This window comes from Lissotriton helveticus, chromosome 8, assembly GCF_964261635.1.
Source record: "Lissotriton helveticus chromosome 8, aLisHel1.1, whole genome shotgun sequence".
NCBI lineage: Eukaryota > Metazoa > Chordata > Amphibia > Caudata > Salamandridae > Lissotriton > Lissotriton helveticus.
Window position 1 is genome coordinate 1,654,255,441 of NC_136069.1, and position 288,358 is coordinate 1,654,543,798.

Here is a 288,358-nt window from a genome sequence, read left to right on the forward strand (position 1 = left end):
CTCAGTATCCGTTGGAGTGCCCTCCTGGTAAACACTCATAGCTCATTCGAAAGTCTCAATGTCTCAAGGCAGTGCACCAGTATCTCTCCTCTGCGGCAGACACTACAGATAGCATGATCTTCATTGATCATGAGCACAAATCATCTCGTGCAGACCCGGGACCATTCTCAGACTCCAACACTCATCATTCAGTATCAGAGGACGCTCAGGCTGCTCTTTCATGGGCACCAGAATGGAGTGCCTTTTGCCAATCTTGGATCCTCCGGTGCACTGCACTTCCGTTGGAGCAAAGGAAAAGGGGGGGGGGGTGGCCAAAACTCAGGCCAAGGGACTCAAGGGACTGCACACTGTCAGAGGTTATCAGTACATGACAGGCGCTCTTTTGCACTGAAATTCTGGTTCTGTGATGTCCAATGCCGACTGATGGAGCAAGTGCGATGCTTTAAACAGTTCATTGTATAACAAGGGGACTGAAAACAGGTGGCCTGCAATCTTCAAAGGAGCGGCCATACGCCATGGGACAATTCTGCGTTGAAATACACTGTCATTCTCAAAGGCAATACAAAAACAAAGGCAGTAGGCAAAACAGTGCCTCTAGGCTCTTCAATTGGGTTTCCGTGTGAGAGCATATCCTTCACCATCTAAGGGTAGATAGCGACATGGGAATTCTATCTGAATGAATGTCCTCACACATAGTGGCATCGTCTAATGGGGTAAACACATTTTATCTCAATGATTACATATAGGTGTTCCTAAATTCCTTATTTAGAACATCTCAAAAGAAAAATCGCATAATACAGATTATCAGGGAAAACAGTCTGGTTATACAAAAGGGAATTATACATAAGATGGGGGTCCATGGTGCATTAGTGCAATCTGAAAGTGTGAACCTGAATAATTCACCAACAATAAAGAAATGGGGTAACTGGTGAAAAGAATATGGAAAAGGGAAATGGAACTAGGACACAGCTAAAATCCCAATAACTAGGCACGATGCACTTGGGTGATAGTCAGGCATGTGACAGAATACCAAGAGTATGGGTGATACACAAAAGGTCAAAATAATACACAAATTTAAACTCTACCGCTGGCCACTACACCATATACGGTAATCTCAGCTAATGTTCCAGTTCCTTCTTCAGGGAAAAATGAAACCTTGTTTCCTTTATGGTACAAAGCCATACACTACTTAGGAAGCAGAACAAAACTGACTAATGTAATATAAAAATTAGGTCACCATGTACAAGAGTCACAAATCTATAATTTTATCCTTACGTCCAATTCAGGATACATAATTTTAGGGCTGCCTGTTCCTTAAGGGGAGGGGCAGTACGTGACTAACAGCATGTGACACACTTTGGTTCTGTATATCTCTTTTTTATTTTCCTTCAAATACCATTAAGGCAAAATTTGACATACACTGATGAGGTGTTGTCTGTTTTTCTGTGAAATTTAGTGTCAAAGCAAATCTACCCAACTGTTTGCAGGATACACGTCGTCATGTATATCCCTTCACAACACAGGTAAACTTGTAATAGTATTAAAAGCAGCAACATAAAACAAAAAACATGCAAAAAAAATTAAAAATGCACAAAACGCACATGTCAAGCCATCAGATATACTTGCTGTATATCAAGCACAAAAAAGCATAGACAAAACAACAGCATATATAAATGAGCGGTGACGCACAACACCAGGTCATTTACTAACAATATTCGGGCCTCCTTAATTTGTCAGGTTTAAAATCCTCACCCTCCTTTTGACAGCAAATCACCAGGTAGTGGAGATTTGGCTGTCAAATGCAACTTACTGTGTGTCACTTCTGACACACAGGACCAGCAGGAACAATTCATAAAAGGATAAAATGCAAGAATATGTAAAATGTACAAACATTTATTTTCAACCAACCAAACTCACGTGTCTTGTCAGCCTTAAAATCACCCAGAACAATCCATGAATGATCTGTGAGCAGAAGCAAAAAGAAAAAATACACAACACACAAAAGAGAGACATTTCTCATAACAAACAGACATCAATTATAACTTTTAATCAGAAGACAAAACATGATACACATTAACAGACACAAAAAAAATTCCATTACTTAACTGTTACCATCTTGTCAGTCAGCTTGCAACATGAAGCCCTTTTAACTTTCTAAAAGTAAAATTCTTTCACTGACACTCTGCGTGTCCCGTGCGGCAACACCCTTTGAGGCCCTGCTTTTCCAAGCAATCATTTCTCCATCTGTTTACACTTACTCCTAACTCCCACCTTACTGACCGTTAAGGTCAAAATCTGCCTTGCGGGCTCCTCAGCCCTCTATCTCTTCCTCACTCTTAAGGCTGAAAAAAGACAAAAAACATTCCCAACTCTTTCTAACCTGCATTAACCAACCCTATTTAAAACACATGATATATATATTACTCCTGTTAGGGGCTACAATTTATTTCTATACTTAGATTATTAAAACAGTTACTGTGACTAATTTGCAAAACATATAACATAACATACCATCTTTAGAACAGATGTTTGCTATTACCCTATGCAATGGTACTCATTTCAGCAACATTAAATGAATCTCACTGGGCCATTTAAAAGCAACCCCCAAATGGGGACAGTCTGCAAATTTGTATTACACCTAAATGTATGCATTTACTGAAGCCTAAAGCACTTTAAAGCTATCATAAATGGCAAGAATGCTGTTTTAAATGGTCTATTTTACCCAAATTCGACTTTGATGTTTGGGGCACTTAAAAATAAATATCCTATACTTGTGATACATATTAATCATCCTCAGAATGTTCTTTAAAAATTACAGAGATTTTTAATCAGACATATCCCATGTAAATCTTTAGAAAAATGAGTTTTGTAAGCCTGCGCTAAGTGAAATTCCATATGCTAATGTTCTCATTATGCGGTATAGCACAACTTAAATTAAATTTTAATGCTAGGATGTCATAGTATGAGCATTAAGCTTCATGAATAGTAAAAAACGAATTGTGTAGCACTTATTTTTAATAATTATTTTTCATAATTAATACATGTTTTTAATAAACCCAATTATTTTTGATAATTCCACATATAAGAGCAAGTTGCATCCCTTGCCTATCATTTTTAGACGCATTCATTTATAAGTCCAAGCACAGACGCCTAACTTGAAACATGACAAAATGTTTGCGCCATTTGTTTCTTTCTAAAAAGGACAATTTTATTTAGCAACAGACCCAAGAATATGCTTACAAAATGTTGCTTAATAGACTGAAAACATCAAGAAAAACCACAAACAGACATTGAGCTCATTTCAGACATAAACAGAAAGGGGTCAAAACACTCAGGACACTCAATACAGCGCGCTTTAGCCATGCATCTCGTGAATAGCGCCATCGCTATATACTTACAGAAGTTGTACTAATGGGAAACCCACATAGACATTTAAACACACATTTAACCCACAAATCAATACTCAGGACAGAAACCAAGGGCAGACCACAGACTGTACTTAAACCAAACCATTTGTAAATACTAGTTGTAAGTCATATTTACAAGAAACGCTTCTCAATTGTGTTTCATAAAGACTGCAAAAACAGCCCAACAGACTGATGTATGTCCAAGAAGCGAAAATACACTCAATTCACTAGCTTTGGCTAGCAGAACACCAAACAAAATCGCTCTGCATATCTTCCTTCATAACATTGCGCAGAACAAAGGATCCTTATATGTATTATGTCATATTTTAATTCCCTGGGGATACAAAATCACCAAGGAAGAAATATGTTTGTAAATCTAAACCTATTTAGATATTCCCTTTAGGGGGGCCGGCTAATTTACTTCACATCACACTATGGTACCTTCCAAAAAAGCAACACATTTTTCCATGTGAGCTTGAGAACAGGCATGCCAAAAAAATTACTGCGGAATACGCAAGTATTATAATCAAAGTGGTGCTTAAGGTACTTTTCGTACGTGCACCGTTCAACTAAACCAAATGGAGAAATATCTCCTCATTACCTGCCTACACAAATTGCAATTCGCATATCCAAACCTATACAAAGCCAAAGTTGGCCAACACAAATTCCAAAGTTCCAAAGCTACAGTCCCAAATTTGCTAAGATTAGGCATCTTATAGCTCACTAATCTAGCTTCAAACTTCAAGGGGTTATCTCTACCAATACACTCGCAAATATACGAGCCCCTCGGCTTTGGTAATTTGCAATAACCAAATCAAAAACCAAGAAACCAAACCCCTCAGCTTTGGTAATTGCAATAACCAAATCAAAACCAAGAAACCAAACAAAGTCGTGGGAGCGACCCACTTGTATTTCTTATTTTTACTAATCAAAAGGGTATCCAAATTCTAACTGTCAAGTTCTACATGACCTAACGATCTTTTTAGAATACTCACGCCAAAAAGGTTCTCAGTCAGGAGTGACATCATGTGGAGGATCAAAATCAGGAAGATCAGAAATATACTGGGCTGCAGAATCAAAGAATCTCCAGAATCCCTGTGTACCTCCTTAGTAGAATCCTGTTCTGTCCTCCTCAGTAGATTTCAGTCCTCTGACCAGATCACTCCCACAGAAAGTCACTTCTCTGATGAAGCCCACGTTGGCCGCGCCATTTGAAGAACTGTAATCTTCATTCTCAGGGAATACATACTAATAAAAAAAGAACTTGGCACAGAAGCTGAAAATATGAAAAGACATCTTTATTAAATTTAATAAGTGAGGCCACGTCACACAGAAGCCGTAGCAACTGAATGAGGTAGTCTGAAGAATACAGAAAACAGAGGCCTTTTATATGCAAACTTCAGCATACAAGTAAGGGGCAGTCCTAGCTTTTGCAAGCATGCAAAATGCCTAACATTCCTTCTTAAACAAGCCGGACAAACCCATAATAAAAGGACCACAACCCATATCATAAACAGACCATAAAAGAAGGAACAGAAAACAGATAAGAAACAGTATAAGGGGTGTGTGTGTACATACCAAACTCTACAATGTCCTGTGCTTTGATCCTCAATCTTGATCAGCTAAAGGGCAGGAACTGGTTTAACAAGGTCAGCTTCAGGCAACAGGGTCAGTTCACTCAGGTCAAACAGGAGTCAGCACAAACTCAAGCTAAGGTCTACATGTCCTTAAAAGACATGTTTCAGCCACAATCATGGCCTATGTGAGGGCAACCACAAAATGGCTACCATGCACAAAATGGAACCCAAGGATTCAGAATTCACAGAACCTCAGCTTACATGTGGACATGGCATCCCTCACCACATACATCTTCAGTGAAGTTCTGAAAAAACACCACGTACACCAAAATGCGGGTGAGGGTGAAAACCCACCCACCATAGCAAGACCTCAAGGGACACTGCAGGGGTCCACAGAGGTGGCAGTGGGGATATGTTGTTATAAATGGGAGGGTGGGGGCTACCCCAGAATCCTGTAAAGTGTCAGCTCGGGCGTAAACCGTGCCCCCCTCTGGCTCCCTGGTGGGGCCTGTACTGAGGGTTTACATGTATCGTGTTTTTTCCCTGTCTTGATGTCTTGTTTTCATGCCGCACGCCTGCCCCCGGAAGGGTGTGCTGGCACTGGAAGGGGGGTGCTAGCACCGGACGGGGGGGTCTAAATCTGTCCCCGAGGGCTCCACCCAGAGGCTGGCAGACACCGGGGGCCTCACAGCTCGCACCCGCACTGCCCGAACACACATTCCAACATGTAGCAAGCAGCAGCTACAACAAGCATTTACAATGCAATAGGTCTCGGGTTAAACTCAGCTAATTTTACAGACTGTGCTGTAATATCCCGCGTCTTAAAGACCCTTGCATACATTCAGAAATAGTGTGTTTATTATACAGTGCCATCAACATACTCTGCGCCATGGAGCGCTTCAACAAAGTACACAGCAGAAGAAAAGCAGTGCTGATCTGAAGGGGACCAGGGGGCATATTATCAAGGGATTCATCTCCGTTTTTTTGGCTTTAAAAGCCAAGAAAGCGGAGATAAAATTATCTTCCTATTACCTAGCTGTCGCTAACACCTGTTAGCGACAGCTAGTAGGAGATAGCGACCATCTTGGGCCCCGCTTTGCATGTCAGAGTAATTTATCACTAATGACATGCAAAATGGGCGTGCCAAGATGTTAGCGACTGGAAACAGTCGCTAACATCGCTATCTCCTATTACCAACTTTTGGAGATATTCGCGCTAAGCGCGAATATCTCCAAAAGCTAACACCTGCCCTGAGCAGTTCTTAGCCATGTTATCCAATGGGAGGTGGATAACATGGCTAAGAGCATTTGCTCGGTAATGCATGAATATCGCTGACTTTTCAGCGATATTCATGCATTTCGGACGATTTTTATCGCTTAGGAGATAATCCTTGATAATATCAAGGCTCCTAAGCGATAAAAATCGTCACTACACAGCGATAAAATTATTACTGCTAAGCCAACATAGCGATAATTATCGCTAGTTGTTGGTAATATGCCCTTTATTTTTAACCATTTTAAAGAACTTCACCTCAAAACGATACCATCAATACTACTTTAGCAAGTTCAGAGGTTCTAATCGCCTTTAAACATTCCTACTAAATATTCTGTGCTGTAGAACCTTTTTTTACATTGGAAAAGTGAATTATATTCGCATGAATTAATTTTTCAAACATCCAGTGCTCGGGGAACTGCAGATATTTGGAATACATTTTGATATTGTTGATTACAATTATTTTTTAATGACTTCGGATATTTAGAAACATACTGGTGAGGATGTTTAGTCGTCAGCATGCCTTAGCAGTATAGTATACAAGAGCAATGCATTGGCTGTCTCGTATTACCTACAAATGATGTTTATCCTATAAGTACGTATGTCACCCAGCCGTATTTGTGTGTGTGCGTTTGCGTGTGCGTGTGGGTGTGTGTGTGTGTGTGTGTAATATATTTTATATATATATATATATATATATATATATATACATATATATATATATATATATATATATATATATATATGTATAGATATCTTTACTATTCTCGAAACGACTTTCAAAGCTCTCACTCAAATTTATAAAATGTTTTTATTTTCTATGTGCTCCAGCTTATTTCTTATACTTGTTAGTTACTTTTTCAATTACTTGTTTTCTAATGCTTGTTATAGAGCTATCGGAAACATTGTAAATATGCCATGCTATGTACACCAGTTTGTTTCTCTTTGGGCAAACATGAATCACACAGGCTTCCGCATACCGTTGTCCAATAACCAGGCATACGTTTCACTCTTGCGGTCATTTCTTGGGAGTGCTACAATTGTCGATTATAGAGTCAAGTTTGGTCTCTGTGAAACCGCCTACGTGTATGAATGTAAGTGTGTGGATGTATATATATATCTATAGATAGATAGATGGGTATTACCTACTGGCGGTCGCCAGTAGGTATATATAGTTAGGATTTTTTCTCTATGGGATTTTTGAAAATTCTATGTCTAATAACTTTGGCGTTTGTGGACGGAATTGGCTGAAATTTTCAGGAAAATGGCACATTTTGTTTCTGAGCAGCCCTTGAAAATTTGGGGGGGGTTTGTCAAGGGGGGGCTGAGAAAAAAGGGGGGTCCCAAAACGTGTTTTTAACATTGAGTTTTCCATAGGGCGGTTGGCCTCACTTTTAGCCCGAACGGCTGAATGGATTTGCACGAAACTTGGCAAAATTGTAGGGACTGGTAGCCCGATGTGCCTTTTGTAGGTCTCAATATATGTGCTACAGTGGATTTTGAGAAATTAACGTTTAAAAAAAGATATATATCTGTAACAGCGGACCGGGCAGCGCTCCAGGACGCGTACTTTTCGCGCAACGGTGCTTTGTGAAGCGAAGCTGATTGGTTCTCCGGCGTCTGTCAACATTCCAAACAGTCCGTAGCGGCCGCCATCTTGTCTCTCGGTAGGATCGAGAGACAAGAGGAGGCCAAAGCGAAGGGGCAAATGACCATAAGGGGGAATAGTAGATCCTCGCTGACCCCCTAGGTTTGATGTGGAGGTTTTAAAAGGGCCCCGCGGGGCAAAAAAAAATAATAATAATAATAATCGAACGGCTGAATGGATTTGCACGAAACTTGGCAAAATATTAGGGACTGGTAGCCCGATGTGCCTTTGCTAGGTCTCAATATATGTGCTCCAGTGGATTTTGAGAAATTAACGTTCAAAAAAAGATATATATCTGTAACAGCGCTCCGCTTCGCGTACTTTTCGCGTTACGGAGCTTTGCGAAGCTGATTGGTTCTCCGGCGTCTGTCAACATTCCAAACAGTCCGTAGCGGCCGCCATCTTGTCTCTCGGTAGGATTGAGAGACAAGAGGAGGCCAAAGCGAAGGGGGAAATGACCATAAGGGGGCGTAGTAGATCCTTCCTGACCTCTTAGGTTTGATGTACCATTTTGCCAAGTTTGGTGTAATTCCGTTCAGCCATTCAGGCTGTAGACGTATGTAAATGTCCTATGGAAAATTGCATGGGGAAAACACATTTGAAAGTGTTGAAATTTAGAACCAATTAAAATGTTAGTTTGGTTTTGTATTTGTGTGTGATGAAAGTTAATTGGTTATGTATATATTTCAAATGAGAGGAAACCACAGCCATTTTGTGATACTACTGTCTGAGGTTCATTTGTGAGGAATTTTTGGTGGTGAATTTCTGGTGTTTGATTTACACAGTACTAACACTTCTCCTACTTTTAAAAAGGTGAGTTGTTAATTTGTAAGGGGAACTATGTTGTACACTTGAAGATAATTTGAAAAATGTTTTCTGTTATTTATTTGCAGTCCTTCTGTTATACTAAATACTTGATAAAGTTAGTTTTATATTATGTATTACTAAAAACGATAAATAAAAGTGATTATTTTTTTCTGCAATTTACAGCAAGCAATTTCAAAATAAAATGGCTCACAATGAAGAGACCGTGGCAATTTCTTTTGAATTGTCCACTACATTGATTGAAATTGAGAGCACCAATAATGAAATATTGTCACAAGGAGGAGATGACTTGTATGATTCCATTAGATTGATTGAAATGGACAGCACCAATAATGAAATATTGGCACAAGGAGATGACTTGAATGATTCCACTACATTGATTGAAATTGAGAGCACCAATAATGAAATATTGTCACAAGGAGGAGATGACTTGTATGATTCCATTAGATTGATTGAAATGGACAGCACCAATAATGAAATATTGTCACAAGGAGGAGATGACTTGAATGATTCCACTACATTGATTGAAATTGAGAGCACCAATAATGAAATATTGTCACGAGGAGATGACTTGAATGATTCCACTACATTGATTGAAATTGACAGCACCAATAATGAAATATTGTCACAAGGAGGAGATGACTTGAATGATTTTTTTGATCAATCTCTTGATGGCGAATTTATCGAATGTTTGGAGACCATAGAGTTACAAGAATCATCATTGCAGACTTTTCATGAGGACATTGCTGATGAGGACATGTTACTAGTTCTTTCAAATGTAGAAAATTCTGAAGAATAAATTTATATTTAGAAATCAAAAATTGTTTGAGACATTATTCATTTTTATTTTTAATTTATGAGGTTGTAGCGAAGTGATTGTAGTATAAAATGAGACTTATAGTATAGAGTGCAACATTTTTATGTTACATGGTAAGTTTACTCATATTTACTTCCCTTCTGCCACTATATTATCTCCAATGTGTATTTGACATCTCTTCTTCATCTCCGGCCTCCTTTCTCTCACTGTGGGGCATATTATCAAGGGGGTTTATCTCCGCTTTTTTGGCTTTAAAAGCCAAGAAAGCGGAGATAAAATGATCTCCCTATTACCAAGCTGTCGCTAACACCAGTTAGTGACAGCTAATAGGAGATAGCGACCATCTTGGGCCCCGCTTTGCATGTCAGTGATATTTATCACTAATGACATGCAAAGTGGGCGTGCCAAGATGTTAGCGACTGGAAACAGTCGCTAACATCGCTATCTCCTATTACCAACTTTTGGAGATATTCGCGCTAAGCGCGAATATCTCCAAAAGCTAACACCTGCCCTGAGCAGTTCTTCACCATGTTATCCAATGGGAGGTGGATAACATGACTAAGAGCATTTGCTCGATAATGCATGAATATCGCTGACTTTTCAGCGATATTCATGCATTGCGGCCGTTTTTTATCGCATTTGCGATAAACCTTGCTAATAGCAAGGTTTATCTGCGATAAAAATCGCCGATGTGCGGCGATAATTTTTGTCTCTAAACAAGTTAGAGACAAAAATTTTCGCTAGTTGTTGGTAATATGCCCCTGTGTGTCTCCGATGCATCTTATCGCTGCTATTTTGTGTAATTACAGAAGAGAGTAAAATAAAATAGTTCGGAACGTGAAAAGGGGGCAAAGTAGAGTACTCCTCACCCCCTAGGCCTTTTTAGGCGGTCCCAAAAGGATCAGTTTCTGCTTTCCTGAGAGATTATGGTATGAGTTCCATATACCACAATAACTTGCATTACAACATGCAAGATATCTATCTCCTTTTGGAGATATTCGCGCTAAGCGCGAATATCTCCAAAAAGTAACACCTGCCCTGAGCAGTTCTTAGCCATGTTATCCAATGGGAGGTGGATAACATGGCTAAGAGCATTAGCTCGGTAATGCATGAATATCGCTGAGTTTTTAGCGATATTGATGCATTGCGGCCGTTTATTATCGCATTTGCGATAAACCTTGATAATAGCAAGGTTTATCTTCGATAATTTCTGACGATGCTTAGCGGTAAAAAATTCGTTGGTAAGCATCGTTAGCGATAAATATCGCTTAACTTTGGTAACATGCCCCAACGTCTGTTAACGTTCGATTCGAAGGAAATGAGGAAGTGTTGAAAAACATTGTTTGCGCCATCTTGCCTTTTTTGAAATGCCACACTTTTGTGGTGCACGGCAGCCATTTTAGATGTCTTGACCAGACCCACTCTCTGCACGCTGTCGATTCGTAGCATGGCTCCTCACCCTCGCAAGCATCTTCCCCAGGCACTGGTCACCCCCGCTCTCTGTCTTATGCATGGGCAATAAACCTCCCCCCATCTGCGCTGCTCTTCCCTGAGAATCACACTCTGTGCCCGCCCGACACCTCCCTTTCGCCCTATTCACTACCGCACCCTCTGACACTCCTCTTCCTCTGTGTCCGATTGTCCAGGCTATCAGCTAGCCCTGCAGATGTAGTTTATGGCCCCAGCTGTAAAGAATCACCCCTCTTCAAAGGAGTTATAGTAGATCAAGGCCCACACCCGATGAGATCCGTCACACCACACGTGTTCCTACTATCTGAAAACCATCCTGTATTGTGATTGGGGAGGGGACCGAGCCTGAAGCGGAAGATTCCAGGAATGACTCTTGGTACATCAAAGTTTTTACAATTATGTGTCACATTAAAAATATGTAGCACTCCAACAAAGTAGTAGGAATATAAAACTTTAATAACATATAAATATATACAACAAAACAAAAACAGTAAAAACATTTAAACAACGAAGAGACCGTGGCAATTTCTTTTGAATTATCCAATAGATTTATTGAAATTGACAGCACCAATAATGAAATATTCTTGTCAGTAGCGGTCTGTTGTGCGAATAGTTCCAAGGCAGCAGAACGCGCTGAAATCTAGATGGCACGAAAGTGATGTCTAGTAAGTTGCCGCCCAGCAAATAACGGCGTGGGGCGCCGCGGGGGTGAGTGAGTCCAGTAGGCACCACAGCTATTCTTACCGGCATCGCAGAATTACTGCTGGGGACAATGCCTGTGCTGTAGCAGGGTCACAGCAGAAACAAAAAGGATTTTGTTGAAGATGTTGTTGGTTTTAAATTTGAAAACAGTTCTGGTGTCAACTGCTATGCTAATGTAGTGGTTAATGTTTTGTTTTCTCTAGAAAATGTAAAAGAGGGGGAGGCAGTCCAAAGTTCCGTTAAAAGGGCAAAGGAAAGGATCGGTGGTTTGAACTATCAGTGAAAAAGGGGAGGGGGTGCAACAATTTTTCCTACCGGGTCACACTGTGCTTTCACCGGAACTGAGGTCTGCAGGATTCTAGTAATTCAAAGTGAGGCTGGCGCCAGCATGGGAGCGCCGACGTCCCGCGGATACAGTTTCGTCACTCCACGGGCGATCATGGCAGTCATTCCCCATCGGGGGTCGGAGACTCCCGCGGCTCCTCTAGAATCTTCAAGGTCGTGGAGGACTACGGTGGTGGAGTCAAGCAGTGACCGGGCCATTTCTTTATGCTGGGCCCGCTCTTGCCAGGTCGACCGCCATTTTGAGAGTTCGGTAGCTACTGGCGATCGCGGGGTCAAATGAGCGGACGGGCTCCACCCTGCCGGGCGAGACGTTGCAGCATGGCCACAGTGGAAGAACCCTTTTCCGGGCGCCTGGAGCGCTGAGGGTGCAGCTGGGAAGCCTCCACCTGGGGAGGCGGGAGAGGCCTGTTCGCACCGTCTCTCCCTCCCAGTGCACCCCACGGCGTCTCGCTTGAGATTTGTTATGGCCGGACCAGGCGATGAGGACGAGGGGGGGGGGGGGTCGGAGGCATGTGCAAGACATCCCCCCCCCCAGTGTTGTCGCAGCCATTATTCAAGAAAGAAGAAGTGTCCCGTCCGTCTTCGGGCCGGGCTTCCGGTAGATGTCGGCCGGACGCCCCTGGCTCTGGCCCCATGAACGGGTTTCTTGGTTTATCGGCTGCAGCCGGATCCCGTCGTCCTCGGCCCCCCGACCGTTGGTTGCCGGACCGGAAGAGCATGTGGCGGGAGTACCTGCAACTCTCAAGGGCCACCGCGGCCGGACTGGGAGAGAGAGGGGAGGGTCGAGGAGACATTCCCCCCCCTGCAACTGTTCAGCGTTGTAAAGGCAATCCCCTGGCCGGGTCCCGCTGGCCTCGGCCTCTCCTCCGGCTACACCCTACGTTAGGATCTCCTAGCCGAGGCGTGGCAGCAGGACCTGCCTTATATGGGCTGCTCCCGGCTGGGCGTAGCCGCAACCCTGCCCCACCTTGGAAGTTTCCAGAGTGGGGGCGGATGTTCTACTGACTTGCATTTTCCCTAGTCTATCGATTTTTTTGGCGTGGCAGGCGGTGGGACAGCGAGGGGTGATTTGGTTTCTCTTACTGTTTTTCTGGTCTCTCACCACTGGCATATTTTAACGTTTTCTTGTTTCTAGGACATTAATAGGTTTTATCATTACGTTATGTTATCGTTTCTTTGTTCGTTGTTTAATAAAAGTTCATGTTCATCAGTGGCCTACTGATTTTCGTTTTCCTATTCTTTTCTTTCCAGGTTGTTTCATGCTAAAGTTTCTGTTAACAGGATACAGTGATCACTTCGTTATTATTGCATATGTCCTTTTCACTAGGGGTGCTCTCTGGTCGGGCCAGATGACGTATCTCTAGTAAATGGTCCGGGTGAAACAGGTGCATCAATCAGTGGGGAGTAGATAGGCATGACAGATTACAACGGGGGAGAAAGGTCCGCATTACGTACCCTTTCACTACTTGCAAAGATTTTCCTACGTTTATTTGCAAACAGGGAATACCTCCAAAAAGAACTAATTCCCAAACAGTCAATGTTCGGACAATCAATCAATCAATGAGGAATGAAATAGGTACGACGTGTTAAAGGCTTGCGTTACCTACCCTTCACTATCTGCAAAGGGAGAGAGAATATTCCTATTCTTCCTCGTTTGCAGGCAGAGAAGATCCTTAAGAGAACCAACTTCGAACAATTCAATGCTCGATTGAAACAATCAACAAGGGGTACTGTGAACACAAATGAACGCCGCTTATGTACATACGCATTGCTATTTTCAACAGGTTGTTCCTAATGTTTCTATTTTAGCGAGGTCAAAAAGAGATCCCATTAGTGGCCTACTGATTTTGTTCGATTCCTTTTGGTTTTTTACACGATTTTTCGCTATCTGCAAAGACTAAACAGAGTATTGCGACTCTGTGCTTGTTTGTAAATAGAGAATGAACCAAAGAGAACAATCAATCAAATGGAGAGAGAAGCAGGCACGACGGATTACAAAGGGGGCAAAGGGCTGCGTTAACTACCCTTCACTATCTGCAAAGAGAGAGTACTCCCAATAGAAATGAGGGGTGGGGGGCAGCATTCAAAGCAGATCAGTGTGCATAAACACGAAAATGTTTTTACTTACCACGTACTTGACATTCGACAGCTTATGATATTTGCTATTAAAAAACCATTGAAATTCACCGAAAAAACCATAGGTTATAGACCATATATAGTTAGGAATTAGCATTTACAAAACCTTGAAAATTCACTGAAAAAACCATAGGTTATAGACCATATATAGTTAGGAATTAGCATTTACAAAACCTTGAAAATTCACTGCAAAAACCATAGGTTAGAGACCATATATAGTTAGCTGGACATTTTATTGACATAAAACCAATGAAATTCCATATATAGTTAGTTGCACTAACTATATATCGCGCACCCGCAATCCACTGCTGATGATGTCACATATTACATCATTCATGACATGGTCAGTGACATCACTGATGACATCACTGATGACATCTCAAATGACATCACTGATGACATCACTGATGACATCTCATTTGACATCAATGACCACATCACTGATGATATCATTCATGTGACAATACAATGCATCTCCTCACATTTTAATATAACCTCTGTTTCACCCAGTGTTAAAAAGAGTATAATTTTTGAAACCATTGACACACCAATACTAGTTACTACATACGCACTCACTGATTGCTACGTCTACACACACCTTCACTCATTCACCCATACAATCATTCATACATACAATCACTCATCTTTACAACACTATCATATGCACTCATACACCTATACAGACACTCACAGTCTGCCACTCATCCATGGAGTTACTCACACACCTAGTCAGTCCTGTAAAGAATCAATGAGACTTCCATTTTCTTGTCTATACAGTTAAACATAGAGCACCTTACATTTTCAAACATATACTAACACATACTTACCTTCTTATACAATCATTGATACAAGTACAGATTGATCTGCACAGAGTCACACACCTCCCAGCTAGCCACACACACACTCAGTCTCCCATACAAATACTTGGGCAATCAATCAATAACCCATATAGTTACTCATATAGCTACTGATCAACACATGCAGCAGTTTACAGAACAACAGACATAATGATGCACAAATTAAGACAGTTTAGTCACTAACCCATGCACTCAGTGAGACACATTTAATCACTCACTCATACAGTCAGTCATGCACCTACTAAATCCTTCGTCCAGACACTGACACATCCACTCATTCTTCAATATGTAAGACATATTTAAACTTTATAGAAACAAAAAATCACTGGATGTTGTTATCAGTGATGTCATCAGTGATGTCATTTGAGATGTCATCAGTGATGTCATCAGTGATGTCACTGACCATGTCATGAATGATGTAATATGTGACATCATCAGCAGTGGATTGCGGGTGCGCGATATATAGTTAGTGCAACTAACTATATATGGAATTTCATTGGTTTTATGTCAATAAAATGTCCAGCTAACTATATATGGTCTCTAACCTATGGTTTTTGCAGTGAATTTTCAAGGTTTTGTAAATGCTAATTCCTAACTATATATGGTCTATAACCTATGGTTTTTTCAGTGAATTTTCAAGGTTTTGTAAATGCTAATTCCTAACTATATATGGTCTATAACCTATGGTTTTTTCAGTGAATATATATATATATATATATATGTAGATGTGTGTGTGTGTGTGTATATTACCTACTGGCGGTCGCCAGTAGGTATATATAGTTAGGATTTTTTCTCTATGGGTTTTTTGAAAATTCTATGTCTAATAACTTTGGCGTTTGTGGACGGAATTCGCTGAAATTTTCAGGAAAATGGCACATTTTGTTTCTGAGCAGCCCCTGAAAATTGGGGGGGGGGGGTTCGTCCAGGGGGGGTCGAGAAAAAAGGGGGGTCCCAAAACGTGTTTTTAACATTGAGTTTTCCATAGGGCGGTTGGCCTCACTTTTAGCCCGAACGGCTGAATGGATTTGCACGAAACTTGGCAAAATTGTAGGGACTGGTAGCCCGATGTGCCTTTTGTAGGTCTCAATATATGTGCTACAGTGGATTTTGAGAAATTAACGTTTAAAAAAAGATATATATCTGTAACAGCGGACCGGGCAGCGCTCCAGGACGCGTACTTTTCGCGCAACGGAGCTTTGTGAAGCGAAGCTGATTGGTTCTCCGGCGTCTGTCAACATTCCAAACAGTCCGTATCGGTCGCCATCTTGTCTCTCGGTAGGATCGAGAGACAAGAGGAGGCCAAAGCGAAGGGGCAAATGACCATAAGGGGGAATAGTAGATCCTCGCTGACCCCCTAGGTTTGATGTGGAGGTTTTAAAAGGGCCCCGCGGGGCAAAAAAAAAAATAATAATAATAATCGAACGGCTGAATGGATTTGCACGAAACTTGGCAAAATTGTAGGGACTGGTAGCCCGATGTGCCTTTGCTAGGTCTCAATATATGTGCTTCAGTGGATTTTGAGAAATTAACGTTCAAAAAAAGATATATATCTGTAACAGCGCACCGCTTCGCGTACTTTTCGCGTTACGGAGCTTTGCGAAGCGAAGCTGATTGGCTCTCCGGTGTCTGTAAACATTCCAAACAGTACGTAGCGGCCGCCATCTTGTCTCTCGGTAGGATCGAGAGACAAGAGGAGGCCAAAGCGAAGGGGCAAATGACCATAAGGGGGCATAGTAGATCCTCGCTGACCCCCTAGGTTTGATGTGGAGGTTTTAAAAGGGCCCCGCGGGGCAAAAAAAATAAATAATAATAATAATCGAACGGCTGAATGGATTTGCACGAAACTTGGTAAAATATTAGGGACTGGTAGCCCGATGTGCCTTTGCTAGGTCTCAATATATGTGCTTCAGTGCATTTTAAGAAATTAACGTTCAAAAACAAGATATATATCTGTAACAGCGCTCCGCTTTGCGGAGATAAAATTATATCTGTATTACCTAGCTGTTGCTAACACCAGTTAGCGACGGCTAGTAGGAGATAGCGACCATCTTGGGCCCCACTTTGCATGTGAGTGATATTTATCACTAATGACATGCAAAGTGGGCATGCCAAGATGTTAGCGACTGGAAACAGTCGCTAACATCGCTATCTCCTATTATCAACTTTTGGAAATATTCGAGATAAGCGCGAATATCTCCAAAAAGTAACAGCTGCCCTGAGCAGTTCTTAGCCATGTTATCCAATGGGAGGTGGATAACATGGCTAAGAGCATTAGCTCGGTAATGCATGAATATCGCTGAGTTTTCAGCGATATTAATGCATTGCGGTCGTTTTTTATCGTATTTGCGATAAACCTTGATAATAGCAAGGTTTATCTGCGATAATTTCTGACGGTAAAAAAATCTTTGCAATGCATCGTTAGGGATAAATATCGCTTAACTTTGGTAATATGCCCCAACGTCTGTTAACGTTCGATTCGAAGGAAATCAGGAAGTGTTGAAAAACATTGTCTGCGCCATCTTGTCTTTTTTCAAATGCCACACTTTTGTCGTGCACGGCAGCCATTTTAGATGCCTTGACCAGACCCACTCTGTGCACGCTGTCGATCCTTAGCATGGCTCCCCACCCTCGCAAGCATCTCACCCAGGCAGTGGTCACCCCCGCTCTCTGTCTTATGCATGGGTAATAAACCTCCCCCCATCTGCGCTGCTCTTCCCTGAGAATCACACCCTGTGCCCGCCCGACACCTCCCTTTCGCCCTATTCACTACCGCACCCTCTGACACTCCTTTTCCTCTGTGTCTGATTGTCCAGGCCGGTCCTAGGCTATCAGCTAGCCCTGCAGATGTAGTTTATGGCCACAGCTGTAAAGAATCACCCCTCTTCAAAGGAGTTATAGTAGATCAAGGCCCACACTCGATGAGATCCGTCACAGCAGAAGCGTTGCTATTATCTGAAAACCATCCTGTATTGTGATTGGGGAGGGGACCGAGCGTGAAGCGGAAGATTCTAGGGATGACTCTTTGTACATCAAAGTTTTTACAATTATGTGTCACATTAAAAATATATAGCACTCCGACAAAGTAGTAAGATTATAAAACTTTAATAATTTATAAATATATACAAGAAAACAAAAATAGTAATAACATATAAACATTTTTAGGGAAAAACAACGAAGTAGCGGTCGGCTGTGCGAATAGTCCCAACGCAGCACAACGTCCAGATTTCCGGCGTGGGGCGTCGCGGGGGGTGGGTCATCAGTAGCAAACTGTTGTGCGAATAGTTCCAAGGCAGCAGAACGCGCCGAAATCTAGATGACACGAAAGTGATGTCTAGTAAGTTGCCACCCAGCAAATAACGGCGTGGGGCGTCGCGGGGGGTGGGTCATCAGTAGCAAACTGTTGTGCGAATAGTTCCAAGGCAGCAGAACGATGGCACCAAGGTGATGTCCAGTAAGTTGCCGCACTGGTTTTGGTATCCTACAATGCTGCTCCGAATAACGGCGTGGGGCGCCCCGGGGGAGGCGGCGTGAACGGGCCTCTCCAGGTGGAGTGTCATCTGTTGTAGTGGGGCGCCCCTTTACCGTTTCAGTTGCCATTCCGTCCGTTTTTGGTCCACTGTGTCAAAAGCCGCAATTCAGCTGAGTTGCGCCCACTCTTGCGGTGCAGCGATAGGCGGCTGTCACAGGACTCTCAAAATGGCGGCAGGCTCTTTCCTTTTTGGGCCTGGTCCACTGAAATGGCCCTGGGACACCTTGGAAATCGGACGCTTGTCTGCTAGGTCTTGGACCCCATTCTCGAAAGCGTCCCCTCCGCCTTGAGAATTCATCAAAAGTTTTGGGGGCCCCGACTCCTGCAGGCTTCTGGTGGGGAGCGGCTGCCATGATTGCTCGCGGAATGACCACGATGGAGCTACGAGATGGTGGTGCTCTCATGCTGACGCCAGTTTAGTCTGAAACATCCAGAAACAAGGTGGGGCTTTCATCGTTTGGGAAAAAAAAAAAGTTTTCATCCAATGAAAAGTGTTGTTTTTAGGTCATATGATCAAGCCTTCCATCATTAGGAAACCAAAAGTAAAATGAACCAATGAAAAGTTTTATAAACAAGTCACATGACCTGTTATGAGGCATAGGGTATAAAATGCGGAGAAAATACGTTGGCACGTGAGGCGGCGTCAGTAGCAGACCGATGTGCGAATAGGCCGAAGGCAATACAACGCGCCAAGATCCGGATGGCACCGAGGTGGTGTCCAGCAAGTTGCAGCACTGGTGTGGCCATCCTACAATGCTGAAAGTCGGCGTGGGGCGCCCCGTTGGCCTGTGAGTTTGCGTCAGTAGCGGACCGATGTGCGAATAGGCCGAAGGCAGCACAACGCGCCAAGATCCGGATGGCACCGAGGTGGTGTCTAGTAAGTTGCCGCACTGGTGTGGCCATCCAACAATGCTGAAAGTCGGCGTGGGGCGCCCCGTTGGCCTGTGAGATGGCGTCAGTAGCGGACCGATGTGCGAATAGGCCGAAGGCAGCACAACGCGCCAAGATCCAGATGGCACCGAGGTGGTGTCTAGTAAGTTGTCGCACTTCTGTGGCCATCCTACAATGTTGAAAGTCGGCGTGGGGCGCCCCGTTGGCCTGTGAGATGGCGTCAGTAGCAGACCGATGTGCGAATGGGGCCAAAGGCAGCGCAACAATATTTTCTGACTGACACCACAAGGCGCTGAGATGCCAAGATCCGGATGGCACCGAGGTGATGTCTAAGTTGCGGACTGATGTGCGAATGGGGCCAAAGGCAGCGTAACAATATTTTTTGTATGGAAGATACCACTAGGCGTTGAGATGCCAAGATTCGGATGGCACCGAGGTGATGTCTAGCAAGTTGCTGTACTGGTGTGGTCATCCTACAATGCTGAAACTCGGCGTGGGTCGCCCCATTAGCCTGTGAGATGGCGTCAGTAGCGGACCGATGTACGAATAGGCCGAAGGCAGCACAACGCGCCAAGATCCGGATGTCACCGTGGTGGTTTCATAGTTGAGAGGCACTTCATCTGCAGTGGGGCGCCGAGATCCGGATGGCACCGAGGTGATGTCTAGCAAGTTGCTGTACTGGTGTGGTCATTCTACAATGCTGAAAGTCGGCGTGGGGCGCCCCATTAGCCTGTGAGATGGCATCAGTAGCGGACTGATGTGCGAATGGGGCCAAAGGCAGCGCAACAATATTTTCTGAAGAGAAGACACCAAAAGGTGCTGACATTCCAAGATCCGGATGGCACCGAGGTGGTGTCTAGCAAGCTATGCAGTTGAGTTGTGTGCGCACTTGCGGCGAATAGGTCGAAGGCAGCATAACAATGTTTTTTGAATAGAAGACACCACAAGGCGTTGAGATTCGGTTACCACCGAGGTGATGTCTAGCAAGTTGCCGCACTAGTGTGGCCATCCTACAATACTGCTCCGAATAACGGCGTGGGGTGCCCGAAGGGGGGGGGAGCCGGCGTGAATGGGCCTTCCTAGGTGGAGGCTCGTCTGCTGTAGTGGGGCGCCCCTTTACCGTTTCACTTGCCATTCAGCTGAGTTTCGGCTGCTCTTGATGCTACAGCGACAGGCGGCTGCAAGAGGACTCTCAAAATGGCGGCCTGTTCTTTGGATTTGGGCCTGGTCCACTAAAATGGCCTTGGGACACCTTAGAACTCGGACGCTCGATTTTTTTTTCCTTTCCTGTACATGCAAAAAAAGGTAAATGCCCGGTACGTTACACGCTCCATCTGCCACGATGAACTCTCCAGAGGAACCGAAAAAAAATATAGTTGTGGTAACTATACCATGCATCGTCATATGGAGAGGTGGCACCAATTAATTATAGTGCTGCATAAAAGAGAGATTTGGAGGAGAACCCCTGACCTGCTAGTACATTCATCAAAGAAGTGGCACTGAGAGCTTCAGAGGCAATGGAAACGGTCCCAAATATTTAGAAGAACTTTGGAAAGATTAAAATGACATGTTTAGATTGTGGCAAATTAATTTCATGTGGACAGATGAGTGTTACTCTAATAAATACAGCATATGAACATCATCATAGTCGATGGTTGGTAGAGACATTTTGACTATATCCTGGACCTGCCCGTCCTCGCCCAAAATGGCGCCGGAATAAATGGGACTCGTAACTCCTTGTTGTGTACTGGTTGCAGAACCTTGAAATCACGAGATACGTATGCAGTTTTGAAGCACATGGCGGGCGGGGACGAGAATTGATTGACTATTTCGACATCCCTATTGATATTAAGTTCTGATGTGTTATTGATTACTGTACTGTTGAAAGTTCGAATTAACGTCACCCATGGTACTTGCCCGCAAATGTATATCTAGATAATTTTATTGTAACTGGCCCTGTCGTATTTTAATTATAAAATGTACGTCCACCGATTCCGTAACTGTTAGACACCTTAGTTCTTGCAACCTAATGGCCCGCCCGTTACGTTCCTCTACAGTGTAAATGTCTATTCATCATATACGATTACAGTTTGCTCTGTGGCAGGCCCACGTGGTTATAGGCTCGTATTTGTATAATGAAATTTTCACAATAAAGGTTTTTAAAAGAAAACATGGTAGTAGTATATACATTGGTAAAGTTTTTAATAATAGTGACTGTTTTAGAATCATTAAAAGGCAAGTGAAATAAAGCAGACCAATTACATGAAGGGTAAAAGGTATAATACGAAGGAACGCAGTAAAGATAAATGGTCAAGGGCTGTTGTGTTTTCTATTCCTGCAACATAAAGTGATCGATAAGAATCTCATATTCAGGCGTATCGGCGACTAAGACAGCAGGTCGACCCTCTTTTGCTCAACGGCTCCGTCATGGGACGAAGAAACGCTCTTTTTCTCGAAAAAAGAATATATTTTACTTGCAGGACAGTTGTAAAATTTCCGGGAAAGTACATTAGCCTGGAACATTATAACATATATTTAAGAAAAAATAATGTTCGGAAGTAATGAAAAGCGTAATTTTTAGGTCATATGACCAAGCCTTTCATCATTACAATAAGAAAAGTAAAATGAACCAATGAAAAGTTTTATTAACAAGTCACATGACTTGTTATGCTTACGTTACGCGCTGCGCGCCCCGGATGACTTCCGGATGCGCTAACGCGGCGCGTCATATGACGCATTACGCGACAACGCAGGTACAGAATATAGTCAAAATGTCTCCACCAACCAGCGGTCGGAACACAACCCCTTTCAGCAGGCTAAATAGTTCTGTTAAATGACAACAGAAGGGACAGGCAACAAGAACCATCAGTCAAAGAGGGGAGGGCTAGTTCTTCTCTACCGGGTTACATTGGGGCGCTACCGGAACTGATCGAATTGGTAGTCTACAGTGTTTCTGGATGTTTCAGACTGAAGCTGGGGTTAGCATGAGAGCAGCACCATTTCGTAGCTCCGTCGTGGTCATTCCGCAACCAATCATGGCAGCCGTTCTTTATCGTTATTTTGGGCGGGGTGGGTGGCGGAGCCGAGCTGTTTTGCAGCCATCATTGTGTGGAGTTCAGTTCATCTCACTAGTTTTGTATTTGTCATGAGGGGTTGTTCCTAATGTTTCTATTTTAGCGAGGTCAAAAAGAGATCCCATTAGTGGCCTACTGATTTTGCTCGATTCCTTTTCTTTTTTTTTACACGATTTTTCGTTATCTGCAAAGACTAAACAGAGTATTGCGACTCTGTGTTTGTTTGTAAATAGAGAATGAACCAAAGAGAACTAATTCTAAAACAGTAAATACTTGGATAACAATCAATGAAATGGAGAGAGAAGCAGGCACGACGGATTACAACGGGGGCAAAGGCCTGCGTTAACTACCTTTCACTATCTGCAAAGAGAGAGTACTCCTAATAGAAATGAGGGGGGGGGGCACCATTCAAAGCAGATCAGTGTGCATAAACACGAAAATGTTTTCACTTACCACGTACTTGACATTCGACAGCTTATGATATTTGCTATTAAAAAACCATTGAAATTCACTGAAAAAACCATAGGTTATAGACCATATATAGTTAGGAATTAGCATTTACAAAACCTTGAAAATTCACTGAAAAAACCATAGGTTATAGACCATATATAGTTAGGAATTAGCATTTAAAAAACCTTATTTTACTCACACAAAACCATTGAAATTCCATATATAGTTAGTTGCACTAACTATATATCGCGCACCCGCAATCCACTGCTGATCATGTCACATATTACATCATTCATGACATGGTCAGTGACATCACTGATGACATCACTGATGACATCTCAAATGACATCACTGATGACATCACTGATGACATCTCATTTGACATCATTCTTGTGCTAATACGATAAACCTCTTCAGACTCTAATATAACCTTAGATACACTCAGTGTATACAGACACTCACACACTGCCACTCATCCATGGAGTTACTCACACACCCAGTCAGTCATGCAAAGAAACAATCTCACCTCCATTTCTTCAACTATACAGTTAAACACACCTTACTTATTGAAACATATACTAACACATATTTACTCTCTTATACAATCCCTGATACAAGTTCACAATGATCGATACAACCACTCACTCATTCAGTGGCTCTCATGCACAGTTATTTATATATGCCAACTCTCACATGTACTGTGTTTTACATATGTACTTACTATGACATGTAGCATTGAGATATCCATTCACTCATCAATACACTCATGCACACAGTCAACTGCCCATGTAGCTGTTTCCACATGCACTCTTGAACTCATACACCTAGTGAATAAACTGCTCACACATCTATGCATAGAGTCACACACCTTCCAGCCACCCCCACACAAACTCAATCTCCCATAGAAATACTTGGGCAACCAATTAATAACATATATAGCCTCTCGTATAGCTAATGATCAACACATGCAGCAGTTTACAGAACAACAGACATAATGATGCACAAATTAAGACAGTTTAGTCACTAACCCATGCATTCAGTGAGACACATTTAATCACTCACTCATACAGTCAGTCACGCACCTACTAAATCCTTCATCCAGACACTTATACATCCACTCATTCTTCAATATGTAAGACATATTTTAACTTTACAGAAACATACAGTCACTGGATGTTGTCATCAGTTATGTCATCAGTGATGTCATTTGAGATGTCATCAGTGATGTCATCAGTGATGTCACTGACCATGTCATGAATGATGTAATATGTGACATGATCAGCAGTGGATTGCGGGTGCGCGATATATAGTTAGTGCAACTAACTATATATGGAATTTCAATGGTTTTGTGTGAGTAAAATAAGGTTTTTTAAATGCTAATTCCTAAGTATATATGGTCTATAACCTATGGTTTTTTCAGTGAATTTTCAAGGTTTTGTAAATGCTAATTCCTAACTATATATGGTCTATAACCTATGGTTTTTTCAGTGAATATATATATATATGTGTGTGTATATATGTATATGTGTGTATATATGTATATATATGTGTATATATGTGTGTATGGTGATGTAGGCGTTGGGGGTTGAGCGGTGCTGTAGGCGTTGGAAGTTGAGCGGTGCTGTACGCGGTGGGGATTGAGTGGTGATGTAGGCGTTTGGGGTTGAGTGGTGCTGTAGGCGGTGCACATTTTCAGCAGGCACACTCCTCCAGCTGTCGGTGCACACTTTCACCAGGCACACACCACTATCCGTCATTGCACGCTTCACCAGACATACACACCACCAGTTGTCATTGCACGCTTTCACCGGGCACAAACCCCACCAGCTGTCAGTGCACGCTTTCACCGGGCACAAACACCACCAGACGTCAGTGCACGCCTTCACCAGGCACACACACACCACCAGCCGTCGGTGCATGCTTTCACCAGGCACACACACCATCAGCCGTCAGTGCACGCTTCCACCAGGCACACACACCACCAGCCGGCAGTGCACATTTCACCAGGAACACACACAACCAGCCATCAGTGCACAATTTCTACAGGCACACACACCACAAGCCATCAGTGCACACATCATTTGTTAACGCATCCACAATTAACTATTGTAGCAATCGCAGTATGGCGCACTTTACTTTTAAACATATTCATCTAAAGGGCAGCATGCCACCATTGCTACAAAAATGAATACACATTTTTTTGGCCTACAATTTATAGACTTTTGTTGCAGTTGGTGTTGCAATATTTAGCAATGCCAATAGCTCAAACTTAATTAACCCGAGACCTATTGCATTGTAAATGCTTGTCATGTCATGCCATGTTATGTGATGCTATGCCATGCTATGCCATGTTATGTCATATCATGTTATGTCATGCCATGTCATGTTATGTCATGTTATGCCACGTCATGTCACGTTATGTTGTGTGATGTTATGCAGATTTATAGAGCAAACTATCATCCCTTATCATTACTGGATTCTATTCCCTGCTTTCTATTTTCTTATCTTTTGCTCTTCTATCTCTCTTTCGCTTCCCTATTTCTTTGTCTGTGTTTACCGATAAACAGGATTCATTTGCAATCTTAACAGTTTTCTGTACTTTTTTGCTGCTTTCGGTGAAAAACCGAAATCTAAACCCACCGTAGGTAGGCCCTTATCATAATTGAGCACTTAATACCATTCTGAGCAGGGACATGGGTTTTCACTGAAGCCCACACGGATTTTTGGGGAAAATGTCTCCAAATCAACCTTTGCAGACCTAGGGCCCAATTACGATCTCACTAGGAAAGCCCTCTGTATGACTCTGATCCGGAGGGTTTTCCGAGTGAAATGTGCTCTGGGAGTCCGAACGAGCGAGTACGATGCTACCGTATGCTTACGCACTAGGTTAGCTCGGACTCCCATTGAACTCTATGGGAGCCCTTGTACAGATGCCTACACAGACTGCCATAGCAAAAATGGGGCGGGTGAGGAAAAGCGTACACACTGTGCATGCCTGTATCAGGAAGACCCATGGGCACACCCCCGTGACAGATTTGAAGGGCCCTGGGTGAAGGGGAGCCTGCCCCGGTCCCCCGAAGTATGCTTCCGACAGCTGTTTCATCTCACTGAGACCAAGGCAAAGGGGTTGTCCGAATTGTGCATCGTACTTGCTCCGTCGGAATTCGGTTCCATTGAACGGCACGATTTGGCTACCAATGAGTCGTACAGAGCGGATCGGGTCCACAAACGATTCGGTCGATGCATACGTGAAATTTGGTAAGACACCCAATGCGTTTATTAGAGCTCCAGGCAAAACAGAACTGCATAGCGTCTCTAAGGGACTGATTACGAGTTTGACGGTACAGCGGCGGGACCCCCATGCTGCCGTACTGCCTAACCCGCTTGAGAACCACCCGTCAAATAATTACTTTTTTGTCATTGGCGGGCGATTCCTTTGCTGTTCCCCTGATGGTGCCTCTAAAATAAGCACTGCAATGGGAACATCAAAGGAAGTTCCAGCACGGCATGGACTCAAAAGTCGATGCCGTGCTGGAACTTCTGTGTTTGCTCACAGGGGGGCACAAGTTGTGCCCCTCTGTGTGCATTCACATGGTGTGTGAAGCACAAGGGGCCCTGCAAGGCCCCCTTTCGTTCATCTATGCCACTGTTTTCATGGAGGAAAGACTTCCATGAAATCAATGGCGGAGATTAAAGTCGTAATATGATTGGCGGGTGCTCGGTGCCTCGTGACCGCCGTGCAGCCGCCAGGGAACGGTGGTTACCTGGTGGAGTTGGCGGTCCCAGGCCACCGTGACCACTAGGGTCGTAATGTGGCAGTTGCAAGACCACCACTGCTCCATCACCATGAGTCTGGCAGTTCTCAGACCGCCAGACTCATAATTGGACCCTAAGTGTCCTAGTGCCTGCTTGTTGAAAAATGAGTTTTAGAATTGTATTTCTCAAATCCTAGGTTAGAGGACATAAGCAAAGGATGTGTTCTGCCCTTCAGGAAATAAATTATACAAGAGGCATTGTCTGTTTTTATCCCCAGTCTTATTCCAAGACCCCTAAACCTTCAACAAAGGCATATATAAAAGTCTAAAACGTAAAAAAGCCTTTTTAACACATGTATTTGAATTAGAATCTAAAAGGGATTGGCTCTCATTTATAAAAGTTGCATATGTATAATGAAATGTTTACATTTTGCTTAAGCAAGTAAAGCACTTTCATAGGATACCAGCTTCATCTTCTTTCTGATTAGCAGTTTATGGGTCATCTTTGGGATTGCTGCTAAGGTTTTTCTCATAGGATGCGGACAATTTCTTGGTAAACGTTTTCGCTCCTATCCATTGCCATCACTTGATTTCCTGGGTACATTTCCAGATCCTGTCTAATTAGCCCCTTTAGATTTTGCAAAGATGCACTCTGACAGTAACATAAATAATGAACCACATTTATGTTATTTAAAATGGTACTGTGTGTATGACCACATTCTAGTCTGAAAACAGGATGTGGAGTCGAAGCCAAAAATATTGTGATGCAGAAATATCATATCAAAAATATTGATCACAAAAGTATCTTTCTCATATACATATAATGATAAGTACATACATACAGAGAAAAAAAATTGTTTTACACTAATATTGAAAACGTATATACAATAATATCATTTTTTATATATATTGTTAACAGTAAATATTGAATATTTTATTATATAACATTAATATAATCTATATTTAAATGTTCTAATGTTTTTTAAATATACCAATATAACAACTATATATAGCTCCAGCAGGTGCAACAGTAAGGAAAATATTAGACTCAGGAGAAGTTAACATTACTATTCCCACACCAGTTGATGCAGCAGTACGGAACGATTTGGGCTCAGGAGGGGTACATTTTACTGTTCCCACTCCTCCAGACAGTAGGGAAAACGTTAAACTGAGAAGGGGTAACATTTACTATTACCACTCCATTCACTAGTACTGTACAGAGCGAGTACTTAACTTCAAACAAATAACATATCTTAACAACTCTATAAAATACACAAAAATCTAAAAATCTAAATATAGAATGTAAATGTCTTAATTATGACAAATGTTTCAGAAATAATATGAATATTGCATTTGTTATAATTATTAACAATTAACACAAATAATATTAATATGAATAAAATACCACACTATATTCCCAAAAGAATACAGACAACAATTAAAATGTAATAAAAATAAACAAAGCATAACACAATTAACATATGGAATAATAACAAATAAAAAATAAATGTATACTTTTTTTCTTATTACCTGAATGATTCCCCTCATTCCTCTAAAACTAAACAATACACACCTAAAATAGATCTTAGCAAATATGATAAGTTCACAAGTAACATAATTATCAATTAAATAATTAATAATGAAGTAATGATCAATTATAAATAAATTAGTTCTTAATTACCTTCCCAACCTGTAACCCTAAAAAAACAACAATCCACATCTAACATATAATTTAACAAACAACTTAATTACAAAAATTACATAATTATTTATAAATTAATCAGTTAATAATTCACATTAATTATTAAATAATTATAATTAATGTACTTCCCATGCTGTACCCCTACAATCCAAACAACCCAGACCAACATATAATTTAGAAAGATCTTAATTACACAATTTACATAATTTTTTATCAATTAAAAAATTAACAATAATTGTAAATTATCAATTAATTTACTTCCCACCATGTACCCCTATAAACCCCACAACCCACACCTGTAAAATAACTTACAAGATTAATTATTTATGCAATTGACATATTTAATGAGCAATACAAATATTAATAACTAAATTCTTAATTATTACTTAATTATAATTAAATTACTTCCCACCCTATGCCCCTACAAACTCCATAACCCACACCTAAAACTTAACTGCAACAATACATTAATTACACAATTTACATAATTAATGATCAATAATTAGTAATGATTAAAAATTAATTCTTCATTAAATATAATTAAGTTACTTCTCGCCCTATACTCCCACAACCCACTACAATGCTAAAAATTACAATAAACATTTCAATTAAATTTTAAAAAAATCAAAAAATGTACAAACTATATTAAAAACAATTTAAAATATATACATTTAAAACATATACTAAAATACATAAAAATAATCAAAAAATGATCCTATTAACAACAATATTTTTGTAAATGATATTCACAATATAGATCTTTTTAACATTGATATTAACAACATAGATATTTTTATAAATGATATTAACAACATAGATATTTTTTACATTGATACTACTTACCTTTAAAAAACGATACGCTTGTCAACAATATTCCTGCATCACTATATTTGTGTATCATGATATTAAAAACTTGGTATTTTTGCATATCAATATTTTTATTTTTATATTTTGTGCAAAACATGCAATGGCTTTGGCAGTGGATTTTTTTATTTGTTCAAGATGTAGTGACCATATGAATTTTGGATCGTAAGTCACTCCTAAATACATATACTCAATGACCTGTTTGAGTTCCTTATCCAGTTTCCAGATGGATCTCTTGACTTTACCAAATTACATTATTTTTGTTTCAGTGTGACTAATAAGTGAACCGTTAACAGTACTATATTTTCCCTGTCGGTTTAACTGCTTTTGGAGACTCATCTGGGTCGTCGAGATTAGAACAAGATCATCAGCGTAAAAGACGTTTGAAAATTTCTTATTGGCAAATTTTGGAGGATCCCTGCCATCCTGACTGATTGTTGGGATTAGTTCGGCAATATAAGGGGTGCCATTATTCAACCTTGTTTAAGGTAGTTATAGGTTTTCATCTTCGGTGTTAACACTTGGGCTCTGGTTAACGTCACTTGGATCCAGGTATCTGTGGAGAATTAATATCTGTAAAAGAGCCCCATCAATTCCCCATTGAGACAACTTTAAACATAGCCTGTGCCTTAAAACCTTATCGAAAGCAAATAAAAAATCCACAAAAAAGAAAAATCTATTCTTTTTCATTTCAGTGTCCGTTAAATTAGAGTGGTTAAACGCATAGTGGAGCAGTTAGGTCTAAAGCCAGTGTGATTAACCAGAGGATGATTGCCTCCCTCGGCCCAAGCTAATTTAAAATGAATGCAGATGCTTGGCAAATAACTTGCCATCTGCATCAAACAGTACAATAAGCCGATAACTACTGGGCTCTGATTTGGTGCCTTTTTTTATAAATCGGTTGAATGTATGAGCCTTCCCATGTCGCTTGAACTTGCCCGTGAAGGATAGATTGATTAAAAAGCTATTCCAGGACAGGGATCCACATTTTGGGATCTGATTTAATATGTTATCGGTATGCCATTGCAGCTAGCAGACCAGGATGGTCAACTTTTCATAGTAAGTGATTCTACGCGTTTAGCTGTAAGAATAAAAGGCTCAAAATCCTTAACTCCAAATTATATCAAAGTTATATACGTAGAGCTGCCGTAAACAGATGTGATTAGTCCAACGTCTACCCAAACTCCCTCGTAGGACTTCTTATCACTAAATGGTTGAGGGAACTTCATTGACTGCCAGTGGAAAAGTGGATTTTGTTTAAATCACTAACAGTAGTCTTTAGAGCATGCTACCAGACTAGGCCAAAAATGTTCTCAGAACTGTTCACATGATATGCCTCCCAGAGCTTTGAGGTTGGGTAATGCCACATTTTTATCAAAACCCAGGTTCGGGCTGAAGACTAGAGGAGGCAGATCTTCCTCAGGGTTTAGATAAAAAAAAGCCTGGAATCAGCTTCCTTCTTCTTTTTTTGAGACAAGCTAAAGATGGCACCACCATTAGAAAGCTCCTTAAGACCTGGCTTTTCTCTCAGCCAAAATGTGATCCTTTCCATGGTGCGAATCTGAAGGGAAGTTGTAATTGTGGATTCAGCGCTGCAATGCGATTGTTGAGCTTTATAAATAATCCTTATTCAATAACTGACCAACAACAAATTGTCCAACAGTGGTTCACAGTGAGCAGTAAACTACTGTAGACTCTCAAACGCGGACTAAAAGTGCGCGCGAAACCACTGGCGGGCAGCTTACACTTGCCGAGGCCAAAGCACTCATCATGGAAAAAATCAGGCACTCAGTCGGTGGCCAACTGCAGATAGTCAACCTCTGACCAATGGAAGGCATTCAACCACTGACTAAACGCATGCACAATAAATGCCAAACAACGGATAAGTAAACACTGGATAACAGACTCACAACTTTTGACCGACAACATGCATGTAACCAATGGCCAGCAGCAGGTATTCAAGAAAGCCAATACAGACACTCAAGAAGAGCCCAGTAACAGACACTTAATCATGGGTAAGTTTCATTCAGGAGCCAATAAGAGGCATTAACTGGCCAGAGGCAAACATCAGCCACCAATACATTTTCAGTCTCTGGCTAACACCAACCACTCAAGCACTGGCAAGCCACTGACAATCACTGGTTAGCAGCAGGTACTCACTTACTTAGAAACAAACAGAGGCATTTAACTACTGGTTAGCAGCAGGTACTCATTTACTGACAAAGAACCACAGACACTCAGCTACTGGCTACCAGCAGGTACTCACTTACTGACAAACAACCACAAGCACTCAACTACTGGCTAGCAGCAGGTACTCACTTACTGACAAACAACCACAAGCACTCAACTACTGGTTAGCAGCAGGTACTCACTTACTAACAAGCAACCACAAGCACTCAACTTCTGTTTTGCAGCAGGTACCTACTTACTGACGAGCAACCACAAGCACTCAACTACTGTCTAGCAGCAGATACTCACTTACTGACAAGCAACCACAAGCACTCAACTACTGGCTAGCAGCAGGTACTCACTTACTGACAAGCAACCACAAGCACTCAACTACTGGCCAGCAGCAGGTACTCACTTACTGACAAGCAACCACAAGCACTCAACTACTGGTTAGCAGCAGGTACTCACTTACGACAAACAACCACAGGCCCTCAAATACTGGTTATCAGCAGGTACTCACTTATTGAAAAGCACCCACACTCAACTACTGGTTAGCAGCAGGTAATCACTTTGTGACAAACAACCACAGGCACTAAACTACTGTACTCACTTACTGACAACCTAGTTGGTATTTACACACAGCAACAGTGGTTTACAACTAATCACCTAAAACAATGGGTGCCAGCTAAGAACACAGACTCGGCAATGACATTGAGTCGACCATTGCTCAACAGTCAACATACATGTGTGTAAAACCTTCGCCCCCTGTAAACAACTCAGTTCATTCCATATGATGGTCTTGCAACTCCTCAACATCATTAAACACATCAATGTATATTTTGAGAAGGGATCTGTTGAGAAAGGATGCTGTGTAAGTAATCCCACAGAAGTTAAGACATAGAAGGTTTCACCTCTGTGGTGGGAGGCGTCTCAACGGTGGAGCGCAGGCCCCTCCGCCATACGTCGATATTGTCTCACCTTGCCCCCTCCCAGTGCTTAATTTGAGCTGGTGCTTTCCAGTGCTGAGCACCGGCACTTAATTGTCAACACCACACTAAGGACAGTCTGCCACATGGTGGCGCTACTCATGTAATTTAGAGATGAGCAGTATAACAGTTGTTTAGGGAAACAATATACAGTAAAAAATTGCTACTACCTGCCATTCCTTTCGCTTTCGGGACATGAAATAATCTGAACGGTCGCATTTACACGTGAGAGAGATGGTTAGTAGTTGTTTTTGCAGCAATTATTACGGCGATGGGTGGTACAAGCTGCAGTCGCCTCCTGGTCAGAGCCCAGGCACTTTATATTTTACAAATTAAGCACTTCCCCCTCCCCATCCCGCCACCCACTTCTGTCTGCACCCACTGTTGTTTTCCCAACTAGAACAGCCGGATTTCACGCTCTTTGCAAACGTACCCCGAAAATTGAGTGTAATTAGCCGCAGTCTGTTTCTACGAAAAAGCGGCCTCGCTTCACCATGTTTAAAGGTTAATTTTAAAATCTTTTCCTTCCTGGATAAATATTTTCCGTCGTGAAATAATCATTTTTCTTAATTTAGACAAGCACCGATGCACAGCAGGGAAGAATTTTTTTATAGCAAAGGAAATTTCGAAATGATGTTTTTCCATCCTTTTTTCGACAAAAACCTAAACCAGATCTGGCATTTTAGGAAAGGATGTCTTGTGTCAGAAGCCCACACACGCACACATGTAGCCAGCCCCTCTGCCCAACCGCAGCCCTCCCTGAGCACGTGCGCCAGGAACATAGTGGCGGGAAGCCGAGTTCAAGGGTTATCAATTTATAGAGCAAGACCGGAAACAGTTCAAGGAGAAGGGGCTGGCAGGCAGGGGAGAGCCGAGACAGACCAGGGACCCACAGCACAGAAAACAGACAGTGCACGTGCTGCAGCACTTGGAAGTAAATTCATGTGAGATCAACTAGACTTTTTTCACTGTTTCAGACCAGGGTAAGTATGGCTTCTATCAACCCATTTTTTCGGCTTTTGGTGAATTAGCGGCCAGTGAAGGTGAAGCTGCTGAATGCAGACACAAGGGGTAACAAGCGCTATATAAATGCAAACCTTTTCCATCTTCTATCCCTCCGCTATCCTTCTCAATCCAAATAACTGATTAATATCCACAACTGAAATTACTTTCATATTTCACTATATTAATTCACCACTAATCCTTATGGGTTCCGGAGTAGCGTGCTAGTCGCCGAAAAAAGCGCTTTAACACCCCATCAGGGGTAACAAGCGCTGTATAAATACAAACCTTTTTCCTGACTAACCTATCCACCACTCAATTTACTTTCATATTTCACTGTACTAACTGAACACTAATTCTTTATGGGTTCCAGAGGAGCGTCCTACTCGCTGAAAAAGAAATTTGATGCCTCGTCAGGGGTAGTAAGCGCTATATAAATGCAATTATAATACAATACAACCCCAGACACTGACTTCCCTTGACCTATGTTATCTCCCTCCATCTTTCCAATGTTTAAAGCTCCCGAGTCGCATGCATCTCCAGCTCCCACTGTGCAGCCTTTCACATTTACAGTAGGTCCTATTTCCCGTGTCTCCTGCTGCTGGATTTAAAGGATGGGTACCTCAAACGTAAACATTTTGCATAATTTGCTTTGGTGTAATTCCGCAAATTGTCATAAAAATTCCCTGAAATTGTGCATAACGGCACAAAATGCACACCCAGGGCCGCATTTATGAGTTTTTGCTGTAGGGCAGCACCGCTGGCCTCCTGCAGCGCTGCCCTACAGCGAAAGAAAAGGGCAGGAATGCGACGTAACTATCACATACGGCGCATTCCTGTCCTTTTCCCCAGCGCTGGCGCACAATGCACTGCTGTGTGCCAATGGTGCCTGCATTGCGGGGATGGTAATTTTTGTGCAGGACGGGAATACTTCCTGCACAAAAACAATCACAAGAGGTGTTTTCCTCTTTCTATGTGTGCAGCAGAATGCAGCACACATAGAAAAAGGAAAAACGAGGAGAAATGAAGATATTTCTCCTCGGTGTGCCTCCCTTATGCCTACGTTTTTGGCGCTGCCTCAGAGTTACAATTTCTCGTAGATTTGAGGCAGTGTTAAAAAGCCATGGATGTTGCTTGGGAACGCTCTCAGCAATACCCATTGCACGCCCCTTTATCTCAGAAAACTGTGTTAAAGGGAACGATATTTACAAGGCAGCATTTTGCCCAAAAAAGTAGCTTAGGTGTTGCCTCGTAAATATGGAGCAGGCTCCTACCCCACCAAAGCGTCGCAAAAAGTGATGCACCAGAGGCGCAAGGGGCTTATAAATTAGCCTTCCAGCATTTAGCGCTATATTTTAGCACAAAAGGCATCATTTTAAAATCACGCCTATTTTATACTATATAATGCATCAGAAGGATTTATGAAATTCAAAATGAAAAAGAGGCAGGACCTGTATGCAGAGGTAAGGTTCCACAGCAGAACCTGTCAATAGGCATTGTTTTGCAGATGCACTCTGAAGATACTCAAAATCATCACCAGCTGAAAACACACTTAACTAGACTAGCATCACTCCCTGTCTGGAACACATCTTCCACCTCTGTAACCTTTGATTGGCCCTCCAGCCAGGGGGCATCTCCATGCAACACAAAGCACAAAACCTGGGAGCAGGGGTGGCTGGCACGTATATTCACTGGTGGGGCAGTCGGGCGGGCAAGCAACTAAGTGGTGGGTGGATGGGCGCATGCCTGAAGGTAAGGCAAGTGGCAAATAATTTTAAATACAGTCACTTACCTTACCTGCTGCACGTCTGATGTCCTCCTCGATACCTCTGTCGGGTCCAGCCTCCAGGAAATCCCACTAACCAATCTTGACACTACTCTCACCAGCATGAGAGCAATGTCATGATTGGATCGAGCATCCTGGCTGGGCTCTCCTTCAGGCCCTGTAGACCTGTGCTTGGTCTCCACAAAGCTGTCTAAGGCAGCTGAGTGGAGAGCTGCAAAGTGGGCATGTCACTCTGGCCAGCTCAAGAAAGCCGGCCAAACTGACATGCGTACTATGGAGGGTCCATCTTGCTCCAATTGGCAGCAGAGGAAGACACGCCCCCATTTATCCCAGGTGGAGGCTGCTGCGTGCTAAACATGAAAAATAAATTGCCAATGAAATCATTTCATTGCTATTTCATTTTTCAAGTTTAGCACCGCTGCAGGGGGCGGGGCGACACACCCTCACAAAGAAACCACTGATGCTTGGGAGTTACATTTGATGCAGAGATGTCTTTTGTGGCAAAAATAAACACGGTGTCAACAGCACCAACCTGCACCTCATCCGGACAATCCTCAATCTCAATACCGCCCGTAGAGTGGAGATAACCAGAGCTACGGCCTATCACAGCACCGGCTACACCTGGCTCCCAAGGAAGATTACTGACGACCGGAGAGGCTCTGAGATCCAGTGGCCAGACTGTGCCTGAAGTCGTGAACAAATCATATAAGCCTTCAAAGTGCTGAGATCCATGGAGGTGAGAGAATCAAGTCCAGAATCCTTTGCCTCACCTGCAATGTGTATTGGGTTGAGGAACCAGGACTTTTCAAGCCCTTGCACCAGATTATGCCCTAATAGGAACCTGCCCTCACCTACAGAACACTTTATCACTTAAAAATCAATTAAAAGAATGAAACATCTGGTCAACCCACATATCTGTATTTCTGTAAGGATGGTATAGAGACAGCTGCTCCAGCTCTACAGGATGACTCATCATTCATTGTATTAACCTCACAGTAAGATCATCCTTCCCTTACACAAAACAATTATGTCTGCAACACATGCAGCTTTGCACCATGATGCAAGGGTGCCTGCGTTGGGTAGCAGATAATGCGCTAGCGCAGGCACAGAGCAGGAATAAGCTGTTTATTGGTAAATATGCAGCAAGTTGTCTTGCTGCGTTGCATTGCATGAACTTTTGATTCACCTGGCCCCAAATTATTTCTGTCTGTCAAAGCACACTCCACTGTCCCCAAACACTGAAAGGCCAACTCAGTCCTCCAGCTCCAGGCCCATTTTAGACATTAGAAGGGTTTTAACAGTTCTCAGTCCATCCAGCAGGTGACATGTTATTCCAACTTTGGCCCAGAGAAACTGGAAATCCACCCTGATGACATGCTTACCAAGCCAAAGGCCTCCAAGCCAAACAATGTCTTACCCTCTGGCCCAAGGAAAGAAATGAAGTTCAATAAACCTTCACTGACCTTAGTGGTCATCCTTCCTCAGAAGTATCTGCCCCCGGTCATTCAGCTGTTTCTAGCTCAGTAAACACCTTCAAGTAAGCAAACTGTTTGTATCGAAAACTCATTAAAAAGGAAAAGGTAACCAATGACGCTTGCGGCACACTTTTTTTTAACACTTTTATGTATGACAAGGGGTCAACAGGATACTGGGACGGGTAATACTTATGACGTTGAAGGCATTCAGTTTGTAACTGGGGATGTTCCCCTGATAAAGGGTCTACAACAGTCACTTGGTCAAGTAAGGAAGTGACCATCTTAGTAAAGAAGCTTTTTGTGCAAGAGGGATTGGGACATCCAACCACTAGTAGTTACACAAGGGATCAGGGCATCCAACCACTGGTAGTTACTCAAGGGATCAGGGCATTCAACCACTAGTAGTTACTCAAGGGATCAGGGCATTTAACCACTAGTAGTTACTCAAGGGATCAGGGCATTCAACCACTAGTAGTTACTCAAGGGATCAGGGCATTTAACCACTAGTATTTACACAAGGGATCAGGGCATCCAACCACTAGTAGTTACTCAAGGGATCAGGGCATTTAACCACTAGTAGTTACTCAAGGGATCAGGGCATTCAACCACTAGTGGTTACTCAAGGGATCAGGGCATTTAACCACTAGTATTTACACAAGGGATCAGGGCATCCAACCACTAGTAGTTACTCAAGGGATCAGGGCATTTAACCACTAGTAGTTACTCAAGGGATCAGGGAATTCAACCACTAGTCGTTACTCAAGGGATCAGGGCATCCAACCACTAGTCGTTACTCAAGGGATCAGGGCATTTAACCACTAGTAGTTACTCAAGGGATCAGGGAATTCAACCACTAGTAGTTACTCAAGGGATCAGAGCATCCAACCACTAGTCGTTACTCAAGGGATCAGGGCATTCAACCACTAGTAGTTACTCAAGGGATCAGGGCATTTAACCACTAGTATTTACACAAGGGATCAGGGCATCCAACCACTAGTAGTTACTCAAGGGATCAAGGCATTCAACCACTAGTAGTTACTCAAGGGATAAGGGCATTCAACCACTAGTAGTTACTCAAGGGATAAGGGCATTCAACCACTAGTAGTTACTCAAGGGATCAGGGCATTTAACCACTAGTATTTATACAAGGGATCAGGGCATCCAACCACTAATAGTTACTCAAGGGATCAGGGCATCCAACCACTAATAGTTACTAGGTTGGAAGCCCTGATCCCTATAACAATACTAGCCCTGATCCCACAGCAGCTGTTACCCCTTAAGTCAACCGTAAAAGGCCATCAAGGAGCTCCATCACCAGATCATTAGTAAATGACCTAACAATTAAATTCTCTTCAGGAACCGGGATCCTGGTGCACATAAAGCAGAACGTAAAACTGAGTCTGCTGAAGCGAGAGGACTGCCGCTGGCTCACTACATCGCTTACTCAATGAGCTGAGTAAGAAAGCAGAGAAACACGTCACACCCCTCAAGCCACATCTGGGTCCCAGTATTATAATACTCAACCCACCCTGGGATAAGACGCATCTCACTGGAGTCATAGAGCATCGCAGGTCTGTCCACTCCATAAGAGATGCGATGCTTGGTCCTTTCTAGCACAGAAACGTATCATTTGCACTCCATGAATGTGGTCCGGTGACGCCAATGCTCTCCCAGGTGAGTGTGGACACAAAATGGAAAAGAGGCGGTGCAATAAAAGACAGACTGCATTCTTATCTCAAACACTTCTAACTCTAACACTGGCTCCAGGGGTACAGGGTGCGACAATATTCAGACAATACAGCTTCAGTGGAGTCAACGAAGGGTGCCAACTCTTGACTCTTGCTGTTCAATTTTCATCTGCATCCAACAAGTAGGTTCTGTAGGAAGGTGGATAACTGACTATGGTTACCCACAACTTTTTGCCTAGTGTTTTGCTGGTTTTTGACTTAGTTGGCCTGGGATCCAGCTATTCAGGACCCCAGGCTTCCTGCTCTCTGTGTTAAAATGGACTCCATGTACCTTAGGTACATATCTAATTGGATACTGGGTCACCTTATCAGTCCCTGTACAGTGTACCTTAGGTACCCAGGACATAGGTGTACCCAGGGCCTACCAGGGGCTGCAGCATGTATTATGCCACCCCTGGCTGGCCATCCAAACTGACACAACTGGCTGCTAAGACAGATGGGGCAAGGTGGTGTAATCACCCTTTGCTGTAGATATAGTATACCTATATCTAACCCCAAAATGGACACATATACTCCTATCAGTCACTCCTATGGCAGGCCTTATCAATCCTGAAGGCAGAGTGCTTGGAATTATGTGAGATGGTGCTCTAGCATGTCCTGAACCTGTCTGCAGCTTGCGGAACCAAGTCCTTATAGCTGTTCCATGATAATGCTATACCATATACTCTTAAGTGCATTATAATCCTCGCGGTTATTGCTAACTTTGGTATAGCATTATCAAAACATGTCGAGTAAGGTGTCATACGAATTGGAATACTACCCCCTCGCCAGTTATGGTGACGGGGGTAGCATTCCACCCTTTTAGAGGGACACGACATGTATGTAACTGTGAACCCCGGTTAAAGTTAACTCGAGCCTCAGCATCACAAAATGGATGCTGCCACCACAGACACAAGTCTGACCTCCTGCTGCTGGGAGCCCTTCCAGCAAGGGAGGCCTGGACAAAGGGTTTCCTGCCTTGGGAGGTGCTAGCACCGCCCCAGACAGGATTTTGTGTATTAGGTAGGACAGGCCTGAAAGGAATGAGACATGCCTGGGGCACACAAGGTGCCCTGTGCATACACCGGTTCAAACCAGTTGCTTTGCACTCCAGCCCCAGCTCTGGTGCGAAACCGGACAAAGGATAGGGGGTGTAACTACCCCCCTTCCTGGTCCCACCCATGGGAGGGACCTAGTCACTAGTGCAGCCCCCTTTAGGAGAATAAAGGTAGGAGCTGGTCCCATTCCAAATTAGATTATCCTGAACAACTTTACAAGAAGAAACTCTGGACTTCGACGTTCTGCTCCACAGAAGACTGAAGAATCTCCCTTGTGGGCAAGGAGTGTCCACCCTGCAACTGCAGGCACCATCAAGCGTCCTAGTGGTCCACTTTGTCGTCCTTCCTGCCGGATCCAGACTTCAGTGCCCAACGAGACCCGGACTCCCAGACCTCTCCGACCTCTACCCACATCTGCAGCACAGCTGAGACCCGTGGGTGCGACGAGACACGTGGGACCGGCCTTCTTATAGAGACTGCACTTCGCTTCCAGCACGACTTCTGAGGTATCCTCGAGAAAGTGCTTTGGGGTTTGAGAAGCCCCAGCCCCGAGCAGCTCCTGCACCGAAGACCAGCCCTCCAGCTTCTACGAGATCTGCGTGGGGCCCTTTTGCTTGGTTGCTGCTGGACGCGTTGTCTGGTCACTTGCCGGCTGGCTAGTGGCCTCCTAGACGATGATCCAAGAAATCTACACCGCTGGTCTGGTTGCTCCAGACTGGCCCTTGCTCCCTTCCAAAAGAGGAGTACCCCGGACCCTCCTGGTCCACTCCAGACGCCGTTTCCACTCACCGCGTGGGTTGCCTTTGCCAAGGCCTGTTGACTCCAAATCCGGGTCCGACACCGCCGACAGCGAAAGCCTGCGTGGGACAGCTCGTGCCTCCATCCTGGTTGTCGAAGACACCTCCTGGTCCACGTGGCTGCAGAGACAAGCGTCCACTCTTCACCTGATCGCGACGACGACATCTGGTTCCCTCCTGGTTCCACACCGGTCACTGGCTAGTGACTTTGAACATTGTCCCCTCTGCTTTCAGGTCTTCATCTTCCTCGATCCACCCGTGGATCGCACCGGACATCTTCCTCCTGGTCGCCTGCAGCATCTTTCTTCAAGGCTCCATAGACTTCGATGCGGAAACCCGACACACTTTGACACCTATGCACCCGCAGCCGTGGGTGAGGTAACAAGAGCATTTCGGTGCTCAAGGGTAGATTGACTCTCCTGGTGTCAAGGTATCCTGTCGTTTTAGTCGTAACTAGTAGGAACTGTCTTTTACCTACCTTTTCGTAATTTGTTCTGTCCATTGACTTTGTTCCGCATCCCGCGTGTGAGTTCACACTCTGCACACGCGTCCCGTGGGCCTCCCTTTACTTACCTAAGGTTAGGATAGGGTAGTCCCAGCGAACCAACAGCCACTGGGCATCTTCATTTCCTAAATCGTTCTATTTATACCATTTACTTAGTATATGGTTTGTCGTGCCCCTAGGGCACCATTGTAATATTGTGCAACTTATCGTATTTTTCCTAAGAGATTGTCATGTGCTTAGCCCTCTGACCTCATAAAGAGTTCAGAGGTGTTTGTTATAAATAAATATACTGTTTATTTTCATAACAACCTGTGTGGTGTCCTTTCATCTGGTATTCAAGGGGTTATATGTGGTAAAACAGCTAGCTTCACATGCCAAAAGAGTTTAGCCTAAGACTGCTTTGTCCATGCTACCATTAGGATAGCTGGTTTATAAGGTTGACTTACAACCAATCACCATAAGGGTTGTTTGGACTGATACAAGGTGATCACTAGAACTAGTGAGCATCATATATCAGGCCAACTTCTCACATTGGTGTGCAGCGGTTGGGATTTGAGCTTGCTGTTGTTTTTACCAAATATAATCTTGAGATATCATTTGAAAGATCACATAAGGTACCTTAGGTACATACAACAAGCTTAGAAATACTCTGAGTTCTACTGAACCAGCTGTTGTAGTAGAAAGGGCCTAGCACACCCTGACTACAACTCTTAGCAAGGGATCAGTAGGAAAACCCATAGTGTATGTAAGTGCGCCACTTACACCTCACTAGAACGCATGTCTATCACAGGAGAGGCCTCAGTGACTCCCCTTGTGGTCAGTGACCCTCCACAGGTCCTTTCCAGAGATGCAGCCCTCAGCTTCCAGGAGATGAGACAATTGTGTACCTCCAGGGGACTGAAACAGGGTTCTAACCCTACCACTCCTTTTCTGTTAGGTCTCTTAGAGACATATGATGCTAGAAGGGCTTCTAAAACAGGCCCTACTGATCCTACAGATGAGGACATGCTTGCCTTAGAAAGTGGTCCAGACTCTAACCCCCCTGAAACAGAGAATGTAGATGGTAGGGAAGAGGAAGACGTATCTGAGGATGAGGTAGACAATGGCCAACCTTTAGTCAGCAGACTTACAAGGGCCAACTTAGACCTACATAGGGAAGGAACTGGGGGAGCCCCAGTGCCATCCACAAGCAGGCCTAACTTTGGGGTCAGAAGAGATAGATCTCATTCTAGGGACTCCAACAGATCTGTTCACTCCCATGCCTCTCATGCATATGCTCAGAGGAGGATGACTTCCCCTCAGAGGAGAGAGCATGAGGCAAAGATGAAGGAAGTTAATCTGAGGATTCAAAGGGAAGAACTTGCCCTTGCCAAGGAGAAACTTGCCTTTGCTAGAGAGCAACAGTTGAGTGGGTTAGCACCTACTGGTGGCAGCAATATCCCTAGGGATAAAGACAGGAGTTTTGATAATAGACACCTGAGTAAAATAGTGCCCTCCTATAAGACAGGAAATGATATCCACAAATGGATAACTGCTCTGGAGAGGGCCTGCAAAGTACAACAGGTATCCCAGAGTCAGTGGGCAGCTATATTGTGGCTCTCCTTTGAAGGTAAAGGCAGAGATAAGCTCCTCACTGTTAGAGATGAGGATGCTAATGACTACCAAATCCTGAAAAATGCACTGATTGATGGGTTTGGCTTAACAACTGAACAGTACAGGTTGATGTTCAGAGACACCCAGAAAACTCAGACTCAGGACTGGACTGATTTTGTAGATTGTGCTACTAAGGCTCTGGAGGGCTGGTTACTAGGTAGTAAAGTTACTGATTACACAGGATTGTGCAATCTCATAATGAGAGAGCAAATCTTAAATAACTGTCAAAACCAGCTTTTGCACCAGCACTTGGTGGACTCTGATCTGACCTCTCCACAAGAATTGGGTAAGAGGGCAGACAAATGGGTCAGAACCAGGATTAGGCCTAAGAATCAGGGTGGTGACCAAAAGAAAGAGACTACCAAGCCTCAAGAGAAAGGTGGGGATAAATCTACAGAGAAGACTTCCCTAGGGCCCAAAACTCCAAGAATGGGGGTGGGTCCCAAGACACTTCCTCTACCCAGAAGAAACCTTATTGCCATGCCTGCAAACAGGTAGGCCATTGGAAAACTGACAGCAGTTGCCCAAAGGCCAACAATAAGGAGAACATATCCCCAAGTAATACTCCCAAGCCTCCTGTTACTACTAGTAGTAATCCCCCAGGTGGTGGGAGTGCCCCCAAGAATTTGGATGGGTTTACTTTGGGAGTTACTGGGGACTCTGGCCTAACCAGGTCCCCTAACTTAGATACTCTTGTCTGTGAAAATGGCATGGGGTTTGCCAACTTCACTGATTGTCCCAACACCTTGGACAAATACAGACAGGAGCCCCTCATCAATGGTCTGAAAGTTGAGGCCTATAGAGACAAAGGGGCTAGCATCACCATGGTGACTGAGAATCTAGTCCCCTCAAGGCAAATTATACCTGGTGCCACATACCAGGTGACAAACATTGATGGAGTGCAGAAAAATCATCCCCTGGCAGTGGTAAATCTCAGCTGGGGAGGTGTCACTGGCCCAAAGAGAGTGGCAGTGTCAGCAAACGTGCCTGTAGATTGTCTACTGGGGAATGATTTGGAAATCTCAGCCTGGGCTGAGGTGGAACAAGAAACCCATTCTAAAATGGTAAATCTCCCTGAACAGGTTAGGAGGGCTGTGCCAGTCTCAGCCCAATCTCAAACAGATTCCTTCCCTGAAAAGGTTAGCAGGGCTGTGATGGTAACAGCCCATACCCAAACGGAGTCCCTTCCTGAAAAGGTTGGTGGGGCTGTGATGGCCACAGTCCAAACTCAAACTGATTCCTGTGTTATGAAGCCTGAAACTATGGATCACTCCACACAAACAGAGAGCATTGAGGAGGAAGAGGAATCTCCCTCCCACCAGACATTAGGAATGGATCAGCCTCCTCAGGGAACTGCTCTTACCCCTTGTGAAGAAACTGCCCCAGAGGTAGTCAGGCCTAGCCTGGCAGAGCCCCTGATGTGAGTGGACCCTTCCAAGGTGGGACCCAGTCTGGAGCAGGTAACCTGCCCCTCTCTACCCTGCCTCAGTCAGCCCAGGGCTACAGAGGTCAAGGAGACCAGTGAGCCCCAAAGGGCCCCGTGTCCAATAAAACAACCCCATCAGCAGATTAGGGACACCAAAGCTAGCAGCCCTAGCAAGGTGAAAAAGTTAGAAACTCCTGAGGGATCCCCCTTAAATTTAGTTAGGGACCTCCCCCAGATGGACTCTGTTGGGCACAGCCAAACTTGGGACCTAAGGGCCCCAGACCTGACCTGTCGCTCCAGTAAGCCAAACAGAGGGACCCAGCCTCCAGCTTTAGGTAGCCAGAGGTTGACCCTGAGAGCCCAAAACAACTCAGTCGTGGAAAGAAAGGCATATATGGTGGATGGTGATTGGAGGAAGTTGAGCCCAACAGTAGTGGAGCCTCACTTCAGTACTCCATCTCAGCACCAGCCTTTTACTTTGCCAAAACACACCACAGGTAGAGATTCCCTATGGTGGAGACCCTCAGATACCCTTAGGGTGAGGGATTGCTTAGTGGACCATGAGATAGGGGGTAACCATGCCAGTGCATGCACCTCCTCATATGGCCACTCAGGCAATACAGGCTTACCAGGTCAAGGATAGCCTTATCTCCTTTCGTTGGGGGGGGAGGGGGTTATGTAGGAAGGTGGATATCTGACTATGGTTACCCCCAACTTTTTGCCTAGTGGTTTGCTGGTTTTTCACTTAGTTGGCCTGGGATCCTGCTATTCAGGACCCCAGGCTTCCTGCTCTCTCTGTTAAAATGGACTCCATGTACCTTAGGTACATATCTAATTGGATACTGGGTCACCTTATCAGTCCCTGTACATTGTACCTTAGGTACCCAGGGCATAGGTGTACCCAGGGCCTACCAGGGGCTGCAGCAAGTATTATGCCACCCCTGGCTGGCCATCCAAACTGACAAAACTGGCTGCTAAGACAGCTGGGGCAAGGTGGTGTAATTTGCTATAGATACAGTATACCTATATCTAACCCCAAAATGGACACATATACTCCTATCAGTCACTCCTATGGCAGGCCTTATCAATCCTGAAGGCAGAGTGCTTGGAATTATGTGAGATGGTGCTCTAGCATGAGCTGAGCCTGTCTGCAGCTTGCGGAACCAAGTCCTTTTAGCTGTTCCATGATAACGCTATACCATATACTCTTAAGTGCATTATAATCCTCGCGGTTATTGCTTACTTTGGTATAGCATTATCAAAACATGTCGAGTAAGGTGTCATACGAATTGGAATACTACCCCCTCGCCAATTCTGGTGACGGGGGTAGCATTCCACCCTTTTAGAGGGACACAACATGTATGTAACTGTGAACCCCGGTTAAAGTTAACTCGAGCCTCAGCATCACAAAATGGATGCTGCCACCACAGACACAAGTCTGACCTCCTGCTGCTGGGAGTCCTTCCAGCAAGGGAGGCCTGGACAAAGGGTTTCCTGCCTTGGGAGGTGCTAGCACCGCCCCAGACAGGATTTTGTGTATTAGGTAGGACAGGCCTGAAAGGAATGAGACATGCCTGGGGCACACAAGGTGCCCTGTGCATACACCGGTTCAAACCAGTTGCTGGGCACTCCAGCCCCAGCTCTGGCGCCAAACCGGACAAAGGATAGGGGGTGTAACCACCCCCCTTCTTGGTCCCACCCATGGGAGGGACCTAGTCACTAGTGCAGCCCCCTTTAGGAGAATAAAGGTAGGAGCTGGTCCCATTCCAAATTAGATTATCCTGAACAACTTTACAAGAAGAAACTCTGGACTTCGACGTTCTGCTCCACAGAAGACTGAAGAATCTCCCTTGTGGGCAAGGAGTGTCCACCCTGCAACTGCAGGCACCATCAAGCGTCCTAGTGGTCCACTTTGTCGTGCTTCCTGCCAGATCAAGACTTCAGAGCCCGACGAGACCCGGACTCCCAGACCTCTCCGACCTCTACCCACATCTGCAGCACAGCTGAGACCCGTGGGTGTGACGAGACACGTGGGACCGGCCATCTTGAAGAGACTGCACTTCGCTTCCAGCACGACTTCTGAGGTATCCTCGAGAAAGTGCTTTGGGGATTGAGAAGCCTCAGCCCCGAGCAGCTCCTGCACCGAAGACCAGCCCTCCAGCATCCACGAGATCTGCGTGGGGCCCTTTTGCTTGGTTGCTGCTCGACACGTTGTCTGGTCACTTGCCGGCTGGCTAGTGGCCTCCTAGACGACGATCCAAGAAATCTACACCACTGGTCTGGTTGCTCCAGTCGGGCCCTTGCTCCCTTCCAAAAGTGGAGTACCCCGGACCCTCCTGGTCCACTCCAGACGCCGTTTCCACTCACCGCGTGGGTTGCCTTTGCCAAGGCCTGTTGACTCCAAATCCGGGTCCGACACCGCCGACAGCGAGAGCCTGCGTGGGAGAGCTCGTGCCTCCATCCTGGTCGTCGAAGACACCTCCTGGTCCACGTGGCTGCAGAGACAAGCGTCCACTCTTCACCTGATCGTGACGATGACATCTGGTTCCCTCCTGGTTCCACACCGGTCACTGGCTAGTGACTTTGAACATTGTTCCCTCTGCTTTCAGGTCTTCATCTCCCTCGATCCACCCATGGATCGCACCGGACATCTTCCTCCTGTTCGCCTGCAGCATCTTTCTTCAAGGCTCCATAGACTTCAACGCGGAAACCCGACACACTTTGACACCTATGCACCCGCAGCCCGTGGGTGAGGTAACAAGAGCATTTCGGTGCTCAAGGGTAGATTGGCTCTCCTAGTGTCCAGTTATCCTGTTGTTTTAGTCGTAACTAGTAGGAACTGTCTTTTACTTACCTTTTCGTAATTTGTTCTGTCCATTGACTTTGTTCCGCATACCGCGTGTGAGTTCACACTCTGCACACGCGTCCCGTGGGCCTCCCTTTACTTACCTAAGGTTAGGATAGGGTAGTCCCAGCGAACCTACAGCCACTGGGCATCTTCATTTCTTAATCATTCTATTTATACCATTTACTTAGTATATGGTTTGTCGTGCCCCTAGGGCACCATTGTAATATTGTGCAACTTATCGTATTTTTCCTAAGAGATTGTCATGTGCTTAGCCCTCTGACCTCATAAAGTTCAGAGGTGTTTGTTACAAATAAGTATACTGTTTATTTTCATAACAACCTGTGTGGTGTCCTTTCATCTGGTATTCAAGGGGTTATATGTGGCAAAACAGCTGGCTTCACATGCCAAAAGAGTTTAGCCTAAGACTGCTTCGTCCATGCTACCATTAGGATAGCTGGTCTATAAGGTTGACTTACAACCAATCACCATAAGGGTTGTTTGGACTGATACAAAGTGATCACTAGAACTAGTGAGCATCATATATCAGGCCAACTTCTCACAGGTTCAAGTCAATAATCATAGAGAAAATGCATTCTCACATATGTCACTCGTTTGCACTGTTTTAACAGGTGATTTTAATTTAAGTCTGTTGGACTTGGCCCTTTTCCCCAAAACTTTTTCGCTTTTTGCTCCCCTAATTTGAAATGTCTCCCCCATGGCAATAAACCTGTATAGGCCATGTGTGGTGTGAGACGCCTTGTTAATATGTAATGTCATGCAATGGTGGGAGCACTTGTCAATTTCCCTCATTGTAAAATGTAACCTGGTGAAATGCTGTGTTTTTAAAATGGCTGCCAAGGCTATGTGTGTGCCACCTGACTGCAGGAGGTTAGCAGTCTAGTCGTTAGGTACCCAGCCACCCCTAGCTTTTGGAGGGAAGCCTGGCACCCAGGGTGCTCTACTCCTCCCTCTGAGCCAGTTTAGACCAGTTTGTCACCACATTCTAGAAGGGTCTGGCACTGCCTGGGAGGAGGGTATAAGTAAGGGGGATGTGCCACCATGCAGGAAGACAGAGCTGGGACAGGAATGCGAGGGGACCTGCTGCAAGGGGATACCGCCACTTGGGCCTGTGTGCTTGACCCTGCACCCATCCAGAACGCCCCTGCTGTCCCCAGGGCTGGTAAATCCCCACTTCAGGAGTTCAAGGCTGCTGTGTGGGTGGAGGGCCACGCTGCAGTGGGGATGGTGAGAGCCTACCACCCTGCCTTGATGATGCCCCCACTACCTGTTGACCTGGCCCAGTACTGCTGCAGCTCTGTCCCCAGGGCCCCTGGAGAAGGAGCCCCCCCCCCCCCCTAGGTCCCTGGAGCTGTTGGGACCCAGCACCACGCCAGTGCTGCGCGAGGAAGCACCCAAAAAGAGAAGGAGTGCTGTGGACTGGAAACCCCCCTCATGAGGTGAGGAGTATGCCCCTGGGGCTGGCTGTGGGTCTGTCTGCCCCTCTTGCGATGTGTGCCTGCCAAGCACTTTACTAAGGGGACTGTTGCCTGCCAAGGTGCTGGACTGCCTGCCCTGAAGCTAGGAAGCGCCGTGAGCCGGGAAGACCTGTTTGCCCACTTGCAGTGCGGAGCCCCGAAATGCTGTGAGGCCCTGAGCGCTACAAATCGACAAGCACCCCCCCGCCACCAGAAGCGCTGAGCCAGTGTGGCCTGAGGGAAAGGTATTTACTTCAAAGCGCCGTGGGAGCCTACCGCGCGTTTTGGCGTGCTTTTGGCGGTATAAATAATAAATAATTAATAAAAGGGACCCTACCCCTCACTGCTGCCGTCATCACCGCCGCAGCACGGGGAGTGGTGGTGCTGCCACGCGCCGGTTGTATGCTGCTGCAATCACCGCCGCGGCCGGCGCTACCTTGGAGAGGCCCCCGCTGCTGTGCGTGTCGTCACGGCGGCCCCCGGTACCAGGAGAGGGCCGCCGGAGTGAGGAGAGGGCCGCGTTAGGCCCTGAAGCCGACAGGGCCCGCATCACGTTGCTGGGGCGCCGTGGACGTCACCAGCCGCGCCCCCCAGCCCGACGCCCACGGGTTGGCCCGTGCGGCCACGCCCCCTGAAGGCCGCGCACGGATTGGCTGTCAGCCGGGCAGCCAGAGGAAGAGAAGCCGACCCTAAGCCCTGGGTCCCCGTGAGGGAGGGGGAACCCAGGTGAAGCCGGGGTGAGAGGCACCGTTGCGGGGCCCCCGTGGTCGAGAGGGAGCCCCGTGGAGAGCAACCGGAGCGGGAGCCCACCCGCCGGTCTGTGCCCCCGCGAGAGGAGTGGCCTGCCACCTGGAGGGCTCCGTGTACAGAGGGAGCCCTGTCGTCGGGAGGAAGGCTGCTGAAACGCGAGCGGGGCCCCCGGGTGTGGGGAGAGCCCCGCGAGTCAAGCGCGGTGCGGCAGGGGCCTCGAGGCACATTGTCGGTGCCTGCCCCTACCGCAAGGAAGACCCCAGAGGAACCGGAGCCCCCTCTTCCCCCGCAGGACTGCCGGTGAGTGGGGACTCGGCCGCATAGTGGGTTGGGGGCGTGTCGGGGCATTTGGTCGATGCCCGCCCCTTGGAGACTGGAGGGGGGTCCGTGGGCCCAGATTAGCCTGGGGAGAGCCGGCAACTGGGTCCAGAGTGACTGGAAGTCCCCCGAATCGGTCCAGGGCCTACATTAGGCCCTCAGTGTCTGCGGGTGGGGCTGGAGAAGGGGCACAGGACCGGTGCTCGCCCCCCCTCTTCTTTTGGAAACCGGGACTGGGCCCTGTTGACCCCGGATGTACACAGGAGACCCCTAGACTGGGCAACACCCCACAGGGAGAATTGGAGGCCTGTTAGAGATAGTCCCGTGGTAAGCGGGTCGCCCCTCTTCGCCTTACCTCACGCAGGAGCTAAGAGTCCCTGCTGTATGGATTGCCCTGAGGTCCCAAGCTATTACAGAAGCCTGGTGAAGGACCTGGTCAATGGATCCTAGAAGAATAGAGTGGCATATGTTTGCCTACTGAGAGATACCTGCTTATGCTAAGGATTCATGCCCCAGGTCAAATGTGAATTCGGGCCTGGTCTATCTTATGGGTACCTCCTGTTGCTAATGTTATTGATGCCCCTGGTATTGCTCAGGAACTAGGCACCATGTGTTATTGTTTCCCCTAAGGTGACCATGGAAGAGGTCATGCCTCACAAGCTACGCCTGATGTTTTATCCCCACAGGGTTATTGTGGAGGAAGCCTTGCTGTTTTATTCTAGGTGTTCCTGGCCCATGAGTTAGGGCCAAGCCTTATGATAAAGCTGGGTGCTTAGGTTACTGCGTCCCCTGCCCATGATTGGTTGTGTCCTGTTGCCAATGTATACTAATGTTTCATCCCATGCTGATGTCATGCCTACTGGTTTCCCTGACTAAGGTTTATGCCCCAGGTTCAATGTGAATTAGGCCTGGTTTATTTTAGGTGTTCCATTCGTGGCGAAAGCTGTTGATGCCAGTTATATGTGCCCAAGGGTACCGGCCTACTGAGTTCAGGCATGTTGTGCTTGCCTGCCTAATGGTTATCTTATCCGGATCTGCCCCAGGCCGAGTTTCGTCTGGCCAATGCTGATGGTGGAAAGTTAATTTTTGCTCTATGAGATGGGTACGCCTATTTAAGGAAATGTTTATGCCTATGCCAGATGTTAGGACCAGGTGCCGCCTGTTTTTTTCCACAGGAGATGCGGATGCAGGCCCTGCTGGGTATTTATGCTTAATGATGTATTTTACCCTTACAGCTTATTTCTAGGCGACGCCAAGGATGAAGGCCTGAGTTTGCCCTGTGAGATCGCCCTTGGGCTTCATTAGTATTTCTTTCTTTCCCTCACGTAGTCTGCTAAGGATTCATGCTTATGACCACACATTCTTTTTATTTCAGCCGTGGACTCAAGGACTTAACCATTTTTCCCATTGTTCCCTTGTAAATAATCCCCCTGATTTACTTTGCTCTGGCGCTAGTTGGCGCCCTGCTGTGATTACCACTGTTATTGCACGTTGCCATCGCCGGTTGGAGATAATACAGATCTTACTCTTTTTCCAACTCGAACTGGTGTCCTGTCTCTTTTGTGGTGTGCCTGGTGTGTCGTATGTGGGTACTGCATGGATGCTTCACATGTCCTCTGAAGTTTAGCCTGCCCGCTCTGTTCCATGCTACCCCCCGTAGAATTGGCAACCCCATTTCTAACAAAGTCTAGCATGTAATTTAATGGATGATCAATCCTCTCTTTACTCCGATTACATTTGGGACATTCCACCTGTGCTACCGCTCTGCAATGTTGGGAACAGCAAGGCAACTAGTTACTAAAGACCCTACAGCCTTTTCACCTTTGTTCCCTTAGAGGAAGGCTTCCTAATGAAACTCATAAGATTGAAGCACAAATTCCAAGGAAACAGAACACTGGCCTTGATTATACTTTGGTTTCATCTGAATATTCCTGTCATTTTACCTCATTTGACATAAATACAAAACTTGAGAGTGGCCATTCTGCCCAACCACTTCTTTACATTTACTGCCCATCTAGACATCAACCTTATTCAGCAATAGGAGTTGCCACTGTGTAGCATCAATCAAAGCACCATTCTTGGTCCCCATAAATAAGTGATAAATGTAACCATTGGATCACGACAGAGAACAGCGATAGCTTAGTTCATTCCCTATGCATTTCAGGACCCCGTCACCAAGATCATCGCTCTGCATGGGCTTAAATTACATAATCATGACTTAACCACCAAATTCTAAGATCCAAGGTCGGTATGCGCCTCCTAACAGGACAGAATCTCATATCCCTGGTATAATCATGAGCCAAGAACTAAAAAGAGAAACCTAATCAGACTTCGGAGACAAAATGGAAATCTTCCATTCAACCCGGCTTGTCTGACAGCGATGAAAAACCTATGAAAACAATATATCCAGGAAATATGGGAAGAAAAGGAAACCTACACTAATTTTGATATTGATAAAAACTATGCCGATGCTTATAATGGTACACTCACATACACGAACAAAAGCGCATCACTATTATCAAATCCGCCTGTCATGAACTCTCTATCAACCGGACTCATAAATACGTGAACTCGCGGGCTCTGAAAACTAGGCCCTCGGTAACTGATTGACAGGTTGCATGTGGGGTGGCACTTAGCCGGCAGATAAATGCGCAAACAGGAAACTCAGGTCCATCCCACAGATAAGCGCAGCAACACCACAATGGTCCAGGGAAATTTGCCCCAATAGAGCACATACGGCCAGAATGGAGCGCGCAGTGCCAAAACACAATAAAATCAGATGCCACATAGGGTAAGGAACACACACCCAATCAGGACACAGTACACACAGTGATCACGCACCCCTCATGCCGGACACACATTACTCACTGGCCCACATTGTGTCCATGCAAATTCTTAGCCCACCTGCATTTGTTATCAGGGACTTTTTATTTACGACTCCACAGACAAGGCCCGCATTCTTTTACCATACAAGGATCAGCGGATTCACTATTATGACATTGTATAAAACCCGTCCCGATTAATTGTACTTTGAGACAGACCTCAGACTAATTTCTGTAAGCTGCAATCGTGGCCGAAGTATTTAATTAAACCAACAGTTACTGTTTTGTCAAATGCCTCTTGTCTTTTGTTTTTTTCAAGGCAAATCCATATTCTAGTATCACTGAAAGACAATGGGGCATATTTACAAGCCCCTATTGCCACCATAACATCACATTCAGTGACGCTGTAGTGGCGATAGGGGCCTCGCCATATTCACAAGGCAGCGTTAAGCCACTTAACGTGGCTTAACGCTGCCGTGTGAATAGGTCCCCTTTCACGCTGTGTTTAGCGTGAATGGGGCGTGCAGTGGGTGTTATGGTGGCCGTTCCACCGTAACACCCATTGATATTTACGCAGCCCTCTTTTTATAAGGGCAGAGTAAATAGGAGCTAACGCCAAACTTAAGACCAGGAAAACCCTGGTCTTAAGTTGGCGATACGGGGAGAAATGCTTTATTTCTCCTCGTTTTTGCATTTCCATCTGTGCTGCCGTGTGCAGCACACATGGAAAATGCAAATTGCCATGGTTTGTTTATGTACTGGAAAGTGCCCCTTCCTGTACATAAACAAACCTTTTTTCTAAAAGCCATTTTGTAACTTACATGTGTGCTGCATGAAGCAGCACACATGTAAGTTACAAAGGAAAACATTTTTTTGGGTTATTTGCAGGAAGGGACACCGTCCTGTACATAAACAAACCTCCCTGCTTGCAGACACCCATGCACTCTGGTGCAAGGGTGCCTGCGTTGGCTCTAAGTTGTGAAACGTACTTCCATCGCAGGGGGAAAAGCAAGCTTGCACCATGTCCTTGTGAATATGGTGCAGCCTTGTGTTTCCGAAGTGGTGGAGAGAGGTGTTAAGCCAAGAAGGTTAACGCCTCTCTCCGACACTTCCTTGTGAATATCCCCCAATGTGTGTTGGCTGTTCCAATATACGTCTCTAAAATTCACGTACATATCTAGATACCCCAAAATTATCACATACTAGCCATAACAGAATGTTCTACAGGAGATGAAGGCAGGGAAACAATATGAGAAACTGGGAAGTGTGACCACTGTCAGGTACCAGGATGAGTGGTAACAATCAAGATGTAAGAAGAAGAGTAACAGAGAACAGTGAGAGAGACCAGGCAATAAGGATGGTCAGAGCCAGGAGCGACAACAGCAGTGAGACGGTAAGAGTGCACCTCAAGCGAGACAATAAATAAGCCCGGGAGAAAGAAGCAAAAAACTTCAGCAAGTAGGACTAGGAGAAGATAAAACCACAAAGAGTACAGGGAAGTGTCAAAAGAGAACATGGGGCAAACTGCACCAGATGGTAAAGAATAATAAAAGTTAAATCAGAGTAGACTGTGGATTGTTTCCCCCAATGCCTTGGACGCAGCTGGCTCTGGAATGACCTAATTAAAATGTAGCCAGAGTAAATTAAGAATTTGAGAAGCTATTGTGCAGAAAAAAATAAGAGAAAATATGAATAAGCATTGGCAAAGCCAATAGGTACAGCTTTAATGTGCCAACAAATGTAAACACAGCCATTCACAAATGCTGTTTACATTGGTAGCATGCACAAATGCTGTTTATCACATCAAAACTTGGCGTACAGGCTTTGACAGTGCCATGACAAAACCCAGCAAAAAACAAGTGTTTACTTTATTAAACAGATGTATTAACGAAATAACTGAATGTGTCAAACAGAGTGATGATTGAGTTTACTTTTCAGGTGTAAAATAGTCTCCTGAGCTTTGCAAGGGAAGCACTTCCTGGAAGGCGGATGATACACCAAATAGCCAACAGCATGAAGCGAGAGACCGCACTCCGCTGGGTTTAATCAAAGCCCACTCTGGTTTTTAAGAATTGATAAAACGCCACGTAGATAGCCATCCTCTTAAGCGGAACCTAAAAATGAAACATATTTAGGACCAACAGCAATCAGGACAAAGTTAAAAGCCCTGTTGTGCCACATACTTAGGGGCTGATCATGAGTTTGGCGTTCCATAGACTGCTAAACTCGCGGAGGCACGGCAGTGGCAGTCCTCCCACCGCCGACCGCCACATTACAACTTTGGCGGTCGGGCCGCCATTGGATCACTGCAACTGCCAGGGAACGCCATTCCCTGGTGGTGGCTCGGCGGTCCGGGACAGCAGTACAGGGCCCCCTATGGCTCATGTTCACTGTGATACATGCAGGAGGGCACATGGTGTGCCCCCCTGTGTGCATGCACGCCCAGTTCCTGCCCGGCATGGACTTACAGTCCATGCCATGTAGAAATTGATTTGATGTTTTCATTGTGGTGCCTTTTTAAAAGGAACCGCTGTGGGAACCCCCAAGGACTGCCCGTCAGACCAGGAAAAAACTCCTAATTTGGTGGGCGGACGGTGGTCGGTTTTGGTGGTGCGGGATCGGGGCACTGGTGTGGCGGTCTGCTCCCGCATCACCTAAGTCATAATCAGCCCCCTAGTATGTACCTTAGGTCTCAGCCTCAGGAGCCTTTATTAACACTACAGGGATGTGAGTGGCTCAGATCGGTCCAATTACACAGTGAAGGAAGCTTTACTTGAACATGTAAAGCCAAAGCCATACCATTAGGGCAACAAGACGGCAATGGACTAATCATATTCATAAGCAGCGGCGAATATAAAATGGATTTCATTTATATAGCCTCAAATCGTTCCACAGAGAGCCTAGTTTCATTAATAAATGGAGCCGAATGGCACAGTAAAAAGAGTTAAAAGAAATTAAAGCACCTGAAGAAGAGATCAAGAACAGCCCTGAACTACAGGATACCAAGACTCTTGTAGAAAAAGCTGAAAAACAGATGGAAGAATCTCCCATCAATGCACAATCATCCAAAATAAAAAGCTCCAGAGGGATTCCAGAGCATTTTCAGCAGATGAAAACTGCCTATATTTGAATAAAACATGGCACACAAACCTGAAAACACCCATGATCTCCACCAATATTAAGACTGGAACACTGGAACCATTTATTACATTTTCAGAGACCTCAGATGTGTGTTTTGAATGAAAAACAAGCCATCACATCAGAGGGATCGACAGCAACCTAGAATCAGGGAAGCCAACATGTTTTTCAGAACCAGGTCAAAAGTGAAGGAGAGGATGCCTGCAAGCCACCGGTGTCAGGAGAAGTTAGAGCGTGGAGACAAATGTACAGCTCATGAAAGACTATTCCAGATTTCATACACAAATTAAAAAAGCTATCTTCAGAGAACAAGAAACTATTCACAACAAGCATTGGCATAGCCAATAGGTCTCGCCTTTGGGACCTTATAAGTGTTTAGCCATGCAACAGTTGATGTTGTTGCTCCAAGGATATTGTGCTGCATAACTAAACACTTATAAGGTCCCAAAGGCGAGACCTATTGGCTATGCCAATGCTTGTTTTCTTTGTTACCGCTCAGAGATGGATCAGTAACTAAAAAGGAAAAAAGCATAGAAGGGGTGCAAAAGGAAAGCAGGGACACATAGGGGCCACATGATCAACACTGGACAGAAACATGTGTGGGGCAGAGAAGCACAGCGAGAGAGCAACATGGACACAGCAGCCACACAAGCAGACAGGGCACCACGGAGATGACCAGGAAGCAACACTAATAACCAGTAACACAGCAAGGCAGAGAAGCAGATGGGAGGCTGTGCAGACCGTGGGGTGGGTGGGGGGTGCAAGAGCTGAGAAGTAGACAGGAAAACACCAAACTCAGGGTGGGGGGACAGGTGGAGTGCATTTTTATCTGAAGGTAGCACAAGTTATATTGGGGGAAATAAACATTGGAGGTGGTCAACCTTAAGGAACAAAATAATGTTAGCCATCCATTAACTGAATGAACCCCCCGCTTCCCAACGCCTCCCCCGATTAAAGCAACACCTACATTTTGTGATTAGTTCTGCTTTAAGTGGCAAGCGATGGATTTGACCGAGTTTATTCAATTGGTCTAGTATTGACGAGCCCGGACTGTGTTTTGGTGCACTCTTGTTACGGAGTAGGAATCTGTGTGGGCCATTCCAGGACAAGACTTTGTAGGGTTATGGAAACACAACATAGCGGTCTACTGCAAGATTAATTAACAACATCATGGAACGCTCTCAGAATCAGGCTAGCAGTATTAATAAGAAATCACACCTTAAAGTGCTCCAAGTACTGTTCCTCAGTTGGGGGAAACCTTTACATCCTGACTTATCATTCCATTCACAATCGGGGGCGAGGCACAACTGCATTAAGGAGGAAGTGAAGTAGCACTACAGGGAGTGCTCTTGCATGTCTCTGAATTAGTCCCAAAATGACTAACTCACTATTAGCAATGCTGCAATGTATGTACCTTGAAATGAAAAAACAAGCTCTACACTCACTACATAACAGTAGTGCTATCCTTCTCTTGTCAGAAAAAACTGTGTGGTATATTAGCAAGAACCTCGTTAAAATTATCGCCATTTTAGCGGCAGGAAACTGCAAATCTAACCTGGGCTTCTATTGGAATTCTATAATGCTTATTAGCAAGCCCATTATCGCCGTTTTAGTGGCAGTTTCCTGCTTATCTGTGCCCTGCCAAGAGAAACCACCGGGCACATTCAGATCAATGATAATGTATGAGATCATAAAGTTTGACGGAAAAGAAGAAGTGAAAAAATAGTGCTACACTGACAGAGGGGAGAGTCATTCCTCTGAGGAGGCAGAAATGATATATAGAAATGGATGAAACATGAAGGAAATATTGCAGTCCATCAGAAGAGAACGCACAAATAACGTATTCTTTCGCGAAGGACGCAAAATGACAAAATGAAAAAACAAGTTATACAAAATTGTTGGTTCCTCCTTGGTGAATAAGTGATTGCTTTTAGTTTGCTTTTAATTTGGGAACCAAAGAAGGTAATGCACCAGAAACTCCTGATTACACGCCTACATACCAAACATCCCATACCAGAACGGGGATCTGCTTTTGGGCCAGCACCTACCCCACTCTCGTCAATCGGCAACCCGGTCCTGATGAAGATCCTAAATCAATAGGATCGAAATGCAGTCGACCTGCATTACAGTGCAATTCATGGCGCATTACCTTCTTTGGTTCCCAAACTAATAGCAATCACTTATTCACCAAGGAGGAACCAACAATTTTGTATATATTGTTTTTTCATTTTGTCATTTTGCGTGCTTCGCTGTTCTCACCCATATGTCACTCGCGCCGTCACTGTTTGTCTCACTAACACGTAGTGCACAAAGCCCCCTTGGGTTGCCACCGCATTATATGCCTCCAGTGCTTTTCTTCTAACTGTTTTTTGACTGTTTTGCAAAAATGTGTCCTTAAATATATGATGCTATATGCACTTCCAAAAACTAAAATTCTGAGTCTCTCTTTCCTTTATGTCCAGATCCTTTGTAATGTCCTGTACATGCAAATATATCTGTTGCACAATTGAATCCAATTGAGATATTGTTGTTTTATACGATTGTGTATTTGGACATGTGGGGAATGTAATCTTCACCTGTGCCTAATTCATGCTACTGCCAAGGATTTCTGAGGGACTATACAACCAGAGTCACCTGTGTGGGAGCGATTATGGAGATGAGGGAGGGGAAAGGGTAGCACCCACAGAGTAATCATGATCGGGGATATTCCCATGTATTGGGAATAACCCTGATCCCAATATCCCAATAGGACTCTGTAGTATTTATTTTTGCTGATGAGAAGTGCTTTCTTTTTCAAAAGACAAACACTAGGAAGGACATTAAGGACCTGATTACGATCTTGGCGAATGGGATATTCCATCACAAATGTGACGGATATCCTGTAGGCCGTATTACCAGTTCGATTGGATATATTGTAATTGTAATTTGGTGTATAGGATATCCGTCACATTTGTATGAAGTAGCCCTGTCCACTAAACTTGTAATCAGGTCCTAAGTCAAGTAAGCAAATGTTTGTATTTGGATCAATGTGTTGAATACTACTAGATGTAAATGTATTGCGACTTATATAGCACACATATCACCCGAAGGCATCAAGGCGCTTGCCTTGGGAACCCGTCCTGGCTTTTCCCTGTGAGATAACCCCTACTGGGTATCCCCAGGGTGAAAGCCAAGCATCCCACAGCGGGTGGGCCGCTGTAGTGGAGATTAAGCAACTATTGCCCAGAGTTGCAGCGTGGGACCCCATGATTAGAATAGGCACCGAGGCGAGAATTATCGAGTCCGTGGACATTTTTGGGCTCAGGACCCTGCCGCGTCGGGAATTGAACCCAGGTCCCGGGCCAGACCTCTGCATCAGGGTCTGCCGCTCTAATCAGTGAGCCACACTCCTCCATGGGCCCAGGACACCATTGGTAAACATTCTCCACCATCAGAGGCGTCTCTTTTTAGATGCAGAATACCTCACCCACCAATGGTGGCATGGTTCATCATTAGGCTCCTATCCTCATTCGGCTGGCGCTGCAATGCCCAATTGGCCCCACAAACAGTCCCTTTGACGGAGATCTTTTTTTGCCCTTAGTTCCGGAGTGTCCAGATCTGTAGCCTCTAGATATGGGAGTCTGAGTGAGAGGTAGATTGGTCTCTACGTGATGGTTTAAATTAACTAGAAGTCCCCTCAAAGAGTAATTTATTGCTGAGGCCTCTATTTAGAGTTTAAAACGTAAGACATTTTGGACCTAAAGGCACAGCCCAATGATGAAAAATGCCACCATCAGTGGGTGAGGGCTTGTGCTTCTAAAAAGAGACGCATCTGATGACCTAAAAGGATCCAGACTCAAGTAGGGGTATACTGGAACCCTCACAGCGGTACAGCGCACTTGTTGTTCGATACACGTTGTATTTCGGGAGGATGTGTGCTGGACCGAAACTCCTCTCTGGCCCTCCCCCCTTATTTTATTTGAACACCCTCACCATCTTGGTTGGAGCTCAGTAGCCGCTGTCTAACGTTGGACCCCTGAATGGGGTCCGACATGGCACATTCCTTCTTCTTCCCAAACCCCCTCCCCTCTGGCACCTCTTGTTCTTCCCTTGCTGACGTGGCATGCATCCTCTCCGCTGGTGTGAGACACTGGAGAAACAGTTGAAGAGTTTTTGGTGATGAGGCTCTAATGAATAAATCTCACTTGCTTAAATGGACTTACTCAGCATGTAATCTTCACTTTATCAGGCTTTGAGGGGGAAATTAGGAAAGGCAAGGAGTAGAAATGGAAAAGGGGACTAGGAGGAGAAATAGCCCAAAGGAAAATTGGGGGAATGACAAAAAAGTAAAGGAAGAAAGGAGAAACAGCATTGGTAATACTTCGTTTTCACCTATGTAATGAATAAATAGCTGATTTCATCAATCATTGTCCGCAAGAAGGATAGAGCTCCCTGACAGATAACACGGGAGTGGAGAGGATGTGGCGCAGAGACCAGAGCTGCTGACACTAGAGCTGGGAATCCCAGTTCAGTTTTCGGCAGCGCTGCGCAACATCCTCTGATTCTATGCAAATTGCTTTTTCTCTCCGGGTGATACATTGTTATATAAATATGCTGCAAAAGTAAAAGTCAAAACTTTATGAAACTATAGTTCCTCCAAAGCGGATGTTAACAGTATTTCGGCCGCGGGAAACTGATAAGAGAAGCAGATGAGGAACAAGCATTGGTAAATGCAGGAAAATATGCTACAGCCTATAGAAATGGAGGAAAGGTAAGTGGCATGTATAGGAACCAATGAGAAGCCAGGAAAGAGAGGAGGCAGGATGTAAGTCCTTTTTAAGTTTATATTAAAAACAATGCATTTCTCAAGCACAGCTCAAGCGCTGTGCAGGCGAAACCTAAACAGGACATGGAAATCAAAATAAGACAAGCACATAAGGTTGAACAAGTAGGACAAGAAGGCAGCATGCCAACAAGCACTGTCATAGTCAGTAGGTCTTGTCACAGCTAACATACAAAAATAAAAGCAGAAAAAACAAAACAAGCCGCCTCCTAAATGTGTGGGCCATATTTCTGTAATAAAAATGTTAAATTGAAAAATACAACAATTACATATAATTTTAAAGGAGACCCTTGCGTGCTTCCTAGTAAGCAGGCATGCTTACAAGCCTTTTTAGTTTTAATGCTCATCATGAGAAAATTACAGTCCAAAGGAAGCTTCCGTTGGCTTTAAATAACTGTAAGCTAAGGACACACACAACAGTGACTAAAAACATTAAAAATGGATAATGAATGGAAACAAACATGCAATGGCAAAGAAAAGTATTAGTCTAATCGCTCTGGCACTGGAATGCACTTCTTTTTAAGTGGAGATGCGCACGCGGTCAGGTGAAATCCCCTCAGTCACAATGCGCGGGGGCCAATGGCTGAAGCGGGCTGACTCGCTGCCCCATGCCGTACTCTGTGGTGCGGAAAAACAAAATGGCACTGGCAGCTGAACAGAGAGCTCGAGGAGGCGGGCGGTCTCAAAGCCCCTCTAAGTATGCACATATGTATCGATTTGTAGGTCTGGCTTAGAGACAGCCTGTGCCGTCTCACCAGCCTCATGACATTGAAAAACAATCTTTAAAAATAGGTACATACGGAGTTGATTTTGAGTGAGTGCTATGGTCGTAGCATTGATGTATTTCAATTACATGACGCTGCGGAGACTTCTAAAGTTGACTCTAGGCTAGACCTAAACAGGACAAGGACAACACATGCATTAAGGAGATTATTTGGACAGGGGACGAGAAAATGATAATAAGGGATGTAATAAGACATATAGGGGTAAGTCAAATACGTGACAAAAAGAACAGTGTGAAAAAAAGCACAAAAACAGAAAGGGGCCATACATTTGTAAGCAACAGAAAGCCCAAAAAAGTACAAGAAAGGAGGTCAATGTGCCTGGCTTGACAGACATCAATTTTCCTATTGCTTGGAATCACAAAGATAGTGGGGCTCTGTGCTTAATTTGAACCTGTGGTTTCCAGAGCTAGGCACAGGCACTTAATTGTCGACACCGGCACTTATGACAGCTGCTTCATGGTGGCGCTCTTTGTATAATTTAGAGATGAGCAGAACAGCAATTGTTTTTAATTCAGTAAGCATTAGAAACAATGAATCCCTGTCGCCCAATCTATTTTTATAGCTTTGGGAGCCGGGAATAGGTTGAAGTGTCTCACAATTGTAGCAGTGCGCTGGTTAGTCTGGTGTAGGTTCTGTCATTGGCAACGGTGGAAGTGGCAATGCATGGTGCAATCTGCAGAGGCCTCCTGACTAGAAACTTGGCACTTATTTTGTTTACAAATTAAACACTGGGGGGGGCTACAATATGTGACCTTGCACTGGTCCAATCAAAATCTTCACCCACACAAGAACCGACCCACCAATACACCCTCAACAACGCCGAACACCTGCACTTCCAGATCCACACCGACCCCAACACCACCCTTAGAGGAACACTCGTTTACAGACCCCCCCGGACCCTGGGCGCAGTTCAGCGACTCCATCGCCGACCTCGCCAGCACCCACGCTCTCGCCTCCACAGACTACATCCTCCTCGGGGACCTGAACTTCCACCTCGAGAACAACAACGACGCCAACTCCACTTGCCTGATCGACAACCTCGCCCACCGCTCCCACCCACGCCGCCGGCCACACGCCTGACCCCATCTTCTCCACCAACACCCACGTCTCCTTCGACCACCGCTGCATCCATTTCACCTTCAACAAGGTCACCACGCTCCACCGCACCTAACAGCTACCCCGCCGCTGCTGGAGCAAAGTCACAGAGGACCTGCTGACCACCACCCTCGCCCCGAACCCACCCACCGACCACACCGACCCAGACATCGCCAGCCGCAATCTCAGACAGTGGATAGCAACTGCGCCGACACCCTCGCCCTGCTCAAGAAACCCTCCAACAGCCTCATCAGCAAGAAAGCCACCTGGTTCACCGATGAGCTCGAGACCTCCAAACGAGCATGCCGAAAACTGGAGAAGAAATGGCTCCACGAACAAACACCAGTCAGCCACACAGCCCACAGGGACGCCACCCGCAGACATCACCTCCTCATCAGACTCGCCAAGAGATCTTCCTTCAAAACCCGCCTAGACAACAACGCACACAATCAATCAATCAATCATACCATTTGTATAGCGCACTACTCACCCAGGAGGGTCTCAAGGCGCTTGGGGGAAGGGGTATGCTACTGCTCGAACAGCCAGGTCTTGAGTTGTTTCCTGAAGGCGAGATGGTCCCGGGTCAGCCGAAGGTGGATGGGGAGGGAGTTCCATGTCTTGGCAGCCAGGTAAGAGAAGGATCTTCCTCAGGTGGTGGCTCTTCGGATGCGTGGTACGGCTGCGAGGGAGAGGCTGGTGGACCGTAGCTGGCGGGTGGGCGTGTAGAAGGTCAGGTGGTCGTTGAGGTACTTGGGGCCCAGGTCGTGAAGAGACTTGTGTGCGTGGGTGAGGAGCCGGAATGTGATCCTCTTGTCGACGGGGAGCCAGTGCAGGTTCCTCAGGTGGCTGGAGATGTGGCTGCGTCGGGGGACATCCAGGATGAGTCGGGCGGAGGCGTTCTGGATGCGCTGGAGTCTTTTCTGTAGCTTGGCTGTGGTTCCGGCGTAGAGGGCGTTTCCGTAGTCCAGTCGGCTGGTGACGAGTGCTTGGGTGACAGTCTTCCTGGTCTCGGTCAGGATCCAGCGGAAGATCTTGCGAAGCATACGCAGGGTGTTGAAGCACGATGAGGAGACGGCGTTGACTTGTCTGGTCATCGAGAGGGAGGAGTCCAGGATGAAGCCCAGGTTGCGTGCGTGGTCGGTTGGCTTGGGTGCGGTGCCCAGGGCTGGGGGGCACCAGGAGTTGTCCCAGGTGGAGGGCGAAGATCCCAGGATGAGGACTTCCGTCTTGTCCGAGTTCAGTTTCAGGCGGCTGTCCTTCATCCACTCGGCGACGTCTTTCATCCCTTCGTGTAGGCAGGTTCTGGCGGTGCCGGGATCTCTGGTGAGGGAGAGGATCAGCTGGGTGTCGTCGGCGTAAGAGATGATGTTGAGGTTGTGCTGGTGTGCGATGGCTGCAAGAGGTCTCATGTAGACGTTGAAGAGGGTGGGGCTGAGTGAAGATCCTTGCGGGACGCCGCAGATGACTTCGGTGGCCTCTGAGCGAAACGGGGGGAGGCGGACTCTTTGTGTTCTTCCGGCGAGGAACGAGATGATCCACTCCAGTGCCTTCTCTTGGATACCGATGTTGCTGAGGCGCTGGACTAGGGTGCGGTGGCAGACAGTGTCGAACGCAGCGGAGAGGTCCAGGAGGATGAGGGCCACTGTTTCCCCTTGTCGAGCAGGGTCCGGATGTCGTCGGTGGCTGCGAGGAGGGCGGTCTCGGTGCTGTGGTTGGCTCTGAAGCCGGACTGTGAGGGGTCGAGAGATCCGTTCGTCTCGAGGAAGGCGGTCAGCTGTCTGTTGACGATCTTCTCGATGACTTTAGCAGGAAAAGGGAGGAGCGAGATGGGGCCGAAGTTTTTGAGGTCGGTGGGGTCCGCTGTAGGTTTCTTCAGGAGGGCACTGAGCTCGGCGTGTTTCCAGCTCTCCGGGAAGGTGGCGGTGTTGAAGGAGGTGTTGATGATGTTCCGGAGTTGGGGTGCGATGGTGGAGTCGGCCTTGTTGAAGACGTGGTGTGGGCAGGGGTCGGTCGGTGATCCGGAGTGGATGGTGTTCATCGTGCGGGCTGTGTCTTCGGTGGTCACCGTGGTCCAGGTGCAAAGGGTGGCGGTGGGGGGCGTTGGTTCGACGGTTGGGTGCGTGGGTGGTGCGCCGAAGCTGTTGTGGATGTCGGCGATCTTGCGGTGGAAGAACGAGGCGAGGGAGTCGCAGAGGTCTTGTGACGGAGTGATGTCGTTGGTGCCAGTGCTGGGGTTGGAGAACTCCTTGACGATGCTGAAGAGTTCCTTGCTGTCGTGGGCATTGTTGTCCAATCGTTCCTTCAGGGATTTCTTCTTGGTGGGGCGGATGAGCTGGTGGTGCTTGTGAGTAGCGTGTTTGAGGGCGGTCATGTTGTCGGTGGTCCGGTCGAGGAGCCAGGCTTTCTCGAGGGTGCGGCAGGTCTTCTTGGAGTCCTTGAGTGCGTCGGTGAACCAGGATGCCTTCTTGCTTCTGGGTCTGCTGGGAGGGTTCTTCAGTGGTGCGAGGTCGTCGGCGCAGGCGGTCAGCCACTGCGTGAAGTTCCGGGCTGCTTCGTTGGGGTCCGTTGCGCTGGCGGGTGGGTTCTGGCTGAGAGAGGTGGTGAGCTGCTCTGTGGTGATCTTACTCCAGCTTCTGTGGGGAATCTGAAGCGGGTGGTGGTGAGTCGTGGTTCTTCTGAAGCTGAAATGGACGCAGCTGTGGTCGGTCCACTGGAGTCCGGTGGAGTGGCTGAAGGTGATGTGCTTGCTGGATGAGAAGACGGGATCAAGCGTGTGGCCGGCGTAGTGGGTGGGGGTGTTGACCAGTTGCTTGAGTCCGAGGTTGGCGAGGTTGTCCAGCAGGGCGGTGGTGTTGCGGTACTTGTTGTTCTCCAGGTGGAAGTTGAGGTCCCCTAGGAGGATGTAGTCAGCGGAGAGGAGGGCGTGTGGCCTGATGAAGTCTGTGATGTCTTCGCTGAATTGTTTGCGTGGTCCCGGGGGTCTGTAGACGAGGGTGCCTCTGAGGGTCGTCTTTGGGTCGGTGTGAATCTGGAAGTGGAGATGTTCGGCTGCGGCGAAGGAGTCGTTGGCGTCGGTCGTGATGCGGATGGTGTTCTTGTGGATGATGGCGATGCCTCCTCCGGTCTGGTTGACGCGGTCCCTCCTGATGATCTTGTACCCGTCCGGGATGGCGATGTCGGGGGCTGAGGAGGCGTTCATCCAGGTTTCCGTGAGGAAGGCGACGTCCGGTGATGTAGCGTTGAGGAGGTTCCAGAGTTCCACGGCGTGTCTGTGGACGGAGCGGGTGTTGAGTAGGATGCACTTGAGGTGGTTGCTGCTGGTGCTTGGCTTGGCGGGTGCGGGGCAGGTTCGGAGGCAGGTGAACTTGCAGGTACCGCAGGTGAAGGGTCCGTGGGTGCGTCTCGGGGTGGCTCGGCAGCAGGCGTGGGTCCGGCCGGCATTGAGTGTGTTGAGAGTGGCGTCGTCGTAGGTCAGTCGGGTCGTCTTGCAGCGGCGGGGAGGGCCAGGGGTCCTGGCGCTGGGCGTGGTCCAGGCGCGAACGGGCGCAGACGGGCTTGCCTTTGGCGCGCCTTCGGCGCACAATCGGCGCGCCCGCTGCACGCCAACGCTGCGCGTGGGAGTGGGCGTCATAAGTAGGGAGCCGGGAGGGAGGAGCAGCTGGGTGGTGGGAGCGGGGCGGCGAATGGGCAGGAGGGGGGCAGGGCCGCAGGGAGGCAGCGGCGGGAAAAACGGTCAGAGGGCGGCTCAGCGGCGGCTGGGTCGTCCGGGAAAAAAGCAGACAAAAAATGAAGGAAACACGAGGCAAAGGCAGCGGCAGGCAAGCAGGGCAGTGGTGTGTGGGGGCGACCTCGCCTGGTTACAACAGCAAAGAGCTCTTCAACATCATGAAGGAACTCTCCAACCCCAGCGCCAACGACATCCCGCCCTCACAAGAACTGTGCAACACACTGGCCACCTTCTTCCACCGCAAGATCGTGGACATCCACGACAGCTTCAACACCCCAACTGTCCCAATGACGACAGGCCGCACACACCCGACCAACGTCCTCACCTCCTGGACCAACGTTACCGACGACGAGACACGCAAAGTCATGAACTCCATCCACTGAGGATCACCATCGGACCCCTGCCCACACCACGTATTCAACAAAGCAGACGCAGCCATTGCACCCCAACTACGGAAAGTCATCAAGATCTCCTTCGAGACATCTACATTCCCGGAAAGCTGGAAGCACACCGAGATCAACGCCCTTCTCAAGAAGACCAAGGCGGACCCCAAGCACCTCAAGAACTTCCGGCCCATCTCCCTGCTCCCATTCCCGGCAAAGGTCATCGAGAAAATCATCAACATACAACTGACCCGCCACCTCAAGGACAACAACATATTAGACCTGTCCCAGTCGGGATTCAGAACAAAACCACAGCACCGAGACAGCCTCATCGCCGCCACAGACGGCATCAGGCGCCAACTAGACAACGGCGAAATATCACCCCTCATCCTCCTGGACCTGTCAGCTGCCTTCGACACGGTCTGCCACCACACACTAAAGACACGCTTCCAAGAATCCGGAATCCAAGAGAAGGCCCTCAACTGGACCACGTCCTTCCTCACCGGCAGAACCCAGATCGTCCGCCTTCCACCTTTCCGTTCCCAAGCCACCGACTTCATCTGCGGAGTACCACAGGGCTCTTTCCTCAGCCTGACACTGTTCAACGTCTACATGGCCCCCCTCGCACAAGTGGCCCGCCAGCACGACCTCAACATTATCTCCTATGCCGACGACACCCAGCTCATCCTCTCCCTCACCAAGGACTAGCACAACACCAAAACCAACGTCCACAAGGGTATGAAGGCCATCGCCGAATGGATGAGGAGCGGCCAACTGAAGCTGAACTCAGACAAGAAGGAGATCCTCATCCTCAGACCAACCCCATCAGCCTGGGACGAATCCTGGTAGCCAACCACGCTGGGAGCAGCACCTCCCTTTCCATGTTGGAGCAGGTCAGCGCCGTCTTCTCCTCCTGCTACAACACCCTCCGCATTCTCCGCAGGATCTACAAGTGGATCCCGACCGAAACAAGAAGAACAGCGACACAGGCCCTCGTCAGCAGCAGACTAGACTACGGCAACGCACCCTACGCAGGAATCTCAGCCAAACACCTACGACGACTACAACACATCCAAAATGCCTCCGCTCGTCTGATCCTCAACATCCCTCACCGCAGCCACATCACCCCCCACCTGAGAGACCTACACTGGCTCCTCGTCGACAAAAGGATCACCTTCAGACTCCTCATCTATGCACACAAAGCACAACACAACACTGGACCAGCCAACCTTAACAGCAGACTCAGCTTCTACAACCCGCCCACCAACTCCGCTCTGCCAGCCTCGCCCTTGCCGCTGTTCCTTGCATCCAACGAGCGCCCTCCGGTGGCAGATCCTTCTCCTTCATCGCCGCCAAGACCTGGAACACCCTGCCCACCCTCCTGCGGCAGACCAAATACCTGCTCACCTTCAGAAGACTCCTCAAGACCTGGCTCTTCGAGAAGTTGCAGCACCTCGCGGGTGAGTAGCGTGCTTTACAAGTAGATTGATTGATTGATTGATTGATTTATACAATATTAGTAGTGCACCTTTTGCCACTGATGCCCCGGTTACACCGGTGCCATTTTTTTGCACGTGTACACCAGAGAACCGGAACATCCGAATAGCACTAGCATCTATGCACCAAAATCCGGCGATTATGAGCTTCTCCATGGAATGGGGAATATCCCCACATACCCGGAGTTACCTGGTCCGGGTCTGTGCGGATTTTCCCAAAGCATGGAGGGATAAAATGCTACCGTTTCCCCCCTCCTCTGAACAGACATAAAGTGAACACTGAGATTTTGATCCAATATTAAGGCCCCTATTTACTAGGATTTTGTGCCGGGTTGTTTAACATTTGTGGCACATTCCAGTTCAAAATCCTTTTTGGCATTTACTAAGCCATGCAGGGCCACTTTGCATGGTGTAGTAAATACAAAGTTACGTATGGCCGCGCAAAGAGCTGCCGCGCGTTACTATGTGCCATGAAGGCGTTGCATAGGAGGAGCATGGGTGTTCCCCTACATCCAACCATGTATTCTGAAGCAAACCCAGATTTACAGAGACCTGGGTTTGCCCCAAGATGGTGTGCCTTCTCGACAGAGGCGTAACAAGGAGAAATATCTTCATTTCTCCCCATTGTTGCCTCTTTCCATGCGTTCTGCAGCACACACAGAAAGGCTATGCCTCGAAGGATTGTTTTTGTGCAGGAAGGTGTTCCTTCTTGCACAAAAGCAATCCTGCCCGTAAGGCAGGTACACTTGCACTATGGTGCCAGCAGGGGCGGCCTTAGGCATGTGCAAGCTGTGCACCTGCACAGGGCCGCCAAACCCCAAGGGCCACCACGCCAATATGTATACTTAATATAATAATCCTCTGAGGATGGATACATATTTGCGTGGCGGCCCCTGGCAGGGATTTGGCGACCCCTGGATATGTTCCACTTCCAAACACCCTGACCCCCCTCTTCACTGACCTCCGCGCCTGCGTTCCTTCGGGGGGCCCCTACCTACGCTGCCTGCCCAGGGCCACCATGAGCCTAGAGCCGCCCCTGGTGCCAGGGTGCATCCGTTGGCCCAAAGTGCCCCAGAGTGCCATACTGTAGTAGATATGGCGCTTTTCAGCTCCTGCCTTTTCCTATAGTTATTTCTGCAACTTCGCTCCATAAACGTTTGATAAATATAACATGCCCCTAAATTTGCATTGGAATCCCTATGAATGATCGTTTCCGGTAATCAGGAAGGGGGTGCACCATGTATCACTGGCGGGGTGTACCCCTGTCTCCTGCCCTCCTCCTCCTGGGCCATGCAGCCGGTCGCCAGGCTCCCAGGCTCCAGCAGTAACTAGCCCCAAAGGCGCCCGTGGCTTCGTTACACAGGGCCTCGTCGCCCACGTGGCGAGGGAAGCCCTTGGAGGGCCACGGGCTCACTTCCAAAGACAGAGCGAGCTTTGAGGAGGTGTCGGGGGCCTCCCAGAGGCCCGTCGCGCCGAGAGCGGCGGAGGCGAGGGGAGGCCCGCTCGGCTGCCCGCCTCGGTGCCGCCATCCCCGGCAGGGCAGCAGGGCACGAGTGGGAGAGGAAGTCACACACAGCTCGGGTGTCAAGAGCCACGCCGAGGGGAAGTCACAGCGGGCCAAGGGGAGCGCTCCGGCCGGGCCTGGGCTCGGCTCGTCAGGCTCTGAGGGCACGGAGCCTCAAAGAACACAGGGCCCCTCTCGTGGCCCCTCTTGTTCTCGTCTTGAGGTCCTCGGAGACTTCACGCCGCCCGGTGCCAGCGCCATTAGCAGGACCCTGCCATCCAGTGTTTCTTCCTGGCTTGCAGTCTTGCATTTATACTATGAAAAGCAGAACGGGGGTACCCACGCAGTCCTGCCAAGCGTCACGCAACTGGTGTGACACTCACGCATTTCAGCACGGTGATCCGCATCACCGCACTGAAATGCATTGTCACGCATACCAGCGGCGCCCGTCTCTGACTGTTAACCAGACTCACACACCTGCAGCTCTCAGCTCTGATAGCGCTACAACTAGTATCGACTCTGCCACCAGGAGCTTCCTCAGCCTGTTGCCCTGGAAACAGAATGCTTCTACCTGAATTTTTAATAGTGCGCGGGCGCGGCTCTGACACAGGGGCTGGGCTCTCAGTCCGATCGGCTTCAGCCAATCACTGACGACCGTGTCACCAGGGGGGCCGGGCGGGAATTATTAATCCGGATGTGTGCGACGGCGGTACTGCAGTCATGTCCGGCCCGGAATTTAAAGTCGGCGGCGGGGGAAATGAGACTGCAGCCTGCCACAGCCTCTCTCGTGCCATGATGGCAAGCCGCCCTCCGCGGGCCACAAATCGATTGCGGCGCGGCCACATGCGCCCCGCAAACCTGAGGCTGCAGCAGCCGACCAGCCGGCGAAAAGTCAGCAATGGGCTGTTTGACCACTGGAGGACGAGGGAGAACGAGCGCCGCGGCGGGGGCGCCGAGGCGAGGAGTGTCCGACGACGAGTAGAGGCAGCAGCAAGCAGCGCTGCCCGGATGAAGACAGCAGTGCCCTGGCAGTAGTGGCAGCCAGTGCTGCACATCAGGGCTGGGCAGCAGCAGGTGTTCTCTAGTCAACAAGTAAGTGTCAGCCCCCACGCAGCGCTGGCTGCGCATACGAGCGACGCCGGGTGATGATCTGATGTCCGCACTGTAGTTTATTTTTATTAATGTTCAGCAGTGCGCACGTCGTGCATATTTTTAATATGCAAGTGTAATTGCGTGTACTTTGTTGGTTATCGGGTTTACTTATTTCATGTAATGTCATTGGCCACACGCACTATACTAGCAAAGTTCTTCACACGACTTTTAAAATTGAAACAATGCATTGGGCTGACACCTTGAATGCTTTGTGTACAGATCGGTCAAACGTAAATTACAGTGTTTACACAGTGACTTCACAATGCTCTAGCTAAAGTCACATAATAGCAGTCATTCTCGCAAGAATTACGCTTATTAGATGCGAAAAATCATAATTTTGTCCACTGAAAACATAATCGCCCTAACACAGGCACGCATGCATAAACTGTACCTTTCTTCTACTGAGGACTTTTGTTAAAAGCGGGAAAGTGAACAGCAAAATAAAGTAACTGTTAGACAAATACGCAGAACTTCCTGCATTTTAAACAGAGCGGTCTGGTGTTTCATATTATTGTTCATAGGAGGCCCAGTCCTGTGTAGTCGGTGTAAGGCAGTAATAGTTGCCTTCTGTATGTGCACATGCATTAGTCGGTGACGAAGGAGGAGCCTCAGGCAGATTAAGAGAGCACGTCACAATCATAAACCCTAAATCCCGCCAAGATTAGGCCGGCGGGAGCATCACAGGCGGGGGCAATAGGGTTAGTCTCCCATTTCTGGTGCTCTGCAACAGTTTCAAGAAGTTCTTGGAGTTTCTTGTTGCTCAATTGGCTGTAATTTCTGATATTTAGAAGTTTCCATTGTCTTAATTGCATGATTTCTGCTCGCGAGAAAGTGTCACTCATAGTCGTTGAAATGTCACTCATAATTTCACTCAAATTTTTAAAATGTCACACATGGCAATCTGAAACCTTGGCAGCTATGCCCACGTCAGGCGTCCCCCTGGACCACAGTAATGAGGCCCCAACACTTTGGAAGCGAAGAGTCCGGAGTTTATCGGCTGCTTTACTTGCGCTCACCTTATTCATTCATAATGTGCTCCACATTTCTTTTTTCTTTTTTTTCCCTTCTTTATCTCTCTTCCTCTCTTAGACTTTTTTTGCATGGGTTTTTAAGTTTCCCTTCCCTTTCCTCTCTCCTTTTTTTTCCTCTCTTTTCTCCTTTCCCCTCTTCTCTGTCTTTTTTTTTCTCTTCTTCCTTTCTTCTCTCCTTCGTTTTAAACCTTATCATTATGTTATTTATTTATTTATTTGGTTATACTTCGTTCACTACTCTCTATATTTTTCGCGTATATCTTGTATTTGTATTGATTGGTATTATTTCATGTAAAACTTCAATAAAAATCTCTTAAACAAAAAAAAAGAATGTGCTCCACAGTCAAGGTGAGACCCCCCAACCCCTTATCCCAGTAAACAAACAGGGCGAGCTGTGTCTGTCTCCTTTACCAGGTGATCTTTCACTTCTGAAGGGTTCACCACACACACTCCTCATACATTTGGTTCATCCCACCGGCCGGCCCCTCCGCTAACAGTGGACATCAGGCACACCCAGTGTCATACACTTCAGATCTCTGTGCTTCTTTAACCCCTTCCACGCTCATGACAAGCTCAGCTCGTCATGAGGTACGCCTGTCGTACGCTCATGACGAGCTGAGCTCGTCATGTAACGCGGGTTTTAAAAAAAACTCAGCGTACGGCGGTAAAATGCGCCACACGCATGAGGTTAACTCTAAATCAAGCAGACCAGAGGGCTGGGCCCTCTGTGTATCTGTGCTTCATTAAAAATCAATCAGGCGTATCAGGGGGCCCGTAAACTCAGTGTAACCGTGCTTCGTTAACTCTAAATCAAGCATACCGGATGGCCATACACTCAATGTATCTGTGCTTCGTTAACTCTAAATCAAGCGTACCAAAGGGCTGTACACTCCATGTATCTCTGCTTTATTAACTCTCAATCAGGCATACCGAGTGGCTGTACACTCCAGGTACTGTACTTCATTAATTCGCAAACAATGAGATATACCAGGAGACCGTGCACCATGCCATGCCCCCTTTGGTATCAACCAATCAGGTGTCCTGTGTGTTTACAGAAGCTGTGCTTCGTACCCATTCAGGCATACCAGGTGCCCATACTCGTCTGGTGGTCGTGCTTCTTTCATCATGGATTAATCAGGCGTGCCAGGTGGGCATGCAACTCCGGTACCCGGGTATCATTCACTGTACCTAGTGGCCATCCACTTCCATTATACTCATTCTTTTACTTCCAGGTGGCCATCCACTTCCATTATAATCATTCTTTTACTTCCAGGTGGCCATCCAATTTCATTCTACTCATTCTTTTACTTTCAGGTGGCCATCCACTTCCATTATACTCATTCCTTTACTTCCAGGTGGCCACCCACTTCCATTATAATCATTCTTTTACTTCCAGGTGGCCATCCAATTTCATTCTACTCATTCTTTTACTTCCAGGTGGCCATCCACTTCCATTATACTCATTCTTTTACTTCCAGGTGGCCACCCACTTTCATTATACTCAATCTTTTACTTCCAGGTGGCCATCCACATCCATTATACTCATTCTTTTACTTCCAGGTGGCCATCCACTTCCATTATACTCATTCGTTTACTTTCAGGTGGCCATCCACTTACATTATACTCATTCATTTACTTCTAGGTGGCCATCCACTTCCATTATAATCATTCTTTTACTTCCAGGTGGCCATCCACTGTCATTCTACTCATTCTTTTACTTCCAGGTGGCCATCCACTTCCATTATACTCATTCTTTTACTTCCAGGTGGCCATCCACATCCATTATACTCATTCTTTTACTTCCAGGTGCCCATCCACTTCCATTATACTCATTCTTTTACTTCCAGGTGGCCACCCACTTCCATTATACTCATTCTTTTACTTCCAGGTGGCCATCCACTTCCATTATAATCATTCTTTTACTTCCAGGTGGCCATCCAATTTCACTCTACTCATTCTTTTAATTCCAGGTGGCCGTCCACTTCCATTATACTCATTCTTTTACTTCCAGGTGGCCATCCACTTTCATTATACTCATTCTTTTACTTCCAGGTGGCCATCCACTTCCATTATACTCATTCTTTTACTTCCAGGTGGCCATCCACATCCATTATACTCATTCTTTTACTTCCAGGTGGCCATCCACTTCCATTATACTCATTCTTTTACTTCCAGGTGGCCACCCACTTCCATTATACTCATTCTTTTACTTCCAGGTGGCCATCCACTTCCATTATAATCATTCTTTTACTTCCAGGTGGCCATCCAATTTCACTCTACTCATTCTTTTAATTCCAGGTGGCCATCCACTTTCATTATACTCATTTGTTTACTTCCAGGTGGCCATCCAATTTCATTCTACTCATTCTTTTACTTCCAGGTGGCCATCCACTTTCATTATACTTATTCTTTTACTTCCAGGTGGCCATCCACTTTCATTATACTCATTCTTTTACTCCCAGGTGGCCATCCACTTACATTATACTCAATCAATCAATCAATCAATAGAAATTGTATAGCGCGCTACTCACCCGTTAGGGTCTGAAGGCGCTGAGGAAGGGGGGGGGGGGGGGGGGTTCGCTACTGCTACTGCTCGAATAGCCAGGTCTTTAGTTGTTTCCTGAAGGAGAGATGGTCCAGGGTCAGCCGCAGGTGAGTGGGGAGGGAGTTCCATGTCTTGGCTGCCAGGTAGGAGAAGGATCTTCCTCCTGGATTTGCGGATTCGTGGGACGGAGGCGAGGGCGAGGCTGGCGGAACGGAGCTGGCGGGTGGGTGTGTAGAATGTGAGTCGGCTGTTGAGGAACTTCGGGCCCGTGTCGTGGAGAGCCTTGTGTGCGTGGGTGAGGAGTCTGAACGTGATCCTCTTGTTGACGGGGAGCCAGTGCGGGTCTTTCAGGTGGGCCGAGATGTGGCTGTGGCGAGGGATGTCCAGGATGAGTCGTGCTGAGGCGTTCTGAATGCGCTGTAGTCTTTTCTGGAGTTTGGTTGTGGTTCCAGCGTAGAGGGTGTTCCCGTAGTCCAGACGGCTGGTGACGAGGGCCTGGGTGACCGTCTTCCTGAGCATGCGCAGGGTGTTGAAGCAGGATGACGAGACGGCGTTGACTTGCTTGGTCATCGTGAGGGAGGAGTCCAGGATGAAGCCCAGGTTGCGTGCGTGGTCCGTTGGCTTCGGTGCGGTGCCCAGGGCAGGGGGCCACCAGGAGTCGTCCCAGGCGGAGGGAGATGGTCCGAGGATGAGGACTTCCGTCTTGTCTGAGTTCTGTTTCAGATGGCTGAGCTTCATCCATTCCGCGATGTCTTTCATTCCTTCCTGGAGGTTGGCTTTGGCGGTGGCGGGGTCATTGGTGAGGGAGAGGATCAGCTGGGTGTCGTCGGCGTAGGAGATGATGTTAAGGTTGTGTTGGCGTGCGATGGCTGCGAGAGGGCTCATGTAGACGTTGAAGAGGGTGGGGCTGAGTGAGGATCCTTGCGGAACGCCGCAGATGACTTCGCTGGCCGAGGATCGGAACGGGGGGAGGCAGACTCTCTGGGTTCTTCCGTCGAGGAACGAGATGATCCACTCCAGGGCCGCTCCTTGGATTCCGGTGTTGCTGAGGTGCTGTATCAGGGTGCGGTGGCATACAGTGTCGAAGGCTGCTGAGAGGTCCAGGAGGATGAGGGCAGCAGTTTCTCCGTTGTCGAGCAGGGACCTGATGTTGTCGGTTGCTGCGATGAGGGCGGTCTCGGTGCTGTGGTTTGCTCGGAACCCGGACTGTGAGGGGTCGAGGGATCCGTTGGTCTCGAGGAAGGCGGAGAGTATTCTGTTGACGGTCTTCTCGATGACTTTGGCTGGAAAGGGGAGGAGCGAGATGGGGCGGAAGTTCTTGAGGTCCGTGGGGTCCGCAGTGGGTTTCTTCAGGAGGGCGCTCAGTTCTGCATGTTTCCAACTCTCCGGGATGGTGGCGGATGCGAAGGAGCTGTTGATGATGTTCCGGAGTTGGGGTGCTATGATGGTGTCGGCTTTGTTGAAGATGTGGTGTGGGCAAGGGTCGGTAGGGGAGCCGGAGTGGATGGTGTTCATCAGGCGGGTGGTGTCCTCAGTGCTGACCGGGATCCAGGTGCAGAGGGTGGTGATGGGGGGCGTTGGTTCGGTGGTTGGGTCCGTGGTCTGCGCGCCGAAGCTGTTGTGTATGTCGGCGATCTTGCGGTGGAAGAACGAGGGGAGTGAGTCGCAGAGGTCTTGCGAGGGTGTGATGTCGTTGTTACAGGCGCTGGGGTTGGAGAGCTCTTTAACGATGCTGAAGAGTTCCTTGCTGTTGTGGGTGTTGTTGTCCAGGCGTTCTTTGAATGTTGTCTTCTTGGTGGTGTGGATCAGCTGGTGGTGTTTGCGAGTGGCGTTCTTGAGGGCCGACATGTGTTCTGCTGTCTGGTCGTGGCGCCAGGCTTTCTCGAGGGCGCGGCAGGTTTTCTTGGAGTTTTCGAGTTCGTTGGTAAACCACGAGGCTTTCCTGCTGTCAGGTCTGCTGGGAGGATTGTTCAGTGGTGCGAGATTGTCGGCGCAGTTGATGAGCCACTGTGTGAGATTGCGGGCTGCTTCGTTGGGGTCCGTCGTGTTGGTGGGCGAGTTCTGGCTGAGGGTGGTGGTGAGCTGGTCGGCGGTGATCTTACTCCAGCTTCTGCGGGGAACCTGTTGCGGGTGGTGGTGGGTCGTGGTTCTCCTGAAGCTGAAGTGGACGCAGCTGTGGTCTGTCCAGTGTAGTCCGGTTGAGTGGCTGAAGGAGATGTGCTTGCTGGAGGAGAAGATGGGGTCGAGCGTGTGGCCGGCATAGTGAGTTACTTCCAGGTGGCCATCCACTTCCATCATAATCATTCATTTACTTTCAGGTGGCCATCCACTTACATTATACTCATTCATTTACTTCCAGGTGGCCATCCACTTCCATTATACTCATTCTTTTACTTCCAGGTGGCCATCCACTTTTATTATACTCATTCTTTTACTTCCAGGTGGCCATCCACTTCCATTATACTCATTCTTTTACTTCCAGGTGGCCATCCACTTTCATTATACTCATTCTTTTACTTCCAGGTGGCCATCCACTTCCATTATACTCATTTATTTACTTCCAGGTGGCCATCCACTTCCATTACACTCATTATTTTACTTCCAGTTGTCCATCCACTCCCAGACGTTTATAGCCATAAAGCTTCATACATGGGTTACCTCCTCCATTGCCAAGTGTGGAGCGCCTCTGGGTTGTCCCCATGGCAGAGTTCTTGTGACTTGGCTTATGGCAGGAGCTCTTAAATGCTGTACCTTCCACCTTGGCTTGCAGCAGACCTCCAGACTACAGTGGATTGCATTGTAAGTGATGCCATGTCTGGCTGGAGGCTGCTGCCACCAGCAACTACACTGCAAAAAAAATGTCAGAACAGATAGAACTCACACTACATTGGTAACAATTACATCCTGCATATGCCATACATACCCCACTATACCTCCTCCAAATGGTCATAGCTGAACCCCAATGAACTTCCCTGTGGAGTGTCTGTTGTGTGTTTCTCCTCTTGGTCATTCTCCTTATGTCTGATGTCGGGTTCCCTCACTTCTTGGGTTACGGGCGATGTTACCTTGCTGACTTCTTTCAAATGCAAAGTCCTACTTCGTATAGAATTGTCCATGTTCACTTTTGCTTATCCTGGTTCCAGGGCGGCTCCTCGCTGAGGCACCTCTCCCCACTGCTTTTTGAGCAGGAAAAATAAAATCATAATAACATAGTTACTCTCATTTTATTTTTCGCAAGGTTCGGGGCTGAGTTAGGGCAGGGCGGGGCTGGAGGCACAGGGAGAGGACTGGTTTTCACACTCCAAGTGTGCATAACTGTTTCGCTGTCCATCTTGGTCCGGCCAAACAGTCATGCGCACTATGATTGTTTCCCACCAGGCTGCATTACACAGCCTGGTGGGGAAAACGCACAGGCCTCCAGGCCTCATCTGAGCACTGATCCATGTCGCTCAGACCAATCACAAGGCTTGTTGTGATTGGCTTAGGGGAGCCAATCACAAGGCTGCATTGCAGCGTTGTGTTTAGCTCTGGGCAGCCTGGGTGCTTCCTGGTTTCAAGACGCAGGAAAGGTAAGTGAAGTTTTTTTATAGTTTATTTGCCCCACCCTCTCCATCCCCCGCCCCTCCAACCTCATTCCCGTCAGCTGCTACTGCCTGGTTCTCATTGGCTGTGGCTGCAGTGCTGCATCAGAACCTACTATTAAAGTTTGTCCAACATTTATCCACGAAGTTTGCGCTTCGTTTGGCGACGAGGATCAGCGTTTCACCACTTCCATAGAAACAGAGTGAACCAAGAACCGTGGAGAAGCAGAGCTCTGGAAGAATAAAGGGGCCCTGGGGTAGTGACAGGTGAAGCCAGTCTCCCCGGGCTACTTTGTGAGTTGGAGCAGGCCGCTATTAGGCTTGGACAATTATATATTACAAATTTACAGAGCAGGAAATTCTTGCCATCGTTCAGCCAGGTATTCAGGTGGTGTTGCACTCAAGTGTGGTGGTCTTGGGTCTGGAGGGATCCATGTTGCTGAGGGTTGGAGTGGAGGTTTGTTGTCCACTATGCCACAGTAGGACACAGTTTGTGAGCAGTGAGTTGAGGCAGTTTATGGGAATGAAGAGTCAGATGCAGGCGTATCCACCCCTGGGGGGGCACTGGTGTGGGGGGTAGACAGTGGGTGGGACTTTGAAACAGGAGTACATTGAAGGATGTTTGTTAGGGTAAGTGAGAGAGCAACAGGGGAATGACAGGTGAAAGAATGGGGGCAGGGTATGGATAACTGCGGGTGTGAATGGTCAGTTCACATTGAGAATTTTAATGTATTGAAGAAGTTGATGTTGTCTTAAAGTTGTTTTGAAGTTAATAAGAATGCTGCAAACACTGTCTGTTGGACCTAGTTTTGCCAAGTCTCATAGGGTAGCCTGGCCTAGGGTAAGACAGTCAATATCCAGAAGCACAAGTGTGAAGTTTGCATACCACCCAGCAGTAACTCAATGCAGTTCCACTTAAAAACGACACTACACCAAATTTTTTAGGAAAAAAACGTGCTGTTTTATAAAAATAGTACTAGGTTCTCTTTTCCACTATATATCCTTAGTCAGTACAGAAGAAAAATACATTTAGTCCATGTCTCTACGAGTTACAATTGTTTTAGAAGAGTTCTCACAATTCAATTTATCAGCATTAAGGTACAATTCATAGGCTCTCAGGAATAGTTCTTGCCACCTTACAAGCTCAGGGAGTCTTTGGACCTCCAAGATAGGTTAACACCAATTACCCCCCACTCTACTATTCTGAATAAGCTCTTCTCTAGACCTGTCACAAGGAGGTTTATATCTCAGCACCACGTAATCAGCGTTCCAGATCAGCTTTAATACAATCAGGTTCCTTGTGAAAGTCTTTAAGGCTTCTGGCGGTTTTAGTTCACTCTTAGTGAGGCCAACCATTAGGTTCCGCCCCTCTGCCCTTCGATCATAAGATCTTCATCCTTCACTCTCCCCCCTTCACACACTCCTTACTTTTCAGCGTGGGCCCACTGGGCCAGAGTCTCGGATCGCTGGAGAATGGAAGTTCACACCGGGGGGGGGGGGAGGGGGGGGGGGCTCAGCGTGTAACAGTCGGCCGCTTGACCCTCCTCACCCGCTACTCCAGCCCCTCGTGGGTAGAGCTGGCGCGGGGTAAAAGGCCACACAAGCTGAAGGGAGCCGATGCTCGCCTCCCGCCCGATTCCTCCTCAGGCGCTGACTCCGCCTTCCTTGAGGGAAGCGGTCTGACCGGGCATGCGCGCGAGATTAGCGGCTCAAAGACAGAGCCTGCTCAGCTCCGGTGAACCTCCTCCTTTGGTTCCGCCCTCGCTCCAGGACCCGTGTTCACTCGGCGGGGCCTGCGCAGTTCGAGGGAGGGATTCCCAAAGCGAGCTTCCAACCACAGTCACCAGTCTAAGCAAGCATGGAGTGGCCTTCGCTACACGGCCAAACCACTCGGCGTTTCTGCCCCAGGCACTTGGCTTTAGCCTCCGTCCAGGATGAACCCACTACCCCTATTGTCGCAGTTCGTTACCACAGGTACAGAGAGGGGGGGTCCTGTTGAAATACCAGATGACACCTATTCCTCTCCTAGTTCTTGTGGCGACTGACCAGGCTCACAGGTTTCTCTCTCTTCCACTACAATTCCTGCTTTGGTCTAAACCTCCATTCCTTGAGTCTAAATCAGGACCTTTCTTACTGGGCAATAATCGGAGTTACACTCCAGTTCAGTCTCCCTCACCCAGTCTTTCTTCTGGGGGCTGGATGGGGATATGTGCCCAGGGTCTCCAGGATTTCCTCTGGCAGGGTCAGGTCGGTAACTACAAGGAGAAAGGGGTGGTGAAACAGTAAGGAAGCGTCCCTACACTGGGAGATCAACCCTCTGATTATCCTACCCCCACCTTATGCTACAGCCTTTACTCCAGCTAGCCTTCTCTGAAAAGACAAAATGGCTGCACTACAGCTGGCCTTATATAGGGTGGCCTCAGAAGGTCCAGAAGGGACCGGAAGGTTCTGGAAAGTCCCTACTCTAGTCTATGGGTCCTGTCCAGGGGTGACCGTTATGGCAGTTAATGGCGACCATTTTGTGGGTCCCACACTTTCCAGTCAGAAATGGCACCTAGGCCTCAGGTAAAAAAAACTATGAGGGCAAAAGAGCATCTAACCCCTAGGACAACACCGCAAAAATAATCCAGTGGACACAAAAAGGGATGAAGGTATGAGGGGCAAAAAGGGGACAAAATAAATAATAAATTGGAGGGACTACCCAAAGGCAGACAGGTCTAACACGCGTCCCCCCCAGCTGAAAGTGGGGAGAGCTACCCAACCCCTTGGGAGTCTTCATCACTAAGGCGGAAATACCTAGAGAGTCAGTCTGCATTGGCGTGGTCCACTCCAGGCCGATGTTCCACCCGAAAGTCCATTCCCTGTAGGGAGATGGACCATCTCAACAACTTGGGATTTTCCCCCTTGATCTGCATCAGCCAACGAAGGGGGCGGTGGTCAGTCTGAACCAGGAAGTGCGAGCCAAACAAGTATGGCCGCAACTTCTTCAGAGCCCACACCACCGCAAAGGCTTCCCTCTCAATTGCACTCCACTTCTGTTCCCGGGGAAGCAGTCTCCTGGAAAGGAAAACTACTGGCTGATCCAGGCCCTCTTCATTAAGTTGCGATAACACTGCCCCAATGCCATGTTCTGATGCATCTGTCTGGACAATGAACTCCCTGGAGAAGTCTGGGGCCCTCAGGACCGGTGCTGCACACATTGCCTGCTTCAGTTTTTCAAAAGCTTGCTGACAAGCCTCTGTCCAAACTACCCGTCGAGGTTGTTTCTTTGAGGTAAGCTCTGTGAGAGGCGCTACAATAGTGCCATACCCCTTCACAAAGCGACGGTAGTAACCTGTGAGGCCCAGGAAAGCTCGGACCTCAGTCTGGGTCTTGGGGGGTTCCCAGGCCATGATTGCCTCAATCTTTGCCTGGAGGGGCTGCACTGTTCCCCTACCCACCAAGTGTCCAAGGTACACAACCGACCCCTGCCCAATCTGACATTTGCTGGCCTTGATTGTCAAGCCAGCTTGTTTCAGGGCCTGGAGAACTGCTTGCAGATGTTGCAAATGGTCATCCCAACTGCTGCTGAAGACAGCAATGTCATCCAGGTAAGCAGCGGAGAAACCCTCCATTCCGGAGAGGACCTGATTCACCAGCCGCTGAAAAGTGGCAGGGGCATTCTTGAGCCCAAAGGGCATCACGCAGAATTGGAAGTGTCCCTCAGGCGTGGAGAAGGCTGACCTTTCCTTTGCTCCATCTGTCAGGGAGATCTGCCAGTACCCCGAAGTGAGGTCAAAGGTACTTAGATATTGGGCAGCTCCCAGCCGGTCAATTAATTCATCCGCCCTAGGGATCGGATGAGCATCAGTTTTGGTAACTGAGTTCAGTCCCCGGTAATCCACACAGAACCTCAGTTCTGGAGTGGTGCCTGGTGGAGCTTCTTTTGGCACTAGAACCACCGGACTGGACCAGGGGCTACTGGAAGGTTCTATAACTCCTAGCTCTAGCATCTTGGTAACCTCACCATGGATGCTAGCCTTCACCTTGTCTGACAGCCGGTAGGTCTTTGACTTCACTGGTGGGCTGTCTCCTGTGTCCACATCATGGGTACACAGGTGGGTCCTTCCCGGGACAAGGGAGAACAACGTAGAGTACTGCTCCAGTATCTGGCGGCAGTCCTCTCGCTGTTCAGGAGTTAGGGATGGGGAGAGAATCACTCCCTCCACTAACCCATCCTTTTCTTGAGACGAGAACAAGTCTGGGAGAGGTTCGCTTTCCGCTTCCTCTCCTCCATCAGTCACCATCATTAAGATGACCTCGGGCCTCTCATGGTGGGGTTTGAGTCGGTTAGCATGTAGCACCCGTAGGGGCTGTCGAGGGGTCTTAAGGTCCACCAGGTAGGTGGCCTTACCCTTCTTTTCTAACACCTCAAAGGGGCCTGTCCAGCGATCCTGGAGGGCACTTAGCTCTCCAGGCTCCATTACCCACACTTTCTGGCCAGGCTCCAACTCCACCGGGTGAGCGTTGTGGTCATACCACTCTTTCATGACTGCCTGGCTGGCCTCCAAGTTGTCAGAAGCTTGCTTCCACAACTTCGCCATTTGGCTCCTGAAGGCCAGCATGTAGCTCACCACATCCTGGTGGTGTTTGCGAGTGGCGTTCTTTAGGGCCGACATGTGTTCTGCTGTCTGGTCGTGGCGCCAGGCTTTCTCGAGGGCGCGGCAGGTTTTCTTGGAGTTTTCGAGTTCGTTGGTAAACCACGAGGCTTTCCTGCTGTCGGGTCTGCTGGGAGGATTGTTCAGTGGTGCGAGTTCGTCGGCGCAGTTGATGAGCCACTGTGTGAGATTGCGGGCTGCTTCGTTGGGGTCCGTCGTGTTGGTGGGCGGGTTCTGGCTGAGGGTGGTGGTGAGCTGGTCGGCGGTGATCTTACTCCAGGTTCTGCGGGGAACCTGTTGCGGGTGGTGGTGGGTCGTGGTTCTCCTGAAGCTGAAGTGGACGCAGCTGTGGTCTGTCCAGTGTAGTCCGGTTGAGTGGCTGAAGGAGATGTGCTTGCTGGAGGAGAAGATGGGGTCGAGCGTGTGGCCGGCATAGTGGGTTACTTCCAGGTGGCCATCCACTTCCATTATAATCATTCATTTACTTCCAGGTGGCCATCCACTTACATTATACTCATTCATTTACTTCCAGGTGGCCATCCACTTCCATTATACTCATTCTTTTACTTCCAGGTGGCCATCCACTTTCATTATACTCATTCTTTTACTTCCAGGTGGCCATCCACTTCCATTATACTCATTCTTTTACTTCCAGGTGGCCATCCACTTTCATTATACTCATTCTTTTACTTCCAGGTGGCCATCCACTTCCATTATACTCATTTATTTACTTCCAGGTGGCCATCCACTTCCATTACACTCATTATTTTACTTCCAGTTGTCCATCCACTCCCAGACGTTTATAGCCATAAAGCTTCATACATGGGTTACCTCCTCCATTGCCAAGTGTGGAGCGCCTCTGGGTTGTCCCCATGGCAGAGTTCTTGTGACTTGGCTTATGGCAGGAGCTCTTAAATGCTGTACCTTCCACCTTGGCTTGCAAAAGACCTCCAGACTACAGTGGATTGCATTGTAAGTGATGCCATGTCTGGCTGGAGGCTGCTGCCACCAGCAACTACACTGCAAAAAAAATGTCAGAACAGATAGAACTCACACTACATTGGTAAAAATTATATCCTGCATATGCCATACATACCCTACTATACCTCCTCCAAATGGTCATAGCTGAACCCCAATGAACTTCCCTGTGGAGTGTCTGTTGTGTGTTTCTCCTCTTGGTCATTCTCCTTATGTCTGATGTCGGGTTCCCTCACTTCTTGGGTTACGGGCGATGTTACCTTGCTGACTTCTTTCAAATGCAAAGTCCTACTTCTTATAGAATTGTCGATGTTCCCTTTTGCTTATCCTGCTTCCAGGGCGGCTCCTCGCTGAGGCGCCTCTCCCCACTGCTTTTTGAGCAGGAAAAATAAAATCATAATAACATAGTTACTCTCATTTTATTTTTCGCAAGGTTCGGGGCTGAGTTAGGGCAGGGCGGGGCTGGAGGCACAGGGAGAGGACTGGTTTTCACACTCCAAGTGTGCATAACTGTTTCGCTGTCCATCTTGGTCCGGCCAAACAGTCATGCGCACTATGATTGTTTCCCACCAGGCTGCATTACACAGCCTGGTGGGGAAAACGCACAGGCCTCCAGGCCTCATCTGAGCACTGATCCATGTCGCTCAGACCAATCACAAGGCTTGTTGTGATTGGCTTAGGGGAGCCAATCACAAGGCTGCATTGCAGCGTTGTGTTTAGCTCTGGGCAGCCTGGGTGCTTCCTGGTTTCAAGACGCAGGAAAGGTAAGTGAAGTTTTTTTATAGTTTATTTGCCCCACCCTCTCCATCCCCCGCCCCTCCAACCTCATTCCCGTCAGCTGCTACTGCCTGGTTCTCATTGGCTGTGGCTGCAGTGCTGCATCAGAACCTACTATTAAAGTTTGTCCAACATTTATCCACGAAGTTTGCGCTTCGTTTGGCGACGAGGATCAGCGTTTCACCACTTCCATAGAAACAGAGTGAACCAAGAACCGTGGAGAAGCAGAGCTCTGGAAGAATAAAGGGGCCCTGGGGTAGTGACAGGTGAAGCCAGTCTCCCCGGGCTACTTTGTGAGTTGGAGCAGACCGCTATTAGGCTTGGACAATTATATATTACAAATTTACAGAGCAGGAAATTCTTGCCATCGTTCAGCCAGGTATTCAGGTGGTGTTGCACTCAAGTGTGGTGGTCTTGGGTCTGGAGGGATCCATGTTGCTGAGGGTTGGAGTGGAGGTTTGTTGTCCACTATGCCACAGTAGGACACAGTTTGTGAGCAGTGAGTTGAGGCAGTTTATGGGAATGAAGAGTCAGATGCAGGCGTATCCACCCCTGGGGGGGCACTGGTGTGGGGGGTAGACAGTGGGTGGGACTTTGAAACAGGAGTACATTGAAGGATGTTTGTTAGGGTAAGTGAGAGAGCAACAGGGGAATGACAGGTGAAAGAATGGGGGCAGGGTATGGATAACTGCGGGTGTGAATGGTCAGTTCACATTGAGAATTTTAATGTATTGAAGAAGTTGATGTTGTCTTAAAGTTGTTTTGAAGTTAATAAGAATGCTGCAAACACTGTCTGTTGGACCTAGTTTTGCCAAGTCTCATAGGGTAGCCTGGCCTAGGGTAAGACAGTCAATATCCAGAAGCACAAGTGTGAAGTTTGCATACCACCCAGCAGTAACTCAATGCAGTTCCACTTAAAAACGACACTACACCAAATTTTTGCGGAAAAATACGTGCTGTTTTATAAAAATAGTACTAGGTTCTCTTTTCCACTATATATCCTTAGTCAGTACAGAAGAAAAATACATTTAGTCCATGTCTCTACGAGTTACAATTGTTTTAGAAGAGTTCTCACAATTCAATTTATCAGCATTAAGGTACAATTCATAGGCTCTTAGGAATAGTGTCTTGCCACCTTACAAGCTCAGGGAGTCTTTGGACCTCCGAGATAGGTTAACACCAATTACCCCCCACTCTACTATTCTGAATAAGCTCTTCTCTAGACCTGTCACAAGGAGGTTTATATCTCAGCACCACGTAATCAGCGTTCCAGATCAGCTTTAATACAATCAGGTTCCTTGTGAAACTCTTTAAGGCTTCTGGCGGTTTTAGTTCACTCTTAGTGAGGCCAACCATTAGGTTCCGCCCCTCTGCCCTTCGATCATAAGATCTTCATCCTTCACTCTCCCCCCTTCACACACTCCTTACTTTTCAGCGTTGGGCCCACTGGGCCAGAGTCTCGGATCGCTGGAGAATGGAAGTTCACACCGGGGGGGGGGGGCTCAGCGTGTAACAGTCGGCCGCTTGACCCTCCTCACCCGCTACTCCAGCCCCTCGTGGGTAGAGCTGGTGCGGGGTAAAAGGCCACACAAGCTGAAGGGAGCCGATGCTCGCCTCCCGCCCGATTCCTCCTCAGGCGCTGACTCCGCCTTCCTTGAGGGAAGCGGTCTGACCGGGCATGCGCGCGAGATTAGCGGCTCAAAGACAGAGCCTGCTCAGCTCCGGTGAACCTCCTCCTTTGGTTCCGCCCTCGCTCCAGGACCCGTGTTCACTCGGCAGGGCCTGCGCAGTTCGAGGGAGGGATTCCCAAAGCGAGCTTCCAACCACAGTCACCAGTCTAAGCAAGCATGGAGTGGCCTTCGCTACACGGCCAAACCACTCGGCGCTTCTGCCCCAGGCACTTGGCTTTAGCCTCCGTCCAGGATGAACCCACTACCCCTATTGTGGCAGTTCGTTACCACAGGTACAGAGAGGGGGGGTTCTGTTGAAATACCAGATGACACCTATTCCTCTCCTAGTTCTTGTGGCGACTGACCAGGCTCACAGGTTTCTCTCTCTTCCACTACAATTCCTGCTTTGGTCTAAACCTCCATTCCTTGAGTCTAAATCAGGACCTTTCTTACTGGGCAATAATCGGAGTTACACTCCAGTTCAGTCTCCCTCACCCAATCTTTCTTCTGGGGGCTGGATGGTGATATGTGCCCAGGGTCTCCAGGATTTCCTCTGGCAGGGTCAGGTCGGTAACTCCAAGGAGAAAGGGGTGGTGAAACAGTAAGGAAGCGTCCCTACACTGGGAGATCTCTGATTATCCTACCCCCACCTTATGCTACAGCCTTTACTCCAGCTAGCCTTCTCTGAAAAAACAAAATGGCTGCACTACAGCTGGCCTTATATAGGGTGGCATCAGAAGGTCCAGAAGGGACCGGAAGGTTCTGGAAAGTCCCTACTCTAGTCTATGGGTCCTGTCCAGGGGTGACCGTTATGGCAGTTAATGGCGACCATTTTGTGGGTCCCATACTTTCCAGTCAGAAATGGCACCTAGGCCTCAGGTAAAAAAAACTATGAGGGCAAAAGAGCATCTAACCCCTAGGACAACACCGCAAAAATAATCCAGTGGACACAAAAAGGGATGAAGGTATGAGGGGCAAAAAGGGGACAAAATAAATAATAAATTGGAGGGACTACCCAAAGGCAGACAGGTCTAACACGCGTCCCCCCCAGCTGAAAGTGGGGAGAGCTACCCAACCCCTTGGGAGTCCTCAACACTAAGGCGGAAATACCTAGAGAGTCCGTCTGCATTGGCGTGGTCCACTCCAGGCCGATGTTCCACCCGAAAGTCCATTCCCTGTAGGGAGATGGACCATCTCAACAACTTGGGATTTTCCCCCTTCATCTGCATCAGCCAACGAAGGGGGCGGTGGTCAGTCTGAACCAGGAAGTGCGAGCCAAACAAGTATGGCCGCAACTTCTTCAGAGCCCACATCACCGCAAAGGCTTCACTCTCAATTGCACTCCACTTCTGTTCCCGGGGAAGCAGTCTCCTGGAAAGGAAAACTACTGGCTGATCCAGGCCCTCTTCATTAAGTTGCGATAACACTTCCCCAATGCCATGTTCTGATGCATCTGTCTGGACAATGACCTCCCTGGAGAAGTCTGGGGCCCTCAGGACCAGTGCTGCACACATTGCCTGCTTCAGTTTTTCAAAAGCTTGCTGATAAGCCTCTGTCCAAACTACCCGTTGAGGTTGTTTCTTTGAGGTAAGCTCTGTGAGGGGCGCTACAATAGTTCCATACCCCTTCACAAAGCGACGGTAGTAACCTGTGAGGCCCAGGAAAGCTCGGACCTCAGTCTGGGTCTTGGGGGGTTCCCAGGCCATGATTGCCTCAATCTTTGCCTGGAGGGGCTGCACTGTTCCCCTACCCACCAAGTGTCCAAGGTACACAACCGACCCCTGCCCAATCTGACATTTGCTGGCCTTGATTGTCAAGCCAGCCTGTTTCATGGCCTGGAGAACTGCTTGCAGATGTTGCAAATGGTCCTCCCAACTGCTGCTGAAGACAGCAATGTCATCCAGGTAAGCAGCGGAGAAACCCTCCATTCCGGAGAGGACCTGATTCACCAGCCGCTGAAAAGTGGCAGGGGCATTCTTGATCCCAAAGGGCATCACGCAGAATTGGAAGTGTCCCTCAGGCGTGGAGAAGGCTGACCTTTCCTTTGCTCCATCTGTCAGGGAGATCTGCCAGTACCCCGAAGTGAGGTCAAAGGTACTTAGATATTGGGCATCTCCCAGCCGGTCAATTAATTCATCCGCCCTAGGGATCGGATGAGCATCAGTTTTGGTAACTGAGTTCAGTCCCCGGTAATCCACACAGAACCTCAGTTCTGGAGTGGTGCCTGGTGGAGCTGCTTTTGGCACTAGAACCACCGGACTGGACCAGGGGCTACTGGAAGGTTCTATAACTCCTAGCTCTAGCATCTTGGTAACCTCACCATGGATGCTAGCCTTCACCTTGTCTGACAGCCGGTAGGTCTTTGACTTCACTGGTGGGCTGTCTCCTGTGTCCACATCATGGGTACACAGGTGGGTCCTTCCTGGGACAAGGGAGAACAACGTAGAGTACTGCTCCAGTATCTGGCGGCAGTCCTCTCGCTGTTCAGGAGTTAGGGATGGGGAGAGAATCACTCCCTCCACTAACCCATCCTTTTCTTGAGACGAGAACAAGTCTGGGAGAGGTTCGCTTTCCGCTTCCTCTCCTCCATCAGTCACCATCATTAAGATGACCTCGGGCCTCTCATGGTGGGGTTTGAGTCGGTTAGCATGTAGCACCCGTAGGGGCTGTCGAGGGGTCTTATGGTCCACCAGGTAGGTGGCCTTACACTTCTTTTCTAACGCCTCAAAGGGGCCTGTCCAGCGATCCTGGAGGGCACTTAGCTCTCCAGGCTCCATTACCCACACTTTCTGGCCAGGCTCCAACTCCACCGGGTGAGCGTTGTGGTCATACCACTCTTTCATGACTGCCTGGCTGGCCTCCAAGTTGTCAGAAGCTTGCTTCCACAACTTCGCCATTTGGCTCCTGAAGGCCAGCATGTAGCTCACCACATCCTGGGGGGGTTTCCTGGGAGACTTTTCACATCCATCTTTCACCAGGCTGAGAGGACCGCGTACAGGGTGCCCATACAGAAGCTCAAAGGGGCTGAAGCCCACTCCCTTCTGTGGCACTTCCCTGTAGGAAAATAGCAAACAGGGTAGGAGGACGTCCCATTTCCTCCGCAGGCTTTCAGGCAGACTTCTGATCATGCCCTTCAAGGTCTTGTTGAACCTTTTTACCAGTCCATTTGACTGGGGGTGATAGGGAGTGGTGAACCGGTAGGTCACTCCACACTCCTTCCACATTGCCCGCATGTACGCTGACATAAAGTTGGTCCCCCTGTCGGACACAACTTCTTTGGGGAAACCCACTCGGGTAAAGATCCCCATCAGGGCCCTAGCCACCACAGGTGCAGTGACAGTCCTCAGAGGAATTGCCTCTGGGTACCGGGTGGCATGATCCACCAGAACCAGGATAAACCTGTGACCAGCTGTTGTCGGTGGATCCAATGGCCCCACAATGTCGATGCCCACCCTTTCAAAGGGGGTGCTAATGACAGGAAGTGGTTCCAGGGGAGCTTTCAGCTTCACCCCTGTTTTCCCACTGGCTTGGCAGGTTACACACGTCCGACAGTAGGTGTTAGACGCCACTTTCATCTGAGGCCAGTAAAAGTGGGGGACAAGCCGAGCAAAGGTCTTGTCCTGACCTAAGTGTCCTGCCAAGGGAATTTCATGAGCCAATTCCAGCAGAAAGGCTCGGTACCGTTGCGGGACTACCAAGGCCCTTGATGAACCAGGTAAGGGTACCTTGGGTTCACTGTAGAGGAGTCCGTCCTCCCAGTAAATGTGGTAGTGTCCTGCAACGTCCCCTGCTGCCTGGGCCTCGGCCTTTCGCCTCAGTCCCTCAAGGGTAGGGCACTCCTTCTGGCCCTTACTGAACTCCTCCCTGGTAGGCCCTCCCTCCACATGCCACTCAGCAGTGATGGGTAGGTCCTCCAGGGAGACTACTTTCCCCTCCACGGACTCCTGGACCACCCCTGCAGGTGGCCGATCTGTCACATGGGGTGTGGAAGCCGAAGCAGGCTTCTCCTGTCTTCGGGTCCGTCCCTTTTTGGCAGCGGGCTGGGCCATTGTTCCAGGCTCCAACCCGGGCGAACTCCCTCTCTGGGCAGTCGCAGACCTTGTGCTTGCACAGGCCCAGTCAGGTGTACCCAGCATCTCTGAATGCGTCCGGTATTCCACCTCTCTCCAAGCATTGTGCTCCATGTCATTCCCCAGCAGACAATCGACTGGCACGGCAAGGCTTACGGCAACTTGAAGTGAACCTGCAACCCCTTCCCACTCAAAGGGAACCTCGGCCACAGGGTAGTGGCCCATTCTGCCGTCAGCCATCGCGGCGGGGTGGAGTACGTTGGGAATCACCTGCTCTGGAGACACCAGTTGACTTCTCACCATAGTCATACTGGCTCCTGTATCTCTCAGAGCCTCCCCTCTCTGGCCATTGATGGTGATCCACTGCCCATACTTGGTAGTATTTGGGGGCACCTGGATCTTAGGAACCATCTCCCGTTCTCCCAGGGACACTAAGGTGACACCCGCCCACTCACCCCCCTTATCTAAGGGCAACTCCTCCCCGAGCGCTACACTAGCTACTCCCGGGGCTTTTCCTCCGGTGGGAGGGGGTGGTCTCTTTGGGCATCTGACATCTCCCTTATAATGTCCAACACCACCACACTCAAAACAGTGGACAACCCTTGGCTGCTGGCTCTGGCCAGGATGAGGGTTTCTGGGCGGGTTAGCCTTAGGGGTGAAACCTGTTCCCTTTCCCTGGAAACTGTTTTGGGGACCTTTAGAGAACTCCCGTTTTTTATCTTCCCCCCCTCCTTCTTCTGAGGGGCGCCCTGTCCGGCCTTTTGGGAATCCCCTCCTGTCCCCTTTGAGGACACCCGGGTACTTGCCCAGATGTCCGCCTTCTCTGCAAGCTTCCGGGGGTTGGTCAGCTTGCTGTCCACCAGGTGTTGGCGCAGCTCGGGAAAACATTTCTCGAGTAGATGCTCTTTAAGAAAAAGGTCATACAAACGCTCATAGTCCTTCACCCCACTGCCCTGTACCCAGCCCTCCAATGCCTTCCTCGCATAGTCCAGGAAATCCACCCAGTTCTGGGTGCTTAACTTGTGGCTCCCCCTGAACTTTTGGCGATACTTCTCCGGGGTTAGCCCAAACTTTCTGATCAATGCTAACTTCATGATGGGGTAGTTGGTCTGCTCCTCCGGTTCTAAGGCTAACAAGGTATCCCGACCAGTAGGAAGCATGTACTTGTACAACCCACCCCCCCAGTTTTTCTCCTGGATCCCATGGGCTCTTAAGGAGACCTCATAGGCAGCCAGCCACTTGGCTATGTCGTCCCCCTGACTATAGCTGGCAACTATATCTTTAGGCAGGTAGGGTCTGGGCTCCCTGGTTGGTTCTCTGGTTTCGCTGCCACCATTTGGAGAGTTGGCGAGTCCTAACTGTAGAGCCTTGAGTTCTAGCTCTTTTAGTCTAAGCTCATGAGTCATCCTCTGTTCCTCCCTCCCTTGTTCTAACCTGGCTAACTCCCACTTCAGCTTCCTTTTTTCCCTCCTGTCTGTTAGTTCAGCTTCGGTCAAGCTTCCTCCAGAGACACTACTGCCCCCCCTTGAGTAGGTCATTGGTCCTGGGAGTAGGTTTCCCATCTCAGGATGGAACAATCCCTCTACCTCTATGACTGTGTCCCGGTCCGTCCCCTCTTCCTCCTCCTTCCCTTCTCCATGTGCTGCCACCCAAGCCCTCAAGCTGGTCTGGAGCTCCCCCTTCTTGGCACCCCGCTTAAAGAACACTCCCATCTGTTGACAAAAGTCCCTAAGCTGGGCCACAGAATAAGTGTCCAGTTCTTCCAACGCAAATTCCATTTTGCTAAAGGCAAATCAGGGACAGGCACACAAAAAGAATGGAGTTACAAGGGGCAATCTGAAGCTACCACCACCCCACCACCAGGAATGAATTTGAAAAAAACAAAAGTAAAAATTAGGAAGGCCGCCAGGAGAAAACTCCTGGTGTAGGTCAGTGGATTACACTTAGTTACTGCAGAGTAGTCGCAACCACAGTTCTCATCCCACCGCTAGACACCAATATGTTGGACCTAGTTTTGCCAAGTCTCATAGGGTAGCCTGGCCTAGGGTAAGACAGTCAATATCCAGAAGCACAAGTGTGAAGTTTGCATACCACCCAGCAGTAACTCAATGCAGTTCCACTTAAAAACGACACTGCACCAAATTTTTGTGGAAAAATACGTGCTGTTTTATAAAAATAGTACTAGGTTCTCTTTTCCACTATATATCCTTAGTCAGTACAGAAGAAAAATACATTTAGTCCATGTCTCTACCAGTTACAATTGTTTTAGAAGAGTTCTCACAATTCAATTTATCAGCATTAAGGTACAATTCATAGGCTCTCGGGAATAGTGTCTTGCCACCTTACAAGCTCAGGGAGTCTTTGGACCTCCAAGATAGGTTAACACCAATTACCCCCACTCTACTATTCTGAATAAGCTCTTCTCTAGACCTGTCACAAGGAGGTTTATATCTCAGCACCACGTAATCAGCGTTCCAGATCAGCTTTAATACAATCAGGTTCCTTGTGAAAGTCTTTAAGGCTTCTGGCGGTTTTAGTTCACTCTTAGTGAGGCCAACCATTAGGTTCCGCCCCTCTGCCCTTCGATCATAAGATCTTCATCCTTCACTCTCCCCCCTTCACACACTCCTTACTTTTCAGCGTTGGGCCCACTGGGCCAGAGTCTCGGATCGCTGGAGAATGGAAGTTCACACCGGGGGGGGGGCTCAGCGTGTAACAGTCGGCCGCTTGACCCTCCTCACCCGCTACTCCAGCCCCTCGTGGGTAGAGCTGGCGCGGGGTAAAAGGCCACACAAGCTGAAGGGAGCCGATGCTCGCCTCCCGCCCGATTCCTCCTCAGACGCTGACTCCGCCTTCCTTGAGGGAAGCGGTCTGACCGGGCATGCGCGCGAGATTAGCGGCTCAAAGACAGAGCCTGCTCAGCTCCGGTGAACCTCCTCCTTTGGTTCCGCCCTCGCTCCAGGACCCGTGTTCACTCGGCGGGGCCTGCGCAGTTCGAGGGAGGGATTCCCAAAGCGAACTTCCAACCACAGTCACCAGCGCCTGGACGCCTCAGGGCAATTGTTGCGCTTTATAAATATTATTTTCATTTCAGTCTAACCAAGCATGGAGTGGCCTTCGCTACACGGCCAAACCACTCGGCGTTTCTGCCCCAGGCACTTGGCTTTAGCCTCCGTCCAGGATGAACCCACTACCCCTATTGTGGCAGTTCGTTACCACAGGTACAGAGAGGGGGGGTTCTGTTGAAATACCAGATGACGCCTATTTCTCTCCTAGTTCTTGTGGCGACTGACCAGACTCACAGGTTTCTCTCTCTTCCACTACAATTCCTGCTTTGGTCTAAACCTCCTTTCCTTGAGTCTAAATCAGGACCTTTCTTACTGGGCAATAATCGGAGTTACACTCCAGTTCAGTCTCCCTCACCCAATCTTTCTTCTGGGGGCTGGATGGGGATATGCGCCCAGGGTCTCCAGGATTTCCTCTGGCAGGGTCAGGTCGGTAACTACAAGGAGAAAGGGGTGGTGAAACAGTAAGGAAGCGTCCCTACACTGGGAGATCAACCCTCTGATTATCCTACCCCCACCTTATGCTACAGCCTTTACTCCAGCTAGCCTTCTCTGAAAAGACAAAATGGCTGCACTACAGCTGGCCTTATATTGGGTGGCCTCAGAAGGTCCAGAAGGGACCGGAAGGTTCTGGAAAGTCCCTACTCTAGTCTATGGGTCCTGTCCAGGGGTCACCGTTATGGCAGTTAATGGCGACCATTTTGTGGGTCCCATACTTTCCAGTCAGAAATGGCACCTAGGCCTCAGGTAAAAAAAACTATGAGGGCAAAAGAGCATCTAACCCCTAGGACAACACCGCAAAAATAATCCAGTGGACACAAAAAGGGATGAAGGTATGAGGGGCAAAAAGGGGACAAAATAAATGATAAATTGGAGGGACTACCCAAAGGCAGACAGGTCTAACACTGTCCTAATATAGTGGTCTTTTACGCTTCACCGTGGTATGGTTTTGTGAATATTTCACGGTACAGCTCTGTGATCAGCTGCTATTCGCCTGTTGGAAGACATATTGGAAGGAATGAATGAATGTTGGATTTGTAAAGCACGTGGTTACCCTGGAGCGTCCCAGCGCTGTACCACTGGGGAACCCGTCCTGGCTTTCCCTGTGAGATGGTCCCTTTACTGGGCATCCCCAGGGTGAAGCCAGGCATCCCCGGCGGTGATGGGGCCAGAGTGGAGATTAAGCAAGCTATTGCCCAGAGTTGCAGCGTGGGACCCCATGGTTAGAGTGGCACCGAGACGAGATTTATCGGGCCCGCTGACATTGGTCCTGTACCCGGCCGCGTCGGGAATTGAACCCTGGTCCCGGGCCGACCTCAGCCTCCGGGTCTGCCGCCTCTAACCGTTGAGCCACACTTCTCCACTTGTGACAGGAGGGGGTGACAGGCATAAGATGTTTCTCACACACATCCTAAATTCTTTTGTGGCTTCTAATTCTGCTCCAACGAGCCTGCAATTAAGAACACTGAAGTGATGTGGAAGCACTTGCTGAAAGTTTCACTTGCCTTTTAACGAGTTTCAAGGGACTCGCATGTGGGTCAACCACCATTTCCCGGGTAGCGCTGCCGCGAGAGAGGAAGGACCTACAAGCTTTCAGTCGCAAAAGGCTTAGCCGGACAAGTGTGCAGCTCGCGCATCCTGGCACAGGCTATTCTGCTCTAGTAAAAATAGACTTTGAGGCTTTGAGAAAAAGATCTTGTCATCTGTGCCAGAGCACGGAGAACAAAAGGATGCCTGCTGAGTTCCTGGAAGGCACCCACAGAACAATGTTGTTGTTTTTTCACTGTTTAAGCTGTGTATACATGATTCTGGAGTGGTGAATAGATCTATTTCTGGGCAGTAGGGCTAGGGTCCAGCCAGAAGGAGAGGGGGCATTTCGGGTACGCATGCTTTGAGAAACAGTACGGCCCCCAGAGGAAGTAAGGTCGGCAGACCAGTCTTCCCCTGGGGTGTTAGCGCGAGGCCAGGGCAAGGTGTAGTTTAGGTGGTTAAGGGGTGGGTTTAGGGGCGGGGTTAGAGTTAGGTTATAAGGGGCAGGAGAGGAAGGTCCATCCTCTTCCTGCCCCCAGCGCCGTTAGGAAAGGGTGTAGTTAATTTGGAGGAGTTAGCTGTAGAGCAGCATAGGGATTTCCTTAGGCCCAATCGACTGATTGGGTGCGGGCATTGTTTGCGGGGCAGCCGGGTTTGGTAGCCTTATATACCCAGTCGGCAGTGCCCATTTTCGCAAGGGCACCCTTAGCAGCGGATTCGGATGGACGTGGACGTCTCTTCCATTCTCTAAATAACTTTGGTGATCGCTACAGCGGCCCTACTTCAATTTATTCCACCGGCTGGTGAAGATAGATTTGTGTGTTTAAAAAGACCACAATTCATTGATGTGAGGTTGAGGTGTCAGCTGACATCTTCTGGAATATGAACTCAATCCATGCGCTGCATACTTCAAGTTAATAGGCTGTCATCCTCCCTTTTCCTGTCCTGATGAAGACCCGCCTCAGATGCCCATAAATCTGCACTACTGTTAGGGTTGAAACGTCGACGTTACTGTCATAATCAGTCCAAGCAATTCCTCAACCAGATCAAAAAAATAATATATCCTGTTGGGGTTTATGCAATTTACTGTGGACCTACATACTAAAAATTGTTCCTTTTGTATATATGTGTTATTCATTTCACTCTTGTACATCACCTTGTCACTGATCACGACCAGTCACCAATTGTGTCACCAATCACTTGTTTAATCGTCCTTTATGCCTTATGTATTGGACAGCCGTCTATTAATTTATATGTATAAAAGCATAAGTCAAGTAATCTATTTTCAGAAATAAAGCTTTGTTTTTCTGGATGTGTTGCTTTACCATATGATTAATAGCACAATTGCTTGTAATGTATTAAATACGGTACGCAAATCAGCATATATATTTTTCCAGACAGAACCATTTTTTTTCTTTATCTTTCGCAGTGGCAGCGTTTCAGACATCTGGCGCCGGGAGCGGAGGCTTGCAAAACTAAGGTGCCGGACGGTATCTGGGCCTGGGGGGAGTGAGAGTAGTGGTCAAAAAATCCATAGCTGACTCGACGAGGCGCTCTTACAGGTTGGCGTGATCTGAATTCGGCACATTTCTGGGATGGACCAGTGAGACATGGCGCATGTCCAGTCAAGAATGTGCATAGGGAGTCATTCGCTTTGTTTTGGATTGCATTGATAAGGGGTTGTCTCAGAATACGATTGCAGGAAAATTGGCGGGGATTTTCTTTTACAGCACGTTGTACATTGGTTTTGATCGGGCAAAAAGTGATTTGTTGAGTAGAATGTTGAAAGGTTGGGGCGTGAAAGGGGTGAAGGAGGCTCCTAGGGAGGTGATTTCTTTTGACCTGTTGCGAGGCCTGTTGGCTGAGTTGTCACATTGTTGTTATGATGAGTATGAGGTGGCAGTGTTTCGTTGGTGTATGATTTGGATGTTCTTCGGGGCTTTCCGGGTTTCAGAATTGGTGGGGGCAAGGAGCAAAGCTAGTAGGGTGTATGAGGATGTGTGTTTGGGTGGGGACGCATCTGGGGAATGGTTGGGTCATTCTAAAACGGACCAGGTTGGGAGGGGTAAGTGGGTCTGGCTTGGCGATAGCAGATGTGTGGAGGCATGGCTGGTGCTGGAGTGGCATGATTTTTGTCGCCGGACGCAGCAGGTAGCAGGGGGAGATTTTTGTCATGCCTCCCGGAAGCGGGTGGCGGCTTTACAATTGCTGGCCTTGTTACAAATGGCTTTGAGGCGATAGGGCAGGGATCCTTCTAGGTATGGGATGCATCCATTCGTATTGGCACGGTGACGGTGCCAGCGCTCCAGGTTGGTCCTAGGACAAGAATCAGCGCATTGGGTGATGGAGGTCACGCTGCTGCAAACCCTATGTGCGCAAATGAGTCAGGCATTCATCGTGGGAGTAGGCTGTAACGGTTGAGGGGCGTAGTTTGGTTCTGTGGTATTAATATTTGTTCTCATCGTAGGTTGCATCAGGGGTCCAGGAGCCAAGACGGTGACCTGGATTGTCGGACACTCGTTTGTACACTGGGCATCGAAATATGCAGACAGGCAGGTGTACGGTCGTAGCCTAGGCCTGCGAAGCAGCCACCATGAGGTGCACTGGTGGGGTAAGAGCGGGATGCGCTTGGGAGATTTGTTGCCCTAGCTGACGAAAAAGGTGGCTCAAAGAGGCTGCCCGGACATGTTGGTTATCCACCTGGGGGAGAATGACTTAATCAAGCAATCCGGCTTGTCCTTGCTACATTTGATGCAACGGGATCTTGAAGCCATGAGGAGCAATCTGGCAGGCGCCTGTATTGTATGGACTGAGTTTGTACCGAGAAGGACTTGGCGGGGGGCACTGAAGCCCACTGCAGTTGAAAAAGCGAGGTGAAGATTGAATCGTGCAATGTGAATTGTTTGAGGGAACAACGGTATTAAAGTAATCTGCTTTCATGGTCCCCTCCACATTTTGCTGGTGTCATTATGTTTTACTGACTAGTCTGACTGGGATCATGCTAATCAGGACGGCCAGTCTCTGTGCCTTTCCCCTAAATTGGACATGGTGAGTACTCAGGTGCACTCCAGATTGGCTACTGGCGTACCCTTGTAAGTCTCTAGTGTGTATATATACTAAGGTATGCAGGGCATTAGTACACCAGGGGTCCCGCATGGGCGTAAGCATACATTATGCTACTCATGAGAGACCACTCGAGTTGTGACTACAGGGAAGAGGTGTGGTGCTGCGGCGCCAGGGCACTGACACTGGACACTGGGGCTCATGGTTCGATCCGTGGCACCGGCGGCTGTTCAGCCCAGCACAGTGTGACTCTGGGCAATAGCTCGCTTAATCTTCCCGATGGCCTCCAGCGCCGGGATGCCTCTGGGTAGCTGTGCGCTTTACAAATACTAGATTTACATTTAACTACAGGCCTGCCAACGCAACCAGTGTAAGCTGATGCTAGCACCAGTTACGACAGATTTAAGACTCCTTATATCTGAGGTCACTACACTTAAAACCTATACATCACCCCTAAGGCAGACCTTTCAATCCTGAAGGCATGATGCTCAGTTATAAGTGGAAAGGTACCCCTGCATGAACAGGGGCACCCAATAGGATATCCAATAGGATATAATGGGATTTATATTTCAGCAGACAGGATATCCGTCCCCGTTGTCACAGAGTAATCCATCCACAAGATCTAAATCAGGCCCTTTATCAGTACAATTGTATCACATTCCCGACCAAAAAACAGAAACCCAGAAAAGGCTGACTGAGGAGTAGCAGGGAGACCGACAATTTTAAACAAGATCGCATTTAAACCTGAGGTCAACCCGAGTTTAATAGTGCCAAGAATGCCAGCATCACAGGCCCGGCTACAGCGATTCCAGAATTATCAGAAAATAGGTGATACCCAACACCGGAATTAAGATCAGTGGCTCCTACCAGACAGGGTACACGATTCAAGCAACTGAATACAGAAATTGAATGAACAGTACCAGACAGAAATATTGATGCTGGTATTAGAGCAGTGCGTTAACGCCACATGAGGACGCGACACTGTGTAATGACTCTGAGTGAACCCAGATCCGTAAAACTTAAGAGAAACAGTCCTGAAGAAGGTGTTTATTATCATCACCGAAACGCTGCGTCGCCACTTGTTCTCTCGAACAATTTTAAAACATGGATGTCTAAATCTTTTTAAATACTTTGTATAACTATAGTGATGTACTGAAATTGATGTATATATGTATTTTTTTTACTGTGTACGAATATACCTGCATGAAGCAGAATAAACATAGATATTTTTTATATATTTTTTTTTATTCATTTTTAAATTCATTTTTGTGAAGACTTTCTGTTTACTTGCATACCTTGTGTTCTGTTAAAGGTGTTGATAATTTGCCAACACTAGTAAGTTAGGTATTGTATTGCCATTTCCCCTGCATATGAGTAAGTACACGATATTAGTGGTTGGTTGGTTACCCCAGAGAATAAGGGTTATTCACAACTTCAATCTTGGAAGCATAGATTCTTCTGGACTAGAGTAGCTGTCCATTAGATATATGCGGTAGGGACAATCTAGATTTTACAACACCTTTATCAGTACATACAATAAGAGACCCTTCTACAAAGCAGCAATCTGTTTTTTTTGCAAAGGTTGTAACACATAAATACTCGTCAAAATAATTAACATCAATTACATATTTTACAGTGTGCAAACTGCCTGTTGATTCTGACCACAATGATGTTTTCCTGACTGCTTGCAATAACACATCTTTGAAATTAAGCATCCTGGTGGCTATGGTTCTTGGAGGTGCTTCAGGGATGGGTTTTCTAGTAGGAACCCTGTGAGCCTGTTCAACCACAAACAAGTCTGATAGGCCGTGTGGACCACCACCGTCCACAACCATTCCTCCACATATTGAGTGACACGAGGGCCTTCTGTCCATTCAGGGAGGCCAATTATCCTCACATTGTTCTGGTGGGCTCTCTCTTCTCCATCCTCAGCCCGCTCCTGGATGAGATCCACTTGTTGTCGAAGCTGAGTAATTAGCGCAGTGGGTTCTTTGTGACCTGGGGACAGTGCTGAGAGCCCAGCTCATTCACTTTGACCCTGTATGACAGCTTATGATGGTCTTCTTTCAACAGGCTAATGTTGTGGTGATGATCCAAAACCTTGTTCAATGACAGCTCTAGAGTCATGAATCTCCTGCCGGATGAGGCCCAATTTGTCCATCAGGGGTGTTGCTATGGAAGAGGGGATTCCTTCACTTTGCGTCTTGGCCAGAAAACATTCTGATGGTATGGAGCGGGGATGCGCGTGTGGCATCTGTCTATAACTTTTTGCCCAGGTGCGCACCATGGATATCGACAATTGAGAACAGCGCTTACAGGGGCAGGGAGAGCCTGGCTGCAATCGCAGGTGCCACCGTTCCTTTAGCACAACTTCAGCTGTGGGTGATTTCCCTGTTCCAAAGGAATGCCCGCAGTATCACACTTTCCTGATATGGTGACTTTCAGCAGTGGGGAGAAATAATCGCTGGGATTGAGATGAAGGTGAGAGGGCTTCCAGCAACCCACAAGGATCCTGGAGGACCCCCGAGTCGAGCAGGGAGTGAATCAGTAGGCACTGCAACACTCGTCTGGGTGGCCTCGCCAACAAGCACTAGGCAGTAGTGGAGTGGTACTCCCTTTGTTTAGGTTGCAGTCATGATTTCCGTGGCCTCAAGGACGTGTCCCAGCGCTCTCTAATGGGGCATACACGATGAGCTTCAGGGAGCAGGCCACAAGGCCTGGACATTGTTTCCTACACAAGGGTCACAGGAGGTATGCCCCAATGCCACCAACAGCTCTACCAGCTGACTCAGGGCTCACGGGGCACTACGAGAAAGTAATACAGCTCGCTGTGGCCCGTCTAAGTCACTCTTCCTTCAGGCAAGCCCCGCACCGTAAAGCGTTTTTTGCCACAGCACACCAGGCCTTACCAGTCTCGGGGAGCCCACCGTATTAGGTTGATGCATCCCCTCCTCCAGCAGCTGCAGTAATGAAAAAGGGGAGGAGGGAGTTCACCAAGGCTGTTGGGCCTCTTACACAGGACCCCTCTCACATCCAGGGTCATCTGCAATGTTCACCATTCGGCCTCCTCTCCCGGCGAAACACAGTTGAGCAGGCACACCTTCTGCACTGCAGCCTTACAATGCGGCCACTGCGGAGCAACTGCTACCAGTGGTTGACTACAAGGCTCCCCAGCCCTTCGCCCTCAAAGGAGGGCCCGGTCACAAAGTCGTTTCTGGGCTCACCACCAACTGTCAGCTGCCACCATCCTGGCACCGCGGTGCGGCCCCTAGCAGTTTGGTTCAAGGAGCCGGCAGCTCCAGCCCAGTGGCTCCGCGGGGGCACTGCCACAGCCAGGACTGTTAGGGTAAAGGAGAACGGTCCAGAGATCCCGAATCTGGATATGATTCCCTAGAGTTCTGGAAGAACTTTGCTCAAGGCTCTGGACCTTTTCAGCCTCGAAAGAACAAGTAGGGAAGGGGTTATGAGCATATGTTCCTCCTTTTCAGAGGTGTGTATTCCGGTTGAATCCACTGCGCAGCGGATTCAACCGGGGACTAGACGTGAGACTTCACTGGATCTACTTTGAAATTTGGATGCTATAACAACAATGTTCCTTTACAATCTTGGAAATGTACAAATTGAACGTTGAGACAGTGTTTGGTGGAACGATATGACTAGCCTTGAGAAAGCCTTGGCTCTACCCGCCACACAGGGCGAAACACGTGTCGGCTGTTCTCTTTCCTTAACAACGTTTTCTATGAAAAATATATAATGAGTGAAATGGATTTAATCAAGTGGTGAATAAAAAGAACTATTTTCACTCAAAACTACTTGTATTGTATTGCATTCAAATAAGGAATTACCATATTGACCAAAATACACACCTTTGAAAAGGAGGAACATATGCTCACAACCCCTTCCCCGCGAACAGTTGCCCCTGCCGGATGCTTTGGGATGAACGTTCGATGCCGTAGGCAGAACGGGTAAAAGTAGCCAATTACGGGGCTTGGCAGCTATGCGCCCACCATGTTAGGGTATTGGCCAAACACCCCTTACTCAGCAGAGACTGAACTCCTGAAATTAACATGAGCTGGTCAACTGAACTCAAATGTGAAGGTTTCAGGCCAAATTTAAAGCAAGAAGTGACATCCCTGGATTCTGGATTGACTCTAATATATCCATGAGTTCACACCAGCAATCAAACCAAACAAAAGCCTAGCCTCAAAAAATGATTGTCTCCTCAAAAATAGACAATGATCATGAGCAACAGGAGCCCTAAAATATCTCACTGGTCCCACAAAATGACCTCCTTCATTTGGCAGCTCAACTAAGAATAAACACCAACATACATGTATTTGTAAAGCACATGTTCACCACAAAGGGTTTCTTGGCGCTGAATAAAAGATGTTTATTGTTGCCCACCTCAATGGTATTCATTTTATCGACCTTAAAAGGATGAAAGACTGACCGGCCAGGATTCTGACCTGTGGTCATGAGGTCATACCCAGGTCCCTACAGTGAATGCGTTAGTCCACTAAGCCACCAGATCCAGCCTCCAAAGCATTCTAACTAGGCCAACCCTTTCATCTGCAATCCCTGGTCCTTCTATTGGGAAAAACATGGAGGAGCAAAGAACTCCTCTGTTTGGAATGCAAAAAAGTCTGAGGTCCAAACTCTAAATTTAAACCAAAATCTTTTGGCTCCCTTCTGGGAACAAGGCACAAAAAAGCAGCGGGTTTCTGGCGAGTGAAGATTTTCATTAAGTAGACCACAAACCTTCTGAAGCTTGGCTTCTATGCGCTGCCTTCGCCTCAAAGGATGGTAAGTTATAGGTTTTTTCCAGTTTAACTCATGTTCCCACCTTGGGGAGCCCCAAGCTGTCTCCACAAGAGATGCTTCGCTCTTTGACGGAAAAGAGTTCAGTTCTGTCCATCTGTCCTGACTCTGAACGAACGTGACAGCAGCATGGGGACATTTCCAAATACATAAGTGGAACAATATTTGTTTGAACGAGAGAATCAGACTTTAATTCCGAGACGTACGAAATGTGCTTTAGCATAATGGCAAATGCAGGAAACAAAAAAACACAAACAAACACACCCTGGAGGACAATAAACCGCATCTGACTTGCATACTTGGGTTGAACTTGCTACAAGCCGCTGCAGTCATTCAGTGACCTCGTGCTGAGTTGTTTATGAACTGCACAGTGATTTCTAAATTTGCTTCCAATGCCCCTTTCCAAGGCAGGCCCATCTGCCACAGCCCTTCAGTTGGCTGAGGCTCCCGTGGGTCTGTTATTATTAAAAGTTAGAAGACTGGAATGTGGACAGCTCCACTGGAGACAATAAAGTGGCCCTGGGCCCATAATGGCTGGTACACACCTTCTGTGCCGGCATTCCAATGCTTGCCTTTATATCCTTAAAGACCGCCGTAGAGAGCTCTACCAGCCATTAAATGCCCGCTTCAGCGTTAAAGGCCTGAGCCGAAGGTGAGGGCATCTAACAAGGAAGTGGGCCTTTACTGGTTGAGGCCGCTATGGAGGTCTCAAAGTCTATTTGAACATTCCGCCCCAAGAGGACAGAATGTTCTAATTAGTAAAACAAAGGCCTCCCGGGGCCAGAGGGGGTTGAAATCCCCTCAGGCTCCTTGAGGCCTTTGTTGACAGCTGTTGCTGTGAACAAACATTCAAATGTTGAGGCTCTGGGCTTCTATCGGCCATTAGAAGCCTGGAGCACTCCATTGTTTTTCAAAGGAGCGTTCAACATTCCAATGTTCTAATTCTCCATGTTTACTTTGGGATATTCTAGTCCTAGAGGGTGGAATAATCTAATTGCCCAATTTCTTTGTCCTCGGGCTATAATGGTTGCTAAAAGCCCTCACCCTCAGTATAGGCCCTCACCTGTGGCTCTGGCCTTTAACTTCAGTTCTTGGCCTTTAAAAACCGTATTGCCCTCAGCAATGGGCTGTAACATTTAAATGTTAGTGTCAGTTGAATTCGATCAGAAGTGTCAAGCTTTGCTGGCTGTGTCACCATTATTTGATGCTAAATGTAGAATTGTTTACATTGTTTCTTTTTCTTAAAACACACTGGACTAAGAGAACAGCCCACAATGGCTTGACTCTTCAGCATCTCCGTACTTTTGTCAACAGTTTGCTTGTCATGTGATCAGAGGCTTAACCCTTTGCATGCTGATGACGGCCCCCAGACGTCATGCACTACGGCGCTCGTGTGCTGATGACGGCTGGGGGCCGTCATAAACCTGCCCACTTGCGATTTTGCTGCACAGGCGCAGAATCGCAGCAGCATGCAAGGGGTTAAACAGTATAATCGTATTGTTTTGTTGATTTTAACAGTTCGGTGATTTGTTTATTAGCTCTTCCATTTCATCACTAAGGCCCTGATTTAGATCTTGGTGGACAAGTTACTACAAGATAGAAATACCATAGGATATAATGGAATATATATTTCAGCCGACGGGCTGTACCATCACAGTTGTGATGGTGTAATGAGTCCGTCAAGACCTAAATCAAGTCCTAAGACATATGGTACCTAAAGGCATAAGCTCTGTAGAAATGACAGCCTCATGAAGATGGCCGCTGGTGTACGATAAACTAGCAGCCACCGTGCTAGTGAGCAGCCACGGAGGAGCTCTTATTGCCAGATCTCAGGGCTGTGACGTGTGCCCGGGAATGGGCTCCATGCATCCACCAACAGAGCAGAGAGGGACACATGTTGCTGCTGACAGCAGTGTCTCTGAAGGGTGGAGTGCACTGTAGGCCCTCAGACATTGACACAGAAAGGAACACATAAACAGAATAAAGGCAGCAGCTGCTGTTTCTTATTTGAGCTTCTTTGCAACAGCTCAGGGTAGAACTTCTGCAGGAAAGGCTTTGCATTTTGCAAAGGATGTCTAAATGGACATAGACTCATTTGTTTTCCTTTTCCCCTGCCTGCTTCAGAGCCATGGGGGCTGATTCACAGAACTAATCTGAGACAAAATCCTAAACTTACTACTTTTGGTATTAACAGAAGGCATTTAGTAGTAGTAAAGTTAGGGTTTTGTCTTAAGTTTGGATTTTGTCTTAAGTTGAACTTAAGTTAAACTATATATATAAATAAATACAATTAAACACTGAGTCCTTCGCACCGGAGCTCTTTGTTGGACCCGGCCTCGTGGCGTGGTCCTACCCCTCCCGCATGGCGGGCCCCGGACGACATCGGCCCTCCATCCAGCCCGGGTCGGTCTCGGGCACACCTCTGCACGCCCTCCAAACCACCAGATCCGCCACCCGGCGGCCCACAACCACTGACGCGGCACACTCGGGCCGCCCCAGCATTACCGGTCCGGTACCCACCCCGGACCCACATTCCAGGCCCGACGCCATCTTGGGCCCATCACGTCACAGCCACGTGGTCCCGGACCAGCCGCGGCCACGGCCCCAGCGAGCCCGCCATCGAGGCACCAAGAACCCTCCGGGTGGTAAAGTGGCCACTCAACCAGAGACAAGGAAAGGGGAGTTTCGATGGCTCTCCAACCGTCCCCGGATGCCTGGTTTCGATCGACCTCCGGCCTCCCTTGGCGCTGGCCCCAACCCCTGCTGGGTGTCTGGACACCATCATCCCGGCCCCTCTGACCCCCAGGCGAGAGGGTCCGGACATCAAAGGACTCCAGACCTATATCTGGGCCAGCCCCGGAGTAGGACGGCAGTTGTATCCCGGAGTCGAGGAGCCCTGCTGACGCTGTCGCGGCTGACCCTGAGACAAACTCCTTTTGCTGCTCTACCTAGAACCTGCTGGCGCTGCCGCGGTCCACCTTCGCTGTAACCACCTTGGAGCCTGCTTGCGCTGCCGCAGTCCATCTTTGCTGTAACCATCTTGGAGCCTGCTGGCGCTGCCACGGTCCACACTCGCTGAACCACCTTGGAACCTGCTGGCGCTGCCGCGGTCCACACTCGCTGAATCATCTGGGAGCCTGCTGGCGCTGCCGCGGTCCATCTTTGCTGTAACCATCTTGGAGCCTGCTGGCGCTGCCGCGGTCCACACTCGCTGAACCACCTTGGAACCTGCTGGCGCTGCCGCGGTCCACACTCGCTGAATCATCTTGGAGCCTGCTGGCGCTGCCTCGGTCCATCTTTGCTGTAACCATCTTGGAGCCTGCTGGCGCTGCCGCGGTCCACACTCGCTGAACCATCTTGGAGCCTGCTGGCGCTGCCGCGGCCCCACCTTCCGGAACCCCCCAGCTCGAGGATTGAGAGCTGTGCGTAGGGTCTCCTTGCATCCGACCATCTATAAGACTGTCCCGCTACCTCGCCCCTTGCCACAAGACTTTCCAGATCTCGGGATCTGCTGTACATTGTCGCAGGGTTTCTGTTCTCACACAGAACTGTGCACAGAGGAGTGGAACCTCGGCGAATTAGGGTGTCCCAAAACTCACCTTAGTACCCAACTCACCCCTTACCGAGCTAGCTACAGTGTCTCATTGGACATATCAAACTCCCAATGTTTAGACAAACCAGAACATGAACTTACTGGACCTCAGGGTACGTGGAACTCATGAACACTCTTTCGTTATATTATCATTACAAACCAGAACATGGAGTAAAGAAGACACATGTGCATTTGAAATGTTTATTTACTAATGCCGTCTTCTCAGGCGCAGTATCTTAGATAATACGAGTATACTTATTATCAGTAGCAAAATTACCAGCATAGTTACTAAGACATAAAAAGCGAATGGTGACAGCATGTTAACATACTGTAATGAATAAGAGTTAACCACACTTATATCTCATCCACCCTAACACATATATTATATTATTATCTAAGAAGGTCTCTTTGGGTTGTTTTAGGGCGGGCCCATACCTTAGTGTCCTAGCATGAAGGAATCACATCAGCATACACCAGCTCTCTCTGCATGTGCACCGCATCAAGTGTGTTCTATGTGCCTCGTGCAAAGCAATATCAATCCCGCCTGAAACCAGAGTAGGCAAAGGCTGCACTTGTGTTATGACTATGAAGGCGTAGAGATCAGACCTCATAACAATTCCATATCGTGTTGTTCCTGAAACTTCAGCACTCTTCGTGCAGACATAGTTTATTAAGCAAAGCTGATATCAGAGCAATAACATATTATTTTCACATAAACCACTGCAAACTACTAGGTTGAAAGCTAAGTCAACAATTAAGTGTCGTGTGCAGAAGTTGCAAGAAAGAAAAATGGCGTTTAAACCTCAAATGTACCTATGCTAACTTAACACGATATAAGGATATACAGGAGCTATATGACACCCCCCCATGATCCGAGAACGGACTAAATATGATAACAGAAGTGCCATCACATGAGAGCAGAACTCAACAGTAAGCGAGAATGAATCAAAACTAAACTTTAAAAAGTAATGCTAAAAAATAGCCCAAAAATATAACGTGGCTCAAGTCAATAGGCAAAGAAAATAAAAAGTTCTTGACAAATAAGTCAATAAAATCAATGAAATGCTCTTGATCAGCACGTCAATCCGAGGCAGTGTCTATGATAAAACTGTATATGAAAAGTAAGCAGCAACAGCCTCTAATAGGTAATCACTGTCCTCATCCGAAAATAGTTCAGCCATCCAATTTAAAAGATGAAAGGAACATACATGTTCTCCAAGCACCGGATCCTCTATAACCATCAGAGGACAGCTCGGTGGGTTTTCAAGAAAACTTTGTTCCAAGAAAGTCTGTGCTGCAGACAATATATCCCAGGGACCCATTAGTCCATGCGCCACTGCTAAGGCCATAATCCTCTCGTCAGAACAAACCAACTCGTGAGCAATGATAGGACTCATCAGCTGATTAAAATCGACGTCAGGAGAAACCGGTCCGCAGAGACACAAATCAATGGCCCAATGGAAATCACAGGTCAGGCAGTTAAATACAGGCTGGACACAGGTGAAGTAGGAGAATCGAAAAGATAATCCATATGCCGTGCTCAAAGTCGCCAGCGGCAGTGTGCCATAATATTCAAGCATGCGGTTGCGAAACCGCGTCAGTAGCCGTTGCGCGGGGTCTTGCACAGGAAGGACATCCATATTTAAAAAGACAAAAAACCACTAGTGCGCCAGCCGCTAATGCAAGTAAAAACGGGAACCCTCCAAACAAGGATGAAAAAATAGAATGGAAGAAAGCAGGGACGACTCCAAAAATCTTTTCAAATGAAGTCACGAGACCACTGCTAACAACTTTAAAAAAATGTGCAAGGCCTCTTGTGGAGGATGCGTTAAAGATAGTTCGAACCATAGCTCCGAAATGCAGAGGCAAATCAGTATTCAAAAGAGCCTGAACCTCTGTACGGGTGTTTGCAATGTGAAGCACGAATGTTTCACGGGCCGAGCTCAAGGCCACCTCTTTCTGGGACAAAAGAGCCCTTATTCTTGCCATGCCGCTGAATTCTGCTCCCAAGGTTGGTATCTGTGGCCAGATGGAAGACTCCCTATGTTCACGTGTGGGAGGATAAAGCACATTTCTGCAGCAAATAACCCGCTCACTTACTGTAACTATGAAAGCTATACCTTTAATCAACCCACAACAGTTTTCATTATTGAGCATCAAATAACTACCATTCTCTAATAATTTAAACGTGGGGATGATAGCAGGAACTGGCGTGCCTTGTAAAACGCAAGCCATATTGGGTCGGTCCTTGTTGCATGAACCGTGTAACTGTATGTGTCTACACATTAAAGAATGATCTGGCGTCTCAGTGCACTCCTCCCCTGTTAGATAAACTTCCTGGTCATCCTTAAAACATCTGTATGTGTATGGGAGTGACCAGACTTCATGAAGGAAACCGCTACCTAAAGGTTCATAACGACCTATTGGTACATATTTCATGCAATTTGAAAACTTATATAAAGCAAAAGGCAGCGTTATTAAACCGTGGATAAGCCACGTTGCAGCAGTGGCTTCAGCCACGGAAAAAGGTAAAGATTCTAACCTTTCAATATGTAACATAGAAAAGGAAGCATCACGCATTGAAAGTAAGCGTTGTTTGTCAGTCAAATTAAACGGTGCAAATAAAGAAGAAACGTTCATGTACCCCCAGGGAACTTTAACCATTTTTAGTGTTTGAAGGGTCCATGCAAACTGCATGATTGATCGTAATTGATTTTGACCATGGTATAATACTGACACTTCATCATGTACAATATCGAAGACTGACGACACAATATTATCCAAAGTATAAATTCTAGAGGAAAGCACATTAATGCTATTGTCAACAACTGCAAGCACTTTCTCAAGATTTGCTTGATCAATAGCCCTAAGGCGTGTAGCAGCCTCAATCTGTGATAGCTTCCAAATTTCATTGTAAACCCCATATAACCACCTTTTCGACCTGCCACTAGCCGGGCCTTTAATGAAATCATTCAAGTCCACTTCTGCATTTAGTTTAGAAAGGTGATTCTTAACCGCAGGTAAAGTTGAATGTTTCAGCCAGTTTTGACACAATTTGCCTACAGAATACGAGGTGACAGTATGACCTAAGTCAAAACGGGGATCAGATCTAACATTTTTAAAACCGTCAGTTAAATTCAAAAATCTATGTTGGCAAGAATCAGCACTACGGTGCCAAAGCAGCCAACCCTTAGGATTCACACTGGAAATGTTAAAGGAGGAATTAAGGAGTAGAGTCTGTAAGTCTCTAATGGACAACTGAGTAAAATTACTCCAACCATCATATTCCTCCAACTCCGGGAAAGAAGGAGCGTTTAATTTTTTAGAAGTAGCCAATCCAAAGCATGTGGTCTGGGAAATTGTTTCATTCAGAAACAGCATATGATTCGGGATGAGACATGCACGGTGCAAAGCCTCAGTGCCTTGTACCTGCCAGGCCTTCGAACCCCAAACTGATTTAAGGTCTATTGTATCCTTCCATAACTCATAGCCTCCAGTAACTAATTGATCAAGGAAGGACTTGGAATACAACAATTTAGTATCGGTAAGTCTAACCTTGGACATTGGCATTTTTCGAAACCTAAAATAAAAGGACTCGGGATTGGACTGATTAAAGTCAGTGAAGTAAGAATACTTTCTCAGAAATGTTTCAGAACTCCCCTGATGAGGCGCTGGGCAATGTTCCCACTGAGTAAAGTTAACAGTATCCCTCCTGGATGATGTTTTGTGTAAGAAGTGATTGCCATAATGTTGGTAACAGAATAATTCACCATAATTAGCAGATTCTAAATATAAATCCTCAGCATCAAATGCAGCATAGTATTGCAAATCAGAAAATAAACTTTCAACCGCATTGACATCCCAGTCATCAGAACGAATGTTTTGTTTCACCACATCCCCCATATTCACTCTAAGTACATTAGGGACATTAACGACTTCCGTTGGGCCATGAATCTGAAACCGAACTGCATCCCACACGATTCCATCAAGGACAGGCCATGCTGTGATGTTAACCAAAGTCAAGTCTCTTTTTAATCTGTGTGTAGAATGTGAAGAGGAAAGTGGGGCCAAAGTTCCATTTAAATGAGTAATGCAAGTTCTCTCCTCGACATAGTGTCCATTCATAATTCGAAAAAAATAAAACACAAAACCAATTGACATAAAAAGGTAAATTGTAAAAAGGACCAGCCAAATGTATGTCCAAGGGGGTATCAAAAAATGTTTTTTAAACAGGCTAGCATAAACTGCAATTCGAGAGGGTTTCTTCGAGGCAAGGGAAGCAGAGTCAAATGAAAATCTGGATTCCGTGGCTAAACGAGCTTGCAGGTCAGGCATGGACAAATCAGTGGGGTAGGTATAGTCCAACTCATCAATGTTAGTTCCGGGTAAATTATTTAATAACGGACTGGAAACAGCAGGTAATTCGATGGCCACTTCAGGTTCAATATTAGAAGCAGTGGGCATAACTGAATTTCTCACAATGGAAGGACAGGAAACAGCCGGTGTCATGCTAAGAAGAATCGGCCACTCTGTGTATCTTGACATTGTCAATTGAAATAAACCTGTTTTCCTTACGACCAGGAAGCGGTGGTAAAATGACTGTTCTTGTGCCCTTCACTCCAACGACGGGAACCGGAGCTCGATAGGAAGGACCAAATTCTTTCTTGTTATCGATCTTCTCTCGAACCAGTTCGCCAACTTGGGGTAGCCAGCCAGCTACCGGGATCTGCAACGCATCATCCGACGTGGAGGGCAAATGTTCCTTTGCAAGACTGTCTCTGGTCTTTTGTAGATTCTGTAAAACATTGCAATGTTCATCTGCGTCAAAGGAAGTGGCGCGAACCACATAGTCTAGACCGTCAAGGTCAGGGACGTACATCTTGATGCCAAAGAACATTTCGTATGGGGTCCGCCCACCCAGAGACCTTCTAGGGAGATTATTAAGAGCACGCTGCACGCCATAGAGGTGAGCCAGCCAGTTTCTGCCAGTGCCTATAATTCGGGCTGTCAAAGATTGCTTTAAATCACGGTTCATTCGCTCAACTACACTATTACCCTCAGGTCTGTAGGGAGACGAAAACTTGACTTGGACCCCCATCGAAGTCATGGCATCCTTATACGCCTTAGAGGCGAAAGCCGGACCCTGATCCGAATGGAAGGTACCACAGGCAAAAATCCCTATAAAGACACGCAAATCTCTAATGACAGTCCGTGAATCAGCGCTGCGATGTGGCCAAACCCACACAAAGCGTGTGCATGAGTCAACTGCTACTAAGATGTATTTATACGCAGTATCAGATGAAAAAGGACCGCAGTGATCTAAATAAACACAACCTAACGGTTTATTAGAAATGTACAACTGAGTCTGTGGCGGACGCGTAGCAGTCGAAGGTTTAATCTGCTGGCATATGTCACAAAGAAGGACATAATCACGCGTCTGTTTGTACAGTCCCCGCCACCAGAAACGTTGTTGTAATTGAGTTACAGTGGCCGAGACGCCCGCATGCGCAGACGCCACACCTTCATGTGCCGCTGTAATCAAGTCTGCTCTGCGATCCGAGTTGGGAATCAGCCGTTCCCCAACGTCAGGAATTGTCACAAAAGGAACCTTTTCGGGACTTAAGTGGTATTTGTATTTCGAAGGGAATCCCACAGGATGCTTACTTCCCTTCTCAGAGGCAGCAACTGCCGCCAAGATGTCGCTATCAATCTTGGTTTTTGACCTAGTAACCGCTGCAACTAAGTATGTAGATACTGCTGATTTCGCTGCTTCATCAGCAAGCGAGTTGCCAACAGCGTGAACTCCTACGCGCTGATGACCGAGAGTATTAATTACATAAACAAGCGGCAACAAAGCCTTAAGCCCTGCCACTCGAACCCAGATCATTTTATGTTTTATTGCGCTACCCTTGGAATCATGGAAATCATTTTGAATCCAAAAGAACAAGTTTTCATTGTAAGACTGGACACAGTAGTACGAATCACTTACAATCAGAGTAGTCACACTAGGATCTGCGTACTCCAACGCTAGTAAAAGAGCACGAAGCTCGGCCAATTGTGCAGTGCAATCGCCAAGGGGCAAGGTGTGTACTTCCCTGGAAATGAACTCATCGTTCAACATAGCACCCACCACAATAGCGCATGCGGAAACGTAGGCATGTTTAGAGCCATGCGCAACCTGCGCTGACCCATCAGTGTAAATGATGCAATGGAAGTCCTCCAAAGGTCGCATAGCCAGAGGAGCAGGATGAACGAACTCATACTGCAAGTACTCTTGCGACTGTAAGGAAGCGTAAAAAATGAACGTGACATCCGTGGATGTCAATGACGCAGCCCACTGAATCCACCGAGGGTGCAAAGCTTTTGAATTCGGTACACTGGCTTTCGTGACTGCCTCCAAATGAGGACAGGGTGTTACCACTAACATGCGCTTCCCCTGCGACAGAGCTCGTTCTTTAAGAATCGCCATCTGTACAGCAGTTAAAACTTTCTCCACAGTGGGAAACCGCAATTCAGCCGAAGTGTACAAGTGTGACTTGTAAGCAATAGGCACTGTGTCTCCTTCATTAAAAGTCAGGTACGTGAAACCCACCGCCCCTGGGATTATTCTTATCACCAGGTTGGTGTGGTTATCACGAGTCAGTAAGTATTTAGAAGCGAGCAGATCAGCCTGCAAGGATTGCAAAATGGCTGAATGCTCAGGCAGCCAGCATGATTTTGAGAAAGTAGGTTGTATTAACGCATACAACGGCTTGACACGCTGGGCATATTCCGGAATGTATGTCCTTCCGAAATTCAAAAAGCCCAGTAAAGATTGTAATTTTTTCAGTGTTGTAGGAGCGCGCAATTGTGCGCACTTCTCTAAGAAGTGAGGAGCCAAACCTCTACCCTCATTGTTGAGCTCATAGCCCAAAAACAACACTGTGTGTTCAGCAATGTGCGATTTTGCAAAGTTAAATTTGTAACCCATGTCAGCGAAGTTGCAAATAACAGAATTTACACGACACAGATGCTCCCAAATATCGTCGTCTGTGAGATATATGTCATCCACATACGAAAAAGCATCAGGGTCGAGTGCCTCCAGAATAGAGACAATGCGAGCGGTAAATATACCAGGACTATTCTTATAGCCCATTGGAAGATGCCGGAATTGTTTTTGGACTCCAGCGCTCGTAAAACTGGTCCATTGGGAGCTAATGCTGTCCAATCTGTGGGCATAAAAACCATTGGATATGTCAAGCGTTGTCTTGAAACGCTTACGCACGAGACTATCCACAAGGGCAGAGCCGTGGGTATTCTGTACTGCACAGTTATGGCAATGCGAGTTTAAATGCCGGTAATCCAAAACCAAACGATATGATCCGTCAGGTTTGTTCACAGTAAAAAGGGGATTATTCATCGGTGACACACACGTTTCAATAACTCCCTGATATTCCAATTGTTCAAGGATTTCCGCGACGGAAGATTCTGCTTCACGCCGAATGGGATATTGAGGTTGAGGCTGCGGCTGAGACCGCAACGGTATTTCGTGGCAAGGCGACAATCTATCCCAACCACATTGGTTACGGTACAGAGCCGGCGCGAGAGCCCGAGTCCACTCCTCTGCAAAATGTTGCGCATGCTCTTTCGAGACAGTGTTCGCGAAACTGGGGAGGATCACCTCCTCCCCTCGCGGCGCCGCGAGCACAAAAGGTGGGGGCCAGTCAGCCTCCGAAAGCAAAATATCATATGTAGAAGACAGATTTTCCCAAAATACACCTTTAACGGTACGCTGTATGTCACCTTCAATTAACAGGACAATTTCATAAAGTCTTTCAGGGGGAGCAAGTCTCGTATCCGCTGTTTCTATCACAACGTAGACATCAGTCGCTGTCACCCTCAGTAGTGGACGCAGCGCCTCTCTGACTATGGTTATCTCCGCCGCGCTGTCCAGCAAGGTCAGAGCCCACGTCAGATTCCGAAGCCGCGTTCTCACTATCTGTGGCATATCGATGCGCTGTTAAGGCTGCGACTTTCTTTTTCGCAAACTGCGGTCTCTTAGGCGTAGAATCCTCCTGCTTCCATGCGCCTTCTGTCTGGCGGGGCTGGCCACGTCCCTGTTGGCCACCACGTCCCCGTCCGCCTCCTCCTCCATCGGTCTTCTGGGCCGATGAGTCCTGTAAGGAACGAGGAGAGCGTTGATCAGAAACCTGAAATCGATCAGGTGATTTAATCATCGCGCGATCGCGCAAATCATAAACTTTCTCAGCTGGCGCAGGGACTTGTGTTGCAGGATAAGATTCCTGCGATTGCTGCTGTTGCTTCCCCTGTTTCTGTTTCTGAGGCCAATTTTGTTTTTTGGACTTTGGTTGCACATCTGCCGCAGCAGATTGCACTTGTGGTTGTTTCTTATCCTTAACAGCGAAGTACTTCAAACCCTTACTTGTGCGACCGATAGTTTTGTAAGCGGCCACCACAATCTTCGCTAACTGGCGGGGCTTTTCGGCATCGGGTAACGCTGCCAGTGCATTAAAAACCTGGAAGTTCACTGCATCACCCTTGATGTTGGAGAGTATGAGATCACTCACAATCTCAAAAGAACCACACAGGCGCATACCCAATTCAACCGCTGCCTCAGGACCGTGATCATCCTGAACACGTTTTATGATCGTAGGCAGTACGGCCATAGATGGGGTGCCGAAGCACCTCGCATAAACAGCCGCAAAAGTCTTACCCCAGCTTTCACAGTCAACGAGTTCGGGAGTGATATCCTTAGGCAAAGTAATCGTCAACATTCTATGTTTGTCAGCAGGAGAAGAATTGGGAAACACGGCTTCCAGTTGGTCAAATTTCTCGGCCAGCCAAAAAGGAAAATCATCTTTATTATCAGGGCGTTGACCAAAAACTGAATTTACCATAACTGGATTAAGCCGTAAACCACCACGTTCCGTTAGAGCGGCCGGACCCCCCGGGGGACCACCCGGGAGATGTCGACCTATGTATTGCACTAGTGCTCGAATCACGGAAATAGACACAACATGTAACCTTCGAATTTCCTGAAGGGTACAAGCGCCGTGATTCGGGTGCGGGGTAAAACCACCCAACGCAGGCCAGTTAGTACCTGGAATCGAGAGTGGACCTAACCTCGCAGCGGACAAAGAGTGGGGGAGGGCGCCATCAAACCAAACGCGATGCTGCCAATGATCAATAGGTATTTCCAGTGCCCTGTACGGTGTATATTCAGCCGGGACAGCTGAGGCGGTGTAGGAGCGGAACAAACCAGAAGTTGCGTCCACAGCCGGAAACGTAACCCAAGAGTAAAACAACTCGTAAGGGAACGCCGGATCTGCACACACCACGAAAATCACAGCCATTCCATCCACCGGTACTTGGTACATCTGAAGATGGTTGCGCACCGCCACGCGACTATGCTGCGCAATGGCCACCGCCGCCATGACAACACTGGAAACAAGAAAACACAAAGAATACTTTGTAGCACAACTGGGTAGTAATTCAAAAAAACCGTTTAAGAAAGAATCAAGCTTGAAAAAGACCTATTTCAAAAAATAGGTAGGTTTCACCGACACCCCGATTTCCGGAAACGGAGGTGAAGGGGTTAAGGTATGAACGATATACTACTCGAGTGTCATGATATAAGACCACCGAAAACATTGGGCGCCATGTCGCAGGGTTTCTGTTCTCACACAGAACTGTGCACAGAGGAGTGGAACCTCGGCGAATTAGGGTGTCCCAAAACTCACCTTAGTACCCAACTCACCCCTTACCGAGCTAGCTACAGTGTCTCATTGGACATATCAAACTCCCAATGTTTAGACAAACCAGAACATGAACTTACTGTACCTCAGGGTACGTGGAACTCATGAACACTCTTTCGTTATATTATCATTACAAACCAGAACATGGAGTAAAGAAGACACATGTGCATTTGAAATGTTTATTTACTAATGCCGTCTTCTCAGGCGCAGTATCTTAGATAATACGAGTATACTTATTATCAGTAGCAAAATTACCAGCATAGTTACTAAGACATAAAAAGCAAATGGTGACAGCATGTTAACATACTGTAATGAATAAGAGTTAACCACACTTATATCTCATCCACCCTAACACATATATTATATTATTATCTAAGAAGGTCTCTTTGGGTTGTTTTAGGGCGGGCCCATACCTTAGTGTCCTAGCATGAAGGAATCACATCAGCATACACCAGCTCTCTCTGCATGTGCACCGCATCAAGTGTGTTCTATGTGCCTCGTGCAAAGCAATATCAATCCCGCCTGAAACCAGAGTTGGCAAAGGCTGCACTTGTGTTATGACTATGAAGGCGTAGAGATCAGACCTCATAACAATTCCATATCGTGTTGTTCCTGAAACTTCAGCACTCTTCGTGCAGACATAGTTTATTAAGCAAAGCTGATATCAGAGCAATAACCTATTATTCTCACATAAACCACTGCAAACTACTAGGTTGAAAGCTAAGTCAACAATTAAGTGTCGTGTGCAGAAGTTGCAAGAAAGAAAAATGGCGTTTAAACCTCAAATGTACCTATGCTAACTTAACACGATATAAGGATATACAGGAGCTATATGACAACATATTGAAACGATACTAATTGCCTGATAAAGATTGGAAACTCTATCTACGTGTGGTGTATATTTGTAGTGGTGTGGTTACTCTGCTGTACGATTCTAGGAGAGGGCCCTCCCGTCAGAGGCCTCTCGACATCGCTCGGTCCCTTCTCTGAAGGAGGGGTAGACCTAGGGGTGGTCAGTCAGACACCTTCTGCCCCCCCCGGGTTCGCCTTTCTAACATTGGTGGCAGGCGCTGCGATCCGAGCCAACGCAAAATCGTACAGAGAGTGATCTACCCGCTACGACGGAAAAACACACAGAGACCATGACGACCCAAGGAACCAACCTACCGGCCGAATTCCAGAAAGAGAAGATAGAAGAATATAGCCACAAAGAACTAAAACAATTCTGTAAAGACATGGGTCTCGCTACCAGTTGCCTGAGCACAAAAGAGGACTTCAAATCGGCCCTACAAGCCTGGGTGGAAACCCGAGACAGACCACCCCAAGAGGAGGATGGCCCGAACGGGCCACAGGAAACCAGCGCACCCCCAACGGGGGAAAGAACCGTGACACTAAACGCGGACCTCGTCTATGAAGACGCTCGAGAACGAGAGCGCAACCGGCTACACGAAGTGGAGCTTGCACGACTCCGGCTAGACGGAGAACTCCAGCTAGCGGAGAAAAAGATAGCCCTCGAGCAACTACGGCTGGAGGGGGATCTAGAAGAGAAACGGAGACAACGTGACCTCGAAGAAAAACGACTAGCATATGAACACGAACAAGGCCTGAGAGAACTAGAAATCAAGGCCAAGATCAACGAAGATAGCGCGGCCGGGGCCAAGACCTCAGCCCCTCCCGTGGACACCAAGGTTCACCTACCGAAAGATGTAGTCAAAGAATACTACAAGAACGATGATATCCAACAATGGTTCAAAGCCTACGAGGTGGCCATGACCGCCCATCGGGTGCCCCTGAAGGATTGGGGCGCCGGCCTGTGGGGGAAGTTCGTCAACGAAGGGAGGGACGCCCTGCTGGAACTCCCTGACACCGAAATGACCTCCTATGAACACATGAAAACGGCCCTACTCACGCGCTACGAACTCACCCCCGAAATGTACCGGCAGAGGTTCCGAGACTGTAAAAAAATCCCCGGTACCACTTGGGTAGAATATGTGAACTTTTTTAGCAGAGCCTTCGAGGGGTGGGTCAAAGGCAGTCAGGTCACTACCTACCAGCAGTTGGTCGACCTGATGTTATGGGAGCACCTCTCCAACAACTGCTTCATTGAACTATGACAGCACCTCCTCGACAGCAAGTTGACCGAGCCACGAAAGCTAGCGGTCGAAGCAGATCGGTGGGCGAGCAACCGCGTCCACCGGAACACCACAGGAGAATACGGACGAGGGTCCCCGGGGAACCACCGGCCGCGAGGCGGCGGGTCTGGCATCAGCCGAGGCCGAGACCTCCCGCCGGGGTCTTCGCCCGCCTCCTCTACACCAGCCTCCAGCCCGAGGGGGGCCCATCCAGCCCGACCGGGGCCACGCCCCAACGTTACGTGCCACAGATGCCAGCGGCTGGGTCACTATGCCAATGATCCTCTCTGCCCCATGAACCAGCGGCCCGGCACCACCGGGCCCCCCGGTCGACAAATCACTGCAGCTGCTCTGAGCGAAGAAAAGGATGAAGAAGAAGAGGTCCCTATGGAACCAGAAGAATGGGAGTCCGCGGCCATGTGCCTCGCCTCCCTGGGCGACAAAGACATGATCCCCCGGGACCAGATTCCGATCAACACCCAGAAGTACCGCCAGTGGGTCACCATCAACGGACGCCGGGCCGAGGCTCTCCGTGACACGGGGGCCAGCATAACCGCCGTACGCTGCCATCTGGTGACCCCAGAACAAATCTTGCCCCACGTTCTGTGCCCTGTCCGGTCAGCGGACAATTCCGAGAGCCTGTGCCAGATGGCTCGCATCCCCTTCGAGTGGGGAGGAGTGTCCGGCATGCTGAAAGTCACCGTCCGAGACGATGCCCCGGTGGACTGCCTCCTAGGGAACGACCTGGAAAGTTCCCCCTGGGCACAGATCGAGCGAAGAGAGCATCTGGGGAAGCTAGGCCTTCCTGAATGGGTTTGCGTAACGACCCGATCCATGTCCACCCGGGACGCCGTCCCAACCGAAGACAATTTGCCCGAAGAACCTGAATGGCCGGCACCTCCGCCACCCGCCACTGCCACGGCCGAACCCGAACTGGGGCCGCAGGGCCCCAGACATGAAGAACTTCCCGAGCTCGGGCCCCTTCCCGAACTAGCCCAGTGGCGCCAAGAAGGGGGCCCCACCCGCGAGCAGTTCCGTCGGGAACAAAAGACATGTCCTTCCCTTGAGGGACTCCGACAACAAGCCGCCACGCAAGCCACCGGAGACTCCTCGGGGTCCCACTGGATCTATTGGGACCAGGACCTCCTGTACAGTGAACAAAAGATCGCCGAGCTGGGGGCCGGCCGAGTGCTAGTCGTCCCCCTCCACTTCCGAGACTTTCTCTTAAACCTGGCACATGATGTGCCCCTCGCCGGGCACCTGGGGCAGGACAAAACCTACAGCCGCCTGGTGACCCACTTTTATTGGCCGAAGATGCGCCGCGATGTGTACAACCACTGCCGAACCTGTCCGACCTGCCAAGCCAGCGGAAAGAGTGGGGGGAAAATCAAGGCCCCACTCCAACCGTTTCCCGTGGTGACCACTCCCTTCGAGCGAGTAGGGATCGACATCGTGGTGCCCCTGGATCCTCCAACCTCTCAGGGGCACCGCTTCATCCTCGTCCTGGTGGACCATGCCACCCACTATCCAGAAGCTATCCCCCTCCGGACTATCACAGCCCCCGTAGTGGGTCGGGCGCTAATGGGGATCTTCTCCAGAGTCGGCTTCCCCCGAGAGGTCGTCAGTGATCGGGGCACAAACTTTATATCGAAATATATGCGGTCCCTGTGGCAACAGTGCGGGGTCGCGTATAAGTTCACCACCCCGTATCACCCTCAAGGGAATGGACTAGTGGAGCGATTTAATAGGACCCTGAAAGGAATGATCAAGGGCCTAGAAGAGCCCCTCCGGCGCAAATGGGACGTTCTGCTGCCATGCCTCCTGTTCGCCTACCGGGAGGTACCCCAGAAGTCCCTGGGGTTCAGCCCCTTTGAACTATTATATGGGCACCCGGTGCGAGGCCCCCTCAGCCTGGTCAAGGAAGGCTGGGAGCTGGCCGCCTCCGATACTCCGCCCGATGTTTTCCGATACCTCTTGACTCTCCGCAACCAGACTCGGAAGTTCTGGGAACTGGCCGAAACCAACCTGAAGGCCAGTCAAGAGGAGATGAAGCGCTGGTATGATGAAAATGCCTCGTCCATTGAATTCGAACCGGGCCAGCAGGTCTGGGTCATGTCCCCGGTCGACCCCGGCGCCCTCCAGGACAAATGGACGGGGCCCTTCAACGTGGTGGAGCGCAAGAGCCCCGTCACCTACCTAGTGGACATGGAGTCCCCCCGGAACCCCCTCCGGGTCCTACACGCCAATCGGCTCAAGCCCCACTTTGTCCGCACCGAACTGAGCCTGTTGCTGGCTACCGATGACGGAGCAGAGGACGACTCCGAGCCTCTACCAGACCTCCTGAGCACCTCCGAGAAAGATGGCTCCGTCGAGGGAGTCTCCCTCTCTCCCGCGCTGACACCCAAACAGCGCCAGGACTGCCAGAAACTGCTGGGTCAATTTGCGAACTTATTTTCCCTCACCCCCGGAGTCACCCAGTGGTGTGTTCACGACGTCGACACCGGGGACAGTCCGCCCGTGCGGCACCGAGCCTACCGAGTCCCCGACCGAGTCCGGGCCTGCATCCAAGCCGAAGTTTCCAAGATGCTAGCCCTAGGGGTAGTCGAGCCCTCAGACAGTCCATGGGCCAGTCCCGTCGTCCTGGTCCCTAAGGCCGCCGCCCCCGGGGTGCCCCCGGAGCTGCGGTTCTGTGTCGACTACCGGGGACTGAATGCCGTCACCAGGACCGACGCCCATCCCATTCCCCGAGCGGTTGAACTGATCGATCGCCTGGGAGCCGCCAGGTACCTCAGCACCTTCGACCTCACGGCCGGATACTGGCAAATCGGCCTCACGCCAGGGGCACAAGAACGATCCGCTTTCTCGACCCCCGATGGCCACTTCCACTTCAACGTGATGCCCTTCGGCATGAAGAATGCTCCGGCCACCTTCCAGAGACTAGTGAATCGGGTGCTGGCAGGGCTGGAAGAGTTCAGTGCCACCTATCTGGACGATATTGCAGTGTACAGCCTCTGTTGGGACGAGCACCTGACCCACCTCTGGAAGGTCCTGACGGCCCTCCAACGGGCCGGACTAACAATAAAAGCCAGCAAGTGCCAGATCGGTCAAGGGTCCGTGACCTATCTGGGACACCAAGTGGGGAGCGGCCAAGTGGCTCCCCTTCAACCCAAGATCGACGCCATCCAGGCCTGGGAGCCCCCCGTCACCCAAACCGCCGTCCGAGCCTTCCTGGGGCTCACTGGATACTATCGGCTGTTCATAAAGGACTATGGGAGCATTGTGGGACCCCTCACAGAACTAACCTCCAAGAAACTACCCCCGAAGGTGCACTGGACCCCCGAGTGCCAAGTAGCCTTTGAGACACTAAAGACTGCCATGTGCACCGCCCCGGTGCTCCAGGCCCCCGACTACAGCCGAGAGTTCATCGTCCAAACTGATGCCTCGGAACATGGCATTGGGGCCGTACTGTCCCAAGTGAACTCTGACGGAGTTGACCTTCCTGTGGCCTTCATCAGCCGGCGCCTGCTGGCCCGAGAACAACGATGGAGCACCATCGAGAGGGAAGCATTCGCCGTCGTATGGGCCCTAAAGAAGCTCCGGCCCTACCTCTTCGGCACCCACTTCCGAGTACAGACCGACCACCGGCCCCTGCGGTGGTTGATGCAGATGCGGGGCGAGAACCCGAAGTTGCTACGTTGGTCCATCTCCCTCCAAGGGATGAACTTCACCGTGGAGCATCGCCCTGGCAACGACCACGCCAACGCTGACGGCCTCTCCAGATTCTTCCGCCTTGGCGAGGAGAATCCCCAAGAAGATGGGTGACTCTCCCCCGCCTTCAGCTGGAGGGGACGTGTGTTGGACCCGGCCTCGTGGCGTGGTCCTACCCCTCCCGCATGGCGGGCCCCGGACGACATCGGCCCTCCATCCAGCCCGGGTCGGTCTCGGGCACACCTCTGCACGCCCTCCAAACCACCAGATCCGCCACCCGGCGGCCCACAACCACTGACGCGGCACACTCGGGCCGCCCCAGCATTACCGGTCCGGTACCCACCCCGGACCCACATTCCAGGCCCGACGACATCTTGGGCCCATCACGTCACAGCCACGTGGTCCCGGACCAGCCGCGGCCACGGCCCCAGCGAGCCCGCCATCGAGGCACCAAGAACCCTCCGGGTGGTAGAGTGGCCACTCAACCAGAGACAAGGAAAGGGGAGTTTCGATGGCTCTCCAACCGTCCCCGGATGCCTGGTTTCGATCGACCTCCGGCCTCCCTGGGCGCTGGCCCCAACCCCTGCTGGGTGTCTGGACACCATCATCCCGGCCCCTCTGACCCCCAGGCGAGAGGGTCCGGACATCAAAGGACTCCAGACCTATATCTGGGCCAGCCCCGGAGTAGGACGGCAGTTGTATCCCGGAGTCAAGGAGCCCTGCTGACGCTGTCGCGGCTGACCCTGAGACGAACTCCTTTTGCTGCTCTACCTGGAACCTGCTGGCGCTGCCGCGGTCCACCTTCGCTGTAACCACCTTGGAGCCTGCTGGAGCTGCCGCGGTCCATCGTTGCTGTAACCATCTTGGAGCCTGCTGGCGCTGCCGTGGTCCACACTCGCTGAACCACCTTGGAACCTGCTGGCGCTGCCGCGGTCCACACTCGCTGAATCATCTTGGAGCCTGTTGGCGCTGCCGCGGTCCATCTTTGCTGTAACCAACTTGGAGCCTGCTGGCACTGCCGCGGTCCACACTCGCTGAACCACCTTGGAACCTGCTGGCGCTGCCGCGGTCCACACTCGCTGAATCATCTTGGAGCCTGCTGGCGCTGCCGCGGTCCATCTTTGCTGTAACCATCTTGGAGCCTGCTGGCGCTGCCGCGGTCCACTCTCGCTGAACCATCTTGGAGCCTGCTGGCGCTGCCACGGCCCCACCTTCCGGAACCCCCCAGCTCGAGGATTGAGAGCTGTGCGTAGGGTCTCCTTGCATCCGACCATCTATAAGACTGTCCCGCTACCTCGCCCCTTGCCACAAGACTTTCCAGATCTCTGGATCTGCTGTACATATTGAAACGATACTAATTGCCCGATAAAGATTGAAAACGCTATCTACATGTGGTGTATATTTGTAGTGGTGTGGTTACTCTGCTGTACGATTCTAGGAGAGGGCCCTCCCGTCGGAGGCCTCTCGACATCGCTCGGTTCCTTCTCTGAAGGAGGGGTAGACCTAGGGGTGGTCAGTCAGACACCTTCTCCCCCCCCCCGGGTTCGCCTTTCTAACACTCTTCTTTCTTCAACTGCAGCCCGGCCACCAGGAAGCACCCTTGACCAATGCGGGCACTGCTCTCATGCAGCATCAGAGCTGCGCCCTAATAGGAGGGAGCTGCCTCACTTCGCACTCCACAGCCAGTGGCGGCTCTTCCGCTATGGCGGAGGAGCGTCGCCCTACTGCGTTCGAGCAGTGGAAACAAAAATATAATCTGATAATAACTTTGTTATTATCATTTTATATTTCCTTTGTGGGCTGGTAGGCAGGGCTGCTCTGCTCACTGAGCACGACAAAGACTGTTTGGTCGGCCCTCAGGCCCGTCCAAAGCAGTCATGCGCACTTTCCCCTTCTCCATGGAGGCTGTATTACAGCTTGCATGGAGAACATGCCCACCCCTACATCCCCTGGCTGAGCGCCATGTCATTGCTGCATTGCAGAATTGTGATTGGCTTAGGGGAGGGAGCATGGCTGCCTGCTTCCTGTTCCTAAAGTCGGAAGCAGGAGAGCAGGAGCAGAGAAGTGGGACACGGCAGAAAGGTAAGTTATTTTTTCATACATTTTTTTGCAAGGCTCCCTCCCGCAATGTGCCATCCTGCTCGACACACCCCGTGCCCGCCCCCCACCGCAAGCCGTGCTGGCCGCCACTGTCCACAGCGCTCTGGTGGTCTGCACTTGCTCTAAACCAGCTGTCTGAAGACACCTGGGTTAGAGATGCTTAAAGTGTGCATGTGTGGCTGGTCGTCACAAGACGGCTGGCTAAAAGTACATGCGCACTATAAACAGTGCCATACCAACCCTCCATCCTCCCAGCAGCTGTCACTCAGCAGGGACCCCGCCCTGCCCGTCCTGGCGCTCTGTTCGGGACAGGGGTTACAAAATAAAATGGTAATGAATTGCTATTTTATTTTTCATCCCTGGGGGCTTTGGGGATAATTTAAGTGGGGGGGGGGGGGCTACAACAGGGGAGCTGCCCCTCGAAATGAAGTAAACAGTTAAAGCATCCATTTAGATGGTGGGGGTCACAAAACGAAAGTAGTTCAGATCCTGGTGCAGAGTAATTAAGGGGCTGATTACACAATGGCGGGCGGAGTAGGTTCGCCTGCCATCGTAGCGGTGTTTGGAACCGCCCGCCAGACATGCGGTGGTTCCACCACTACGATTAGGATGCGCCCGCCATACTGACGGGCGCATCCTGGGCGTTTCACATTGCGGGTGGTGCTGCTGGCTGCAGCACCGCACACAATGTGAAAAGTGCGTGGACAGCATTTCCCTGCACTACATGGCAGGGACCACGCGCATGGAAATGAGGGGGGTACTATGGGTACCCCCCAGAGCAGCGACACCACCCCAACACAAGGGGGGCCCGCAATGGGCCCCCAAACCCAATCCCCGCAAGCCTTCCCATTGCGGCATTGTCGCCATGGAAAGACCTTCCTAAACCCACATCGAGATCTGGTGGACGGTGCCTGCTAGGCACCGCCACCATTACAGGGGCCCAGCGCTGTCCGCCAGGCAACTGGTGCCATTGCCTTTGGCGGACAGGCGGCGGACGGACTTTGCAGCCACTGTGATACCCACCACCATCCTACTTTGGCGGTGGGTAATGAGCTTGGTGATGGCGGAAGGACCGCCACCGCTGGCTCACCGGTGGCGGTCCTTCCGCCATCATAGTGACCCCCTAAGTTTGGTCAAGGGTGATTAATCAAGGTGTAAGGTCAAATTTGTTGGGTGTGGAAGAGAAGGTCATCAGGAAAATGTTCCGTGGCGGAAAAAAATTCTAAAAGAATATTGTGAAATTACTCTAATTTCTTCTGCACAATTGTACTGTTCGTTCGCCTAACACGTGAAAAAGTCCTATGGGGTGCACTTCAAACCTGCATCTGGAAATGTTCGTGGTTTAGAGAGGTATGTAAAAGTGCTTTAAACAGAAGTGTAAATACCTTTCCATCTTTTTGTGAATCTTGTCTTTCTCTCTGCTAAGCCGTCGTGCAAGCAGTGAAGTAAAGGTGAACTTGCAGAATAATGTTCATCAAACATTTGCCGCCTCACGTAGGAAACCAATGCTAACGTTTTGCAGCTGTCCTGGGGTTGATGAAAGTGAACATTCTCTGGCTCTGCAGTGGTAATTATCTTGTAATGGGGAAAGCACTTAACTCAAGGAAAGTGAAGATAAAAGGGGGAACTTTACAAGAATAATAAGCTTCTCCCACCCTGGTGCACATTAGCGGAGAACCACACCCATTCACAGTGCTTAATTTGTGCCGGTGCAACAGTGAGCTCGGCCATCGCCTAACCGGTCACCAGAACACTCAAGGCGCTACATAATATGCTCGAAATCTCCATTGAAGCGCATTGTTGATTCAGCTTTTCCTTTGCCTATTCATTTTCTGCTCTCTACTGTGTAAACCTACGTCGAGTCTGTGGTATGAGTCTCTCTTCTGTTTCTGCTGTTTTGAAGAAACGACAATATTACACGGTGCAAAGCGTGCTGCGCGCACCTTTGTTCAGCAGTGATTTTATTGGCCTGGATTGCACAATGACGCCATATTTCGTGTTTGCCGTCATCTTGCAGGCTTCCCCCTGGAGTGCCGGCGTCCATTATCGTTCCATCCTTCGGCGCCTTTTAAGTTTATTTCCTATAACCCTGCCCTGCTGCAGTAACTTTCATTTCCAGATGTTGTCCCCCTTCAGTCATGCTTTCTGTCCAGGGCAGCCCAGCTCACCTGGTGGAAGGGCACGCGCTGCTCGCTCAAGGGTTCGTGCACAGGGCTCTTGTGTGCAGGTTTGAAGGTGCCACTCACAGACCTTGCCCCCCCCCCCCCCTTCCCACCTCAGCTTCTTGCTCATTGTAGGATGCTGCCCTCTCCCCCAAAGCTGCCTCCGGTTCACTAATGGTTACTTGTTTTTGTCTAGTGCTTTACATCAAAGTTTCGGCGGTTTCTAAGCTCTGTAATCGACATGCGGATGTATGACGTTACAACGCATACTTTTACAACGCCTACCTTTACATCGCATTTTTTACAACGCATACCATTACAACGCATAATGCTTTTGGGCGCTGGATAGTGAATAGTTTAATTTACTATTCCAACTCCAGTCCCCGTGGATAGTAGGGAAGGTGTTGGATAGTACATTAAACCTATTCCCTATCCTAGAGCGCCCCCAAGCGCTACGCGTTGTAATAGTTTGCGTTGTAAAAGTTGCGTCGTAATGGTAGTGCGTTGTAAAAGTTTCGTTGTAAAGGCTGTTCACCCGACATGCATCACAATTGGCTCGCACAGCTTGGGAGTTTTTTTCACAGAGCATGGGGGTCTTTTTTTTTGTCCCTCGCCATCGTGTTCTCTCATAGTTGAGGTTATAGGGCATACGTTCTTACAAATCAAAAACAGGCCATCCTTACCCAGGCATATAAACTACAAGCATTCACATTCACTCAATCTGCATCATTCCTAGCTTACACATTCACCCAAAAAAACAGTTGAACCCCCCACACAGACACATCAAGACAACAACCAGCAATCATAGAATCTCGACAACAGGGCAACACATGAGACTACCCATACCTCAAGTCAAACAAAGAAATGAAGCAAACACAAGCAGATGATGGGCAGAGAGCAGTCACAGATCTGGATTGAATCTGTCATTGTTATTTAGCTCACTACACCACCTCAATTCAGACCCAGCTGTATGCAAATCAGTCCTGACCCTGTGCCTCATGGGAACAGTCCGCCCGCAGTGCCTAGCCAGGTCTTCCCTGGACTGGAAACAAGTAAGCATCCTGGGACCGGTTTTGGGGTAACACCCCTCATCAGCCAGGCTAGCTTGAATGCAGTGGCAAAGTGAGCAAGGGACCTACGTCTGGGCATATCTTGCCAACTTAGGGCGAACAAAGCGAACACAAGGAGAGGATGGACCGAGGGCTGAAACTTTTCAGACACTCACCCCAGTTCAGACATGGCCATATGCAAATCAGTCTGACCCTGTAACTCATGAGAACAGTCCAGCCCGAACTGCCAAGCCAAGTCTTCCCTGGGCTGGAAACAAGCATCCTGGTACCGGTTACGGGGTAACATTCTTATCAGCTAGGCTAATTTGAATCCAGTGGCAAAGTGAGCAAGGGACCCACGTCTGGGCATACCCTGCCAACTTCCGTCGAACAAAGCAAACACAAGGAGATGATGGACAGAGTGCTGAAACTTTTCAGACACTCACCCCCAGTCACAGATCTGGGTTGGGATCCATCAACAAAAATGAGACAATAACTAAGTTGTGACTTTACTTTCACAACAGTCCAAGACATGCAAGGCTTGAGACCTCTTTGGACTTGAGACTATACCTCCACATCTGCACACTCACAGTGCAAAAGGAACAATTGATGGACGGAATGCTGGACTATGCCAACATTCACCCCCAGTCACAAGGATCTAGGTTTAATCCATCATTCTTTTGCTCACTACACCACCCCAGTTTGAACCCTGCATATGCAAATCAGTCTGACCCTGTGCCTCATGGGAACAGTCCAGTCCGATCTGCCAAGCCAGGTCCTCCCGGGACCGGAAACAAGCCTCCTGGGACCGGCTTCAGGGCATCACCCTTCATCTGCCAGGCTATCTTGAATCCAGTGGTGTAGTGAGCACCGGACCCGCGTCTGGGCATACCCTTCCCACTTAGGCCGACATTTGCAAAAGAAACAATTGATGGACAGAATGCTGGACAATGCAAACATTCACACTCACAGTGACACCACTGAATATTTATGCATGTAGGATATGTAGTCACAGATGCTCAGAGATGTAACATCCAGGACACAGATCCCGTAGGCTTCCTTCAACAAAGTGCTACATATTCAAGGCACAAAACAAAGCAAAAAAAAAGTCAGCATACATCACATAGATTAAACATTCCCTTGACTAAACTCCAACACAAGACCTATCATCACAACAAAATTAGTACACAATGTTCCCAGACATCCAGCTCAATTAACTAAATTACACAGCACAACAAACTTCCCTCATTTGCCATCTTTCATAAGCAACACATATATCCCCACAAGGCGAACACACTGCACCCCACTCTACCACTCAAAAGTTCAGCCCAGCACTCTACACACCACACACCCAGTCACACTAGCTAGCCAAATCAACCTGACTAGGTGATAGGCTGAAGAAAGCACTTAATTTGCACCCAGTTCTGTGCTGTGTGGAAACTGCACCACAAAATGTGGGGGCATATTCCTAATGCAATGATGCCAGCCTCCAATAGATGTATACTGAAAAACAATTGACACAACACAAAAATCAAACACGAGCAGTCCAGCAATTCAACCATTGCCACTAGCCCACGTCAGCAGGTAAAGACGTACTCATCTACAACACACTAGAGCTACACACAACACTACGATTCAAACTCAACACTAACCAACTCTATTACAGGAAACTCAAAAAAACGCATCACAAAGCAATCATAAACACACTTTGAGTCGTGTACCACATGCATGTCAAATCTTCCCATTTGTATACAATTATGACTGATCCCAGAGCACATTCAAGTGAAAATTGAGACTGTCACCCACAACAGCACTGGATACCACACATTTTCACTTACCCAGGTTCTTTCCCTCGGAACACCTTGTGATGTGGTATTCCACTTTGCCTAAATCGCATGCCACCGGGTACTCCCCCATGCAACCTATCACAGTCGAGGGGTTGGCCTTGTTTCAGGGCAGGCTGGATGAGGAGTTAGTAATACACAAACCACCGAAAAACTCAGGAATCCAAACCAGAGTCTCGGAGGAAATGAGAGGTAGGAAGTATAGAATGAGCCCTCCGTACTACTTAACGTTCCACAGAAGGTATCCTACATGTGTAACTGATCCACCTGCAGCTCCCCAATGTATGTAAAGTGAAGCTGTACCCGTGATCAGGACATCATATTGTGTTGTTATGTAGGACCTCACACGTCCTATTGGTGTCATGCTTCATCATCGGGTCCCATCGTGGACCCTAAAAACAAGGATGGGCTCAACCATATTCCAGGGAGCACTTGGGATAATTATTCTGCCTGGGTCTTAGATTGAAAATACCTTGGAACACCAAGGTATCCCTTTTATTCGCGGTGCTCCTGGTATGATTAAAAATAGGGGGGTGTCTATGGAGGTAATGGTCCCACAACCTGTTTGTAAGTGTCAACATGTTTCATCCTTACGGGTCCATGGCTTTCATCAGGACTAAGAAACTTTGCCCCAGAATGCTGTTGTTTGTCTTTTTTAGTTGAACCTAATGAATTTTGTCAGGACAACACACAACATGCAATATATATCTGGCATGCATCAAGGACAAGAGTGCCTTTGTTTTTGATCAGGTTCCTCTCTTTTGGATTCCTGTAAGAAAAAAGACAAAACAACATAATTCTTTTCAGATTTTCCTGTTGACTTGCTTCACATGCACTATTCTGGTGCACTCAGTATCTTCCCCTCAAACAAGTGATGGCTAACGTATTTCTGTGGAAAGAGAAACATATATATATTTATCCGACAAAAGAACTGCCGAGGCCCAGTTCTAGAAAACCACAAAGCATTTATTCACAATTAAAGTGGCTGCTGGCACATAGTCCTATAGTTAATATTCATTAACAACAAATTATTAATTAATTAAAAATAAATGACTTCCCACCCATTAACCCTATAAGCACTACAACTCACACCTATTTTTTTTAAAGAATTAACATAATTCATTATCAATTCGTTAATTAATATTAAATGGCTGTCGGGCACCTACACACCTCTGGTCGGCGGTTCGACTACCTGGGTAGGATGCGACCGAATATTGTTTGTTCGGGTACTCACATTTCTCTATGAGAGCTTATGTTACAGATGTAATCTGGCCGTAACATAGGCTCCCATAAAGAAATGGGGGGGTGTAAAACCCTGCACCCTGTGGCAAGCACCCCATGGTGCCTAACACACAATGCATGGATTTACAGGGGATAACCCTAGGTACCCCCTTTGCCAACAACCATAGACTCTGGAAGCAAGTAGGCCCTGCTAGGGGCCCCCAAAGTTGCTTTTTGACAGCTATCGGAAAGGCCGGCATGGAAAGGCTGTGGCAAACCGACAATGTAATCCCGAAAGCAGAAATGTCTTCCATAGGGGAAATGGTACGGTTCTGACTTGCCAGAAGACACTGAGAGCTGGTTGGAACCGCGTCAGATTGACTATCAAGTTCACGCTCCGACCGCCGACATCGTAATTGTTGTATTAAATATCGTTTTTAAATATATCTAATTTAAAATAATAAATATTAAAGATATTAAATAGTAACATTAACTACAAAAATAAAATAGATTTAATATCTACTTTGCCTAATATAATAAATAAATGTAATTTTAAAAAGTTAAAAACGTACATATAATAATTAATATATATTTATATACATCTACTTAAAAACAATTAGTAAACTAACAATTTTAATTTATATTATAATTTCAAAATGTTTAACTAATATAAAAATATAACAAATATATATGTCTTAAAAACACAAATCATACTAATTAAATTAAAAAGTAAACAATTTAAAATGTAGTAAAAATTATTTACACACTAAAACAATAATAATGATAAATCTTATAATTTTGAATAAACCAAAACATTATAATATCAATTATAACAATATAAAATACATTTTAAAATATAAAATGTAATGCATATACTCTTCCCACGAAAATTTATACCACACTACACAAAGCTATTATAGTAAATATATAAAAAAAATGTACCATCCTACTTCACACAACACAAAAATAATAAAAATGTGTAAAATGTACAAATCTCTCTCCAGTAAAGGCAACAGTAGTGAAAGTTTTGGATTGCAGATAGGTAACATTATTCCCACTCCAGTCAGTATACAGTACGGAAAGTGTTGGATAGCGGAGGTGTAAAATGTATTATTCCCACTCTAGCCATTACAAAAGTAGGAGAAGTATTGGATTGCGGTGGGGTAAAATTTAATATTCCCACTCCAATGAGTGCAACAGTATGAAACGGGATTGCGGAGGTGTAAAATGTACTATTCCCACTCCAGTCAGAGCAACATTAAAAATAAATAAATATATCTTCAACAAAATAAAATTATTTTAAAAGAAAGTGAATGAATAGCAATATGTAAAAAAAATATAAATTACAATGTTAAATACACATCACAAATAACAAAAGATATAATCAATAAAATACAAAAATAATTTTCATACAAAGAAATATTTGTATTAAAAAGTAATTATTAACAAAAATGTTTTATTACATAACTTTAATTTAGTTACTTCCCACCCAATACCACCACCAAACCCACAGCCTGCTCCTGAAACATGACTTTAAAAAGCAAAATATTTACACTATTAATATAATATTTATCAGAAAACTAAAAATCATTTATTTTATTTATTTATTTATTTATTTGCAAGCTTATACCGCGCTGGGAATCGACTCCCTGGGGAGTATCTCCACGCCTTTGGCAACATCAGAAAGCAAATAGCCCTGTCATGTGTTAATAATGTACCACAGTATCAATAGTTAAATAAAAAAGTTTTTAACTTTTTCCTGAAAGGAAGATGTTCCCTGCAAGCTCTGATTTCCAATGGAAGTTCATTCCAAAGTTTCGGGCCTGCCACTGACAGAGCTCTACCACCTTGTCGTGTTTTCCAGAATCTGGGGACACATAATAGTTCATGGTCTCCAGATCTCAGAGTTCTTGCGGGAATATATGGGATGAATTTCTTAGTTAAGACCTCCGGGCCACTACCAGACAGGCACTTGTGGATAGTGCAACAAGTTTTAAACAGCACTCTCTGTTTTATGGTGAGCCAGTGGAGTTTTTTAAGAAGCGGTTTTGAAGGAGTCCTGGCCGGGGCATTAAGAACAAGGCGGGCAGCCGTGTTCTGCACAACTTGAAGTCTAGCGATGACCCCTTCATTGGCGGCTAGCAGCAGACCGTTGCAGTAGTCCAGTCTACTCAGCACGAGTGACTGAACTAAAGTTTTTCTGGTGGAGTCAGGTAGCATGGGGAACACCCTACGGAGAAGACCAATGACATGAAAACAGGAGCCTACTACATAAATAGCGTGATGTTTTAAGGTAAGCTCCTGATCCAGTTTGACTCCCAGATCTTTCACTACCATTTTTGGCTCTGGGACTGGGCCAAGGTCACAGGGCCACCAGTCCGGAGTCCACAGTCGTTTTGCTTCCCCAAAGAGCATCACCTCCGTCTTGGAGACGTTGCACTGAAGGAGATTTGCTGCCATCCAGTGTGCCACTTCTTTCATCCCTTGGGCAAAGGAGTGGCGCACTTCAGGAGTCAAGATTTTAAAGGGAAAGAGGAGTTGTGTGTCGTCTGCATACGATACAGGGATAAACCCGTGGGATCTAACGATGTTAGCTAGGGGTGCCACATAGATATTAAATAACGTAGGGCTCAAGCAGGAGCCCTGTGGCACCCCCTTTGAGATCTCCACCTCCTCTGACTGGTAAGAACCCAGTATTACTCTCTGAGTGCGTTTGCTGAAAAAACTCCTCAGCCAAGCCAGCGCCTTGCCACCCAGACCGATGTTAACTAGTCTGGAGGTCATGATCTCGTGTGACACCGTGTCAAACGCCGCTGACAAATCTAATAGCACCAGGATAACGGAGTACCCCTTATCCTGAAGCATGCGAAGATTGTCAGTGACGGACAGCAAGGCGGTCTCGGTGCTGTGCCTAGGCCTGAAACCCGATTGAGAGGGATCTAGTTCCCCTACACTCTCAATGTAGTTGGATAAGTGCCGGTTAACAAACTTCTCGGCCAGCTTCCCTAAAAAAGGGAGAAGAGAGATGGGTCTCAGGTTCGTGAGGTCAGTCCATGGGATGGAGTTGTTCTTACGTAGAGGCCTCACCAAAGCACGCTTCCAATTGAGGGGAACATCACCTGATGCTAAGGATAGATTAAGCACCTGTTGAATCCCTACTCCTAGATCATCCCTTAAAAGAGACATGATCCGAGCTGGAACAATATCTAACGGGCAACCACTCTTAGTTTGATTGATTAGAGTGCCAATTTCCTCGATAGATATAGGGGGAATTCAACAAGTTTATTAGCATTGACTTCTGTTATGCAGGGGTGAAGTGGAGCCATACTATCCACAGTTCTCAAGATGTTGGAGGAGGAATTTGAGGCTAAGATCTTTGCATAAATGCCTTCTATTTTCCTTACAAAAAACTGCGAGATGTTGTTGCAAAGTACTTGGGACTCAGTGCCCTCAGTTTCACAGGCTGCAGGCTTGACAAAGGTCTGTAAGATCTGATAAAGGACTTTCACATTTTTACCTGCAGCTGTTATTTGGTCTGCTATATGATGTTTGCGAGCAGATCGAATAGCTTTATGGTAGTTTTTCTGGGCAGTCCTATAAATGACTTTATCCTCAGCCTTATGAGTGGCTCTCCATAATTTTTCCGATTTCCGTGCCGTAATTTTTAGTTGCCTAAGATCATCTGTGTACCAGACTTCTTGTCTTGGGGCAGGACGGGGCTTGTATGTTCTAAAAGGAACAGCATGATTAATGGAGATAGCTACTGCTTCATTGAGAGCAGTTAGTGCCGCATTAACATTATCGCCATATTCAGCCCAATTAGGTTCGATAAAGTTCTCCCTGAAGCTCTCAGGCGTTAGTTTATTCCAGGGTCTTCTAACATCAGCGAATATTTTCTGTGCTCCCTTAGGCACATGAGTAAGTCGAGTATAGAACTCAATAATAGAGTGGTCAGTCCAATCCACTTGGCAGGGAGGTAGACACTTTATAGAAGCGGAATTGTAAAGCACAAGGTCCAAAGTATGACCGGCTAAGTGCGTGGGTCCCTGATTAACTTGGTGCAGACCTAAGGTGGTTAGATCTGCCAAGAGTGTCTGTGCCTCTGATGAAGCAAAGCTTCGCATATTTTGCGGCTTGCCGAAGTCAAGAACCTCGTTTATGTGTAATAAGGTAACATAAGTATGTTTTACTAACGTTTATTTTTGTTTAGGCAAAGTTTATGAAGCTTGCCTACGTGTATTTCTAATACACTTACCCCGTGTACTTTAACATGGCCGCCGCTTGTATTTTAGTTACTGCGCATGCGTCAGCCACACTCACGTGTCCTGACGCGTCTGCAGAAGTGGAGGGAAATGTATGCGCATGCGTAATTCATAGCTGTGCTCATCATGTGGTACTGCTCGTGCCACTGCTCTTGTGCTCGTATCAATGTAGCTAACATTTAGAATGCATAAGTTTATTTCTTAATGATGAGTTAAAAGTACAAACCCTGTGATGTGTTTTCATGATGACATTATTATGTATTAATTTGTTTTCGCTTACTTTTCATGTACCGCGGGGAATGGGGGTCTGTCTGTACTGAGAGCCATCTTGGAGGTCCCTTCTGCGCAGATGCGACTTTCCGGGGACCTGACAACCTTGGCTGATGGAACTTAGCCAGCTGGCACTAGTGGGCAAGATGCTCCTGAGAAATGACCTGCAAGCTCGGCTGAGCGGAGTCACATGACCCTACTACGTTACATTGTTAAAAATGTCATTGTGTTTCTGCACAGTTTCTCCTGGGAACCCCAAACTTACTAGGCGGTACCCAAGTATGCTAATGAAGGCTTAAAATCTTGTATTGTGATTGGTGTGTTACCCAAATCCTACCTTAGGACCAATCGAAATTGAGGGATTCTGACACTTTGCAACATTGGGGGGTGGTACACTGTCCCCAAACTGTATATCTACCCTGGGTTCCCCTAGGGAACCGTCCGACTTGTCTGGTTTAGCTGACCTGTCACTGACCCATCGTACTCAATAGGTGACTGAAGATACAGAGCGCTGCGGAGCACTCTGTCCGAATTTGACCATAGACTAAGGTTCTACTGAACCTTAAAGTGCTGGCGAAGCACTTTGCTGGGAGTTCGCTGACCCAATCGGGGTCTTGATCGATAGCTGCAGAGCGGGTGGAGCGCAGGCGTTGCTTCCGAACTGTGGGTTCCGGTCCTGTCCTGAGAGGTCCTGTCCTGAGAGGTCCTGTCCTGAGAGGTCCTGTCCTGAGGGTTTGCTGTCCTGTCCTGAGGTCCTGTCCTGATTCCTTATCCGAGGGTATCCTGTCTTACCCGGGGTGTCCATTCTGCACCTGCTGTCCTTTGAAGGGTATCCTTCCTTGAGGGTTTCCTGTCCTTAACTGACCCGTGGCCAGGGTTTGGTTTCCACACCTTTCTAGGTAAATATTGATCTGAACCTCTTAAAATCTTGCACCTTCTGAATTTCTAACTTTTGCTTTAATAAAGTTCACCATTGCATATGTTATATTTTCCATGTCTTTCCGCAATTACTGAAAGTCAATTTACATATTTCCATAAGTTTGTTCCTATGTCTTCGCACTTGTTAGAAATTATATTTTGCATTGCAGTTTGTCATTTCCTGATATGGTCTAGAACTTCATTGCCTAGACTGTTTAAAGGCCCCTTTACCTTAAGCGAAGCGTGTTACTCTTTATAGGCCCTCCTATAGTTACACATGCATAAACTGTCCATGCTTAAACATTTCTGAGATTATATAGTATTTTTCCATTTTGCATTCCATATTACACTTGAATGATTACCTTGACTTTATTTCTTTATAGCTATATAATTTACGTTATCTTGGTTATTGATTGCCTTATTTTACTGTACCTTATGCACGAAACAAATGAACTTTAGATAAACATTTTTAAACTTCCAGTTGTCCGTGGTCATTTCAACAGTATTTTGAATGTTATTGGTTGGGTTTGTATTTTGCTGCCTTTCTTTTACAGCTAGCTCCCTGATTCATTGTGGTCATTAGGTACTCGCATCGGTGGATGGTAAGTCGGGTGCACTGAGAAATAATAGTAGGGAACACACACACAAATTGGTAGAGCTCGTGAAGTCACCTGATCGATGTATATGGTGATTTGAAAGTATATGGGCCCTGAAGCCGGAAACGGCGAAAACTATTGGTCGGGTGGCCTCGCGCGCTCTATCAGTTTTACTGGTAAGCAGAGGATGGTTAGGGACTAGCTAAAGGTTAGGCAGGATTAGTTAGACTAGTTGAGTCGGAAGCTGCTAGTACATTAATGCTGCTATAAGAGCGGCTGTTCCGAGGGGACTGATCACTCTCTTGTGAATACGCTGCTGAAATAAATGAACTGTTTTTTCATTATTATTCTTGTTCTTATATTGTTATATGTATTAATCCATGCGTTTGTCAACCGTTTAGTTTCTTGTTGTCCAAACTCCCCGGGGAATTGAAAGGGCAAGTGGTGAATAGAATCCATTGTCCTGAGGTCACAGGCTTAAAGGAAAGTTAGGTGCAGGTTAGGATAACCGGGAAGCACTAACTAGGGTTTTTCTGAATACTTGTGTGAATAAATGTCAGTAACGAGGTTCATTGGCAAAATTCCCATAGTGGCGTAACCTAGTAAGGGTCACATCGGAAAAGTAGCAGGTTCCTCGGAGCTTGGGTGAAAGCAAAGGGGTCCGCTGAGAAACCTTAGACTCGGAACATATCCCGGAAAGAAGTGGATGAGTTTAGGGGAATAACAGGTTCACCGATGCTAAAGTGAAGGGTAGGCGGAAGAGATCTACTCGCAGCAAGTGAAAAGTAAATGGAAGTAGTTTACTTGCAGTAAAATAATTCTTTCTCTGTCTAGACACTTGAGCACTGTGGCGAATGTGTATTTGTTGTAAAATAACCAAGCACTGAGCACTTTAAAAGAAAGAAAGTTTCCGTTACCTTGTGAAGGGAGGGAGTCAGTCGCGAAGCGCCTCTGACGTCACTCTGTGCCGCGCTGGGATTGGTAGAAGCAGCGGGCGGGTAGCGGAGCTGAGATTGTAAAGGAGGGGTGAGCGCCAGAGCGTGGGAACTGTCTCACGAAGGGGCCACGCACCCATTGGCGGAGATTATTTAGAGTCGCGCACCCATTGGTTGCACAGATTTCTGAAGCGCGTTCTGATTGGAGGTAGTTTGTAAACAAAGTTTAGCGTAGAAGTCGTATGTGGCACTCGCAGACTACAGGAACTCGACCTGATCCAAGGCACCTAGGGTTTGAAAGGGATCAGTGGAAAACTAATAGATACGATATTATGTACGGAACAAAGAGAAAATTGTCCCTTGTAAGTAAGGTGAAAAATTATTTTAAAACGGACAAACCAATTAAATCTAGAGAAGGTGTTCTTGTCCCACCACCCAATACTCCTGCCTCATTCATGATGTTTGACCGAGGGTACAATACCTGTGTGTGGTTGGAGAATTGGGTGAAGTACACAAAAGATGACGGAGTATTGGCTTTTCCGTTAGATGGTACTTTCAATGGTAGGATCTTATTTAATTTAAGAACTCGGATGAATGAACTGCATCCCAGACCGAGACTAACGCAGTATGAGGCATTATAGGAATGGGAAATTGAGGCTTTTGAAAGAGAAAGACCCCGAATGGACAAGGGTTTGACCAAGTGGTACCCCAGGCTGAAACAGGAGTCCAGGGATAAAAGGATGAAACAGTGGAGGCAGAGCATGATTGTTGAGGGTCTGTTTCCCATGATGCCGGCATGTCATAATCCTGCAGCGGGTGAGAAAAGTACCGAAAAGTGTAAACATTGGGGGGCCCTTGGGGAGTCAGATGATGAATTGATAGATGACATCTGTACCAGAAGTCCGCCACCTTATAACGAGGGAACCCGACCTTCCAGTGTAGGAGATGCTCCCCGACGCCACTCCCTCAAGGAAGAAGACAGATCCCTAGGACTGGGAGGGGGTGGTCAAGTATTGCCCTATTTTGAAAAACCTGAACCGGCGGAAACAAGGGATATATATCCCAAAGTGCCCGCAAGCCAGGAAGAAAAATATTCACGCACGAAAGTTTTCTTTCCCAGACCCCTGTATGAAAACGAAGAGAAACCATCGAATTCAGGACTGCCTTTTGTTCAACCTCCATATGAGGAAGAACGCAGGTCCTTTAACACTGGAACTTTATTCCCGAAACCAAATTATGGTGGAGGACCAAGTGAAACGCATCCTACTGCCCCGAGTTTTACTCCTCCCTTGACCCCACAGATATTACATGATACGACTTTAGGAAGGATACTAGTGGAAAAGGAGCAAGAGGCTCTAGCTAGACAAAGGACAGAAATAATTCAGAAAATCTCCCAGTTAAATACCAGTCCTGAGGCATTGACTATTCCAGTAACTATTGGACCAGTAGTCCCGTTATATGGAAATGGTCAGGGAAATCCGATTACTCCAATTATGACCCCAGTCATGGCACCCCGGAGACAGGAACCGATAATCATAGATGATCAGTCTAGTGAGTGCGAGTCTGAAGTTGCGTTCTTGGACTTGCCAAACAAACCGACCGGAAAGGGAATGCAGCAGAGGCATAACCCTTTTAATGCAAAAGAAATTAAATTAGAGTCAGCAACAGGCACTAGGAATGTCTCTCTGGTAACTCCGGATGAAATTGAGAGTTGGAGTCGTGAATTAGAGAAACAGACTCCGCAAACGAAACCTTTAGATCTCTACAAGCTGAGGGTAGAAATAGAAGAATTAATGGCAGGAAATGTGGGGTTGGATCGATTGAATACCTACTCTGAAGAAGAATTGTCGTTTATATGTAAAAGCTTTACAAGGAACACCAGAGTGCTCCACGAAAAATTGACCGAAACAGCAGTTAGTATGGGGGTAGATATCTCAAAATCCAAGCCCTTACAGAAACCGTACAGAGCAGACTTCTCAGACAAAGATATAGAGCACTTGAATGTGGCAGGAAAAAAGCTGCAGATTAAAGAATTATTGGGAGTACTACAGAAATGGGGAGATGTGGAAAGATGGAGAAGCAGGTGGGCGAAAAAGAGGGAAGAGGCTCGCTCCCGACAAGTGACTCCTGAATTTGCTTTAAGGGAGGTGGAGAAACCTGAACAGTTATGCCCCATGCGCGAAGTACCTGGAGGGAAATATGTGCATGTCCCCTGGTCTAGACAGGATATTGTGTCCTTTACGAACGATTTTCCAAAATTACGAGAGAAACCAGTAGACTGGTACAGGCAGGTGGAAAGGTTCGTGAAGGTGCAGAAATGTCTGTGGAAAGACCTGGATGGGTTTTTCGACATTGTGGTTCCGGTAGATTTATGGACCCAGTGTAAAATAGCCATAGACTGGCCCAGTGAGGAGTACCCAAGAAATAAGGAAACAGGGGAGCCATCAAAGGATGTCATGCGAAAATATGAGCAGGTAATTCAGCATTTGAAAGAAAAGGTGCCCGCAAAGGAAACTGATTGGACAAAAATAGATAGAACAACACAGGAAAGGGACGAGACAGTGCACTCCTTCTATGAGAGGTTATTGCAGGTATTTAAAACATACAGTGGTATTGATAACATCGATTTGAAGGACATGACGCACTTTATTTACAGGTTTGTAAATGGGTTAAGACCTGAAATTTGTCAGTGGATAAAGGATAATAAAATCTGTTGGCATACCAAGAAAATGGATGAGGTCCTGCGGTACGCTAAGTACTGCGAGGACGAGATGGCAGAAAAGAAAAAGGCCCTTAAGGAAAAGGTGATGTGGGCTCAAGTAAAGCTCGCAGAACAGCAGGAAAAACAATTAAGTAACATGGTTAAAAATGCTGAGAACAAAAGTCCTGGGGGAGGGGGTGGAGGAAAGCCCCGGCCCAAATTTAGCAGGGAAGAGGCTATGAAGAAATTTCCCTGCCATCAGTGCGGCGAAATTGGACACTGGCGAAACGAGTGTCCCCAATTAATAGATGATAATGCAAAAACACCTGATTTAACTCCACAGACGCAGAAAGAAAGACCAAGAAAGACTCAACCTCAGGTAAAAACAGTTCAGGTGCCTCGTGCGCCAAAGCAAGTATACAGGGGAAAACAGGGAGAGGGTGAGGAGATAGAGGTTTGGGAAAGCGGTGAGAACAGAAATACAGCAACTTCGCAGTATCTGCTAAATGATACCTTCCTTTGTAATGATCAGTACTGACGGGGCCTGAGAGGGGAGGACGAGGAGTGCGTACTTGGCGCTTCCTTGCCGGTAGACCAGTCTGGACCATACATTGAAGGAAAGGTCGACGGAAATGATGTCACCTTTCTATTGGACACTGGCGCTACCCGTTCTACTGTAAGAACAGTGGACGTTCCAAACCTACCCCTCTCGGGAGAAAACATCCAAGTAGTGGGTGTATCTAATCAATTGATTAGTACTCCTGTTACCGAACCAATGGAGATTTCAATTGGAAATTTTAAACAAATGCATAGGTTTGTCGTCTGTGACACCAGTCCAGTGAACCTACTGGGTCGTGATTTGCTGTGCAAAATGAACTGTACCATCTTTTGCACACCAAAAGGTGTTGAAATACAGACCCCGGATGAAGATGGCATTTATAAACTATTGTTACTTAGACCTGACTCAGAAATTAAAAGATTGACCCTGCAGGATTTGCCCCAAGAACTCCAGGAAGCGGTAAAGCCAGAGGTGTGGGATTTTACTGGAAAAGATGTGGGATTAATGAAAGATGTGGACCCCATACAGATAGCCATCAAGGACAATGCAGTATATCCTAACACTAAGCCCTACCGAATGAATGCTGAAGTGAAAGCAGGTGTCACTCTGGAAATACAAAAATTATTAGAAGGAAACATCATACAGGAAGTGATGAGCAGCCCATGCAACTCACCGATTATGGGCATCAAGAAGCCTAGTGGCAAGTATAGGGTAGTGCAAGACCTGAGAAAGGTAAACAAAATTGTAGTTCCTTGCTGCCCTATTGTCCCGAACCCAGCAGTGATATTGTACCAGATTCCTTGGGATGCTGAGTGGTTCACTGTGATTGATTTGTGTCATGCATTCTTTTCGATACCCCTGCACCCCGACAGCAAATTTCTTTTCTCATTTGCCTTCGAAGGTCACGTGTATTGCTGGAACCGGGTCCCTCAGGGGTATACAGAGAGCCCTTCTATCTTTAATCAGATCTTGAAAAAATGTCTAGAGACCTTGATCTTACCTGGGAACTCTGTCTTAGTGCAGTACATAGACGACCTTCTATTGGCGTCTAAAAGTCATAGGGACTGTGTAGTTGACACCATTGCCCTACTAAATCATCTGTGTGAGAAAGGGCATAAAGTGGCCCCTGACAAACTACAGTTCTGTGCAAAATCAGTGAAATATCTAGGACACCAGATAGAAAAGGGTGTCAGAAAAGTCACATCAGAAAGAGTGAGAATAATTCAAAAGATGCAGTTGCCCCGTACTCAAAAAGACGTCAGAATGTTCCTGGGTGTACTAGGATACTGCAGGCAGTGGATTCTGGGATTTGCAGTCATAGCCAGGCCTTTGATAAAAATGACCACGAGAGGAATGCCAGACATTGTAGAATGGGACGATGAAAGCCTAATGGCTTTCACAAGACTGAAGAACTGTCTGTGTACAGCCCCTGCGCTGGGAATGCCAGATTATTCCAAAGAGTTTGCCCTATTCTGTGACACTCGCGATAATTGCGCATTGTCAGTCCTGACTCAAGAACATGGCACGACCAGAAGGCCTGTGGCCTATTTCTCTGCCACCTTGGACCCAGTAGCTGCTGGGTTACCAGGCTGTCTGAAAGCAGTAGCTGCTACCTGTGCAAGTTTGGAACAGAGTGAGTCCATAGTCATGGGACATCCTGTGACTGTGTATGTTTCACATGGAGTGGTAATTCTATTGACCAGAACTAAAACGCAGTATCTCACCCCTAGTCGGCTGACTAAATACGAGAGGATTCTTGTGGGTGCAGCAAATGTAAGCATTGTTAGGTGCGGTATTCTGAACCCTGCCACTTTACTCCCCGACCCCATGGACATGGAAGGTGGGGATGATGATGAACATGATTGCATTGATCTGACAGAGTTCAGCACCAAACCACGCCCAGACATAAAAGAAACGCCATTGCCTGAGCATGATAAAGAGCTGTTTGTAGATGGTTCCTGTCTAAGACATGAACTAGGAGGCCTGAGTGCTGCTTATGCAGTAGTCTCTTTAACAAAAATTGAAGAAGCAGGTTACCTATATAACATCAAGTCTGCACAAGTAGCCGAATTGATTGCTATGATAAAAGCTTGCAAAATTGGGAAGAACATACGCATAACAGTGTATACTGACAGTCAGTACTGTTATGGAGTTGTGCATGACTTTGGCCAATTGTGGCTACAGAGGGAATTCCTGACTTCCTCAGGTACTCCCATTCGGAATGCAAAGGTTGTGCATGACCTTTTAGAGGCCATCCAGTTACCCAAGGAACTGGCAGTGGTAAAATGCGGTGCTCATAAGAAGAGCATGGACAAAGTATCACTGGGAAACGATTATGCTGATCGAGTGGCCCAATGGTGCGCCAGAGATCGGTATATCGTAAATCCAAAACGAGGGGGGCCAGGAACCAGCTGCCAACTTCAGGTGTTTGAGGAAGTGCCTACTTGGGATGAAGTGAGAGAATGGCAGGAGTCAGCTCCTTGGCAAGAAAGAGAGAAATGGAAGGAGGATGGGTGTAGACCGAGACGTGTGGATGGTGTCATTTTGGGCCCAACTGGTATGCCTGTGTTACCCCGACACTTGCTTGGCACAATGGCAAGATTAATACATGAAGGATCACACATTGGTAGGGATGCCATGATTCTGGTATTTCAACAGACTTGGTACAGTAAGAAGTTCAGGAAAGTAGCAGAGTCCCTCTGCCAGAGGTGCCTGTCATGTCAACAGATGAACCCAGGCAAGAGGACAATGGTTGAGCTGAGCAAAATTGGGAGATCAGGGGGTCCCTTTGTAAGGATACAGATTGATTTCATCACCATGCCCCGTTGTGAAGGGAAGCGATATGTCCTTGTCATTGTTTGCGTATTTTCAAAATGGGTAGAAGCTTACCCTACTCCCCAAAGTGACGCACTGACAGTAGCGAAGTGTTTACTAAAAGAACTGATACCTAGATTCGGGGTGCCATTCATTATTGAATCAGATAAGGGTGGACATTTCCAGAATGAAATACTGGCTGAACTCTGTAAGGCCTTTGGAATAAGGCAGAAACTACACTGTGCATATCATCCAGAGGCTTCTGGAATAGTGGAACAAGTAAATGGAACTATCAAAAACAGACTAGCAAAGCTGACTGATGCAACTGGCATGACCTGGGTGAAGGCTCTGCCCCTGGTCCTGATGGGACTGAGAAGTGTTCCTGACCGCAAGACAGGCCTAAGTCCCCATGAAATCATTATGGGAAGAGTGATGAGACAAGCATGGGTGCCAGGAAGCAAACTGTTGAGTATTACTGATGATTTGGTGCTTGAATACTGCAGAAGATTGGGTGACCAAGTGCGTTCTATCTCTCGCCAGATTGGAGACGACGGCATCCTCAATCCAACGACTCCTCTCCACAGCTTGGTTCCAGGAGACTGGGTCAAAATAAAGAAGCACACTCGATCAAGCTGTCTGGCACCAAGGTGGGGAAAGAAACGCCAAGTAATCCTGGTAACAACCACTGCAGTGAAGGTCGCAGGTGTTCCCCAGTGGATCCACGCTGGCCACACCCAGAAGGTATTGCCAGACAAGGGATTTGAAGAAGAAGGGCATCCAGCAGAGGACTCTGCAGGAGCCAGACCAGAAGCAGCTGACAACGAGCAGCCCAGCACCAGTCAGGCTGCAGGAACAGTAGACGTTGGCCCAGGAGTAGTTGACTACGAACTGCCAAGAATCCAGCCTGCTGAAGAGGTCCAGGAAGCTGAGCCAGGAGTAGCTGATGACGAGCTGCCAAGCATATGGCCAGAAGAATGGATACCGATGATTGATCTGACCGAAGATCCTATCAGAACAAGAGAGCGACTTAGTGAAGGTAGAGAGTGGACTAGTCAGGAAAAGCAAGGCACAGGCGAAGAACCTCAGCCACCTGAGATTCACATCAAAACTGAGGAAGGAGAAGGTCAGACAGGGACAGAACAGGTGTTCGATACACCTCCACTAACTCCTGATGTGGATAAGGGACAGCTTAGAAATAGAGTAATAGTTCGAGCAGAAGAAAATCAAGAGATCGAAGTGCTTGAACAGGATCAGATAGGGTTAGAAGAACGGGTTCAGGAAACAGAAACAGAAACAGAAACAAAGACAATCGAAAGCAAAAAACAAAATATTCCTGAACAAGGCCAGATTAGTAACCAGGCAGAAGAATTTGATGCTAGCCCTGGAACTAGCGAGATAAGAGAAGAAGAAGAAGAAAGTGAAGCAGAATTGCCACAAGCAAAAGAGAACAAGAGGATAAGAGAAGAAGGTGAAGTCCAAGTACCCACTAAGAGAATAAAGAAAAGAAACAACCTTGAGCCTAGGTTCGTAAAGAGACTAAGGCTAAGGATAAAGACGGTGGAAGAAAAACGTGCAGAAGCAAGGAGAAGTGCACGGATAGCAGAGCAAGAAGAAAACTCTTCCAAAAGAAGGAGTGAACGAATAAAAAGACAAAACAAGAAGTACAAGTCTCCTGAATGGACACTCGTTTTGGAAGAACTTGAAGATCTTGATATAACTGACGTAAGCGACGGCGAGCCCGTCCCTGAGTACTCTGCTGAAGAAGAAGACGAACCACCGTGAATTTGCACAAAGTAAGCTAGCTGTGTAAAGCCACAAAGAGGGGTCAAGAAACTTCTTCTGAGCCGAAATGTCTGATTCAACTGTGAATGGTAGACCTAGTTGCAGTCGTTTCAAGACGTGCTGCAAGGTGTGTATATGTAGTATAGTAGTACTGATAGTAATTTGGATAGGACTAACAATCTTTATACCCTTCACTGTAAGTAAAGATATTAACATTGTCCCTACTGAAATTGTAAATACAGACAGTGAGGAGTTGACAACCCAGAGTGTAGCAAGACATAAGAGAGCACTGAGACAAACAAATCGAGACTTAGAAGCATCAGATGAGGGAGGACTACATTATCATGGAATTAAGAACAGGACACACTTAAATGTTTTTGCAAACTTGTTAATACACTATGTAGAGACTATGGAAATTGAAGATTGCTATGTCTGCATGAAGCTACCTACTTCTGTGGCTGAAGGCGTGACATACCATCACTTGCCATTAACATATGGAATCTCCTGTAGCATTTTAGCTAGTTTATTTTACAAAAGAGGACCGTTACAGTACTATTACTCTAATAATGATGTAATCTTTTCTGAACTTCCTATACGTGGGAACTTGAATCCTGTACATACCAAAAGCGACACCATAAGATATATGGGAGACTACTTCTTGACTATAGGTAACATTGACATAGCTGATGCACACAGAGATAACTTGACTTGTTCTTTGCGTGAACAGGAAAAGATGTTCCTGAACATGGCAGAGAAAAGAAGAATTAAAATACAAAAGAAGGCTAATGACGAAAGTCAGAAAAAGCCAAAGTGGGCAGAGAACATGGAAGGCACCTCAAATGGTGGGGCGGGACCTGCTCTGTTGCTGGATTTTGAAAAGAAAGGCAAGCTATGTCTTCATCGCGAGAAGACTAGCTATTATAATAATGTTTTCATTGGTTCCAGTGAATGCGAACATAATTACAAGGTAATTGGAGGTTGGGGTTTCAAAAATGGGTCAGAGCCTGTGTTTCCTGGAATTTATTATATTTGTGGGGACAAGGCTTATTTCAAATTGCCGGATCACTGGTATGGAAGCTGCTATTTTGGCATTGTCTTCCCGAAAATATACCATGTGAATGGAAAAGCTGGAAGCAATGAAGATACTAATGGCTTAGTGCGTAGTAAAAGAGAAAGTATAGGTGAAATTATGGGTAGTATTTTCAGTGCACTGATACCTGGAGTGGGAGTGGTTCTGAACACTCACAGAATTTGCAAATTGTCTACTATAGTGGATGTGCTGTCTACTGAAACAGCTCATGGATTTCTGCTGGTCAATACCGAAATGGTTGCGATCAGATCAATGGTTTTACAGAATCGACTTGCTCTTGACACCTTATTAGCGAAAGAGGGCGGAGTCTGCCGGATGTTGAAGGCGCAACATTGTTGCACTTATATTCCGGATAAAAGTGTACAGATCAAAAGATATGTGAAAAACATTACTAATTTGACAAAGGAACTCAAACCACTCGAGGTTGATAGTGCCTGGAAGAGACTGGTAGATGGTCTCTCAAATGTAGGTCATTGGCTTGCTAGTGTAGGTAAAAGTTTGTTGTTCAAGATACTGATGCCAATTGGTATTATAGGTCTTATTATATTTCTCATTTTTATCTGTTGTAAATGCCGTAAGCGCACCAAGAAACACGAGGTAAATGCAAGAGGGTTGAAACGGAGTGTGGATGAGATTGAATTGGAGGAAGTGAATGATCAGATATACAAAAAGGTGAAGACTTCTCACCCTACTAAAACTGAGAGAGAAAAGTTAGAACGATTGCTGGAAGAGATAGAACTTTATAAGGTGTGAAAGAAAGTTGGCATCTGGTTCCATTTTTGTGATGATAGTAAATATCATCAAAGAGGGGATTGATGAAGCAAAGCTTCGCATATTTTGCGGCTTGCCGAAGTCAAGAACCTCGTTTATGTGTAATAAGGTAACATAAGTATGTTTTACTAACGTTTATTTTTGTTTAGGCAAAGTTTATGAAGCTTGCCTACGTGTATTTCTAATACACTTACCCCGTGTACTTTAACATGGCCGCCGCTTGTATTTTAGTTACTGCGCATGCGTCAGCCACACTCACGTGTCCTGACGCGTCTGCAGAAGTGGAGGGAAATTTATGCGCATGCGTAATTCATAGCTGTGCTCATCATGTGGTACTGCTCGTGCCACTGCTCTTGTGCTCGTATCAATGTAGCTAACATTTAGAATGCATAAGTTTATTTCTTAATGATGAGTTAAAAGTACAAACCCTGTGATGTGTTTTCATGATGACATTATTATGTATTAATTTGTTTTCGCTTACTTTTCATGTACCGCGGGGAATGGGGGTCTGTCTGTACTGAGAGCCATCTTGGAGGTCCCTTCTGCGCAGATGCGACTTTCCGGGGACCTGACAACCTTGGCTGATGGAACTTAGCCAGCTGGCACTAGTGGGCAAGATGCTCCTGAGAAATGACCTGCAAGCTCGGCTGAGCGGAGTCACATGACCCTACTACGTTACATTGTTAAAAATGTCATTGTGTTTCTGCACAGTTTCTCCTGGGAACCCCAAACTTACTAGGCGGTACCCAAGTATGCTAATGAAGGCTTAAAATCTTGTATTGTGATTGGTGTGTTACCCAAATCCTACCTTAGGACCAATCGAAATTGAGGGATTCTGACACTTTGCAACATTGGGGGGTGGTACACTGTCCCCAAACTGTATATCTACCCTGGGTTCCCCTAGGGAACCGTCCGACTTGTCTGGTTTAGCTGACCTGTCACTGACCCATCGTACTCAATAGGTGACTGAAGATACAGAGCGCTGCGGAGCACTCTGTCCGAATTTGACCATAGACTAAGGTTCTACTGAACCTTAAAGTGCTGGCGAAGCACTTTGCTGGGAGTTCGCTGACCCAATCGGGGTCTTGATCGATAGCTGCAGAGCGGGTGGAGCGCAGGCGTTGCTTCCGAACTGTGGGTTCCGGTCCTGTCCTGAGAGGTCCTGTCCTGAGAGGTCCTGTCCTGAGAGGTCCTGTCCTGAGGGTTTGCTGTCCTGTCCTGAGGTCCTGTCCTGATTCCTTATCCGAGGGTATCCTGTCTTACCCGGGGTGTCCATTCTGCACCTGCTGTCCTTTGAAGGGTATCCTTCCTTGAGGGTTTCCTGTCCTTAACTGACCCGTGGCCAGGGTTTGGTTTCCACACCTTTCTAGGTAAATATTGATCTGAACCTCTTAAAATCTTGCACCTTCTGAATTTCTAACTTTTGCTTTAATAAAGTTCACCATTGCATATGTTATATTTTCCATGTCTTTCCGCAATTACTGAAAGTCAATTTACATATTTCCATAAGTTTGTTCCTATGTCTTCGCACTTGTTAGAAATTATATTTTGCATTGCAGTTTGTCATTTCCTGATATGGTCTAGAACTTCATTGCCTAGACTGTTTAAAGGCCCCTTTACCTTAAGCGAAGCGTGTTACTCTTTATAGGCCCTCCTATAGTTACACATGCATAAACTGTCCATGCTTAAACATTTCTGAGATTATATAGTATTTTTCCATTTTGCATTCCATATTACACTTGAATGATTACCTTGACTTTATTTCTTTATAGCTATATAATTTACGTTATCTTGGTTATTGATTGCCTTATTTTACTGTACCTTATGCACGAAACAAATGAACTTTAGATAAACATTTTTAAACTTCCAGTTGTCCGTGGTCATTTCAACAGTATTTTGAATGTTATTGGTTGGGTTTGTATTTTGCTGCCTTTCTTTTACAGCTAGCTCCCTGATTCATTGTGGTCATTAGGTACTCGCATCGGTGGATGGTAAGTCGGGTGCACTGAGAAATAATAGTAGGGAACACACACACAAATTGGTAGAGCTCGTGAAGTCACCTGATCGATGTATATGGTGATTTGAAAGTATATGGGCCCTGAAGCCGGAAACGGCGAAAACTATTGGTCGGGTGGCCTCGTGCGCTCTATCACCTCCACACAAGAGGAAAGTTCACTGTGGACATTGAAGTCCCCTACCAGGATAAAATCAGAATCTATCTGTATGTGTGGGGCCAGTGTTTCAACAAGTTGGAGAGAAAAATTCCCGAGTGGACCTGGGGGTCGATAGGCTAATGCTCCCTTCCTTGTATTTTTAGAATTAGGGTTTACAGTAAAGATGAGGAGCTCCATTTGTGAATTACATACGGTCTCAGTGACCACGACCTCAATTTCTTGTTTAAAAACAATAGCTAATCCCCCACCAGTTTTAATAGGCCTGTCCATCCGTACTAATTTGTATCCTTGTGGTACCCCCATAGTAATAGCCGGAACAGAATGGGGCTTCAGCCACGTCTCTGTTAGAAAGCATAGATGAGGCTTTTCTGATGTTATCAAATCCCAGACCTGGGTGGAGTGGGCAGCTAAAGAGGGAACATTGCACAGTAGGTTCTTGCAAGACAGAGTTAAATCATTAGAGCTGTCAAGCGAAATTTGCTGACAGTTAGTAGATTTTAGCTGGCAAGGAGTGATTACAGCATTGCTAGTGAATTGAGTATGACAGATCATGCAAGAAAACGGTCCCTCCAAAGTACCTAATACCTTATGTGAGCACAAAGTGGCAGCGTACCTGTTTAAGGCAACTAGGGATTGACTGGTGTAGGTAGGACCATGCCGAGGACGCGGCTCGAGAGCGTGTATGAAATCCGCCATAGTCCCCTGCCCCTAGCCCCGTCCTGTCGCGGACGGGCGCAGACGGGCTGGTCTTAGGCTCGTCTTCGGCGCAGGAGGAGGCGCCACACTGTGCGTCAACACTGCGCGTTGATGCCGACGAGTTACTTTATAGCCCTTGAGCCTGGGAGAGCTAGAGCGCGAAGCGCTCGCCTCCCCGGATGTTCCTGGCTCTGCCCCGCCTTCCGCGCCCCTGATTGGCTGGAGGGTCGGACTGGGCGGGCAGGCACAGATCAGACAACACGGAAGCTGGTCCCTCAAGTGCGTGTGGGTATGCGATTGTTTTAACAGAGTGCAACTAGCAAAATCAGTCACAGCACAGTAACAATTCTGACCCCTTATTAAAATGCTATTTCTGATTAGCGAGTGAATTAAATAGCTATATTAACAGTTTCAACACAAATAAAACAATTGAGAGCAGGATGCTCTGAGAGTGGCGCCAAGCGGGGTGGGGAGAAGCTGCCACCGTCCCCCTTACCGCACAAACAGTTGCCTCCTCGCTATCTTTATAGCCCTTGAGCCTGGGAGAGCTAGAGCGCGAAGCGCTCGCCTCCCCGGATGTTCCTGGCTCTGCCCCGCCTTCCGCGCCCGTGATTGGCTGGAGGGTCGGACTGGGCGGGCAGGCACAGATCAGACAACACGGAAGCTGGTCCCTCAAGTGCGTGTGGGTATGCGATTGTTTTAACAGAGTGCAACTAGCAAAATCAGTCACAGCACAGTAACAATTCTGACCCCTTATTAAAATGCTATTTCTGATTAGCGAGTGAATTAAATAGCTATATTAACAGTTTCAACACAAATAAAACAATTGAGAGCAGGATGCTCTGAGAGTGGCGCCAAGCGGGGTGGGGAGAAGCTGCCACCGTCCCCCTTACCGCATTATTTAAATATTCATTATTAATTAATTATAATGCACCTATTCTCCACAATATACCTCCACAAAACACACTACACACTTATATAAAATATAACAGAAAATTATTTACACATTTTGCATAATTACTTATCAATTTAATAATTAATATGAATTTAAAGATTATTTATTATTTACTTTAAATGAATTTACTCCCTCCCCATACAAAATCCACAACCCACATCTAAAATATATATTATTTAATTGCACAATTAACATAATTAATTAATCAAGTAAACAAATATCATTAATTAAAATCAAAATAGGAATTCATTCAAATCAATTAACCTCCCACCCTTTACCCCTATAAGCCCCATAACCCTCACCTAAAATCAAACTTGAAAAAAATGATTTACACAATTGTGTTGTCAATTATATAATTAATAGTATTTTTTTTTTTTTTTTTGCAGAGTTTTATATAGCGCGAACTAGACCCGAACCGAATCAGGTATCAGAGCGCTTTACATATTTTTCCAGTCACGTTACATTTTACGTTTTTCCAGTTACTTTCATTTTAGGCACGGGGAGACTAAGTGATTTGCCCAGAATCACAGGAGGTTTTGGCGTCGTTACCGAGACTCGAACCCAGATCCCCAGGTCCGAGGTCGAGCGCCCTAGCCGTTAGGCCAACTTCTCTCCCCTATTTAACACTTAAGGGCCCGATTACGATGTTGGACAGACCTGAGTCCGTCCGACATTGTTTGGGACCTGAGACAGACTGACCTCCTGTCGTTGGTCTGAACCCAGCAAGTAGGACGTGACCGAACACTGTTAGGTTGCAATCTTAGGGGCAGATTTACAAGAAACTAACACAGCGTGGTGCTGCAAGTCATTCTGCTGAGCCGTGCTGCATTAGTTTCGAGGCACAGGGATGCAACATATTTCCAACAATATGTTGCATCTCTGTGCTTCCAACTGCGCTGGAGCACAAACTGCTGCCATGTGCCAGCGCAGGCGCCCTTGCAAAATGGTGCAAGGATGCCTGAGTCGTGGGAGACTGGTTTTGTGCAGGAAGGGTTACCTTCCTCAAAGTGTTGCGTGAAAACGGAGGATATTTACAAGCACAGGTAAAGTCACGCAGGGTGGCTGTAAATATCACTCAGCAGGTTGCGCCACCGGTGCATCATGCAAAGTGATGCACCGGTGGCGCAGGGGCTTGTAAATCTGTCCCTTATTCTTTACAAAGGGAGCATGCATTCTGATCAGAATGCATGCTCTCCTTGTAAAGAGCTGAGTTGCAGTTCATCCCTGCACCTCAAGGTGCCTGCCAACGTGTGCAGGGATCAACAGGGAGGCACCATAGGTGCCCCGAGGCCGCCATCTGAAGGCCATGCACCCATGAGGGCTGTGCTGGGTGGCACCAAATTCGGATTCCCACAGCCTTTCCGTGTCAGAAAGGCCGGCACCTAAGGGCTGTGGGAATCTGCCATTGTAATCCCTTGGGCGGAGAGAGCCACCCTTGGGAATACAGGCCCCATTCCGAATTGCAGACGGGCTCTCTGAGCCCATTGTAGGCCATTCAGAAATCCTGTTTGGATTCATTTCTGACCGACTCCATCAAAATGGGTCGGTCAGAAATTAATCCAAACTGGAGATTACGATGCCGTAGTAACGCCTCTGACCGTAATCGGGCCCTATTTATTAATTAATTTAGATTCATTTATCCCCCAACGTTTACCCCAATAAACCCCACAACCCGCACCTAAAAAAAGAATAATAATGCATTACACAATTATCATAATTAATTCTCAATTAATTACGAATAATTAACAACGAATTATTAATTAACTAAACATACATTTCTTCCCACCTTTTGCCCGTAAAATCCCACAACCCGAACCTAAAAAAAAAATGACACAATAAACATAATTATCAATTCATTAATAATTATGAAAGGGCTTATTACGATGTCTGTCAGAGTTCGTCCGACCAATACCATCTCGGTCTCAGAACCGCCTCACCTCTGATCAGCAGTTCCGACTGCCTGAGTATGATGCGACCGAACACTGTTCGGTCGGATACTCACATTTCTCTATGGGAGCTTGCATTACGGCTGTGAACCGGACTTAATACAGGCTCCCATAAAGAAATGTGGGGGGTGTAAAACCCTGCACCCTGTGACAAGCACCGCATGGTGCCTGCCACACAGTGCATGGATTTACATGGGACACCCTAGGTACCCCCTCGGCCACCAACCATAGGCTGCGGAAGCTAAGAGGTCCTGCTAGGGAACCCCAAAGTTGCTTTCCGACAGCCTTTCCATGTCGGAAAGGCCAGCATGGAACGGTTGTGGAAAACTGACAACGTAATCCCGACAGCGGAAATGTCGTCCATAGGGAATTACGCTGCAGTGCTGACTTGGGGGAAGACTCTGAGAGCTGGTCGGAACTGCATCAGAATGACCGGCAAGTTCACGATAAGACCACTGATATCGTAATTCAGCAGTGTGACTGCAAACCGGCTAGCGGTTAGAGGCTTTCTGAGTGGCCCCTAAGAAATAACTAATTACTAATTTGTTTAATATAAATTACTTCCTACCCTTTACCCGTATAAACCCCACAACCCACAAATAAAATGTACATTAAAAAATGTATAGCACTACTAACATAATTAAATATCAATTACATAAATAATAATAAATATAAAACAACCATTAATGTATTATAATTAAATTACTTCTCACCCTATACCGATATAAACCCACAAACCGCAACGGCACTAGAGATATATTAAAAAAACATAAACAATAATTATACAAAAAATGTACATCATATACATTTATAATCTATATCCTGGGACCACTGCCTGCTCTTTAAAAATATTTCCGCAAACACTCACAAATGGGAAGGGTACATGTAGGGACTCCTTCCCATTTGCGAGTATCTACCACCCACTTGAATTAGGTAGTAAACTGCAAGTGTTTTGCCGCCACAAATGCAGTCGCAAAACAATAGTACATTGCATTGAGACTAGCTATTGGGATGGTACGCCCCTATCTAATAGTGAGAGTCGCAAATGCTATTTTGCGAGTCAGTGACTCGCAAAATATCGTTTGTACATGCCAGGACCCTTTGTTGCGTTCGCAAACGTGCCGATCTCCCGTTTGCGGCCAGAAAAAACAGTCATACATCTGGCCCAGACTCACATATAATATATCCAGAAGAGATGTATATTGCCCAGGAACTATGACATAACGACTACAGATCAACTGTCATTGAATTGCAAATATAGGTGGTCGTGAAGAAGGTGGATTTAAACTACAAGTTCCACCGTAGCCTACATTGACTAGTTGTTGCAGGATCCCTACCCACAACGCAACAACGTCTGAAGTTCAAGTTATCTCCCTGCTGTATTTATTAGTGTTTATAATAAGTGGTTGGGAAGGGTATGAGTGGTATATGTGAGTGAATGCATGTTTTAGTGTGAAAGAGAGGGGTGTTGTATGTGTTTTGGGGTAAGACAATCATATTTGTATAAAAAAATTGTGTTTTTAACAAAGATATGATATAAACAAAGCAAACGTGAATATTGTAATAAAGCTCTGAATTGTATTGTGCATTAACAAAAATGGCTTTGTGTATACAATGGTACTTCATATTAAAAATGTGTTTAAAAATGTTCTGAAAAAATTATAAAAATAAAGAAATAAGTGAATAAAAGTGTTTTAATGAGTACATTTTTATTTCATAAGGCCATTTCATGATCAACCCACAGAGCTTTCGTAAGCCTGTAGTGAAAACATACAGTTCAAGCAGGATTCCGTGTTTAGAAATTGTGGCTTACTTACACATTGTTCACAGCACAAATGTAGCACAAGCACACATGAACAACTCGAACATGCAGACCACGAGTGGCTGCTGTTTGCAGTGTTTGTGTTTTTGCACTATTTGTTAGAGCAAAATGTGTGCCTGTGTCAAAATTTGACGCAAGGGCACATTGCAGGTTAAAATATAGTGCCAATTGGCTTTTCCAATAATTTTGAGCAATTTCACATAATTTCTTCAAATTTTTGCGTTATTACCAGAAGCAAATTATAAGAATTTCTCACACATCTTGTAAAATATAAACAGGGCCTCTGGAATTGTGAGGCAGGTAAGGACTGAATTATGTGGCAGGGTTCACTAAATTATATGATAAGAGAAGGCTAATTATGCGTGTTAGTGCAGCACATTTTGTGGCAGTGTTAATTCAGTATTTTGTCATTTTTCATATATGTTAAGACTTTTGGGGTAAAGGTTCAATCTCAGCAGTCAGTTTAACCACTTAAGTGCTGCCGTCGGCCGTTGGACATCGCAAGAACTACCTTCGTAGTGCTGCGCACGTCCAACGGCCGACGCAGCCCCGCCTGTTTTGCGGAAGTGCTGCACTGCCGCGGAATCGCGGCCGCAGCAAACGGGTTAATACCCAAAACACAACAATCAGCAATTGATATTTTAAAGGGCATGCTACTGCATGGCAACACGTGTGGCATCAGTTTTTGTAACTTTTGATCCATTTGAGCTAGAAACAACATTCTTTTTTAACAGAGGTGGACAGTAATGAAGGGGTTTGCTTTCCCTTCCTTTGCAATGATTCCGAGAGTTCTACTGAAGGTGAGGAAGGAGAGATGTCAGTTGGTTCTAGTGACCTCTTACTGGGTGTCTCAGGCGTGGTTTCCAGGAGTAATGGAATTAGCTTGCGAGGTGCATTTGATTATTCCGGCTTCAGAAGGTTTGTTGACCAACGAGGTAGGAGAGGAGCATCCTTTGTATTGGAAGGAGTATTGAACCTTCTTGTTTGGAAGGTGTCAGGTGTTCTGGAGCATTCAGAGGTCTTTCGTAGGGGGCTGCAGAGTTGCTCGAGGAGTCATGGGTGCCAGGTACTAGGAGAAGATATAAGGGGGTTTAGAAATTTTGGGCAAGTTGGTGCTTGGAGAGAAGTTTGGTTCCCGTGGAGGCTCCTGTGGTAGAAGTAGTGAATTTCCTGGTGGAGAATTTTGAGAAAGGTTTAAGTTATAGGACTATAAATTGTTATAGGTCTGCAATTTCTGCAGGTCATTCAGTAGTTGGTGGTAAGTCCGTTGGAAGTAATGCTTTAGTTTGTAGAATTTTAAAAGTTATGCAGATTAGGAGACCCCCTTAAGCTAGATATGAGGTATTATGGGATGTGAACTTAGTTTTAAAATTTTTAACGAATTGGCCTTCAAACAAGTATCTATCGATTAAGAATTTTTCAGCTAAGTTAGAGACTTTGATATGTTTAGTTTCTTGTAAGAGGTTTTCGGATGTCAAGCGTCTGGAGGTAAGTAATAGAGTGTTTGGGACAGACGGTGTATTTTTTTGGATAAGAAAGAGAACAAAGACTATGACAAGTTTGATATTTTGTATCCTAGGTTTGCAGATTGTAAGAATCTTTGTGTGGTTGAGTGTTTAAGGGAGTATGAGTTCAGGATGCAAGAGAAGAGAGGGCATGGTGTGCATTGGTTACTGATTTATTTTGTTAAACCCTTCAGAGTGGTAAGTACGGCTACAATTTCAAGATGGGTGAAGTTTGCAAAGAAGGCGGGTGGAGTGAATGTGGAGAGATTTAAAGCACATTCAGTAAGGAATGCTATGGCAAGTAAGGCTTGTTGGTCTGGTGTAAGTTTGGAAAGGATTTTGAAGGCAGTCGATTGGTCTAACGTGGTACTTTTGCAAAACACTACTTTAGACCAGTCGAGCATATGTCGGATATTGTGTTAAAGGGCTTTCAACATGCATAATGTTAGCCTCCGGCCTTGTAATGAAAGGGTGATTCTCAGATTAACATGAGAAACAGGATTTAATTAAAGACGCAGAGGCTAACATTATCCCGCCCTCCACTCACTCCTAAGGGTTTTAAGGTTGTTGATTTAAAAAAAAATTAAATAATAAAGGGCACAAAAAAGGAATTAAGTAGAGAGGTTTGAAGATTTGGGAAATTTATTTGCATAGAGTTTAAGAGTAAGTTTGCAGAGTTTTGATTGGATTAAGAGGTTGTACGATGTTAGAGTTTAATGTTGTTCTTTGTTTACAGATGCACAAGAGTAAACGTCAGGAATTGCGGATAAGTCCGATGGAGAAGAAGGAGTTTTTATCTTCACTTTTTCGCATTTAAAGAGGCAGAGAGTTCCATGTTAGAGACTTTTATTAGTTTTTTAGTATTCCAGTTCTGGATTGTTATTGATATAAGTATTCTTTAAAGGGGCTGCTGACAGGAGTGGCATAATAAAAGATGATGCATAATGTTAGCCTCCGCGTCTTGAATGAAATCCTGATTCTCTTGTCATGTTAATCTGAGAATCGCCATTCCAGAAGACTTTTAGCTACTTGTGTGGTTGGGATTCCTATTCTGAAATGTTCCTTTCCTGGAAGATTCCTGGCAAGGTTCTGGATTCCAGGATGTCCCTTGGTTTGTAGTGTGGTTGGGATTCCTATTCTGGAATGTTCCTTTCTTGGATGGTTCTGGATTCCAGGATGTTGCTTTCTTTGAAGTTTGGTAGGGATTCATATTATGGAATGTTTCTTTTTTTATATGATTCTTGACTGGGCTGTGGATTCCAGAATGTCCCTTTGCTTGAAGTGTGGTTGGGATTGCTATTCTGGTATGTTCCTTTCCTGGATAATGCCTGATTGGTTTCTGGATCCTAGAATGTCCGTTTGTTTGAAATGGTTGGGATTCCTGTTCTGGAATGTTTCTTTCTTGGATAATGCCTGGCTGGGTTGTGGATTTCAGGATGTTCCTTTGTTTCAAATGTGGTTGGGATTAGGATTCTGAAATGTTTCTTTCTTTGATGTTTCTTGGCTGACTGGGTCTGGATTCCATAATGACCCTTTGTTTGGAGTTTGGTTGGGATTCTGGAATATTCCTATTTTTTATTAGCCTAGTTGGGTTCTGGATTTCAGCTAGATTGCCCAAAACCTTTTTTTACAATCTCCCCTTAGTTTTTGAGACCTAAGAAAAGACTTCCTTCACTTGAGTGACTATTAACTCAGATGATTTGTAGAAATGTCTAAGATTTGCAATTGACATGATTATTAAACTGTGATTATCACACTTCTATATATAAATATAAGCCAGTGCCAATTTGAATATACCATGTTTAGACCACAAAGTAAAAGTGGTCTTATCTCAGTGAGCTGCAGAAAAAGGGAAGGAAGATGGCTGGTGTTTTTGACCATATATTGTGCTTGAATTGTTGATTAGGTCCTATGGGCCAGAGGCACAGAACTAACTTAAGACAACATCCTAAACTTACTACCATTTTGGTATTCATAGAAGGTACTTACTCATTAATGAGTAAGTGCCTTCCGTGAATACCAAAATGAGTAAATGGTAGTAAGTTCAGGATTTTGTCTTAAGTTAGTTCTGTGAATCGGGCCCTCTGTTCTTTAAAGTGGCTGCTGTGAGGAGTGGCAATAAAGGAGATTGCAATAATATTAGCCTCCAGCCGTGCCATAAAATCATTTGCATTTATTTGTTTGGAGGGCTTCTTGCACTGGAATGTTATAGAGTGGTTAGTTCTACAATGATTGGGTATGTAGGACATATGTAGTTTTGGCAACAACTCAGACATAGATTGAGACACCGGATCCAACTTGATGCACTGGTTTCAATATGTCATTGCATTCTTTGCGATGGCAGTGTCCACTGCCCCGGTGAGACGGGATCTCCTAGAGTTGGGCCAGGTCTTTGAAGGCCTCTTAAAGGTACATGTGGTGAGGGTTCATGAACACTCCCATACCAGCAGCTATCACCCAGAGGTCAAGCAGTAGAGCTCCTACAACTGCTGTGTGCTGTGAAACCAGTTTACAATTCTCAATGAAACAGTCTGGACTGGGCTCGCAGCCAGCGCATGGCCTTTAAGTCTGACGTGAAAGTATGTACATACGCAGTCAAGGGAAAGGAGTAATCATCACATGCATTACCAGGACAACAGAAACCATGTGTGTCCGACAGGGGCCGGCCAAGCTCATTAGAGAGCAATTTTAGTGAAACCACAGAATAGAGACCCATCCCACCAACGCGTCATCGCCACCGGAACGCAGCATCGGAGGGCCACAGATACTCAGGTGTAGATCCAGACTTTATCGGGGTTCGAGTTCTAGCAGCATGGGAGTCCATGGCACCCAATCCAACTCAGTAGGCACCTCTGGCACAGCTGGTTTATCATTAGTATTGAAATATAACGTTTTTGAGTTTTTGGGGCAAGCGTTCCAGGTGTGTATCTTTCTGAAGACCTCCTCGCTGGCGTACCTCTGTAATGCCAAGGTCCTGGTCCTATCGGACAGTGGTAGAAGGAAACAGAGCAGCCAGACACACTTCTCCCCATTCCATTCCTCGTTTTATTTATTTATTTTAATGAGAGCCAACAACTGCAAATTGCTGCTGGGCTCCCTTTTTTGTGTTGGTGTGCACTTTGTTTTCTTTTTTTTGCTAATAAGTTATTTACTATCTTAACATAGTCATCCACCATGTTAAAATAGTAAATAAAATGCATGCTGTGTATCATGGCACACAAATGCTTAGAAATTATTGTGCATGTGTGTGCACGTGTCTCAGTGCATACCTACTAGTCTGCATGAGTCACAATACACACATGAGGAAACATCCTTTACGACGCAACTTTTACCACGCAGTGCCTTTACAACGCAGGTTTTTCAAGGCAAGTCATTACAATGAATTGTGCTGGAGGGCGCTCTAGGATAGGTAATAGTTTAATTTACTATCCAACACCTTCCCTACTATCCACGGGGACTGGGGTTGGAATAGTAAATTAAACTATTCACTATCCAGCACCCCCCAACGCAAGTCGTTGTAACGACTTGCGTTGAAAAACCTGTGTTGTAAAAGCATGCGTGGTAAAAGCATGCGTTGTATCAACGTACATCCCACACATGAGCATACGTCACAGTGCAAGTATATGCAGTAGAAGCCACCTTGGAATGGATTTTCTTTAATTGAAAATCCAAAGGAAGATGAACACCATCCATGCTCAGGGGTCATGATGCATAGATTCACATGCAAGTGGTAAACATCATTGGCAAAGCTAATATCTCAGCCTTTTACAGCCGACAATGACTTGCTTTATCAATTCTTATATAGAAAAATTGAGAAAGGTTCTGAACTCTTCCAGACATGGTTTCGACCTCTTCATTCCCTTTAGCTGGCATGACTTTCAAGACACTGAAATTGGCGGGTGAAGATCGAAGTCTTCCTTGTTTGTTTTTCGAATTTGTGTAAACTTTGAGCCAAAGCCTAAAAAAAAATGTTTTGCATTAATTGGTCCTTTTGCACAATTATCTACTGCACTATCCTCCTCCTAATGCGCAGGCATCTATCTGTTCAGCTCTGTTTCCAATCCAGCATGGCGCCCCTGCTGGCGTAGTTTTCATCAAATTATTAACCTATCGGCCTCTGCACTTCACGCATCTGAACGTTGCACCCAGGGCCAGATTGGCCATAGCGGGCACCGGGCAATCCCCTGGTGTGCCGCACGGGTGAGGGCAGGTTTTGGGCCCCTGGGCCGTTTTTGTTACTGGGCCGTTTTTGCAGCATAGCTCAGCGACACCTCCAAAGAGTGGGGAGGGGGGGCTGGCCAAGCACTTTGGTTCCCAATCCGGCCCTGGTTGCACCTCCTTCTGATGTGTGTTTAGGGGTGCTCCCGCCCCCTCACATGTGGACTTTACAATCGCCAATGCATCTTCCCATATCAGACTGGCTGTAGCCCTGATCTTCATGGGTCCACTGGAAATTATGGTTTACTGTCCATATTCTATTTTTCTCTAGTCTTTGGGGCAGATTTACAAGAAGGTGCCTTGGCGTGGCCCTGCAAGCCCTTTGGCTGAGCCACACAGCGGCTTTTTTAGAGCACAGGAATGCAACATATTTACAATGATATTCCTATTACTGTGCTCTACCTGCGCTGGCGCACAAACAGCTGCTGTGCACTGGCGCAGGCACCCTTGCACCATGGTGCAAGGATGCCTGCGTCATGGGGAGATTGTTTTTGTGCAGGAAAGGGCACCTTCACTACAGGCATTTTCCTCTATTAATGCGTGCTGTAAAATCCAGCACGCATTGAAAGAGGAAAAAAACTAGGCGAAATGAAAAAATTTCTCCTCCCCGCGCCTCCCCTGGCATGTAGCATACTGACGCATTTCCAGGTTTACAAATCCTCATAAATCTAGAAATGTGTCTGGTTCCATGGGTGTTGTGTGGGAATACCCACAGCAACACCCATGGAACGCCCCTTTCATGCAAAGTGCTGTGTGTAAAGTGGCCATATTTACAAGGACAGGAAAATCTATTCAGGGTGGCTTTTCTTATCCTTGTTAATATGGGGCAGAGAAATGCTCCGCCAGTGTGTCACAAAAAGTGAGGTACCGGCAGCGCAAGGAGCTTGTAACTCTGCCCCTATGTCTCTAGACATACATGCTCTTGGAACCCTCGTCTTTTAAAAGGGAACACCTTTTGGCACAATCAGAACCTGGAATTCACCACATCCAAATCTGCGCACAACTACCTCACTGATGACTTTTGAAGTGGAACTGAAAGCTCTCTACATCTAATGGTATTTTGGGTAAAACACAAATCAACTCTTGGCCCAGACCTCTATCCTGCCTCAACCATTATTTATTTATTTAAGTCATTTGTAAAGCGCCTGAATTACCCCACATGGGGTATCGCCGTGCTGAAGACGCAAGCAGGTGTAGCAGTAGGATTTATTTTTTGTTTGTTTGTTTGTTTTTTAGAAGAGTGAGGTTTTCAATTTTTTCCGAAAGCTTAGATAATTAGTGCAAAGGCGTATGTCCAATGGAAGCTGATTCCAGCATTGGGGTGCTAGATGGGAGACTGATTTGCCTCCCAGTCTGGTTTGCTTGATGCGCGGGATGATGAGAAGACCTTTCCCCTTGGAGCGAAGGGGAAAGGTCATACAGCTGTATACTACTGCAACTTTTGTACGCACACATATCCTTTTTGTACACTCTGTATACCACCTCAACACTCTTATGGCTTTTGTTCAATCTGTTTTATGTAACGATCTACTGTGTTGTACTTTCAACATTTGTAACTTTTTACAGTTGCATTTTCTATCTTAAACCATCTGTAACTGCCATGTAACTAAATATTTGTCCTATGTGTAGATTTTCTATTATTAACTCAAATGGGGCAATATTTTTGTTAACAATATTTAGGGCATTATATTTCCGTCAATCAATATTTTGGCTAGGATATTCTGGTATCATACATACCCAGGATTGAACATCTAATTTAGTAAGGAAGTGGGGATAAGAGCCTGGGTCTCCTTATTCACAATGAAGAGTTTAGCCTTAGAAGGCCTTGTGCATCACAGCAGGTGGACGGCAAAGGCCTAGAAGATGCCAGGGAGATCTGGCCTGGGCATTTTCATCTCCCCTCAAATGGCTTCACCAGACAGAAGAGCCATGCGCAGTGTTGTCAGATGATCAGAGACCACGCGGGCACCATCCAGATCTTCTTCAGGAGGTTTGAAACAGTACTGAGACAGTACCACCTGATCTAGGTGGACAAGCAAGAAGGTCCTAGCACAACTAAGCAGAGACACCACCGGGTATCAAGGAATCAAGGAAGTCCTCCTTCGCAGTCCATCGGCTAAAACAGCGAGGCTGTGTCTTCCAGAGAGTCATCACCAATGGTACCATATCTGAAAGTGTTTGAACACGACGGTGGAACAAAGCATTGCTCTCCACCACAGATACCTGTGGTTGCCGCCTGCCAGTACTAATGAACCTTGGTGTTGTGGCATTTATACTCGGGGAGTCCCCATATCTGCCTCTACTCACCTTAAGTAGCCAAGAGAGCCTCTTTTATGCAATCCTTCAAAATAACTACTAGATGGGACCCATGTTCTTGCTACAAGTATCATGAAGAATTGATATGACCTCTGCAAATGATTACTCAGGTAAACTTAAATGTTTGTTCTTCCTTCTTGGGAGCAAGAATGTCAAAGTTATCATTGAGATATTTTTCCATCTTTTCCGGCTACCTGCACACATTCTGATAATTGGCAGAAAGTTGATCTCTGTTAAACTTTTTTTCCAGCTAGACCTTAACCTGCTGAAATTCCAAAGAACCTTGATTCAATGTGTTCCTTTCTGATTTCATTGAACAGAAATTGCCAATTTTTGCCCAACTTTTCACAGATAAGAAGTTCTATGAAACAGAAGTTTTTTTCCCAGTCAGAGCCAAGTTTAGGGTGCCTGAAAGACACTAAGGCCCCCAAGATACTCTTGGTAATTGAAAGTTAGAAATCTCTCACCAGCTTTGATGAAGGCCTCATCATTTCACATTTATCCCATGATCATCTATTGGGAGTATCCAGGAGTAGCAGCTGCTTGCTCCTGGCTCTGGCTTTGAGACTCTTGGGGCCTCATTTATGAGGCCTTGCGTCACTTTTACGCCGCCGATGCGTCACTTTTTGTGACGCACCAGTGGCGTAAAAAATGTGCCTTGTTGCGCCATATTTACAAAGTGACGCATCTAGGTAGATGCGTCACTTTGTAAACCCCTGCGCCACATTATACCTGCGCCAGGTATAATGTATGCAAGGGGGCGTATTGACGCAAGGAAGGGTCGTAGAAGTGACGCAGTGAAATCTATGTGATTTCACTGCGTCACTTTTAGGACGCCGTTGCGTCAAAATCTTACGCCTGCTGTGAGGCCCTTTCACATGGGGCTTGCCCCATGTGAAAGGACGCATTGCTGGAGTTGCGTCACTTTTGTGACACACTCCAGCAATGCGTCACTTTTGCGCTTACAGATACATCAGAAATACTGACGTATCTGTAACTCCTTGCGACATGATGCATCATACATTAAATATGACGCATCAGGAATGTCGCAAGGAGGGCGCAGTGAAAAGTGACGCATCGCTGCTTTCACGCAGCGATGCGTCATTTCTCATAAATGAGGCCCTTGATCTCTTGGGCCAAGAAAGGCATTCTCAGGAACAGAAAGTAAATAAGGTTCACACCTTACTGTTTCTCTCGTCAGGCCATTGGTATTGAGGCGTTAACATTGGGATGAGGGATTAACCCTGTGATGTCACTGTGTGTTGTAAAGGCTGCGTGGAAAGAGTGTGCGTGATAAAGGCTGCGTGGAAAGTGTGTGTGTGGCAAATGCTGCGTGGAAAGAGCGTGCGTGGCAAAGGCTGCATGGAAAGAGTGTTTGTGGTAAAGGCTGCGTGGAAAGAGTGTGCGTGGTAAAGGCTGCGTGGAAAGTGTGTGTGTGGCAAATGCTGCGTGGAAAGAGCGTGTGTGGCAAAGGCTGCATGGAAAGAGTGTTTGTGGTAGAGGCTGCGTGGAAAGAATGTGCGTGGTAAAGGCTGCGTGCAAAGAGCTTGTGTGGTAAAGGCTGCGTGGAAAGTGTGTGTGTGGCAAATGCTGCGTGGAAAGAGCGTGTGTGGTAAAGGCTGCGTGGAAATGCCATGCATGGTAAAGGCTGCGTGGAAAGAGCGCGTGTGGCAAAGGCTGCGTGGAAAGAGTGTGTGTGTTAAAGGCTGCATGGAAAGAGCTTGTGTGGCGAAGGCTGTGTGGAAAGAGTGTGTGTGGCAAAGGCTGCGTGGAAAGAGCGTGTGTGGCAGAGGCTGTGTGGAAAGAGTGTGTGTGTTAAAGACTGCATGGAAAGAGCTTGTGTGGCGAAGGCTGTGTGGAAAGAGTGTGTGTGGCAAAGGCTGCGTGGAAAAAGCGTGTGTGGCAAAGGCTGCATTGAAATGCCATGCATGGTAAAGGCTGCGTGGAAAGAATGTGCGTGGTAAAGGCTGTGTACAAAGAGCGTGTGTGCAAAGGCTTCGTGGAAAGAGCGTGTGTGGCAAAGGCTGCGTGGAAAGAGTGTGTGTGTTAAAGGCTGCGTGGAAAGAGCTTGTGTGGCGAAGGCTGTGTGGAAAGAGTGTGTGTGGCAAAGGCTGCGTGGAAAGAGCGTGTGTGGCAGAGGCTGTGTGGAAAGAGTGTGTGTGTTAAAGACTGCATGGAAAGAGCTTGTGTGGCGAAGGCTGTGTGGAAAGAGTGTGTGTGGCAAAGGCTGCGTGGAAAAAGCGTGTGTGGCAAAGGCTGCATTGAAATGCCATGCATGGTAAAGGCTGCGTGGAAAGAATGTGCGTGGTAAAGGCTGTGTACAAAGAGCGTGTGTGCAAAGGCTTCGTGGAAAGAGCGTGTGTGGTAAAGGCTGCCTGGAAAGAGCGTGTGTGGCAGAGGCTGCATGGAAAGAGCTTGTGTGGCGAAGGCTGTGTGGAAAGAGTGTGTGTGGCAAAGGCTGCGTGGAAAGAGCGTGTGTGGCAAAGGCTGCGTGGAAAGAGTGTGTGTGTTAAAGGCTGCATGGAAAGAGCTTGTGTGGCGAAGGCTGCGTGGAAAGAGTGTGTGTGGCGAAGGCTGCGTGGAAAGAGCGTGAGTGGCGAAGGCTGTGTGGAAAGAGTGTGTGTGGCAAAGGCTGCATTGAAATGTCATGCATGGTAAAGGCTGCGTGGAAAGAATGTGCGTGGTAAAGGCTGTGTACAAAGAGCGTGTGTGCAAAGGCTTCGTGGAAAGAGCGTGTGTGGCAAAGGCTGCGTGGAAAGAGTGTGTGTGTGTTAAAGGCTGCGTGGAAAGAGCTTGTGTGGCGAAGGCTTCGTGGAAAGAGCGTGTGTGGCAAAGGCTGCGTGGAAAGAGTGTGTGTGTTAAAGGCTGCATGGAAAGAGCTTGTGTGGCGAAGGCTAAGTGGAAAGAGTGTGTGTGGCAAAGGCTGCATTGAAATGCCATGCATGGTAAAGGCTGCGTGGAAAGAATGTGTGTGGTAAAGGCTGTGTACAAAGAGCGTGTGTGGCAAAGGCTGCGTGGAAAGAGCGTGTGTGGTAAAGGCTGCCTGGAAAGAGTTTGCGTGGTAAATGCTGCGTGGAAAGAGTGTGCGTGGTAAAGGCTGCGTGGAAAAAGCGTGTGTGGCAAAGGCTGCATTGAAATGCCATGCATGGTAAAGGCTGCGTGGAAAGAATGTGCGTGGTAAAGGCTGTGTGCAAAGAGCGTGTGTGCAAAGGCTTCGTGGAAAGATCATGTGTGACAAAGGCTGCGTGGAAAGAGTGTTCGTGGTAAAGGCTGCGTGGAAAGAGTTTGCGTGGTCAATGCTGCGTGGAAAGAGTGTGCGTGGTAAAGGCTGCGTGGAAAGAGCGTGTGTGGCAAAGGCTGCGTGGAAAGAGTGTTCGTGGTAAAGGCTGCCTGGAAAGAGTTTGCGTGGTCAATGCTGCGTGGAAAGAGTGTGCGTGGTAAAGGCTGCGTGGAAAGAGCGTGTGTGGCAAAGGCTGTGTGGAAAGAGTGTTCATGGTAAATGCAGTGTGGAAATAGCATGTGTGGCAAAGGCTGCGTGGAAAGAGCGTGTGTGGCAAAGGCTGCGTGGAAAGAGTGTTCATGGTAAATGCAGTGTGGAAATAGCATGTGTGGCAAAGGCTGTGTACAAAGAGCGTGTGTGCAAAGGCTTCGTGGAAAGAGCGTGTGTGGCAAAGGCTGCGTGGAAAGAGTGTTCATGGTAAATGCAATGTGGAAATAGCATGTGTGGCAAAGGCTGTGTACAAAGAGCGTGTGTGCAAAGGCTTCGTGGAAAGAGCGTGTGTGGCAAAGGCTGCGTGGAAAGAGCGTGTGTGGCAGAGGCTGCATGGAAAGAGCTTGTGTGGCAAAGGCTGCGTGGAAAGAGTGTGTGTGTTAAAGGCTGCATGGAAAGAGCTTGTGTGGCGAAGGCTGCGTGGAAAGAGTGTGTGTGGCGAAGGCTGCGTGGAAAGAGCGTGAGTGGCGAAGGCTGTGTGGAAAGAGTGTGTGTGGCAAAGGCTGCATTGAAATGCCATGCATGGTAAAGGCTGCGTGGAAAGAATGTGCGTGGTAAAGGCTGTGTACAAAGAGCGTGTGTGCAAAGGCTTCGTGGAAAGAGCGTGTGTGGCAAAGGCTGCGTGGAAAGAGTGTGTGTGTTAAAGGCTGCATGGAAAGAGCTTGTGTGGCGAAGGCTGTGTGGAAAGAGTGTGTGTGGCAAAGGCTGCATTGAAATGCCATGCATGGTAAAGGCTGCGTGGAAAGAATGTGCGTGGTAAAGGCTGTGTACAAAGAGCGTGTGTGGCAAAGGCTGCGTGGAAAGAGCGTGTGTGGTAAAGGCTGCCTGGAAAGAGTTTGCGTGGTCAATGCTGCGTGGAAAGAGTGTGCGTGGTAAAGGCTGTGTGGAAAGAGTGTTCATGGTAAATGCAGTGTGGAAATAGCATGTGTGGCAAAGGCTGCGTGGAAAGAGCGTGTGTGGCAAAGGCTGCGTGGAAAGAGTGTTCATGGTAAATGCAGTGTGGAAATAGCATGTGTGGCAAAGGCTGTGTACAAAGAGCGTGTGTGCAAAGGCTTCGTGGAAAGAGCGTGTGTGGCAAAGGCTGCGTGGAAAGAGCGTGTGTGGCAGAGGCTGCATGGAAAGAGCTTGTGTGGCGAAGGCTGTGTGGAAAGAGTGTGTGTGGCAAAGGCTGCGTGGAAAGAGCGTGTGTGGCAAAGGCTGCGTGGAAAGAGTGTGTGTGTTAAAGGCTGCATGGAAAGAGCTTGTGTGGCGAAGGCTGCGTGGAAAGAGTGTGTGTGGCGAAGGCTGCGTGGAAAGAGCGTGAGTGGCGAAGGCTGTGTGGAAAGAGTGTGTGTGGCAAAGGCTGCATTGAAATGCCATGCATGGTAAAGGCTGCGTGGAAAGAATGTGCGTGGTAAAGGCTGTGTACAAAGAGCGTGTGTGCAAAGGCTTCGTGGAAAGAGCGTGTGTGGCAAAGGCTGCGTGGAAAGAGTGTGTGTGTTAAAGGCTGCATGGAAAGAGCTTGTGTGGCGAAGGCTGTGTGGAAAGAGTGTGTGTGGCAAAGGCTGCATTGAAATGCCATGCATGGTAAAGGCTGCGTGGAAAGAATGTGCGTGGTAAAGGCTGTGTACAAAGAGCGTGTGTGGCAAAGGCTGCGTGGAAAGAGTGTGTGTGGTAAAGGCTGCCTGGAAAGAGTTTGCGTGGTAAATGCTGCGTGGAAAGAGTGTGCGTGGTAAAGGCTGCGTGGAAAGAGTGTGCGTGTTAAAGGCTGTGTGGAAAGAGCGTGTGTGGCAAAGGCTGCGTGGAAAGAGTGTTCATGGTAAAGGCTGCGTGGAAAGAGCGTGTGTGGCAAAGGCTGCGTGGAAAGAGTGTGCGTGTTAAAGGCTGTGTGGAAAGAGCGTGTGTGGCAAAGGCTGCGTGGAAAGAGTGTTCATGGTAAAGGCTGTGTGGAAAGAGCGTGTGTGGCAAAGGCTGTGTGGAAAGAGTGTTCATGGTAAATGCAGTGTGGAAATAGCATGTGTGGCAAAGGCTGTGTACAAAGAGCGTGTGTGCAAAGGCTTCGTGGAAAGAGCGTGTGTGGCAAAGGCTGCGTGGAAAGAGCGTGTGTGGCAGAGGCTGCATGGAAAGAGCTTGTGTGGCGAAGGCTGTGTGGAAAGAGTGTGTGTGGCAAAGGCTGCGTGGAAAGAGCGTGTGTGGCAAAGGCTGCGTGGAAAGAGTGTGTGTGTTAAAGGCTGCATGGAAAGAGCTTGTGTGGCGAGGCTGCGTGGAAAGAGTGTGTGTGGCGAAGGCTGCGTGGAAAGAGCATGAGTGGCGAAGGCTGTGTGGAAAGAGTGTGTGTGGCAAAGGCTGCATTGAAATGCCATGCATGGTAAAGGCTGCGTGGAAAGAATGTGCGTGGTAAAGGCTGTGTACAAAGAGCGTGTGTGGCAAAGGCTTCGTGGAAAGAGCGTGTGTGGCAAAGGCTGCGTGGAAAGAGTGTGTGTGTTAAAGGCTGCATGGAAAGAGCTTGTGTGGCGAAGGCTGTGTGGAAAGAGTGTGTGTGGCAAAGGCTGCATTGAAATGCCTTGCATGGTAAAGGCTGCGTGGAAAGAATGTGCGTGGTAAAGGCTGTGTACAAAGAGCGTGTGTGGCAAAGGCTGCGTGGAAAGAGCGTGTGTGGTAAAGGCTGCCTGGAAAGAGTTTGCGTGGTAAATGCTGCGTGGAAAGAGTGTGCGTGGTAAAGGCTGCGTGGAAAAAGCGTGTGTGGCAAAGGCTGCATTGAAATGCCATGCCTGGTAAAGGCTGCGTGGAAAGAATGTGCGTGGTAAAGGCTGTGTGCAAAGAGCGTGTGTGCAATGTGTGGCAAAGGCTGTGTGGAAAGAGCGTGTGTGACAAAGGCTGCGTGGAAAGAGTGTTCATGGTAAAGGCTGCGTGGAAAGAGTTTGCGTGGTAAATGCTGCGTGGAAAGAGTGTTCATGGTAAAGGCTGCGTGGAAAGAGTTTGCGTGGTAAATGCTGCGTGGAAAGAGTGTGCGTGGTAAAGGCAGCGTGGAAAGAGCGTGTGTGGCAAAGGCTGCGTGGAAAGAGTGTGCGTGTTAAAGGCAGCGTGGAAAGAGCGTGTGTGGCAAAGGCTGTGTGGAAAGAGTGTGTGTGGCAAAGGCTGCGTGGAAAGAGTGTGCGTGGTAAAGGCTGCGTGGAAAGAGCGTGTGTGGCAAAGGCTGTGTGGAAAGAGTGTGCGTGTTAAAGGCAGCGTGGAAAGAGCGTGTGTGGCAAAGGCTGCGTGGAAAGAGTGTGCGTGTTAAAGGCAGCGTGGAAAGAGCGTGTGTGGCAAAGGCTGCGTGGAAAGAGTGTGCGTGTTAAAGGCAGCGTGGAAAGAGCGTGTGTGCAAAGGCTTCGTGGAAAGATCATGTGTGGCAAAGGCTGCGTGGAAAGAGTGTTCGTGGTAAAGGCTGCCTGGAAAGAGTTTGCGTGGTAAAGGCTGCGTGGAAAGAGCGTGTGTGGCAAAGGCTGTGTGGAAAGAGCGTGTGTGACAAAGGCTGTGTGGAAAGAGCGTGTGTGACAAAGGCTGCGTGGAAAGAGTGTTCATGGTAAAGGCTGCGTGGAAAGAGCGTGTGTGGCAAAGGCTGCGTGGAAAGAGTGTTCATGGTAAATGCAGTGTGGAAATAGCATGTGTGGCAAAGGCTGTTTGGAAAGAGCGTGTGTGACAAAGGCTGCGTGGAAAGAGTGTTCATGGTAAAGGCTGCGTGGAAAGAGTTTGCGTGGTAAATGCTGCGTGGAAAGAGTGTTCATGGTAAAGGCTGCGTGGAAAGAGTTTGCGTGGTAAATGCTGCGTGGAAAGAGTGTGCGTGGTAAAGGCAGCGTGGAAAGAGCGTGTGTGGCAAAGGCTGCGTGGAAAGAGTGTGCGTGTTAAAGGCAGCGTGGAAAGAGCGTGTGTGGCAAAGGCTGTGTGGAAAGAGTGTGTGTGGCAAAGGCTGCGTGGAAAGAGTGTGCGTGGTAAAGGCTGCGTGGAAATAGCATGTGTGGCAAAGGCTGTGTGGAAAGAGTGTTCGTGGTAAAGGCTGCCTGGAAAGAGCGTGTGTGGTAAAGGCTGCGTGGAAAGAGCGTGTGTGGCAAAGGCTGTGTGGAAAGAGCGTGTGTGGCAAAGGCTGCGTGGAAAGAGTGTTCATGGTAAAGGCTGCGTGGAAAGAGCGTGTGTGGCAAAGGCTGCGTGGAAAGAGTGTTCATGGTAAATGCAGTGTGGAAATAGCATGTGTGGCAAAGGCTGTGTGGAAAGAGTGTTCGTGGTAAAGGCTGCCTGGAAAGAGCGTGTGTGGTAAAGGCTGCGTGGAAAGAGCGTGTGTGGCAAAGGCTGTGTGGAAAGATCATGTGTGGCAAAGGCTGCGTGGAAAGAGTGTTCGTGTTAAAGGCTGCCTGGAAAGAGCGTGTGTGGTAAAGGCTGTGTGGAAAGAGCGTGTGTGGCAAAGGCTGTGTGGAAAGAGCGTGTGTGACAAAGGCTGCGTGGAAAGAGTGTTCATGGTAAAGGCTGCGTGGAAAGAGCGTGTGTGGCAAAGGCTGCGTGGAAAGAGTGTTCATGGTAAATGCAGTGTGGAAATAGCATGTGTGGCAAAGGCTGTGTGGAAAGAGCGTGTGTGACAAAGGCTGCGTCGAAAGAGTGTTCATGGTAAAGGCTGCGTGGAAAGAGTTTGCGTGGTAAATGCTGCGTGGAAAGAGTGTTCATGGTAAAGGCTGCGTGGAAAGAGTTTGCGTGGTAAATGCTGCGTGGAAAGAGTGTGCGTGGTAAAGGCAGCGTGGAAAGAGCGTGTGTGGCAAAGGCTGCGTGGAAAGAGTGTGCGTGTTAAAGGCAGCGTGGAAAGAGCGTGTGTGGCAAAGGCTGTGTGGAAAGAGTGTGTGTGGCAAAGGCTGCGTGGAAAGAGTGTGCGTGTTAAAGGCAGCGTGGAAAGAGCGTGTGTGGCAAAGGCTGTGTGGAAAGAGTGTGTGTGGCAAAGGCTGCGTGGAAAGAGTGTGCGTGTTAAAGGCTGTGTGGAAAGAGTGTGTGTGGCAAAGGCTGCATGGAAATGCCATGCATGGTAAAGGCTGCGTGGAAAGAATGTGCATGGTAAAGGCTGCGTGGAAAGAGCATGTGTGGCAAAGGCTGTGTGGAAAGAGCATGTGTGGCAAAGGCTGTGTGGAAAGAGCGTGTGTGGCAAAGGCTGCGTGGAAAGAGTGTGTGTGGCAAAGACTGCCTGGAAAGAGCGTGTGTGGCAAAGGCTGCGTGGAAAGAGTGTGTTTGCAAAGGCTGCGTGGAAAGAGCCTGTGTGGCAAAGGCTGCGCGGAAAGAGTGTGTGTGGCAAAGACTGCCTGGAAAGAGCGTGTGTGGCAAAGGCTGTGTGGAAAGAGCGTGTGTGGCAAAGGCTGCGTGGAAAGAGTGTGTGTGGCAAAGGCTCTTGGAAAGAGTGTGTGTGGCAAAGGCTGCGTGGAAAGAGTATGTGTGGCAAAGGCTGCGTGGAAAGAGTGTGTGTGGCAGAGGCTGTGTGGAAAGAGTGTGTGTGGCAAAGGCTAAGTGGAAAGAGAGTGTGTGGCAAAGGCTGTGTGGAAAGAGTGTGTGTGGCAAAGGCTAAGTGGAAAGAGTGTGTGTGGCAGAGGCTGTGTGGAAAGAGTGTGTGTGGCAAAGGCTAAGTGGAAAGAGAGTGTGTGGCAAAGGCTGTGTGGAAAGAGCGTGTGTGGCAAAGGCTAAGTGGAAAGAGAGTGTGTGGCAAAGGCTAAGTGGAAAGAGAGTGTGTGGCAAAGGCTGTGTGGAAAGAGCGTATGTGGCAGAGACTGCGTGAAAAGAGAGTGTGTGGCAAAGGCTGTGTGGAAAGAGTGTGTGTGGCAAAGGCTAAGTGGAAAGAGTGTGTGTGGCAGAGGCTGTGTGGAAAGAGTGTGTGTGGCAAAGGCTAAGTGGAAAGAGAGTGTGTGGCAAAGGCTGTGTGGAAAGAGCGTGTGTGGCAAAGGCTAAGTGGAAAGAGAGTGTGTGGCAAAGGCTGCGTGGAAAGAGAGTGTGTGGCAAATGCTGCGTGGAAAGAGTGTGTGTGGCAAAGGCTGTGTGGAAAGAGCGTGTGTGGCAAAGGCTGCGTGGAAAGAGCGTGTGTGGCAAAGGCTAAGTGGAAAGAGAGTGTGTGGCAAAGGCTAAGTGGAAAGAGAGTGTGTGGCAAAGGCTGTGTGGAAAGAGCGTATGTGGCAGAGACTGCGTGAAAAGAGCCTGTGTGGCATAGGCTGCGTGGAAAGAGTGTGTGTGGCAAAGGCTGCGTGAGAAGAGCCTGTGTGGCAAAGGCTGCATGAAAAGAGCCTGTGTGGCATAGGCTGAATGGAAAGTGTGCGTGGTAAAGGCTGCGTGGAAAGAGTGTGTGTGGCAAAGGCTGCGTGGAAAGAGTGTGTGTGGCAAAGGCTAAGTGGAAAGAGTGTGTGTGGCAAAGGCTGCGTGGAAAGAGTGTGCGTGTTAAAGGCTGCGTGGAAAGAGTGTGTGTGGCAAAGGCTGCGTGGAAAGAGCGTGCGTGGCAAAGGCTGTGTGGAAAGAGTGTGTGTGGCATAGGCTGCGTGGAAAATGTGCGTGGTAAAGGCTGTGTGGAAAGAGTGTGTGTGGCAAAGGCTGCGTGGAAAGAGTGTGTGTGGCAAAGGCTGTGTGGAAAGAGTGTGTGTGGCACAGGCTACGTGGACAGAGTATGTGTGGCAAAGGCTACGTGGAAAGAGTGTGCGTGGCATAGGGTGCGTGCAAAGACCGTGTGTGGCAAAGGCTGCGTGGAAAGTGTGCGTGGAAAGAGCCTGAGTCGTGGGAGACTGGTTTTGTGCAGGAAGGGTTACCTTCCTCAAAGTGTTGCGTGAAAACGGAGGATATTTACAAGCACAGGTAAGTCACGCAGGGTGGCTGTAAATATCACTCAGCACTACTAACATAATTAAATATCAATTACATAAATAATAATAAATATAAAACAACCATTAATGTATTATAATTAAATTACTTCTCACCCTATACCGATATAAACCCACAAACCGCAACGGCACTAGAGATATATTAAAAAAACATAAACAATAATTATACAAAAAATGTACATCATATACATTTATAATCTATATCCTGGGACCACTGCCTGCTCTTTAAAAATATTTCCGCAAACACTCACAAATGGGAAGGGTACATGTAGGGACTCCTTCCCATTTGCGAGAATCTACCACCCACTTGAATTAGGTAGTAAACTGCAAGTGTTTTGCCGCCACAAATGCAGTCGCAAAACAATAGTACATTGCATTGAGACTAGCTATTGGGATGGTACGCCCCTATCTAATAGTGAGAGTCGCAAATGCTATTTTGCGAGTCAGTGACTCGCAAAATATCGTTTGTACATGCCAGGACCCTTTGTTGCGTTTGCAAACGTGCCGATCTCCCGTTTGCGGCCAGAAAAAACAGTCATACATCTGGCCCAGACTCACATATAATATATCCAGAAGAGATGTATATTGCCCAGGAACTATGACATAACGACTACAGATCAACTGTCATTGAATTGCAAATATAGGTGGTCGTGAAGAAGGTGGATTTAAACTACAAGTTCCACCGTAGCCTACATTGACTAGTTGTTGCAGGATCCCTACCCACAACGCAACAACGTCTGAAGTTCAAGTTATCTCCCTGCTGTATTTATTAGTGTTTATAATAAGTGGTTGGGAAGGGTATGAGTGGTATATGTGAGTGAATGCATGTTTTAGTGTGAAAGAGAGGGGTGTTGTATGTGTTTTGGGGTAAGACAATCATATTTGTATAAAAAAATTGTGTTTTTAACAAAGATATGATATAAACAAAGCAAACGTGAATATTGTAATAAAGCTCTGAATTGTATTGTGCATTAACAAAAATGGCTTTGTGTATACAATGGTACTTCATATTAAAAATGTGTTTAAAAATGTTCTGAAAAAATTATAAAAATAAAGAAATAAGTGAATAAAAGTGTTTTAATGAGTACATTTTTATTTCATAAGGCCATTTCATGATCAACCCACAGAGCTTTCGTAAGCCTGTAGTGAAAACATACAGTTCAAGCAGGATTCCGTGTTTAGAAATTGTGGCTTACTTACACATTGTTCACAGCACAAATGTAGCACAAGCACACATGAACAACTCGAACATGCAGACCACGAGTGGCTGCTGTTTGCAGTGTTTGTGTTTTTGCACTATTTGTTAGAGCAAAATGTGTGCCTGTGTCAAAATTTGACGCAAGGGCACATTGCAGGTTAAAATATAGTGCCAATTTGGCTTTTCCAATAATTTTGAGCAATTTCACATAATTTCTTCAAATTTTTGCGTTATTACCAGAAGCAAATTATAAGAATTTCTCACACACCTTGTAAAATATACCCAAAACACAACAATCAGCAATTGATATTTTAAAGGGCATGCTACTGCACGGCAACACGTGTGGCATCAGTTTTTGTAACTTTTGATCCATTTGAGCTAGAAACAACATTCTTTTTTAACAGAGGTGGACAGTAATGAAGGGGTTTGCTTTCCCTTCCTTTGCAATGATTCCGAGAGTTCTACTGAAGGTGAGGAAGGAGAGATGGCAGTTGGTTCTAGTGACCTCTTACTGGGTGTCTCAGGCGTGGTTTCCAGGAGTAATGGAATTAGCTTGCGAGGTGCATTTGATTATTCCGGCTTCAGAAGGTTTGTTGACCAACGAGGTAGGAGAGGAGCATCCTTTGTATTGGAAGGAGTATTGAACCTTCTTGTTTGGAAGGTGTCAGGTGTTCTGGAGCATTCAGAGGTCTTTCGTAGGGGGCTGCAGAGTTGCTCGAGGAGTCATGGGTGCCAGGTACTAGGAGAAGATATAAGGGGGTTTAGAAATTTTGGGCAAGTTGGTGCTTGGAGAGAAGTTTGGTTCCCGTGGAGGCTCCTGTGGTAGAAGTAGTGAATTTCCTGGTGGAGAATTTTGAGAAAGGTTTAAGTTATAGGACTATAAATTGTTATAGGTCTGCAATTTCTGCAGGTCATTCAGTAGTTGGTAGTTGGTGGTAAGTCCGTTGGAAGTAATGCTTTAGTTTGTAGAATTTTAAAAGTTATGCAGATTAGGAGACCCCCTTAAGCTAGATATGAGGTATTATGGGATGTGAACTTAGTTTTAAAATTTTTAACGAATTGGCCTTCAAACAAGTATCTATCGATTAAGAATTTTTCAGCTAAGTTAGAGACTTTGATATGTTTAGTTTCTTGTAAGAGGTTTTCGGATGTCAAGCGTCTGGAGGTAAGTAATAGAGTGTTTGGGACAGACGGTGTATTTTTTTAGATAAGAAAGAGAACAAAGACTATGACAAGTTTGATATTTTGTATCCTAGGTTTGCAGATTGTAAGAATCTTTGTGTGGTTGAGTGTTTAAGGGAGTATGAGTTCAGGATGCAAGAGAAGAGAGGGCATGGTGTGCATTGGTTACTGATTTATTTTGTTAAACCCTTCAGAGTGGTAAGTACGGCTACAATTTCAAGATGGGTGAAGTTTGCAAAGAAGGCGGGTGGAGTGAATGTGGAGAGATTTAAAGCACATTCAGTAAGGAATGCTATGGCAAGTAAGGCTTGTTGGTCTGGTGTAAGTTTGGAAAGGATTTTGAAGGCAGTCGATTGGTCTAACGTGGTACTTTTGCAAAACACTACTTTAGACCAGTCGAGCATATGTCGGATATTGTGTTAAAGGGCTTTCAACATGCATAATGTTAGCCTCCGGCCTTGTAATGAAAGGGTGATTCTCAGATTAACATGAGAAACAGGATTTAATTAAAGACGCAGAGGCTAACATTATCCCGCCCTCCACTCACTCCTAAGGGTTTTAAGGTTGTTGATTTTAAAAAAAATTAAATAATAAAGGGCACAAAAAAGGAATAAAGTAGAGAGGTTTGAAGATTTGGGAAATTTATTTGCATAGAGTTTAAGAGTAAGTTTACAGAGTTTTGATTGGATTAAGAGGTTGTACGATGTTAGAGTTTAATGTTGTTCTTTGTTTACAGATGCACAAGAGTAAACGTCAGGAATTGCGGATAAGTCGGATGGAGAAGAAGGAGTTTTTATCTTCACTTTTTCGCATTTAAAGAGGCAGAGAGTTCCATGTTAGAGACTTTTATTAGTTTTTTAGTATTCCAGTTCTGGATTGTTATTGATATAAGTATTCTTTAAAGGGGCTGCTGACAGGAGTGGCATAATAAAAGATGATGCATAATGTTAGTCTTGAATGAAATCCTGATTCTCTTGTCATGTTAATCTGAGAATCGCCATTCCAGAAGACTTTTAGCTACTTGTGTGGTTGGGATTCCTATTCTGAAATGTTCCTTTCCTGGAAGATTCCTGGCAAGGTTCTGGATTCCAGGATGTCCCTTGGTTTGTAGTGTGGTTGGGATTCCTATTCTGGAATGTTCCTTTCTTGGATGGTTCTGGATTCCAGGATGTTGCTTTCTTTGAAGTTTGGTAGGGATTCATATTATGGAATGTTTCTTTTTTTATATGATTCTTGACTGGGCTGTGGATTCCAGAATGTCCCTTTGCTTGAAGTGTGGTTGGGATTGCTATTCTGGTATGTTCCTTTCCTGGATAATGCCTGATTGGTTTCTGGATCCTAGAATGTCCGTTTGTTTGAAATGGTTGGGATTCCTGTTCTGGAATGTTTCTTTCTTGGATAATGCCTGGCTGGGTTGTGGATTTCAGGATGTTCCTTTGTTTCAAATGTGGTTGGGATTAGGATTCTGAAATGTTTCTTTCTTTGATGTTTCTTGGCTGACTGGGTCTGGATTCCATAATGACCCTTTGTTTGGAGTTTGGTTGGGATTCTGGAATATTCCTATTTTTTATTAGCCTAGTTGGGTTCTGGATTTCAGCTAGATTGCCCAAAACCTTTTTTTACAATCTCCCCTTAGTTTTTGAGACCTAAGAAAAGACTTCCTTCACTTGAGTGACTATTAACTCAGATGATTTGTAGAAATGTCTAAGATTTGCAATTGACATGATTATTAAACTGTGATTATCACACTTCTATATATAAATATAAGCCAGTGCCAATTTGAATATACCATGTTTAGACCACAAAGTAAAAGTGGTCTTATCTCAGTGAGCTGCAGAAAAAGGGAAGGAAGATGGCTGGTGTTTTTGACCATATATTGTGCTTGAATTGTTGATTAGGTCCTATGGGCCAGAGGCACAGAACTAACTTAAGACAACATCCTAAACTTACTACCATTTTGGTATTCATAGAAGGTACTTACTCATTAATGAGTAAGTGCCTTCCGTGAATACCAAAATGAGTAAATGGTAGTAAGTTCAGGATTTTGTCTTAAGTTAGTTCTGTGAATCGGGCCCTCTGTTCTTTAAAGTGGCTGCTGTGAGGAGTGGCAATAAAGGAGATTGCAATAATATTAGCCTCCAGCCGTGCCATAAAATCATTTGCATTTATTTGTTTGGAGGGCTTCTTGCACTGGAATGTTATAGAGTGGTTAGTTCTACAATGATTGGGTATGTAGGACATATGTAGTTTTGGCAACAACTCAGACATAGATTGAGACACCGGATCCAACTTGATGCACTGGTTTCAATATGTCATTGCATTCTTTGCGATGGCAGTGTCCACTGCCCCGGTGAGACGGGATCTCCTAGAGTTGGGCCAGGTCTTTGAAGGCCTCTTAAAGGTACATGTGGTGAGGGTCCATGAACACTCCCATACCAGCAGCTATCACCCAGAGGTCAAGCAGTAGAGCTCCTACAACTGCTGTGTGCTGTGAAACCAGTTTACAATTCTCAATGAAACAGTCTGGACTGGGCTCGCAGCCAGCGCATGGCCTTTAAGTCTGACGTGAAAGTATGTACATACGCAGTCAAGGGAAAGGAGTAATCATCACATGCATTACCAGGACAACAGAAACCATGTGTGTCCGACAGGGGCCGGCCAAGCTCATTAGAGAGCAATTTTAGTGAAACCACAGAATAGAGACCCATCCCACCAACGCGTCATCGCCACCGGAACGCAGCATCGGAGGGCCACAGATACTCAGGTGTAGATCCAGACTTTATCGGGGTTCGAGTTCTAGCAGCATGGGAGTCCATGGCACCCAATCCAACTCAGTAGGCACCTCTGGCACAGCTGGTTTATCATTAGTATTGAAATATAACGTTTTTGAGTTTTTGGGGCAAGCGTTCCAGGTGTGTATCTTTCTGAAGACCTCCTCGCTGGCGTACCTCTGTAATGCCAAGGTCCTGGTCCTATCGGACAGTGGTAGAAGGAAACAGAGCAGCCAGACACACTTCTCCCCATTCCATTCCTCGTTTTATTTATTTATTTTAATGAGAGCCAACAACTGCAAATTGCTGCTGGGCTCCCTTTTTTGTGTTGGTGTGCACTTTGTTTTCTTTTTTTTGCTAATAAGTTATTTACTATCTTAACATAGTCATCCACCATGTTAAAATAGTAAATAAAATGCATGCTGTGTATCATGGCACACAAATGCTTAGAAATTATTGTGCATGTGTGTGCACGTGTCTCAGTGCATACCTACTAGTCTGCATGAGTCACAATACACACATGAGGAAACATCCTTTACGACGCAACTTTTACCACGCAGTGCCTTTACAACGCAGGTTTTTCAAGGCAAGTCATTACAATGAATTGTGCTGGGGGGCGCTCTAGGATAGGTAATAGTTTAATTTACTATCCAACACCTTCCCTACTATCCACGGGGACTGGGGTTGGAATAGTAAATTAAACTATTCACTATCCAGCACCCCCCAACGCAAGTCGTTGTAACGACTTGCGTTGAAAAACCTGTGTTGTAAAAGCATGCGTGGTAAAAGCATGCGTTGTATCAACGTACATCCCACACATGAGCATACGTCACAGTGCAAGTATATGCAGTAGAAGCCACCTTGGAATGGATTTTCTTTAATTGAAAATCCAAAGGAAGATGAACACCATCCATGCTCAGGGGTCATGATGCATAGATTCACATGCAAGTGGTAAACATCATTGGCAAAGCTAATATCTCAGCCTTTTACAGCCGACAATGACTTGCTTTATCAATTCTTATATAGAAAAATTGAGAAAGGTTCTGAACTCTTCCAGACATGGTTTCGACCTCTTCATTCCCTTTAGCTGGCATGACTTTCAAGACACTGAAATTGGCGGGTGAAGATCGAAGTCTTCCTTGGTTGTTTTTCGAATTTGTGTAAACTTTGAGCCAAAGCCTAAAAAAAATGTTTTGCATTAATTGGTCCTTTTGCACAATTATCTACTGCACTATCCTCCTCCTAATGCGCAGGCATCTATCTGTTCAGCTCTGTTTCCAATCCAGCATGGCGCCCCTGCTGGCGTAGTTTTCATCAAATTATTAACCTATCGGCCTCTGCACTTCACGCATCTGAACGTTGCACCCAGGGCCAGATTGGCCATAGCGGGCACCGGGCAATCCCCTGGTGTGCCGCACGGGTGAGGGCAGGTTTTGGGCCCCTGGGCCGTTTTTGTTACTGGGCCGTTTTTGCAGCATAGCTCAGCGACACCTCCAAAGAGTGGGGGGGGGGCGGCCGAGCACTTTGCCAAGGGCCAGTTGTGGTTCCCAATCCGGCCCTGGTTGCACCTCCTTCTGATGTGTGTTTAGGGGTGCTCCCGCCCCCTCACATGTGGACTTTACAATCGCCAATGCATCTTCCCATATCAGACTGGCTGTAGCCCTGATCTTCATGGGTCCACTGGAAATGATGGTTTACTGTCCATATTCTATTTTTCTCTAGTCTTTGGGGCAGATTTACAAGAAGGTGCCTCGGCGTGGCCCTGCAAGCCCTTTGGCTGAGCCACACAGCGGCACTTTTAGAGCACAGGAATGCAACATATTTACAATGATATTCCTATTACTGTGCTCTACCTGCGCTGGCGCACAAACAGCTGCTGTGCACTGGCGCAGGCACCCTTGCACCATGGTGCAAGGATGCCTGCGTCATGGGGAGATTGTTTTTGTGCAGGAAAGGGCACCTTCACTACAGGCATTTTCCTCTATTAATGCGTGCTGTAAAATCCAGCACGCATTGAAAGAGGAAAAAAACTAGGCGAAATGAAAAAATTTCTCCTCCCCGCGCCTCCCCTGGCATGTAGCATACTGACGCATTTCCAGGTTTACAAATCCTCATAAATCTAGAAATGTGTCTGGTTCCATGGGTGTTGTGTGGGAATACCCACAGCAACACCCATGGAACGCCCCTTTCATGCAAAGTGCTGTGTGTAAAGTGGCCATATTTACAAGGACAGGAAAATCTATTCAGGGTGGCTTTTCTTATCCTTGTTAATATGGGGCAGAGAAATGCTCCGCCAGTGTGTCACAAAAAGTGAGGTACCGGCAGCGCAAGGAGCTTGTAACTCTGCCCCTATGTCTCTAGACATACATGCTCTTGGAACCCTCGTCTTTTAAAAGGGAACACCTTTTGGCACAACCAGAACCTGGAATTCACCACATCCAAATCTGCGCACAACTACCTCACTGATGACTTTTGAAGTGGAACTGAAAGCTCTCTACATCTAATGGTATTTTGGGTAAAACACAAATCAACTCTTGGCCCAGACCTCTATCCTGCCTCAACCATTATTTATTTATTTAAGTCATTTGTAAAGCGCCTGAATTACCCCACATGGGGTATCGCCGTGCTGAAGACGCAAGCAGGTGTAGCAGTAGGATTTTTTTTTTGTTTGTTTGTTTGTTTTTTAGAAGAGTGAGGTTTTCAATTTTTTCCGAAAGCTTAGATAATTAGTGCAAAGGCGTATGTCCAATGGAAGCTGATTCCAGCATTGGGGTGCTAGATGGGAGACTGATTTGCCTCCCAGTCTGGTTTGCTTGATGCGCGGGATGATGAGAAGACCTTTCCCCTTGGAGCGAAGGGGAAAGGTCATACAGCTGTATACTACTGCAACTTTTGTACGCACACATATCCTTTTTGTACACTCTGTATACCACCTCAACACTCTTATGGCTTTTGTTCAATCTGTTTTATGTAACGATCTACTGTGTTGTACTTTCAACATTTGTAACTTTTTACAGTTGCATTTTCTATCTTAAACCATCTGTAACTGCCATGTAACTAAATATTTGTCCTATGTGTAGATTTTCTATTATTAACTCAAATGGGGCAATATTTTTGTTAACAATATTTAGGGCATTATATTTCCGTCAATCAATATTTTGGCTAGGATATTCTGGTATCATACATACCCAGGATTGAACATCTAATTTAGTAAGGAAGTGGGGATAAGAGCCTGGGTCTCCTTATTCACAATGAAGAGTTTAGCCTTAGAAGGCCTTGTGCATCACAGCAGGTGGACGGCAAAGGCCTAGAAGATGCCAGGGAGATCTGGCCTGGGCATTTTCATCTCCCCTCAAATGGCTTCACCAGACAGAAGAGCCATGCGCAGTGTTGTCAGATGATCAGAGACCACGCGGGCACCATCCAGATCTTCTTCAGGAGGTTTGAAACAGTACTGAGACAGTACCACCTGATCTAGGTGGACAAGCAAGAAGGTCCTAGCACAACTAAGCAGAGACACCACCGGGTATCAAGGAATCAAGGAAGTCCTCCTTCGCAGTCCATCGGCTAAAACAGCGAGGCTGTGTCTTCCAGAGAGTCATCACCAATGGTACCATATCTGAAAGTGTTTGAACACGACGGTGGAACAAAGCATTGCTCTCCACCACAGATACCTGTGGTTGCCGCCTGCCAGTACTAATGAACCTTGGTGTTGTGGCATTTATACTCGGGGAGTCCCCATATCTGCCTCTACTCACCTTAAGTAGCCAAGAGAGCCTCTTTTATGCAATCCTTCAAAATAACTACTAGATGGGACCCATGTTCTTGCTACAAGTATCATGAAGAATTGATATGACCTCTGCAAATGATTACTCAGGTAAACTTAAATGTTTGTTCTTCCTTCTTGGGAGCAAGAATGTCAAAGTTATCATTGAGATATTTTTCCATCTTTTCCGGCTACCTGCACACATTCTGATGATTGGCAGAAAGTTGATCTCTGTTAAACTTTTTTTCCAGCTAGACCTTAACCTGCTGAAATTCCAAAGAACCTTGATTCAATGTGTTCCTTTCTGATTTCATTGAACAGAAATTGCCAATTTTTGCCCAACTTTTCACAGATAAGAAGTTCTATGAAACAGAAGTTTTTTTCCCAGTCAGAGCCAAGTTTAGGGTGCCTGAAAGACACTAAGGCCCCCAAGATACTCTTGGTAATTGAAAGTTAGAAATCTCTCACCAGCTTTGATGAAGGCCTCATCATTTCACATTTATCCCATGATCATCTATTGGGAGTATCCAGGAGTAGCAGCTGCTTGCTCCTGGCTCTGGCTTTGAGACTCTTGGGGCCTCATTTATGAGGCCTTGCGTCACTTTTACGCCGCCGATGCGTCACTTTTTGTGACGCACCAGTGGCGTAAAAAATGTGCCTTGTTGCGCCATATTTACAAAGTGACGCATCTAGGTAGATGCGTCACTTTGTAAACCCCTGCGCCACATTATACCTGCGCCAGGTATAATGTATGCAAGGGGGCGTACTGACGCAAGGAAGGGTCGTAGAAGTGACGCAGTGAAATCTATGTGATTTCACTGCGTCACTTTTAGGACGCCGTTGCGTCAAAATCTTACGCCTGCTGTGAGGCCCTTTCACATGGGGCTTGCCCCATGTGAAAGGACGCATTGCTGGAGTTGCGTCACTTTTGTGACACACTCCAGCAATGCGTCACTTTTGCGCTTACAGATACATCAGAAATACTGACGTATCTGTAACTCCTTGCGACATGATGCATCATACATTAAATATGACGCATCAGGAATGTCGCAAGGAGGGCGCAGTGAAAAGTGACGCATCGCTGCTTTCACGCAGCGATGCGTCATTTCTCATAAATGAGGCCCTTGATCTCTTGGGCCAAGAAAGGCATTCTCAGGAACAGAAAGTAAATAAGGTTCACACCTTACTGTTTCTCTCGTCAGGCCATTGGTATTGAGGCGTTAACATTGGGATGAGGGATTAACCCTGTGATGTCACTGTGTGTTGTAAAGGCTGCGTGGAAAGAGTGTGCGTGATAAAGGCTGCGTGGAAAGTGTGTGTGTGGCAAATGCTGCGTGGAAAGAGCGTGTGTGGCAAAGGCTGCATGGAAAGAGTGTTTGTGGTAAAGGCTGCGTGGAAAGAGTGTGCGTGGTAAAGGCTGCGTGGAAAGTGTGTGTGTGGCAAATGCTGCGTGGAAAGAGCGTGTGTGGCAAAGGCTGCATGGAAAGAGTGTTTGTGGTAAAGGCTGCGTGGAAAGAATGTGCGTGGTAAAGGCTGCGTGCAAAGAGCTTGTGTGGTAAAGGCTGCGTGGAAAGTGTGTGTGTGGCAAATGCTGCGTGGAAAGAGCGTGTGTGGTAAAGGCTGCGTGGAAATGCCATGCATGGTAAAGGCTGCGTGGAAAGAGCGCGTGTGGCAAAGGCTGCGTGGAAAGAGTGTGTGTGTTAAAGGCTGCATGGAAAGAGCTTGTGTGGCGAAGGCTGTGTGGAAAGAGTGTGTGTGGCAAAGGCTGCGTGGAAAGAGCGTGTGTGGCAGAGGCTGTGTGGAAAGAGTGTGTGTGTTAAAGACTGCATGGAAAGAGCTTGTGTGGCGAAGGCTGTGTGGAAAGAGTGTGTGTGGCAAAGGCTGCGTGGAAAAAGCGTGTGTGGCAAAGGCTGCATTGAAATGCCATGCATGGTAAAGGCTGCGTGGAAAGAATGTGCGTGGTAAAGGCTGTGTACAAAGAGCGTGTGTGCAAAGGCTTCGTGGAAAGAGCGTGTGTGGCAAAGGCTGCGTGGAAAGAGTGTGTGTGTTAAAGGCTGCGTGGAAAGAGCTTGTGTGGCGAAGGCTGTGTGGAAAGAGTGTGTGTGGCAAAGGCTGCGTGGAAAGAGCGTGTGTGGCAGAGGCTGTGTGGAAAGAGTGTGTGTGTTAAAGACTGCATGGAAAGAGCTTGTGTGGCGAAGGCTGTGTGGAAAGAGTGTGTGTGGCAAAGGCTGCGTGGAAAAAGCGTGTGTGGCAAAGGCTGCATTGAAATGCCATGCATGGTAAAGGCTGCGTGGAAAGAATGTGCGTGGTAAAGGCTGTGTACAAAGAGCGTGTGTGCAAAGGCTTCGTGGAAAGAGCGTGTGTGGTAAAGGCTGCCTGGAAAGAGCGTGTGTGGCAGAGGCTGCATGGAAAGAGCTTGTGTGGCGAAGGCTGTGTGGAAAGAGTGTGTGTGGCAAAGGCTGCGTGGAAAGAGCGTGTGTGGCAAAGGCTGCGTGGAAAGAGTGTGTGTGTTAAAGGCTGCATGGAAAGAGCTTGTGTGGCGAAGGCTGCGTGGAAAGAGTGTGTGTGGCGAAGGCTGCGTGGAAAGAGCGTGAGTGGCGAAGGCTGTGTGGAAAGAGTGTGTGTGGCAAAGGCTGCATTGAAATGCCATGCATGGTAAAGGCTGCGTGGAAAGAATGTGCGTGGTAAAGGCTGTGTACAAAGAGCGTGTGTGCAAAGGCTTCGTGGAAAGAGCGTGTGTGGCAAAGGCTGCGTGGAAAGAGTGTGTGTGTGTTAAAGGCTGCGTGGAAAGAGCTTGTGTGGCGAAGGCTTCGTGGAAAGAGCGTGTGTGGCAAAGGCTGCGTGGAAAGAGTGTGTGTGTTAAAGGCTGCATGGAAAGAGCTTGTGTGGCGAAGGCTAAGTGGAAAGAGTGTGTGTGGCAAAGGCTGCATTGAAATGCCATGCATGGTAAAGGCTGCGTGGAAAGAATGTGTGTGGTAAAGGCTGTGTACAAAGAGCGTGTGTGGCAAAGGCTGCGTGGAAAGAGCGTGTGTGGTAAAGGCTGCCTGGAAAGAGTTTGCGTGGTAAATGCTGCGTGGAAAGAGTGTGCGTGGTAAAGGCTGCGTGGAAAAAGCGTGTGTGGCAAAGGCTGCATTGAAATGCCATGCATGGTAAAGGCTGCGTGGAAAGAATGTGCGTGGTAAAGGCTGTGTGCAAAGAGCGTGTGTGCAAAGGCTTCGTGGAAAGATCATGTGTGGCAAAGGCTGCGTGGAAAGAGTGTTCGTGGTAAAGGCTGCGTGGAAAGAGTTTGCGTGGTCAATGCTGCGTGGAAAGAGTGTGCGTGGTAAAGGCTGCGTGGAAAGAGCGTGTGTGGCAAAGGCTGCGTGGAAAGAGTGTTCGTGGTAAAGGCTGCCTGGAAAGAGTTTGCGTGGTCAATGCTGCGTGGAAAGAGTGTGCGTGGTAAAGGCTGCGTGGAAAGAGCGTGTGTGGCAAAGGCTGTGTGGAAAGAGTGTTCATGGTAAATGCAGTGTGGAAATAGCATGTGTGGCAAAGGCTGCGTGGAAAGAGCGTGTGTGGCAAAGGCTGCGTGGAAAGAGTGTTCATGGTAAATGCAGTGTGGAAATAGCATGTGTGGCAAAGGCTGTGTACAAAGAGCGTGTGTGCAAAGGCTTCGTGGAAAGAGCGTGTGTGGCAAAGGCTGCGTGGAAAGAGTGTTCATGGTAAATGCAGTGTGGAAATAGCATGTGTGGCAAAGGCTGTGTACAAAGAGCGTGTGTGCAAAGGCTTCGTGGAAAGAGCGTGTGTGGCAAAGGCTGCGTGGAAAGAGCGTGTGTGGCAGAGGCTGCATGGAAAGAGCTTGTGTGGCAAAGGCTGCGTGGAAAGAGTGTGTGTGTTAAAGGCTGCATGGAAAGAGCTTGTGTGGCGAAGGCTGCGTGGAAAGAGTGTGTGTGGCGAAGGCTGCGTGGAAAGAGCGTGAGTGGCGAAGGCTGTGTGGAAAGAGTGTGTGTGGCAAAGGCTGCATTGAAATGCCATGCATGGTAAAGGCTGCGTGGAAAGAATGTGCGTGGTAAAGGCTGTGTACAAAGAGCGTGTGTGCAAAGGCTTCGTGGAAAGAGCGTGTGTGGCAAAGGCTGCGTGGAAAGAGTGTGTGTGTTAAAGGCTGCATGGAAAGAGCTTGTGTGGCGAAGGCTGTGTGGAAAGAGTGTGTGTGGCAAAGGCTGCATTGAAATGCCATGCATGGTAAAGGCTGCGTGGAAAGAATGTGCGTGGTAAAGGCTGTGTACAAAGAGCGTGTGTGGCAAAGGCTGCCTGGAAAGAGTTTGCGTGGTCAATGCTGCGTGGAAAGAGTGTGCGTGGTAAAGGCTGTGTGGAAAGAGTGTTCATGGTAAATGCAGTGTGGAAATAGCATGTGTGGCAAAGGCTGCGTGGAAAGAGCGTGTGTGGCAAAGGCTGCGTGGAAAGAGTGTTCATGGTAAATGCAGTGTGGAAATAGCATGTGTGGCAAAGGCTGTGTACAAAGAGCGTGTGTGCAAAGGCTTCGTGGAAAGAGCGTGTGTGGCAAAGGCTGCGTGGAAAGAGCGTGTGTGGTAAAGGCTGCCTGGAAAGAGTTTGCGTGGTCAATGCTGCGTGGAAAGAGTGTGCGTGGTAAAGGCTGTGTGGAAAGAGTGTTCATGGTAAATGCAGTGTGGAAATAGCATGTGTGGCAAAGGCTGCGTGGAAAGAGCGTGTGTGGCAAAGGCTGCGTGGAAAGAGTGTTCATGGTAAATGCAGTGTGGAAATAGCATGTGTGGCAAAGGCTGTGTACAAAGAGCGTGTGTGCAAAGGCTTCGTGGAAAGAGCGTGTGTGGCAAAGGCTGCGTGGAAAGAGCGTGTGTGGCAGAGGCTGCATGGAAAGAGCTTGTGTGGCGAAGGCTGTGTGGAAAGAGTGTGTGTGGCAAAGGCTGCGTGGAAAGAGCGTGTGTGGCAAAGGCTGCGTGGAAAGAGTGTGTGTGTTAAAGGCTGCATGGAAAGAGCTTGTGTGGCGAAGGCTGCGTGGAAAGAGTGTGTGTGGCGAAGGCTGCGTGGAAAGAGCGTGAGTGGCGAAGGCTGTGTGGAAAGAGTGTGTGTGGCAAAGGCTGCATTGAAATGCCATGCATGGTAAAGGCTGCGTGGAAAGAATGTGCGTGGTAAAGGCTGTGTACAAAGAGCGTGTGTGCAAAGGCTTCGTGGAAAGAGCGTGTGTGGCAAAGGCTGCGTGGAAAGAGTGTGTGTGTTAAAGGCTGCATGGAAAGAGCTTGTGTGGCGAAGGCTGTGTGGAAAGAGTGTGTGTGGCAAAGGCTGCATTGAAATGCCATGCATGGTAAAGGCTGCGTGGAAAGAATGTGCGTGGTAAAGGCTGTGTACAAAGAGCGTGTGTGGCAAAGGCTGCGTGGAAAGAGTGTGTGTGGTAAAGGCTGCCTGGAAAGAGTTTGCGTGGTAAATGCTGCGTGGAAAGAGTGTGCGTGGTAAAGGCTGCATGGAAAGAGTGTGCGTGTTAAAGGCTGTGTGGAAAGAGCGTGTGTGGCAAAGGCTGCGTGGAAAGAGTGTTCATGGTAAAGGCTGCGTGGAAAGAGCGTGTGTGGCAAAGGCTGCGTGGAAAGAGTGTGCGTGTTAAAGGCTGTGTGGAAAGAGCGTGTGTGGCAAAGGCTGCGTGGAAAGAGTGTTCATGGTAAAGGCTGTGTGGAAAGAGCGTGTGTGGCAAAGGCTGTGTGGAAAGAGTGTTCATGGTAAATGCAGTGTGGAAATAGCATGTGTGGCAAAGGCTGTGTACAAAGAGCGTGTGTGCAAAGGCTTCGTGGAAAGAGCGTGTGTGGCAAAGGCTGCGTGGAAAGAGCGTGTGTGGCAGAGGCTGCATGGAAAGAGCTTGTGTGGCGAAGGCTGTGTGGAAAGAGTGTGTGTGGCAAAGGCTGCGTGGAAAGAGCGTGTGTGGCAAAGGCTGCGTGGAAAGAGTGTGTGTGTTAAAGGCTGCATGGAAAGAGCTTGTGTGGCGAAGGCTGCGTGGAAAGAGTGTGTGTGGCGAAGGCTGCGTGGAAAGAGCATGAGTGGCGAAGGCTGTGTGGAAAGAGTGTGTGTGGCAAAGGCTGCATTGAAATGCCATGCATGGTAAAGGCTGCGTGGAAAGAATGTGCGTGGTAAAGGCTGTGTACAAAGAGCGTGTGTGGCAAAGGCTTCGTGGAAAGAGCGTGTGTGGCAAAGGCTGCGTGGAAAGAGTGTGTGTGTTAAAGGCTGCATGGAAAGAGCTTGTGTGGCGAAGGCTGTGTGGAAAGAGTGTGTGTGGCAAAGGCTGCATTGAAATGCCTTGCATGGTAAAGGCTGCGTGGAAAGAATGTGCGTGGTAAAGGCTGTGTACAAAGAGCGTGTGTGGCAAAGGCTGCGTGGAAAGAGCGTGTGTGGTAAAGGCTGCCTGGAAAGAGTTTGCGTGGTAAATGCTGCGTGGAAAGAGTGTGCGTGGTAAAGGCTGCGTGGAAAAAGCGTGTGTGGCAAAGGCTGCATTGAAATGCCATGCCTGGTAAAGGCTGCGTGGAAAGAATGTGCGTGGTAAAGGCTGTGTGCAAAGAGCGTGTGTGCAATGTGTGGCAAAGGCTGTGTGGAAAGAGCGTGTGTGACAAAGGCTGCGTGGAAAGAGTGTTCATGGTAAAGTCTGCATGGAAAGAGTTTGCGTGGTAAATGCTGCGTGGAAAGAGTGTTCATGGTAAAGGCTGCGTGGAAAGAGTGTGCGTGGTAAAGGCAGCGTGGAAAGAGCGTGTGTGGCAAAGGCTGCGTGGAAAGAGTGTGCGTGTTAAAGGCAGCGTGGAAAGAGCGTGTGTGGCAAAGGCTGTGTGGAAAGAGTGTGTGTGGCAAAGGCTGCGTGGAAAGAGTGTGCGTGGTAAAGGCTGCGTGGAAAGAGCGTGTGTGGCAAAGGCTGTGTGGAAAGAGTGTGCGTGTTAAAGGCAGCGTGGAAAGAGCGTGTGTGGCAACGGCTGCGTGGAAAGAGTGTGCGTGTTAAAGGCAGCGTGGAAAGAGCGTGTGTGGCAAAGGCTGCGTGGAAAGAGTGTGCGTGTTAAAGGCAGCGTGGAAAGAGCGTGTGTGGCAACGGCTGCGTGGAAAGAGTGTGCGTGTTAAAGGCAGCGTGGAAAGAGCGTGTGTGCAAAGGCTTCGTGGAAAGATCATGTGTGGCAAAGGCTGCGTGGAAAGAGTGTTCGTGGTAAAGGCTGCCTGGAAAGAGTTTGCGTGGTCAATGCTGCGTGGAAAGAGTGTGCGTGGTAAAGGCTGCGTGGAAAGAGCGTGTGTGGCAAAGGCTGTGTGGAAAGAGCGTGTGTGACAAAGGCTGCGTGGAAAGAGTGTTCATGGTAAAGGCTGCGTGGAAAGAGCGTGTGTGGCAAAGGCTGCGTGGAAAGAGTGTTCATGGTAAATGCAGTGTGGAAATAGCATGTGTGGCAAAGGCTGTTTGGAAAGAGCGTGTGTGACAAAGGCTGCGTGGAAAGAGTGTTCATGGTAAAGGCTGCGTGGAAAGAGTTTGCGTGGTAAATGCTGCGTGGAAAGAGTGTTCATGGTAAAGGCTGCGTGGAAAGAGTTTGCGTGGTAAATGCTGCGTGGAAAGAGTGTGCGTGGTAAAGGCAGCGTGGAAAGAGCGTGTGTGGCAAAGGCTGCGTGGAAAGAGTGTGCGTGTTAAAGGCAGCGTGGAAAGAGCGTGTGTGGCAAAGGCTGTGTGGAAAGAGTGTGCGTGGCAAAGGCTGCGTGGAAAGAGTGTGCGTGGTAAAGGCTGCGTGGAAATAGCATGTGTGGCAAAGGCTGTGTTGAAAGAGTGTTCGTGGTAAAGGCTGCCTGGAAAGAGCGTGTGTGGTAAAGGCTGCGTGGAAAGAGCGTGTGTGGCAAAGGCTGTGTGGAAAGAGCGTGTGTGGCAAAGGCTGCGTGGAAAGAGTGTTCATGGTAAAGGCTGCGTGGAAAGAGCGTGTGTGGCAAAGGCTGCGTGGAAAGAGTGTTCATGGTAAATGCAGTGTGGAAATAGCATGTGTGGCAAAGGCTGTGTGGAAAGAGTGTTCGTGGTAAAGGCTGCCTGGAAAGAGCGTGTGTGGTAAAGGCTGCGTGGAAAGAGCGTGTGTGGCAAAGGCTGTGTGGAAAGATCATGTGTGGCAAAGGCTGCGTGGAAAGAGTGTTCGTGGTAAAGGCTGCCTGGAAAGAGCGTGTGTGGTAAAGGCTGCGTGGAAAGAGCGTGTGTGGCAAAGGCTGTGTGGAAAGAGCGTGTGTGACAAAGGCTGCGTGGAAAGAGTGTTCATGGTAAAGGCTGCGTGGAAAGAGCGTGTGTGGCAAAGGCTGCGTGGAAAGAGTGTTCATGGTAAATGCAGTGTGGAAATAGCATGTGTGGCAAAGGCTGTGTGGAAAGAGCGTGTGTGACAAAGGCTGCGTGGAAAGAGTGTTCATGGTAAAGGCTGCGTGGAAAGAGTTTGCGTGGTAAATGCTGCGTGGAAAGAGTGTTCATGGTAAAGGCTGCGTGGAAAGAGTTTGCGTGGTAAATGCTGCGTGGAAAGAGTGTGCGTGGTAAAGGCAGCATGGAAAGAGCGTGTGTGGCAAAGGCTGCGTGGAAAGAGTGTGCGTGTTAAAGGCAGCGTGGAAAGAGCGTGTGTGGCAAAGGCTGTGTGGAAAGAGTGTGTGTGGCAAAGGCTGCGTGGAAAGAGTGTGCGTGGTAAAGGCTGCGTGGAAAGAGCGTGTGTGGCAAAGGCTGTGTGGAAAGAGTGTGCGTGTTAAAGGCAGCGTGGAAAGAGCGTGTGTGGCAAAGGCTGTGTGGAAAGAGTGTGTGTGGCAAAGGCTGCGTGGAAAGAGTGTGCGTGTTAAAGGCTGTGTGGAAAGAGTGTGTGTGGCAAAGGCTGCATGGAAATGCCATGCATGGTAAAGGCTGCGTGGAAAGAATGTGCATGGTAAAGGCTGCGTGGAAAGAGCATGTGTGGCAAAGGCTGTGTGGAAAGAGCATGTGTGGCAAAGGCTGTGTGGAAAGAGCGTGTGTGGCAAAGGCTGCGTGGAAAGAGTGGGTGTGGCAAAGACTGCCTGGAAAGAGCGTGTGTGGCAAAGGCTGCGTGGAAAGAGTGTGTTTGCAAAGGCTGCGTGGAAAGAGCCTGTGTGGCAAAGGCTGCGTGGAAAGAGTGTGTGTGGCAAAGACTGCCTGGAAAGAGCGTGTGTGGCAAAGGCTGTGTGGAAAGAGCGTGTGTGGCAAAGGCTGCGTGGAAAGAGTGTGTGTGGCAAAGGCTCTTGGAAAGAGTGTGTGTGGCAAAGGCTGCGTGGAAAGAGTATGTGTGGCAAAGGCTGCGTGGAAAGAGTGTGTGTGGCAGAGGCTGTGTGGAAAGAGTGTGTGTGGCAAAGGCTAAGTGGAAAGAGAGTGTGTGGCAAAGGCTGTGTGGAAAGAGTGTGTGTGGCAAAGGCTAAGTGGAAAGAGTGTGTGTGGCAGAGGCTGTGTGGAAAGAGTGTGTGTGGCAAAGGCTAAGTGGAAAGAGAGTGTGTGGCAAAGGCTGTGTGGAAAGAGCGTGTGTGGCAAAGGCTAAGTGGAAAGAGAGTGTGTGGCAAAGGCTAAGTGGAAAGAGAGTGTGTGGCAAAGGCTGTGTGGAAAGAGCGTATGTAGCAGAGACTGCGTGAAAAGAGAGTGTGTGGCAAAGGCTGTGTGGAAAGAGTGTGTGTGGCAAAGGCTAAGTGGAAAGAGTGTGTGTGGCAGAGGCTGTGTGGAAAGAGTGTGTGTGGCAAAGGCTAAGTGGAAAAAGAGTGTGTGGCAAAGGCTGTGTGGAAAGAGCGTGTGTGGCAAAGGCTAAGTGGAAACAGAGTGTGTGGCAAAGGCTGCGTGGAAAGAGAGTGTGTGGCAAATGCTGCGTGGAAAGAGTGTGTGTGGCAAAGGCTGTGTGGAAAGAGCGTGTGTGGCAAAGGCTGCGTGGAAAGAGCGTGTGTGGCAAAGGCTAAGTGGAAAGAGAGTGTGTGGCAAAGGCTAAGTGGAAAGAGAGTGTGTGGCAAAGGCTGTGTGGAAAGAGCGTATGTGGCAGAGACTGCGTGAAAAGAGCCTGTGTGGCATAGGCTGCGTGGAAAGAGTGTGTGTGGCAAAGGCTGCGTGAGAAGAGCCTGTGTGGCAAAGGCTGCGTGAAAAGAGCCTGTGTGGCATAGGCTGAATGGAAAGTGTGCGTGGTAAAGGCTGCGTGGAAAGAGTGTGTGTGGCAAAGGCTGCGTGGAAAGAGTGTGTGTGGCAAAGGCTAAGTGGAAAGAGTGTGTGTGGCAAAGGCTGCGTGGAAAGAGTGTGCGTGTTAAAGGCTGCGTGGAAAGAGTGTGTGTGGCAAAGGCTGCGTGGAAAGAGCGTGCGTGGCAAAGGCTGCGTGGAAAGAGTGTTCATGGTAAAGGCTGCGTGGAAAGAGCGTGTGTGGCAAAGGCTGCGTGGAAAGAGTGTTCATGGTAAATGCAGTGTGGAAATAGCATGTGTGGCAAAGGCTGTGTGGAAAGAGTGTTCGTGGTAAAGGCTGCCTGGAAAGAGCGTGTGTGGTAAAGGCTGCGTGGAAAGAGCGTGTGTGGCAAAGGCTGTGTGGAAAGAGCGTGTGTGGCAAAGGCTGCGTGGAAAGAGTGTTCATGGTAAAGGCTGCGTGGAAAGAGCGTGTGTGGCAAAGGCTGCGTGGAAAGAGTGTTCATGGTAAATGCAGTGTGGAAATAGCATGTGTGGCAAAGGCTGTGTGGAAAGAGTGTTCGTGGTAAAGGCTGCCTGGAAAGAGCGTGTGTGGTAAAGGCTGCGTGGAAAGAGCGTGTGTGGCAAAGGCTGTGTGGAAAGATCATGTGTGGCAAAGGCTGCGTGGAAAGAGTGTTCGTGGTAAAGGCTGCCTGGAAAGAGCGTGTGTGGTAAAGGCTGCGTGGAAAGAGCGTGTGTGGCAAAGGCTGTGTGGAAAGAGCGTGTGTGACAAAGGCTGCGTGGAAAGAGTGTTCATGGTAAAGGCTGCGTGGAAAGAGCGTGTGTGGCAAAGGCTGCGTGGAAAGAGTGTTCATGGTAAATGCAGTGTGGAAATAGCATGTGTGGCAAAGGCTGTGTGGAAAGAGCGTGTGTGACAAAGGCTGCGTGGAAAGAGTGTTCATGGTAAAGGCTGCGTGGAAAGAGTTTGCGTGGTAAATGCTGCGTGGAAAGAGTGTTCATGGTAAAGGCTGCGTGGAAAGAGTTTGCGTGGTAAATGCTGCGTGGAAAGAGTGTGCGTGGTAAAGGCAGCATGGAAAGAGCGTGTGTGGCAAAGGCTGCGTGGAAAGAGTGTGCGTGTTAAAGGCAGCGTGGAAAGAGCGTGTGTGGCAAAGGCTGTGTGGAAAGAGTGTGTGTGGCAAAGGCTGCGTGGAAAGAGTGTGCGTGGTAAAGGCTGCGTGGAAAGAGCGTGTGTGGCAAAGGCTGTGTGGAAAGAGTGTGCGTGTTAAAGGCAGCGTGGAAAGAGCGTGTGTGGCAAAGGCTGTGTGGAAAGAGTGTGTGTGGCAAAGGCTGCGTGGAAAGAGTGTGCGTGTTAAAGGCTGTGTGGAAAGAGTGTGTGTGGCAAAGGCTGCATGGAAATGCCATGCATGGTAAAGGCTGCGTGGAAAGAATGTGCATGGTAAAGGCTGCGTGGAAAGAGCATGTGTGGCAAAGGCTGTGTGGAAAGAGCATGTGTGGCAAAGGCTGTGTGGAAAGAGCGTGTGTGGCAAAGGCTGCGTGGAAAGAGTGGGTGTGGCAAAGACTGCCTGGAAAGAGCGTGTGTGGCAAAGGCTGCGTGGAAAGAGTGTGTTTGCAAAGGCTGCGTGGAAAGAGCCTGTGTGGCAAAGGCTGCGTGGAAAGAGTGTGTGTGGCAAAGACTGCCTGGAAAGAGCGTGTGTGGCAAAGGCTGTGTGGAAAGAGCGTGTGTGGCAAAGGCTGCGTGGAAAGAGTGTGTGTGGCAAAGGCTCTTGGAAAGAGTGTGTGTGGCAAAGGCTGCGTGGAAAGAGTATGTGTGGCAAAGGCTGCGTGGAAAGAGTGTGTGTGGCAGAGGCTGTGTGGAAAGAGTGTGTGTGGCAAAGGCTAAGTGGAAAGAGAGTGTGTGGCAAAGGCTGTGTGGAAAGAGTGTGTGTGGCAAAGGCTAAGTGGAAAGAGTGTGTGTGGCAGAGGCTGTGTGGAAAGAGTGTGTGTGGCAAAGGCTAAGTGGAAAGAGAGTGTGTGGCAAAGGCTGTGTGGAAAGAGCGTGTGTGGCAAAGGCTAAGTGGAAAGAGAGTGTGTGGCAAAGGCTAAGTGGAAAGAGAGTGTGTGGCAAAGGCTGTGTGGAAAGAGCGTATGTAGCAGAGACTGCGTGAAAAGAGAGTGTGTGGCAAAGGCTGTGTGGAAAGAGTGTGTGTGGCAAAGGCTAAGTGGAAAGAGTGTGTGTGGCAGAGGCTGTGTGGAAAGAGTGTGTGTGGCAAAGGCTAAGTGGAAAAAGAGTGTGTGGCAAAGGCTGTGTGGAAAGAGCGTGTGTGGCAAAGGCTAAGTGGAAACAGAGTGTGTGGCAAAGGCTGCGTGGAAAGAGAGTGTGTGGCAAATGCTGCGTGGAAAGAGTGTGTGTGGCAAAGGCTGTGTGGAAAGAGCGTGTGTGGCAAAGGCTGCGTGGAAAGAGCGTGTGTGGCAAAGGCTAAGTGGAAAGAGAGTGTGTGGCAAAGGCTAAGTGGAAAGAGAGTGTGTGGCAAAGGCTGTGTGGAAAGAGCGTATGTGGCAGAGACTGCGTGAAAAGAGCCTGTGTGGCATAGGCTGCGTGGAAAGAGTGTGTGTGGCAAAGGCTGCGTGAGAAGAGCCTGTGTGGCAAAGGCTGCGTGAAAAGAGCCTGTGTGGCATAGGCTGAATGGAAAGTGTGCGTGGTAAAGGCTGCGTGGAAAGAGTGTGTGTGGCAAAGGCTGCGTGGAAAGAGTGTGTGTGGCAAAGGCTAAGTGGAAAGAGTGTGTGTGGCAAAGGCTGCGTGGAAAGAGTGTGCGTGTTAAAGGCTGCGTGGAAAGAGTGTGTGTGGCAAAGGCTGCGTGGAAAGAGCGTGCGTGGCAAAGGCTGTGTGGAAAGAGTGTGTGTGGCATAGGCTGCGTGGAAAATGTGAGTGGTAAAGGCTGTGTGGAAAGAGTGTGTGTGGCAAAGGCTGCGTGGAAAGAGTGTGTGTGGCAAAGGCTGTGTGGAAAGAGTGTGTGTGGCACAGGCTACGTGGACAGAGTATGTGTGGCAAAGGCTACGTGGAAAGAGTGTGCGTGGCATAGGGTGCGTGCAAAGACCGTGTGTGGCAAAGGCTGCGTGGAAAGTGTGCGTGGAAAGAGCCTGAGTCGTGGGAGACTGGTTTTGTGCAGGAAGGGTTACCTTCCTCAAAGTGTTGCGTGAAAACGGAGGATATTTACAAGCACAGGTAAAGTCACGCAGGGTGGCTGTAAATATCACTCAGCACTACTAACATAATTAAATATCAATTACATAAATAATAATAAATATAAAACAACCATTAATGTATTATAATTAAATTACTTCTCACCCTATACCGATATAAACCCACAAACCGCAACGGCACTAGAGATATATTAAAAAAACATAAACAATAATTATACAAAAAATGTACATCATATACATTTATAATCTATATCCTGGGACCACTGCCTGCTCTTTAAAAATATTTCCGCAAACACTCACAAATGGGAAGGGTACATGTAGGGACTCCTTCCCATTTGCGAGAATCTACCACCCACTTGAATTAGGTAGTAAACTGCAAGTGTTTTGCCGCCACAAATGCAGTCGCAAAACAATAGTACATTGCATTGAGACTAGCTATTGGGATGGTACGCCCCTATCTAATAGTGAGAGTCGCAAATGCTATTTTGCGAGTCAGTGACTCGCAAAATATCGTTTGTACATGCCAGGACCCTTTGTTGCGTTCGCAAACGTGCCGATCTCCCGTTTGCGACCAGAAAAAACAGTCATACATCTGGCCCAGACTCACATATAATATATCCAGAAGAGATGTATATTGCCCAGGAACTATGACATAACGACTACAGATCAACTGTCATTGAATTGCAAATATAGGTGGTCGTGAAGAAGGTGGATTTAAACTACAAGTTCCACCGTAGCCTACATTGACTAGTTGTTGCAGGATCTCTACCCACAACGCAACAACGTCTGAAGTTCAAGTTATCTCCCTGCTGTATTTATTAGTGTTTATAATAAGTGGTTGGGAAGGGTATGAGTGGTATATGTGAGTGAATGCATGTTTTAGTGTGAAAGAGAGGGGTGTTGTATGTGTTTTGGGGTAAGACAATCATATTTGTATAAAAAAATTGTGTTTTTAACAAAGATATGATATAAACAAAGCAAACGTGAATATTGTAATAAAGCTCTGAATTGTATTGTGCATTAACAAAAATGGCTTTGTGTATACAATGGTACTTCATATTAAAAATGTGTTTAAAAATGTTCTGAAAAAATTATAAAAATAAAGAAATAAGTGAATAAAAGTGTTTTAATGAGTACATTTTTATTTCATAAGGCCATTTCATGATCAACCCACAGAGCTTTCGTAAGCCTGTAGTGAAAACATACAGTTCAAGCAGGATTCCGTGTTTAGAAATTGTGGCTTACTTACACATTGTTCACAGCACAAATGTAGCACAAGCACACATGAACAACTCGAACATGCAGACCACGAGTGGCTGCTGTTTGCAGTGTTTGTGTTTTTGCACTATTTGTTAGAGCAAAATGTGTGCCTGTGTCAAAATTGGACGCAAGGGCACATTGCAGGTTAAAATATAGTGCCAATTGGCTTTTCCAATAATTTTGAGCAATTTCACATAATTTCTTCAAATTTTTGCGTTATTACCAGAAGCAAATTATAAGAATTTCTCACACACCTTGTAAAATATAAACAGGGCCTCTGGAATTGTGAGGCAGGTAAGGACTGAATTATGTGGCAGGGTTCACTAAATTATATGATAAGAAAAGGCTAATTATGCGTGTTAGTGCAGCACATTTTGTGGCAGTGTTAATTCAGTATTTTGTCATTTTTCATATATGTTAAGACTTTTGGGGTAAAGGTTCAATCTCAGCAGTCAGTTTAACCACCTAAATGCTGCCGTCGGCCGTTGGACATCGCAAGCACTACCTTCGTAGTGCTGCGCACATCCAACGGCCGACGCAGCCCCGCCTGTTTTGCGGAAGTGCTGCACTGCCGCGGAATCGCGGCCGCAGCAAACGGGTTAATACCCAAAACACAACAATCAGCAATTGACATTTTAAAGGGAATGCTACTGCATAGCAACACGTGGGGCATCAGTTTTTGTAACTTTTGATCCATTTGAGCTAGAAACAACATTCTTTTTTAACAGAGGTGGACAGTAATGAAGGGGTTTGCTTTCCCTTCCTTTGCAATGATTCCGAGAGTTCTACTGAAGGTGAGGAAGGAGAGATGTCAGTTGGTTCTAGTGACCTCTTACTGGGTGTCTCAGGCGTGGTTTCCAGGAGTAATGGAATTAGCTTGCGAGGTGCATTTGATTATTCCGGCTTCAGAAGGTTTGTTGACCAACGAGGTAGGAGAGGAGCATCCTTTGTATTGGAAGGAGTATTGAACCTTCTTGTTTGGAAGGTGTCAGGTGTTCTGGAGCATTCAGAGGTCTTTCGTAGGGGGCTGCAGAGTTGCTCGAGGAGTCATGGGTGCCAGGTACTAGGAGAAGATATAAGGGAGTTTAGAAATTTTGGGCAAGTTGGTGCTTGGAGAGAAGTTTGGTTCCCGTGGAGGCTCCTGTGGTAGAAGTAGTGAATTTCCTGGTGGAGAATTTTGAGAAAGGTTTAAGTTATAGGACTATAAATTGTTATAGGTCTGCAATTTCTGCAGGTCATTCAGTAGTTGGTGGTAAGTCCGTTGGAAGTAATGCTTTAGTTTGTAGAATTTTAAAAGTTATGCAGATTAGGAGACCCCCTTAAGCTAGATATGAGGTATTATGGGATGTGAACTTAGTTTTAAAATTTTTAATGAATTGGCCTTCAAACAAGTATCTATCGATTAAGAATTTTTCAGCTAAGTTAGAGACTTTGATATGTTTAGTTTCTTGTAAGAGGTTTTCGGATGTCAAGCGTCTGGAGGTAAGTAATAGAGTGTTTGGGACAGACGGTGTATTTTTTTAGATAAGAAAGAGAACAAAGACTATGACAAGTTTGATATTTTGTATCCTAGGTTTGCACATTGTAAGAATCTTTGTGTGGTTGAGTGTTTAAGGGAGTATGAGTTCAGGATGCAAGAGAAGAGAGGGCATGGTGTGCATTGGTTACTGATTTATTTTGTTAAACCCTTCAGAGTGGTAAGTACGGCTACAATTTCAAGATGGGTGAAGTTTGCAAAGAAGGCGGGTGGAGTGAATGTGGAGAGATTTAAAGCACATTCAGTAAGGAATGCTATGGCAAGTAAGGCTTGTTGGTCTGGTGTAAGTTTGGAAAGGATTTTGAAGGCAGTCGATTGGTCTAACGTGGTACTTTTGCAAAACACTACTTTAGACCAGTCGAGCATATGTCGGATATTGTGTTAAAGGGCTTTCAACATGCATAATGTTAGCCTCCGGCCTTGTAATGAAAGGGTGATTCTCAGATTAACATGAGAAACAGGATTTAATTAAAGACGCAGAGGCTAACATTATCCCGCCCTCCACTCACTCCTAAGGGTTTTAAGGTTGTTGATTTAAAAAAAATAAAAATAATAAAGGGCACAAAAAAGGAATAAAGTAGAGAGGTTTGAAGATTTGGGAAATTTATTTGCATAGAGTTTAAGAGTAAGTTTGCAGAGTTTTGATTGGATTAAGAGGTTGTACAATGTTAGAGTTTAATGTTGTTCTTTGTTTACAGATGCACAAGAGTAAACGTCAGGAATTGCGGATAAGTCGGATGGAGAAGAAGGAGTTTTTATCTTCACTTTTTCGCATTTAAAGAGGCAGAGAGTTCCATGTTAGAGACTTTTATTCGTTTTTTAGTATTCCAGTTCTGGATTGTTATTGATATAAGTATTCTTTAAAGCGGCTGCTGACAGGAGTGGCATAATAAAAGATGATGCATAATGTTAGCCTCCGCGTCTTGAATGAAATCCTGATTCTCTTGTCATGTTAATCTGAGAATCGCCATTCCAGAAGACTTTTAGCTACTTGTGTGGTTGGGATTCCTATTCTGAAATGTTCCTTTCCTGGAAGATTCCTGGCAAGGTTCTGGATTCCAGGATGTCCCTTGGTTTGTAGTGTGGTTGGGATTCCTATTCTGGAATGTTCCTTTCTTGGATGGTTCTGGATTCCAGGATGTTGCTTTCTTTGAAGTTTGGTAGGGATTCATATTATGGAATGTTTCTTTTTTTATATGATTCTTGACTGGGCTGTGGATTCCAGAATGTCCCTTTGCTTGAAGTGTGGTTGGGATTGCTATTCTGGTATGTTCCTTTCCTGGATAATGCCTGATTGGTTTCTGGATCCTAGAATGTCCGTTTGTTTGAAATGGTTGGGATTCCTGTTCTGGAATGTTTCTTTCTTGGATAATGCCTGGCTGGGTTGTGGATTTCAGGATGTTCCTTTGTTTCAAATGTGGTTGGGATTAGGATTCTGAAATGTTTCTTTCTTTGATGTTTCTTGGCTGACTGGGTCTGGATTCCATAATGACCCTTTGTTTGGAGTTTGGTTGGGATTCTGGAATATTCCTATTTTTTATTAGCCTAGTTGGGTTCTGGATTTCAGCTAGATTGCCCAAAACCTTTTTTTACAATCTCCCCTTAGTTTTTGAGACCTAAGAAAAGACTTCCTTCACTTGAGTGACTATTAACTCAGATGATTTGTAGAAATGTCTAAGATTTGCAATTGACATGATTATTAAACTGTGATTATCACACTTCTATATATAAATATAAGCCAGTGCCAATTTGAATATACCATGTTTAGACCACAAAGTAAAAGTGGTCTTATCTCAGTGAGCTGCAGAAAAAGGGAAGGAAGATGGCTGGTGTTTTTGACCATATATTGTGCTTGAATTGTTGATTAGGTCCTATGGGCCAGAGGCACAGAACTAACTTAAGACAACATCCTAAACTTACTACCATTTTGGTATTCATAGAAGGTACTTACTCATTAATGAGTAAGTGCCTTCCGTGAATACCAAAATGAGTAAATGGTAGTAAGTTCAGGATTTTGTCTTAAGTTAGTTCTGTGAATCGGGCCCTCTGTTCTTTAAAGTGGCTGCTGTGAGTAGTGGCAATAAAGGAGATTGCAATAATATTAGCCTCCAGCCGTGCCATAAAATCATTTTCATTTATTTGTTTGGAGGGCTTCTTGCACTGGAATGTTGTAGAGTGGTTAGTTCTAAAATGATTGGGTATGTAGGACATATGTAGTTTTGGCAACAACTCAGACATAGATTGAGACACCGGATCCAAGGTGATGCACTGGTTTCAATATGTCATTGCATTCTTTGCGATGGCAGTGTCCACTGCCCCGGTGAGGCGGGATCTCCTAGAGTTGGGCCTGGTCCTTGAAGGCCTCTTGAAGGTACATGTGATGGGGGTCCATGGACCCTCCTGTGCTAGCAGCTATCACCCAGAGGTCAAGCAGTAGAGCTCCAACAACTGCTGTGTGCTGTGAAACCAGTTTACAATTCCCAATGAAACAGTCTGGACTGGGCTCTGAGCCAGCGCGTGGCCTTTAAGTCTGATGTGAAAGTATGTACATACACAGTCAAGGGAAAGGGGTAATCATCACATACATTAGCAGGACAAAAGAAACCATGTGTGTCCGACAGGGGCCGGCCAAGCTCATTAGAGAGAATTTTAGTGAAACCACAGAACGAAGACCCATTCCGCCAACGCATCACCACCGGAACGCAGCATCAGAAGGCCACCGATACTCCGTTGTAGATCCAGACTTTATCGGGGTTTGAGAACCGGCTGCAGAGTTCTAGCAACATGGAAGTCCAGGGCACCCAGTCCAACTCAGGTAGCACCACTGACACAGCTTGTTTGTCATTAGTTTAGAAATATGACTTTTTTGAGTTTTTGGGTGCAAGGGTTCCAGGTGTGTATCTTTCTGAAGACCTCCTCACTGGCGTACCTGTGTAATGCCAAGGTCCTGGTCCTATCGGACAGTGGTAGAAGGAAACAGAGCAGCCAGACACACTTTTCCCCATTCCATTCCCCGTTCTATTTATTTATTTTTATGAGGGCCAAACACCTGCAAATTGCTGCTGGGCTCCATTTTTGTATTGGTGTGCACTTTGTTTTCTTTTTTTTGCTAATACGTTTTTTACTATCTTAGTATAGTCATCCACCAAGTTAAACTAGTAAATAAAATGCATGCTGTGTATCATGGCACACAAATGCATATAAATTATAGTGCATGTGTGTGCAGGTGTCTCAGTGGGAGAGGTGTGGCGCCACGGCCAGGGCGACTGACGCTGGAATCTGGGGACCACGGTTCGATCCCCGGCTCCGGCGTAGGGTGACCAACCGTCCGTAAATTTCACGGACAGTCCGTAATTTCGGCCGTCTGTCCGTTGTCCGTGAAGGAGTCTTTAACGGACGCCATTTGTCTGTAATTTTAACTGGTCGCACAACCGGCTCAGCTGGCCCCCACCTCCCTTCTTGACTCCAAGGCAGTACAAAAGCTCAGATACCACGCAGCATTGGAGAGGCACAGCGGGATGGCAACCCTCACACCTCCAGCTGTTAATGAGCTGTTAAGAGGTGCTTGAAGGTGGCTGAGAGGCGAGCGGCAGCTTCAGGAGCAGGGGTATCTATTCAGACAACAGCCCTGAATGCATCCTGTTATCTGCAATTGGTGTGAGACATTCCCCCTTTCGGCCCAGGGCCCCAAACATCCTAGAACCGGCCGTGGTTCTCTTCACAGAGCTTAATTACTGTCACTAAATTGTAAACAAACCTCGATTCTTCAAACATGCAGTCTATATTGTAATGCAATAAAGAAATGGCACAATCGCACCCACCCACACTGATTAACAAAATATGGAGGACAATCAGTTAAATCAGTTCTCTTGGAGTATCTCCTTTCAGTACAGTAGATCAGTGTGGGGGGCGGGGGGGGGGGGGGCAAAACGAACATTTTGGAAACAGAGCCTGTCTTCTCGTTGTCTTGTCCAGGAGGGGGTGAGGAGGCCTCCCCCACCCTGGAAGAGACCAAGATGATACTAGAATACTGCATACCCACCCCTATGCCCACCCTGGTGGATCCTGTTCCCCCCCATGTGGTGGCTCCTGCTCCCCCCTCCCCACCGCCTGTGATGGCTCCTGTTCCCCCCTGTGGTGGATCCTGTCTCTGCCCTGGGTGTTTTCTGTCCCAGTCCTGGAATGGCTCCTGCAGGGAGAGTGAAGTTCTTGATGGGCCTCTTCTCAAAAACGCTCAGCTCAAAATTAATATGAAAAGGTGGGCGAGTGAGTAAGTGAAGGGATGGCTGGATGAATTAGTGAAAGGGTGAATGGATGAATGAAAGATTGCATAATGGGAGAGGATGGATGGATTGATGAGTGAGTGGAAGGATGGAAGAGAGAAAAGGGAAATAGCTAGCTGTATGGGTGGAAGGGTAGCTGGATGGGTAAAAGGGTGGATGGATGAGTGAAAGGATGGATGAGTGAAAAGGTGAATGGTGAGTGAGTGGGTGGATGGATGAGTGAAATGAAGGATGGATCGATGAATTGATAAGTGCAAGGGCGAATGGATGGACATATGAGTGAAAGGGTGAATGTAAGGATGGATGAGTGAGTGAAAGGGAAGGTAGATGGACAAAATGATGAAAAGATGAGTGAAGGAGTGAAAGGATAAATGGATAAGAGAAAGGATGGATGAGTGATAGGGTCAATGGATGGATTCATGAGTGGATGAGTAGATGGATGGATGGATGGATGGATGGTTGGGTGGATGGATGGATGGAAGGAAGTATTGCTAAGTGAAAGAGTCGATGGAGAGAGAAAGGGAGAATGACGGATGACTGAAAGGGTGGATGGGTGGAAGGATGAGTGACTGGGTGGATGGATGAGTAAGTGAAAGGATGGCTGAAAGGGTAAATGGCTGGATGGATGAGTGAATGGATGGATGGGTAGAAGAGTGGATGAATGAGTGTTCAGATGGATAGGGTGAAAGGGCGGATGGATGTATAATGGATGGATGAGTGAAAGGATGGATGAAGGGATGGATGAGTGAAATGATAGATGGAAGGATACATGATGGATAGGTTTGCAAATGGCTGAATATGTCTAGATATGGCTGGGCTTACTTATATACTATTGCGCGACCTCTGATGTGTCTGTAAAACGTATCCAATTGTCCTGAAGTTTTGTCCTGAATTTTGACCTCCTGTCCTGAATTTGTGTCCTGAATTTTGACCCTTTGTCCTGAATTTTTACCCTCACCGTCCTGAATTTGCACCAATGCCAGTTGGTCACCCTAGGCACTGGGCAGGGACCTTTAAAGGCCCACAAGGCTGGGGCAGAGTCACATGGAAGAGAGGCTGGCCCCCTCAGAGGTCTGTGAGGCTGGGGAGGAGCTAGTGACTTGGCGCTAGGCAGGGGCCTTTAAAGGCCCACAGGGCTGGGACAGAGTCACAGGGAAGAGAGGCTGGCCCCCTCAGAGGTCTGTGAGGCTGGAGAGGAGCTAGTGACTTGGCACTAGGCAGGGGCCTTTAAAGGCCCACAGGGCTGGGGCAGAGTCACATGGAAGAGAGGCTGGCTCCCCTCAGAGGTCTGTGAGGCTGGAGGGAGGAGCTAGTGACTTGGACTAGGCAGGGGCCTTTAAAGGCCCACAGGGCTGGGGCAGAGTCACATGGAAGAGAGGCTGGCCCCCCCAGAGGTCTGTGAGGCTGGAGAGGAGCTAGTGACTTGGCACTGGTAGGGTGACCAACCGTCCGTAAATTTCACGGACAGTCCGTAATTTCGGCCGTCTGTCCGTTGTCCGTGAAGGAGTCTTTAACGGACGCCATTTGTCCGTAATTTTAACTGGTCGCACAACCGGCTCAGCTGGCCCCCACCTCCCTTCTTGACTCCAAGGCAGTACAAAAGCTCAGATACCACGCAGCATTGGAGAGGCACAGCGGGATGGCAACCCTCACACCTCCAGCTGTTAATGAGCTGTTAAGAGGTGCTTGAAGGTGGCTGAGAGGCGGGCGGCAGCTTCAGGAGCAGGGGCATCTATTCAGACAACAGCCCTGAATGCATCCTGTTATCTGCAATTGGTGTGAGACATTCCCCCTTTCGGCCCAGGGCCCCAAACATCCTAGAACCGGCCGTGGTTCTCTTCACAGAGCTTAATTACTGTCACTAAATTGTAAACAAACCTCGATTCTTCAAACATGCAGTCTATATTGTAATGCAATAAAGAAATGGCACAATCGCACCCACCCACACTGATTAACAAAATATGGAGGACAATCAGTTAAATCAGTTCTCTTGGAGTATCTCCTTTCAGTACAGTAGATCAGTGTGGTAAAGGGGGGGGGGGGGCAAAACGAACATTTTGGAAACAGAGCCTGTCTTCTCGTTGTCTTGTCCAGGAGGGGGTGAGGAGGCCTCCCCCACCCTGGAAGAGACCAAGATGATACTAGAATACTGCATACCCACCCCTATGCCCACCCTGGTGGCTCCTGTTCCCCCCCCATGTGGTGGCTCCTGCTCCCCCCTCCCCACCGCCTGTGATGGCTCCTGTTCCCCCCTGTGGTGGATCCTGTCTCTGCCCTGGGTGTTTTCTGTCCGAGTCCTGGAATGGCTCCTGCAGGGAGAGTGAAGTTCTTGATGGGCCTCTTCTCAAAAACGCTCAGCTCAAAATTAATATGAAAAGGTGGGCGAGTGAGTAAGTGAAGGGATGGCTGGATGAATTAGTGAAAGGGTGAATGGATGAATGAAAGATTGCATAATGGGAGAGGATGGATGGATTGATGAGTGAGTGGAAGGATGGAAGAGAGAAAAGGGAAATAGCTAGCTGTATGGGTGGAAGGGTAGCTGGATGGGTAAAAGGGTGGATGGATGAGTGAAAGGATGGATGAGTGAAAAGGTGAATGGTGAGTGAGTGGGTGGATGGATGAGTGAAATGAAGGATGGATCGATGAATTGATAAGTGCAAGGGCGAATGGATGGACATATGAGTGAAAGGGTGAATGTAAGGATGGATGAGTGAGTGAAAGGGAAGGTAGATGGACAAAATGATGAAAAGATGAGTGAAGGAGTGAAAGGATAAATGGATAAGAGAAAGGATGGATGAGTGATAGGGTCAATGGATGGATTCATGAGTGGATGAGTAGATGGATGGATGGATGGATGGATGGATGGATGGTTGGGTGGATGGATGGATGGAAGGAAGTATTGCTAAGTGAAAGAGTCGATGGAGAGAGAAAGGGAGGATGACGGATGACTGAAAGGGTGGATGGGTGGAAGGATGAGTGACTGGGTGGATGGATGAGTAAGTGAAAGGATGGCTGAAAGGGTAAATGGCTGGATGGATGAGTGAATGGATGGATGGGTAGAAGAGTGGATGAATGAGTGTTCAGATGGATAGGGTGAAAGGGCGGATGGATGTATAATGGATGGATGAGTGAAAGGATGGATGAAGGGATGGATGAGTGAAATGATAGATGGAAGGATACATGATGGATAGGTTTGCAAATGGCTGAATATGTCTAGATATGGCTGGGCTTACTTATATACTATTGCGCGACCTCTGATGTGTCTGTAAAACGTATCCAATTGTCCTGAAGTTTTGTCCTGAATTTTGACCTCCTGTCCTGAATTTGTGTCCTGAATTTTGACCCTTTGTCCTGAATTTTTACCCTCACCGTCCTGAATTTGCACCAATGCCAGTTGGTCACCCTACTCCGGCGGCAGGTTAGCCCAGCACCATGTGACTCTGGGCAATAGCTCGCTTAATCTTCCCGACGGCCCCCAGCGCCTAGAGACCCTTACGGGTGATTGTGCGCTTTACAAATGTGGACTTTACTTACTCAGTGAATACCCACTACTCGGCATGTGTCACAATACACACATGAGCATACGTCACAATGCACGCATATGCAGTAGAAGCCACCTTGGAATGGATTTTCTTTAATTGAAAATCCATAGGAAGATGAAGACCACCCATGCTCAGGGGTCTTGATGCATACATTCACATGCAAGTGGCAAAAATCATTGGCAAAGCTAATATCTCAGCCTTTTATAGCCGACAATGACTTGCTTTATCAATTCTTGTATTGAGAAAGATTCTGAACTCTTCCAGACATGGTTTCGACCTCTTCATTCTCTTTAGCTGGCATGACTTTGAAGACACTGAAATTGGCGGGTGAAGATCGAAGTCTTCCTTGGTTGCTTTTCGAATTTGTGTAAACTTTAAGCCAAAGCCTAAAAAAATGTTTTGCATTAATTGGTCCTTTTGCACAATTATCTACTGCACTATCCTCCTCCTAATGCGCAGGCATCTATCTGTTACGCTCTGTTTCCAATTCAGCATGGCGCCCCTGCTGACGTAGTTTTCATCAAATTATTCACCTATCGGCCTCTGTGCTTCACGCATCTGAAAGTTGCACCCGGGCCAGACTGGCCATAGCGGGCACCGGGCAATCCCCCGGTGTGCCACACGGGTGGGGGCCGGTTTTGGGCCCCCCCAGCCGTTTTTGTTCCAGGGCCGTTTTTGCAGCATAGCTCGGCGGCACCTCCAAAGAGTGGAGTGGGGGGGCCGGCCGAGCACTTTGCCAAGGCCGGTTGTGGGTCCCAATCCGGCCCTGGTTGCACCTCCTTCTGATGTGTGTTTAGGGGTGCTCCCGCCCCTCACATGTGAACTTTACAATCGTTAATGCATCTTCCCGTATCAGACTTGCTGTAGCCCTGTTTCTTCATGGGTCCACTGGAAATTATGGTTTACCGTCTATATTCTATTTTTCTCTAGTCTATGTGGCAGATGTACAAGAAGGTGTCTCGGCGTGGCCCCGCAAGCCCTTTGGCTGAGCCACACTGCGGCACTTTCAGAGCACAGGAATGCAACATATTTACAATGATATATCCTTTTACTGTGCTCTACCTGGCTGACGCACAAACAGCTGCTGTGCACCGGCACAAGCACCCTTGCACCATGGTGCAAGGATGCCGGCGTCGTGGGGAGATTGTTTTTGTGCAGGAAGGGGCACCCTCCTCCACAAAAACAATCACTGCAGGCATTTTCCTCTTTTAATGCATGCTGTAAAATGCAGCATGCATTGAAAGAGGGAAAAAAAACGAGGAGAAATAAAAACATTTCTCCTCCCCGCGCCTCCCCAGGGAAGGTGTAGCATACTGACGCATTTCCAGGTTTACAAATCCTCATAAATCTAGAAATGTGTCTGGTTGCATGGGTGTTGTGTGGGAGCACCCACAGCAACACCCATGGAACGACCCTTTCACGCAAAGTGCTGTGTGTAAAGTGGCCATATTTACAAGGACAGGAAGATCCACGCAGGGTGGCTTTTCCTGTCCTTGTTAATATGGGGCAGAGAAATGCGCTGCCAGTGTGTCACAAAAAGTGACGCACCGGCAGCGCAAGGGGCTGGTAAATCTGCCCCCATGTCTCTAGACATACATGCACCAGGAACCCTTGTCTTTTAAAAGGGAACAACTGTTGGCACAACCAGAACCTGGAACCTACATCCAAATCTTTGCACAACTACCTCACTTTCGAAGCGGAACTCAAAGCCCTCTTCATCTAATGGTATTTTGAGTAAAACACGAATCAGACCTCTGTACTGCCTCAACCTTCTTACGGCTGTATACTACTGCAACTTTTTTACGGGCATATATCCCTTTCGTACACTCTGTATACCACCTCAACACTATTATGGCTTTTGTTCACTCTGCTTTTTGTAACGATCTACCGTGTTGTACTTTCAACCTTTGTAACTTTTTACAGCTGTATTTTCTATCTTAAACCATCTGTAACTTCCATGTAACGAAATATTTGTCCTATGTGTAGATTTTCTATTATTAACTCAAATGGGGCAATATTTTTGTTAACAATATTTAGGGCATTATATTTCTGTCAAACAATATTTTGGCTAGGATATTCTGGTACCGTACGTACCTAGGATTGAACATCTAATTTAGTGAGGAAGTGGGGATAAGAGCTTGGGTCTCCTCATGCACAATGAAGAGTTTAGCCATAGAAGGCCTTGTGCATCACAGAAGGTGGACGGCAAAGGCCTAGACGATGCCACGGAGCTCTGGCCTGGGCGTTTTCATCTCCCCTCAAACGGCTTCACCAGACAGAAGATCCATGTGCAGTGTTGTCAGATGATCAGAGACCACGCGGGCACCATCCAGATCTTCTTCAGGAGGTTTGAAACAGCACTGAGACAGTACCGCCTGATCTAGGTGGACAAGCAAGAATGTCCTAGCACAACTAAGCGGAGACATCACCGGGTATCAAGGAATCAAGGACGTCCTCCTCTGCAGTCCATCGGCTCAAACAGTGAGGCTGTATCTTCCAGAGAGTCATCACCAATGGTAGCACATCTGGAAGTGTTTGAACACGACAGTGGAACAAAGCATTGCTGTCCACCACGGATACCTGTGGTTGCCGCCTGCCAGTACTAATGAACCTTGGCGTTGTGGCATTTATACTCGGGGATTCCCTATATCTGCCTCTACTCACCTTAAGTAGCCAAGAGAGCCTCTTTTATGCAATGCTTCAAAATAACTAATAGATGGAACCCATGTACTTGCTACAAGTATCAGAAATAATTGATATGACCTCTGCAAATCATTATTCAGGCAAACTTAAATGTTCGTTCTTCCTTCTTGGGAACAAGAATGTCAAAGTTATCATTGAAATATGTTTCCATCTTGTGGATCTTTTCCAGATACCTGCACACATTCTGATAATTGGCAGAAAGTTGATCTCTGTTAAACTTTTTTTCCAGCTAGGCCTTAAGCTGCTGAAATTCCAAAGAACCTTGATTCAATGTGTTCCTTTCTGATTTCATTGAACAGAAATTGCCAATTCTTGCCCAACTTTTCACAGATAAGAAGTTCTATCAAACAGAAGTTTTTTTTTCCAGTCAGAGCCAAGTTTAGGGTGCCTGAAAGACACTAAGGCCCCCCAAGATACTCTTGGTAATTGAAAGTTAGAAATCTCTCACCAGCTTTGATGAAGGCCTCATCATTTCACATTTATCCCCTGATCATCTATTGGGAGTATCCAGGAGTAGCAGCTGCTTGCTCCTGGCTCCGGCTTTGAGACCCCTGATCTCTTGGGCCACGAAAGGCATTCACTGGACCAGAAAGTATATAAGGCTAAAAGACTCAATTTACTTTTTTATAAAGTTCACACCTTACTCTTTCTCTTGCCAGGCCATTGGTTTTGAGGCGTTAACACTGGGATGAGGGATTAACCCTGTGATGTCATTGTGTGTGGTAAGGGCTGCGTGGAAAGAGCGTGTGTGGCAAAGGCTGCACGGAAAGAGCGTGTGTGGCAAAGGCTGCGTGGAAAGAGCGTGTGTGGCAAAGGCTGCGTGGAAAGAGCGTGTGTGGCAAAGGCTGCGTGGAAAGAGCGTGTGTGGCGAAGGCTCCGTGGAAAGAGCATGTGTGGCAAAGGCTGCATGGAAAGAGTATGTGTGGCAAAGGCTGTGTGGAAAGAGCGTGTGTGGCAAAGGCTGCGTGGAAAGAGTGTTCATGGTAAAGGCTGCATGGAAAGAGTGTTCATGGTAAAGGCTGCGTGGAAAGTGCGTGCGTGTTAAAGGCTGCGTGGAAAGAGCGTGTGTGGCGAAGGCGGCGTGGAAAGAGTGTGTGTGGCAAAGGCTGCGTGGAAAGAGCGTGCATGTTAAAGGCTGCATGGGAAGAGCGTGTGTGGCGAAGGCTGCGTGGAAAGAGTGTGTGTGGCAAAGGCTGCGTGGAAAGAGCGTGTGTGGCAAAGGCTGCGTGGAAAGAGCGTGTGTGGCAAAGGCTGCATGGAAATGCCATGCATGGTTAAGGCTGCATGGAAAGAATGTGCATAGTAAAGGCTGCGTGGAAAGAGCGTGTGTGGCAAAGGCTGCGTGGAAAGAGCATGTGTGGCAAAGGCTGCGTGGAAAGAGCGTGTGTGGCAAAAGCTGCGTGGAAAGAGCGTGTGTGGCGAAGGCTCCGTGGAAAGAGTGTTCATGGTAAAGGCTGCGTGGAAAGAGTGTTCGTGGTAAAGGCTGCGTGGAAAGAGTGTTCGTGGTAAAGGCTGCGTGGAAAGAGTGTTCGTGGTAAAGACTGCGTGCAAAGAGCGTGTGTGCAAAGGCTGTGTGGAAAGAGCATGTGTGGCAAAGGCTGCGTGGAAATGCCATGCATGGTAAAGGGTGCGTGGAAAGAATGTGCGTGGTAAAGGTTGCGTGCAAAGAGCGCGTGTGCAAAGGCTGCGTGGAAAGAGCATGTGTGGCAAAGGCTGCGTGGAATGAGCGTGTGTGGCAACGGCTGCGTGGAAAGAGTGTGTGTGGCAAAGGCTGCATGGAAAGAGTGTTCGTGGTAAAGGCTGCGTCAAAAGAGTGTGCGTGGTAAAGGCTGCATGGAAAGAGCGTGTGTGGAAAAGGCTGCGTGGAAACAGCGTGTGTGGCAAAGGCTCGTGGAAACAGCGTGTGTGGCAAACACTGCGTGGAAATGCCATGCATGGTAAAGGCTGCGTGGAAAGAGTGTGTGTGGCAAAGGCTGCATGGAAAGAGCCTGTGTGTCGCAGGCTGAGTGGAAAGAGTGTGTGTGGCAAAGGCTGCATGGAAAGAGCCTGTGTGGTAAAGGCTGCGTGGAAAGAGTGTGTGTGGCAAAGGCTGCATGGAAAGAGCCTGTGTGGCAAAGGCTGCGAGGAAAGAGTGTGTGTGGCAAAGGCTTCATGGAAAGAGCGTGTGTGGCAAAGGCTGCATGGAAATGCCATGCTTGGTAAAGGGTGTGTGGAAAGAGCATGTGTGGCAAAGGCTGCGTGAAAAGAGCCTGTGTGGCAAAGGCTGCGTGGAAAGAGTGTGTGTGGCAAAGGCTGCATGGAAAGAGCGTGTGTGGCAAAGGCTGCGTGGAAAGAGTGTGTGTGGCAAAGGCTGCGTGAAAAGAGCCTGTGTGGCAAAGGCTGCGTGGAAAGAGTGTGTGTGGCAAAGGCTGCGTGGAAAGAGTGTGTGTGGCAAAGGCTGCGTGGAAAGAGTGTGTGTGGCAAAGGCTGTGTGGAAAGAGTGTGTGCGGCAGAGGCTGCGTGGAAAGAGCATGTGTGGCAAAGGCTGCTGGAAAGATCGTATGTGGCAATGCTAGAGATCGCGGGTCACCCGACAAATAATTTCGCCACTTCCGGCTTCGGGCCCATATATTTCAAATCACCAGATACTTTGATCGGATGACGTCACAATCTATTATCAATAATTGTGAATTCCTTTTCTATTTTCTAGTGTACCCGACTTACCATCCACTGTTACTGGTACCTATGACCACAATGGATCAGGGAGCTAGCTGTAAAAGGAAAGGCAGCAAATAATATATACTTCAATAAATGACTTTATTTTCATAAAATGACCACGGACAACTAGAAGTTTTATAAGGTTTTATCTAAAGTTCAATCAGTGTATAAATCCAACTTACATTGAGTAGACAGTCAGTAAGCAAGATAACAAAACATTTTGGATTCAAGAGAAATGTGACTGGGAACCTGCTAAGCTAGTAAACTAATCATGTAAGAGTCAAAAATGGGTGATGAAAAAATAACTAGGGCAAGTATCATTTATGCTAGGGAAATGGGAAAACTTTAGAAATCTAAACAATTCGGTTAACGTAAATAGGACACGCTATAACTTCAGAAAATCTCTTCATTCAGTTTAGTGAGAAAATTTATAGAACACATCAAACAAGTTATAAACTGCAAAATAAAAAATGATTTTTAAAAGGAAGGGCAACATAGGAACACGCTATGAAAATAAATGCATACGTTTCATGAGATGCAATGAGTTGCGGAAAGCATGGAAAAACGTATCATATGCAAAGATATGTCTTTATTGAAGCAAAGACAGAAATATAGAAAGGTGCAGTTTCAAGAGATTCAGAGCGATATTTACCTAGACTGGTGTGAAAAAACCAAACCCTGGCCACGGGTCAGTTAAGGACAGGAAACCCTCAAGGAAGGATACCCCTCAATGGACAGCAGGTGCAGAATGGACACCCAGGACAGGACAGGAAACCCTCAGATTAGGATCAGGACAGGACCACCAGGACACGACCAGCACCCGCAGTTTGGAAGCAACGCCTGCGCTCCACCCTCTCTGCAGCTATCAGTCAGGACCCCGATTGGGTCAGCGAACTCCCAGCAAAGTGCTCCGCCAGCACTTTTAAGGTTTAGTAAAACCTTAGTCTATGGTCAATTTCGGACAGAGTGCTCCGCAGCGCTCTGCATCAAGTCACCTATTGAGTGCGTTGGGTCAGTGACAGGTCAGCTATTCAGACAAGTCGGACAATTTCCCTAGGTGAACCTAGGCTAGATATACTGTTTTGGGACAGGGTACCACCCCCCAATGTTGCAAAGTGTCAGAATCCCCAAATTTTGATTGGTCCTAAGGTAGGATTTGGTTAACACACCAATCAGAACAGACTATTCTAAGGCCTATTTTGCATGTTAAGGTGCCGTCTTGCAAGAATGGGGTTCCCACGAGAAGTCACAGGGAATACAATGGAAAGAATACAATTTGATACAATAGGGTACAATCTAGATGCTCTTGCTGGGTGAAGGTGCATGTTCCCATGCAGGCTCTGGCATCAACCTTCTTTGGCTTGGTTTCAATGCCACCGCACCATCGATTGATTCTGCGCAGAAGTACCCTCCAAGATGGACTTCCCAGCCCCATCACCCCTCAGTGCCGAGGATACATGAAAAGTAAGCGAAAACAAATTAGTACATGGAAATAAATTAATGTATTACACGTTGTGACTTTATACTTCAGACATATCATCATAAAAATATACTATGCAATTAGACATTAGTAATATATACATTGACACGAGAGCATCTGCACGAGCATCACCACGTTATCACGAAAGCTGTGTATTACGCATGCGCACCCTTTCCCTCCAAAAACTATCTCTACGCAAAGTCACGTGAGTGTGACTAACGCATGCGCAGAAACGAAAAGGCAAGCAGCGGCCATTTTAGGGACAAGGATTAATCGTATTAGTAGAACACATAGGCAAGCGTCTCTATGATACCCACGCACATTAAAAATACATAAATTAGTAAAACAAACAATTGAAGTTACGAGATTATAATAGATTTTCGAGGTTCTTGACTCGAGCAAGTCGCAATGCGAAATCTTGCTCTATCAATCCCCTCTTTGATGATATTTACTATCATCACAAAAAATGGAACCAGATGCCAACTTTCTTTCACACTTTGTACAACTCTAACTCTTCCAACATACGATTCAATTTTTCCTTCTCATTTTTGGTAGGGTGAGAATTTTTCACCCTTTTGTAAATCTGATTATTTATTTCCTCCATTCATCCGCATTCCGTTTCACTCCTCTTGCATTCACCTGATACTTCTTATTATGCCTTCGGCATTTACAACAGACGAATATGAAAAATAGGATAAGACCTATAATTCCAATTGGCATCAGTACTTTGAACAATAAGCTTCTACCTAAGTTAGCAAACCAGTGACCTACATTTGAGAGACCATCAACTAGTCTCCTCCAGGCACTGTCAACCTCGAGTGGTTTGAGTTCCCTTTCCAAATTAGTAATGTTTTTCACATATCTTTTGAGCTGCACGCTTTTGTCCGGAATGTAAGTGCAACAATGTTGCGCCTTCAACATCCGGCAGACTCCGCCCTCTTTTGCTAATAAGGTGTCAAGAGCAAGTCTGTCCTGCAAAACTATTGATCTGATCGCAACCATTTCGGTATTGACCAGCAAAAATCCATGAGCTGTGTCAGTAGACAGCACATCCACTATGGTGGACAATTTACAAATTATGTGAGTGTTCAGAACCACTCCAACTCCAGGTATCAGTGCACTAAAAATACTACCCATTATTTCACCTACGCTTTCTCTTTTACTACGCACTAAGCCATTAGTGTTTTCATTGCTTCCAGCAATTTCATTCACATGGTATATTTTCGGGAAGACAATGCCAAAGTAGCAGCTTCCATACCAGTGATCCGGCAATTTGAAATAAGCTTTGTCTCCACATATATAATAAATTCCAGGAAACACAGGCTCTGACCCATTTTTGAATCCCCAACCTCCAATTACCTTGTAATTGTGCTCACATTGACTGGAACCAATGAAAATGTTATTATAATAATCAGTCTTCTCGCGGTGAAGACAGAGTTTCCCTTTCTTCTCGAAATCCAGCAACAGAGCAGGTCCCGCCCCACCAGTTGAGGTGCTTTCCATGTTCTCAGCCCATTTAGGTGTTTTCTGCCTTTTGTCATTAGCCTTTCTTTGGAAACTCTCCCTTCTTTTCTCTGCCATGTTTAAAAATACTTTCTCTTGTTCATGCAATTAACAGGTCAGGTTGTCTCTATGTGCTTCAGCTATGTCAATATTGCCTATAGTCAAAAAGTAGTCTCCCATATAGCGTATTACGTCACTTTTTATATGTACAGGATTCAAGTTTCCCCGTATAGGAAGTTCGGAAAAAATCACGTCATTGTTAGAGTAATAGTACTGTAACGGTCCTCTTTTGTAAAATAAGCTTGCTAAAATACTACAGGAAATTCCATATGTCAGAGGCAAGTGATGGTATGTCACGCCTTCAGCTACAGAAGTAGGTAGCTTCATGCAGACATAGCAATCCTCTATCTCCATAGTCTCTACATAATGTACTAACAAGTTTGCGAAAACATTTGAGTGTGTCTGATTCCTAACTCCGTGGTAGTGTAGTCCTTCCTCATCTGATGCATCTAAGTCTCGTTTTGTTTGTCTGAGTGCTTTCTCACGTCTTTCTACACTTCGTGTTGTCAGTTCTTCAGGGTCAGCAATCTGAGTAGGGTCAATATTAGTATTTCTTACTAACCATAAAGGGAATGAAAACTGTTAGTCCTATCCAAACTAATATGACTATAACTATACTACATATACATACATTGCAGCATGTTTTGCAACAACTACCGCTAGGCCTTCCATTCGTTCTTGACTCAGACATTTTTGGCTCAGAAGAAGTTTCTCAACCCCTCTTTGTAAGTTTACACAGGTAGCTTACTCTGTGCAACCTCAGGTGAGCTCGTCTTCCTCTTCTTCAGAATACTCAGCAACCGGTTCTCCGTCACTTTCGTCAGTGATGTCAAGTTCCTCAAAATTTTCCAAGATTAAGTAGGTCCACTCCGGGTCCTGATATTTTTCGTTTTGTCTTTTTATTCGCTCACTTCTTCTCTTGGAGCTATCTTCAGGTATTTCTGCAATTCGGGGACTTCTTCTTATATCTGCAAGTTTCTCTTGGACTGTTTTTATTCTCAATTTCAGTCTCTTAACATACCTTGGCTCAATGTGCTTCTTTTTCTTTAGTCTTTTTGTTGACACTGTGATCGAGCTTTCTCCTAATGCTCTTTTATTTTCACTTGTCAGTGGCACTTCGGTTTCTGTTTCTTCCCTTCCTGTCTGACTAGTCCCAGGTCTTGTATCTACTTCTTCTGCCTGGTTACTAAGCTGGCCTGGTTCAGGTGAATTTTTGTTTTTGCTTTTGAATGTCTCTATTTCTTTGTCCTGAACACGTTCTTCTAATTCTAACTGATCCTGTTCAAGCACTTCGATCCCTTGATTTTCTTCTGCTCGAACTATTACACTATTTCTAGTCTGTCCCTTTTCGATTTCAGGAGTCAGTGGAGGTGTGTCAATCACCTGATCTGTCCCTGTCTGACCTTCTTCTTCGTCCTCAGACTTGATGTGAATCTCAATGATCTGAGGGTCTTCGCCTGTGCCTTGCTCGACCTCTCTATTCCACTCTCTGTCTTCTCTTATTCGCTCTCTTGTTCTGAGTGGGTCTCCAGAGAGATCGACTATGGGTATCCAATCCTCTGGCCAGATTCCCGGCAGCTCGTCATCAGCTATTTCCATCTAGGTTTTAAAGTTCTTCTTTTCTTCCCTCTTTCTGAAAGTGTTTATATATTGGTGTGTTTTCTTTATTACATAAATGTTGTCTCTGGGCTTAGTCTGGACAGTACAAACTGCGAGTCGCTATGTGTATGAGTATCTATATATCTTTGCCTCATTGTACCTTGAACCCATGCAAGTATGTGTTCTAAAATATATGTTTTTAATATGTTTTCCCATACAGATCTTCTGTACATGTGTGGTTCCTTCTTCTGTACCCCACTTTGCCCTGATGAAGGTGTTGCCCCGGACGGGGCCATACACCGAAACGCGCGTTGGCGTCTGTTCCTATTCAGGAACCTTCTGAACCAACCCGGACATTTGATCATCGGTCCCCTTGTCACCTAAAAATCATCTCTGCCTAGTGTTGTAGGATGCATGATGTGTGAATGTGTTTTGTAAGAATGTGAAGGGTATGTCAGTATGAAGTAAGAACCACCAATTAATTGTTGTGAATATGTTTATTTATTCGGATGTATAACCACTTATATTTATATACTGTGATAATGAATTCATAAAAATAAAAAATATATTTTGATAAAATCTAACTTGTTATATGAGTTGCACGGGTTCAGGACAATTTTTATAATACTAAGGACCTCTCCTAGGCCATTGACAAAAAATATTGCGGGCAGGTCCCCTTCCAGTGTTTGATTGTTACTTTCCCCATCGACCTGCCTAAATTGATGTGGGGTCCCCCTCCGATTTGAAATCAGCTACTTCTGGACCAGCCTCCGTTGGATGTTCAGCAGTACTGGTGCTTGGCCACGCGTCATCAGCTACCTCCGGGCCAACGTTTATGGGACCCTCCACTGGGCTGGTGCTTGGTCGTCTGTCGTCAGCTACTTCAGGACCAACATCTGCAGACCCCTCAGCTGGACGACCTTCTGCTCCAGGCTCCTCGTCAGGTATCACCTTCTGGGTATGGCTGGCATGGATCCACTTGGGAACGCCGGCGCACTTTACAGCAGTCGTCGTTACCAGGATTACTTGCCGCTTTTTTCCCCACCTTGGTGCAAGGCAACTTGAACGAGTGTGCTTCTTTATTTTAACCCAGTCACCAGGAACCAATTTGTGAACTGGTGTTGTCGGGTTGGCGACGGCGTCTGCCCCAATCTGGCGAGAGATAGAACGCACTTGGTCACCCAGTTGCTTGCAGTATTCAAGTACCAAATCATCAGAAATGCTTAACAGTTTGTATCCTGGTACCCATGCTTGTCTCATCACTCTTCCCATCAAGATCTCATGGGGGCTCAGGCCTGTTCTCCGATCTGGAATGCTTCTGAGTCCCATCAGAACAAGAGGCAAGGCAGCTATCCAGTTCATGCTAGTGGAATCACATATTTTTGCCAATCTATTCTTTATGGTGCCATTTATTTGTTCTACCACTCCAGAAGCCTCTGGATGATATGCACAGTGCAGCTTTTGTGTGATCCCAAATGCTTTGCAGAGCTGAGCCAAGATTTCATTCTGAAAATGTCCGCCTCTATCTGAGTCAATAAAGACTGGAACCCCGAACCTCGGTACTAGCTCTCTCAGCAACATCTTAGCTACTGATATGGCATCACATTGGGAGGTTGGGTAGGCTTCCACCCATTTTAAAAACAGGCAGACAATGACAAAGACATATCTCTTTCCCTCACAACGGGGCATGGTAATGAAGTCAATTTGTATTCTCACAAAGGGACCCCCTGACCTCCCAATTTTCCCCAGCTCAACTACTGTTTTCTTGCCAGCGTTGAACTGCTGACATGTCAAGCACCTCTGGCAAAGGGACTCTGCTACCTTTCTGAACTTCTTGTTGTACCAAGTCTGTTGAAATACCAGAACCATGGCATCCCTACCAATGTGTGATCCTTCATGTATCAGTCTTGCCATTGGGGCAAGTAGTTGTCTGGGTAACACAGGCATACCATTCGGGCCCAAAATGACACCATCCTCACGTCTCGGTCTACAACCTTGTTCTTTCCACTTCTCTTTCTCTTCCCAGGGCGTCAAATGCTGCCATTCTCTCACTTCATCCCAGGTAGGCACTTCTTCAAACATCCTAAGTTGGCAGCTGTTTCCAGCCCCACCCCGCTTCGGATTTATTCGCATCTGCTCCATGGCGCATTGTTTTGCCACTCGATCAGCAAAATCGTTTCCCAAAGATACAGGGTCAAGGCCCTTCTTATGAGCAACACATTTGACCACTGCCAATTCCTTTGGTAATTGGATTGCCTCTAAAAGGTCTTGAACCACTTTTCCATTTCGTATGGGGGTACCTGATGAAGTCAGGAATTCTCTTTGTAGCCATAACTGGCCAAAGTCATGCACCACCCCATAACAGTACTGGCTGTCAGTATACACTGTTATTCTCTTGTCTTTTCCCAATTTGCAAGCTCTAATCAGAGCGATCAATTCAGCTACTTGTGCAGACTTTACTCCAAATAAATAAGCTGCTTCTTCAATTTTGTTTAAAGTGACCACAGCATAGGCAGCACTTAGGCCCCCCAGTTCATGCCTCAGGCACGAACCATCCACAAACCATTCCTCATCATGCACAGGCAAAGGAGTTTCTTTAATGTCTGGGCGAGGTTTAGTACTGAACTCTGTCAGATCAATACAGTCATGCTCATCATCTCCCTTATCTTCCATTACCATAGATTCAGGGAGTAGAGTGGCGGGGTTTAAAATATTGCACCTGGTGATTACAATGTTTGCAGCACCCATGAGAATCCTCTCATATTTAGTCACCCGACTAGGGGTGAGATACTGAGTTTTTGTGCGAGTCAATAGGATCACAACTGCATGTGGAACATACACAGTTACAGGATGTCCCATGATAATGGACTCACTCTGTTCTAAACTGGTGCATGTTGCAGCTACTGCTTTCAGACATCCAGGTAATCCAGCAGCCACTGGATCCAAAGTGGCAGAGAAATATGCCACAGGCCTTCTGGTCAACCCATGCTCTTGAGTCAGGACTGACAATGCACAATTGTCACGAGTGTCACAGAATAGGCCAAACTCCTTGGAGTAGTCCGGCATCCCTAAAGCAGGGGCTGTACACAGACAATTACGCAACTTTGTGAAAGCTGTCAAGCTCTCGTCATTCCATTCCACTGGGTCCTTTGCTCCTTTCTTTGTCATTTGAATCAAAGGCTTTGCAAGGACTGCGAATCCCACAATCCATTGCCTGCAGTAACCTACAACTCCGAGGAACATTCTGATTTCTTTCTGAGTACGGGGTAACTGCATATTTTGAATTATTCTGACTCTCTCTGAGGTAACTTTTCTGATGCCTTTTTCTATCTGGTGTCCCAGATATTTCACTGATTTCGAACAGAACTGTAATTTCTCAGGGGCCACTTTATGTCCCTTTTCACTCAGGTGATTCAACAGGGCAATGGTGTCAATCACGCAGTCCCTATGACTTTTGGACGCCACTAATAGGTCGTCAATGTACTGGACCAAAACGGACTTTCCAGGTAAGACTAAAGTTTCAAGACATTTTTTCAAGATCTGATTAAAGATAGAGGGGCTCTCTGTGTACCCCTGGGGGACCCTATTCCAGACATACACGTGACTGTTGAAAGCAAATGAGAAAATAAATTTGCTGTCTGGATGCAATGGAATCGAAAAGAATGCATGACGTAGGTCTATCACAGTGAACCATTCAGCATCCCAGGGGATCTGATATAGAATCACTGCTGGGTTCGGGACAATAGGGCAGCAGGGAACCACTATCTTGTTTACCTTTCTTAGGTCCTGAACTACTCTGTACTTGCCATTAGGCTTTTTGATGCCCATAATGGGTGAGTTGCATGGGCTACTCATTACTTCCTGTATGATGTTTGCTTCTAGCAGTTTCTGTATTTCAATGGCAACACCTGCTCTTACTTCTGCACTCATTCTGTAAGGCTTGGTATTGGGGTATACTGCATTTTCTCTCATGGCTATTTGTATGGGGTCTACGTTTTTCATTAATCCCACATCCTTTCCTGTAAAGTCCCATACTTCTGGCTTCACTGTCTGCTGGAGTTCTTCAGGTAAGTCCTGTATAGTCAGTCGTTTTATTTCTGAGTCAGGTCTAATTAACATTAGCTTGTAGATACCGTCTTCGTCTGGAGTTTGAATTTCGACGCCCTTTAGTGTGCAAAAGATGGTACAATTCATTTTGCACAGCAAATCACGTCCCAGTAAGTTTACCGGACTGGTATCACAGACAACAAATCTGTGCATTTGTTTGAAATTTCCAATAGAGATCTCCATGGGCTCGGTAACAGGTGTACTAATCAGTTGATTAGATACACCCACTACTTGGATTGCTTCTCCCGAGAGGGGTAGGTTTGGAACGTCCACTGTTCTTACAGTAGAACGGGTAGCACCAGTGTCCAACAGAAAGGTGACATCATTTCCATCAACCTTTCCTTCAATGTATGGTCCCGACTGGTCCACCGGCAAGGAGGCGCCAAGTACGCACTCCTCGTCCTCCCCCCTCAGGCCCCGTCAGTACTGGTCGTCACAGAAGAAAGTGTCATTCAGTAGATACTGCGAAGTTGCTGTATTTCTATTTTCATTGCCCCCCCAGATTTCTACGTCATCACCCTGTGGTGATTTTCCTTTAAAAATAGGTTTTGGCGCTCTGGGCACTTGGGTCGTTTTTACCTGCTGCTGGGTCTTTCTTTGTTTTTCATTCTGCGTCTGTGGAATTAAATCAGGTGTTTGGGCATTATCATCTTGTAAATAGGGACACTCGTCTCTCCAGTGTCCAATTTCCCCGCACTGATGGCAAGGAAATTTCTTCTTAGCTTCCTCTCTACTCATTTTCGCTCTGGGCTTTCCTCCACCCCCACCCCCAGTGCTTTGGTTCGGGGTAGTTTTGTTCATCTTGTTTAACTGCTTTTCCTGCTGTTCTGCGAGCTTTACTTGAGCCCACATAACCTTCTCCTTGAGAGCCTTTTTCTTTTCTGCCATCTCGTCCTCACAGTACTTTGCGTACCGTAGGACCTCATCTATCTTTTTAGTATGCCAACAGATTTTATTATCCTTTATCCATTGACAGATTTCGGGCCTTAAACCGTTTACAAACCTGTAAATGAAGTGTGTCATATCCTTCATCTCGATGTTATCTATACCACTGTATGTTTTGAACACCTGCAACAGCCTTTCATAAAAGGAATGCACTGTCTCGTCTCTTTCTTGCGTGGTTCTATCTATCTTGGCCCAATCAGTTTCCTTTGCGGGCACTTTTGATTTCAAATGCTGAATTACCTGATCATATTTTCTCATTACTTCCTTCGATGGTTCTCCTGTTTTTTCATCTCGCGCGTATTCCTCACTAGGCCAAGCTATGGCTATTTTACACTCGGTCCACAGATCTACAGGGACCACTATGTCGAAGAACCCATCCAGGTCCTTCCACAGGCATTTTTGCACCTTTACGAATCTTTCTACCTGCCTATACCAATCCACGGGCTTTTCCCGTAATTTCGGGAAATCATTAGTAAAGGATACAATATCCTGTCTGGACCATGGAACGTGTACATATTTTCCACCTGGTACTTCGCGCATAGGGCATAACTGTTCTGGTTTGTCAGCTTCCTTTAGAACAAATTCGGGAGTTGCCTGCCTAGACCTGGCCTCATCCTTTTTCTTGGCCCATCTGGCTTTCCATCTTTCCACATCTCCCCATTTTTGTAATACTGTCAGTAGTTCTTTGACCTGTGCTTTCTTCCCTGAAACATTCAAGTTTTCCAAATCCTTGTCTGAGAAATCTGCCCTATATGGTTTCTGCAGCGGTTTCGATTTTGAAATATCTATTCCCATGCTAGCAGCAGTGTCTGTTAGTTTTTCATGAAGTACTCGAGTATTTCGGGTGAGACTCTTGCAGATAAACAGCATTTCGTCTTCGGAGTAGGTATTTAATCTGTCTAATCCTACGTTTCCTGCCATCAATTCCTCTATTTCTATTCTCAGCTTGTAGAGATCTAAAGGTTTCGTTGGGGACGCTTGTTTTTCAAATTCTTGACTCCATCTTTCGATTTCTTCAGGAGTCACCAATGTGACACTCTTAGTACCCGAGGTCGATTCCATTTGAATTTCCCTCGCATTAAAAGGATTATGTCTTTTCTGTATCCTTTTTCCGGCATTTCTAACGGGCAGATCTAGCAGCGAGACCTCCGACTCGCACTCACTTGTCTGGTCATCTACAATTAAGGGTTCTGGTCTGGCCGGTGCAATGACAGGAGTAATTACTGGAGTTTTCGGAGTGCCTTGACGGTCCCCGTACAACGGAACCACTGGTCCGATAGTTACTGGGATCGTCAAGGCTTCAGGACTTGTATTTAGCTGTGACATTTTCTGTATTATCTCAGCTCTCTGCTTTGCTAGCGCTTCTCGCTCTTTCTCTTCTAATAACCTGTCCAAAGATTTATCATGTAACACCTGTGGGGTTAGAGTGGGAGCATGACTCGGGGCAGTGGGATGTGTTTCACTTGGTCCTCCGCCATAATTAGGTCTTGGGAACAAACTTCCTGTGCCTAGAATACTCAGCTCTTCCTCATCCTATGGCTGTAAATACGGCATTCCTGAACTTAAGGATCTCACCTCTCCTCCGTGGGGGGGACGAGAACAAAAATCTCCTTCACGTGAATATCCCGTCTCCCCACCAACGGGTCTCCTGGGGTAAATACTTCTGGTTTCTACGGGTCCTAGATTCTCAGTATAAGGAGGAATTAGATAACCCCCTCCTACACTTGCGGACCTGACCTCTTCCTTTTGTAGAGGTCTCCAGGGAATATCCCCTGCACTCGAAGGTCGGTGTCCTTCATTATAAGGAGGCGGACTTCTCATGCACATGTCATCTAACAATTCGTCATCCGATTCTCCGAGGGGCCCCCAGTGTTTGGATTTCTCTGTCCTTTTCCCCCCCCAGGAGGATCTTCTGCTGGCATCATGGGAAACAGTTCCTCAACAATCATACTCTGCCTCCATTGTTTCATCTTTTGGGCTCGGGCTTCTTGCTTCAGTTTTGGATGAAATTTTGTCAATCCTTTATCCAATCGGGGCTTGTCCCTTTCAAAAGCCTCAATTTCCCATTCCTCTAGTGCTTCGTACTGCGTTAATCTAGGTCTGGGATGTAAATCATTCATTCGGGTTCTCAAATTAAATAGAATCCTGCTGTTAAATGTTCCGTCTAACGGAAACGCCAATACTCCGTCATCTTTCGTGTATTCCGCCCAATTTTCCAACCATACACAGGTATTGTACCCTTTATCGAACATCATGAAAGATGCGGGAGTATTTGGTGGCAGAATGACAACACCTTCTCTAGTTTTAATCTGCTTATCTTTCTTGAAATAATTCTTTACTTTATTTACAAGGGACAACTTTCGCTTGTTTCCGTACATAATGTCGTGCTTTATGCCTTTAAACTGATCTCTCTGAAATCCCAAATCTCTCGGATCGGGTCTAGTATGCGGTCTGTACGAGTGCCACATACGATTCCTACGCTTAACTTTGTTTACAAAATTACTCCCAATCAGAATGCGTCTTGTAATTCCGTGCGACCAATGGGGTGCACGAGTTCAAAATAATTTCAACCAATGGGTGCGCGGCCCTTTCGCGAGACAGTTCTCGCGCTCCGGTGCTCACCACTCCTTTATAATTCCAGCTCCGCTACCAGCCCGCTGCGTCTACCAATCCCAGCGCGGCACGGAGTGACGTCAGAGCGGCTTCGCGACTGACTCCCTCCTTCACAAGGTAACGGAAACTTTCTTACTTTCTAAAGTGCTTAATGCTTGGTTATTTTACAACAATTACACATTCGCCACCGTGCTCAAGTGTCTAGATAGAAAGAAATTTTTCACTGCAAGTAAACTACTTCCATTTACTTTTCACTCACTACGGATAGGTCTTCTCTGCCTACCCTTCACTCTAGCATCGGAGAACCTGTTACTCCCCTAGACTCATCCACTTTACCGGGATATATTCGAGACTAAGGTTTCCCCAGCGAGCCCCTTTGCTTTCACCCAAGCTCCGATGAACCTGCTACTCTTCCGATGTGACCCTTACTAGGTTACGCCACAATAGGAATTTTGCCAATGAACCTCGTTACTAACATTTATTCAAACATGCATTCGGAAAAAAACCCTAGTTAGTGCTTCCAGTTCTGCCTAACCTGCACCAACTTTCCTTAGAACAGGTGACCTCAACACGAATGGATTTGTAAAAACCTGAGGCGGGTCGGGGACAATCGATATTTGCCCGGCGGTATTGCCTCTGTGACCCTCTAGTTATTTAATCAATGAAGAGGCAGGCGCTGGAGACTGGAAAGCAGGAAACAAGGTTTTTTATTCTCTCCGGAGGAGAACACAACGAAACGGACAGAAGGTATCGTTCTGAGGTGCTCTAGCTTACGTTTGAGACCTGGCCCCTTATATACAGTGTTTGTGGTTTTTATTACAGTTTACATACATATGACAAAGCTTTGATATACGGAAAGACATTCCCGGAATCCCCCTTTTGGGCCCGTTCCCACACATATTTACAGTTGAAGTCCCCACCCTAGTCATAACAGGTGATGAGTATCACGCAGCTGGATATTCCGCCGATTCACGGAATGTGGGGGGTTTGATCGGATCTCATGGAGTGGGGGCTTTGATCAACCCGGGGATCCTTTGATGGGGGAAGCTTTCTATTGTACGGGGAGGGGCAAGGAATGGTATCGGCAGAGCTGGGTGTCGGCCTGGGAACGGGGAAGACAAAACGGGCACACGGGGAAAAAGGGGGTTTGCATCTAAGGGCCGGAGATCATGAAAGGGAAGCAGGGAGGTGTCGCGCTGGGAACAGGATGAGGGCCTGGGGCAGAGCAGCGCCGAAGAGGGGTTTATGACTCAAGGCAGGTGCAAGCAGGGGGGTGGTCAGCGTGCAGGCTTAGTGAAGGCGAAGGGCTATGTCAGGGGCCAGCAGCATGCAAAAGGGTTCGCTCTGATCGGGGCATCTTAAAAAAATGGCGGGCGCGCACGACAAAAGTGTGGCATCAGGGGAAGAGGCAAGATGGCGCAGATAATGTTCACCAAAACGTACTAATTTTCAACAGTCCTCCCTTTAACATATTCAAGACATCTTGCTGGTTCATTTTCTACTCGGTTCTATTGAGGTGGGCATGAGAGGAACCCTAGAAAAAAAGTCGTAAACAATACATTTTAACATTTCTAGTTTTTAGGAGGTGGGCCTATTTGATAAACTTTGATCAATTTGTTTAGCAGGAAAGTCATAGGAATGCAATACAAAAACGATTCTGTAGCGAGAGCAGCAAGCATATTTCATACTGGCAGGTTATTACATATATATCATGTTTGGATTGGAGCATGATCAATACAATGGCGGCTGGGAGAGAAATGAGGTCTAGCAGAAACGGCGATTGGGGATGTCAAATGTTCGAAGTTTAACGAGTTCTCATCATTCTTTGTTGCCTTTCGTTGGCGCTGTTGAGCACCGGCGGTGGAGCTACAAGTCCAGCTCTGTTCTAAGTTCTGCGTTGCAGGGCACGACCCTTTCCTCGCGTTTCTGGTCGAAAAGGTCCTTTTCGCCCTGTGTCCTTTGAGGTGTTTGTCAGAAAGTTCAGATGGAAGAAGAGCGTACAAAACAGTCCATAGGGTAGGTCAGAGGAAAAGGGGGATGAAGCAAGGCCAAATTAGGAACAAACTAGGGGAACGAGAGACTTCAAATAGGCGGGCGTGTGACCGAATTCAGAGAGCGGGGACTTGTCGACAGACACTGGACATCGAGCAGGGGCATCAGGTCGACCCTTTCTTCTCATGTTGTCGAAAACAGTGCCTCGTCCTGCAGCTCTTTTCTGTCGTGGTCTCGCCTTGGCTAATGTCGCAGGTGTTCCTTAGTCTGTAGTCAGGCCTCGTGCTCCCACATCCGGTCCTTCTCTCCTCCAACAGCAGTACCCTTAAACAAGTTTGAAAAGACAGTCTTTAGAGAATTTGCAGATGAAGATAATCAAAAAGTCTATTTCTCTCCCAGCTCCAGGCAAAGAATGAAAAATGCCCGTTATATTAGTGTTCACAACTGGCATATGAATGACCGGTGACGGGCCTGTTGGATTTACTATGACTTTCCTTTACAATTATTTATTACAGTCACGACAGTTCATCTGATGGTGACCCACCTTCGTGAGACGAACCTGGCAAAGATATGCCGTTCTCTAGAGTTTTACATTTACAAAGGGTACTGTGAGTCGTCAACATGATACTACACAGGTATTTTGCTGAGAGACGAACATGGCTAAACATTTCCTTTCTATCGATGCATCCTGCCTTTCAACTACTACGGGGTTCATTTCGATGATTTCTTTACCTTGGACTAGTCTGTTAACCTTGTAAAACATCACTCTGGATCCTACGTAACCTTTTACAGCCCGATTACTTAATTAGGAGGGACAGGGGTTTTATGGGGAACAACCAGGGACATAGGAAACTTGTGGTAAGGGCATAAATCGACCCATCTCTCACAACCGGAAATGAGGGGTAGTTTCATAATTCCAGTTTTTGGGCGGCTGATACAGGGGGGGTAACAGGGGTGATCATTTTTCTGGTTTGGGTATTGCGACAATTCGGGGAGGGGAGGGTCGCGTATTCTGAGGTCCTTGTTTTATACCATAGGGGCCGTCGACATGTAGTTCCCTTATTTCGGGCCAGATTAGGGAACCTCTGTCGTCTTACCTGTCCTTTCCCTTACGGCCCAACCTCGGTTCATTGACTTCTAGCGGAAAAGGAGAGGTAATGACGCGGCCTCAGGGTGATTGTATTAAAGACAAGTTTTTGTGCAAATACTGACGGTATTTGAAGCCAATTAGGTGGTGTGCTAGGGGTGGCAATCTGCCAATTTCGGGGCTAATCACTCGGAAGAGTGGGAGTGCAAAAATAGAGGGAGAGAGGGAGAGAGAGAGAGAGAGAGAGAGAGAGAGAGAGAGAGAGAGAGAGAGAGAGAGAGAGAGAGTGCAACGGCAGGCTAAATAGTATACGTGCGACAGAGAGGGTGGCGGTGTATTCAAGAAAGGCTATTTAGTGCATTACACAGTAAAGGGCATTCACGGGTCTGCGTTAGAATCTTGTAATCATGCAGTTTGAGCATTAGACAGGGTAGAGGGGACGTGCCTTGAGAAAAAGGAAAGAAGAAAGGAGGTACCATTTTGTCGCACTTCTCGCATTCTCGGTCCTTCGACCAGTTGGGTCGACGCCTCAGTCACACACACACATTCCCTCACAGTTTCGCATCATACGTGACATGGGTTCATTCGTCCGGTCTGGTTTAAGGGTGATCACTTTTTATCAGGTTGCGCTAATTTTCCGGGTTTGTTCGATACGTGAGTAGTTTGCAGGCGTGCTTAGACACCACCTTGCGGCGCTAGTCCGCTTCGTGTATTAGACATGGCAAGGCTTCAGATCTTCGCCACACCTCGGCTGTAATCTCTGATGTAACCTGCAGAGGGAGGAAAAAGGGGGTGGGGGAGACAGCATTCGCGCATATTCAAACACATGGGTTCATAAGTCCTTTACTTACCTCTTACTCGTCTTTCCTCCTCGGGGCAGGGTCCCCGGGGATATGGTTTCTGGAGTCGAGGGGGGTAGTGTGTCCATATAGGTCGTGTGCGGGGAAACGTAAAAAGGTAACCGGAGGTGCTTAGTGCGAGGTATCTAGTCAAAGGATGTGTCTCACTATCGGGATCCTTAAACCTCTTTCAACGCTGTGGCGTTCTAAGGTTCTTCGGTTCTTGGGTCAGCTCCGTTCCCTGATACTTTGGAACGTTGTACTTTATCACATTTACATTATTTCATTTCACCCTCCTTTTTCATTCCCTCATTTACACCGTTCGTTTTACCCATCCTTGGAAGTCAAGGTCTTCCTCTACGCGAGAGTTCATGAGTCAGTCGCGTACTTTGAAGGCGGAGTGTCGTGTTGTCAATCCGATCCGTCCTCCAGGGCTGGGCAACCATCTTCTTTTAACCTTAAAGAGAGAGCAGAGTAGGGTGCACAGAAAAGAACTTTCCCACCGACCCCACATTTTTAAAATAAAGCATGCAATACCCGTCCATAGTTTCAAAAACTTTATTTTGCAAAATCATTTCAGCATGAGGATTATGAGGGTGCGGTCGTATTTGGCCGGTCGTGGCAATGGCTAAAGTGCGTACAGTGGGGGGTGTCGTTTGCAGCAATAAAAACATCGGAAAGTTTTACTCATTCATTTGTAAGAGACTAAAACGTCTATTAATTGGCTGGGGGTTCGGGGGCATTTATTTTCATAATTTAGAAGCATAATCATAATAGTGGTAATCAGATTTCCTATATGCATACCGTACATGAGCGTCGTAAATGAGGTTTACATCAGTTATAAAAATATCATGTTTGTTTCGTTGGCGATCAAGGCAGCCGTCCCTTACCGGAAGCCTGCAAAGGCCGAAGGTTCCGCCGGGGACCTTTGTAGGATCTTCAAGGCTGCGGAGATGCTGTCGGAGATGGGGGCTCGTGCTCCAAGGGGCAAATGTTCGAGTTATATTGCTGGTCAAAGTTACTCTAGTGGCCGGGGCCCGCCTTCCAGCGGACCCAGACGCCATTTTGAGGCCCTACAGGGGCCACTCTCGTCGAGTTTGCAAGAGTGGGAGAGATCCTTCGGAGTGAACGGAAGAGGTCCCTGTTGTGTGAAAGCGGGACGTTCAGCTGGGGTGCAGCTGTGATGCCCCCACCTGGGGGGGCGAGGGAGACTCGTTCGCATCGTCTCCTTCTCCCGGTGCACTCCATGCCGCTCCTTTTCATCGCCCCGCATGAAGGTCTCTCCACATCCGGCGTTCCCCAAGTCCTGTGCTCAGTGCTGTGGGAGCATGGCCACCTGTGGCGCGCATTCGGCGCGGCACGAGTATCAGTGCAGTCATTGCAGGTTCGGTGTTCCGAAAATATGGTCACCATTGCACGTTCGGTGCTGCGCAAGTACTGGGGTGCCACCATGGTGTGTTCGGTGCTGTGGAAGTATTGGCACCATCGCCTGACTGGGGGTGTTCGGCGTCGGGCCGGGGGGCTGGGAGACCTCCTATCGGTGGAGGTGGGAGAGGCTCGTCCGCGTCGCCTCTCCCTCCCAGCCCAACTTGGACAAATTGTTGTGGAGGTACGTGCAGGACATCCCGCCGTCCAGAGCTGCTGCGGCTGTTACGGAAGAGAAAAGGAAAAAAGGTGCCTCGTTCTCCTCTGGACATGTGGCGGGACTACTTAAGTCTATCCAGGCCCGTTGCGGCTGGCTGAGGAGACATGTGGCGGGACTACCTACAACTGCCCCGGCTGCTGGCTCCTGCCTCTCCTCCGGCTCCCCCATACGTTAAGATTTCCTGACCAAGAGTTGGCGGCCGGGCCCGCCTTATATGGGTTGCCGTTGGTTGGGCGTAGCCGTAACCCTGCCCTACTTTGGAAGGTTCCAGAATGAGGGGGGGGGGGCGAATGTTCTGTTTGACTTTCATTTTCTACAGTTTACCGTTATTATTCCTTGTTTGTTGTGTTAAATTAAAAGTTCAAGTTCATTAATGGTCTACGGATTTTGTTTTACCATTTCTTTCTTTTCAGGTTGTTTTTATGCTAAGTTTCTGCTAACAGAGGTTGAGTAACACGGAAACACGTGTAGAGGGATGACGCAGATTTGTACATTACATACACTCAAACTCAGACGGGGGGACAGTACAAGTACGACATACAAAGACCCAAGACGAATATAAAACAGTTATTGGTCATAATTATCTCTTTCCGTCTGTGAATTTGAAACGAGGCTGGGTTCCCGTCTTGACGTTGCCCGACCTAGGAGAACTTGAGCATGCCGCTGAAATTGTCCTGGCGAAATCTGTGCCATCGGGCATAATCAAACGTGGTGGTTCTGTCTGGTCTGTCTATGTAAGTCGGGTTCTTCTTTGTCTCGCGCTTTTTCTTGTACTGCCGGTCTGTCGTTCCTGTCGGCCCTTTGCCTTTACTCACGCTCAGTAGAGTCGGGCATTGGGCTTTCCAGTGTCCGACATACCTACAAAAAGCGCATTGGGCTGGCCCTAAGTCTGGTCGTCTTTTGCATAGTGTCGGGGGATAAGTTGTGGGTAGCGATGTCCTGGGGTTGTCCTGTCGGTATATTTCTCTATTTGGTTTGTCCTCGTCTTTTCTCTGTCGTTGCATAGCCTCTCTGCGCCACATACCGAGACTGTCGAGCATAATTGGCGTTGTCTTATTATTTCGAAGGGCTATTTCTAACGTTTCTATTTTATCAAGGTCAAAGGATCCTGCCAGTGGCCACTGTTTGTCTTGACTCTCTTCGGTATACCTGTGCCACAATTTATTATAGGCTATGGTGACTAATCCATAGTTTATGAACATGTCCTTATTAGGGGTGCCTTCTAGTGGAGCTATATGGTCCACCTCTAATACACGGTCCGGGCTAAACAGGCTATTAATCAGTGGGGAGAAGACAGACATGACGGCTCGTAACGAGGGACTAAAAAGTCAGCACTGCCTATCTTATCACTAGGTGCAAAGACCGGACAGAATATTTCTATTCAACGTTGTTTGCAGGCAGTGAATACCTCATGGATCAAAAATAACAAAAAGACCAATAAATAACAATGGGGAGAATGAGTAGGTCCGCAAAGATCTGCGTTACCTACCCTTTTCACTATCTGCAAAAAGGGTGGTCTCTTCCCTGTTTGCAGACAGGGAATCTCCAGGAAACAATAGTTTTGCGAACAACAGTTCAGTTTCAAGTAATTATTGAGTGGGGGAGAAAAAATAAGCACGGCTGCTGCCCTACCTATCCTCCACTGCTTGCAAAGAGAGAGCCCGTTGTTTCTCCGTTTGTAGACAGTGAATCTCCAAATAAATAAAGAGCAATACTAGTATTTTTAAACAATCAAACAAACAAGCAATTATTTCGCAACTTGTCGTGATTACACGACCTTACCCGGACCATGTGGACAGTTTCTTGTCTTCCGAATCCAGCGCCCGATCGTCCTCTTTTTCTCGTATTTCTCACGGCACTCCTGATGGTCCCCAGTCAGGACCGTAGATCACTCGAGAGAGGTCTGTTCGGAACTAGTGAAGTTCGGATGATCGGCTGCCAGACGAGGGTCTATTGGGCAAGAGCTCTCCCGATCGTTGCAGTCGTTCACTCTGTCGTCGGGACCTCTCCCACTGGATCCATGAGTCGCTGATGGGCCCCACGCTTGGGACGCCAATTGTAAAAACCTGAGGCGGGTCGGGGACAATCGATATTTGCCCGGCGGTATTGCCTCTGTGACCCTCTAGTTATTTAATCAATGAAGAGGCAGGCGCTGGAGACTGGAAAGCAGGAAACAAGGTTTTTTATTCTCTCCGGAGGAGAACACAACGAAACGGACAGAAGGTATCGTTCTGAGGTGCTCTAGCTTACGTTTGAGACCTGGGCCCTTATATACAGTGTTTGTGGTTTTTATTACAGTTTACATACATATGACAAAGCTTTGATATACGGAAAGACATTCCCGGAATCCCCCTTTTGGGCCCGTTCCCACACATATTTACAGTTGAAGTCCCCACCCTAGTCATAACAGGTGATGAGTATCACGCAGCTGGATATTCCGCCGATTCACGGAATGTGGGGGGTTTGATCGGATCTCATGGAGTGGGGGCTTTGATCAACCCGGGGATCCTTTGATGGGGGAAGCTTTCTATTGTACGGGGAGGGGCAAGGAATGGTATCGGCAGAGCTGGGTGTCGGCCTGGGAACGGGGAAGACAAAACGGGCACACGGGGAAAAAGGGGGTTTGCATCTAAGGGCCGGAGATCATGAAAGGGAAGCAGGGAGGTGTCGCGCTGGGAACAGGATGAGGGCCTGGGGCAGAGCAGCGCCGAAGAGGGGTTTATGACTCAAGGCAGGTGCAAGCAGGGGGGTGGTCAGCGTGCAGGCTTAGTGAAGGCGAAGGGCTATGTCAGGGGCCAGCAGCATGCAAAAGGGTTCGCTCTGATCGGGGCATCTTAAAAAAATGGCGGGCGCGCACGACAAAAGTGTGGCATCAGGGGAAGAGGCAAGATGGCGCAGATAATATTCACCAAAACGTACTAATTTTCAACAGATTCTATTCACCACTCGCTATTCAATTCCCCGGGGATTCCCAACAAAACATTTAACAATTACGGACGAAATAGGTTAATACATATATCAATACAACAATAAGAAAAACAGTTTAAAACATTTCATAATTTTTCAAAGCAAACATTTCAAGTGACTGATCAGATCTCCTGAAGTGCCTACTTTTGTAGCAGCCTTAATACTAGCAGCTTCCGACTTAGCTAGACTAACAACTAATCCTACCTAACCTTTAACTATTCCCTAACCATAACTCTGCTACCAGAAAATTACTGCTAGAGATCGCGGGTCACCCGACAAATAATTTCGCCACTTCCGGCTTCGGGCCCATATATTTCAAATCACCAGATACTTTGATCGGATGACGTCACAATCTACTACCAATAATTGTGAATTCCTTTTCTATTTTCTAGTGTACCCGACTTACCATCCACTGTTACGGGTACCTATGACCACAATGGATCAGGGAGCTAGCTGTAAAAGGAAAGGCAGCAAATAATATATACTTCAATAAATGACTTTATTTTCATAAAATGACCACGGACAACTAGAAGTTTTATAAGGTTTTATCTAAAGTTCAATCAGTGTATAAATCCAACTTACATTGAGTAGACAGTCAGTAAGCAAGATAACAAAACATTTTGGATTCAAGAGAAATGCGACTGGGAACCTGCTAATCTAGTAAACTAATCATGTAAGAGTCAAAAATGGGTGATGAAAAAATAACTAGGGCAAGTATCATTTATGCTAGGGAAATGGGAAAACTTTAGAAATCTAAACAATTCGGTTAACGTAAATAGGACACGCTATAACTTCAGAAAATCTCTTCATTCAGTTTAGTGAGAAAATTTATAGAACACATCAAACAAGTTATAAACTGCAAAATAAAAAATGATTTTTAAAAGGAAGGGCAACATAGGAACACGCTATGAAAATAAATGCATACGTTTCATGAGATGCAATGAGTTGCGGAAAAGCATGGAAAAACTTATCATATGCAAAGATATGTCTTTATTGAAGCAAAGACAGAAATATAGAAAGGTGCAGTTTCAAGAGATTCAGAGCGATATTTACCTAGACTGGTGTGAAAAAACCAAACCCTGGCCACGGGTCAGTTAAGGACAGGAAACACTCAAGGAAGGATACCCCTCAATGGACAGCAGGTGCAGAATGGACACCCAGGACAGGACAGGAAACCCTCAGATTAAGATCAGGACAGGACCACCAGGACACGACCAGCACCCGCAGTTTGGAAGCAACGCCTGCGCTCCACCCTCTCTGCAGCTATCAGTCAGGACCCCGATTGGGTCAGCGAACTCCCAGCAAAGTGCTCCGCCAGCACTTTTAAGGTTTAGTAAAACCTTAGTCTATGGTCAATTTCGGACAGAGTGCTCCGCAGCGCTCTGCATCAAGTCACCTATTGAGTGCGTTGGGTCAGTGACAGGTCAGCTATTCAGACAAGTCGGACAATTTCCCTAGGTGAACCTAGGCTAGATATACTGTTTTGGGACAGGGTACCACCCCCCAATGTTGCAAAGTGTCAGAATCCCCAAATTTTGATTGGTCCTAAGGTAGGATTTGGTTAACACACCAATCAGAACAGACTATTCTAAGGCCTATTTTGCATGTTAAGGTGCCGCCTAGCAAGATTGGGGTTCCCACGAGAAGTCGCAGGGAATACAATGGAAAGAATACAATTTGATACAATAGGGTACAATCTAGATGCTCTTGCTGGGTGAAGGTGCATGTTCCCATGCAGGCTCTGGCATCAACCTTCTTTGGCTTGGTTTCAATGCCACCGCACCATCGATTGATTCTGCGCAGAAGTACCCTCCAAGATGGACTTCCCAGCCCCATCACCCCTCAGTGCCGAGGATACATGAAAAGTAAGCGAAAACAAATTAGTACATGGAAATAAATGAATGTATTACACGTCGTGACTTTATACTTCAGACATATCATCATAAAAATATACTATGCAATTAGACATTAGTAATATATACACTGACACGAGAGCATCTGCACGAGCATCACCACGTTATCACGAAAGCTGTGTATTACGCATGCGCACCCTTTCCCTCCAAAAACTATCTCTACGCAAAGTCACGTGAGTGTGACTAACGCATGCGCAGAAACGAAAAGGCAAGCAGCGGCCATTTTAGGGACAAGGATTAATCGTATTAGTAGAACACATAGGCAAGCGTCTCTATGATACCCACGCACATTAAAAATACATAAATTAGTAAAACAAACAATTGAAATTACGAGATTATAATAGATTTTCGAGGTTCTTGACTCGAGCAAGTCGCGATACGAAATCTTGCTCTATCAGCAACGGCTGGGTGGAAAGAGTGTGTGTGGCAAAGGCTGTGTGGAAAGAGTGTGCATGGTAAAGGCTGCAAGGAAAGAGTGTGCTTGGTAAAGGCTGCGTGGAAAGAGTGTTCATGGTAAAGGCTGCATGGAAAGAGTGTTCATGGTAAAGGCAGTGTGGAAAGAGTGTGCATGGTAAAGGCTGCAAGGAAAGAGTGTGTGTGGCAAAGGCTGCGTGGAAATGGCATGCATGGTAAAGGCTGCGTGGAAAGAGCGTGCGTGTTAAAGGCTGAGTGGAAAGAGCGTGTGTGGCGAAGGCTGCGTGGAAAGAGTGTGTGTGGCAAAGGCTGCGTTGAAAGAGCGTGTGTGGCAAAGGCTGCATGGAAATGCCATGCATGGTAAAGGCTGCGTGGAAAGAATGTGCGTGGTAAAGGCTGCGTGGAAAGAGCGTGTGTGGCAAAGGCTGCGTTGAAAGAGCGTGTGTGGCAAAGGCTGCGTGGAAAGAGCGTGTGTGGCGAAGGCTGCGTGGAAGGAGTGTTCATGGTAAAGGCTGCGTGGAAAGACTGTTCGTGGTAAAGGCTGCGTGGAAAGAGTGTTCGTAGTAAAGGCAGCATGGAAAGAGTGTTCGTGGTAAAGACTGCGTGCAAAGAGCGTGTGTGCAAAGGCTGTGTGGAAAGAGCATGTGTGGCAAAGGCTGCGTGGAAATGCCATACATGGTAAAGGCTGCGTGGAAAGAATGTGCATGGTAAAGGCTGCGTGCAAAGAGCGTGTGTGCAAAGGCTGCGTGGAAAGAGCATTTGTGGCAAAGGCTGCGTGGAAAGATCGTGTGTGGCAACGGCTGCGTGGAAAGAGTGTGTGTGGCAAAGGCTGCGTGGAAAGAGTGTTCGTGGTAAAGGCTGCGTCAAAAGAGTGTGCGTGGTAAAGACTGCATGGAAAGAGCGTTCATGGTAAAAGCTGCGTGGAAAGAGTGTGCGTGGTAAAGGCTGCATGGCAAGAGCGTGTGTGGCAAAGGCTGCGTGGAAACAGCGTGTGTGGCAAAGGCTCGTGGAAACAGCATGTGTGGCAAAGACTGCGTGGAAATGCCATGCATGGTAAAGGCTGGGTGGAAAGAGTGTTCGTGGTAAAGGCTGCGTGGAAAGAGTGTTCGTAGTAAAGGCAGCGTGGAAAGAGTGTTCGTGGTAAAGACTGCGTGCAAAGAGCGTGTGTGCAAAGGCTGTGTGGAAAGAGCGTGTGTGGCGAAGGCTGCGTGCAAAGAGCGTGTGTGCAAAGGCTGTGTGGAAAGAGCATGTGTGGCAAAGGCTGCGTGGAAATGCCATGCATGGTAAAGGCTGCGTAGAAAGAATGTGCGTGGTAAAGGCTGCGTGCAAAGAGCGTGTGTGCAAAGGCTGCGTGGAAAGAGCATGTGTGGCAAAGGCTGCGTGGAAAGAGCGTGTGTGGCAACGGCTGCGTGGAAAGAGTGTGTGTGGCAAAGGCTGCGTGGAAAGAGTGTTTGTGGTAAAGGCTGCGTCAAAATAGTGTGCGTGGTAAAGGCTGCATGGAAAGAGTGTTCATGGTAAAAGCTGCGTGGAAAGAGTGTGCGTGGTAAAGGCTGCATGGCAAGAGCGTGTGTGGCAAAGGCTGCGTGGAAACAGCGTGTGTGGCAAAGGCTCATGGAAAGAGCCTGTGTGGCAAAGGCTGCGTGGAAAGAGTGTGTGTGGCAAAGGCTGCATGGAAGGAGTCTGTTTGGCAAAGGCTGAGTGGAAACAGTGTGTGTGGCAAAGGCTGCATGGAAAGAGCCTGTGTGGCTAAGGCTGCGTGGAGAGAGTGTGTGTGGCAAAGGCTTCATGGAAAGAGCGTGTGTGGCAAAGGCTGCATGGAAATGCCATGCTTGGTAAAGGGTGTGTGGAAAGAGTGTGTGTGGCAAAGGCTGCATGGAAAGAGCGTGTGTGGCAAAGGCTGCGTGGAAAGAGTGTGTGTGGCAAAGGCTGCGTGGAAAGAGCGTGTGTGGCAAAGGCTGCATGGAAAGAGCGTGTGTGGCAAAGGCTGCATGGAAAGAGTGTGTGTGGCAAAGGCTGCGTGGAAAGAGTGTGTGTGGCAAAGGCTGCGTGGAAAGAGCATGTGTGGCAAAGGCTGCGTGGAAAGAGCGTGTGTGGCAAAGGCTGCATGGAAAGAGCGTGTGTGGCAAAGGCTGCATGGCAAGAGCGTGTGTGGCAAAGGCTGCGTGGAAACAGCGTGTGTGGCAAAGGCTCATGGAAAGAGCCTGTGTGGCAAAGGCTGCGTGGAAAGAGTGTGTGTGGCAAAGGCTGCATGGAAGGAGTCTGCGTGGCAAAGGCTGCGTGGAAACAGTGTGTGTGGCAAAGGCTGCATGGAAAAAGCCTGTGTGGCTAAGGCTGCGTGGAGAGAGTGTGTGTGGCAAAGGCTTCATGGAAAGAGCGTGTGTGGCAAAGGCTGCATGGAAATGCCATGCTTGGTAAAGGGTGTGTGGAAAGAGCGTGTGTGGCAAAGGCTGCGTGGAAAGAGCCTGTGTGGCAAAGGCTGCGTGGAAAGAGTGTGTGTGGCAAAGGCTGCATGGAAAGAGCGTGTGTGGCAAAGGCTGCGTGGAAAGAGTGTTCATGGTAAAGGCAGTGTGGATAGAGTGTGCATGGTAAAGGCTGCAAGGAAAGAGTGTGTGTGGCAAAGGCTGCGTGGAAATGGCATGCATGGTAAAGGCTGCGTGGAAAGAGCGTGCGTGTTAAAGGCTGAGTGGAAAGAGCGTGTGTGGCGAAGGCTGCGTGGAAAGAGTGTGTGTGGCAAAGGCTGCGTTGAAAGAGCGTGTGTGGCAAAGGCTGCATGGAAATGCCATGCATGGTAAAGGCTGCGTGGAAAGAATGTGCGTGGTAAAGGCTGCGTGGAAAGAGAGTGTGTGGCAAAGGCTGCGTTGAAAGAGCGTGTGTGGCAAAGGCTGCGTGGAAAGAGCGTGTGTGGCGAAGGCTGCGTGGAAAGAGTGTTCATGGTAAAGGCTGCGTGGAAAGACTGTTCGTGGTAAAGGCTGCGTGGAAAGAGTGTTCGTAGTAAAGGCAGCATGGAAAGAGTGTTCGTGGTAAAGACTGCGTGCAAAGAGCGTGTGTGCAAAGGCTGTGTGGAAAGAGCATGTGTGGCAAAGGCTGCGTGGAAATGCCATACATGGTAAAGGCTGCGTGGAAAGAATGTGCATGGTAAAGGCTGCGTGCAAAGAGCGTGTGTGCAAAGGCTGCGTGGAAAGAGCATGTGTGGCAAAGGCTGCGTGGAAAGATCGTGTGTGGCAACGGCTGCGTGGAAAGAGTGTGTGTGGCAAAGGCTGCGTGGAAAGAGTGTTCGTGGTAAAGGCTGCGTCAAAAGAGTGTGCGTGGTAAAGACTGCATGGAAAGAGCGTTCATGGTAAAAGCTGCGTGGAAAGAGTGTGCGTGGTAAAGGCTGCATGGCAAGAGCGTGTGTGGCAAAGGCTGCGTGGAAACAGCGTGTGTGGCAAAGGCTCGTGGAAACAGCGTGTGTGGCAAAGACTGCGTGGAAATGCCATGCATGGTAAAGGCTGGGTGGAAAGAGTGTTCGTGGTAAAGGCTGCGTGGAAAGAGTGTTCGTAGTAAAGGCAGCGTGGAAAGAGTGTTCGTGGTAAAGACTGCGTGCAAAGAGCGTGTGTGCAAAGGCTGTGTGGAAAGAGCGTGTGTGGCGAAGGCTGCGTGCAAAGAGCGTGTGTGCAAAGGCTGTGTGGAAAGAGCATGTGTGGCAAAGGCTGCGTGGAAATGCCATGCATGGTAAAGGCTGCGTAGAAAGAATGTGCGTGGTAAAGGCTGCGTGCAAAGAGCGTGTGTGCAAAGGCTGCGTGGAAAGAGCATGTGTGGCAAAGGCTGCGTGGAAAGAGCGTGTGTGGCAACGGCTGCGTGGAAAGAGTGTGTGTGGCAAAGGCTGCGTGGAAAGAGTGTTTGTGGTAAAGGCTGCGTCAAAATAGTGTGCGTGGTAAAGGCTGCATGGAAAGAGTGTTCATGGTAAAAGCTGCGTGGAAAGAGTGTGCGTGGTAAAGGCTGCATGGCAAGAGCGTGTGTGGCAAAGGCTGCGTGGAAACAGCGTGTGTGGCAAAGGCTCATGGAAAGAGCCTGTGTGGCAAAGGCTGCGTGGAAAGAGTGTGTGTGGCAAAGGCTGCATGGAAGGAGTCTGTGTGGCAAAGGCTGCGTGGAAACAGTGTGTGTGGCAAAGGCTGCATGGAAAGAGCCTGTGTGGCTAAGGCTGCGTGGAGAGAGTGTGTGTGGCAAAGGCTTCATGGAAAGAGCGTGTGTGGCAAAGGCTGCATGGAAATGCCATGCTTGGTAAAGGGTGTGTGGAAAGAGCGTGTGTGGCAAAGGCTGCGTGGAAAGAGCCTGTGTGGCAAAGGCTGCGTGGAAAGAGTGTGTGTGGCAAAGGCTGCATGGAAAGAGCGTGTGTGGCAAAGGCTGCGTGGAAAGAGTGTGTGTGGCAAAGGCTGCGTGGAAAGAGCGTGTGTGGCAAAGGCTGCATGGAAAGAGCGTGTGTGGCAAAGGCTGCATGGAAAGAGCGTGTGTGGCAAAGGCTGCGTGGAAAGAGTGTGTGTGGCAAAGGCTGCGTGGAAAGAGCATGTGTGGCAAAGGCTGCGTGGAAAGAGCGTGTGTGGCAAAGGCTGCATGGAAAGAGCGTGTGTGGCAAAGGCTGCATGGCAAGAGCGTGTGTGGCAAAGGCTGCGTGGAAACAGCGTGTGTGGCAAAGGCTCATGGAAAGAGCCTGTGTGGCAAAGGCTGCGTGGAAAGAGTGTGTGTGGCAAAGGCTGCATGGAAGGAGTCTGTGTGGCAAAGGCTGCGTGGAAACAGTGTGTGTGGCAAAGGCTGCATGGAAAGAGCCTGTGTGGCTAAGGCTGCGTGGAGAGAGTGTGTGTGGCAAAGGCTTCATGGAAAGAGTGTGTGTGGCAAAGGCTGCATGGAAATGCCATGCTTGGTAAAGGGTGTGTGGAAAGAGCGTGTGTGGCAAAGGCTGCGTGGAAAGAGCCTGTGTGGCAAAGGCTGCGTGGAAAGAGTGTGTGTGGCAAAGGCTGCATGGAAAGAGCGTGTGTGGCAAAGGCTGCGTGGAAAGAGTGTGTGTGGCAAAGGCTGTGTGGAAAGAGCGTGTGTGGCAAAGGCTGCGTGGAAAGAGCGTGTGTGGCAAAGGCTGCATGGAAAGAGCGTGTGTGGGAAAGGCTGTGCAGCAAGAGCGTGTGGGGCAAAGGCTGCGTGAAAAGAGCCTGTGTGGCAAAGGCTGTGTGGAAAGAGCGTGTGTGGCAAAGACTGCGTGGAAAGAGCATGTGTGGCAAAGGCTGTGTGGAAAGAGCGTGTGTGGCAAAGGCTGCGTGGAAAGAGCGTGTGTGGCAAAGGCTGTGTGGAAAGAGCGTGTGTGGCAAAGGCTGCGCGGAAAGAGCGTGTCAATCAATCAATCAATCATGGCATTTGTATAGCGCGCTACTCACCCGGAAGGGTCTCAAGGCGCTGGGAGAAGGGGTCCGCTACTGCTCGAAAAGCCAGGTCTTGAGTAGCTTCCTGAACGAGAGATGGTCCTCGGTTCGCCGAAGGTGGATGGGGAGGGAGTTCCATGTCTTGGCTGCCAGGAATGAGAAGGATCTTCCTCCGGCAGTCGCTCTGCGGATGCGTGGAACGGCCGCGAGGGCGAGGCTGGTCGACCGTAGCTGGAGGGTGGGCGTGTAGAAGGTCAGGCGGTTGTTGAGGTACTTGGGGCCTTGGTCGTGGAGAGCCTTGTGTGCGTGGGTGAGGAGTCTGAACGTGATCCTCTTGCTGACAGGGAGCCAGTGTAGGTCTCTCAGGTGGCCGGAGATGTGGCTGTGTCGGGGGGTGTCCAGGATGAGTCGTGCGGAGGCGTTCTGGATGCGTTGGAGTCTTTTCTGGAGTTTGGCTGTCGTTCCGGCATAGAGGGAGTTGCCGTAGTCCAGTCGGCTGGTGACTAGTGCCTGGGTGACCGTCTTCTTGGTTTCGGTGGTGATCCACCGGAATATCTTTCGGAGCGTGCGCAGGGTGTTGAAGCACGATGATGAGACGGCATTGGCTTGTCTGGTCATCGTGAGGGAGGAGTCCAGGATGAAGCCCAGGTTGCGTGCATGGTCCGTTGGCTTGGGTGCGGTGCCTAGGGCCGGAGGCCACCAGGAGTCGTCCCAGGTGGAGGGCGATGATCCCAGGATGAGGACTTCCGTCTTGTCTGAGTTCAGTTTCAGGCGGCTGTTCTTCATCCATTCGGCGACGTCTCTCATCCCTTCGTGTAGGCTGGTTCTGGCGGTGGCTGGGTCGTTGGTGAGGGAGATGATCAGCTGGGTGTCGTTGGCGTAGGAGGTGATGTTGAGGCTGTGTTGGCGTGCGATGGCTGCGAGGGGGCTCATGTAGACGTTGAAGAGGGTGGGGCTGAGTGATGATCCCTGTGGATCCCAGCGTGTGTGGCAAAGGCTGCATGAAAAGAGCCTGTGTGGCAAAGGCTGCGTGGAAAGAGTATGTGCGGCAAAGGCTGCGTGGAAAGAGCATGTGTGGCAAAGGCTGTGTGGAAAGAGTGTGTGTGGCAAAGGCTGTGTGGAAAGAGTGTGTGGCAGAGGCTGCGTGAAAAGAGCCTGTGTGGCATAGGCTGCGTGGAAAGAGCGTGTGTGGCAAAGGCTGCATGGAAAGAGTGTGTGTGGCAAAGGCTGCATGGAAAGAGTGTGTGTGGCAAAGGCTGCATGGAAAGAGTGTGTGTGGCAAAGGCTGCAAATGAAAGAGTGTGCAAAGGCTGCGTGCAATGAGCGTGTGTTGCAAAGGCTGTCTTGAAGTGTGCGTGGTAAAGGCTGCGTGGAAAGAGCGTGTGTGGCAAAGGCTGCAAAGCACCCATAACAATGACTTTAGTGAGTGTTAACTATCATCAGGGCTGGTTTACCAGCAGTGTGTGGGGTGAGCCCTGCTACTGATGGCCAGCTGTTGCAGTGCCAGAGTTGGCCTCCAGGGGGAGTGCTGGCTTCTGTCCATGTCAGGGGGCCAGCAGCAGAGCTCATTCACCAGAAGGATTTGGGGTGGGGTGAGCCCTATTGATAACCAACTGCTGCAGTACCACAGAAGACTTCCAGGGGGCGCACTGACTTCTTTTTACTACAGGCTCCTAGGGAACCAGCAGCAGGTTTCGTTCACCAGCAATGTGTGGGGAAGCCCTGCTGCTTACAGCCAGCTGCTGCAGTACCTGAGGTGGCCTCCAGAGGGAGTGCTGTGTTCTGTCCATCTCAGGGGACCAACAGCAAAGCTCGTTTACCAGCAGTGGGTGGGGTGAGCCCTACTGATACCCAGCTGCTGCACTACCAGAGATAGCCTCAAGGGGGAGTACTGCCTCGAGCTCCCAGGGGACCAGCAGCAGATCTCATTCACCAGCAGTGTGTGGGGGGAGCCCTGCTGCTAACAGCCAGCTGCTGCACTACCAGAGGTGGCCTCCAGAGGGAGTGCTGCCTTCTGTCCATCTCAGGCTCCCGGGGAACTAGTAGCAGGGCTGGTTTACCAGCAGTGTGTGGGGTGAGCCTTGCTGCTGATTGCCAGCTGTGCAGTACCTGAGGTTGCCTCTAGGGGACCAGCAGTAGAGTTCATTCCCAGCATTGTTGGGGGTTAGCCCTACTGACAACCAGCTGCTGCACCACCAGAGGTGGTCTCCAGGGGGAGTGCTGACTTCTGTCCATCTCAGGCTCCCAGGGACCTGGTAGCAGGGCTCATTCACCAGCAGTGTGTGGGGTGAATCCTGCTGCTGGCTGGACTGCTATCCCTGCACTACCAAAGGCGGCCACCAGCGCCAGCACTATCTGCTGTCTGCCTCATGCTCAGAGGGACTAACAGCAGAGTTCATTCACCAGCAGTGTGTGGGGTGAATGTTACTGCTGACTGCTAGCCTTGCACTACCAGAGGCGGCCACCAGGGGCAGCACTATCTGCTGTCTGCCTCATGCTCAGAGGGACTAGCAGCAGAGCCCATTCACCAGCCGTGTGTGGGGTAAATGTTACTGCTGACTGCTAGCCCTGCACTACCAGAGGCGGCCACCAGGGGCAGCACTATCTGCTGTCTGCCTCATGCTCAGAGGGACTAGCAGCAGAGCCCATTCACCAGCCGTGTGTGGGGTAAATGTTACTGCTGACTGCTAGCCCTGCACTACCAGAGGCGGCCACCAGGGGCAGCACTATCTGCTGTCTGCCTCATGCTCAGAGGGACTAGCAGCAGAGCCCATTCACCAGCCGTGTGTGGGGTAAATGTTACTGCTGACTGCTAGCCCTGCACTACCAGAGGCGGCCACCAGGGGCAGCACTATCTGCTGTCTGCCTCATGCTCAGAGGGACTAGCAGCAGAGCCCAGTCACCAGCAGTGTGTGGGGTGAATGTTACTGCTGACTGCTAGCTCTGCACTACCAGAGGCGGCCACCAGGGGCAGCACTATCTGCTGTCTGCCTCGTGCTCAGAGGGACTAACAGCAGAGTTCATTCACCAGCAGTGTGTGGGGTGAATGTTACTGCTGACTGCTAGCCCTGCACTACCAGAGGCGGCCACCAGGGGCAGCACTATCTGCTGTCTGCCTCATGCTCAGAGGGACCAGCAGCAGAGCCCATTCACCAGCAGTGTGTGGGTTGAATCCTACTGCTGACTGCTAGCCCTGCACTACCAGAGGCGGCCGCCAGGGGCAGCACTATCTGCTGTCTGCCTCATGCTCAGAGGGACTAGCAGCAGAGCCCATTCACCAGCAGTGTGTGGGGTGAATGTTACTGCTGACTGCTAGCCCTGCACTACCAGAGGCGGCCACCAGGGGCAGCACTATCAGCTGTCTGCCTCATGCTCAGAGGGACTAGCAGCAGAGCCCATTCACCAGCAGTGTGTGGGGTGAATGTTACTGCTGACTGCTAGCCCTGCACTACCAGAGGCGGCCACCAGGGGCAGCCCTATCTGCTGTCTGCCTCATGCTCAGAGGGACTAGCAGCAGAGCCCATTCACCAGCAGTGTGTGGGGTGAATGTTACTGCTGACTGCTAGCCCTGCACTACCAGAGGCGGCCACCAGGGGCAGCACTATCTGCTGCCTGCCTCATGCTCAGAGGGACTAGCAGCAGAGCCCATTCACCAGCAGTGTGTGGGGGCGCCTTACTTCTGATGAACAGCTGCTGCAGGGTCAGAGGTGGTCTCCAGTGGGAGCATTTCCTTCTGTCCACCTCAAGGGGACGAGCAGCAAAGTTCATTCACCAGCAGTGTGTGGGGGGAATCCTGATGCTGACTGCTATCCATGCACCCCAGAGGCGGCCGCCAGGGGCAGCGCGCCCTCATATCCAGCAGCAGGTGCCTGAACCGTGTGTATTTATAGACGGCCGGAAGCTGTAAATAGTTGTGAATATCCTGGCCCGGGGGAGGATGTTTCTGTCACTCGGTGACCGGCGTGACGAGGACATCCTGAATATTTCCTGCCTGTGGCTGCACCCCGCAGAGCAGCCTGCGGGCCCTGGGAAGGCCAGGCAGAGGCAGGCAGGGACTGCTGTGATCCTGCGCACCTTGGCCCCACGCCAAGGGGCCTGCCTTGGGTTTCAGGAACACGAGACCTCCAGGCCGGGGTGTCACCAGGGCAAGCACGAGGGCGCTGCGACGAGCAGAGTCTAGGCGCCAGACCAGAGCCCTGCCACCGGACACTTACAGCCCCCTGGGCTTCCTCTTACTCACTACTGACACTTCTCAGGGGGTGCACCTTCTTACAATGTAAAATATGTCCTGATTAGTAAGGAATTTCCATGTAAAATATATTCACACGTATGTTGTTTTAATCTTTTTTTTTTACAGCACTTTTATTTTAATCTGCCATCCGTTTTTTGAAACAGGAAGTGTAAAGGATAGGAAGTTGCAGTCTTGGGTTCCAATACAGCAGCAAAGGTAAACAAACATTTTTCTGGATGAAAGTAAAACAAAATGCAGCCATTCTCGCTGTAAAAAAAACACAGATGGTGAACGAAATGCTGAGCAAATCAAACATTTACCCCCAGTCACCCACTCACAGATCTGGGCCTAAATCCATCGTTTTTTTGCTCACCATGCCATTCCAGTTTGGACCCAACCATATGCAAATCAGTCTTGACCCTGCACCCAATGGGAACAGTCCCGCCCGAATTGCCAGGCCAGATCCTCCCTGGACTGGAAACAAGCATTGTTGGACCCGGCCTCGTGGCATGGTCGGCCCTGCTCCTCCACACCTTGTGAGCGTAGCCCTGCACCCTGGGTTCCCTGCGCAGCGCCCCGTTAGCGTAGCCTGCACCCCGAGCCCTGGTCGTCCTGCCCCTGTACGCCCCTACCCCGTAACCGGCGACCAGCCCCACATATTCCGTCCCACTCCCCAGCTCCGAGCGCCTAAACCTGCATGCCCCACAAGGTCCAGCAGCCATTTTCCCTTCCCATGATCCCTGACTCCAGGGGCCTAGCGTAACTCCGGCCCCCAGTGAAACCCAGACTCCAAAGGCGCGCCAGTCCCGGCTGGGGGGTAAAGGGCTCCCCGAGTGAGATAAGCCAGGGAGTTTCGATGGCACCTCCGGCCTCCCCTGAGAGACTGGTATCTGTCACACCTTTGGCCTCCCCCCTGTGGGCCAGTTTCGTTCGCACCTCTGGCCTCCCCTAGTGCTGGCTCCAGACCCGCTGGCGTCTGGGACGCATCGTCAAAGGATCAAAGAGCCAACCGCCGGACCTCGCCAACGATCAGCCCCCAAGGCATGAGACCTCCGCCTGCGAGGGTCCGGACATCAAAGGGTGAATGGACTATATCAGGGCCCGCCCGACAACTAGCGGGCAGTTGTATCTTGGACCTGAAGCCTGCTGATCTGATCGCGGCTGACCCTGAGAAGAACTCAACCTCGCATCGCTGAGCCCTGCTGACGCTGTCGCGGCTCCTTCTTCGCAACACGGAACTGAACCACCTGAGCCCTGCTGACGCTGTCGCGGCTCGAGCTGAACTCGCAACCATCGGAGCCCTGCTGACGCTGTCGCAGCTCGTCCTCTCTAAGACCTCGGAGCCCTGCTGACGCTGTCGGGGCTCGAGCTGAACTCGTAACCATCGGAGCCCTGCTGACGCTGTCGCGGCTCGTCCTCTCTAAGACCTTGGAGCCCTGCTGACGCTGTCGCGGCTCGAGCTGAACTCGTAACCATCGGAGCCCTGCTGACGCTGTCGCGGCTCGTCCTCTCTAAGACCTCGGAGCCCAGCCCCTCAAGAACTTCTCCAGATCGAGCCCTGCTGACCTCGTCGCGGCTCGAGGAGTTCTCTGGTCCGGCTGGACCATCGAGACCACCATCACGACCTGAGCCGACTCGACGTGAGTGAAGCAGCTAGTACGACCATCATCTTCCGTAACCCCCGGCTCGAGGATTGAGAGCTGTGCGCAGGGTACGCCTCGTACTGGCCTAAAGGCTAAAGACTGTCCCGCTTCCCTCTACCCGAATCCTCAAAGACTGTGTGATCCCTCGATCATTGTGTACATAAGAGTGCTTCTTTCTTCTTACTGCTTATAAAGAACTTGTTACTGAAATCCAACGGTGTGGTGTCCGTTCGTAAGTGTGGTGTGAGCTCAGTGTGTACGATCCTAGACTCGAAGTCCTCCCCGGTGAGGACCTCACGTTAAGACTCGGCAAGATCTGTGGGAGAGGTGGGTCCTGGGGCGGCCGGGTGAGCACTACCTGGCCCTCTGAGATCTCCCCTTCTAACATTGGTGGCAGCGTCGCGATGAGAACCTACGTCTAGGGATCGTACAGTACTGACCCACTACCCGAACGAAGAACAACCATGAGCCTCATCCTAACGAACGACAAGACCACCTTCCAGATGGAGCTTCTGGAAGACTATTCGCACCGAGAGCTGAAGCAATTTTGCAAAGATCGCCATATCCCGACAACGGGATTAAGCACCAAAGAAGACTTTCAAAAAGCCCTGACAGCCTGGGTGGAGGCCGGAGAACAACCTCCCCCGCCGGCAGGAGACGGTGGAGGGGGAGGGCCACTGACCGAAACCCGCGCCCAAGAGGATGAGAGAGCAGAGTCCCCGACGCGGAGCCCCAGCACGGAGAGAGGTCTGTCTCAAGAAGAGATGACAGACCGAGAACGCAACCGAAACCACGAGCTAGAACTAGCGCGTCTGAAGATAGACGGAGAACTCAAGCTGGCCGAGAAGAAGCTAGCCATCGAGTAGTTGCGGCTGCAAGGAGAACTGAAGGAGAAGAAACTCCAGCGAGAACACAAAGGGAAAAGACTCCAGCTGGAGCACGAGCGCGGCCAGAAGGAGATCGAACTGAAGGCCAGGAGCGAAGACACCAGAACATCGGGGACCCGAGAGACCGCTCCCCCGGTAGAACCCAAGGTCCACATCCCCAAGGATGTGGTCAAGGAATATTATAAGAACGATGATATCCAGCAGTGGTTCAAGGCCTACGAAGTCGCCATGGCCTCCCACCGAGTTCCACGAGCGGATTGGGGAGCCGGGCTGTGGGGTCGATTCCTGAGTGAGGGGAGAGACACCCTGCTCGATCTCCCGTCCGCCGAGCAAACGTCCTACAGCCACATGAAGGAGGCCCTCCTCACAAGGTACGGGCTCACCCCGGAAATGTACCGACAAAGGTTTCGAGACTGCAAAAAGATCCCCGGCACCACATGGGTAGAATATGTGAATTTCTACAGCCGGGCCTTGGAAGGGTGGATCAAGGGCAGCAAGGTGTCCACCTTTGAGGGGCTCATCGACCTTATTGCTTACGAACATTTGTCCCTGAATTGCTTTGTGGAACTCCGACAGCACCTCCTGGACAGCAAATTGGCTGACCCCAAGCATCCTAGGACTGTTTTATTTTTTGTTTGCTTTTTAGTTTTGGGGCAAACACTTTTATTAAGTGCTCAAAAGTTGCGATACATAATTTATAAGGAAGTGGTACCTCACCCCTTAGGGAGGGCAGTCCACTTTAACTTTTTAATTAATGTATTTTAACATTTACATTCCATCAGTTTGGGATTCAGAAATGTTTGCAGATAGCGTTTATTGTTTAAATGAGGAAGCCACTTTAAAGAGTACAGTGGGGAAGGACTGGTTCTGGGGTTTCAGCTCCCATCAGCCGGGATAGCTTGACTCCAGTGGCATGGAGAGCACTAGACCCATGTCTGGGCATACCCGTCCCACTAGGGGTGACAAATACAAAAAGAACAATTGATGGACATTCACCCCAGTACAGAGATCTGAGCCTAAATCCATTGTTTTTTTGCTATCCATGTCATTACAGTTTGAACCCAGCCATATGCAAATCAGTCTTGAACCTGCGCCCAATGGGAACAGTCCAGCCTGAACTGCCAGGCCAGGTCCTCCCTGGAAACAACCATTCTTCGGCCATTTTCCATTGTAGTCACACTTCTGATCCACGGTGTGGCTATCAATCGTTAAACAGGTGCAGTGGCAACAGGGCCCAGGAGTCTCAGGAGCTGAATGTACTACAGTGATAGCTCATTTTTTACTACTACACCGTAGGATGGGTGGTTTTCCGTTTCTTGCATTAGGACTCATGGCCAGTGCTTAATTTGAGCCCGTGGACACAGATGGGGCCCACCATTACTCATTTATGGGGTCTTGCAGTTAATGTTTCCTCCTCAGACTATGATCTAATCCAAAATAAGCAAAAACACAAAAGGGGGAAGAAAGGAAGCCAAAAATATAGAAAAACAGTGGTAAAGGAAGAAAGTATGGATGAAAATGAACCTGAAGGAGTGAGATAAAGGGCCAGGGAGTGTCTGGTGGTGGATTAAAGAGGTGTGAGGTGAAATCAAGACAACCCAGCCTTGATATTCAGCACCCCTGATGTTCGTAGCACTGGTATGGGCTTGTGAGCAAAACTTTGGGCCCTGGTTTTTATTCTTACACAAATTAAGCACTGTTCATGGCACTAGTGTAATGAAACTTGAAGGGACACCCCTGCAAACTGCAAGAAGCGGCCGCCCACCAGACTCATTCTGGCCAGGGTACTGTGCTGAGGGTGCCCCCTATAACCTGGGGCCCCATAGCACTGCAGGGGTTGCGTGGGCCTTTGTTACACCCCTGGTCTATGGCACTCTTACTATGCATCAGCTTCCTAAAAAGAATGACTCAATCAAACATGATAACACAAGTCTGTCGAAGTGTCAGACTGGAATCACACTGCTGTGTAAAAGCTTTATGAGAGTCAAAAGATGTGCCCGTCTCTTTCAAATGTGCCTGGTGCACGATTCATCATCTCACTACTCAATGGAACAGATGAGCGATGGGGTGTGATTGTATAGTGATAGTGTGTGAGTGTGTCTACTTGCTTCTTCCAGCCTTTGCTGTCTGTGCATTTTGAAGGACTTCATTGCATTGCTGCACACCAAGTCAAAATTATAGAGAAACAGATCACAGTTTCTCATATATATATATATATATATATACTCACACATCTGCTAAGCATTATTACACTGTTATAGTTATCGCAAGTAACCATAATTTATACCCTAAGGTAATTTTAAATCACGCCCTTGTCATGTACTGCTAATTGCCCCACATATTACATCACTCACAACATCTTCCATGACATCATTGGTAATATCACTGCAACATTTACAGTGAAATTATTGATAAGAAAACTGTACATGGCGGGGGCAAGAGTTACAGTTAACTTAGGGCACGAATTGTAGTTACTCGAGATAGCTATAAGTGCTCAATTTCTATTGTTGTTTTGGCGTAAAATCTAAACCTAACTATAACTTCCCGGTAACCTTAGTTTTTATGTGAATTTCTAAGTTTAAAAGAAATTCTATTTCCTAACTATAACGTCCTTATAACCTTTGTTTTTTCTAGTGAATTTCTACAGTTTATTAATGCTATTTGCTAACTATAACACCCCGTAGCCTTAATTTTTTCATGGAAATTCTATGTTTTGTCATTGCTTTTTCCTATCTATAATGTCCCTGTAACCTGGGTGTGTGTGTGTCATGGGTGTGTCAGTGCATGTGACTAGCTGTGTGGGCCTGTGAGTAGGTGTGTGAGTGGCTATATGTGTGTGTGGGTGTGTACATGGGTGTGTGAGTGGGTTTGTGTTACTATCCTTGTGGGGACTTGAGTATGATAACACACTCACGCTGTGGGGACTTGATTGCACTGTGGGGACCTGAACCCAAGTCCCCACAAGGTAATGTCTTCCAAATGATTGGAAATGACTTCAAAAACATCTGTGCCAATTTTTACAACTTTTTCAAAAATTGCCTTGTGGGGACCTGTGTTTCACCAAGTGTGTTTATTTTCTTTGCTCGCTCTGCCCCTGTAGACAGGAGGTGGTACTGCAGCCTTAAACACACTTAGCATATTAAACACACTTCAGCAATGGGATCCTATCTAGCAACACAGAGGATAGTGATTTTAAAGATCCATACCTATCAGAAAACAGAATATCTTAATACAATGACCTTTTTAATTGTATGCAACCTTTTTTCCAAAGTTATAAACCACACAAATAGAAGCATGTGGGTCATATTGCATTATTTCCTAATTGTAATTAATTCTATTCAGATAGTTTCATTAACAGTTATTTGCTGCGCAAAAATGTTTCTTTATCTAAGCTGCCATTTATTTCATTCTGTGATGTGAAATAAGAAGCTGTCTAAAATGTGATTAAAACATATTTTCATTTGTAGTTGTAAAAGAATTACAAAGCTGAAAGCGTTTTTTCTTTTGTTTTGTGACAGTATAGTTTGCAAAAGTGCAAAACGATCTTTCTAATCCCATTTAAGTTTCATAGGAATAACCAAGAATTAATTCCAATTGGGTTCCTGTACATGCAGATAAATCGGCAAAAACACCACCCTCCTGGTGCATTCTCAGGAATGAAGTGAAACCAGTCAGGCTGTTCGAGGCCAAGGTCAATTTGCATGTGAAAGCTTAGGAGCAGCTCGCTCAAGGTGCCGTAATTGCTCAGTTAAAAATGAAAAGCCTGTCATCCCCTCCTCCCGCGGCCTCAGGATAAAGGGCACCCATCACCTTTGACTGCAAGGAGCCTGCTAACTCCTTAACTCCCTTAAGCATCTTCAGCCGTGTCCTGCTTCAGAACGAATAACTGGAGCATCAACCCAGTGGGTATTTCTCTGTTCTCATATGTTAACATTAAGCTATTGGAAAGTTATCTACACGCATGTTCTCTTAGGGAAGTCAATGAAACTCAGGGAACTGCATACTCATTTAGCTCATTATTTTTGTATTTATTTTTCAGTTTTATGGATCGCAAACTTGACCCGAAGGTACAAGAGTGCTTAACATAAGCACCATTTACATTACAGATGGACACATTTGTCTTAGAGGCACAGGGAGATTAAGTGATTTGCCCATAATTTTGAACCGTTGCAGAGACTCGAACAGGTTTCCACAGTTCCAAAGTCAGCAGTTTTGGCCATGACAACAATTCATCTCACCATCAGATTATTCATTTTGTTGTATTAGCAGAATAAGATCAATAGGGAATATGTTGAATGGTCAATGCAGACGATTAATATTTTTGCAACTTGTGCTATTGTGTATTGCGAATATATGACGTAATCCCGCATACCATCAGTCCGCATACCATCAGTCCGCAAAAAAAATCCTGCATACACTATTAGGCCGCAAATTAAAATAACGAAAACTTTTAGAACCAATATGCCTTTAGCACGCATGCCTTTACAACGTAAAGGCATGCATGTTAAAGGTATACTCGTTGTAAAAGTTGTAAAGGTAAATACAAATACACTACACTACCCTACACTCTAATGTAATACCCAGCACGACCCCCCAACACTACCATAAAGCACTTTACTACCCTACACAAACACTACAACAGTACCTTAATACACTACCCCCGCATGACCCTACACAAACACTACAATACTACACTAAACCACTACACCCTCTAAACCCTAAAACACTACCCCCAGCATGACCCTACACTACAACACTACCCAAACCCTAAACCACTACACCCCAGCATGACCCTACACTACACAAACACTACAACACTACCCTAAACCCTAAACCACTACACCCCTGCATGACCCTACACTACATAAACACCACAACACTACCCTAAACCCTAAAACACTACTCCTGCATGACCCTTCACTACAACACTACCCAAAACCCTAAAACACTACACCCCAGCATGACCATACACTACGCAAACACTACAACTCTACCCTAAACCCTAAAACACTACCCCCAGCATGACCCTACACTACGCAAACACTACAACACTACCCTAAACCCTAAAACACTACCCCCAGCATGACCCTACACTACGCAAACACTACAACACTACCCTAAACCCTAAAACACTACCCCCAGCATGACCCTACACTACGCAAACACTACAACACTACCCTAAAACCTAAAACACTACCCCCAGCATGACCCTACACTACGCAAACACTACAACATTACCCTAAACCCTAAAACACTACCCCCAGCATGACCCTACACTACGCAAACACTACAACACAACCCTAAACCCTAAAACACTACCCCCAGCATGACCCTACACTACGCAAACACTACCCTAAACCCTAAAACACTACCCCCAGCATGACCCTACACCACGTAAACACTACAACACTACCCTAAACCCTAAAACACTACCACCAGCATGACCCTACACTACGCAAACACTACAACACTACCCTAAACCTTAAACCACTACCCCCAGCATGACCCTACACTACGCAAACACTACAACATTACCCAAACCCTAAAACACTACCCCCAGCATTACCCTACACTACTCAAACACTACAACACTACCCTAAACCCTAATACACTACCCCAGCATGACAATACACTACGCAAACACTACAACACTACCCTAAACCCTAAAACACTACAACACTACCCTAAACCCTAAAACACTACCCCCAGCATGACCCTACACTACGCAAACACTACAACCCTACCTAAACCCTAAAACACTACCCCAACCCCTATTACACTTTCCCCAGCACGACCCTACACTAAACAACCACCACAACTCAACACTACACTAACACAACACTACACTACACAATCACTACCCCAGCACGATCCCCACCCTTAAAAATTAACCCAAACCCCCTTACCTCTCTCGACATCGTCATCGTTTACAATGCAAATGCATTTACCATACATGCCTTTACAACGTATTTCGTTGCAAAGGCATGCGTGATAAAAGCACATGTGTTGTAAAAAAATGCGGGATGATGGTATGCGGGATGAATGACATTGCGGATTAATAGTATGCGGGATGATGGTATGCGGGAAATAAAAATGCGGGATAAAGGTTGATTACCGTGTATTGCATATAACAACGCAAGTCAAAGTTTGAAAACTTCTACCCTTCCCTGATAGACCTGAAATACCTAAAAGGCCACGCCACCTTTGTTTCAGTGACAGAGCCCTTAGGGCACCCACACACTAGAAGGTGTACATTTTTGTAAAATGAGTGAATAACAACATTTAGGGAGATATTTACAAACATTTTGCGCTAGTTTAGCGCCACAAAAGTGATCCTAACCAGTGCAAAATGTTGTTTTGCTATTTACTTTCCAGCGCAAAACTTGTTTTGTGTTGTAAAGCACCCTCTAAGTAGCGCAAAGCACTAACTTGTACTACTTTGGGCCGAGTGGGCGTTCCATGGGTGGTACATGGGCGTTCCAGTGCAACCACCTATGCCTTTTGACGCAAAACCATATTTACAAAGATTTGTAAATATGGTTTTGCACCAAAAGTGAACGCCTCTTCAAAGGAGGTACTAACAGGAGAAATGCTTTCATTTCTCTGTGCTTTTCTGACTTTGCATGCTTGCTGCAATGTGCAGCACACATACAAAGTGGGAAAAGCTAAGCATCCTGCCTAGCATAGTGTTTTGGACAGGTAGGGTACACTTCCTGTACAAAACCTATGCTAGACTCACAGACACACCCTAGCCCTACAATGCTAAGGTGTGTGCATGGTGCACGGCAGCTGAAATCAGCGCCGACGCAAGGGAAAGGGGAAGAAAGTGCCATATCTCTGAAGATATGTCACACAAGGCAGCGAAGCCTCGTGGGGGGCTGCACTGCTTTGCACATTGTGAGAAGTTGGCCTGGTAGGGGATGTTTCCAATTCTGGAACCACCTACTACCTGACCAAACAATCCCTTATGGTGTCTGGTTGTAAGTCAACCTTATTAGACAAGCTATCCTAGGGGTAGCATGGACTAAGCAGCCTAAAGGCTTAACTTAAGAGGTCGTGTTAAGCGAGCTGTTTTACCACATACAATCCTGTAATACCAAATGAAAGGACACCACACAAGTATATATTATAAAAATATATGTGTTTATTACTAAAAACAATCCCCAGTATTCTTTATGAATAAAGGGGCACAAGCGTTAAATCAAAAGCACTGTTTAAACATACAAAGTTGCACAATTATGGATGAGGGTAGGGGCCACTCAAACCATATACTAAACAAGTGGTATAAGAGATGCCACTCGAGCAGTGGTTAGGCCTAGGGCCTAGGGAATCGCTGGGAGCAGTCAGGACAAGCAATGCTGAAGTCGGGAATGGCCCTCGGGATTCGGGAGATGTGCGGAAAGCGCACGCATGCACCAATGTTAACCAATGGTGCGTAAAAGTTGTAAAGTTAAAGTTAAAGGACACTTCCGCTGAACCTAGAGGAACAAAACTTAACACACAGACCCTAGAGGTGTGCACCAGTGTGGGAACACCGGCGGAGCAAAGTTACCTCACCCACAGGAAGCGGGTGCATAGGGTCGAAGTGGCGTCGGGTTTTGACACGCAGGCTCTTGGTGCTTGAAGCTGAAAGGGCTGCAGGCGGGTTGAAGATGAAGTGTCCGGTGGAGTCCAAGGGTGGACTCGAGTAGAAAAGTACCTGAAAGCAGAGGGGACAGAGTCTGGGTCACTCAGCAGTGACCAGGGTGGAACCAGGACGGAACCAGGCAATGTCGGGCGCAATCAGGTGGTCGTCGAGGAGCTTCTCTCCGCTGTCACGTGGGCTCTGGGGCATCTGCGACGTCCAGGAGCAGGTCACGATCTGTCCCACGCAGGCTCTCACCGTCGGTGCAGTCGGCTTCAAGTTTGGAGCAAACAAGCCTTGGTAAGAGCAATCCACGCGGGATCGGAAGATTGCTTCTCACTCGGACCAGGAAGGTCAGAGTCGGGGCTCCTTTTCAGGGGAGCTGGTGTGGATCTGGAGCAACCAGATTCACGAGTCTTCTTAGGTAGTTCGTCGGCACAGGGACCACAAGCCAGCTGGCAAGTGACCGGGCCAACGCGTTGAGCCAAATTGTGCCAAAGGGCCCCACGCAGCACTCGTCGAGTGTGGAGGGCTGAACTTCGGCTCAGGAGTAGCTCAGGGTGGGGGCTTCTCAAACCCCGGTGCACAGCTTCGAGGGTCACTCGTGGGCTGCGCGGTCAGCGTCTCGTGGTCAATTCAAGATGGCGTACCCCACGCTTCCGGTCGCCTCCACGGGTCTCAGCTTTGCAGGGACTGTGGATCGGGCTGTTAGAAGCTGGGCAGGCTTGATCTCGTTGATCTCAGTCGCTCGAGTTCCGGCGGGAACTGCAACTAAGTAGACGTCGAGGGCTGGATGGTGCCTGCTGCTGCAGGGTGGTCACTCCTTGACCACAAGGGAGATTCTTCGGGCTTCCACGTTGGAGTGGAGGTCCAAGGGTCCAGAGTTTCGTTTCAAATGTTTCTTCCAGGAAATCTGAAGTGCATTGGCACTGCTCCCACTCTTATTCGAATCTGGTGGGCGTGATTACCTGCTAGGTCCCCTCCTATGGGTGGGACCCAGGAAGTGGGTGGATACACCCCCTTCCTTTGATCCAGGCCGCCCTGGCACGAGGGCTGGAGTGCCCCAGAACCGGTTTGGCCGGATTATGCAAGGGGCAGCCTTGTGCGCCCCAAGCAGTGTCTGGTTTCTTTCAAACCTCCCTGCTACAATACACTATCTCCTGTCTGGAGGGCGGTGACACCCTCCTGTGACAGGAAACCCTTTGTCCAGGACCCCCTTGACTGAGTTTCGGTCAGCTCCAGGGGTCCAGACATTTGTCTGTGGCAGAGGCATCCATTTTGTGGATCTTAAGGTCTTTGGAGAAATCAACCGCATTAAAATAAAGTAACATGTCTTACCCCTCTAGAGGGGTGGAATGCCATCCCCGTCGCCAGAACTGGCGAGGGGATGGTATTCCAAAGCGTATGACACCTTACACGACATGTTTTGATAAAGCCAAACCAAAGTTGCTAAATAACCGCGAGGATTATAAGGCACTTAATAGTATATGGTATGGCATTATCCTGAAACAGCTTAGGGATTTGTTCCCGACGGCTGCAGACAGGCTCAGCTCATGCTAGAGCTCCATCTCACATAAAACCACGCACTCAGCCTCCAGGATTGATGAGGCCTTTCTATAGGAGTGGCTCACAGGTTTACATGTGTCCAGATGTAGGTTTAGACATAGGTATACTATATCTAAGCAAGGGGTGTGTACACCACCTTACCCCAGCTGAGTGATCAGCCAGTTGTGTCAATTTAAGAACCAGCCAGGGGTGGCAAAAGATATGCTGCAGCCCCTGGTAGGCCTTGGTGGCTCCTATGCCCTGGGCACCTATAGTGCATTATACAGGGGCTGACAAGGAGTCCATTTCCAATTTGTGGTATGTACCTAGGGTACATGGAATCCATTTTACAGAGAGAGCAGATGGCCTGGGGCCCTGATTAGCAGGGAACCAGGTCAACTAAGTCAAAAACCAGCTAAACACAGGCAAAAAATCCGGGGTAACCATAGTCAGGTAGCCACCTTCCTACATAACCCCCCCCCCAAACGAAAGGAGATAAGGCTATCCTTGGCCAGGTAAGCCTATATTGCCTGAGTGGCCATATAAGGAAGTACCTGCACTAGCATGGGTACCCCCTGTCTCATGGTCCACTAAGCAGTCCCTCACCCTTTGGGTATTAGAGGGTCTCCACCATAGGGAATCACTACCTTGGGTGTGTTTATGCAAAGTTAAAGGCTGGTTTGGATATGGAGTTTTGAAGTGAGGCTCTACTAAGTTAGGGCTTGGCTTCCTCCAATTATCTTCCACCATGTGTGCCTTTCTTTCTTTAACTGAGTTGCACTGTGCTCTCAGGGTCAACCTCTGGCTACCTAAAGCTGGAGGCTGGGTCCCTCTGTTTGGCTTGCTGGAGGGACAGTTCAGGTTTGGGCCCTTTGGGTCCCAGGTTTGGCTGTGCCCAACAGAATCCATCTGTGGGAGGTCCCTAACTGTTTTTAAGGGGGCTCCCTTAGGAGTTTTTAAAGTTTTCACCTTACTAGGGCTACTAGTTTTGGTGCACCTAATCTTTTGATGGGGGTGCTTTATTTGACAGGGGGCCCTCTGGGTCTCACTGTCCTTCTTGTCCTCTGCAGCCCTGGGCCGGCTAAGGCAAGGTAGAGAGGGGCAGGTTACCTGCTCCAGACTGGGTCCCACCTGAGAAGGGTCCACTGACATCAGAGGTTCTGTCAGGCTAGGCCCAACCACCTCTGGGGCAGCTCCTTCATCAGGGGTAAGATCAGTTCCCTGAGGAGGCTGATCCTGTCCTAAAGTCTGGTGAGGGGGAGATTTCTCTTCCTCCTCCATGCTCTCAGTTTGTGTGGAGTTATCCATCATTTCAGGTTTCACAACACACATGTCAGTTTGAGTTTGGGCTGTGGCCATCACAGCCCCACCAACCTTTTCAGGAGGAGACTCAGTTTGGGTTTCTGCTGTTATCATAACAGCTTTGCTATTCTGTTCAGGAAGAGCTTTTACTAAAGATGGGGCAGAGAGTTTCTCAGCCCTACCAACCTTTTCAGGAAGGACATCTTGGATTGGGGCTGTAGCCAGTACAGCCTCACTAACCTTTCCATGGGAATTCACCATTCTAGAATGGGTTTCCTGTTCAACCTCAGCCCAGGCTGAGATTTCTAAATCATTCCCCAGTAGACAGTCTACAGGCAAGTTTGGGGACACTGCCACTCTTTTTGGGCCAGTGACACCTCCCCAGCTGACACTTACTACTGCCATGGGATGATTTGTTTGGATGCCATCAATGTTTATTACCTGGTATGTGGCACCAGGTAAAAGTTGCTTAGAGGGGACTATGCCATCAGCCACCATGGTGATGCTAGCCCCTGTGTCTCTAAAAGCTTCAACTCTTAAACCATTGATGATGGGTTCTTGTCTATACTTGCTCAAAGTATTTGGGCAAGCAGAGAAGTTGGCAAACCCCATGCCAGCCTCATAAACAAGATTAGTGGGTGATGGGGACCTGGATAGGCCAGGGTCCACCTGAGTTCCAAAAGTAAACCCACCCAGATTCCTGGGTGTGCTTCCACTTCCTGGGGGATTACTGCTGACAGTAACAGGAGGTGTTGAAGCTGGCTTTGGAGGTATATTTTCTTTATTGTTATTCTTGGGACAACAGTTGTCTGTTTTGTAATGCCCCACCTGTTTACAGGCATAACAATAAGGCTTTTTCTCAGTTGAAGAAGTGTCTTGGGACCCACCCCCATCCTTGGAGTTTTGGGGCCCTGGGGAAGTCTTTTCTTTACTTTTATCCCCACCCTTATCTTGAGGCTTGGTAGACTCCTTCTTCTGGTTACTGTCCTGATTCTTAGGCCTAATCCTGGTTCTGACCCATTTGTCTGCCTTCTTTCCCAATTCTTGGGGAGAGGTCAGATCAGAGTCTACCAGGTGCTGGTGTAAGAGCTGGTTCTGACAATTACTTAGGATCTGCTCCCTCATAATCAAATTATACAGTCCTGTAAAGTCATGTACTTTGCTGCCATGTAGCCAACCCTCCAGAGCCTTAGTAGCACAATCTACAAAATCAGTCCAGTCCTGAGTCTGTGTCTTCTGGGTGTCTCTGAACTTCAACCTGTACTGTTCAGTGGTTAAGCCAAACCCATCTATCAGAACACTCTTCAGGACTTTGTAATTGTTTGCATCCTCATGTCTAACAGTGAGGAGCTTGTCTCTCCCTTTCTCTGAAAAGGAGTACCATAAGATTGCTGCCCACTGTTCCTCAGGAACCTGCTGTACCATGCAGGCTCTCTCAAGAGCAGTCATCCATTTGTGGATGTCATCCCCTTCCTTGTAGGGGGGCACAATCTTTGTCAGGTTTCTACTATCATAGGACCTGGGTTTCTCTTTAGGAATATTGCTGCCACCAGTGGCATCTAAGCCACACAATTTTTGCTCTCTTGCCAAGGCAAGTTTAGCTTGAGCCAAGGCTACCTCCTCCCTCTCTATCTGGAGTTTGACAGCCCTCATTCTGGCCCTATGTTCTAGCTTTTGAGAAGCACCCATGCTTCTCTGTGATTCTCTGGAGGCACTAGAAATATGAGAGTCCCCTGAGGGGGATCTCACCCTTCTGTTGCCTGGGAGAATAACATGTTGGGTTCTGGGGAGGTGCTGGCCCTCTCCATTCCCCAGTAGGTCCAAGTTGGCCTGGCTAAGCCTACCAACTGGAACCTGGCTACCCTGATCCTGTACTTCTAAGTCCTCAACCTCTGAGTCCTCATCCAAGTCATCATCATCCTCCTCTTCAGGGGGATCAACTACAGGGGGGTTCCCTGTGTCTAGGGAAGCTGCTTTTGCCTTCTCTAAGTCATCCTGTTCTAGGATTTCTACCAGGATTAGGCAGGTGGGGCTTCTGCCCCTTTTTAACCCTCTTGCTTTGCACAAGGCAATCAAGTCTCTGCGGGTTAACTTGTCATATCCAAAAGTTGCCTGGGTAGGGTCAACTGTCACAGGAGTAGACCCTGAGGCTTTTCCTGTGTCAGACATGGTTACTAGTGAGGTGTAAGTGGTGCACTTACCTACACTAAGTGTTTTCCTACTGGACCTTGCTAGTGAGTTGTAGTCAGGGGTGTGCTACTCCCTTCAACCTACAACTACTAAGTTCAGTAGAACTTAATATGCTAAGCTTTTGATTTTATATGTACCTAGAGGTACTTGATGTGATCTTTCAATTTGATATAAAGATTGCAATGGTAAAACAACAGCAAGCTCAAATCCGCACCGCTGCTCACCAATGTGAGAAGTTGGCCTGGTAGGGGATGTTTCCAATTCTGGAACCACCTACTACCTGACCAAACAATCCCTTATGGTGTCTGGTTGTAAGTCAACCTTATTAGACAAGCTATCCTAGGGGTAGCATGGACTAAGCAGCCTAAAGGCTTAACTTAAGAGGTCGTGTTAAGCGAGCTGTTTTACCACATACAATCCTGTAATACCAAATGAAAGGACACCACACAAGTATATATTATAAAAATATATGTGTTTATTACTAAAAACAATCCCCAGTATTCTTTATGAATAAAGGGGCACAAGCGTTAAATCAAAAGCACTGTTTAAACATACAAAGTTGCACAATTATGGATGAGGGTAGGGGCCACTCAAACCATATACTAAACAAGTGGTATAAGAGATGCCACTCGAGCAGTGGTTAGGCCTAGGGCCTAGGGAATCGCTGGGAGCAGTCAGGACAAGCAATGCTGAAGTCGGGAATGGCCCTCGGGATTCGGGAGATGTGCGGAAAGCGCACGCATGCACCAATGTTAACCAATGGTGCGTAAAAGTTGTAAAGTTAAAGTTAAAGGACACTTCCGCTGAACCTAGAGGAACAAAACTTAACACACAGACCCTAGAGGTGTGCACCAGTGTGGGAACACCGGCGGAGCAAAGTTACCTCACCCACAGGAAGCGGGTGCATAGGGTCGAAGTGGCGTCGGGTTTTGACACGCAGGCTCTTGGTGCTTGAAGCTGAAAGGGCTGCAGGCGGGTTGAAGATGAAGTGTCCGGTGGAGTCCAAGGGTGGACTCGAGTAGAAAAGTACCTGAAAGCAGAGGGGACAGAGTCTGGGTCACTCAGCAGTGACCAGGGTGGAACCAGGACGGAACCAGGCAATGTCGGGCGCAATCAGGTGGTCGTCGAGGAGCTTCTCTCCGCTGTCACGTGGGCTCTGGGGCATCTGCGACGTCCAGGAGCAGGTCACGATCTGTCCCACGCAGGCTCTCACCGTCGGTGCAGTCGGCTTCAAGTTTGGAGCAAACAAGCCTTGGTAAGAGCAATCCACGCGGGATCAGAAGATTGCTTCTCACTCGGACCAGGAAGGTCAGAGTCGGGGCTCCTTTTCAGGGGAGCTGGTGTGGATCTGGAGCAACCAGATTCACGAGTCTTCTTAGGTAGTTCGTCGGCACAGGGACCACAAGCCAGCTGGCAAGTGACCGGGCCAACGCGTTGAGCCAAATTGTGCCAAAGGGCCCCACGCAGCACTCGTCGAGTGTGGAGGGCTGAACTTCGGCTCAGGAGTAGCTCAGGGTGGGGGCTTCTCAAACCCGGGTGCACAGCTTCGAGGGTCACTCGTGGGCTGCGCGGTCAGCGTCTCGTGGTCAATTCAAGATGGCGTGCCCCACGCTTCCGGTCGCCTCCACGGGTCTCAGCTTTGCAGGGACTGTGGATCGGGCTGTTAGAAGCTGGGCAGGCTTGATCTCGTCGATCTCAGTTGCTCGAGTTCCGGCGGGAACTGCAACTAAGTAGACGTCGAGGGCTGGATGGTGCCTGCTGCTGCAGGGTGGTCACTCCTTGACCACAAGGGAGATTCTTCGGGCTTCCACGTTGGAGTGGAGGTCCAAGGGTCCAGAGTTTCATTTCAAATGTTTCTTCCAGGAAATCTGAAGTGCATTGGCACTGCTCCCACTCTTATTCGAATCTGGTGGGCGTGATTACCTGCTAGGTCCCCTCCTATGGGTGGGACCCAGGAAGTGGGTGGATACACCCCCTTCCTTTGATCCAGGCCGCCCTGGCACGAGGGCTGGAGTGCCCCAGAACCGGTTTGGCCGGATTATGCAAGGGGCAGCCTTGTGCGCCCCAAGCAGTGTCTGGTTTCTTTCAAACCTCCCTGCTACAATACACTATCTCCTGTCTGGAGGGCGGTGACACCCTCCTGTGACAGGAAACCCTTTGTCCAGGACCCCCTTGACTGAGTTTCGGTCAGCTCCAGGGGTCCAGACATTTGTCTGTGGCAGAGGCATCCATTTTGTGGATCTTAAGGTCTTTGGAGAAATCAACCGCATTAAAGTAAAGTAACATGTCTTACCCCTCTAGAGGGGTGGAATGCCATCCCCGTCGCCAGAACTGGCGAGGGGATGGTATTCCAAAGCGTATGACACCTTACACGACATGTTTTGATAAAGCCAAACCAAAGTTGCTAAATAACCGCGAGGATTATAAGGCACTTAATAGTATATGGTATGGCATTATCCTGAAACAGCTTAGGGATTTGTTCCCGACGGCTGCAGACAGGCTCAGCTCATGCTAGAGCTCCATCTCACATAAAACCACGCACTCAGCCTCCAGGATTGATGAGGCCTTTCTATAGGAGTGGCTCACAGGTTTACATGTGTCCAGATGTAGGTTTAGACATAGGTATACTATATCTAAGCAAGGGGTGTGTACACCACCTTACCCCAGCTGAGTGATCAGCCAGTTGTCTCAATTTAAGAACCAGCCAGGGGTGGCAAAAGATATGCTGCAGCCCCTGGTAGGCCTTGGTGGCTCCTATGCCCTGGGCACCTATAGTTCATTATACAGGGGCTGACAAGGAGTCCATTTCCAATTTGTGGTATGTACCTAGGGTACATGGAATCCATTTTACAGAGAGAGCAGATGGCCTGGGGCCCTGATTAGCAGGGAACCAGGTCGACTAAGTCAAAAACCAGCTAAACACAGGCAAAAAATCCGGGGTAACCATAGTCAGGTAGCCACCTTCCTACACACATTTTTTGTGTAAATCTCCCCCATAGTGACATATTCATTTCAGAAAGAAAATATGAGAACCAGATTTCTCTCTCAGCATACATCTTTAATCTGCTGCTATGATCTTGGGACAATGACCCGTACAGGATCTCAACTAAGTAGCAATTTGGAAACTTGCAAAGCACCTGATAATGCTCTGCTTTTCCTTGCGCCAGGAACAGTAGTTTCTTGGGTTGCTTTCACTATTTATGTGCCAGTGTCTATCTATACTAGGCTTTTCAGCCCGTCACTTTCAGTAGTAACCATAAACATACATTTAATGACACTGGCAAAAATGATGAAAATCCTGTATGTTGTACTACACACTTTTTTCACAGTACACCATTTCTCATAGTTTTGCCAATATAAGACTAGTTTATGCAGAAAATGAAAGCAGTCTAATATCTGAGGCATTAGAAGAGGTAAAAGAGTAGGAAAAACAGGTTTTGTCCGCATAAATGTCTTAGCAAACACAAACAAGCAGATCACATCCCTAAGGGAGGTGGTGTAAAGCAACAAAAGGAGAGGACCAAATTCAGAACCTTGGTGGACACCAGCTGGTAGTTAGGGGGGGGTGAGAGGATTTGATGGATTGCCAGTCCACAGACCAGCCAAATAGGTAGGAGAACCAGTTCAATGTCGAGCCTATGAAGCTTAGGGACCTTAGAATGTCAAGTAAGGTAGGTGGTTAATGGTGTCAAGTGTGGCAGAGAGTCCAGGACTATGATAGTGTTAGGATGATTTTATTAAGTTAGCTATGTGAATGAGGCTAATTTTAGTGGAGTAGAGGGCTCAGAATCCCATCTGGAAAACATTGAGTAAGTTGTAAAAATTGAAGGTGGTTGAAGACTAGACATTAGATTTTTGGGAAAAGGAGGGCAGAAGACACATTGGATGGGGATGCAGGGTGTGCTGTTTTTTTGTAAGGGCACCTCCATCACAGTTTTAAAGTATGAGGGGTAAGTACCCGATATGAAAGAGTGAGGAATATGGATGTCAGGATGTCAGACAGAATCATACTGTAGAAGTTCGAGCAGGAAGTTTTATGTTTGTGGATTACAAGGTTAAAAAGCTCACAAAGCGTTACTAAATTTGAGTATCGGAGAAAGGTCCGGAGGTTTGTACAGGCAAAGTCACAAAGTGTGGAAAGGGGAGAAGTTAGTAGTGAGGCTAGGGTTTATATGAAGTTGATTTTTAATGAGAAACTGGTTGCATAGTCTAATGCGGAGGGTAAAGATGCAGGAATAGCTGTTCTAGGAGGAGCAAGAAGATCTTGGGTGTAAGTGCCTGTCTGATTTCGGAAGGAGACAGATTTATCATTGTTAAGCATTCTAAATAACTTGTCCGGTGTTTCATAGTATGTATGTAGGTTTTGATTTGTCTTGTTCATCTGCCATCTGCAGAGGAGTGTTCTTTGTGCCGCCTTGCCTTACTTTTTTTCATTTCTTTTTAAATCTACAATGGATTTTGCATTTCGACTGTGCCAAATAAGTGATGCAAACCCCAAAACAATAGCTTAGTAAATCTGGTCCTGGATATTGTATAAAAATCCATCTCCGAGATGAGCGTGGGGTGATGGAGCAGTCATTTATTCATTACTGCATAAAAAATTGATTTTCACCCCTAAATGAAGGACACTCATAGGCAATGGATGAAGGGCGTCTTTGGTTAAATGATAAGCCAATCAATTTAAAGAATATAAGGTTTAGAAGATCTTCAAGCCCGGTTCTGCCTTTTATATTTGGTTTGTGCACAAAAATCGCTGGTTCTAAAAGTAAGACATGCTATTGCATACAGAAATACACTTCACAGCTATATATATATATATATATATATATATATATATATATATATATATATATATATATATATATATATATATATATATATATATATATATATCAAGAGCAATGCGCCTTGGCGCTTTCGGAAAGGCTCACCACGGCACACCCTCCCCTCCGGGCTGGCTCTGCTCCCGATCAACTTCTCAGCCACATTCCAATTAAAATAATTGAGGTCCGACGCGTTTCGGGGCCAGAACGCCCCTTCCTCATGGACAATCCACATTAAACATGCCTCCATCACCTTTGTAATTCAAACGCCATTTATTTGAATTGAAAACGCCCTAAGTGGGTGTGGTTTATGCAAGTCAAGTCGCCAGGATTGCTGGTACCTGAAGTTCTTGAAGGTGAGTGATTCTATTTACCTTGAGTAGGCGGCACGTTGTTGTGGCAATTATTATATAAAATATAAACTAGAACTGGTGAATTTCTGTGGTTTTATTTTAGTTAAAAACGTTTATGTTGTCACTGAGAAACTCGCCTCGAAAAACAAAGGATAAAGTAACGTTATAGTTAGGTGAATTTCTCAGTGACAACATTAACACTTTAAACTATAAAAAAAACACAGAAATCCAGCAGTTCTAGTCAGCAGTGCTAACTATTACTTGCACTCCGGACATGCATTGCCCATGACCTCACATGTGACATCACTCATGATATGTTCTATGACATCATGAAGGGCAGAGATCATGGATATTATTACAGCAAAGTTTCGTCATTTTGGAGTGTATGTCAAATGGTGTACTCCACGTTGTACTTACGGTCTTGCCCCCGCTGAACAGAATCCTGTGCCACGGAGGTTGATGCGGTAGGGGGACCCAGGGGGACATTGACATTTCATCTTATGCATGGGAATAGGTTGGATGACATCGTGAAACAGCTATTTTCCGCAAATGATAATGTAAATCACCCGCCTTTCTCACCTGGACCCCTGTTGCATTCTGGGATTCGTGGTGCACAAGTACCGAGTGCACTACAATTGGAAAGAAAGGACACTGTTCCTGAGGCGGGGCGGACCTTAACCAATTAGTAAGGGGCTATTATTTAAACACGATGTCACCTGCATCTGCCCGTGAAACTCTTGGCGCTGAAGAAGGCATATGAAATGCCGAAATGCATTCGCCTGTAAAGAGAGCATCTGACGGAATAAAGTGATCTCCCTGTTAACCCCCGCTGTGGCCTCTGCTCTTTCTTCGAGGGAGTTGCTGTTGATATTTTGCGCGCATGCCAGAGACGCGCTTCAGAGGCCCCCGCATCTTGAAGTTGGCCTTGGTTCCACTGGCGTCTGCTGCTGCTGTGGCGGAATCTGTACATTTTCCAGGGTACTGGATAACCAAGGCCCACCCCCGGGACCAGGAGATGGGGCGGTGTTGGTGCTATTTCGGCTCCACGTTGGGCGAGATTGTACTTACGGTCTTGCCCCCGCTGAACAGAATCCTGTGCCACGGAGGTTGATGCGGTAGGGGGACCCAGGGGGACATTGACATTTCATCTTATGCATGGGAATAGGTTGGATGACATCGTGAAACAGCTATTTTCCGCAAATGATAATGTAAATCACCCGCCTTTCTCACCTGGACCCCTGTTGCATTCTGGGATTCGTGGTGCACAAGTACCGAGTGCACTACAATTGGAAAGAAAGGACACTGTTCCTGAGGCGGGGCGGACCTTAACCAATTAGTAAGGGGCTATTATTTAAACACGATGTCACCTGCATCTGCCCGTGAAACTCTTGGCGCTGAAGAAGGCATATGAAATGCCGAAATGCATTCGCCTGTAAAGAGAGCATCTGACGGAATAAAGTGATCTCCCTGTTAACCCCCGCTGTGGCCTCTGCTCTTTCTTCGAGGGAGTTGCTGTTGATATTTTGCGCGCATGCCAGAGACGCGCTTCAGAGGCCCCCGCATCTTGAAGTTGGCCTTGGTTCCACTGGCGTCTGCTGCTGCTGCGGCGGAATCTGTACATTTTCCAGGGTACTGGATAACCAAGGCCCACCCCCGGGACCAGGAGGAGATGGGGCGGTGTTGGTGCTATTTCGGCTCCACGTTGGGCGAGATTGTACTTACGGTCTTGCCCCCGCTGAACAGAATCCTGTGCCACGGAGGTTGATGCGGTAGGGGGACCCAGGGGGACATTGACATTTCATCTTATGCATGGGAATAGGTTGGATGACATCGTGAAACAGCTATTTTCCGCAAATGATAATGTAAATCACCCGCCTTTCTCACCTGGACCCCTGTTGCATTCTGGGATTCGTGGTGCACAAGTACCGAGTGCACTACAATTGGAAAGAAAGGACACTGTTCCTGAGGCGGGGCGGACCTTAACCAATTAGTAAGGGGCTATTATTTAAACACGATGTCACCTGCATCTGCCCGTGAAACTCTTGGCGCTGAAGAAGGCATATGAAATGCCGAAATGCATTCGCCTGTAAAGAGAGCATCTGACGGAATAAAGTGATCTCCCTGTTAACCCCCGCTGTGGCCTCTGCTCTTTCTTCGAGGGAGTTGCTGTTGATATTTTGCGCGCATGCCAGAGACGCGCTTCAGAGGCCCCCGCATCTTGAAGTTGGCCTTGGTTCCACTGGCGTCTGCTGCTGCTGCGGCGGAATCTGTACATTTTCCAGGGTACTGGATAACCAAGGCCCACCCCCGGGACCAGGAGGAGATGGGGCGGTGTTGGTGCTATTTCGGCTCCACGTTGGGCGAGATTGTACTTACGGTCTTGCCCCCGCTGAACAGAATCCTGTGCCACGGAGGTTGATGCGGTAGGGGGACCCAGGGGGACATTGACATTTCATCTTATGCATGGGAATAGGTTGGATGACATCGTGAAACAGCTATTTTCCGCAAATGATAATGTAAATCACCCGCCTTTCTCACCTGGACCCCTGTTGCATTCTGGGATTCGTGGTGCACAAGTACCGAGTGCACTACAATTGGAAAGAAAGGACACTGTTCCTGAGGCGGGGCGGACCTTAACCAATTAGTAAGGGGCTATTATTTAAACACGATGTCACCTGCATCTGCCCGTGAAACTCTTGGCGCTGAAGAAGGCATATGAAATGCCGAAATGCATTCGCCTGTAAAGAGAGCATCTGACGGAATAAAGTGATCTCCCTGTTAACCCCCGCTGTGGCCTCTGCTCTTTCTTCGAGGGAGTTGCTGTTGATATTTTGCGCGCATGCCAGAGACGCGCTTCAGAGGCCCCCGCATCTTGAAGTTGGCCTTGGTTCCACTGGCGTCTGCTGCTGCTGCGGCGGAATCTGTACATTTTCCAGGGTACTGGATAACCAAGGCCCACCCCCGGGACCAGGAGGAGATGGGGCGGTGTTGGTGCTATTTCGGCTCCACGTTGGGCGAGATTGTACTTACGGTCTTGCCCCCGCTGAACAGAATCCTGTGCCACGGAGGTTGATGCGGTAGGGGGACCCAGGGGGACATTGACATTTCATCTTATGCATGGGAATAGGTTGGATGACATCGTGAAACAGCTATTTTCCGCAAATGATAATGTAAATCACCCGCCTTTCTCACCTGGACCCCTGTTGCATTCTGGGATTCGTGGTGCACAAGTACCGAGTGCACTACAATTGGAAAGAAAGGACACTGTTCCTGAGGCGGGGCGGACCTTAACCAATTAGTAAGGGGCTATTATTTAAACACGATGTCACCTGCATCTGCCCGTGAAACTCTTGGCGCTGAAGAAGGCATATGAAATGCCGAAATGCATTCGCCTGTAAAGAGAGCATCTGACGGAATAAAGTGATCTCCCTGTTAACCCCCGCTGTGGCCTCTGCTCTTTCTTCGAGGGAGTTGCTGTTGATATTTTGCGCGCATGCCAGAGACGCGCTTCAGAGGCCCCCGCATCTTGAAGTTGGCCTTGGTTCCACTGGCGTCTGCTGCTGCTGCGGCGGAATCTGTACATTTTCCAGGGTACTGGATAACCAAGGCCCACCCCCGGGACCATGAGGAGATGGGGCGGTGTTGGTGCTATTTCGGCTCCACGTTGGGCGAGATTGTACTTACGGTCTTGCCCCCGCTGAACAGAATCCTGTGCCACGGAGGTTGATGCGGTAGGGGGACCCAGGGGGACATTGACATTTCATCTTATGCATGGGAATAGGTTGGATGACATCGTGAAACAGCTATTTTCCGCAAATGATAATGTAAATCACCCGCCTTTCTCACCTGGACCCCTGTTGCATTCTGGGATTCGTGGTGCACAAGTACCGAGTGCACTACAATTGGAAAGAAAGGACACTGTTCCTGAGGCGGGGCGGACCTTAACCAATTAGTAAGGGGCTATTATTTAAACACGATGTCACCTGCATCTGCCCGTGAAACTCTTGGCGCTGAAGAAGGCATATGAAATGCCGAAATGCATTCGCCTGTAAAGAGAGCATCTGACGGAATAAAGTGATCTCCCTGTTAACCCCCGCTGTGGCCTCTGCTCTTTCTTCGAGGGAGTTGCTGTTGATATTTTGCGCGCATGCCAGAGAAGCGCTTCAGAGGCCCCCGCATCTTGAAGTTGGCCTTGGTTCCACTGGCGTCTGCTGCTGCTGCGGCGGAATCTGTACATTTTCCAGGGTACTGGATAACCAAGGCCCACCCCCGGGACCAGGAGGAGATGGGGCGGTGTTGGTGCTATTTCGGCTCCACGTTGGGCGAGATTGTACTTACGGTCTTGCCCCCGCTGAACAGAATCCTGTGCCACGGAGGTTGATGCGGTAGGGGGACCCAGGGGGACATTGACATTTCATCTTATGCATGGGAATAGGTTGGATGACATCGTGAAACAGCTATTTTCCGCAAATGATAATGTAAATCACCCGCCTTTCTCACCTGGACCCCTGTTGCATTCTGGGATTCGTGGTGCACAAGTACCGAGTGCACTACAATTGGAAAGAAAGGACACTGTTCCTGAGGCGGGGCGGACCTTAACCAATTAGTAAGGGGCTATTATTTAAACACGATGTCACCTGCATCTGCCCGTGAAACTCTTGGCGCTGAAGAAGGCATATGAAATGCCGAAATGCATTCGCCTGTAAAGAGAGCATCTGACGGAATAAAGTGATCTCCCTGTTAACCCCCGCTGTGGCCTCTGCTCTTTCTTCGAGGGAGTTGCTGTTGATATATATATATATATATATATATATATATATATATCAAGAGCAATGCGCCTTGGCGCTTTCGGAAAGGCTCACCACGGCACACCCTCCCCTCCGGGCTGGCTCTGCTCCCGATCAACTTCTCAGCCACATTCCAATTAAAATAATTGAGGTCCGACGCGTTTCGGGGCCAGAACGCCCCTTCCTCATGGACAATCCACATTAAACATGCCTCCATCACCTTTGTAATTCAAACGCCATTTATTTGAATTGAAAACGCCCTAAGTGGGTGTGGTTTATGCAAGTCAAGTCGCCAGGATTGCTGGTACCTGAAGTTCTTGAAGGTGAGTGATTCTATTTACCTTGAGTAGGCGGCACGTTGTTGTGGCAATTATTATATAAAATATAAACTAGAACTGGTGAATTTCTGTGGTTTTATTTTAGTTAAAAACGTTTATGTTGTCACTGAGAAACTCGCCTCGAAAAACAAAGGATAAAGTAACGTTATAGTTAGGTGAATTTCTCAGTGACAACATTAACACTTTAAACTATAAAAAAAACACAGAAATCCAGCAGTTCTAGTCAGCAGTGCTAACTATTACTTGCACTCCGGACATGCATTGCCCATGACCTCACATGTGACATCACTCATGATATGTTCTATGACATCATGAAGGGCAGAGATCATGGATATTATTACAGCAAAGTTTCGTCATTTTGGAGTGTATGTCAAATGGTGTACTTATAACAAAATTACAGCCAACTAGGTGCCCAAACCAACGCCCAGGACAGGGCATCGACCACTATGTATTTTGTTATTGTTTGGTGTCAAATTGAAGTTGGTTGCTAGTGGTTTGATTTAATTCAAGAGCAAAACTTGCAATGTTCATGCGTTTTCAATATGTTGCCACAGGGGCGCTTTGTTTATTTATTTATCATTGTTTGAGGATTTATGCTCCATTTTGAGCAAAACAGGTGTATTATGGGTGGTGTTAGAAATGGGGGTCACAAGTCTTGGACTTCGCATCACCTCACCAGAACCGACACCTTTCCGCTAACGCAACTGACTTCCCCTGTCCTGGACTTGGCAAGTCGCCTCCTTGCGGACACAACCCCTCACCTCCCCTGTGGTAGCCAGTGAACCGGCCTCAACCTCGTAACTGACGGCTCATCTCCATGATGCCGTGCATCCTCCAAAGACTTTGTTGCAATTGGACTGTTGTTTGGGGGGTCCGTTGCCAGTCATGAAGTTGTAACAGCCCCAGGTGGAGCTATTCGTTTGGTACAAGTTCTGTTTTTGAAATAACTATTCTGAAGTTGTATTTTATCACCTGCATGCTGGATTTGTTGTTGTTTAAGTCTTGATTGGTTTAGAAAGGTACCGTATTTTTCTAAACTGGTGTGGTGTCCATTTGTGGTGTTTTCACTGTATTAGTGTGTGTTTTGAGGACAAATACTTTACACATTGCCTTTGGGATAGGTCTGTCTTCTCATGCCAAGCTACCAAGGGGGTGATGAGGGGTTATCTAGAGTGTGTAGCCCACTTACCCTGACTAGAAGCATACCTCTGTCAACTAGAGACCCCCAGTTCTAACAGGTGGTGGGTGAATATGCCTATTAATTGCCACCCACCATGAAAAGGCTGGTGGGGGTGGACTTTGGGGGCCCGTTGCAGGCCCTCCTTGAGCAGGAACAGTTCGTTAGTGCAGGGAAATGCAAAACTTGCATTTTTTATGTCGCAGCAGGTGCTGCAGCAAGCAGCACCCGCTACAATGGAAAACATGGCACTTAAGGCCACCGTGGTGAAAGCTGCATTGTAATGCCAGATGTGGGAGCACCGCCTAATAGTCAGGCGGTCCCCATCCCAGGGACGGACAGAAGTTCATCCCCCATTGTAATCAGGCCATAGTCTCTGAATACCATAAGGAACTGCTTCAGACAAGTGAAGAGATCAGTTGAGGCTTATAAGTCTGCCCAAAAGACCCAGATTTTTGTTTAATGCAATGGTATGTTTCACCATTTTTTCACTTTTTATTTTTCATTGAAATCAATTTGATAAGGAACTTTCAAAGTACTTACATGAAGTAATGTACACTAGGTTGTAGAATGTAAAGTATTATGTGTATTTTGTTTTGTATTGTCATGTCATAAATGACAAAGTATTTATATTGCCAAAATAATTACAGTGGTCAGGTTACCAAGACTCCTTGGAGTGGAAATGCGTTCTCCTCATCTGAGATAAACAGATTACTGAACCGCAGTTTGAGAGTGGCTGGTTTCTTCTTTACTTGAACACGGAAAGCTGAATAGAAAAGGTTAAAGAGTATGTAATTGTAAGTACGTAGGTAAGGTACTTAGGGCCTGATTACAAGTGCGGGGTCATAAAACCACCTTGCTGGCAGAGGTCCGTCCACTGTATTATGACTTTATTAATTGCTGCAGCAGATGACCACCAGCTGCGCTAGGGAAGAGTCATTCCCTGGCAGTGGCAGAGCTGCACCACAATGTAACCGACTCAGCAAGACTGGTGCAGTCCCGCTGAGGATATTATGAGTTCCCGCACCACCAGCCATTTCATGGCATGTGCCCACATGCCCCCCCACCATGGGGACACATTCAGGGGGACACAACATGTCCCCCCGGTCTATATGCCCCCAAAGTTCCAGCATGGCATGGATGTCACCGTCCCTGCCGTGCTGGAACTTTTTTGACATTCCCATTGCTGCACCTGTTTTTCAGGCACCGCCATGGGAAAGGCAAAGGGCTGTTTGCCTTACATGAGTTCAACAAGTCCTTCCGTGGCATTGGTGATGCCGCATCGGTGGAGAGCTGAGGCAGCACCCCCAAACTCATAATCAGCCCCTAAGATTTTAACCTTAATTAAAAACATCAGAAGTTTGCACAAAAAAATAAAAGGTTATAGTGGAGTTATATGCATCTTTAGTAATAATATAAAACGGAACATTAAAAAACACACTGAATTCAACCAGTTATACGTAACTTGTACCCCATACATTTCAGACATCATCAGTGATTTCATCAATGATGTGATTAAACATTTCATGAGTACATTTATATATGAGTCCATGCGCACTGCTTCCTGAGAGTGTAAGTTATACTAAGGTCAGGTACTTGTAACTGGTGAATTTTATTCTCTATTTGTTTTTTAAATGTTAGTTTTTATATTATCACAAGGTCTATGTGTAACATCACTTCAACCTTTGTTTTTTTATATAAGTTAAAATCTTAGTACCTTACCTATGAGTAACTCCACTTTAACCTATTTTTCTGTCAGGGAATTTTCAGTGTTTGTTTTGCATAATGTAAGAACTTATTACTATAGCCAAGTACACTTTAGCTGCGTGTGGTGGAGTGAAGAGCGCGGGACTTGGCGTGTGTCCAGGCTCTGCACACAACCCATGTGGGTAGCCAACATGACCTGCTTAGTCTTTGGGTGTGCACAACGGGGGCTTATATTTTTTTTACTAACTCAAAATGACGGCTGTGACATTTCAGTTGACTTTGTAGTTTGTCATCATAATTAATAAAACACGCCAAGATATAACTAAATTTTGAACCTTAATGTCGCACAAATGGCTGAACAGATTTACACCAGAGCACAAAAAGCATGCTTCCAGAGTAAAGATCTAGAGTTCTGCCAAATTTGTTGTAACCGTATTTACCCATTTTATCTGTATTGCTGTCCAAAAATCCTATTGGAAGTTACTTGGGGAAAACGTGTTTTAGGACTTCCCTTGGTACTCGCTTGACAGATCACACTGAAACATTCAAGGAAAGAGCTGAGGTGGATGAGCTTTTTTGCATGGGCCCGATTACGATGCCGGTCGGACCTGCATCTTTGTGGTAAATGGATCGGCCGACAGTTGGTCTGAGGTCCTGTCCCCCATTGCATTGAGGCTTGTGCTTCGGCCCGGAAAGGGCCACAGCACAAGCCCCAACGCTAAAAAGGCATGTTTATAAGCATCACTGCACCATTTGCCAGACACCACATGATGCCTGCCCCAAGAGGCATGGATGTTTGTGGGCGCACCAGAGGTCGCCCCCTGGCCTCATAACGGAGGCCTCGTAGGGTCGGGAGCCCTATAGGGCGCCCCAAAGTGCCTTTCCATCTGACTTTCTATGGCAGTTGGATCACCATAAGAAGGCAGACGGAAAGGGACCTTGTAATCCCTATGGCAGTGCCTCAGCCCTTATTGTAGGGATTACATTCTGACCTCTGGGTCAAAGGGCCTGTCCAAAACACAGCAGTCCAGTCCTTCCCATGCGGTCTGACCGCTGCTTCAGATGTCGGTGGGGACGATACCGATGTGCTCTCAATGTTGGTTCCACTGACATTCTAATGAGGCCCTTTATTTTTGAGACAATAGTTGTGTCACTCAATATTAATGTTCATGATATTGTGAACCACCCAATGCATTCCATTACCCTTAAATCTCCTTTAATTTGAAATAGTTACATAATAATTATGTAATTTGAAAATAAATACTTACCTAAGTTGTTCATTACTTACTTGTAAACTACCAGCAAAAGGCCAAAGTAGTACTTACCTGTGTGGTAAATACATATGTGGTAACTTCTTGCTGATTAAAGATTGCAAGGCAAAAACTGTATGTTCACACGCTCCTTCTGTGTGACTTGAACATGCCTATAATGATGCTGTATCTCTATGGTGAACTGCAAAACACCATTATAATCACACTTTATAACATGCAATATATGTGGAGACATGAGCATGCCATTTTAAACTTTTAAAAAAACACTCAATTCAGCACCAAGATTCAAACATGTGAGTAGGAGGTCAAACACAGATCCCTCAAGTGAATATATTAGTTTACAAATCTACCAGATTAACATAATCTGTTTTTCATCTTTAACATTGCTATCATTACACACAATACTGTGGAGACTTGAATATGACTATGATCACACACTATCAGGGTGGGGACCTGCAATCCTTATAGTCACACACTATCTCTGTGGGGAACTGGCTTCTCTATAATCACACACTATCTTTGTGGTGACCTGGGCATCCCTATATTCACACACTATCTCTATGGGGACCTGGCCATCAGTATTACACTCTGTCTCTGTGGGGAGTTGTACTTCATTCTAATCCCACACAATGGGCCTTATTACGAGTACAGCATACCTGGGACTGCCTTACTCTGTGGCAGTCTGACTGGTACCACCCCAGTGGTCTGACTGCCTTATTACAATGATGGCAGCAGGTCTGTCACAAAACCACCACCAGGATCCAGGATCCCACAGTGGTGGTGTTGTGGAAAGGAGGCGGGAATTACGGCAGTGCTGATGCCGGGACAGTTGAGCACATTCTGACCAGCCTTTCGACCAAGTATTTCATGGCGGGGACCCTGCCATGAAATTATTGGCGGAAAGGCAAAGAAAGGGGCCTCCAACAGGGCTCCCGGGCAAATCTGTCCATTGGATTTGTGCTGGGGGACCATGATATGCCACCCCAAAAGTGCAGTGGCGTAGGCGCACTGTGTGGCATGCACAACATATTGCATGCCACACAGTGCATGGGAATGTGCTATAGGCGCTGTCATGGTGACAGTATTCTGTTTATGCTCTCCTATGAGCCTAACATACCCTTGTCATGACACTGACACCGCAACACCCGCACACTGGATTCAACTCGAAATCCAGAGGGCAGGTTCAACGCGGGCTTTGCGGTCTTCCTAGGACCTCTGTGGTGATGGGCCTACAGGAAGACCACCAATCTCGTAATAAGACCCTGTGGAGTTGAATGTTACTATAATCACACACTATTCGTATGGGGACCTAGGCAGCCCCATACTCACACACTATCTTTGTGGGGACCTGGTCATCACAATGCTCACACACTATATTTGTTTGAACATGGCATCAATATAAACAATCACATGCTATAGCATTGAACTTACTATCTTCACACACTATGTCTGTGGGGAAAGTGGTAACACTGTACTCACACACCATCTCTGTAAGGACCTAGACATCCCTATAATCACACTCTATCTCTGTGGGGAACTGGGCATCAATATGATCCATTACAAACTATTTTTTTAGTAATTGAACAGAACTATCATCATCACACAGTATTTCCCTGTGACCTTGGCATGTCTATATTCACACACTATCTCTGCTGGGACCTGGGCATCAATGTAATCACATTATAACTTTGTGAGGACTTGAACATTGCTATCATCACATAGTATCTCTGCGGGGACAGAGGCATGTCTTTCATAAAACATCTCCGAAGAGAGACTTGAGCTAGACAGTTATGACACACTTTCTCTGCAGGTCTACAATCACTATCTCTGTGGGGATGTGGGCATCCCTATTATCACACACTATCTCTCAGGAGGCCTAGGCTTCACTATAATCATACAACATCCCTGCAAGACTTGAGCATGACTATAATCACAAATTATCTGTGCTTGTAACAGGGCATCACTATAATAACATACTATCACTACAGGGACCTGATCAAGACTGTCATAATGCACCATCTCTCTGGGAACTTGAACATTACCATCATAACACTCTATGTGGGGACTTGAACATAACTATGATCGTTCACTATCTTTGTGGGGATGTGAACATAACTATCATCACACTATATCCCTGAGAGGACTTGAACATGAATATAATCACACACTGTCTCAATTCGGACTTCAGAGAGACTATAATTAAACACTGTATTTGGGGACCTGGGCATTAATGTAATGATACTGTTTTCGCATGAACATCAGTATGACTTGCATCGTACACTATCTCTACGGGACTTGAATTTGACTATCATGACACTTTCTATGTGGGACTTGAAGATAATTATAATGGCATACTCTCTCTGCGTGGACTTGAACATGACAATAATAGCATATTATCTGTGTGGGGACTTGAACATACAAATAATCGCACACTATCTCTGCGGGGACATGAACATGACAATAATTGCACACTATCTCTGTGAGGACTTGAAGATGACAATAATCACACACCATCTCTGTGGGGACCTGGACACTTCTTTATATTAGTATGAACTGCAGCAAGACTATCATTGTACACTATCTGTAGTGGGACCTGAACTTGATTATAACCATACATGATTATAATTAGGCAATGTTGTGGAGGATTTGAACATGTCTAAAATCACACACTGTCTGTCCGAGTACCTGGGCAACCCTCTATTGACAAACTATCTCATTTGATTGAAACATAACTACATGAAACACCATCTCTACGGGGACTTAAGTATTAGTATAACCACACATTATCTATGCGGGGACTTGAACATACATATAATGACACTATGCCTAGTAACTTCAGAGTAACTATATTTAAACACAATTTCAATATAATCACACACTATCTCTGTGGTGGCTTAAAAATGACTATCAACACATACTCTCTGGATCAGCTGCAGAACTTTACTATAGTATCATACCATACCTTTGGGGATTATTATTGCACAGGCATATAAAGAAAAGGATGCCTAGTGGAGTGGTTGATGAAAAGGAACTAGGTAAACTCAACTTGACTTTTCTATCAGACCACATCACAGGATCTTTGGCCTCTAAATTAATTTAACGTTGAGTTGATTCCTTATTTCTAAACGTTTGTGAGCACTCAGTAACAAGCTAAATATCTGTAAATCCCTTTCCAGTGACTTCATATGCTATAGGTTTCTGCTGAGAAATGCATTATCATCACTGTCCATTTTCTGTATGCTAGTAGGACACAATGAGCTATTCGTATATGACTAAACTGTCATGTAATTTAAGTACAGCATTGAAAGCATTCAATCACAAATGATAATTATTGAGGAAGTCCCCCACTAGGAGGGTAACACACGTTCAAGTCCACACAATGAGCGTTCTGTGTGCGTGAATAAAGAACAATATATTTGCAAATTTGAATCTCCCCAGTTGCTTGAGCTGCCCACCCTACTGCGCTGGTGGGGGTAGGCGGACCTGTGCGCCAACTCTTGCCAGATCTCAGCCCTCTAGAGGGCGACACTTTGGGCACCACTACTGGGGTGGTCGTTCTTGCCTGCTGGGAAGGGGGTTTCAAGGATTCTAGCAGATGCCTGTTCGGGACCCGGTTCACCCCTTTGGGGTAGAAAGACTGAGGTAACGGGGCCCGTGCTTTACTGTGCGGATACACGTTGTGCATCAGCCTATCTAAATAACCAGATCAATGGTAAATGGTCCACCGGCTGCTCATGCTTCTTCCTTGACCTCCGTGTGGCAAGCTGGAAAGGGGAATGCGTGGGCTGCCTCAATTCAAGGGAGAGTCTGCGAGTGCTGCCTCCCACCAACAATTTCACCATCCACAGGCACTGGTGTGCCACTTGCTAAGAATCGGCGCAAGACTGTGTAGTTGCTACCTGCCCAGCCATCCACACCAGAACAGGGTAGCTCCCACTATCCTCATGCAAACAAAGTCTTATTAGCCAACCAACTCCTGATGTGCCTCCCCTGCAGTGGACATGGGGAAGGTCCTTCTGACAGTTACAACTGTGCCTTTCATGCAGGTTTTAGTCAGGGCTCCAGAGGGGTAGCCATATTACTCCAGAAGCACTTCCCACTGGTGGCCATGTGGTTCATCCACAACCCACAAGTTCCCTACACCAGAGTGGTGGAGACACTAGAAGGGAAACAATACAGCATCCTTAGCATTTGATTACTACCACAGCTTCAGCAGCGGACCCTCAACAAGCTTACAAAAATCAACCGCTCCCAAGGGTCATCTAGGGAAATATTCGAGACAGTGAGATCTTTTACGGCCTAGCCCTAAAACGTCCCCCTGTGGTATCACAGACTCTCTGTGATAATCTCTCCATTTTTTTCGAGAATAAAATAGCCACCATTCATGACTCCTTCCCCAGCAATACTCAGGCTACAAAAAGTTCCTCTCCTTCCCCTTTCACGGGTCCAGAGTCTCTGTTCTCTGACTTCGCAGAGATCACTTTGGAACAATCTCTTGCGGAACTTTTTAAAACCGAAATCTGGCTCCCCGCTAGACCCCTGGCCCGCTAAACAGTATAAATCTTTAGACCCTGTTCTCAACCCTTCCCTGAACAAGATCTGGAATGATTCCTTTAAACTGGGACTCTTCCCTGACACCTGGAAACAGGCACGACTAGTTCCTATAATTAAGAAGCCCAACGCTGACCCTAGTGAGCCCGCTAATTACAGACCAATCTCGCTGCTACCAGCCCCTGCTAAAGTACTCGAAAGACTCGCCCAACAATTATCGAGCTTTCTTGAAACATCAGGTGCGTTCCATAACTCTCAGCACGGCTTTAGGCCAGGATATAGGACAGAGTCGGCACTCATCGAGATGTCTGATGCTGTTAGATGGAGACTGGATGAGGGATCAAGAGCGGTGTTGGTGCTGTTGGACTTGTCAGTGACTGCGATCTGGCAGTTCACCCAGGGTTATTGTACATCACGGAGGAATCATACTCCAAAGACTCTCGAGAATCACTACCACCCCTCGAGGGGTTGTCAATCCCCAAGCCACTAATTTGATCGAAAACCTTGGCGAAACGATTGTGACAGCCTAGATCTAAAAACAGGAGACATCTAATCGAAATTGTCTCCGACCATCAAAACAATCCCCTGAGCCCCGCCGACCCACCTGGGCGGTTGTGTGTAAAAAATGTACATACTAGGCAAGCAAATGTTACTATTGTGAGTCCTGATGATGATCCCACATTATTGAGCATAAGGGATCGAAACGTCGACTTTGTTAAAAGTGTTTTCACAACCCAACTATTATGTTTTATCCATGTTGTGTCTAGCACTTGTTTGGCAATACTTACAAATCTCACTGAATCACAAGTGGCCAATAATGCTCTTCCTTGCCTAAAATTCCCCTCCCTGTGTGTTCCCAACACGGTACAGGATTGTGCCTGATTTATATTCCGTTATTTTTCATTTGTTAGAAAATAAAATACCCTGTCCGGCTGGACAGTGGCCAAATATAGCTCCCATTGTGGCCTATGTTTTATTCCAATTTTTGATCCTAGATACTCTAGGGACCATTGTTGTTTGAGAATCGTTGGACTTGTCAGCAGCATTCGACACCGTCTCGCACCCCCTCCTCCTTGAACGCTTGCATTCGAAGGGCATTCAGGGTACAGCTTTAGGATGGATATCATCTTTTCTGTCCAACCATACCCAGGCGGTGTTCACCCCCCCTTTCACTTCAGAAAGTCGCCCGCTTCGGTGGGGAGTCCCTCAGGGCTCCTCGCTGAGTCCGCTCTTATTTAATGTATATTTTTCCCCTCTTTTTGATATCATTGCCCAAACTGGTATAAAAGTCACTTCCTGTGCTGATGATATCCAGCTTTTGTTTTAATTTAACAGCATCACCCCTACTACTTTTAATCCCTTAAAAAACTGCCTACGAACAATTGCCCAGTGGATGGATAATAATTTCCTAAGGTTGAACGCAGGAAAAACGGAGGTCCTTTTTTTCCACCAGCCTACTCCCCTCGATCCTAACATCTGGTGGCCTCTTGATTTAAGCGCCCCTCCTCTTTGAAAAGACTCTGTGAAAAATCTAGGAGTAAGATGGGACTCCAACCTCACATTCTACCATCAAGTTCACACAGTCTCCGCTGCATGTCTAACTAAGATCCGAATGATAAAAAAGTTCATTCATTTTCTGCCCAGTAATACTAGGAAGATCGTAGTACAGGCGTTAATCCCTTCACACCTGGACTACGCCAATGGCCTGTATACTGGCTTGTCTGTGGGGCTCTGTCATCGCCTCCAGACGGTTCAGAATGCTGCGGTGCGACTGGTTGGCGGTATCCCCTTACGTGAGAACATAGCTCCTCACCGTCGTGAACTTCACTTGCTACCGGTCCACAAAAGGGCAGAATTCAAAGCTTTGGTCCTAGCTCACCGAGCCTTGCGAGGCAAGGGCTCTGCCTATCTTGCCACGTGCCTGATTCCTTATAACAACTCTAGGACCCTACGCTCCTCTTCAAAAAACCTCCTTACTGTCCCCAGATTTAGGAAAACTCGTTCCGGTGGAAAATCTTTCCCAGTATTGATGGCGGCTCTCTGGAATAAACTACCCAATGCCATCCGGTTGATCAAGGATGAACAACCTTTCCGGAGAGCCCTAAAAACCCATCTGTTCTGTTGATTGTCATTCTTTTAACAACCTTCCCATGCAGTATGAAGTTACACAGAAGCGCCGGGACACCCCGTTGGGGTAGCTGTGCGCGATACTAAAATACACTAAATAAATAAATAAATCCCCAAGCTGCCATCTGGGACAACAGTCGATGACGTTGACTTTAACACTCCACTTAACTGAGACAAAGATGCGTCAGTCCCACCACCGAACACCATCTGAATAAATCCACTGCGCTCATCTCTTTGATGGACTACCTGAAATTATGCAACATTTGGCAGACATGGCACCTTAGAAAGGGCACACATGCACACATCTTTATCCCACCTCCATCTCATAGTTCTTCCTGCCACTGGCATGACGCACATGACAGTGGCAACAATTCTTCTCCAAGGTATCTCTGACCATTCACCAGTTACTCCCCATGTGGGGATCCCTATAGACCATAAACGGCCACTCTGGTGTCTTAATGCCTAGTTCATTATAGATAATTGATCACTCCTACTTTGAGATAGATGTTGAGTTGGTCACTGAGGTTGGGACCCTGTGGGCAGCAAGTAAAGCCATGATCAGAGGGTTGGCCAAACACACTGAAAGGGACAAATTCAGCCATATAACAGACTTTGAGCCTCACATTTTAATGCTGGAGACCAAAGCAATAACTGATGTGTCTGACTTCCTCCACCGCTGATTTGAACTCAATAGAGTGTTTCTGTAGCAACTTGAGTTAAATGAGGCTTGTGAATGCTAGAGGGACTCCACCTGGCACATATATGGCCCTGGGGATGAAAGCATTACACTCCTCTACTGGATAGCCACCAGAATGATACCTCCAAATTGAACCGCTCCATTACAAACCCATGAAGACACCCACTGCACACACCAGTCAAGATAGCAGGGGCCTTTGTGGACTATTACAATTGGTTATATGACCACCAGCCAAGGTCCACCTGGGATCAAGCCAGCCGTCTCCTCGACACACTACTACTTCCTCAGCTCACAAAGCCTCCGTGGAAAGAACTGGACTTCCCTTTTACAGAGGATGAAATAATTTCCACAATGCGTGGCTGAAAAGCGGGAAGACTCCTGATGTGTTTCCTGTTGAGTGCTGCTTTAAATTCAGAGTCATTTGTGCCCCACACTTGCTCCAGTTCTATACCAAAACGGCGTGAAGGAGCTCCTTCCCATAACCTTGACGTAGCTTCTATAGTGGTACTTCCCAAAGCTGCACACCCAGAAAACTGTTGTTCCTCATACAACCCTGTTTCCCTGATAAACACAGACAAACATTTTTGCCAAATCATTAGCAAATAGCCTTCAGCGAGTCCTCTGTACCCTAATAGACCTGGCCAATGTGGCTTTATGCCCAACCGCAGTACCCACCACTGCATTAGGTACATCCACTATGACACTCTATGGTGTGTATGCCACTCCAGTGTACGCCCATCTATTCTATGCTACTCCACTCTACACTATTCCACTCTACAACACTACACTGTATGCTACTCTACTCAATACAACTCTACGGCACACCATTCAAGTCTAAACCTCTATACTATACAATATTCCACTCTAACCCACTCCAGTGTATGATATTCTACTGAATGCCACACTACTATACACCACTATACTCTATGTAGTTTCAATGTACACCACTACATTCTACCTACCTCCGCTCTACGCCACTCCATTCTATAACACTACACTGTGCCACTGTACTGTATGCTATTCCACTCTATGCCCTTCCATTGTACACCAGTACACTGGACACTATTCCGTTGTATGCCGCTAGGATTTTCTTCTCTTACCACCATTTCATGCGAACAGAACATCCACCAATTTGTGGTGAAAGTGGTATATTTTCATTGAGGCATTCTCAGCTTCTAGAGAGTTAGCTCCATCATTGGAATACTTTGATAGATATAGCTCTGCTGCCAAAATCTCCAGTGAAAATCAGCCCATAAAGAATGATTTAGTGTTGGGTAATAACAGAAAATACTTTGATTTATGGAGTACGTGGCAAAATGACAGTCAGCAGACGGAATTTCCATGTTCATAAGGGTTCATAGAAATTCCACCATATGGTTAGTGCGGATTGTCCAGCATTACATTTTCCTTCCCTCATTGATTCTGTTCATTGAAAATTCTGCTGTTGTATTGGGTTCTGAATTAGCTGTTCATTCACCAACCAACAGCAGCTCTTAGCATGCACAACTGTGGCAGATAATGAACCAAGATTCAAGGAAATTAAGGGCCATATTCAGACATGCATGTAAATTCAAAATCTGCCTATTAAAGAAGGAAGTCCTATATATGCAGTTTGAGAATTCCCACCTTGTGGAAATTCCAGAAGAAGAGTTACCATGCCCATCGAACCCTAAGGCAGAGATAATACTGCTGGCAGATAGCAGCCCCTTGCGGAACTTTTATCCCGCCGGTCATTCACTTTGTTGACGTACTGGCGGCATAAATAATGCACCACATTGCGCCATAATTACAAAGTGATGCATCTAGGCAGATTTGTAAACCCCTGCGTTACATTATACCTTCGTCAGGTATAATGTATGCAGGGTGGGCGTTCCATCGCTAGAAAGCCTCATAGAAGTGGTGCAGTGAAATCTTTCAGATTTCACTGCATTACTTCTAGGACCTCACTGCGTCAAAAGCTTACAACTGCTTCACAGCAGGCATGATGGTGACGAGAGTGCACAGGCCTCCCCCATGCTTTGCTGGAGTTACATCATGCTTATGACACAACTCCAGCAATGCGTGGGTCTTACGTTGACAGATATGTCTGGATTCAGGACGTATCGGGCAATCCTTGCTTTATGGAGTGCTGTACAGTAAATACAGCACATCCATGGTGTCGCAAGGAAGGCGCACAGAAAAGTGTTGCATCGCTGTTGTCACGCAGTGATGCAACACTTTTCATAAATGAGGCCCTTACTATTTTCTCTGTCATCAATTAGTAGAATTTCTGTTACTGACCAATACTCAAAAAGGCCTTTAAGGATTTGTTCATATTTGCACAATTTGAACTGGAGAAGCAGGCAAGCAACACAAACTAAGTAAACTATTTTTTTTATTTTAGCTCCCCATTTTTTAAAAAAGGCAGCACAAAACATTGCAGAAAAATCACATAAAAAGCACATTACACATTTTAGCGAAGGAAGCGTTCCTGGGAAATACAACAATGAATACTTAAATAATGAATTTGATTGAATTTCATAAGCCACAGACAAAATAATGATTGGATTGTCTAAGAAAAATAACAGACATTTTTGCGGCGTAAGTATTCCTTAACATAAATTACATATATGACATTGACCGTATATCGCACTAAATATATTTCTGTTCTTAGCTGTGAACTCCAACTCCGTTTAAACTGCCAGGTAAATTCGGCCTACTGTTCTTAAGCAAGGGGGAGTAAAGGGAGTGAAGAACTTCCTTCGGCCAGTGAAAGATGTGCAAATGTGCATTCCTGCATAACAAAGGGCGTCTTAACGAGCGGTGCTGCAAACACCTTCAGTCAGTGACTGTCCCAGACGGGAGGATGGGCGAGCTGCATCAGAATACACACCTCGGTACAGGAAGAGCGCCAGCAGCAGCTGCAGGTGTGACGGGCCTGTAAGTTCCACAGCAACCAGAATGAACAGGAGGCATGTGAAAATTTGATTTTTCATTTTACAGACACCTGCTCGTAATTCAGTGGGAGCTGAGCACTCTGTATATTTTCTTATCAGACTAATTTGTCTGCACAAACGAAGGAAGTAAATTAAAATAATTAGCTTTGTTTTGTTTAGATTCTCCTTGAACATTTCAAAATAATTACAAAGTTAGCATTTACGTTTTTTTATATGTAAGTGACAACGGCTTTGTTTCTGAAAATGATCAATCTGCTGAGGATTTGTTCTATTTTAAGATGTTATTGACCCTTTATTTGCTGGAACATGTTTCCCGTTTTTGCTTGTAACATTATAAGAGCACTTATTTTTCCTCAATATACTTTGACCCAGGGCAAGACAGAGAAAAAATAAAGAAAGAAAATTGAAGAGAAAGAGGGAAAACCCGGTGTCAAAAGGAGGAAGCAGGGATCAAAAAGAATCTGTAAGAGGAAGATTAAAACGGCAGGGAGCGTGGGAAGTGGTGGAATCAAGACTATGCAGCCTTAGTATTCCAACACCCCTGACCTAGGTAGTGGGGGCTGTGGCTTCTGACTAAAACTTTGGGTACAACACTTAAGGGAAAATTTACTAACATTTTGCATTGAGTTTGCATCACAAAAGTGACGCAAACCCATACAAAATGTTTTTTCATTATTTACTTTCCAGACCAAAGCTTGTTTTCCGCTAGGTATTGACTAAAAGTAATGCAAAGTAGCGCAAAGCACTGCTTTGCATTACTTAGGGGCCCATTAGCATGGCGGGCGGATTGCCCCTGCCAGGCTGGCGGTAGCCACCGCCGGCCTGGCGGGGGCAATCCGCCCGCCATCCTCACATAAATAACCCCCCCGCCATATTAGAATGGCGGGTGGGACTGCGGCGGGCCACTTTTCCGCCCTGGTCGCCTTGCGGCCGGGGCGGAAAAAGTTTAATATGGTGGCGGTGTCTATTAGACACCGCCAGCCATATTACCATGGGCTTAGTTAGATGCCTTTCCGTGGCGGCGATGCCGCTACGGAAAGGCATGCGGTCTTCACTCTGGGGGCCACCTGCGGGCCCACAGAGTGAAGGAGAGGTGGGGGGTGCACACGGGGGTACCTGTGGTACCCCCCTGCATTTGCATTAACAAAGCGGCAGGCACCGCGCAGTGCCTGCTGCATTGCTAATGCAAATGCATTTGTGCATTGTTAGCATTGTGGCGGGTGAGTGCTGAGAGCACCGGCCGCCACAATGCTAACAATGCAGGATGCGCCCGCCACAGTGGCGGGCGCATCCTAATATCCCCCACGGGACCCCCGCCCTTATGGCGGGCGGTCCCAATATCCGATAGGTTGGCGGGCGGACTAAGTCCGCCCGCCATCCTAATGACCCCTTAGTGTCAATGGTCGTTCCCATGCAGCAACCCCTACGCTTTTTAATGCAAAACTCTATTTATCAAAATGTGAGATAGGGTTTTGTGGAAAAATAAATGCCATATGAAAGCAGGTGTTAAAAGGAGAAATGTTTTCATTTCTCTTGTCTTTTCCAACAGTGCTTGTGTGCTGTGCTGCCTTGTACTGCATATATACAAAGTAGGAAACGTTTTAAAAGTTGTGTAAGAATAGTATTTTGTACTGGAAGGGCACCTTCCCAGTATAAAGCCTATGCTAGACTCCTGCACAAACCCTTTCACTATGGCACAAAGGTGTGTGCGTGGCACACAGCAGCAAAGTTCTGCGCAGGTGGTAGAAAGAGAGTGCCATATCTCTGTAGACATGGCTCTCTCCTGCTCTCTCCCTGTCATGCAACGCGGTACAGCATTTTGGCCAGCTGCATTGGGTGACACTTTCGTAAATCTGCCCCATATTATTCCCAAATGTAGGGCCAGATGTGTAGTGTTTGGTTTTGCAATTACCAAATAGCACATTTTTATGATTTGCTATTTGGTAATCACAAACACCTATGTACCAATGTGTGTTTAACACATTTTGCAATTCCCAGTGGGTCGCAAATCAACCTACCTCATGAATATTAATGATGTACGTCGCAATTTGCGACCCATTAGGATTCGCAAAAATCATAAGGATGGATGGCCATGCTGGAATCAGCAGACTATCATTGTCGTGATTGCTTTTATATAATGTAATATTTTTTATTTGTAAATGCAGCCCATCTTCCTTGAAGGAAAACAGGTTCCATTTGAAGAAGAAAAATGAAAAATGTTCTTTTAATTTTTTAAGAGCAGGTTGTGGCCCCTGTGATTGTGCCTTCAACTTTTTGTGCCTCTCTCCCTGCTTGCTGGTTGTTCTAATACCGGTTGCGTGCCTAGTTTTCCCACCTGCCACTGCTGCTCCTGCGGCCCCTGCCAGTTTTCCAGCTCCCGCCTCCCAGCTGCGCTTTCCTCTCCCGTCCCCTATTTAACAGAGATATTTCCCCTTGTCGTGTCGCCCTTGGAAAGGCATAATGTTTTCGTGCATTCCCAGGTTTACCACTTTTGGTAAATCTGGTGATGCATCAAAAACCATGGGATCATCAATCAACGCCTTCCCAGGGCAGAGTAACGCAATGCAGCTATTCGCAATTTGCATTACTCCAGGTTTTTGGAACCACTCAGGGCCATGCAAGTGGCTTTCCATGGCTTCAAAAATCTGACTTAGAAGTTTGTGTCATGCATGTACCATGTTGCGTGGTGCAAACGCAATGCAAGCCTCTCACCAATGTGCCCCATTTACTTTTAACAGTGCCTTCTGTGCCAGACAGAACGTGTAGGAAGGTGTCCCTTCCTGCACATAAACAATCCTAAAATGCCATTTTGTCACTTTTATGTGTGCTTCATTATGCAGTACACATAAAAGTCACACAATGACATTATTTTACAGATTGTTTATGTACAAGAAGGGGGACCTTCCTGTACATAAGAATCCATGGCTGTTTGCTTTTTACATGTGTGCTGCACAAGGCAGCACACTTGTAAAAATGCAAAAACGAGGAGAAATAATGCATTTCTCCTCGTTTTGCCAAATTAAGACCAGGTCTTCCCCAGTATTAATTTTGGCACTGCCGCCTATGTACGCTGCCCCTGTACATAGGTCAGCGTCACAATCAATGGGTGTTGCGGTGGATCGCTCCCCCAACACCCACTGCCCAACGCTTTCACACTAAAAATAGCATGAAAGGGGGCCTTATTTACCAGGCAGCGTTAAGCCACGTTAAGTGGCTTAACACTGCCTGGTAAATAAGGCTAAGTCCCAAATGCCACCACAACGTCAGAAAAAGTGATATTGTGGTGGCGATGGGGGCTTGTACATATGCCCCGTTGTCTGTTATCATTCTGAAAATTTACTAATAGTCAGTAGTACTGTCCAGTCGCTGGGTGGAATACACACTGAGAGGTATTATTTTATAACTGGTATTGGTTGCAGTACACTTGCAATGGTGATCCTACTGGGTTCTCAATGATCTAGCTCAGTTTGGAATAACATGGTATGAGCCGATAATTACTGGGGACTTTTGGATCTAAGTTTGGTTTTATTATCAATGATGGGAGTGTTTATCACAAAATATAAGGCTATAGACAACCTAAGTTGCAGAGTTAATAGAATAGGGTCACGGGGAAGTTCTGTAGGTCTTTTTTTAAACAGGTGATCATGTTCTCTTTGTGGCTAGATTCTAAATCAAAAGGTGGTAAAGTGGTGTAACACTTGGTATTTCTTATTATGATAGGCAATCTAAAATCCTGTGGTTTAGAAGTGTGTGGTCAATGCTAACATTACCTGACTTTGAAGTGAAATACAAAGACAGAATGAACTTCCAACCACTATCTAAGAACACTATCCAAAAATACATTGAAATACTGTGCCAAAGAAACAAATGTCTAATTCCTGACTCAGAAGTTCCTAACTGTAGCTTTTCTGGATTTTAAATGTACTGGTTTTCATTAACGCTATTTTGACTTTATTACTCTCCTACTGGCTAGTTAGTTATGTGTAAAATTCAGACTTGGATCTTTTTTTTTTTCAAATGGTAGAACATGTGCCGCCTGTCCAGCGCTATGCCGGCATGTAATTTGCCAGATGAAAGAATGGCTCATCTTCTATTCTTTTGTGCTGCATATGAAAAATCCCAGGAGGAAGGGGATAATATGGATTTGCCATTCCATGTGGGTAAGGCAACAAGCAGAGGCATTAGGGCTATTGAGATAAGACACTAGTGAAGCCATTGTATACAGTCTGTCAAAGTATCTCCAAATGGTTTGATACATAAGGAGAAAGATCATTGACAGGTTGGCTGTTCAAGAATCATGTTAAAAACACATTAAAAATGGTCCACCAAGCAATGGTAATGGAGACATTTCTGAAATGGGATGAATATTATCTTAAGTTTATATTTATGTTTTATCAGTAGAATGAGAGTTATGAATTTGTAAATTTTAAAGTGAAAAAGAGTGCCTAAATGTTCAAAGCACCAACTGTGGACATCTAGTCGTGGACCACACTTTGGATACAAGAAGTTGAGTGGGCTGCGTCTCCATTTACCTTCGGATTTAGAAGAATTTTTGAAGTAAAAGCTCAGCTGGGTAAGGCAGCCAAGGGTGTCCAAAGAGGAGGCGTCGTTTTTGTTGAGCCGTTGGATGAAGTCACGGTGAAGATTCCTACTTTCAGATTTAGGGTTAAATTTACCAATACTTGACGGGGCGCAAAGCAGCAAGACAACATGCTGCACTGCATCAAATGGAGAGGGCAGGAATGGGCCATATTTATAAATACTTTGCGCATTGCTGCTTTCGCACTGTGCTGGTGCATTATGTGTAAGGCTACCTATTTTCAGTTTTTACTGATTTTAACAGATAAATACAGACTGAAAACATTTATTTTCTTGTCTGTATTTATTTTTAAATGTGTGTAAAAACAGACATTGTGTTACTTTTTGAGTTATTCTAAACACTGTCTGCCATGACTGCCAGGCGCATAGCTGTGTAGATTGATAGGTAAGGGAGCTAAAAAAGAAAGGAATTTTAGTAAAGAGGCTTTAACAGCAGTAAATATGCACAAGGTTGATACTGAAAAGTGCATAGTTTCTTAAAAGTACATTAATTTCTCTTCTGTGGGTGTTTACAGCACTAAAACCTAGTAGACATTCAAGCATGTGTGCATATTTACCGGTTAAATA